Source organism: Urocitellus parryii, chromosome 16, assembly GCF_045843805.1.
Source record: "Urocitellus parryii isolate mUroPar1 chromosome 16, mUroPar1.hap1, whole genome shotgun sequence".
Classification (NCBI taxonomy): domain Eukaryota; kingdom Metazoa; phylum Chordata; class Mammalia; order Rodentia; family Sciuridae; genus Urocitellus; species Urocitellus parryii.
The window spans coordinates 14,870,546-15,158,903 of record NC_135546.1 but is presented as its reverse complement, the minus strand read 5'-3'; the positions used below and the strand labels follow the sequence as shown (position 1 = coordinate 15,158,903).

Below are 288,358 nucleotides of genomic sequence, written 5' to 3'. Positions count from 1 at the left end.
GTATGTATTCTTACACTTTTTTTATATAAAAGCAAAAACACTTAAGTGGCAAGAATCAGCTAAACTTGACCAAATTATGCCAAATGCAGCCATGAGCAGATCACAACACAGTCCAATTTTATGAATAACTATAATGCACCAATTAAAAAAATAAATGGATTGAAGATCAATAGAGTAGAGGAAGGAGATTGGGGGAGAGAAGAGGGGAGAATACCGTGGATTAAGATGGAGAAAACTATGCTACATGCATTTATGAATATATAAAAATAAACCCTATTATTATGTTTAGCTCCAATGCACTAATTTTTTTAAATTAAATATAAGGGCTGGGGTTGTGGCTCAGTGGTGGACCGATTGCCTCACGTGTGTGAGGCACTGAGTTTAATCCTCAGCACCACATATACATAAATTAAATAAAGGTATTTAAAAAATTAAAGATAAGAAAGGAGGAAGAGGGCTGGGGATGTGGCTCAAGCGGTAGCGCGCTCGCCTGGTATGCGTGCGACCCGGGTTCGATCCTCAGCACCACATACCAACAAAGATGTTGTGTCCGCAGAGAACTAAAAAATAAATATTAAAAATTCTCTCTCTCTCTCTCTCTCTCTCTCTCTCCTCTCTCACTCTCTCTTTAAAAAAAAAAAAAAAGAAAAAGAAAGAAAGGAGGAAGAAACAAAGAGACATGACCAGTCTATTGAATGAGTTTAAGCCAACAAAGAAAAGGAAAGAAAATAAGAGGAAGGTATGGAAAGAAATATAATGCCGACTTTTATTAATAATACTTAAAATACTGATTTATGTTACACCACAGTTGCTTTTTTGTTAATTCTTCCACATCAAATCATTTAATGTTCAATTAAATTAAATTGATTCAATTAAACATGATTATAAATCAGAAAAATTAAAAGAGAGAATCAACTACATATTTGGGAAATCAGATTTTGGATGAGCAAATTTTTTTTTTTTTTGTACCAGGGATTGAACCCAGGGGCACTTAATCACTGGGCCACGTCCCGAGCCCTTTTTATTTTCTATGTTTGAGATAAGGTCTCACTAAGTTGCTCAGGGCCTCGCTTAGTTGCTGAGGCTTGCTTTGGACTTGTGATCCTTCTGCCTCAGACTTTCGGGCTGCTGGGATTACAGGCGTGTGCCAAGGTGGTTGAGCAAATTTTCTTAAATCCCCCAAACAATGAGCAAACCTAGGAATAATCTCCAGTTGAGATGTCAAGGGGTGATTTGAGGTTGCTTTGTCATAAGTTACAATAGGACAGGCAAAAGGAGTCCACCAATCCAATGCCGTGGGACTGTAGGTTAGTCACCTCACCTCTCTGTTTAAAATAGAGGTGATAATATCTACTTTCATGACTGCTATTAGAATTAAATGGAATAATAAGGAAAGTGGTTAGAACAATACCTGAGACACAGTAAATGCTTGGTACCGCACAGATATTATAATAAATGACCTGACTATTGCTAGCAGTTATTTTTTTTTTTAAGATAGCAGTGGAGAAAAACAGTCCTTGGCAGAATGCCAGCATTATCTTAAACTAGAGGTGGTCCATACAAGGGGATGGTAGAATTTACTGGAAGATGTAGATCAAATCAATTTTTCACAGCAAATCATTCATCCCACAGGATTTCCAAGTAGACAACGTATACTATGCTGCAATCCCATTTGTTAAAATCCTGATTTATTGTCAATCGTCTTTATTTGTATGCTGAATGAGTCTCCCTGACCCCTCTCCTGCCTACATGGGACAGAATTGTCAGGATCCGAGGTCTCTCTCTCTCTCTGGCTGATGGCTTTACACTCTGTCCTCCAGCCCCCTAGGAACGGCAAAGAACAAAATATCCCTCCGTGTTGGGGGACCCCAGGACAAGTCTGCTATCTCTGGAGCTGGATTTGCTCAGACAGGTTTGTAGAAGCAAACAAAATGGTCGCTTGCATCTAAATCACCAGGCTCCCTGCTCTCTCTACTGCCTTGGAAACAGCCAAATGCCTGGATCCAGAACGCTTTTTCCGCTTCCAAAACGGAATAGACTCCTCTGCCAGCTCACTTCTTTGCCAGCATGCAAATGAACCGCTTTGGGGTTTCTTGGGGTGTTAACCCCCTATTCTCTGATCCCCGATGGGGGAGGTGAATGGATTTTGCCAGCTGTGCGGGGGAAACAGACATAAAGGCTGCGGGTGACAGTATTTATTATCCAAATGGGGTTGGCAGGAGGGGGTCAAATAGACAGGAAAAAAAAAAAAAAAAAGACTTTCCCCAAGGTGCACACATTCACACTTTCCAAATGCAAAATATTGATGAATATGTTAGGTGGCAGGGGCTGTTCATTTGTTCCACGGCTATTTCCTGGCGCGTAATGAAGAGTCCTGTTGCAGGACTTGCGTTTGTTTTAGCCACTTCCCCTCTTTCAACCGCACAAATGACAAGCCAATGCAGAGTTGGGAGGGGATCCTTCTCTTAGAACCTCTCCTTGGGTTGAGTGACAGCTGGGATGGGGCGGGGTGCTCCACCTGCCTGCCCTTAGGCATCCTCCCAACCATCCTAAGAGGCGGGTGCTGGTCGGAACCCCGTCTTGCAGAAGAAGACATAGAGGCTCAGAGATGAAGGGACTCGCCCAAGGTCACACCCACGGCTTGGGAAGAGGCAGGAAGGGCTCTGACTTTGGCTCCTGAGCTGATATCTCCCAGCTCCCTGGTCACACTGTTGCCCCTTGGTCTTGAGTTAGACTTGTCATTCGTGGCCCTATCAGGATCACCATGAGCAGTGTCCTCGAGTCTTTAGAGGGGTCTAGTGGTCCAAGTGATGGGCCTTTGCAGTTGGCTCCTTCTGAGCCCCTGTCCCTCAACCACCCCACCCTGGCACTGGAGAGGCTGGAGGCTCAGTGCCAGCTCTGTCTCTTGGTCATGTGACCTGGGCCAAGTCCCCCTCTTCACCTGACTCCACATGTCCATGAAGTGCACGGAAGCTTCCTTCTCCCAGGAGGCTAGAGGAAGGAAGGAGCGAGATAAGGTGGGTCTCCCTGCGGCCCTCCCTCCCCTGACATCCCGTACTCCCGTCTTGCAGAACCTCAAATCCTAGACACAATCCTCTCTCTCTCTCTCTCTCTCTCTCTCTGTCTTTCTCTCTCGCTCTCTCGCTCCACCGGCTCCCAAATCAGCATTCAACACACATCACTCTCCTTGTGCAATGCCATTATCTCCCGAGGACACAGGCTCCGTTGTCACGGCAACCGAGTCCTTCCACCAACTCTATTTAATAATTTCTCAACAGTGGAGCTGGGCCGGCTTGGGGCAGGGGAAAAGCACGGGCCAGGGGGAACAGGCTCCGGGTCCTAGCACCTGCGGGGCCTGGGACTCCTTGCCAGGCCTTAGTTTACCCATCTGTAACACGGGTGTTTTGCAATGGGTGGGTTCTCTGGCTCTCAGGCTTAAAACAATATATATTTAAAAAAATCCTGGGCTGGGGATATGGCTCAAGTAGTAGCGCGCTCACCTGGCATGCGTGAGGCACTGGGTTCGATCCTCAGCACCACATAAAAAGAAAAAATAAAATGAAGATATTGTGTCCACCTAAAAAAATAAATATTAAAAAAAAATCCTGAGAAACAGACTCCCAGTTCCAGGAAGAAGGAGCAAGAGACCTGAGCTACTGGAGATGGGTGGGAGATGTGAATGGGATTTAAATCCACAGGAAGAGCTAGAAGCTGCCTTTGGTCATGGACCTCTCCTTGTACTTAGATCGTCTCCACAATGCCACTTTTAGATGTTTATGTGATCACTGTGATCCTCCGGGATCAGGGCTGGGATTGGTTAACAGATGTAGTTTTGCCCAAATCCAGGCCAGCCCATTCTTCAGACATACAGACTGAGGCTCAAAGAGGGATCTGCCTGGGCTCGTGGCAAATCCAGCTCTTCCTCAGAACCTACAGGGATGCTTTCTACGAAGGCCAACTTGCGCCTTCCTAGGGAAGAGGCCCCCTGCCCTGTCCCTTTGCCCCCTCAGCCCACAGCTCATCTTGTGTGGCCTCTGGCTGTTACTTAAGGAAACAAGCTGTCAATCAAAAGTGAGAGGGAAGTACCTATTCTGTGCCCCTCTCTATGCTGGGGACCTGAAAAGTCCCACAGGTACTGTCTTCCTGGTCTTGGCTGGGAGCAGCTCTTTACAGGACAGAAACAATGCCAGGTTTATTATCTTCATGTTCCCCAGGAGAGCCTGCCCAACAATAGGCAGCTCAAAATTTTATTGGGTCCAGTTGTTCGCCCACATCTGCTTCTGAAGATAACTCATCTAGCCTTCCGAGGGGCGTCTAAGAAAAACTCTGGACGCTGCTGCTGCTGCGGGTTGATGTCCACAGAACAGTTGAAGACCCGGAGCTGAGGAAGGCCCCTTGGCTTTGTGACTCCTGTCTGGCTCTGAGGCCCGGGAGGGGGCCGTTCTGCCCTGGCCCGGGCTGATGGCAGCCCAGCCATGCTATTGAACTCCTCCCGGGTTGGAGTTTTCATTGAATACCCGCGGCATAATTAACAGCGCAGCATCTGCTCTGTCATTAGTCGCCTTCGCTGCCATTTGGAGAAAGGGTTCTTATCTTCCCCAGTCATTAGTCTCGGAGACTATTATGGTGAAAATGGAGGAGGAGAGGAGGAAGTGGGGTGTGTCGCTTCCCTCCCCCCAAATCCTACTTGGAGCGTTGGCATCGAGATGTACGGGGAGCAGCAGATTGTCCCATCTGACAGCCCCAACCTCTTGGCTTTAGAGACCAAGAACCTGCCCACGGCCCCCTGTGGACAAGAAGCCAGGCAGGAGGGGGCCTCTCCCACCTCTTTCTCAGGACTGTGAGCTTTGGCCTCCAAATTCCACACACCGGGATCTCGGCACCAGCTCTGCCTTGTGTTAAAACCTTGGGCAACCCCTTGAGCTCCCCGAGCCTCCGTTTCCTTATTGATGATCCTGGGGCAATGATTGATAGAGCTGGGCTCAGCATCTGGGTCACAGTTCAACACTGAAGGAGGGCCATATCTCTGCACAGCCCTGTAGATGCAGCAGCCTGTTAAAAATGTTTCTGTCATACAAGCATGCCTTTAAATGGCATCTTTACAGACTATGCTTCAGTATGACTATTTCTTTTCCTTCTCTGAGCTACACTTTACCAAAAAAAAAAGGTACTGGGGATTGAATCCAGGGGGCATATAACAGCTGAACCTCATCCCCAGCCCTTTTTAATTTTTTAAATTTAGAGATAGGGTCTTGCTGAATTGCATAGGACCTCGATAAGTTGCTCGGGCTGGCTTTGAACTCATGATACTCCTGCCTCAGCCTCCTGAGCCGCTGGGATTACAGGCATGTGCCACCACACCCAGCCATAGGAGGGTTCCTGATCTCAAGATTTAGAAACATCCAACCCAGGGACTTAGTTGGCCAAAGCCCTACAGTCAGCTAAGGCAGAAGACAAAGTGCAACAGCAGGATTGGAGCATAGACAGCACCAGGAAGCTGGTGTTTTTCTGGCTTTGGTCACTTGTGTATTGTTTTAACTTAGCCTGGGTCCTTGCATGGTAAAGTTGGGAACAGAGACGGCAAATGCAAAGAAAAAAGTCCCTCATCTTCCTGCGTCTCCTTGCACAGTTATGACGACTCAGTGTTTCTTGGAAGGGTGATTGGGGGGAACAGTACCCAGGGGTTGGCATCAGCAAGATGTATCAGAATTTAGGTGCTATCTGGGGTGAGTTCTTCACTGCCCTTAGCTTTAGGGTCCTCTGGCAGCTGGAGAGGATGTAGCACTCCTCCTAGCAGCATCCTCAGCATCAGTGAAGTAATAACCACAAGTCCCAACCCAGGGGGCGGGGGCCCAGTCAGTGCTCCAGGCTTAGTGATCCATCTGGGCCACTGGGCAAGTTCTCACTTCACCTTGCAGCAAGAAGGTGTGACACACCCTTCCTCTGCACCCCAGAGAAAAGCTCCTAAAGCTCCTTATAGGGTCACAATCCTTACCATGACAGTAGTCCAAATGCAGAGGGGAGTGAGGAGGTGTCTGGGCTGGGCTGTTTGCATCTGGCTCCCGCGCTGGGTCCCAAACAACCCCGAGGCCCACACAAGAACATTTTCCCACACCCTTCTGGGTGACCAACACTTTCAGGTCCTTCTACACATGCTCACGGGGCCCTGGTGTTTGTTTTCACCTGAATTCTTTCAGATAAACATGCTTGCGTGCATGCAGGTGTATCTGAGAGCAACCAACCCCCCTTCTCCCTGCCAAAGTCTGGCTATAGCTGGGGGCACCCTGACCAAATGATCACACTTTGGAACCCCAAACTCTGGGAATGACCCAGGAGATAGTCTTCTCTGGCCAGAGCTCAGATAAGCCTCCAACAAGATGCAAACCTCAGGGTTGTGCGTTGCCGTGCCGTCCAGCAGGTCTCAGTCCCTGGACCCTAGGTGTTCTGCTTCCTACCAGAATCGGGCTCTTCTGGGCTCCGTCTAGTGGGGATACCTGGTGAACTTCGATTTTGGTGTGGTAAAGGTGATTCCCATTGGCTGGGAAACCAGGGAACGGAGATGAAGGTTTGGGGTTCTCAGTCTCAATTTCCCCATCCAAAGATGGGAATAAGAATAATGATGACAGTAACTTCACTGGGAGCTCCCAGGGCCGTGGCAAGCTTTGACTGCGAAAATGTTTTGAAAACTATGAGATTCTGCCTAATTTTTAAGTTCCAAAGGGAATTCATTTGGGTCAAGGTCATTCTGATTTGGGCTTATGAGAAAACTAGCTTTAACAGAGTCTTTCCTTATTTGACAGAGGATTCTTCTCCAGAATCTCAAGGATCATCCCCCTGCACACGCGCACACACACAATACTTCACAGAAGATAAAAAGATAGAGCATTTGCAAAAGCTTTTTTTTTTTTTCTTCAAACTGTAAAGTGCCATTCTCATGCCCGAGAGCAGCATGGTGGTCACTAAGTCCCAGCAAACTGTAATACTATTAGACACCAAAGGTCTCCACTCACCTCCTTGTGCCCTCTCTGCACAGATCTTCTTTGTCAAACAATAAGGCCACGAAAGCAACCTGCTGTCGATATCTCTTTCAGGGCATCTTTGACCTTGAATGTCCCTCTGGCCAGGTCTGCGTTATCTCAAGACCTGGCATAAGACACAGATCATGCAGACACCAGGCAGCCGACAGGTGGGGAGAGCTGCAGGTCACTGTCCCAGGCAGCCACGAGAACTCCTGCCTCCCCCACCCGGGCTTGTGTGCCAGATCGCATCCGGCCCCAGAAGCTGGGGGGCCCCCTCTTCACAGCTGAGAAGGCTCTGGCACCCTAATGTGGTCCGTTCCACCTAGCTGCGCATCCCCTGCTTCCAGAGTGCCACAGCCAATCACTCTGCAAGACCTGGCCTCCTTGTAATTTCCAATTTGTGAGAAATGTAAAAATAGAAGGCCATTCGCTGCAGGCGGCTCGCATCCAAATCGGATGCCACTTTGTGTGTCATGTCAGATCATGGTAAACGGAGCTGATGGCTTCGTCGGGCGGCTCCGGGTGGCTTCCCAAGCAGTGGGACGGTGGGGACGTGTTAGGAGGCACCCCGAGAGTCAGCGAAAGGTAGCTGGGTGCGGAACATCAGCGCCAGCTTTAAATGGATTTTAAGTCTAGGTCACAAATATGTTGTAACAGGCTGGACACTTGGGTTCGAACCCAGTTCTGCAACTTAGCAGCTGAGGGACTTTGGGCTCAAGTTCAATCTCTCTGTCCCTCAGCTTTCCCCATTAACAAACAGCAGCTATCATGCCACCCGGTGTCCCTGACCTGTGGCTCAATTGACAGCGCAAAAGGGGAACTGCTTTGTAAACCCTGCAGTTCCTTAAATGGGGGAGCTGTGGTCACTGCCAAGGGAGCAATACCAGTGGCCTTCCTGTGGCAGGAATCTAACATGGGATTTACCACGGAGGTAAGTGAGGCTCCATGCCATTGACTAGCCTAGCGATCCAGTACCAAGTGCCTTCACTGATCCTGCCTGTCAGTATCTTTATGTCTAGAGGGACAATGACACTCTGGACTTCACGGGATCTTGTGAAAATTACCTGCAGCCTTATAAGTAAAGCACACAGCACATTCCCTGGCATACCGTCAAACCTGCAAGAACTGACAATTATTAGCGTAATTGACAATATTATCATTGCAACGATATTGAGTGGGTATTTTTTTTTTCCTGTGTGTGTCTGAATCCTAGCACTGTGCCAAAATGTCACAGCTTGCGTTCACACCTACAGCCTATGCCAGGAATCGCTTATCTCTGCTATTAGCTGGCTTCCCACTGATGCCACGTCCCCCTCCCACGGGTTCCAAAGGTCTTCAGCTGGGCAGGATATAGAAGAAGGTGTTGGATGTCCAGCAAGATGGCGGAGACATATTTCCTGGGAAGTCCTATTTTGGGGTTCACATCTGAACTCTCGGACTTTTCCCTTCCCCTCCACCTCTCTCCAGAGAAGGGGGCAAAGCTGGCGAAAAGGACCACTTAGGTGGTGCCAAGGAGCAGTGGATACGTGGGGATCTCAACATCTGGAGGGTGGCGGAGGTAGGGGACGAGTTTTGCAAATGGAGTCGATTCAAGGTTTTTTCCCTTCTAGCAGGGGCTGCACCCTGCCTACCATTCTCCCCTCGCAGAGATGCCCCAGCAACATGGCATGGTTAATTTCAGCTCCGGCCTGAGCAAAAACGGGTCTGCTGCCACTCACACTGGGGAGCCGGGGGGGGGGGATCTTGCTGGATTTGGGGCTCTTGCTGGATTTGGCATCAGGGATCAAACGGGGGGAGAGGGGTGCTGTGCTGATGGAGTGTGGGGTCCAGGGAAAGCTGAACACACCCTGGACCAGGCAACAGGGACGGGCTCAGGCACCGTTCTTATACCCAAGGATGGGGTGGGGGGCTGGATTTCAAGATTCGAGAGGCTGGAAGTGTCAGGCAAGGCTGAATTTGAATTTGCTGGGGTTGCACTCTGCCTATGAGCCATATACAAGCCAAAGAGGGGAAAGAGAAGACATCTCCAAATTCCAGCTGGCTTGGGACGTCTCTATCTTAGCTGCTAAGCTCACAGCCAAGCCTAGGAATGGTGTCTTTATGTGATGGCAAGAAGCCACCTGAAATTTGTGATTTACTTAGTGTTGCTCTTAGCATATCATATGCTGGGAAGGTAGAGGAACGTCTATTGCTCAGATAGCACTCAGAGAGCAGGTCCAAGGCGACTCACTGTCAATCTTTAAATTCTGTCCTCAATAACCATCCCCTCCACCCACTACCTCAATTTATGAATGTGCAAACAGAGGCCCAGAGACCCACAATAAGGCAAAGTTGGCTTGGGAATGACAAGAACAGAGTCCAAATCCCTGTCCTGCCTCCTCCCAGCTGTGTGACCTTGGACAAATCTCTTTCCCTCTCTGTCTCCAAGTTGCCTTGCCCAAGTAGGTATTAGAGAATATCCATTGAATAAGGTTATTGTAAGGATTATAAATCCAGTACACTGAAAGATTCCAGCACTTCATTCCTTCCCGTCAACAGGGACTAGAACTTAGCCAAGGTCACGGGCCAGGAAATGGCAGTGCCTGCGCTCAAAAGCAAACCCTCCTACAGAGCTCATTCACTCCTGGCTGTGGACTTGGAGGTGACATTTGATTGCCTTCCTGGCCTAATAAGACAGGTAGGTTTTGTAGGTTCCATCACCTTTCATGCAGGCAGACTTCATTCTAAGACATTTATTGAGTTCCCGCTGTGTGCTGGGCCATGCGTAAATAAATTCACATCCTTGAAGCTCCTGGGTCGCTAGCCATGTAAAATCCAGGGCAGACAGAAGATACACAGCTACTGTGCATCTTTCAGCTTTGATGAACTTGGTTTTGCCTGGTCTTTATCTTCTCGGTTGCCTACTCCCTGGCCTTGAGACCCTCTCTCCTAGCTCCATCCAAATCCCTAGGGACCCACTTCTCACCAAGCCTAGAGCCCTGAAATAAAGGGTCTCACATCAGGACAGATGGCTCTTCTTTCATGTCACATAGGGGCTGCCCCTATCCCTATCCGGTGCAGCTCTTAGGGAACCCCACTCTTCGGATGCTCCATTAGACAGGCCCAGCTGTGTCTCTCTGCCTGGGACTCACTGTTTGTCCTCTAAGGACTGGCCACTGAGCCAGCACTTGGCTGGAGACAGAGCGCTTTCTTTGTTTGCAGCCTGCCTGACGATTTATTTCTGAGACTCAAGAGAGGCTCAGCCATTTTGGCCTGGCTGCTCTGGGAAAAGCCCCTCCCACTCCCTAGGGGCTCACACCTCTGAAGGGCCACTTTGGAGGGTCTGGGGATGCTCTCATGAAGACCTGAGAGGGCAGGCTCAACCCTTCCCACAGGAAGTGCTCCAGAGAGAAAGAGAGGGCTTGCAATACAGGATAGTTCCCACTCGCCTTCTTTGTTTTGGAATTTGGAACTTGAGGTAGACTTTTCAGGTTTCCTTATGAATGCATCCCTCCCCACAAAGTTCTCAATGACAAAAAATAAGGCAATATTCAGCATTAGTATCCCCTGTCTCCTGCCCAAACACCCACCTTGTGTGTGTCACAGATTAAAAAAAACAACAAGGTCAACCCCAAATTCTACTCAGCCTGACACAGTCTCTAATTTGGGGGGGGGTGCCCCCAAAGCTCAGGAGCCATTTTATGACCCACCCCAGCTTCCTTGGTGAGGGAGTGAATGCTCCCACCCCACATCCAGAGGGAACTTGGCATTATCTTTTGGCTTTTTAAAAAAATCCAATCTTCTCCTTAGGGTTCATGTCTATTTCGGGAGGATATTAGCTCAGAGAGTCAGGAGTTCCTTGTCTGGAGATGAAGCCAAGAGAAGAACAGGACATTGGTGGGAGCCTCCCCCAACCCACCCGGGGGATGTACAGGTACAAAGGGACAGTGGCTCAAGACGAACTCATGGTCAATGCCCCCCGGGGGAACCTAGGCGGGCAATGAGGACCCTATTTCTTGCAGGGAGGAAAGGGTTGGAGGACCCTGTTTCCTCGCGGCGGCAGGAAGACAGGGTCCTCCAGCCCTCTGAGGCGCCTCTGGCACCCCACATCCCTCGGGTAAAGTCGGGAGAGCGCGTTGCGAGGTGTGTGCGCTCAGTCCCAGCTGTGGCACGCTTTTAAGCCAAGGTTTCTTGAGAGCTTGAGATGTCCCAGGATGGGAGGGAGGTGTACCATCCTCAGGTGGCCCCCCCAACCCCGCAGTAGCGCTTAGAGAATAAATGAGGGGCACCGCAAGGCACTATCTCCACTCAGGCGAGGACTCGGAGACCGGGCAAGTGGCGCACGGCCCCCAAACGCAGTTCAGTCCCTGTCACCCTCTGTCCCCTAAGGAATGAATAGGGCGCTTCGACGGCTCCAGCAGAATCCAGACCACCTTGGGTTCCAGGCGGCACTGCCTCAGGGAAGGGACAGACATATGATTCTCGCGACCCTCCTTCGAGCCCCCTTGCCTCCCTCTCGCGCGTCCCCGGGGGGGATGGCCAGAAGCGCACGTCGGGGTCGCAGGGGCGCCCGGCTCCTTCCTGTGGCACCGGGCGAGAAGAGGCGCGGGGACTGGAATCTCCCGGAGCCCGCCCCCGCTCCCGCCGGGTCCGTGGCGGCAGCTGGGGGCTATGGCCCGTGTGACCCCGCCGTCCCGGGCTCTGCGCCCTGTGCCCCGACGCCGGCCGCCTGTTCCTACCTGCGGCCGGGGCTGGCTGCGCGGCCCGCGGCGGGCGCTGCGCGGGGCGGCTCGGCCACTCCGGGGCGCTCGGGGCGCGGGGCCGCTCCGGGCTCGGGCCGCGCCGCGCTGCCGGCTCCTCAGCTCCGCAGCTCCGCGCAGCTCGCCCGCAACCTCGCCGCTCGCTGGGTCTTCGAGGGCGGGAGGAGGGACGGCGGGGGAGGGCGGGGCGGAGGTGAGGGGGAGGGGCCAGGAGGCGGAGCATAGTCGGAGAACACACCCACCAGAGGCGGGGCTTCCCGCAGCCCCGCCCCCTACCGCCCAGTCTGCAGCTGCTTTGCCCGGGCGCCCCCTCTCTTTCGTGTGAGCCTCTCCTCTTCTTTGCTGTTCTTCCCTCAGCCCCTTTCCATGTCCCCTTCCCATTCTCCCCTCCTTCCTTCCTCCCTCCCTTCCTCCCTCTCCCAAGGCCCTTCTCCCCTGTCTTCCTTTCTTTCCCTCCTTCCTTCTCCTTCAGTCTGTTGGCCTCACCCCTGCCTTGGTCCGCTTGTCTGCCTGGTGGGGTCCCTGTCTTTTTCAACATGGATTTCCTGCTTGGCTTTTACCTTGCCTTGGTTATCTGTCCTCTTTGTTTCTCTGGTTCTGTCATCCTCTCTTCTCTCTCTCCATGATTGGATGTCTGTAGTTGGGGGGCTTCCCGTGAGATCACTGAATATCACGGGTAATCACTGGACTCTTGGTACCAGGCTGGGGGGGTAGATGGATAGGACTGTCCTCTGCAGGGGTTGGTCATGGAGACACAAACAAGTAGCTGTGTGTGTGTGTGTGTGTGTGTGTGTGTCTGTCTGTCTGTCTCTACAGGTGGTAAACAGGACCCCAAAAGGAAACTGCACCTTGACAAACAGGGACCGCTGAGGACTCAGACCCCCTCCACCTTCCAGCTCTTAAGGTTTGAGGAACAGTCCCAGAGAAACTGCCCTCTCAGCCAATCCCAATTTGGAGACTGCCTCACCCTGTCAAAGCCCTGACGGTCCCACCCTCTTTCACAAAGGCTCCTGAAAATGGCCGCCACAGCCTTCCCTTCTGGGTTCCCCAAGGACTCCTTTTGTCCTTTTGTCTGTCTGACCTAATCTGACCTCATACCTTTGTCCTCTGAACTGGCATTTGCTAATTGACACCCCATTCCCCCACTTTACCTACCCTTCCTGCTTCATCTGAACTGGGATCCCCAAACCCAGTGCTCTCCAAGATCACCCTGACTTCTCATCTCTTTCCCCACACTTTCACCCATAAACATGGATTCCTGGATTTTTCCTTGTCCTATCTAATTTCCTTCCATTACGCCCCACCTGCGAAAGTTCCCACCACTCTCAATAGTTCTATCAACTTGGGGACCAAGCCTTCAAGATGTGAGCCTTTGGGGCGATATTTAAGATCTGAACCATAGCAGACACGGTGGTGGACAAGACAGGTAGGCAGAGACCTCAGGGTGGTCCAGGTCCAGTGTGAGAGACAGGCTTTCTCAAATAGCCACAGGAGGCCAACCTCACCAGCTCTGCCAGACACGGGCAGGGGTCCTGTCCATTTTGGAATGGTGCAGGAATTTTTCCCTTAAGGAAGTACCATGGACCCAAGAGCCAAAGAATACAAGGGAGCTCTCTGGATGCAGGGGTGGGGCACAGCTTTGAGCAAATCTAGGAGGGTAGCAAGAACAGAGGGCTAGTTTTGCTTGGCCTAGGTTCATTTCAACTTTCTCAGGTGACAGCACAATTCTACCTATATTCTTGATCAGAAGTTAATTCCTCTCTCTTTTCATCATTTATGCCAAGTCAATTTCCTAGATGTTGACCATCTGACACTTGAATGATCCCCACCACATTCCCCACTCCCCACCTGACCCCTCTGTAACTGTCCAGCACCTGTCTTCATCTCTCCAGTGATGGGGAGATCATTATTCCACCAGGCAGATGATTTCAAACAACAGACTCTTAGCACAGTAGAGTTCTCAGCTCTGTTTGGAGGGCATGGGACTTCAGCTAAGGGTCACTGTATTGGGGAATTGAGGTGGCTGCATGAAGGGCCTCTGTGCCCTTCCAAAAAGCCTGGCTTAAGATCTTTCAGAGAACTCACATGCATCCTCCCGCTGCCCCCTGTGAGCTAGGATTGCAAGCTCTGCAGACCAACGTTCCCCAGGAATGTACACTACCAACTGCTGGTGGTAGCCAGGAGAATTTTTGGTAGAGTGGAGTGGCTTAGGGTGAAAAGTCTCTTCCTACCATCTCCCTGAGACATTCTTTTGATTTCTACCAATGAGTAGAAATGCTAACCAGTACTTATTACCTCTTTAAAGAATTGACTAGTCACATTAAAACAAAGAGGGGGCAGTAAGCCCTGGGCCTCCAACCTTGGTAGAAAATGGTATGCAATGTGCATTAGATGCATTTTTCATTTGTCCTTGAAAACCTATTTCTGGCAAGTAATACTGGTCTTCTAGTGACAGTGTGATGTAAAGTTTCCTTTTGAGATATATTTATTTAATCTAAATAAGGAAAATATTTAAGTAAATAAAAATAGACACGGTGCACAGATTTTTTGCTAAACCCTTGTGGCTGGTTTGCAAAAGTTTGAGCGGTCTAATTCAGCGAAATAGTTCATGTGTCCATTCACTCCACAAATGTGCATCTCCTTAGCACCGGGCATGGAGGAGGACTAGACCAAGAGACACCAGAGTCTCTGGAAGATTCCATTAGAGTGGGCAGGTCTGAGTACCATATTAAGGAATTGAACCTTGACCTTGAGGGGCAGGGTAGTGCCTCTGAATACTCTAGAGCTGAAGAGTAGGGTTTAAGAAAGCTGAGACTTACCTGTGCAGAGGCACATGCCTGTGATCCCAGTGGCTCGGGAGGCTGAGGCAGGAGGATCATGAGTTCCAAGCCAGCCTCAGCAAAAGCGAGGAACTAAGCAACTCAGCGAGACCCTGTCTCTAAATAAAATACAAAATAGGGCTGGGGATGTGCTCAGGGGTCAAGTGCCCCTCGAAAAAAGGAGAGCTGAGACTGGCCATCGATTAGGATCGATTGAAGGGGAGAAGATTGGGAGTCAGAAGACTGAATGGAGTTAGTTGTAGTATCATAGATGTGAGGGGTGGAGTCACCTGAGCTCCCAGCACATGGTCCGTACTCAGTAAAAGTTTGACACTATTACCATTAATGTCATTATTATAGTCCTTTCTCTTTTTTGACTTGGGGAAATTGAGTTATAGACTTGAAGGCCATCAGCCTGGGAATGGTCCTCAGATAATTCCTAGTGGAACTCTTTAATGGGTAAACTGAGGCCCAGAGAGGAGAAGTGACTTGCCTGAGGGCACCTGGCTATCTGGTGGCAGAGCCAGGGAGCCCATGGCCACTAGCGATGTTTCTGAGTTCTCTCTGCATGTTAATCACTAACATGTGGGAAAAGCAAGGCACAGAGAGATTGAGTCACTGGCTCAGAGACACACAGTAGAGAAACGGAAGCTTTGCCACCTCTAAAGCCAGAGCTTAGGGCCAGTAACTTATTAATTGTGTCCCTGAACCTTCTCACCTCATTCCAGACTGCCTCTCATCAGGCCAAGGTGCTGCTGTGAGAAGAGAGTTGGTTTGGAAATGCACAAAGCTGTAACAAACCTGCTGGGTGACCTCAGGCAAATCCCTTCCCCTCTCTGAACCCATTTCCTTCCCAGCAAATTAAAGAACTCGCACTTTTGGTCTACCATCCCAAGTCACCAGGCTGCGGGCGAGATGCTCTGTGGGGCAGGCTGTGCTGAGGGTCTGTTCTCCTACCTCTCATCTCAGCCTCCTCAGGACCCCCATCCGCTGCTCATAGCAGGCTTTGTCTCCATGACAACATACAATTCCATCTTCCAGACTTGCCAAAATTATTGCATGCACACACACACACACACACACACAGCAGATCTCTTCCGTTGGGGGAGATGGGCCTTGCGTGCTGCTTTCAGAAGGAATGCTATTACCTCTGCACACTTGTCCCTGAAGGCAGGACAGTTGCTGCAGTCACGTGTGCAACCACTTGAAAAGCCACAGTAAACCTCGCAGGAGATAATAGAACTTAAGACCATTTCATTATCCTGTCCCCGAGTCACAGTGGGGCATATCACTGCTGGCTGCGGCTTATTGCTGACTGTTAAATATTTGTGCAGGTCAGACCATGCTGGCATCAATACTGAAAGACTTCAACAGGCTGATGCTTCCACAGAGTCGATGCCCGAACCGTGCCCTCCTCAAATATGGCCTAGGAGCCGCCCTGGAGACAGCCCCTCACTCTCCAGGGGATGGCTTGATCAACATTTCTTGGCACTGAGGGTAATGTGTAGACTCGGGAGCTAGACAGACCTTGGGCAAGGAGTGTCACTTTTCTGGGCTTCGGTTTCCTCATCTGTAAAATGAGAACTAAAATTGTATGGGTCTCAAAAAGTTGCTATGTGGTAGGAGCTCAGTCTGTATTTATAACGATGCTGTCATTTGTAAGGAGTCTTCATCATCCTTATGCTCTGTCTGGTTCTAGTTGAGGGTCAAGGTCATGCCCCCAGGTTCTAGTTGAGGGTCAAGGTCATCCTTAAATGCTTCGACCTCTAAGAATCTTGCCTGATATTTGTTCCATGCGTGTGTGATTTCTTCTTTCCTGGAATTCTCACACATATCTTGGTTTTGCTTCTGTTGGGCATTGGACTCTTTGGTGGGGACAGAGACTGTCCTCCCGTGGAGCCCTGTACACAATAGGGATTCATACTTGTTGACCTTGACTCTCAGGGAGCCTGGGACTCTTGGATCCCCTTCCACATACATTGCTGGCATGCCACCCTATGAGGCTACTTTTAGTGCCCCTTCAAAAGGTTTCTATTCTCGAGAGGCTGAGGCAGGAGGCTCATGAGTTCAAAGCCAGCCTTGGCAACTTAGTGAGGCCCTAAGCAACTCAGCGAGAACTTGTCTCTAAATAAAATATAAAAAGGGCTGGGGATGGGGCTGGGTGGTAGAGCGCTTGCCTCACACGTGTGAGGCATTGGGTTCGATCCTCAGCACCACATAAAAATAAACAAATAAAATAAAGGCATGCTGTCCATCTACAACTACAAAAAAAATAAAAATAAAAAAAGGGCTGGGGATATTCGGTAGTTAAGCACCCCTGGGTTCAATCTCCAGTAACCCCCCCCCAAAAAAAAAAGTTATAAAGCACATTACCGCTGACCAGCCTCAGTCCTATGCACCCAATTTCCATGGAAATGAGGGTAGAATCACCCCCACTGACTCACATGCATGGTACAGTCCTCAACACTTTATGTGAATAAAACCATTTAACCCCTGCAAGACCTATGTGGGAGGTCCCACCCTTGTCCATCCAATATATAAAGAAGAGAGGCTCCTAGGTCACACTTTTTTTTTTGAGATATGTCTTATTAAATTGGTGAGGCTGGCCTCGAACTTGCCATCCTTCTTCCTCAGCCTCCTGAGTACCTGAGATTACAGGTTTGCACTACTGTGCCCGGCTTCAAATCCACACTCTTTTTTTTTTTTAAATATTTTTTAGTTATAGATGGACACAATACCCTTATTTATTTATCTTTATGTGGTGCTGAGGATCAAATCCAGGGTTTCACATAGGCCGGGGGAACGCTCTACCACTGAGCCACAACCCCAGCCCACAAATCCACACTCTTTTAACCACAGTCTTGACCTTGATGCTACACTGTGTCCTGTGTGGGCTGTATTTGGAGAGGCAAATTCCCAACCGCACCTCCATGCCTAATTTGGAGCATTATAACCAGAACTGGGGAAATGGTTGGTGAATAGGCAAAACCTCTGTGTGTCCCCATGTCACCTTTGGCCTTTGAACTTAATCTTGGGAGCCCTGGAGAAGGGTGCAGATCAGGTCTGAATCTTAGAAAGTTCTATCTAAGAGGCATGTGGCTGGGGAATGAAGCTTCATTAGAAAGTTTCTGATTAATGGAGTCTTTGTTTGGGCTTCTCCAGAAACAGTCGGAAAGAACTTGGACACAGTGGCTCATTCAGGATGCAGGGAACATGGGTAGGGGAGTGAGATGGGAGATCGGGAAGAGAGGGTAGCCATAGAGGGGACATGATTGAGCTCTGCCAGTTTAGGCGACTAAAGCTTCATCCCATGGAGAAACTCTAGGAAACTGTGTCTCATTCTCCTCAGAATCATCCTTTCCCCGGGAGCAAGGCAGCTGCTGGGGTATGTGGGTCAGCTTTCTGTTACTGTAACAACAAATACCTGAGATGGTCGATTTATAAAGAAGAAAGGTCTCTTTTGCCCATGGTTTCAGAGGGTTTTGTGCATGGTTTGTTGGCCTGTGGTAAGGTTGCACATCATGGCAGGAGGAGCGTATAGCAGGGCAGTTTTTCACCTTGTGGCCACCAAGGAGCAAACAGAGAGAAAGAGAGGGAGACCAGCATCCCATAATTCCCTTCAAGAGCATGCTTCCCAATGACCTCATTTTTTTTCCCACTAAGCCCCACCTCTTAAAGGTCCCACCACCTCCCAGGAACAACACAGGTTGGGGACCAAGCCTTTAACACATGGATCTTTGGGGACCACTCCGTATCTTAGCTCTAGTGTTTGGGCACCATGAAGGCTACTCCTTTTTTTGGAATTTTTGCCTTCCAAAAGCTGTGGGCAGTGGACCATAGGCATCAAGAATCCAGACCTTGGAGCCAGAAGTCCTGGGTTCATGCTGGGACTTCCCAGCTGGGGGGGGGGGTCACTGCTGGGCCTAGGTTTCTTCCTCTCGTCCATGGGCACAGCCATGACTACCCGGGATCAGAGGGAGGGGTTCATGACACTCAGGGCCTGGCAGGGAGCGAAGGCCCCATCTGGGCTGGCCGCATCTGGACGCCTCTATCTTCAGAAGCCCACACACAGCGAGGGTGAGCTCTGCGCTCATTATCTGCCGTCAGAATGGCAGCTAATCACAATATCATTATTTATGAGAGAAACAGAAATACAGATTCAGCACTTTCATTCCAAGTGGAAGCTATTGACATGCCTAGAATAGTTCTGGGAACGGGAAAGCCCACCCTTCTAGGCCCCTTTAGAAACAATTTGCAATCAGCGGGAGAGGCCTGGGGCCAGCCATGGGGGCCTTTCTTGCTCTCTCTGATAAGGGGGTGGTAAAGGAGGCCAGGGCCGGGGGTTCGACAGGAACTGCTGAGCCCTTGGAGTGCAGCCTGTGGGAAGGGGCTAGAGGGGTGGCAAGTTGGGGAGGAGGGGACATGGGGTGTCTGCACCTGCTTCCTCCCTCTCTCCAGAACTCTTGGACTTCCATTTTGTCTTCTTTCTCTCTCTCTTTCTCTCTCTCTCTCTCTTTCTCTCTTGTACTGGAGATTGAGCCCAGGGGTGCACAACCACTGAGCCACACCCCCAGCCCCTTTTTACATTTTATTTAGAGACAGGGTCTCACTGAGTGGCTGAGGGCCTGGCTAAGTTGCTAACTTGTGATCCTCCTGCCTCAGCCTCCTTCTCTTCTTCTTTTGTTCTCCTTCCCTTTCCCTCTTCTAAAGCATGCCAACCTTTCAGGTATTTACGCCTTAGAAACTATTCCAATATTGAACACAGAAGTTGATTTTGAGCATCACACTTAATCACGTACCCACCACACCCAGCCAACAGATCATTGTGATGTCTAGGTCAGACGAGCCAAACCCAATTTCCAGGGGACCATGACTCAAGTGTCCCGACTGCAGCAGCGGGGCAATGGTGCTCTGAGGGAGGGATGCAGAACAGGACAGCAGCCCTGTGGACAGCACCAAGCTCTCTCTGTATCGTGTGAATGGGATGTATGAGCCCTTAAGCGCAGAGAGACAGGTGGGAGCTGCTCTTGCTGTTGACCTAGTGGCTGATGCTTTAGCACTTTAAATGTACCAGGATGGACGGGGGGCGTGGTCCAGGAGGAAGAGGAGGGCCAGGTGCCTCAGGTGCCATATCATGGGCAAAAGTATCTGAGGAACTTTGCCTGCATTTGGAGGAAGAGGAGGAAGAAGAGCAAAGGGGAAGGCATGGGAGAGACCCGGGTGTTAAAATGCACAGTGTCTAGCTAGACTTTTCTGTGCATCATGGACCCTGGTGGCATGCTAGTGTAACGAGGGACCCCCTCTCAGAATGACACTTTCAAATGCAATAAAATACAATACACGAGATGGCAAAGGAAGATGGTCTTCAAACTATTTTAAAAATTGAAACTGTGATATTTACATATATGCCCTTCTCTGTTAATGCATTAAGCCATGAGCTCTAATATCAAATCTAATGGAATTCCTTCCTTCTTTAGCCAGGCTCTGAGCAACTTAGTGAGACCCTGTCTCTAAATAAAAATTTAAAAAATGGCTGGGGGTGTTGCTCAGTGGTTATGCACCCCTGGGTTGAATCCTCAGTACCAAAAAAAAAAAAAAAAAAAAACTAAAGATCCTTCCTTTCACACAGGAGATTTATCCCTGGGTCGCTTAACCACAAAGCCACATCCCCTGCCCCTTTTTAATATTTTGTTTAGAGACAGGGTCTCACTGAGTTGCTCAGGGCATGGTTAAGTTGCTGAGGCTGGCTTTGAACTCATGATCCTCCTGCCTCAGCCTCCCAAGCTGCTGGGATTATGGGCATGCACTACCGTGCCTGGCCACTAATGGAATTTCAAAGCTGCGATGAATGTGAACAACATGGAAGAGATTTCTTCAACAACCATAAAGTGATACTAAAACATCTGTGGTTTCTGTTGGCTGCAGGGTCACACAGGTATGGCTCACATGTCCGTGGTTTGTGACCTTCATTCCAAATGGAAAGCAAAGAATATAAAAAGCTATTCTCATGCAAGTTTACAGAGTCCTAAGTTCCCTCTGCACTGTGGCCTGTGAGCAGGAGTCCCTGGGCTGGACATGCAAGTGGCCACTTTGGAAGCTAGAGGGGTCCCTTCTGCAGAGTTTGCAATGAGGCTCAGTCCCTGGTGACCTTGCGAAGCTCCAGGGAACAGGTGTGAAGGAGGGGAGAGAGGGCACTTTCTTGTCCTCATGTGTGCCTGACCTATAGCATCAGTTTTAAAGAATTTAATTATACTTTAATAATATCTTACATTTAAAAATGACTGTGTTTCTCAAGGCTTATCTATTGTGATCCTCAAATTACAGATGAGGAAGCTGAAGGTACAAAGAAAGGCAGAGATTTATCAAGGTCACACGGCTAGTGAATGTTGATGCCAACTCAGGTCTTGGGCTCTTAATCCAGCATCAAAAAGTGGAAGAGATGAGGCTGAGAAGCAGAAGTAAGGAGAGACCATGGGGAACCCTGAGTCCTAGACAGAGGCATGAAGACAAAGTCCTCGTGGGGCAGTGGGGAGCCAAGGAAGGTTCTTGAGCAGGAGAATGATTTGGAAGCCTTGGCAAAATTAATCTGGTGATGGTGTATGGTGTGGGCTATATTGGGAGAGAGGGGATGGGGACTGAGAGGCATCACTTGGTGGCTGCAGTGATTCAGGAATGAATAATGACCCACGCCTGGCCAATCATCTTCTCCACTACGGTGATTGGTTCAGAGAAGAGCATGTGACTCAAAGTGGGCCAATCAGAATGAATCCTGAGAATTTTACAGCTGACAGCCCTGTGGTCCCTTACAAAAAAAAAAAAAAAACCACTTATCTGTCTAAAAATAAAGCTCGAATAGGGGCAAATAGTGGTGGTGGCAGTGAACAGAGTCATTGTGAGTCCTAATGATATCCTCTGAGTCCCTGGATCCAGCCATGCCTGAAATTCCCATGAACTTTTCTCTTATGTGACCTAAGAAGGTTTTCTGCCCCAGATAATATGTATTTATGTTAAGCTTGGTTGGCAGTGGGATTCTGTTGCTGGCTATCCGAAAGAGTCCTGCCCAATACACCAGCAGGGGCACCTAGGTCAAAGGGCAGCATTCTTTAGCCCATAAACCAAATTTGCCTTATTTATGCGTTTTTGTTTTGTTTGGTGTCGGGGATAGAACTCAGGCCCTTGCACATACTAAGCAACTGCTTTACCACTAAGCCATGCCCACCGCCCCCCCAGCCCTGGTCTACTACCTCTTTGTTTTAAATAAAGTTTTATTGGAACACAGGCATGCTTACATATTATCTTTGACTGTTTTTGCACTACGAGTTAGAGCTGAGCAGTTGTGATGGAAACAACGTGGCCCTCAGAACCTAATTATTCACTATGTGGACTTTCACAAACAAGATCTTCCAGATTCATCTTCTGGATCAATCTCTTCTTACCTTTTAGAGGTACAAACTGGGGCTCAGGGAAGGCCTTGCAGACTAAAGTTGGGGCACAGCTACCCAGGGTTTTCTGATTCAGGGTCTGGAAGCTTTTTTGCTGTCTCTCCTTGTCCCTGAGCTTTCCAAAGGTGCTTGATTCGCTTGGCAACCGTCTTGCTCCGTGAGGCCGAGACAAAATTCTTTTCTGAAGCTTTCCCTGTGATGCTCCTGGTAGACGCAGGAGCCAGCCGGGGAAATTGAAATCCATAAATAACTGAGCCTCACACCCCAGCCAGCCCAGCCCAGCCCAGCCCCCGTCACCTAGGGATCTGCTAACTGGAGCTTGGAGCCAGGGCTGATATGGAGAAGAGTGTCCTGCTTGGGACCTTCTCCAAATCCCATGGATGCCCTCCAGCCGTGGAATCCAGGACTGGAGGAAGGTCCAGTTGCAAATTGCTTTTTCCATCCTCTGAATGAGATAGAGCAAGAGCTTGGGGACTCCTCAATCTAATGGAGCCAAGAGAGGACTGGGGCATAGGAGCTGGGGGATGGGCAGCCGTAGAGGGCTTTCTAGGGGAGAGAGGCTAGAAAATTCAGAGGGCACATTAAAAAAAAAATGTCCATAAACCCCTTTGCCACCTTAGTGGTCCTTCACCTCTCCTAGTTCTCTTCACTCCAGCTACATAGGTGTATGCCCTGAATATAACAAACCCCCTCCTCTACCTCAGGGCCTTTGCACTTGCTGCAACCCTTCTCTGGGTTTTGCCTGGCTGTTTCCTCCTGATTATTTAAATCTCTACATCCTGGTCATTGTCCTTGTCTCACAGCCCTATCTGAGCCTCCCCTTTTTTCCTCCTTACATCATTGACCTCTAAGGAGTTCAGGGTGGTCAGGAGCTGCCAGGGAAGACAGGAAGAGTCCTTGGAGGGGAACAGTGTATATAAAGAATCCATCGTGGCAGGCGTGGGGAACTTGAAGCAAGAGGACGGTGGGGCTCGGAACCTAAGGGCGCAGGTGGTGAGACCTCGTGTAGCATGTTGGAGGCTGAACCAGGTGGGAGGGCCCATGTCAAGAATCTATTAGAATCAGAAAGCAAATCCCAGGGAGGGGCCTGGCCCAGGGGATGCTCTGGCCCTGGGGGAAGGATGGGGTGGTTGACACAGAAGAAGTTAGGGTGACCTGACCTCTCTGCTCTGTTTCTCCCAACGTCCACCCCCAGCACTGCTGTCCTGCCACAGCCCAGGCTGGGTGTCACCAGGCTGTGTGTTGAGGAGGCTTCCTGGAGGCTGCGTGAGCTGCCTGGACCCATTTAGAAGGTGGTGAAGAGAGAGAGGCCATGGCCCAGCCTCACTCTGGCTGTAAGTGCCCTGTGCATGACTGGGCACCACTCTGCTCCTTAGTTTCTTCATCCGTCCATGGGGAGAACTGTCTTTTGGGGTTTGCAATGCTCCACTGAGACTCTCACATCAAATGCTGACCACAAGAGCCTGTCACGGGTCCAATACCCAAGGACAGGGCCACCCTTTCAGTGACCAATAGGGCTGGCTCCTTCTGGCTGGAGGGCCCGAAACCAGGAGGAGAGAAATTTTTTGCTGAAAGCTTTGGGGGGAGTCCAGAGAATTCTGGAAACCCCCCCAGTCCCCTCCTGGTGAAATTTCAAGGCTGGACCTGTCCCGAACCCCAGCCTCTGACTCCTGTCCCTAGGTGTCATCCTGAGACCAGGAGAGGGACCCCTATCTGCAGAGCTGGTAGCCACAGACCAAATCTGGGCCACAGTCACCGAGTGCAAGCCAGGTGGAGACAGCCACCACGTGGGAGGTGACAGATGGCTGCAAATGAGGGGTGAAGGAACCCGCTAAATGATCAGCTGGGAAATTGAGCATCTCGCCTCCCATCTGTGACAGCCTTTTCCCCGTGGAAGGGAGCTCGTGCGCGGGTGGGAGTGTGGGGGCCTGTCTGTGTACATACAGAGGCCGTGCCAGGGCTGGGACCAGGGTGAGTGCGCATGCGCACAGTCACACACTGGGGCCCCGGGCTCTCCCCCACTACGTGCACGTTCACATCTGTCCATTCATCCCCAGGCTCTTGCACGCCCCTCTTGCACGATTTCATGCATTCAGAAATGCCAGCCGGGCTTGTGTCCACACCCAGGGGACAGGCGCTCCAGCAGGAAGATGGACACCCCTGCGCTTTCTCGCATAAACCATTTCGAGGGAGCCCCTTCCCCATATCTGAGCAAATGTGCATTTGCATTGGCTTCTTGTGTGCATGGGATGCCAGCAGTTCGGGCTGGGTTCTGGCTCACAGATCAGTCCTATACCTCCTCAGGAAGGGAGGTGACACTTCCCTTACTGTTGGAGCCAGGCTTGGCCACATGTCAGGGCTGGCAATGAAATTGCTGCTTGTCACTGCTGGGCAGGAGCGTGAAGAGGCGGTCCGGGCCCCTTCAAGTTCTCTTCCCCCTCTGCATGGTGAGCAGCAGCATCCTCCCGTGCAATCTGGGTCCCAGGGTGCAGTCTTCAGGAGGCAGAGCCACAGGCGACCTGAAAATTCCCCGTTGACCTGGGACAGTGCTGATTGTGTCCAAGAGCTGAGCCCATCACCTTGAGCACATCTATTCGTGAGATCCCCCACAGGAGCCCTTGGGGGACACATCTGCATCAAGGTGCCCTTTGCAGACCTCTGTGGGACTCACAGCCTGACCCCCTTTATAGACCGGAGCCCACAGCAGGAGGGAGCAAAAGGGGTCTTGGGATGGACTGGGGTTGGGATCCTGAGGAGTGAGTGGCCCCATTTTGGTGGAACTTTGGGCAGGTGTCTCCTGGGTACAGCTCTCAGGGCTGTTCTTCCAGATATCCATGGGACCGTGGTGTTGATGTCAGAAAGACCTAAATTCAAGTCCCAGTTTATTTATTTCCTGACTGTGGGACTTTTGAGTATAGGACTTAACTTGAACCTGCCTTAGTTTTCCCATCTGCAAAATGGATATAATAACCCAGGGCTGGGCTTGTGGCTCAGTGGTAGAGTACTGGCCTAGCATGCACGAGGCAGTGGGTCCCATCCTCAGCACCACATAAATGTAAAATAAAGATATGATGTCCACCTAAAACTTAAAAATAAATATTTTAAAAAATGGATCTAATAACCATTAGGTTATTTTGAGGATGAAATGAGAAGATGCTCAGAGCATCCCCAGGCAGGTTGGGATCAGACTCTGCCTCTTTCCTAGAAGGCCCATGTCTGATGCTTCTTCCTCTAGGAAGCCTGCCTTGATCTCCTCTTCCTCCCGACTCACAGAACACTTGAGTCCTGATTCAAACACCTTTCTAGGTTCCATCGTGGATTAGAGCCCCCTCATTCAGGAGTCTGTCGAGCCCCTTTGTACCAGGCGCTGGGCCGAGGGCTGGGTGCAAAGCTGGATATGACGAAATTGCTGCCAGAATTGAGCCTCGCTGACTGGGGATCAGGCTGAAGCTTGTGGCTTCGCTCCTTCCCCCTACTGTCCTTCCTTCTGCTCCATGCTCACCTCTCACGGGCCTACAGGGTGCCTTTGCAAAGGGAACCCAGGGAGAAGTTCCTGCCGGAGCCCTCAGGAGGCCACCGTGTCTTCAGAGTGGCTTTAATTAGCATCTGGGAGCTGATTGGGGTTGGCGTATTAACCAGCTATTGAGTCAGAGCCAGTTTTTCCAGTGTGCTGGGGTTTTGTCTTTTTTTAAAAATTTTCTGATGAATTAATCACTTCTGACAGTTCCAAACAGTGACTCTGTGCTCACCCAGAGGAAGACGGAGATGGCCACGGGCTGGGCCACCAGGGCCCAGGCCAGCCATGCTGCCTGCAGCACAGGCTGCCCCATCAGCATGTCCGGCAGCCCAGCCTGGCCTCCTGGCCTCCTCATTAGGGTCTGGCCAGTGTCTCCTTCCCATGCACTTTCCTAATCCACTCTGATCACACACTGGTCCATCCAGCCTCCCCTGCTGGAATGCAATGGGGGCCTCTTCCTCTATTTCTGTCCCTCAATTGAAACAAACAATATTCTTCCTTTTATTTGTGTGTAGGGGAATAACAATGTACAGAAAATCATATGTTCTCAGCAGCCTGTTTTCCTCCCACAAAGAAAGAGATCTGTTTTATTCACATGAATAATTGTATGCTGTTTTTTTTTGTGGGGGGGGGAGCGGGTGGGATTGGGAATAAGATCTCCAATAGAAATGCTGGACTAATTACCACTTGAAGGATGCATATTGAAGGCTGAATGCAATGGTCCCAGTGGTAGAGGGATTTTAAGACACCAGGTGGGAAGGCTGTTGTGGTGGCACACACCTGTCATCCCAGTGGCTTGGGAGGCTGAGGCAGGAGGATCTCGAGTTCAAAGTCAGCCTCAGCAACAGCGAGGCACTAAGCAAGTCAGTGAGATCCTGTCTCTAAATAAATCGCAAAATAGAGCTGGGGATGAGGCTCAGTGGTTGAGTGCCCCTGAGTTCAATTCCTGTTATCCAGAGAGAGAGGGGGTGGGGAGGGAGGGAGGGAGACCACTTGGGAGAAGAGAAAAGATAAAAGAAGAGGAGACCAGGGCACTTGGAGTTGATCACAGTCTGGTGACTGGACCAGATCTGGGGTCTCAAAACAGAAACATCCCTGACTCCTTCACCTTGTATCTTCCCCTCTTCCAAGCTCCTTTGCCTGAGCCTGACTCTTCCAAGGAACCACAGAGCATGCCCCACATCAGAATGTTAGATACAGGCAGGATCAGCATCAGAACACAGAGCCCTAGCTCCATCCCTTCCTCCACTGTGTCTTTAGGCCAATAACTGAACCTTTCTGAGCCTCAATTTTCATATCTGCAAAATGGGCCCATTGAGGGCCATTGCATGGATTCCGTGAAATAATGAATAGAAAGCCTTTGGAGATGTATCTTGTCTGCCGATGCTGTTCACTAGGGTCTTCCATTTCTTTTCTTTTTTTGTCCTGCCATCCCTTGCTTCTTTCTTCCCTTATTTTTTTTTTCCCTTCCTGGGAAAGAGAGAGACAGAGAAAGAGAACATGCCATGCTTAGTTCAAGGGAACAAATGCTCTACTGGGGGAATGTCAGGCATCTGCTGGCCACATTTTGAACTAGCGCCCTGCAGCTTGCTGTGTAGGCAGCTGCAGGTCTCTCTTCCCTTTGAAGCAGGACACCCTCGCGGTGTGTTATCATTTGGGCACCTGTGAGCTCATGTGCTGTCCTGTTGGGAAGGACTATGAAGGTCTGGGCCTGCTGCCCGGGACTTCGGGAAGATGAGAAACTGCCCAGGACAAGCCCAGGGCATCTTGAAAGCTGTTCTCGGAGCAAAAACAGTTGTCACAAGGCTTCTGATCATCTTCTCTGCATGGAACCGGCTTTCATGTCTGTGATCACACCAGCTGCCTGGGGTTGTGCTGGCGGGTGGCAGGAGCATGGGGGCAGGAGGACTGCAGAGACCCCACAGAGTCCCACTTCCCGCCAGGTCCAGCTGCCAGTGTGCCGGGCACAAGTCCAGACTCGTCTGTCGCGTGCATGTTCCACCAGGGTAGCCCTGCTATTTCTCGCCTTCTATCACTCGGTTCAAGTAGATAAAACTAATCTGTGAAAAGGGATCCGGATACTCATTGATTCATTCATTCATACGCTGCTTTCTTCTTTTCTTAATCTAGTAGCCGCAGAAGATTCTGTTAAATATCAATCAGAACTGGGTCCCTCGCCCAGTGGCTCAGGAGGCTGAGGCAGGAGGATCGAGAGTTCAAGGCCAGCCTCTGCAACTCAGTGAGGCGTTGAGCAACTCAGTGAGACCCTGTCTCTAAATAAAATATAATCAAGGGCTGGGGATGTGGCTCAGTGGTTAAACACCCCTAAGTTCAGTTCCTGGTACAGAAAAAAAAAAAAAAGAATTGGTCCCTCCTCTGCTCAGAAGCCACCTCAGAGTGGAAACTGAAAACCCTGCAGGATCTATGCAATCTAACCCTATCCCCTGAGAGGCCCACCTCTGTTTCTCTGTCCCCTCTGATGACCGCTCTCCTGTTCTCCACTCTCTGGACCGTCTCCTGCTCCAGGGCTCTGCACTTCCCATTTCCTCTCCCTGGTACTTGGTTCCTTCAAACAGCCACACGGATGCCTCCTGCCCTTGATTCCTCCAAATCTTGATTGAAATGCTGTCATTCAGGGAACCCTTTTCTGATCCCCCTACTTAACTTCAGTCCTTCCCCCTACATCTCCCCAATCCCTTGCTCCCTGCTATTTTTCTACATAGCATTATCACTTTTGAAAGCCTTACATATTTTATTCATCTGCCAGTCTTCTTCCTCTAGGATTTAAGCAGGGATTTTAATTTGCTTTGGTTCTTTTATTGACAGGGCGGGTGGCCTTGGGGGAGTTATGTCCTCTCTGCATCCCAGTTTCCTGGTCTGTCCAAGGTGTGGGGCAATTTCCAGAAACTTCCAGGGCTGTGTGGAGACTGGGAAGGGAAGAAAGGGTTGCTCATGGATGCTGACAACGTGGCTCACGGCATGGTCAGGGGGCTCCACCCCGGGCCCCGTGGTTAATGTTACGTGGTAGCCATGGTGCGTGCTGTGGGTAGCTCTGGTGGCCAGGCTCTTCACCCAAGGGATTTCTCCAGGTCCCCTTGGGCATGTTGGATCTGCTGGAACCTCTCACCCCTGGAAGCAGCCCTTGGTCCATGTGGGACAAAGATTGGAGGATGCGTTGGAGGATGAACACCCAGCGTCCAGCCTCCTCTGTGGGATGCTTGGAAGTGCTCCCCACTGAGGGACTGAGGGTCGCCCATGTGCCAGCCTGCTTGGCCATGGGCCATTCCGTTACTTCCTTCCTGTTTCTCCTCTCCCCACAGCTTTACCAGGCTTTCTGGACTCAACTCCCAAATAAGCTGCTTGTCTTCTGAGTCTTTACCTCCAGCTCTGTTCCTGGGGGAAGCCAAGGTGAGACAGGTTCTTGAGGTGAAGTCTTGATGGGAAACATCTACCAATTCTTTACCAGCTCTGCCAAGTCTGCCCTGTTCTCCCTGTGGTTCTTAGAATTTTCATTTTTTTAAAAAAAAAAAATTTATTTTTTAGTTGTAGTTGGACCCAATGCCTTTATTTTATTTACTTATTTTTATGTGGTGCTGAGGATCGAACCCAGTGCCTCACACATGCTAGGCAAGTGCTCTACCCCTGAGCTACAACTAAGTCCCCTCTTTTTTTTTTTTTGGTATTCTATTTAGTGAAAGGGTCTCACTGAGTTGCTTCGGGCCTCACTAAGTTGCTGAGGCTGGCTTTGAACTCAGGATCCTCTTGCTGATTACAGGCATGCACCACTTTGCTTCACTTCAGTGGAAATTCTACCCCACACTCTCTCCATTGGAACGTGAGTCATGTGGGAGAAGAAGAAGTAAATTAGAGAAGAACTTTCTTCCCTCTGGATAGAATTATCATAGGCCATGGGAGGTGTGTCTTTGGCTGAACCAATGTCAGTGGGTGGTAGATTCTTCCATAGGTCCCTCAGACCATGCATGGTGCAGGGGTGAGGGACTTTGTGGAAATTCATTGGGGCAAAATTACAGGGAGAGCCCCTCTGGCTCCTGAGCTAGAGCATGGACTCAAGTTCTCATTCATTCATGCAATGTGCTATTGGGGAGCCCCCACCCCAAGTGTCAGGATGCACTGGACATGGTGGGGAACAAGACACACATGGCTGTAGAACATCAAGGATGCTCCAGGGCCACAGCAGCCATAGGATTCAGAGCTCCCCAGAGTTGGGAGTCTATTAGATTTGGGCTCCCAGCTGAGCCCTCTCCTGAGGGTCTCTGGCACGGCTCTGGGAAAGTGGCAGTATTGATCACAGTTTGTACCCTTGGCTGGTGGTACTGGTGCCACCTTGGCTACATTAAGGAGGTCTTTTTATAGTTCCTGGTATTTCGAGTTCTTCCAGTTGCCCTGTGGGAAGGGGCGATAGAGCTTTGAAGAGATTTGCTCATCTCAGCAGAGAGAGAGAAGCCAAGTCCTGGTTTCTGGGTTTTCATTCAGAGCTTTTGTTTCTCAGAGGAGGGTAAAAGCTGCAGAGATCAGAGCCTAAGAGGGTAGGGAGGCCTCCAAGGTTAGCTAGTTGGCTGGGTCTCCTTAGGATGAGAGGGTGTAGGGGGCGAGATAAACACAGATGGAGAGAGGGAGAGAGCATGGCGATAGAAATGGAGATGAGGAAGGAGGAGGAGAAATTCCTAAGATGGGAATCAGAGAACATCTCAGACCTCATGGGCTGGAAATAAGAGGTCTTTGGGGACCATTTAGGTTCCCAACTTCATTCCTAGAGCCAGAAGCTCCTACTGACAAGCTCTCTCTGGTTGTCTGCACTCTGCAAAATGAACTGTTTCAAGTAGAGTGGTGTGTGTGTGTGTGTGTGTGTGTGTGTGTACACTGAAGTTGGCAGGAACTTTTGTAATAATTTGTTCCCATCCCTAGTGTGTCTCTGGGTTCCTCTGAGCATCAGAGCTCTGAGTCGTGGAGCATGGGTGTCTGGAGACTGAGAGGTGATATGTGGGAGCTGGAAAGATGGGGACTTAGCCAGGGTGATGGGGATGTCGTCTCAGTTTATCTTTGTGACCATCCTTTGGGGTGATGCTCCTGAGCCGCATCGTCACATGCATGTCACTTCATTTCTCTCTGTCTTATCATGTCCTCTGAAAAGCCCTATGGAGAGGTCCATGTGGTGCAGAACTGAAGCCCCAAACCACTACGTGCATAATTTGGGGGGTGGATCCTCTAGCTTCCACCAAATCTTTCCAAGACAGCAGGCCCAGGTGACAACAGGACCAAAACCTCAAGAAAGATTCTCAGCCATAACCACCCCGTTAAACCACTCTGACATTCCTGACTCAGAAGCAATTAGATAATAAGTGTTAGCTGTTTTAAGCCACTAAACATTGGGGGGTAATTAGTTAACCAGTAGGTATCAATATTTCCTAGGGTTACTTCCTAAACAAACCATGCAAACTTGAATCCTTGTTTTGGGGACAGCCCCAACTCAGACCCTTGCCCAAGAATGCCCAGACGAGACCAGGGCACGGAAATAACTCCCCAAGAACCAGAGGTGCGTGTGTGTCCGTCACTCCTGACTTCAGCCTGCAGATGCCTTGTTGAGAGGGACCAGGTCTTAGTGCCCCTGTGTCCTTGGATTCAGATCAGTGCTTCCATGCATGTGGCACCTTATAGATGTCACTTCCCTTCTATTCCCTACCCTTTATCATGGATGTTTGATCTTCTCCAACATAACTTGACTGCATTCTCTTGAGGCTTCAGAACATGAACTCTGGATTTAAAGCTTCTTGTATTCAAATCCTAGTTCTGGAACTCACTAGAAAGGTGACATGGAACAAGTTATTTAACCATATTCTGCCTCAATGTCTTCATCTATACAATGGGCATACTAAGGGTACCACTCAATAGTGTTATGGGGAGGACTAAAGGAATGTTCTGGACAACTTCAAGCACATAGAACGTTCGCTTTTTATGCAAGTGCATAGGAAGGCTGCTTTCCTGTGATTGGTTATGTTTCTTTCCCAGTCTCTCCAAAAGCCCAAGATGAGGCCAGTCATTGCCTGCCATGATTGAGAAATGATGTTGAGAGATGTAAGAGATGATTTCCTTCAATTCCCAGAGCCCTCTAGGTGCCCTTCCCACACGTGTCACTTAGAATAAGCTCCCTTCTCCCGCTGACAACCCAGAAAGTGAACCTCTTTGGGGGTGGGAAGGCAGAAGAGGGAACTGGGGGTGTGTGGAGAGGATGCTCTATGAACTCCAATTGAATGTTGTTTTTTTTTTTTTCCGCCAAGAACAAATCCTGGCTCTTTTCCCAGCAGGTGTTCAGTAAATACACATCAAAGGGATGGATTGGAAAAATGCCAAGATGAACACTGCTGCCTTCAAAACAGGGGTGGGCTTTACGCAAAATAACACTTCCTGGGGACATGGTCCCAGCCCCCAAACACATCAACACAAGATTTCCTGCACTCTTCTCTTCTTCCTTCTGAACTGGTGACCTCCACCCCCTGGCTGGTGTCAATATCTCCACTGGAGACTCCCAGGGTACCACGATTCACATTCATCTCCCACATTGGGTTAGAATCTTGGCCCATTTATTCTCTGATTATGCTAATTAACTGGGTTTTTTTTAAAAGGAGACAATTATTACCTTCAATTTGACAGCTTTGAACTCCATTAGCAGTCACAGCTGCCAAGCCAAAATATATGTATATATATATCATGGTGCTGATTAGTTACCTCGAATTGAAAGACAATTACCCTCAACTGGTGCTCCAGTCCCTCTTGCTGTGGAGGAGGTGAGTGGGCACGGGGTCCAGTGGTTTCCACGGTGAGCTAGAGTCTGGGGATTCAAGGCTGCAGCCCGAGGGGTCGCAGGCTCTAACGGTGGCATAGGCAAAAGCAATCACAGTCTGAGCAGGAGGCGTCTGAGCTGGGGCGACACAGGTGTGATTGTTGTCCTTAGAATCAGAGGATCCAGGGTGGCAGGAGGGGAGAGATTTCCGAGCCATGCTCCCTGCTCCCCCAGGAGCCCCACCTAGACTATACACTTGGGTGATGTCTGGCCACCATGCTGATGAACCTCTCTTCCTTACCTTTGTCGCTTTCCATGGTCCTGAAACGCTACTTGTTCCAGGACCACGTTTTTCCTTACCTGTGTCGCTTTCCATGGTCCTGAAACTCTACCTACAGGGGACCCAGGGTTTCCCTACCTTCTTGGCTCCTGGATTCTGGGAACCTCATGATCAACTATTCCCCAGGGCCATCATAGTTCTTTGTCATGTTTGTTGTTCGAATTTCTTTATCTCTTGATTAGCATTTATGTCTCTTTCATTCTGTATCGGAATAGACCTGTGACATTAATAATTCAAGGGCGCGAGTTCATTTACCTTTGACAGCGCCATAATGTGTCTGACAGGAACACACTCTATTTTTGTCTCTGAGAGGCTGGGAGGGGGCTTGAGTGCTGTTGCTGCCTTCCTCAATTTTCGGCCTATGAGTGGTGTGTGAATGTCGGGGAGGGCGCGGATGAGGCCCCCCAGGGTGCTGCCATCCCTCTTGGAGAGTTAAGGGACATGGGGCTGACCAGTACCAGCAAAGGGGCAGCAGTGAGGGAAGGTATGAGTCTGCACCCATAGACTCTGGGCCCCTCTCTTAGTTAAAATCACTTATTTGAACCATGTTCTCTATGCCAGGGATAAAGCTGGAAGCATATCACATGCTTTTCTTTAGAATCTTGGGGGGGAATCATTTGTCCCATTTTACAGATGAGGATACCAACACTTAGAAGTATCCAGTCTCTTTCCCAATGGGCTCCCAACTTGGCAGTATCCCTTTTAACTCCCCCCGGGCCTCCTCTGAGACCTCTCCCTGTGGACTCCTCCTCTCCCTGTGCTTCTTCCCCTCTGCCTCTGGCCAAGCACCCAGACTTGGATCTCAGCAGGGCCTTGCCACCCAGGGCTGGTGGGAAAAGGTGCTCACTTCCTGGAGGTACGGGCATGAGAGCTCTTGAGAAACAGCCACCCGCATCAATTGGCCTCTGGGCTTCATTTTGAGCAGCTGGGCCACGGGTGGCCGGGAAGCTGGCCAAGTCACAAGTACCTCTGATTGCTTCTGAATAGCCGCTCTCTGGGAGCTCAGGCCTGATCCCTAAGGGCAGCAGCAGTGCCCTCCTGGAGAACAAAGGGATTGAACGAAACCAGGCATTCCCACAGGAGTCCTGGAGCTCGAGTCTCAGTGCCAACCTGTACTGGGATCATCTGTCCCCTTCTCCGTGAGCTCCTCTGGGCCCCAGAGCACATAAGTCTTTTTCTCTGCTAGATTCTTGTGCCCTGCTGGCTACGGATTGATGCATAAGCATGTAGTGAATGAATCCACACATCACTTCCAATTATTATTAACAGCTATCCTGGGCTGCAAGTGTCCTCCATACCACGTTCTATTATGAACATCATGTTTTTTTTTTAAGAGAGAGGGGAGAGAGAGGGGAGAGAGAGAGAGAGAGAGAGAGAGAGAGAGAGAGAGAGAGAGAGAGAGAGAATTTTTTAATATTTATTTTTTATTTTTCGGCGGACACAACATCTTTGTTTGTATGTGGTGCTGAGGATCGAACCCGGGCCGCACGCATGGCGCCACTGCTTGAGCCACATTCCCCAGCCCCTATTATGAACATCTTTGCGTGTGATCTGAGCATCAAGAAGCCCAGGAGGCGAAAGTCTCCCTTTTACAGATATGGAAACAGAGTCACAGACAAGTTCTGTCTCCTGTCCCAAGTCACATGGTTAGGAGGGGCAAAGCCAGGATTCCAGCCAGGTCTGGCCAACTCCCAAACCTAGATGCATAGCATGTGTTACTAAGGTACGCTAAGGAGTAACCCCAACTTCTAAGGCCTCTCAGCAAGCCCCAAGTAAGGATTTTTTCTAGAAACCATCTCACTTCATTTTTCCAGCAGCCCAATGGATAGATGAGGAAACAAAGACTTGGAAGAAATGGGGCCACGTACACAAGACTACTCAAGTTGGGAAGTGGGAGAGTGTGATGGGTTTAGAATCCTCCTCTCGGTGCCCTTAAGCCTGAACTATTTTGGCCACTGCATTGATTCCCAGTCCCCCACTAAATGAAGCCAGAAGACGTGGATGACAAGCCACGGGCCTCCCTTGCAGTACTGTGCTGTGTGCCTGGCTGTTCCAAAGGTAAGGGAAAAAATGTTGTCGAAGGCCCAGGCCCAGGGAGGGGACACTGCAAGAAGACAGCGGCATGGCCAGCGGGGCTGTGGGCAGGAGGGGGAGCGCCCAGGATGGCGCTGACCCACTTTGGGGCCTGTGTGCTCTCTAAGCCATCCTTGGGCCCCTCCTCCTCTTCCCATCAGAGCTGTGTGAGGGACTGGTCCCTCCACCCACCAGCTTGCTGGGGACATTGGGGGACCCTTCTCTCTCTCTGCCCCTTTGCCTCTGCTGTGGAAAGCTTGTGCCTGGTCCCCTCCGCTGCAGCCAGGGAGACCTGCCTGAGAGATTCCAGCATGCCCATCTGAGCAGGAACAAGGAGGCAGCTCTGCCAGTGGCCCTGGAAATTATTAGGGAACCATGATAACCGCTGGTTGTTTTTTTTTTTTTTGTCTTGTGTTTTTGTTTTTTGTTTGTTTGTCTAAACATCTAGAAGGACATCCTTCAAAGACAACTAGGAAAACATCTGCCACTGATGAAGCACCCACAATGCACCAGTAACTGGCCATACCTCATACACATTCCTTGCAATGGAGGGAGGGATTGCAGTTACATTCCATTTCCCCATTAAACAGGCCTCAGAGAGGTTAGGCGACTTGTCTAGGGTCACACAGGGAGTCTGATAGGATTTAAACCTGGGGCTTTCTAATTTCGGGGCCCCAGTTTTCCCTTCTATCCTATGGTGAGACTTGTTCTATTTGAGAGCAGTGGTTCCTAATCATGAAGGAGCTTGTTAAAAATTTGGGAATTTCACTGGGCATGGTGGCAAACATCTATAATTCCAGTGGCTTGGGAGGCTGAGGTAGGAGGATTGTGGGTTCAAAAACCAGCCTCGACTGGGCTGAGGATGTGGCTCGAGCGGTAGCGCGTTCCCCTAGCATGCGTGCGGCCCGGGTTCGATCCTCAGCACCACATACCAACAAAGATGTTGTGTCCGCCGAAAACTGAAAAATAAATATTAAAAAATTCTCAAAAAAAAAAAAAAACAAACCCCAGCTTCAGCAACTTAGGCCCTAAGCAACTTAGTAAGACCCTGTCTCTAAATAAAAAAATAAAAATAAAAAAGGGCTGAGGATGTGGTTCAGTGGTTAAGCGCCTCTGGATTCAATCCTTGGTACAAAAAAAAAAAAAAACTAGAATTTCCTGGGAGATTCTAAACTGGTGAGTTAAGGGAGTCTGGATTATTTAGACATTTCTGGTAGGAGGAACTCATTCTGAATGTGGAGGGTAAATTCTAGGTTGGTAGTTTTGGGGGGGGGGTTCCTGGTAACTGGGACCAGGTGTCTTTCTGTCCTTCCCTGGCCTAAACCCCCTGGATGAGGGAACAAAATGGCAGACTTCCTGGAATCCCAGCTCTCTTGAACGCTCTCCAGGTTCAGCCTCAGCATGGGGGCCTCAGATGACTGACGGCCTGCCGGGGCCCACATGCCAGGAGAGGGTCTGTTTTTGCAGCTGCTTCTTTGAACATGCAGCTGAGGCGGAGGGTGGCAGGAGGACTCAGCCCTGGGGCTGGGATCCTGCTGAGGTGAACCTTCCTGGAAACAGGGACAGGGTGAGGCCATCTTGGTATGGCTCATAGTAGGCCCTTTGTTGGTTGCAGGAATGGCATCCAGCTGTCCAAGGCAGACATCAGCTCGCTGGGATTCGGTTTCCTCCCCCACCCTCCTGCCCAGCACATCTCACCTTCGCCAGACCCTGGCCTGCTGCCTGCGCTCCGTGGCACCATCTCTCCACACGCTCTGGTGGCCCTGCCTCCTTTCTGGATTTTCATCCACCTCTGTTTCCTTCTTCCTGGGATGCTGCTGTCTGACTCTGTGTCCCTTGAGTCTTCTTCTAAGCATCCTCTGTGGACCACTTGTCAGGTGACCTGTCTGGCTTTATGATTCCAGTCCCAGGACCCCTTTCTAGACTTCGCTGTACCGTCATTTTATTTGCCAATGGATGTCTGCCTTCTATTGCTAATTTAAATCTGTACTCCATGAGGCTAAAGCATGCATCTAGCATGGTGGTTGGCTCAGAATAGGCGCTCTATAAGCTTTTTTTTGTTTGTTTTTTTTTTTTGGTGGGGGGCTGGTACCAGGGATTGAACTCAGGGACACTTGACCACTGAGCCCCATCCCCAGCCCTATTGCGTATTTTTTATTTAGAGACAGGGTCTCGCTGAGTTGCTTAGGGCCTTGCTTTTGCTGAGGCTGGCTTTGAACTCTTGATCCTCCTGCCTCAGCCTCTGGAGCTGCTGGGATGACAGGCATGCGCCACTGCGCCCGGCCTCCTTAGCTTTTGTTCAATGAAATGGGTGAAAAATTCTTGAAGGTTCTCAACCCCACGGGGGACCAACTGGGTGTCTCCTCTCCTGTCTTTGTCTCACTGCTGTTTCTGTATGTAAAAGAGACTGACAGAGTAAACAGTTGTCCTGAACGAGATGTGGAGAGATGGCGGTCAGTGGTTCTGTGGGAAGTCTTCAGGGCAACGGCTGTGGCGAAATCCTTCACCGAAATCAGGAAGGAGAAGCAGCAGGTCCAGAGGGAGGGGCTGGGCGGAGAGAGCCACAGGGCACAGCAGGGAGTCCCTGGATCACCCAGTAAGGCCTCAGGCCCCTCCTTGCTGACTGGACAAACCTGCCCAGTCCCCAGCCTTGGAGAGCAACTGCTGATGGGCACATGGCACCTGCTTAGCCTCCTCTCAGCTGTGGGCACCTGCCCCTCTGGGAGGCTTGTCTGTCTGTCTACAATGTCAGAACCGCCTGTGCTCCTTGGCTGCATTGGGAGGACCATGTCTGAGATGAGAACAAGACGATGGGAACATTTTAGGGGGAGAACCAAGACGATCGTCCTGCATGTGTGTGGGTGTGGGGGGCTTGGGTCACGTGTGTGTGTGTGTGTGTATGTGCATCCACGTGTGTGGTCAAGTGTACTCACATCTCCTCCGACCACCGCTTCTCAGATCCCACCTTCCTCTTTAGAAAATCTCTACAGGAAGCTCCCTCCAACGCCACCCTCCTCTGAACGGCCCCATCCACACACATCCCCCAGGTCACTGGGCAGACAATGCCATCATGTTCCACGGCACCCGGAGGCCAGCCCTGGGCACTTACACAAAGCACCTACTGTGCGCTCCAGGTGAGCAGAGCCCCTCAGCTGCAGCTCAGACTCCAGGGAGCCCCATCTGGCTGGGGAGACCCCGTGAGCTCCATGTCAGGGGCTCAGGGCTTCCATGCTGAGGGCCGCTGGGGAAGGAGCAGGCAGGGCCTGGTGGGTGGCATGGTTGGGAGTTGGGGCTGGGTGCATCCTGACACGCCTTTCCTTCCGCATCTTCTCTCTAGGGCTCTTTTTCCACTTGAAAGATGAGGGGCTTGGGGCAGAAAGGAAATAATAAATAGGTCCATCACTCACACCAGCTTTGGTGTGTTTTACAACGGGAAGGAACTTGGTCATTGCTGAGCGAGCGTCTACACTGGGCTCGGGAATTTGGGGCTGAACCACACATGGTCTTTCGGCTCTGAAGCTCTGGCTCTGGGATGGGTGGACTCACATCTCCAGTGACCTTGGGCAAATCTCTGCTCTGAAGCCTCCAGCGTTCACTGGGCCTCACGGGGAACAGCTCCCATGGGTGCCACTGTGAAGGGCAGAGCCAGCTGCTGCAGCGCCCAGCCCCCCCACCATGGTCCCCTCAGCAGTGAGCAGCTGTTGCCTAGCAACAGGGGGTGGGGGACCAAATCTTGGGATCCAGGCGAGCCTCCTGCCCATGTCCCACATCTCAGATGTGGGCTGTGGAGACACCACGCCAGCCTTGGAGCTGGGGTACGATGCCAGGTAATCGAGGGGTTCAAGTCCAGGCCCACGTGAGCTTCTCTGTGCGCTGTGTGGCAGTGAGTTGCCACGATTGGCTCCGTCATCGGGAAGGTTATGAAGATGATCAGGGTGGAGCTGCCTTGGGGGCCTCAGACCTGGAGTCCCCTCCTCCTCTGAGAGCTCATCTCGAAATGCAGAGAATGCTCCAGAGGTCCACCCTGTACCCCAGATGTGAAGCCTGGGACCCAGCCAGTCTCCAAAACAACCTACGAAAGGTACTGAGCACCCACTGTGTGCTTGGCCTGGGCTAACGAAGCACTTGGTGATGCGTTAGCTCTTTAAATCCTGATTGCAATTTCTGGAAGGCAGGAACTGAGCACCAGAGAGGTTAGGTGTCTTGTCCAGGGTCACACCGCCAGGATTTGGACTCCAGATCTTGCGCTCTTGACTCTGAAACTTACAGTTTCTCCCCTGGGTCCCTCCTTTGCTTCTTCCACCAGCACGTGGCCTGCTCCTGGCCCCCAGAATGCTCTGCTCTGCTCCAAGACATCAGGGAAGGGCTTCTGTGAGCTTGAGTTCGCCTCTTGTCCTTCCTCAGTGTGGTGGCATTACAGCCCCATCCCCAAACAGGGATCTTGGGGGCTTTGGCTAGCAGCAGGGTTTAAGTCCCCTATGCCCAGGGGCGTGTTAACCCACAGGGTCATTTTTTCAGGCCATTTGCAGGAATATCCTGGCAGGTCCTGATGCCTGCAGCCCCCCCCGCCCCCGGGTCTGGCAAATATATGGGAGAGAGAGAGATGGTAACAGAGAGGGGAGGTGGTCAGACCAGGAGCGGAGTATGAAGATGGCAAGAGGAACAGGAGCCGAGGAGGGAGAGAGAGGGGAGAGGAGGCTTGTGGAGGGGAGGGATTGGAGAGGATCTGAAACACTGCGGAGGAAAAGAGGGCAGGAGCAGAGGAGGGAGTCGGGGAAGGGTGTGGGGTGCTGGGGAGGGGTGGGGAGAGGGGCTCAGAGCAGCAGAGAAGGGAGGAGACAGCGGATCTGCACACTCTTCAGAAACCTCCAGATCTGCAAAACCCTGCCAAGCAGGAGGTGGAGGGGGCAGGTGATTGTTCCACATCCCAGCTCTGTTAGGGACCCCAGGGGCCAAGCGGAAAATCAAGTGAGGATTCTAGTCTCTGAGCCAAAGCGCAGCAGGCTGACAGGGCTTGGCTGAGGTTGCCTCAGATTCTGGGGACCAAGGTCTGGTCTCCACCGCATGCACACTTGCCACAGCCCTGGACGGCAGGCTCACTTGTCCCAGAGAAGCCCAGGCTGTCCTAGGTAGGGAGAAGGATCCAGAGCTTGGATTGAAAGCAGATACTCCCTCCATAAGCTCCTTCTAGACAGATTTGCAGAATCTTGCCTTCTTTGCACCAGGAGCTTATTATCCCCAGACCAGTCCAATCCTTTTCAGGGTAGTTGCTAGAAGGGAGTTTTGTGGACTGTCCAATGAATGGGTAAGAGGCAAATAGAAGAGGGGAGAGAAAAGGAACATCAATGCAAAGGCCCTGGGGTAGACAGATGCAGAATGGGTTGAGATCTAAAAATCTTGAGAAGACTAGATGTCTCCTGGCTGCAAAAGGGGAGTTAGGGGTGGACAGTGAGGCTGGAGAAGAGGGCAGGGGCCAGTTCTCACGGAGTCTTGTAGATCACAGTGCAGGGTTCAATCATCTTTATCCTTGGAGCAATGGGGAGCCACTGATGGTTTAAGCTGGCAGGGCAGGACGGAGGGCTGGTGTTCCATATTTTGAATTTTAAGTAGACACATCTATATGCTGTGTAGAAAACAGACCACAGATGGCCTTGGTCTGGGTGTGGGATAATGGGGGCTTGGGCTATAGGGTGGGTAGCACTGTGGGGTGTGAAGAGACCATTTGAGAATAGGTCTTGCCTATGGCTGCAGCTGTCGGGGAGGGCGTCTGGGGCAGGATTGATTGATGCTTAAGATGACCAATCAGAGGAAGGCAGCTTTCCCCAAAGAGAACCAACCCCTAACCTTCCAATACCCATTATCACCTGGACAGTGTCTTAAAATGTAGATTTGTGGGCTTGTCCAAGACCTCCTGATTCCAGATCTCTAGGGATGGAGTCCAGAATATGCATTTAATAAAATACACTTCCAGGTTACTCCAAGAATCAACCCCCCCACCCCCAGAGACCATAACCTAGAATTTGGGGGCACCCTCAAATCAGCTCCACTAGCTGCAGGTAGGTCCTCACCTGCAAAACGGGCCCAAAATAGATGTCTCAAAACACTATGGCGGGGTTTGCATGTGATCATATGCCCAAGGTCAATGTCACATGCTGCTTAAGGGAAGGTCTGCTTATTAAAGCTCCATCCATCCCTACCAAGGGCGAGGCCCGAGGAAGGTATCTGCGTGCGTGTCTCTATGTGGGTGCTTAGGTGTGCCCATGGGAGTGCATGATGGGGGCGTTTGGAAGAATCATTTCAATGACCCAGCGCAGGGTCCCTAAGCCCACCATGAAAGCCACCCTTTCCAAGATGATCTTTTGTCCCTCATTTTTGGTATTCACAAGAGAGGTTTGGGAGAAGGGAGAGGGGTTCCCCAAGCCCGACGTGGTGGTGGAGGCAGAATGAGGACCCCATCGCGGTGTGAGGCACCCCAGGCCTGGATGGTGGCCCCCCGGGGTGGGGGAGGGAGCGCAGGAGCATGCGCTCCCCCGGGAGCCTGGGGAGGGGGCGGGGTGGTGCGCTCGCCACCTAATCAAAGCGCAATCAGCGCTAATCAGCGTGTTCTTGAAATAGACCCAACTGGATGGGGAAGCGAGCCGCAGCCCGGGTTTGTATAGCAGCAATCAGGGGGAGGCAATTTTAGATCTGCGGGAACAACAGCTCTTTGTCCGCTCGCCTGGGGACTCTGCCGAGCTCTGCGGAGCGCACTGCGGCTTGGAGATCAAAACACCCCATCCCTGGGGCCTGCAGCTGCCCTGGCTGGGAAGGGGGGCACTGGAGCAATGCATCCAGCTGCCTCTGGGGTGAGATCCAAACTAGCACCTTGGCTGAGCACCTACTATGTGTTGAGCGCACAGTCAGCTGCTTTTTCTTTTATTATTAATATATATATTTTTTTGAGTGAGAGGTGGATTCTATTTTGCAGGGGAGGGGATGAAGGTTCAGAGAGGTTAGGGGTCTACCCAAGTCACTGGACAGGTCCTAAGAGACGCAGTTCTGGGCTAACGTAAGCCAACGATCTAATGTAACTCCCAGGTCTTGCAAAAGATCTAGAAATGATGGGTACTGATTTGCAGATGAGGCAAAGTGAGGCTCAGGAAAGTGAAGGGACTTATTCAAGGTCACCCAGATGGTAGTAGTGGTACAGCTGGGACTTATATCCACGTCTTTGAGATGTCAAAGATCATTTTTCCCCCCTAGAATTGAACCCAGGGGTGCTTAAGCACTGAGCCACATCCCCAGCCCCCTTTTAAATATTTTATTTAGAGACAGGGTCTTGTTGAGTTGCTTAGAGTCTTGCTAATTTGCTGAGGCTGGCTGTGAACTCATGATCCTCCTGCCTCAGCCTCCCTAGCCGCTGGGATTACAGGCATGCACCACCACATCCAAAGCTGACATTTGATGTCACTAAGTTCTGAGCTTCTTTGACGGCTCACACCTTGCCATGGCCCCCAGAAAGCCTCCCTTACCCACTTGGAGCTCTTTGGCCATGGGCCTGCTGATCGTGGAGCTGGCCCTGGGGGCTGGGCAGGTGGGGGAGTGGACAGTGGGGCTTTGGTGACCTAGAATCAGTCAGGCTTCTGTTGCAACTGACACCCTGATTCCCAGCCCCCATTTCTACTGGGTGGGAACTCTCAGGCACCCTGGTGGCTGGTGGGAGTGTGGCAGGGTGTGCTCTGGCTAGGTCCACCCTGCTGGGCATCACCAGGTGTCCAGTGCCTGGTTGTAGGTGCTGAGGGAGGATGCACAGGAAGAGGGGGCAGGACAGGCAGGTGAGGAGGGGGCTGTGGTTGTGGTCCAGATGGTGGATGGCCCAGCACAGTGGCTGGGGATGGAGGGAAGAGAGTGGGTGGGTCTCCCCATCATCCTTGACTCCTCTCTGCACCCCACTTCCAATCCACCAGGAAATCCAATCTATCTACCTTCAAAATATCCAGAACCAGGACACAATTCCCCTCTGTCTCCCTGGCCCTGACTCCATTATCTCTCTCCTGGATTACAACAACCGACTCACCCAAGCCCCCCATGGCAGCTGGAGGGGTCTTACTGAAACAGAAATCAGACTGTGTCCGTCTTCTGCTGAAAACTCACCTGTGGTTCCTGGTGTTCTCTATACACATCTACACCAGCCCCTGAGGCTTTTTCTGACCTGCCCATCATCTCTTTCTTCTCTCCCCTGGCTGGCTTGACTTCTACTGCCCTGGCCTCCAAAATGCCCTGTGGACACTGCCGAGAGACTTCAGCCCCAGGGCCTTTGCATATGCTGCTTCTGAAGCCTGGACCGCCCTTTCCCATGAGCCACGAGCTCCCTTTCTTTCCAACTTCCCCACCCATACTCCCTGGCTTTCCCCTCTGCCTCTTCCCCACTTTATTTTCATCTCCTCTTTATTTACCATCTTCTGCTACATTGTGTATGTCTACCTTCTTAGATGTTCATTATTTTGTCTCCACTGACTAGAATGCAGGCTCCATGAGGGCAGGTGGGCGCATCACTAATATGTGGTCGTATGGCGGTGGTATTTATTGACAGGGGGAGTGACAGACCAGCTGGGGGTGGAGGTGGAGGAGATGAATTCCGCTGGGAAAATGGGGTTTGAGATGCCCAAAGGAACATTCAAGAGGAAATATATCCAGAAGGCAGTGAGAGGTGCAAGCACGTGCCTCAGTTTCCTTATCTGTCCATTGGGCTGCCAATCCCAGCTCCCTCCATGGGTGTCTGCAGGGAGAACTAGCCCCATGCACAAATGAGACAGAATCAGGACCTCGCATAGCATCAGCTGTTGGCAAATGATACACTGCTCTCCGTCTCCAGCAGCTGTGGCAGATCAAAAGCTACAAGCCCAGGAAATGCCTGTGGATGTCATGAAGAGTTACGTGGCCCAGAGGAGGGGTGCTGCTTCATGTGCTGTCCAGGGGAGGCCAGAGCCCAGGACTGGAGGAGAGTCTACAAGGCTCTGCTCTTGTCCACGCCTGCTCACCACTTTCTTTAACCCTAAGAGAATCATTTTTCCTTCCCCTCAGAGTCTTCACTTGGGACCAACCTCTCGGTGGCCGAGAGAGAGGATTTTTAAAACCAGCTTCATTGATTTTTTTTTTTTGAAGGTAAAATCAATATTCTTCATTTAAAAAATAATTAGTAAAAGCCAAGTGCAGTGGTGCACGCCTGTCATCCCAGTGGCTCAGGAGGCTGAGGGAGGAGGATCACAGGTTGGAGGCCAGCCTCAGCAATTTAGTGAGGACTGAGGAACTTAATGAGATCTCATTCTTCCTATGGGTCAGACACTTGGGTGCATACTGTCATCTCATTTAATCCAGAGGGACTGTGTTAGGGTTTAGATGTGAGGTGTCCCCCAAAAGCTCATGGGTGAGAATGCAGGAAAGTTCAGAGGTGAAATGATTGGGTTTTGAGAGCCTTAACCTAATCAGTGCATTAATCCAGAGATTAACTGGGTGGTAACCTTAGGCAGGTAGGGTGTGGCTGGAGGAGGTAGGTCACTGGGGACATGTCTTTGGGGCTCATATTTTGTCACTGGTGAACACACCTCTCTGATTCCCGAGTACCATGTCCTGAGCTGCCTTCCTTAGCTGCACCCTTCTGCTATGATATTCTGCCTGACCTAGAGCGCCCCCCCCCCAATGGAATCAATTGATCAATTGTCTATGAACTGAGACCTCTGAAACCCTGAGCCCCCAAATATATTTTTCCTCCTCCAAAATTGTTCTTATCAGGTCTTTTGGTCATCACTGCGTACAAGCTGACCAAAACAGGCTGATTCTGTCCATTTGTATAGATGAGGAAACTGAAACCAGAGAGGGAAAGTCATTGGCCCAAGGTCAGCCAGCCAGGAGGTGGAGTTCAGAACTGAACCCAGGTGTGTCTGGCTGTTGGGGTACGGGCGGGGCTTTGTGAGAATGATTTACACCCTTTTGTCAAAGGCAGCCTTCTGTCCCTCACTGGGGCACCCAGGTGGGGATCTCTGGACCCTTGGTCTCTTGGGAGGGTCCCCGTTTCCATTTGGACCTCACCAGTCTGGGTTTAGCAATTGCGCCACCTGGTGGCCAGCCTTCTGCCACCTGTCTGTCTGTGCCCAGGACTCTGGGTGGGAAGGCAAAGGATAAGGAGAGGCTCTGGGCTGACCATTCCCTGCCATAGCCGCTGGGGCCAAGCCTGGTATGAAAGAAAAGAAAAAAAAAATAAAGGAAAAAACTGAAGGGCTCTGGGTTGAATTGCCTGGCTTCAAAGAGCTCCTCTCCCTCCTGTCTCTCCGAGTTGTTTTATGCATCTTTAAAATGGGAAAAAACAAAACACAGTTATGGTTGTTTTGAGGCTTATGGGAAATGCCTGGCTTTGTCCCAGGTAAATCATCCTTTAATTGATCAATAATTGATTCTTCTTTCATGCTACAGTTTTCTGTCCCCTCTCTCTACCCTCTAATGGGGGGGGCGGGGAGGGGGGGAGAGAGAGAGAGAGAGAGAGGACTGTAATGACTTTCAATAGTGACTAAGTACCCTGAAGGCCCCCCCACAGCTCCAGTGATTCTCCCTTTCTTTCAACAGCCCCTTACAACTCCTGTCCCTCAGCCCTCATAACTCTCAAACACCTGTCTCCCTCACTGATGGCTCCATGATTCTACTGGCTTCCCAGGACCTTGTGACATCTTTCAGGTCTCCAGGGGCTCTGGTGGTACCTTCTGTCCTCAGTGCCTCTCGCTGGTCTCATATATCCCCTTGTCCCTCTCAGCAAGTCCCAGTGGACTTCTATCATTTCTGAGAAATCATGGAGGCTTCAAGAGGTACCCTGTGGGACCAAAGGATTTTGAAGCTGCTAAAGACCCTCGGGGCTTCTTGCAAGGTCTTCCCCACCTTCTGTAGCTTTTCCATGGCCTTGATGATCCATCCCTGGTGATAGTTGGGGTGGCACTCAGAGGCTCCCAAAAGTGGTGTGTGACGGTTGTTCCACGCCAACTTGACTGGGCTAAGGGATGCCCAGATAGCTAGTAAAACATTGCCTCTGGGTGTGTCTGCAAGGGTGATTCTTGGAGCGATGCTCATTTGCATCTTTGAACCAAGTAAAAAAAAGATGGCCCTTGCCAATGTGGGTGGCAGAAAACATCTGGCCTGTGGAAGGCCCAGGTAGAAGAGAAAGGTGGAGAATGGGTGAACTTGTTCTCTCTGCTTGAGCTGAAACATCCATCTCCTGCCCTCAGTCAGCAGAACTTGTTATGGTTTAGATATGAGGTATAAATTAATTTCTCATGTTACCAATTCTGTAGACTCAAGGTCTACCAATCAAGGTTTCCTGGAAAGGAGACAGACCCCACATTTCTGTGATTCAACCTCTTCTTGTCTTGCTGCCCATACATGTGTGTCTCAGACACAGGGAGGGAAGGTGGCAGGGAACAGATGATTGTACCAATCCCTGTAGCTCTGAGAAATTACAAGGTCCTCAGGGACCCTCTGTGTATGTCATCAGTGGGATGCTTTCTCTGTGAGCGGGTATCACCACCTCAGAGACAGCGAGAGACCACGACAGGTTCAAGTAAACACTGAGATCAGGACTGGGATAGCCATGAGCAGACACTGTGAGATGAGCTGATTGTACTGTGGACTGGCAGGACAAGATGTGCTCTGTGGTCTTGAGCGGACGTTTAGAAATGTCAGATAGAAATCTAGAGATTTTCGTCTAAGTTCTTAGCAATATTACAAACACTGTTGGAGCTTGGGAACTGTTCCTTCAGGACATAGCCAGTGTGGATACAGAGCTTTACCAGCCACCTGCAAGCTTGAGTGGGCAAATGGAGGAAAACCTGCGGCTACCAAGTGGCCAGACTGTGCCCCATCAACAGTGAACGCAAAGAAATGGCAGCTCCAGTTGTTTCCAATCGGCAATGCTGACCATAAACTCCAAACATGGAACCAGGATGGTTTGGCAGGCACATCATGGGAGTAAAACAACGATCCCTCAACAACAACAACAACAAGAAAAACTCAAAGAATATCACCCTGCCGGGAACAAGAATGTGGTAGTTCACTTCTTTAATTTTTAAAAATGAGTAAGCAGTCTTGTGCCCTTTGGATCCCCAGTAAAAACGTTCATTATGCAAAACAGTACAACCTTTTACATTTTTTTTTAATAATACTGTAAATATCTCAGAAAGGATGTATTGTTTCTAATGAATATCAAAAATGTCATCACAATGATGCGTTTCCCCCCACCCCCACGCTGCCCGCCCCACCCCCCTAAAGTTACCCAAACACACTAGTAGGAAATTACAAAAAAAAAAAAAAAAAAAAAAAAGAAAAAAAAAAAAGAAATAAAATCTCCCTCCCACACCCACGGCCTCCCTCCACCCTGCCCCGATGAGTAGTGTTAAGCGTCAAGTGTTAAGTGCCAGATGTACCCCGTGTGTGTGTGTCCGTCAAGACGAGACCTCAGAGATCTATGGGTCCGTCCGTGAGGGAGTTGGTGGTGGAGGACACAGTAGCAGCATTGGCAAGCCCCCTCCCTGACTGCCGGGAGGATAGCAGCCGAGGACCAACACACGCAGGCCATCTTCCCGGGTCCATTGGGCCAGACAGCTCAGGGTGACACTGGCCTTCCCATGAGGAGGACACTGGACTTTCCACCCATGAATGGGCAGGCCTGAGCTGTGTGCCCAAGAGGGGGGCTCCAGAACAAGGTGCTCCAACCTGCCCAGAGTGGGAGCTGGGCGTCCCTCGGAGCAAATTTCCAGTTTTAGATGGGGGCTGGTCGGAGCAGAGAACCTGGCAGTTTGGAAACTTTGGGGGTGAATCCAACACATGGGTGCCCTGTAGGAAAATGCAGCCTTAGTTTGGAAAGGAAAAAAGAATTCACCTTCCTGACCTCCAGCAGCCGAGGAACAGGGAAGGGGGTTACCAGCCAGGGAGGCCAGGAGCCGGGCTGGGAGGGTGCAGTACCAGCCTCCCCTGAAGACCCCAGGTTCACACAGAGCAAGAGCCAGGAGGAATGGCCGGTTCTCCTCTTTAGCAGGGGACGAAGACAGAGGGCAGATGGGATGGCCCCCGAATAAAGATCCTCCAGCACAGTCAAGAGGGTGAGCATAGGGGGCAGCAAGAGGGAGAAGAAGTGGCCCTGGGCACACGGAGGGGCTCAGATTGAAACCTGGCTCCCGGGGCCTCACTGGGAGGCTGCAGATCTTGGCTGGGGAAGCTGCAAGGAGAAAAAAATGCTGCCTCCTGACTCCAGAGACCAGCCCCCATGGCCGCTCCAGACAGCCCTGCTTGGGATGGAGGGACAGAACTCAGGGAGACAGCAGAGAGCCTGGAGACAGGGAGGCCCAGATGGGAGGAAGCCCCGCCCGTCTCTAGGAACAGGGATGAGAGCAAACGGAGTTTGGGGGAAAATACACATCGCCACCACATTGTCCCATGATACATCCGATTGTAAAGAAGCAGGTGGGAATGGGGGTCCGGCGGGGAGGGCAGAGGTGGCCCGCGGGTCTTCAGGAGAAGCTGATATCAATGGCAGCTCTGCAAGGCAGTGAGGCAAAGAGGTCACCCGCTCTAGCTCCTCCCCCAGCTGGGGAGATGGGAACACTGAAGCCCAGCGGAGGGAAGGTAGTAGTGCCCAAGAGATCAGGGCAGAGATGGGGTTGGGGGGGGGGTCCTACAAATCAGGAGTCCTTCTCTGCCACATGACCCTGAGTCTGCAGACCCCATGTCCATGGCCAAGGGAAGGCTCAGAGTAAAACACTCCCTGGGGGCACGGAGGAGGGGCGGCTGCCCACGGTCAGGGACAAGCGCAGATGTGGACTGGTGGGTTCCAAGGCCAACAGAGGAGGCCAGGCCTCACTCCCCATCCCACCTGCCCCCAGGCCCAAGGATAAAAGTTTTACAATAGGATACATTAATCCCTAGAAAACACGAATTAAAACCACCCGAGGGCAAGAAGGGTGTGCTAGTCACTGTACAGTATTATCTTGTGGTGGATACTTCTAGGGTCACTGGGAGAGGGCGAGGGGGGGGGCTCTGGCTTTAAACCAGAGGGTACGGTGGCCGGCTGGAAATTAACTTGTTAATACATCCTGTGCAAAACGAGCAAGCCCCTAGCATTAGGAGAAGTATGTGTTTCAGGTATTTTTTTTTTTTTTTTTAAACACACGGGAGGGAAGAAAGAGAAGAGAAAGCCTTGAGGTGGCGGGAGGTGGCTCAGAAGTGCGTCTCCTTTTCTGTGATGGCGGCGATGGTGCCGTCACCCTTGAGCTTGGCGTCACAGTCATTAACCAGCACCGTCCGTGGGCCTGCCCCAAGCTTGCCCCGCATTTTCAGATCGGCGCTGGGGACTGTCAACTTCCGGAGTTTCTAGGTGATTGGAGAGGAGAAGAGTCTGAGAGGGGCTGCGGTGGGGGGGGTCTGGGCTTCAGCCTCTGCCATACTCATCTGATCTGAATGGTGTGTTGGCTCCTGTGGGTCTTCCCTACCCCTGGCCTTAGGTAAGGAGCAACATTGGCATGTGCAGAAGACCGGGACCCACGGGAGGGGACCTGGGAGCTGCGGTTTGAATCGCCGCGCAGCCACTGCACTTGACCTCTGTGATCTACCTTTTCCTCCTCTGTGAAACGGGTTAACAGTTCCTTCCTGGAAGGGCTGTTGAGACAAGGACTCCCAGACGGAGGGGCACCTGTCCCACAAAAGGGATGTCCTCACCCTGCCAGCACACAGGGCAATGCCCGGGTGTGTCATGTGCTCCTGGGGCCTTGCTCACATGCAGATCACTAATCTTGATCAGGAATGCCAATGCTCACGGCCCTGCCGGCTGGACACAGTGGGACGGCTGTCATCCCCTACCTCTTGCCTCTCAGAATGGGACCCCACATCAACTTCATCAGGACTTCCCAGGTTCCCCGAGGAAAAGACACGAGGCCAGGATTTGGGAGGCCCTTTCCAATCAGAAACGCTTTCCTGAGTGGGGGAGGGGGGCTGCAAAGAATTGAGGAGGTAACTCCTTCGAGGTCTTCTCTTTCAGACCTTGCCAGGCCTGAGAAACTAAACCTACAGTGTCCGCATAGGAGCGTCAGGCTGATGCACTGGGGCTGATTGATAGGTGCCTCCTGTGTGTCAGGCACCGTGTCAGGCTCTTGACCTAGATTAGGGTTTAGAGCCCAGGCTCTGACCCAGGAGCCTGGGTCTGGGTCCCAGTTCCACCGCTGCCCAAGGGCAAGAAACTTCAGCTCTCTGTGCCTCGGTTTCCTCATCTGTAAAATAAGGGCACCGGCTGTCTAGCATTGTCACGAGGCTCAGATGAGGTGACCAGCCACGGTACTGACACATTACTTCTATGAGTATATGATTTTCCTTCTGGGCAGTCCTCCAAGGCAGGTCCTGTTGTCCCCACTTTCCCTCCAGATTCTTCCTGTCTGTGGGCAGAAGTCTGTGAGGCCTGGAAGCTGGGTTTGACCGCCTTCAGAGACTTTGCTCTTTCATAAGTCACATTGTTGTCCAGGTTGGGTCAGAAGGGGTGTAAATTTAGGGAGATGGAGGAAGCTCAGGAAAGCAGCCGGTACTCTCTCTCCCTCTTTTCTAACACACAAGAGCTGAGAAAAAAAAAAATCTCTGGGGATCTAGCAGAAAGCACCGAACATTTCTGAACGTCCAGAGGTCATCTGAAAGTTCAGTCAGTGCACGGGGCGTCCAGTGGGTGAACTTTTAAAGCCACGAGGACGGCTCCCTTCTGGAAGTGTTAGGTCTCAGATCAGAATTAACCAATTGCCTTCGACCCACATTCCTTACAAGCAGTGAGGAGCCTGACTTGCTCTGGGCATGAGCAGGTTTCATAGGGACCTTCCTTCCTGGCTCGCTCTTTTTGGCTGGGTGCCCAGGGCCCTCTGTGAGCAGGTGAATTGGGTGACATTTGACTCTGAGCTGGAACTTGCTTCTGCACACACACTTCCTACCCCTGTCTCCCTCTCTCCTTGAGCTAGGAGACAAGAGTCAACTTCTGCCACCCCTGTGTGATGTGGCCATCGGGCAGAAACGGGGGCCCTGAAATGGAGCAAGGTCAGTTCAGTCAAAGAAGCTGAGGCAGCAAAGCCCAGGAACACAGACTTTAGTTCTGGCTCCATTTTTCAGAGGCTGTGTCTCTTTGGAAAGTTTCTTTCTTTTCTTTTCTTTCTTTTTTTTTTTTATGAGAGATTGAACCTAGGGACACTCAACAACTGAGCCACATCCCCAACCCTTTTTTGAATTTTACTTAGAGATAGGGTCTCACTGAGTTGCTTAGGACCTTGCTAAGTTTCTGAGGCTGGCTTTGAACTTGTGATCCTCCTGCATCAGCCTCCCGAGCTGCTGGGATGACAGGTGTGCACCCAGCAGAAAAAGTTGCTTTACTTCTTTGTGTGCTAGTTTTCTCATCTGTACAGGTGATAAGCGTCTGCATCTCACAGGATTAAATGACTTAGTATTTGTAAACTACATAGGACAGTGCGTAGCATGAAGCAAACATTGTGGTTTGCAGAAAGTGACTTCAACCCTCTGACTGGCAGATGGGGAAGGAGAGTAAAGGGAGAGCAAGTACCCAAGGATAAGACGGGCTGGTTTAAAATAAAGTCTGCTAATAGAAGACCACGTGCTGTATGGTTCCTTTTTAAGAAGTGACCAGAATAGGCAAATCCACAGATAGAGAAAGTGAATTAGTGGTTGTCTAAGGTGGGAACAGGGGTGAAGTGTGAATGATTCATAGTTTTTGATTTTGGGTGATGACTGCACTATATGAAAAGCCATTAAAATAATATTGATCTGTGTATCCGAAACGAATGAATTCTGTGATATGTACTTAAAGCTGTTTTTAAAAATTGCTCTGCTAACTTTGGGCTATGGGATCTTAGGCAGTGACTCCACTTCTCTGAGCCTCCATCTCCTTTACCTGTTAACTGCAGGGCCTTGGTTTGCTCTGAGGAGTGCAAAAGGTGCAGCGGGTAGAGAGCCCAGTAAGGGGGGTGACACAGAATAGGTGTCCCCAAATGTCAGGATGAATAGAGTGAACAGAAGACTGAGCACTAAACACTTGGCTACACCCGATCTGGGTCCTGGTCCTGTGCTTTCCCTGTGTGGACTTCCAGCATCCTCATCGGCCCTATCCGTTAGGAGCTGCTGTTATTCCACTTGACAGATGGGGAAACTGAGGCTGAGCTCACACCTGGCTCCCCCCCCCCCCGGGGACCTCACAGAGACACGCTCAACACAACTGGAATGATGAATGTCTGCCGTGGCTCCCCTGTGTGACGGGTAGGGACAGGTTCCATCAGGCCTGTGATCCAGATGAGGAAGCTAAGGCCTGGAGACGGGCCGGGCTCTGCTCCTGCTCACCAGCCCTCCCTGTGTCCCTCTCTGCCCCCGGAGCTGTCTCACCTCGGACAGCGTGCCCTCTGTCTTCCACAGCTTGATGAAGATCCAGAGCGGGATGCAGAGCATGGAGGACATGGCCATGAGCCAGCCGATGCCGTAGCCCCAGGCAGGGTAGGTGTAGACGTTGTTGTACTTCAGGGGCTTGTACTTGACCAGGAAGAAGATGAAGATGCCCTGCAGAGACACAGAGAGGTCCCCGGGGAGGGTCTTCAGCCCCGCTGACCCAAGATAGGTCTAAGTCCCCTTTGCCTATGTCCACAGTGAGTGTGGGGCACAAGGACCTGGAGACCCTCCCCACAGTCACCTTTCATCCAGGGAATGGGACCCTGGGTTCCAGACTCCCAGGTCTTAGGGAAGAGCACAAGTCCCAGTTCTCCCCACCTCTGTCACCCTCTTTGTTAATGACAAGGCAACACCTTCTCACTCACATAATCCTCCACCCCCAAGGAGCAGATTCCAGCACCTAGCTTGAGTACACTGAACCCGGAGCACTGAGAAGGAGGAGACTTGCTCTTGGTCACCTACCCTGATTGGGTGGCAGAGCTGGGTCCTGCCTTGCCATGCCCAGAGTCTGGCCCTGTGACCCCCAGCTTCCCAGGGTGTCCGGTGGCTTGGACGCTGGGGGTCATGAGCCTTCTCAGTACCAGCCTCTGCTAGGCTGAAGAGCTACCATGTGGAAGAGTGGGTGACCCAGTAGGCGGGTCACTGGAGGGGCTGCAGGTGGGGCTCTTACCGCACAGATCCCAGGGGTCACGACCTTCCAGCACCATCTGATGAGCGACAGTGGCCGGTAGCCAATCATGTCTTCAATGTTATCATAGAACCGGTTGCTTCCTGTCCAGAATAAAGCAGATAGGCAGCCAAGTACAAAAGTCAGGAGAGGTTAGGTGTCTGTTTGCTTGCTTGGGAGAAGTGCTTGCCCCAAAGGCAATACTCTGTCTGACCCTGAGACAGAGAAACTGCAGCAGGGACCTTACTGAATATTTAACACCTAGCAAAAAGTGCTAGGACTTGGATGTCCTATGTCCAAAGGCTGGGTCCCTAGGGCGGTGCTATTGGGAGCGGTGCTGGACCTGCAGGAGGTGGGGCCTATGGAAGGCCCATAGGTCACTGGGGGGTTCCCAAAGGAACTGTGGGACCCTGCCTGATCTCTCTTTCTCTGCTCTCTGGATTGAGAGGCCCTGACATGTATTCCTGACACTGTGTGGTCCTCACCAATGGGGCCACCCGATCTTGAACGTGAATCTCCTGAACCCGGGAGCCAACATGAACTTAGCTCTCACTTCACGAGGAGCCTGCCTCAGGTGCTGCGTTACAGTGGCGCCAAGGTGACTGACACAGGGGGCGTGGTCTGGAATAAGCTGTGGGCAGGAGGGACTCTGGACGGCTGATGGAGTGGGGCTCTCCGGACCTGGGCAGCCAGGTCCAGAGAACAGCAAGGAGGTTCTGGAGAAAGATTAGGAAGGTGAGCCCTCTGGAGAGGCCAAGTGTGGCGAGGGGGGCTGACCTGCGTGGGCAGAGGGCGGAAGCTGACGGACCCCGAGCAGAGGTGGCTGTTCCCAGCCACACTCTACCTGATCCTGAGCCTGGTAGCCTGCACTTGGGTTTGGTTTGGGGAACGGATGGATCAGAGGCAGGTGTCACCGAGGGCCAGGCACTGCGCAGGATATTTCACCTATCCTGTCTCCTGCTCAGAGACAGGGCCACGGCTGCTCCATTTCACAGAGGGGGAAACTGAGGCTCAGGGAAGGACTGGCCCGAGGTCACAGTGCCTGGGCCCTGAGCCCCTCCCCCTGGGCTGCAGGTATGTACAAGCAGGAAGGTCTCCCCCACCGTGGGAAGGGGCCAAGGGGCCCCAGAAGAGAAAAGGGGAAGAGGCCCACACAGACAAGGACCACCGTGGAGACCAGGGCCCGGCCAGGACCGAGTGTGCACAGGTGCCCGTCCACTCACCATACACCCAGCCGATGCAGACGCACTCGAAGATGGCCACGAAGAGAAGGCACATCCCGCTGGCCGCGTAGGAGTCAAAGAGCTGGAAGATGTACATGCCTCCCTGCAGGTGTGGGGACAGACGCCAGACAGACACGGGAAAGAGCGGGGTCAGCCAGCAGGCCTCTGGGCGGGCCCCTCTATTCTGCAGCTCTGCAGCTACCACTGGTCAGGAGTCTGCTTGTCCCTGAACACTGCACCCGGGTGTCCCCAAAGCCCAGTACTCTGGGGGTTACTGGGACTGTGGGGGGTTATCTTGCCTCAGCCCCTCCTTTGCCATCTGCCCGAGGGCCAAAAAAATGGAACGGAATATCAGAGTCAAGGTTGGAAAACCACAGCACATCTCCCTAAATGGTGCTAACAGCCTCCGGAAGAGCCTCCCTGACTCCAGCCTCACCCTCTGCAATGCTTTTGGGTACCAGCTTTCTGAGGGACCTTTCCACCAGTGTCACTCTATAGTTTAAAATCACTCCGGGGCTCTCTAAGTCAGGACTGGGACTTGTCCTCCTCCCTTCTTCAACATACTCCCTCTCGGACAGAGCAAGGGACAACTTAGTCTTTCACCTGTCAAGTTCCTTTGAAGCTCAGATCAAATCTAATCTCCTCTAAAAAACCCCTCTCAACCTCATTCTTTCTTTGGGCCTCCAAAGCATGTGTTAGAGATTCACGGTCATAAAACAAAAAGTACTTTCCCACTGGCTGCTCTGTGAGCTCTCACTCCTGCTGGCCTGGCCCCACACACCGGTCCTCCTCTTGCCTCCAGCCCTTGGACGGGGCGTGGCGCACAGTAGGTCCCTGATAAATGCACGTGGAATCATGCAGAGTGTGGGTCTGTGGGACAAGGGCTCTGGCTTGTCCTGAACTATGCCCCAGTTTCTGGCCCAGAGGGTGGCACCCAGTAGGTGCACAGTCAATCTCTGTGGGATAAAGGGGATGAATGCGCTGCCTCTGTAATATATGGCTGGCCCTCTGCACCCACAGGTTCAGCATCCCCAGATTCAACAAACCTCAGAACGAAAATAATTGGAAAAAAATTTAAAAAATATCCCTACATCTGTACTGAACATGGATAGACATTATTCCCTAGATTACAACTACTTTCCCAGTACTGACACTGTAGTAGGTGTGATACATCATCTAGAGATGATTGAAAGTCTATGGGAGGATGGGCATAGGGGAGTGGTGGGGAGCATGGCTAACCGGAGAGACATAGCCCCTTTGGCCACACAGCTCTGGGTGATGACTGTTGGGGAGGGGGTGTGTAGGTACGACGCCAGATCTATGGATTTTTTAGGAGACACCAGAAAGCCAGATATTCGAGGAAATTTGTTTTTGTCTTGTTGATGACTTCTTCATGTTTTTTTGAAATATTTTTTAGTTGTCGATGGACCTTTATTTTATTTATTATATGTGGTGCTGAGAGTTGAACCCAGTGTCTCACACATGCTAGGCAGGTGCTCTTCCGCTGAGCTACAGCTCCAGCCCGACTTCTTCATGTTTGAAAGAAATGTGTTAGGGGCGACACAAAACCACCCTCTGGGCCATATCTGATCTGCGGTCTCCTGTCTGTGACGGCTACGGTGCAGATGAGGCAGGTCTGAGGCACCCCTGAGACTTGCAGTGGGTTTGGCTTTCTCAGTCCCAACTTAAGGTCCCCTTCCTAACTGCTCTCCTTCCATGCACGTCATCTGTGAAGAACAGAACAAGGTTCCCTGTGGCTCAGGAGGCCGAGGAAGGAGGATGGTGAGCCAGCCTCAGCAACTTAGTGAGGCCCTCAGCAACTTAGGGAGATCCTGTCTCAAAATAAAACATAAAGAGGGCTGGGGATATGGCTCAGTGGGGAACCACCAAAGAGATCAAGGAAACCTTTTACGAAGCATTTGTCAAATACAGCCATGCCTCAACTGATGATTTTTTTTTTTTGAATTGTGAATGGACAGACTGCCTTTATTTTTTTCATTAATTTTTATGTGGTGCTGAGGATCGAACCCAGTGCCTCACACATGCTAGGCAAGCACTCTGCCACTGAGCTACAGCCCCAGCCCCTGATGATGTTTCTTAATGAACTGCATAAATGACAGTCTCCCAAGACTGTACTGCCTGGTGACATTGTAGTGATGCTCCATAGAACAAAGTAATTGCCTAAGGACAGGCTTCTCAGAACACATTCCTGTCATGCACAGCAGTACCCGGCTGTTCCCTTTCTTTCCTTCCTTCCTTCCTCTCTTTCTCTTTTTAAATTTATCTTTTGGTACTACGGATTGAACCCTGGGGTATGTAACCACTGAGCCTCATTCCCAGCCCTTTTCATTTTTTTTTATTTAGAGACAGGGTCTTGCTAAGTTGCTTAGGACCTTGCTAAGTTGCTGAGGCTGGCCTTGAACTTGCAATCCTCTTGCCTCAGCCTCCTGAGTTGCTGGGATGATAAGTGTGAGCCACGGTTGTGTCCTGTGTCTTAATCCACTTGTCTGACTGTCCCCATGTGCTTACAAGATAGGGACTATGGTTATCCCCAGTGATTACTGGGGGAAAACTCAGGTACAGAGAGGTGAGAATCCCTCCTGCAGCGGGCTCTCGGAGGGGCGGTCTGGCTGCAGGGCTCAGGGCCTTACCCACTCACCACACTGCCTGAGAGGAGGATAGATGGCTGGCCTGGAGCTGAGCTTTTAATGTATATAAATGAGGGAGAAGATCCGTCCAGCAATTACCACGAAGGCGGAGGCGGACACGGTCCATTTGGCAATTTAAAGAAATTCCCTGGTGCAATGGCCCGCAGATATGTCCCTGCTGAGGCCGGAGGTTGGCACGTGAAGCCAGGGCGTCTGCCCTGCAGCTGGCTAGAGCGCTGGTTTCCTGATGGTCCCTGGAGGTCCTGAGGCACCCCGTGGGCAGACCCAAGGCAGGGGAGAGGCTCTGCGAACGGGGGGCAGCTGGGGGTGGGCAGCGCTCCAAGACGGGGACACCCGTGCCAGCGCTTGCTCTTCTGGTAACCCTGTCCCTGTTGGCCTCCTCAAGGCATCGGGTTCACCCCCGCGTTTGCATGCCACAAAAGACTCTGCTCTGCGTAATTAATCGGTGCTTAATAAGGCTCTGCTCACTGCAGCGCCCGGGGTGCCCTGTGTGGGGAGAGGTGAGAGGGACCAGGAAATGCCGCGCCGCCCTGTCCCTTCACTTGCTTAGGTGCTGATTGTCAGGCTCACGAAGCTGACGATGGCGAGAAGCAGTGATAATAGAGCCTGGAATAATGCCGCTGAGCATCCTCGGCTTGGGGCCAGGCCTGAGCCGGCTCTGGGGCCACAAGGCTGGACAAGGTTCAGCTCCGGTTCTCACGGTCCCCTGGGTCTGGTCGGGGAGGTGGGTGGGGGGCGGATTAGGACACGGGATGGACCTAAGGACCTAGGGTGGGAGGGAGGCTGGTCTGAGCAGGAGCGACCTGCTGGAGGGTGGGGGCTGTGTCAGAGAAGAAGGGCAGAAGCAGTGTCCCCAGGAGGAGGTGGCCTGTGAGCTGGAGGTGGAAGACAGGAGGTTCACCAAGGAGGAGTCAACCTGCTCACAGGCTTGGCTTTCTAGTGTCACATCAGCTGCTTTGACTGATGCCGAGTTCCCTTCTTTCTTTCTTACAATACCCTTTTCTCTCGGTGATGTTCTTTTTTTTTTTAAATTAATTACCTTTGTGCATGTGGGGAGAGAGATACCGAATTGCACCCTCCTGAGGCACCTGAGAAACTGTCTGCCAGGATGGCTGCAGGAGCAGGGAGAAGCGTGGTTTCTCAAGACAGTCTTTGGGGGGCCGTGGAAAACCCTCCTTAATCGCCTGCTGGTCCCGGCCAGAGCAACACTAGGGACTATGCTGGTTTGAACGTGAGGTGTCCCCCAAAGCTCCTGTGAATGCAGGACTCTTCAGAGATCAAATGATTGGGTCACGAGAGCCATGGCCCCAGCAGTCCACCCCAGTCTGAATGGACGGACTGGGGGGTAACTGTAGGAGGTGGGTGTGGCTGGAGGAAGTGGGTCACTGGGGACGTGCCCTGGAAGGGTGCATCTGCCCCGAAGCCCCCTCTCCCCCTCTCTCTCTGCTTCCTGACCCGGCCACAAGCTGAGCTGCTCTCCTCCGCCACACCTCTCCACCCTATCGATCTGCCTCACCCAGGCCCACGGCAAAGGAGTCGGCCATCTATGGACGGAGGCCTCCTCTGAGTTGGACTTGTGGGGCACTCTGCTCACAGCAATGAAAAAGCTGGTTAAAACGGGGCCACGGACAAAACCGGAGCTGGAACACAGTGTCCCGAAGGTCCCTAATGTCACCGATGCCTATTCTCAGATGTCCCCCTAGAAAAGCCTGCTTTGAACGAGAGATCAAAGGCAACCACTTTACTCATAGCCACGACCCAGGCATCCCCACGCTCTTAAATACTGGTGAAACCCAAGGGCCCCCTTGGGCATTACCCCTCTCTGTTGGCAACAGCAGCTACCGTCAGCCAAGCACGGCTTACGCCAGACCCTGTGGCCACGACCTGACGGGAACCTGCCTTCCGTTCTCACCTCGACCCGTTGGGAAGAGGAGAAACTCGGGGGGCAGAGAAGGTACTAGACCTGCCCAGGCTCCTGCAGCCAGACAGGACCAGAGAAGGGACGTGACGTCAGACCTGCCTGCCCCAAAGCCCAGGCACTTGGCGTTGGCACGCGGCCACGTGTGCCACTCACCTCTGTTAGCATCACGAGGCCCAGAAAATAGGAGACGACCGATAGGGCCAGGATGAGCAGCTCCCGACGATAGCCCCTCCGGAAGACCTTGGGGTACATGTCCACCACGGCGGTCACCAGGCTTTCCACGCACACAAACTGGATGGGGTGGGGGGTTGAAGATGAGATGGTGTGAAACCCAAGAAAAAGGCTGTTCCTGGGGGTGCTGGCTCTGGGTGAGCGCTGCGGAGGGTTCAACCCCGGCCTCCTTTCTACGCGGCTCAGGCTTCGTTCCCACACTCACTCCCGTGATGGGGGGGCCCGGGAATCATGACGGCTACCCCAGCACTAATGGGGACCTGGCGTGTCCACTTAACACACAAGGGCAAAGTCGCTCAGAGAGGGGAGGGAACCTGCCCAGGGTCACTCAGCATGCAGAGTCTTGTCTACGTGCTGGCCCCTTTCCTGGAGTTAAATGAGTTAAATGAGACCCAGTCCCGGCCCTTGGGGCAAGGCAGGGGTCTCTCCCTCTGTCATTGTCTTGGAGGCAGGCTCTGTGATCTCCAGGGCTGTGTGAGTTCCCCAGCCTCTGGCTCTGGTGGTTGGAGGACAATACCCAGCTCCTGTGTTTCTGCCATCTCTGGGCCAAACTGTCCAGGCATTGATGGCTGAATTGAAGCATCTGAATCCCAAGTGTTGGACACAATCAGGCAGGCCAACTCCTTGCCTGGTCAATACCCAGACTCAATATCCCAACACCATACCCACCCCTGCTCCCAGGTTCTCAGAGAACTGAGAGCAGATCTCTTGCATGACCCCTTTGCTGGAGAAGAACTTAAAATTTTTTTTTTTTTTTCTGATGGGCACCATGTTGGCAGACCCCTTCCTTGGAGCAACTTCTTGGTCTTAAATCTTTTATGATTCATTTCTACCTTCTTAGGAAAGATATTTCCATCCTTATACTGCGCAGACCAAGGGAAGGAAGCACAGAGAGGTAAAGTGATTATCCAAAAGCCACTCAGCTGGTTGAGAGTCCTGGCACTGGGACTCCAATCCAGCCCTGCGCGATTCCAAAGCCCAGGCTCTGCCTCCAACAGCAAGGGCTGGCATTGCTCACCCTTTCTCCAGGGTCCCGGGAGGGAGGGGATTCAAGGAAGATGGTTTAAGCAAAGAAGAAGAGGAAGAGACACTGGAGTGTGTAGCTAAGGCGCAGACCTGGGTGTACGTCCCAGCCAGTGACCTGGCATCTCTGGGCCTTGGCTTCTTTTGTATAGTGTGGGGGCAACAAAAGGGGTCCCTGGCCCACATGGTGGTTGTGACAATGAACTGAGAACACAGCCCAGGCACACGGCAAGCACAGGCGAGGCTCCAACCCCGCCTCCTCCGCCAGGCAGCCTGTCCTGTCATGTGCCAGTGCTGATCCCTGATCCCTCAGAGGATTCTGCCCGCAACAATGAGAAGATTATCAGCCGAAGCACAGGGGCTCCTGCAGCCCGGCTTAGCAGTTTCCGAGGAGGAACGGCTCAGGGGGAGAATTGAGCTTGGCTGGGTTGACAGACGCCTACACTGACCGTGCTAAGTGACTTGTGCAGAGGCACGGTTGGGGCAGTATCTGCTGGGCCATCCTGGGCACTGTCCTGCACAGGCTTGGCTGGGCAGGAGGCTCGGGGGTGGCGGGGGGGGGCTGCACCATCTTGTTAAAACTGGGCATCTTGCCTGTATAGCCTCCCACCCAGAACAGCTCCCACATGCCAAGGGAACCAAGTGGCCACCCAGGCTGTGTTACCAGGAGGGGTGGTGGCTGGGACCAAAGGTCGCTCCTAGGAAGAGTGCCTGGCCACAGGGCGCAGTGGTGCACGCCTGTAACCCCAGTGGCTTGGGAGGCTGAGGCAGGAGGATCCCAAGTTCAAAGCCAGCCTCAGCAAAAAGCGAGGCCCTAAGCAACTCAGGGAGACCCTGTCTCTAAATAAAATACAAAATAGGGCTGAGGATGGGGCTCAGGGGTCGAGTACCTGAGTTCAATTCCTGGTCCCAATAAATAAAAATAAATAAAAAAAGAACACCCAGCCTCCCCGGCCCCCCTCCCTCTGGGCTGCTTACCTGGCTGTCCAGGCCCAGAAAGATGAGCATCATGAAGAACAGGGTGGCCCACAGCGGGGAGAGAGGCATCATGGTGACAGCCTTTGGATAGGCAATGAAGGCCAGGCCAGGACCTGGGAAGAAAGAGAGAAAGAGAGAGAGCGAGCTGCTGGTGGAGTCAGTCCCTGTGTGGTTGGTACTAGGCTGGTGCCCAATTTTCTTTCTTTCTTTTTTTTTTTTTCTGGTATCAGGGTTTGAATTCTGGGACACTCAACCACTGCACCACATCCCCAGCCCTTTTTAATATTTTATTTAGAGACAGCATCTTGCTGAGTTGCTTAGGGCTTTGCTAAGTTGCTGAGGCTGGCCTCGAACTTGTGATCCTCCTGCTTCAGCCTCCCAAGCTGCTGGAACTATAGGCGTGGGCCACCATGCCTGCCCTCCCTTTTTTTCTTGATTTAATGGTGACTTGTCTATTCTTTTTTTTAAACCAGGATTTTAAATTCTTTTCCTGTTTCACTAATTTCTGCTTTTCTTTTGACTATTTGCTTCCTTACGCATTTTTGTGGTTCACTTTGCTCGTTTGTTTTTGTGTTGTTTTGAGTGGGGAAGTCAGTTTATTTTCATTCTTTCATCTCTAATGATAAATGTGCTTAGTATGGTGTGCTTTCTCTGTTTCTATGAAGTCTCCTTGCACCTCCCGCAGGTTCTGCCTTGTGCTGCGCTGTGTTATTTGGTGCATATATTACATTGTGTGTTGTAAACTGGAACAAAAAAGTGTTCTTCTTGGTAGTGCTTAACACCCTTGGGCGTGGATCCTACTGTGACCTGAGCTTTGCTCCGGCTGTCCAGCCCTTTATGTTCAGTCTTTGTGAACCAGCTTTGCTTGAGGTGTGACTCTCCTGTGCAGGACAGACTTGGATCTAGGTTTGTGAGTCAAGTCAAAGGTCTTTTCCTTTTAATAGGTAAGTCAAGCCTACTCACGTTTATTGATATGATTGATTCGTTTGACCTTAACTGCCCCTTGAGTAATTTTTCTTATTACATTTTTTTTTTTAGTATTTGTTACATTTTTCAATGACTTAAGTGTTGTTTCCATCTATATATTTTTTATTGCATTCGGGAAGGTTGTGTTCCAGTGGTTATTTTTATAAATGCTGTTAAGCCCTTGTTTTCTTATTTAAACCTTTATTACTCCGCTTTCTCAGGTTTCTCCCTTCCATATTCTTTAACAGAGCTATTGTCTATAAAACAGAGGTTTTTTTTTTTTTTTCAATTTATTTTTCTTTTTCTCCTTTTTCCTTCCATGTGTTATTTGGATAATTTCTACTTTATGACAGATAATATCCAGCATTTCTACATTAGTCTCCTCTCTCTTCTCTGCATTGCTTTTCGTGTTAGACACACACACACACACACACACACACGTGTTATTTAATTTCTTATTATTATTTATTGGTGCTGAGGATGAAAGCCTGGGCCTTGTGCACACGAAGCACACACTGTATCACCATGCTACATCCCCAGCAACAATTAAGCACCATTTAAAAAAAATATTTATTATGTATCTTTTAGTTTTAGGTGGATACATTAGTTTGTTTTTATGTGGTGCCGAGGATCGAACCCAGTGCCTCATGCATGCTAGGCGAGCACTCTACCACTGAGCCATCACCCCAGCCCCAATTAAGCACCATTAAGCCCTCACTGTGCATCTTTTTGTTGGACATTTTCCTGGTCACTATGAGGTTGGCTCGAAGTCACCCCTACTCAAGTTCCCTCAAGGACTGATGTGCGCAGAGCTCCCACATTCCTCAACATTGAGAGTGGATTTCTGTGGCTTTGATAGTGGAAAAATAAAATCGTGGCCAGGTGTTAAAGCTTTGATCCAAGTTTCCTTTTTCGGGATCTGAGATGAAAGGGCTGCTCCAACGTTGCCTTGTGTGCACTCTGTAAGTCAGTTTTGGGGTGCCGGGCTCCTGCTTTTGCAGGTTATTTGATCTCTTCTGCCTGCAGACTTTTGAGGATTTTATCTTTCAAGGCTAGCGGCTTTAGCAGAATGCCTCCGAGTTCATTATTCTGGGTTGATTTTTCCTGGCATCTGAGGGAGTTTCTTTCAATGTGTGGACTCAGCTCTCCATATCTGAAAATTTTCCTTGGAATATTGTTTTAAACACGACCTCTGTGCCACTATTTTTTAATCTTTTTTTCCCTTCGGGAACTCTGAAAATATAAATATTATTTCTTTGCCTACCTTCCACGGTGTTTTTCTGTCTTTCTTCAATGCTCCTTTTCAAGACTATTTTCTATGGGATACCTTGTCATTTTTTTCCTTCATGTTCTAGATGATTTGTTTTTTCTTTTCTTCATTTTTTCCCCCCTGAGTTCAATGAACTCTCTTCATTTCTTCCTGTCCATCTCCCATTCCGCCCACAGCATCACTTGTTAGTTTGGAATTTCTGGTTTAAGTTGCTTTCCGCATTGTCAGATTCCCAGTTGACTTTGTCTAGTTCTGTTGGTGCTACAGGGTGTGGCAAAAGTGAATGGGCTCCTTTGTCCCCTCCCTCTCTGCGGCCCTCCTTGCTCCCTACTCTTGCATAGGCGCCAAATCTGCCATGCTACGTGACACAGCACAATGCTCTCAACCCAAAGCAGCTACCATTCTTGAATTTCCCTGTCCCCGGACCATGAGCTAAACAAACCTTTTCTTTATAAATTACCCAATCTCAGGTGTTCTGTGATAGCCATGGAAAATGGACAGAGACATGTGAGGGCTGACTTACAATCTCTTTCTACTTCATATTTGGTCTTCAGAGGAAGGGTATGGTTGTTTGTTGATCTGTGGGAAACTTCTATTCTTTTCTTTTTTAATGCTTTTTTAAAATTTGTTCTAATTAGTTATACATGACAGTCGAATGCCTTTTGACACATCATAAATAAATGGAGTATAACTGCTCATTTTGCTGGTTGTACATGATGTAGAGTTACACCAGTCACGTAATCATATATGCAAAGAGGGAAATAATGTCTGATTCAACTATCCTTCCTACCTCCATATGGCCTCCCCTCTCTTCATTTCCCTCTGTATAATCCAAAGTAACTCAATTCTTCCCCAGCCCCACCCCCTTATTATGAATCAACATTAGAGAAAATATTCAGCTTTTTGTTCTTTGGCATTGGCTTATTTCACTTAGCATGATATTCTCCAATTCCATCCATTTACTGGGAAACACCATGGTTTCATTCTTCTTAAAGGGTGAGTAATATTTCATTGTGCATATATACCACAACTTCTTTATCCATTCATCTATTGAAGGGCACCTAGGTTGGTTCCATAGCTTAGCTATTATGAATTCAGCTGCTATAAACATTGATGTGTCTGCGTCACTGTAGTATGTTGATTTTAAGTCCTTTGGGTATAAACCAGGGAGTGGGATAACTGGGTCAAATGGTTTCATTCCAAGTTTTCTGAGAAATCTCCATACTGTCTTCCAGAGTGGTTGCACCAATCTGCCATCCCACCAGCAATGTATGAGAGTACCTTTCCCCCCACAACCTTGCCAACATTTATTGTTGCTTGAATTCTTGATGATGGCCATTCTGACTGGCTACTCCTGACTTTATATGGTAGCTGTGTATGCATGAAGTCGAGTCCGTTTTGGGGGTTGCTGGGTATTTGATAATCTTCCTGGTTTAACAGCCTCCTCTTTCATCTGTAAAGTCCGAGGACTCAGCACGGTTCTGTCTTGCTGGTGGGGGCAAGGGTGAGTTCTCCTCTTTATTTTTGGATTTTAGGGTTCTCTGTTGTTGTCATGGCTGTTTTGCGGGGCTCTACCTCTTTCTTGTTTTTTCCTTCACCACCCACTTGAAGCTATGATCATTTTCCTATAAATCATGTCTGTCCCTGTAATGAGGCTCTGCCTCACTTTGGGGCCCAGAGCAAAGGAGTCCCCTGACCGTGGGCTAAATCTCTGAAACCAAGAGCTAACATGAGCTTTCCCTCCTCTCAGCTGCTCTGGTTGGGAATTCTGACCCCTGCAGCAGCACAAAGCTAACTCAATTATCTTTATTATTATTTTTTTGTTCTATTTACCTTTGGTTTAATTTGTATTTCCTTTCCTGCTTAAGATTCAAACTTAACTTTTTTTTTTAAATGTAAGCATTTTTTTTTCATTCTGATATAGGTATTTAAAGCTGTCAACGTCACTGTATTTTAACTGCATCCCACAAATTTCGATATGTTAAGTTTTCGTTACTGTGAAGCTTGAAATATTTTGTTCTTTGAACCATGAAATATTTAGAAACGTGTTGCTTACTCTGCGTGCATTTGGGGACTTTCTAGATATTATTTTGTTAAGGATTTCTGATTTACCTCGGTGGTTGCCAGAGAATATATTCTATATAATTTCATTCTTTTGAAATATTTTGAGACTTATTTCATGGCCCAGGACAGGGTCCATCTTGGTGGATATTTCATGTCCATTTGAAAAGAATTATACTCTGCAGTTGCTGGGTACAGATTTTTGTAAATGTCAATTAAGTCGATGTGACTGACAGTGTTCATATTTTACGTCTTTATTGATAATTTGTCTTGTTCTATCATTAGTGAGTCAAAGATGTTAAAATCTCTAAGTATGATTGTGGATTTGTCTATTTCCCCCTTTGGTTCTTTCTGTTTTAGCTTTATTTATTTTAGCTTTTATCATTCATCCATCCATCCATACATCTGTCTATACGTCCGTCCATCTGTCCATTCATCCCTCCAGGTTTTGATACTGGGGATTGAACTGAGGGGCACTTTAACACTAGGCTACATTCCCAACCATTTTTATTTTATTTTTTTTATTTTGAGAAAGGGTCTTTCTAAGTTGCTAGGGTCTTGCTAAGTTGCTGAGACTAGCCTCAAACTTGTGATCCTCCTGCCTCAGCCTTCTGAGCAGTCACAGGAGTTACAGGTGTGTGCCACCATGCCTGGCAGCTTTATGTATTAATCTCCGTTATCCGGCATAAACACATTTAGTATCATTAGATCTTCCCAATGAATTGTTCCCTTTGTTATTATGAAACATCTCTCTTTTTCTCTAATAGTACCCTTTGACTTTGATTTGATGTCTACTTTCTCTAATACAAACACAGCAAAGCCAGTTTTCTATGCTTATTGTTTGGATGGTATATCTCTTCCTTTTTTTTTTTTTGGTAAATTTCTCTGGGTCTTTAAATTTAATAGGTGCCTCTTTTAGATATTTTATAATCGGATCTCACTTTTTAAAAATCCTGTCTGACAATCTCTCCTTTTTAGTTGACATATTTGATCCATTCACACTTAGTGTAATCACTAATGCAGTTACATTCCCACCTAGCCCTTTGTGTTTGTTTTCCTTCTGGTCTTCTCTTGTTTGTTTATTTTGCTTTCTTCTACTCTGTTGTGCATTTCCAGCTTTCTGTTCAACTACTCAGTATTTTGTGATACTCGGTTTTATTTCATTTGTTGGCTTTTTTAGCTCTGTTTTATTATTTTCTAAGCAGCTGGGCTAACAATACACATCTATAACTCAGCAGAGTCGACTTAAAGTTAACAATGTATCCCTTTGTACCTCCTCTACACATCTGTCCCTTCCCATTTCTGATTATTATTCTGACATTGTGTTCTTTGAAGTAGACTTCAGGACCAAATCATATCACTAATTGAAAAATGGACCAAATACTCCAGTTAGAAGGCAGAATATGATCAGTCTGGATTTCAAAGCAGTGTAAAATCTCTATATCAGGAAAGAGCACCTGGACTGCAAGGAGTACCAGAGACGCAGACTAGGGGATATTCCAGGAAGGTCAGCAAATCTTGGGCACTGGGATTAGAGCAGGATAGAGCGAGTCTTGCACTTTCTGCCTCCCCAGCTCAGCCTCGTAGGTGTTCTGGAACATTCCTCTGAGTGTATTGGCAGCTGTCTAATTATGGTATTTTGAGCTAAGAATCATATGAGGTCACTTGTGAGCTATCTCCTACCCAAAGAGCAGGAGCCCATTGACAGAGCTTTGCCTGCATTTGCAAACCTCTGGTCTAGCTCTGGACCCCTGGTTTCTGCAGGGACCATGTCTATGTCTGATACACACAATCCCAAGAAGGGAGGGCCCTGAGCAGGTACAGCTTCCTCCTGTGAAGTCCACACTCGCCGGCCTGCCCAGCCTGGTGGTCAGAGGGTGCTGGCCCTGACTCTGCACAGCAGACAGAGGTAGCCACACTTTGCACTGAGGCTCACCAGGGAGGCAGCGTGGTTGTTTACCATGGAGGTGGGCACAACTGGCATCGAGCAGATGCAAGCCAAGGAGGCTAGACCGCCCTGTGCTGCCCTTGACAGACCATCCCCCTGGACATTCTTGTATGGGAAAAACCTATTTGCACTTGTCTGAGTTTGGAGCCTAGCTTCCTATGTCCATGCAAACAAAACTATTTTTGTATTTTTTAAAAAATATATACTCTATCTGCCCAGAATTCAAACACCATGAAAACCAAGGGAAGGGTTTTCAACCACTGGCCCCACAACCTTGCCCACGCTGGGTTTGACACAAACACGTCCATCTACACCTAAGGCCATGACAAACTGGGGTGATCCTACATCTAGAACAGGGGAGGGAGGGAGACTCTCCAAGCAGAGAGAGCAGCACGTGCAAAGGCCCTGCGGTACGAGGGAGTGGCTTATGTTGCCGAAGGGAACAGACCACTGAAATTGGGCAGAGTGGGCATGGGAGGATGAAACCCCAGGAGCCTGGCCTATGCTGAGTGTAGCACCCATGAGCAGCTGAGGAAGGCTTTGGGTTACAGGAGTGAGGGGAAGTGTGAAGGTGCCCCCTCCTGAGGTCCTGGCCTGTGGATGACTGGTGGAACCACCTCTCAGGACCTGAACCCAGGAGATGAAGACCGCACCGACATTCTGCTCATCCATCTCCCCCGGGGCCTCTTAGGACCCCCCAACCTGCGGCAAACTCACCTGACTCTGCCACCTCGGCAATGGGTACCCCCTGCTCGTATGCCATGAAGCCCAGGACTGAGAAGATGGCAAACCCGGCCACGAAGCTGGTGCCGCTGTTCAGGCAACAGAGCATGATGCAGTCCCTGTGGGGAAGCAGCAAGAGGGACTCAGGTCAGAGTGGGCGGGACGGGTGCATTGCCGGAACACTGTCCACCTGAGCGCTGTGGGGGGGCAGGCAGGGAAGTGAGGGCAGGCACAGCCCCATTTCCCTGGTGAAGCACCCATAGTTCAGAGAGGTTAGGTGGCTGGCCCACGGTCACACAGCTTCTCCTGCATTTCTCCAAGATTAGGTAGGGCATGGATCACAAGCACAGAGAGGGGGTGGTGAAGGAAGGAACGGAGGCTGGCATGTGGTACAGTGCAGATCGAGTGAGAAGAAACCTGGGAGACAAACCAAAGTCCCCCTGAATCCCTGGAAGGAGAGAAAGCCAGGGAAAGAAGAGGATTATATTCCTGGGAACTCAAAACTGAGAGGATGGGAGAAGCCTCCCTGTGAGACAGCTGCCTCTGAGCCAGGGGACCACCCGGGACCTCACGCCTGGTGCTCCAGCTGCTTCTCGGGGAAGAGGTTTTATCGTGACATCCATCTGGGACCAGCTGCTGCCGACCAGAGCCACATCTCACAGAACTCACGGCTCAGTCTCTGTTCTGCTGCTATGAGGAGCAGCCCCTTCCAGCATGGACCACCTCGTGGAGGGATTTACTGGGGCAGCGGCTCTCATCTGCTCTGGAGAGGGACTTGCCAGCCAAGAAGCCCCCGCTGCACAAAGCCCAGGAGAAATCAGACTACAAATGTCAGGGCTTCGTCAACCTGGAGAAAATGGATCCCTGACAGTCTCAGCCTATTGCCAAGTCGGGGCATCCGCCTCCCAGAATCCCAGCCACCAAAGAGCATGGGTGGGGCTGTGGCTTGGGCACACGGCCTGAGTCAATGCCCTGCCATGACTCAGGGCGGGACAGTGACCCAGTGGGTGGCGAGCCTGCTTCTGCAGGACCCTCCCCTGTTCTCAGTAGTCCCTTCCCTGCTTAGACTGCATGAGACCCAAACCTGCTTTCCTCTGGGAAGTTTTGGTTTTACCCTCAAAAAAATAGCCTGGCGCGCCTTCAGGCTGGGGAGATCTAAAGATAGTGGACTTGTATCCCTTTGAGTTTTTTGTTCTCCCAGTTCAACATCCCAGTTCCGTCACCAGCTCTTCATCCTGCTCCTAATCTCTAACGTACCCCGTTCGCCAAGCCCCTCTTCAATTATTACATCCGGGACTGAGCAAGAGGCTCAGACATGGAGTGAGACGTTCACCTCCTCTTCTCCTGACACTGTGCTTCATGTAATGCAACCAAAGGTGATAAGAACATGGTTGGCGACTGACAGGATGATTCTAAGGGAGAGCCTCTGGACTAGGAGTCAGGACCCGTGGGTTCCAGTTCTCCCTGCGGTGTCTTTATTTGGGGTCTGATCTCACCCAGGACAAGGCCAGCTGTTTGGGTAACTGGGTCTCTTGGGACTTGTGCCCCATCAAATCACTCTCAGCAAGCTGTCACTCCTGCTCCCTTCTCGCTGGAGACGAGTGTATTTCCCTGCCCCGCCGACTCTGGCCTTGGCCACATGACTTGCTGTGGACAACGAGACGTGAGCCAATGTGACACAAACAGAGGCTTGAGTTGTGCTGGCCTAATTGGACTTGTCCTTTATCATTTCTGTGATTTTCCATGAGAAGAATTCCTCAGGGGAGCTGCCATCTCTTCAGCCTGGACCCCAGAATGCACACACATGGCACGCACTTGAGCTTGGCCTGGAGTCAGACTCACCCAACCCTCAGCCCGGAGAATTTCCCTGGCTGACCGGCAGCCTGGAGAGCAGTAAGGGAAAATGTTTGTTACGGTCAAACTTCCCTGAGGTCTGGGGCTGTTTGTTACACAGCATTAATGTGGCAGTGGATGACTGATACAGGTTTTTTTTTTTTTTTTTAAATCACTCTGTGAATGCTGGCTGGGCTGGTAGCCCTGCCACATTATCTGCAAACCTCATTTGCCTCTGCTATACAGGAAACTCAGTCCAGGCCTGGATGAGGGCCAAGCTCTTCTTAAGGCAGAGACAAATCTGCTTCTCCTGCCTGGGTCCGGGAGTCTGGGGTAAAATGGGCCTGCTTTATTGAACAGAGTGACATGAGATGGTGCTGGGAATGCAATGGACGCATTGCCTCCACGTGGGCTACATTTTGGACTTCTCCTGTATTATTCTTATTTATTTTGGGTACCAGAGATTGAACTCAGGATGTGGCCCTCAACCCCAGAGCCACACCCCCAGCCCTATTTTGTATTTTATATAGAGACAGGGTTTCCCTGAGTTGCTTAGCACCTCGCTTTTGCTGAAGCTGGGTTTGAACTCACCATCCTCCTGCCTCAGCCTCCTAAGCCGCTGGGATTACAGGTGTTCACCCGCCCCCATGCCCGGCTCCTATATCGTTTTTAAAGGAGCTGCAGCGTGTCAGGCCCTACACTAGGTTTCACTCAGACCTGGAGGACCAGAAAAGGAGAATCAGCTACTGCAAGTCTCACAGTCACTTGTGAAGTTTGGGATGCATCTGAGATGCTATTTCCAGGAGCTGAACAAAAATGATGTGCCCCAAGAAGTAAGATTTCCAGAGCCTGGGTTTTGGACAGTTATCTCTGGGCATCCATACAGAGGGCAAAAAAGAAAATGTCCCCAGTTACAAAATCCCCATCTTCCTGCAGAGGTCTCTTGGGTGACTTCCTCCAACCACAGAGTGACAGGTAGACAGAGAGGGAAGCTCTCAAGGGTCGTAGGGTCCCTTCCATCCCTGTGTCCTGCTCTCCAGCCCCTGGGGCATCCATGCAATCAGGCTGTTGTGGCCTAGTGCTGTGTTCTCTGAGGGGACGCTCTCCCCTGTCCGCGTGGGTCCATTCCCATCCCTCTAATTCCTTCCCTGCGCCAGCTCGAGAGCACTGCTTAGGTGAAAGCCTTATATAACCAGTGCTTTGAAGTCAGCAGGAGCTCAGCTGGGCTGGTAAGACCTCCAGAAGCGATTATGCTGTCAGGAGAGAGGGTATTAATTTACTCCGTCTGAGATGGGAAAGACCTGCTTGCAGAACGATTTTGAAACAGGACTAAAATGAGCCTTCTGATTTTTGCAATGTCACCTAGGGTATTTGCTTTCTTCTGCTGATAAGAGACAGAAAGGAAAAAAAAAAAAAAATCCCGGGCTGTTGGATGGCAAAGCAGAGGGATTGGGGGGTAGCTGGTATCGGTCACTTGGGTGCACATTTGGAAGAAGCAACTGCCCAGGGACCCAGACTGGTGACAAGACAGCTTCGGCCAGATTCAGATCTAATAGCCTGGAAGGAACTGGCCACCCCTGGTAGTATCAGGGCCAGGAAAGCCATATTCTATCAGCAGCTATGGCAACACAAGCAAGTGACTTAAATTCCATGGGCCACCGTCTCCTTGTTGGTACAAGTGACAAATGGGTGTCTTATGGCATGAAAGCCAGCGCGAGACCAGGCCCACAGGATACAGGAAGAATTGCTGGTGTCCTCTGGCTCCTGATGGCCTGGCTGGAGGGGATAGTCAGTGATCACGAGATTACCAGTGTCCAGAGATTGAATTTGGGGCCCTCGACCACAGAGCCACCTCCCCAGCCCTATTTTGTATCTTATATAGAGTCAGGGTCTCACTGAGTTGCTTGGGGCCTTGCTTTTGCTGAGGCTGGCTTTGAACTCACCATCCTCCTGCCTCAGCCTCCCAAGCCGCTGGGATTACAGGGTCCCGTGCTGAGTGCCAGCACCTCTCTGAGACAACCCAAGGGGGTCGTCGTCAGCCTGGGCTGGGAGCCTGCTTGTGCTGCTGTCCCTAGCTGAGGGCCTGTCCCTGGCTGCCCGTGGTTCCCACTTCATACCGTGGTTGACAAACTGCCTGATCTCTCAACCCCGAGACCCATCTCCTCAGTGACAGCCTGGAGCACAGCAAGGGTCTTACAGAAACCTGGCCCAACCGCCCACCTCTCCGGCATCCCTCCTTCCAGCCACACTCAACTGCTCCTCAGCCCAAGGGCCCCAGAAACCCGGCCCAGGGGCACACGCCCCTCCCACATGCCCTCACCTACACTGAACGGGGATTCGTTTTTTTGGGTTACTGCTCATGATCTAGTTGAGAAAAACAATCTTGTTTTTATAAGAGTCTGTTGCTTATTTTTCTTTTCTCTCTTCTTATTTATTTACTTTGCTGTGCTGGGGATGGAACCCAGGGCCTCATGTAGGCTGGACATGCACTCCACCACCACGCTGCACACCCAGCCCTAATAGGACTTCTCTCTCTTTCCCTCCCTCTCTCTCTCTCTCTCTCTCATTGTACAGGGGACTGAACCCAGGGGTGCTCTATCACTGAGCCACGTCATTCAGCCCTTGTTAATTTTTATTTTGACGCAGGGTCTTGCTAAATTGCCCATTAACCTGCCCTGTGCACTCTCCTGCCTCCATAGCTAGGATCACAGGCATGGGCCCCTCCCCTGTGCCTGGCTGTAGTTTATTTTTCTTTTGTATTTTAGTGTTTTTCATATTGACACATTCATCACCTTAACAGTATGGATCTAACCCCACTGAATATCATATTATATACTACTACGCCCTTTAGTTTTGAGGATGATTTTCATATTTTATTTAGAGATAAACATACAGGGGTTGTGGCTCAGTGGTAGAGTGCTTGCCTAGCATGCATGAGGCACTGGGTTCGATTCTCAACATCACATATAAATAAAAAGAATAAAATAAATGTCCATCAACATCTAAATAAAATACAATATATAGATATTTGTACTAACTTTTTTTTTTAAATTAAAGTCAATAAGTACTCATAGTAATAGAAAAAAAAACAGAAAAAGATCTTAATGGTATAGGAGGTATAAATGAGGGGGGGACATCTCCGCCCCCTGACTTCCCAGGCCCAGTCTCTAGGCTATTTTGAACAGTTTTTAAAAATTTCTTAATAGGGCTGGGGATATGGCTCAAGCGATAACACGCTTGCCTGGCATGCGCGGGGCACTGGGTTGGATCCTCAGCACCACATAAAAATAAAATAAAGTTGTTGTGTCCAACTAAAAACTGAAAAATAAATATGAAAAAATTCTCTCTTCTCTCTTTAAAAAAATTTCTTTATAGAAAATTTTAAAGTTTAGAAGTCTAACAATCTATATTTTTAAAAAATATTTATTTTTTAGTTGTAGTTGGGCACAGTATCTTTATTTTATTTATTTACTTTTATGTATTGCTGAGGATTGAACTCAGGGCCTCGCATATGCTAGGCGAGCGCACTACTGCTGAGCCACAACCCCAGCCCCAACAATCTAGGTTTTTGCTGGGTGTGGTGATGCACACCTATAATCCCAGCAACTCAGGAGGCTGAGTCAAGAGGATTGCAAATTCAAGGCCAGCCTCAGCAACTTAGTGAGAACCTGTCTCAAAATAAAAAAAATACAAAGGGCTGGGGATGAGGCTCAGTGGTTAAGCATCCCTGGGTTCAATCCCCAGTACCAAAAGAGAAAAAAAATTTTTTTTACATGAACCAATGTCACTCTCTTCCTTTGTGATTTCTTTTTTTCTAATGATTTTTACATGTTTTCCCATTCTGAAATTAAGTATTTTATTATTCCTTATTTGAGGATAGTTCCCTTTCAAAATTCAACTCTTTAGTCAATTGTATTATGTGACTATATGGGACGAAGTTTGAGGATCTAACTTATTTCCCCCAAATATTCATCTCAGAATCACTTGTTCCAACGCTGTTCCTTTCTCTACCAACATGTGACGGGGAACGGCTTTGCTGTCATTATTCCACAGTCTTATCTCTGGTGATCTTGGGGTCTTAGAAGAGACCCTCTATCATCCACCTGTAAGTACTCCCCCAACCTGTGAGGGCTCTGAGTCCAGAGGTGCAGAGACCTCAACCAAAAGATAATCACGGTACAGATTTCACTTGCCCCCGTGCTGCTGGGAAACTCTGGGCACGTGCAGGTCTCAGCCCTGCTGTGGGGCTCCCCTTGCCACCTGGGTGTGGCCATCTATAGGAGGTCAGGGAGGGAGGCCGGTCAGGCCAAGGGGCAAGGCGGGGCAGCAGCCACTCCAGGTGGGACAGGAGAGAACCCTACAGTCAAGGAAGACGGGCAAGGAAGCCGATTTGTGAATAGATGGTGGAGGGATAAGCCCTTCTATGTTGGAACACCTGAGTCACCTGTTGATGTTGCCACTAGTGAGCTGCGTGACCTTGGGCAAGTTCCTTGCCGGCTCTGGGCTAAATTTGTGCCTCCAAGTAAGGTGACACCGACAGAGGCTAGAGAGAGATTCTGGGGGGCGGATTCACCTTTGCCGCAGACTCTGATTGCTCTAGTAGCCCTACCTCCTCTGGTGGCCCCCTCTTTGACCCTTGGGCAGGAGGAGGTCAGCCAACAGCCCATATGTTCCCTCCTGGGCCCTGCAAGGCAGGCAGCTGAAGGGACTGGTGTGATGCTGCAGAAGGGTCCCCGGGAGCAGGGAGGAGGGCAGGCGGGCCCCGGGGGTGCTCACCTGTAGCAGTTGTTGTTGTAATTGTTATAGCTTCCCAGAGCAGTCAGGCAGCCCAGGCAGATGGCGTAGGAGAAGAAGATCTGCGTCCCAGCATCGACCCACACCTGCAGGAAGGACAAAGAAGTGGGCATAGAGGTGAGTTCAGTGTGTGTGTGTGTGTGTGTGTGTGTGTGTTGGTGGGGAGCGGTGTCTTGTTTTCTGATATCCCCCACCCACCATAAAATCGTCCACAAAGGGATAATCAAACTTCCTAATCTTCTCAGGACCACCTTTTAAAAAGTCCTAGTTTTGTGGACTTCCTGATGAAATACATACGACGCTCTAAGTGAATTCCAGAATCTTCCGGAGGTTATGGATAAAAGCTCACAGTGTGGAATGAATTTGGATGTGGAGGACTTTGGTTTCAGCTGTGTGCCCTTGGAAAAGTGACTTAAGCTCTCTGAGGCACAGTGTCCTTACCTGCAAAGTGGAGAAAAAAACTTGTCTGTCATTCAAGCAAGGAGCACCACCCCTCTGTGGGGGTGCATGCTTGCTCCTAAGGTAAGTCATGTGTGAGCCAAACGAACGCTGTCATTTCCTGGTGGTTAAGAGGACCACAGGAACACAGTCAGGAGACTCTTCAAGGCTGGCATTTGGACAGCCTCCCTGAGCACAGAGGAGGCAGGGAAGCGGTCATCAGGGGCTCTCTTGGAGCTCGGCTCCCAGAATTTACCTAGGAAAATCTCCAGCTAGAGCCCAAATGCGGCTGATGAGACTCATGCTTGGGCATTATGTACCCTCTAGAGAATGGCATTTGGCACTTATTAGGCACTTATGATGTGCCAGGCATCTTGCTGAACCTTGACACATGACCACATGAATATTCACAGTATCAGTGTGCAGGAGGGACTATTAGCTCCCTTTTATAGCCTAAGGAGACTGAGGAACAGTGAGGGTGAGTAACATGCCCAAGATCACACAGCTGGGAAGGGGTGGATGCAAATCCATGGAGGCCCATCTTTAGAGATGCATGCTTAACTGGTCTCAGAATTTCAGATTTTTTTTTTTTCTTTAGCACTGCTGGGGATTGAACCCAGGACCTCACACATGCTGGGTAAGCTTTCTACCACTGAGATATAGCTTGGATTGTGAGATTTGGAATCAGTCTCAGAAGTCCCCTGGTGTCACCTCTCTCCCAACACAGGACTCTGTTCTCAGTACTTCTGATAGAAGATTCTCTGATTGCCGTCAATGACAGGAAGGGCACCATCTCTAGACACAAATGATTTCTTCTTTATAGAGTCAGACTGTTAGCTCATGTTTTAAAATAAGAAGGATTCCTTTCCAACTGCTGGGGTCACTGGACCACATCTTTCTCTTCTGCCTGGCAGGACTTTAGAGGTCTGAAGAAATCGTGGCTCCCTACTGAACCCCCAACCTCTCTCATTTCCAGATCAACTATCTATATGTCCTCTCTCTTGGGGATCTGATTATCTGGTTCAGGTCACTCTACTCTGGAGTTGCTCAAATCCGTTACATCATTCAACAGACTCCAGGGCTTGCCTCTTGATCTAAGGCATGGATTATTATTATTTTTTTTCCTCCTCGAAGCTGGCTCATTGGGTCTGATCTTGCACCTCCACATGAAGAATTCAGGGAGAGCTATTTCATGAAGTGGGGCTGGGGATGGAGAACACCAGCAGACCAGAGAGGAAGCAATGGAAAGAGGGAATGAAAATTAAAAATAAAAAAGGAACTCTCCGGATGTGGAGGCGCAGGCCTGTAAATCCCAACAGCTGGGGAGGCTGAGGCAGGAGGATCGCGGGTTCAAAGCCAGCCTCAGCAATAGCAAGGTGCTAAGCAACTCGGTGAGACCCTGTCTCTAAATAAAATACAAAATAAGGCTGGGGATTTAGCTCAGTGGTTGAGCACCCCTGAGTTCAATCCCCATTACCCCCTCCAAAAAGAACTTGAGAAATTTTGCTACAAGTGGGAAATTGAGGTTGCTTAAATATTCATAGGAAGGGCCCTATGGAGAAATAAAATGTGGCGGGTTCAGAAGAAAAATGGGTGTATTTTTAATTCCTCCTGCTATGCCTCAGTTTCCCCATTTGCTATCTTTAGTGAATTCCCCTTTCCACTCAAAAGGCGAGTAAACCATACAGAGGTGCAGAAAGCAGGAGGGACCTGGTGTGGCCACTGAGATGCCTGGTTCCTACACATGCGCTCACTTTGGAGTCTTCTGCAAATGAGAGTCCCTCCCTCACTGTCCTCAGGCCAAGTAGGCAGACCAGAGAGAGAGTCCCTGATATAGGTGAGAAAAAGCTTGCTCCCTCACGACAGCACCCCGCCATCCAGTAGAGGGGCTCTTCCCGCGCTCTCCACCCCCCATACTACAGTGGTAAAAACCCTCTGTGTCAGAAATACCAAAAGGAAATTTTAATCCACATGCCCCCAAACCAGTGAAATCACTAGCAAGTCATTTTCTTGCAGTCTGCTCATTAGAAACAACGCTAAAATAGAGAAAGTACCGTTTTTTTGCCTACTCAGCATCCACCTCCCCTTTGTGGCCAGGGGCAGCTCAATTTCCCTTTGGGGAGTCCCTTCTCCCTCACTCACAGGGAGCTTCAGGGGAGGTCTCAGGACGCAGAGCTGGCCAATCAAAACAAAGCATTTCTCCTGACCGCAGTGATTGGCTCAGGGATGAGCAGATGATGCAAGCTAAGCCAATGATGTTGAGAGCCACAGCCAAGGGGCCCCAGCAAACTTCCAGCTGCCAACTGATTGGTTCCTTTGCGGTGATGCTCATTGGGCTGTTTCCCCGCCCTTTCAGACCACGGAGCTGCTCATTGGGGGATTTTTTGGCTCCGCCCATGCAACCCAGCCAATAGGCCTCAAGAGCAGGAGGAGTGGGGGAGGTTGAGAGGCTTGTGGGAAGCCGGTGGTGGCAGTTGGGCTCTGAGGGTTTTTCCTGAGGAGCTGTGTGGTGCGGTGTGTGTGGTTCTAAAAATAAAGTTCGTTTCTTTTGACAAGTGGCTCCTGAATTGTGCCCAGCCAGACTGCGGCATTTGGTTCCCTGTACAATGAGACTCAATCCTGGAACTTTTACTGGACTCTTGCAAACTGGACACCTTCTTTTCTGATGGGGATGCTAAGCTCCTTAACTTACAGAGGCCATAACTGACCATGAAGGAAGAGCTTGCCTGAGAATAAAACCAATCTACAGGAAAGAAAGGAGTCCAGAACCAAGAAATACAGAGATTGGTGCTATGACTTGAGTCCCTAGATCCTGTCATTCCTGAAATTAGCTGCCCTAGAGCATTCAGTTTCAGAGGTCTATAATTTTCTCTTTTTCCTAAGTCAGTTAAATTGAATCACGGTCACTTCAAACTGATATCTTTTGCCTAATAGCAATGGTAAGCTCTTAGAAAAATCCCAGAGTGTGTAAACCCCAGTCCTTCAATCAATGGTGAATTACCGATGACCCAGCACTTACTGAGCACCTTCTGTGTGCAGAATTCTGTGCCAAACTCTCAAAATGGTATCATACCATTTTACACAGCACTTCATCTCTGACCTCAGGAGAAATAAATGAAACATTCACAAAACTTGGTGTCTAGTCCCGAGAGAGGTAAGTAGGGTTGGAGGAGAGAGAGAGAGTTCTATTTGCTTCAGCAATCAGAGAAGGCTGAATGTCTCCTGGAGGAGACATTTTTACACTTGATCTTCATCAAAAGGCTGAGGAGTGATTGAGGAGACATTTCTTTCAACATTGGACAAGATGCAGAAGAGGGCATGCTGGTCCAGGTGAGAGGGGGTGTGTGTGTACTCAAATGATTTTTCCTTCTTGCTCTCCTACTTCTGTAGGGAAAAAGTCTGTTGTTTTCCCTCTAATGGTTACCATTAAACCCTAACCTTTAAACAGTACCTTCAGTCATTCCTTTTTATTCCTGTCTGATGGTTCCCTACAGCGAGGAATATAAGAAATTAAACCATTAGACTATCTTTCTCTTCGTTCCCTCTCCCCTAGCATCAAATATGAAGAAATATTCATTTGCTTCCAGTTAAGAAGTCATTCTATGATGTGGTGGCGCACACCTATAATCCCAGCAGCTTGGGAGGAGACTGAGGCAGGCAGATCATGAGTTCAAAGTCAGCCTCAGCAACTCAGTGAGACCCTGTCTCAAAATAAAAAATAAAAAGGGCTGGGGAAGTGGCTCAGTGGTTAAGTGCCCCTGGATTCAGACGCTGGTATGGAGGGAAAAAAGTCAATCTGTGAAATTATTCTGTGATACTTCTCCTTTACACTTTCTAATTTTTAGTACACAGATGTTATATGCATTATTAGAACAAACCAACACACATCAGGTTCTGTCCTACACCCATTATCTGTAAACTCTACAGGTGACTATAAATTAAATGAGCATCTCTAGGCCTTCCATCAATACCTTGCCAGTTATTTTGGTTATCTGTAGCTTGTTTTCTAGTAAATTTCTCTGGAAAACATCATGGGAGTAGGTCCTGGATTCTTGTATGTGCATAGTAATTCATCTGTGGCTTTCATACTTGAAAATCCATTGGGCTGCATGTTAAATCCTCATGTCTCTTTTTCTGACTATCTGAAATAAGTTTTTTTCCAGCACTAAGTGCTGCTGTAGAAAAGACTTATTGCCAATCTAATTAGCTTCCCCTTAAAATGCACTTTTTCTTTTTATCTGGATGCCCCATTGAGTTTTTTCTTCTCTCTTGGCAGCCCAATAGTTCTATTGGACCATGTCTTAATGTTGACTGTTTGGGGTTGATTTTCTCATGTTTGTGGTGTGCTTCTTCAAGATCAAGTTCACACCCTTCTACATTCCCCTGTCCGTTGCAGTGCTATTCAAGATAATCAAGAAATGGAAAAAAAAAATCTAAGTCTTCATCAACCAATGAATGGAAAAAGAGATTGTGGTACATAGACATCATAGAATACTATTCAGCCATAAAAAGGATGAAATCCTGTCATTTGCAGCAATGGACATAGAACTGGAGAGTGCTATCCTAAGTGCAATGAGCCAGGCACAGAAAGACAAGAACTGCATGATCTCCCTCATGTGTGGAATCTAAGATTGTTGATTTCATAGAAGTTGAGAGTAGAATGGTGGTTACCAGAGGCTGAGGAGAGCAGAGGGTGGGAGGGATGGGGAAGGACTGATCAACAGGTTCATAGCTGCAGTGAGGAGTAAGAAATTCTGGTGGGATATTGTACAGCAGGACAACTACAGATAACCATATATACCGAGCATTTCAAAAAACTAGAAGAAAGTTTTCACCATAAAGAAACGACAAACAGTTGAGGAGTTAGATATGTTTACCTTCATTTAAGCATTATACCATGTATATATGCATTAAAACATTACATGGTACCCCATTGCTAGGTACAATTTTTATGTTTTAATGCATCAGTTAAGATACATTTAAGAAAAGATTCAACTACAAGTCTTCTTTTTATTTCAGGAGGGAAAAAAATCCCTTTGTTCATTTTTATCTGGCTCTATTTTTTATTTTCTTCCTTTCTGTCCTTACCTTATGATGTTACCCAAGGTCACTATTCATTCTTTTATTCCTCCTATGTAGTTATTTTTTCTGAAATGACTCTCCTGTTGTAAGCTATCCTTGTTGGCACTCCTTTCAAATTTTTTTTTGTCGGATAATTACATTTATGCTATTTTATTCATAGTATCTCTTTTAGCTTGTTTTGAAATACTAAGTTTTGCCGGGCATGGCGGTACATGCCCATAATCCCAGCAACTCAGGAGGCTGAAGCAGGAGGATTGCAAATTCGAGGTCAGACTCAGCAACACAGCAAGGTCCTAAGTAATTTAGCAAGACCCTGTCTCAAAATAAAAAAATAAAAAGGGCTGGGGACATGGCTCAGTGGTTAAGTGCTCCTGTGTTCAATCTCCAGTACCAAAACTCAAACCAACCAAACAAGAAATATTAAGTTTCCCTGGTGCAGTGGCACACACCTGTAATCCCAGCGGTTCAGGAGGCTGAGGCAGGAAGACTGTGAGTTCAAAGCCAGCCTCAGCAATGGCAAGGTGCTAAGCAACTCAGTGAGACCCTGTCTCTAAACACAAAATAGGGCTGGGGATGTGGCTCAGTGGTGGAATGCCCCCGAGTTCAATCCCTGGTACTCCCTCCCAATGTTGAGCTGTTTCATGGGCCCATCTTTGTAGAATGTATTCATTACCTGTGGGGACACTATCTTATGATATTTTTATGATAGCTTTGCATGAAATTTGACCATACTCCTCTTCTGTTGCAGACCTGTAGGTGAGATGAAGTTTTGCCTATTCTTGGGAACAGAGGCGTTTCAGGGTAGATTTCCCATCTTTGTGGTTCTAGGGCTCCCTCCTTTGTTATTACTAATAAGTCTTTAAAACTATGTCTGCACACACAGTACTCTTTGAAATTATTATCATCTCTTCCTTTTTTTTTTTTTTTTGCAATTTTGTCCAAAAATGTCTCTTTTCATTTCCTCTAGTGTTTCTGTCCTGCTCACATTGGATTCTGCTTCCAGTAACTTCTCCTTGATGCAGGGTCGGTCTTCTTGCAATGGTGGTTTCAGCTCTTTGTCCCTACGGTTCCCAGGACCTAGAACTCTGCCTAAACCCGCAGCTCTCCCTACTGACCGGGGACCTGGGGTCTGTACAGGACCCTCCTAGTGTGGGCTGCTGTTCTCAGGCCCACCAGGCTTCTGCTCCCCCACAGGGTCCTTTCTTAGGGATGAGTGTATTAGAGCTGTCTGAGTTTCCTGCACTTGAGTTTGCAAAATTCCCTTTGCCTTCCTCCTCACCTTCATCTCCTCTAGAACTAAAATCATGCAGATGTTGCTGCAGTTGGGGTCGGGCTCGCCGTTCACACGTCTGTTGACCATTTCTGGGGTCACCTTACTATGCTGCAGCTACTGTTCACAGTTTTGCTTTTAATTTATTTTTATTTCATTTATTTATTTTACTATCTTATTTCTGTTTGGGGACATTCGGGGAAATTTAAAAATATATATATATATATTTTTTTCAGTTTTCAACTTGTCTTGTTGATTCTCAAGAAATCTTTACAAGGAAGATTATATAAAATTGTTGTTGATTGAAGGTCAGAGAAGAATATCCAGATTTAAGTAATACGGTAGATAGGGGCGCAACACTAGAGAATGATCTGAGTTTTTTTTTTTTTTAAGGAGGTGGTAGGTGTAATGTGGGGAAATGGGTAAGGATTAATCTAGAGAAGGCAAGTCTGAGACATCAAGTGAGATGTTCAGGAACCAGATCAAGGGCTAAACACAGAGGTCTGGGCCAAAGATGTAGACTCGAAAAACATCAGGATTTTACTAGTAACATAACGTCTTCCTCACTCCAGGTCCAGAACTTTCTCCACTGGTCTCCTCTATTTTCCACATTTGGGCTATGCATGTTGATTTCAACATTTAAAATAATTTTAAAAAATTTGTTATTTTTAGTTATACATGACAGGAGAATGCATTTTGACATATTGTACATACATGGAGTACAGCTTCCCATTCTTGTGGTTGTACATGATGTGGAGTTTCACTGGTCATGTATTCACATATGAACATAGGAAAGTGATGTCCGATTCATTCTACTGTCTTTCCCATTCCCCATCCCTTCTCCCCATTGTCCCATGTCCAATCTGGTGAACCTCTATTCATCCTTCTCCCACTCCCACCTATTAAAAGTCGGCATCCATGTCTCAGAGACAAGGTTCAGTCTTTGACTTTTTGGGACTGGCTTATTTCACTTAGCATGATAGTCTCCCACTCCATCCATTTACAGGCCAATGCCATGATTTCATTCTTCTTTGAGGTTGAGTCATATTCTATTGTGAATATATACCATATTTTCTTTATCCATTCATCTTTGAAGGGCACCTAGGTTGGTTCCATAGCTTAGCTATTGTGAATTGAGCTGTTGTGAACATTGATGTGGCTGTGTCACTATAGTATGCTGATTTTAAGTCCTTTGAGTGTATGCCGGGAAGTGGGATAAGTGGGTCAAATGGTTGTTCCATTCCAAGTTTTCTGAGGAATCTCATTACTGCTGTCCATAGTGGTTGTACTAATTTGCTGTCCCACCAGCAAGGTATGAGGGTACCTTTTCCCCCTCATCCTTGCCAACATTTATTGATGCTTGTATTCCTTTTTTTATAATATCCTTACTTTTATTTATTTATTTTTATGTGGTGCTGAGGATCGAACCCAGGGCCTCATGCATGTGAGACAAGCACTCTACCGCTGAGCCATAACCCCAGCCCCTGCTTGTATTCTTGATAATTGCTATTCTGACTGGAGTGGGATGAAATCTCACTGTAGTTTTTTTTTTAATATTTACTTTTAGTTGTAGTTGGACACAATACCTTTATTTTGTTTATTTATTTTTATGTGGTGCTGAGGATCGAACCCAGGTCCTCGCATATGCTAGGCAAGCGCTCTACTGCTGAGCCCCAGCCCCAGCCCCTCAATGTAGTTTTAATTTGCATTTCTCTAATTGCTAGAGATGTTGAACATTTTTTTTCATTTTTTGCTAACCAGTCACATTTCTTCCTCTGTGAAGTGTCTGTTCAGTTCCTTTGATCATTGATGTCAACATTTCTGCAGAGGCACACGCTTGTAGAGAAGAGCAAAGCCTGAGAACATCAACCTTAGATTTCTTTAAGAGGTCCCACGAAGAACCACGTTAGGTCTTCACATGGATTCTGGTTCACTGAGCTCATTAACAGACTGACAGGAGAGAGACTGTGACCTTATGCCTGTGGTTGCAAAAATGCAACAGCCCCTCCCCCACCCCCACCCCCCAATGGTCAGCCTTGCCACGAGTCTAGGAAGGGCTGATGAACTCATCCGTGAGCTGCTATTTTTGTTATGATGATTCTTCTAGGGCCGTGCTGGGTTAAACATTAAGTCCTGAAACCTTAGTGGCTTAACCCCACTACACAAAGCTCCACGCAGACTGTGAAGGGACTCTCTTCCACTCCATCACTGGCCAGACACGAATTCCTACTTACACGCCATCTCAATACCAGCTTCCAACACAGCCCAGGAGGCAGAGGAGCAGAGAGCCAGAGGCTTTCTGGAGGAGGACTAAAGAGCTTGCCCCGGGAGTTGCTGGGTCATTTCTGCCTACATTTGTTGACTAGAGCCAACCCACGTGGTCCCAACCTACAGGCAAGACAATCTGGGAAAAGTCATCTTCCAACTTATCCGAAAAAAAAAAAAAAAAAAGCTGTTGGACACAGAGCATTACCTCTACGAAGGTATCACCTCAAGTCTGTTTCACCTCAACTAGGAATTCTGCAACATGGAGAGATCGGACAAAATCCCGGTGGCCATTGGCATGAGTGGACTAAAGAAGAAAGGGTTGGGGGTGCTGAGAAAAGAGACCAGGCTGATCCAACATCCATGGACGCATCCATCACGCTGATGGTGCCTTAGGAAGCGAGAAACTTGGGTTAACATCTGCTGAAGCCTGCTATGTCTTTGAGCCTCTCATGTACAAATCTCATCATCTGTCTAACGATCTCACCAGTTAAGTAGTGCAGTCACCTTTTTTACCAAGGACAAAATGGATCCATAGAAAGTCAAACAGCTTGTTAAGGGGAGAGCTGGGTCTACATTTTGGAGAAAAGCAGGGGCCATGTGGTCTGCTGAGTAGGCCTGGAGTCTCAGCTGGGACTTAAACCGCGCTGCGGCTTTAGGTAGGACCGAGCAACTGAGCCCCATTGACCCAGCATCTCCCAGGAACCTGCAGAGAGAAAAGAAGCCCTCTCTTCTTTTCCCCCAACACAATTTGAAGGGAAAATAATCTCCAGAAAGAGAACCCCAAGGAAGCTGGGTCAGCCACCACCCAGCCACCGATCATTCCCCGTGCTCTGCAGCAATGAATGGGGGGCGTTCTGGCAGCACGGACGGAGGCGGTCCGCTTTCGGAAGTTAGGAGGACAGATCTGCATGGGAATAGGGAAGTGGAGCCCCTTGAGAGGAGGTGGGTCCACCACCCTCTGGCTCCACCTTACCTCCTTCAGGGCAACTGGTTCTAATGAGCTGGTTCTCAAGGACCCAGTACACAATAGGTATACAATAGAGCATGAATCAGGGTGTAACCTGCCGTCCCAGCTAGACCTAGCACTGGGCTGGGCGGCACAGGTCCTCAATGACATTTGCTGGCAGAAGCAAGGACGGGCAGGTGATGGATGAGAACAAATTCTTCCCCACCCCACACTCAGAAGTCCCATTTGTCATGATGGATGCTTCCAACCTTAAGGATGGCACTTTATAGTTTACAAGACTATGTGTCTTGAGCACTGCCCGAGGTGGGCATTGTCATCCCCAGTGGTGGTGCACACGTCACTGGGGGCACAGGGTTCAGCTCTTAGACACCGTGCAGGAGCCCCAGGAGAGGACTCGGAAGCCCAGCCACTGGCAGTAATGAGCAGGAGACGCTTGCTCAAACATCTGCCCTTGGGCTGGGGATGTGGCTCAAGAGGTAGCGCGCTCGCCTGTCATGCGTGCGGCCCGGGTTCGATCCTCAGCACCACATACAAACAAAGATGTTGTGTCGGCTGAAAACTAAAAAAAATAAATATTAAAAAAAATTCTCTCTCTCAAAAAAAAAAAAAAATCCGCCCTTCCCCATGTCCACATATCATCCCTGTAGATATTTGAAAATCTGGATCAAATAAAAGGCTCTCTTTTTCCCCCACAATAATACGCACATGTGCCAGGCATACTTCCTATAGTTAAGGTTGCAGCAGGCACCAAACTTTACCCAGCTTCTCCCTGCAAGTTACTTACACTCCAGCAGGACAGACTGGCAATAAGCTAAGACAGGGATGTTGCCCGACACCATCGGGCGGGGAGGGTCGAGTTTGGGGAGGAGCAGGGAAGAGGAGGGCACTGGGGGCCAGGGCCCCACCCTCCCTGGTGAAAGGGCAGCTCTTGCCCTGGGGAGTGCAAAGGGAGCTGGAGGAGAAGGTGAGCTTTGCTAGGGCATCCAAGGCGGCTCAGGCTACAGAAAGAAGCTTCTGCAGAGATATGCTTTCAGGTCTGCAAACAGAGCTACTGGGCAGGGCCAAAGGGCTGTGCCCGGAAGCTGGCCCAGCAGGCCATCCCAGAGTGGGCTGCACTGATGCCTTGAGGTGGCAAACACACATCGGTGCATCCCGCTGGGAAAGCACAGTGAGAGGAGGTGCTGGCTGCTGGTGATACCGATGACCGCAGTGAGGTCAATGGCCTTCACTAGACCTTCAACGCACGGGGGCTTTGTCAGTGTTAAACTCGCTTCATTCATCCTCACAGTCATGGCCCCCGCTATTATTGTCTCCTTTGGATTGATGCGAAAGCCAGCAGCCAGAGAGGGGAAGTCCTGGTCCATTCATGTTTAAAGAGACGTGTGGTGGTCAAAGCGCAGTCACAGCCTGCCCTTGACCAAAACCCTGTGCACAAGGGGACCAGATGAAACAAGATTATCATCAGGTGCCTGCTCCTGACCCTTGCAGGGGCTTCATGAAAAGGACAAAAGCTTTGGGACCAGCAGACCCAGGGTGGAGCCCTGCTCTTCTATTTACCTGCTGTGTAACCCTGGGCAAGATTCTTCACCTCTCTGAGCCTCTCTGGCTCAAGATGTAATGGATGGAAAGTGTGTTCCATCCCCTCCTTCTGATCTCTTCCGGTGGCTGACGCTATCACAACAGCTCCTGGGCTGTTCCCAGCATCCCAGTCTCCTTCCCCACCCAGGTGAGCTCATCGGATTTCTAAGATGCACCCAATACTGTGGCTGCGCAGCTCTAGAGCAGAGGTACCTGCCTCCTAGGGCCACATGCGCGCAGGCACCAGTGATGGGTGGAAAGAGTCAACATCTCAGGGTTCCTCGGCTTGGCTCCTTGTGTTCCCCACGCCCTGGCCAAGCAGATCATGAAAACCCGCCAGACCCAACGGCTTCTGGCTTTTGGATCCAAGGAGCCAGGACCGGGCTTGGGAGCCCTCCCTGCGCTCAGGGCTCACAGCCATTTCGTTCTTTCATATTTTCTTTTTAGACAGACAGACACACACACACTCTCGTACTCACACACGTACCAACAACACAACTTTTGTTAAGTGGGGCCCTTCGGCGGAGGCAAAAAAACATAACTTATACGGCTCCCGGGCAGAAAATGGCTGAATTAAGCCCTTTCTTTTTTTTTTTTTTTTTTTTGCCTTTTATATTGGGAAGGATTCTCAAAAGATTAAAAGTAGGTTAGGAGAATAATAAAACAGCTGTGTTTCCAGTGTGTACCTGACAACGGCTTTTGTCGAAGTGAATAATTACATGAAAATCACTTCCTTCCCACCTCTTTCTCAGCCTCCTCTGGGTTGCTAGGCGCCCTCTCTCCCTCTTTCGGCTAATGCCACATACAGAAGCAGATGAATACAGTATGGCCATTCTGAGGGAAGGGGAGTCTCAGAGAAGGATTCAAATGCTCCCTCCCCAGTGGCTTCAGTGGGGGAAGAGGCTTTGGTGGAGATGACTTTGGATGCATTTAAATGCTAATGCGCTGGGCAGGCGGGCAGGGCAGTGGTGGGAAGGGGCTGGGGCTCTTGGCCTGGAAGCCCACTGGAGACATGTTCTGTGGCCTCTGGCTCAGCTGCCAAGCCCTTCCCCGGGCAGCCAGCCCTGGGGCAGACCCGGGGGGACCCTGCCAGTAAAGTGTCACTGGGCTGAAGGTCTGCACGGTGGGCGGTGAGAAGCCGTTTGTCTCTTGGTGGGGGAGTCTGGGGCGTGCAGGTGGACACTGTGGCTGGGGCTTTGCCTGGGAGGCTGGACAGCCATGTCCCAGGCACAGGGAACGGAGGAAGTGGGTGGGCAGTTGCGGGCACCGGGCAGGTGGCAGTGACTTCTGGTTTATGTGGTTAGGATCCTGAGGGCGCTGTGTGCACATTCACCCCTGAACCCCTCACAGGGGACACCTGAGCCTCATTGGCCAAAGAGTTTAAATGGAGGACATTCAGAGAGAAATGACAAGTGTCAGCAAGGCTGACTTCTCAGCCCAGAGGGTTTCCAGTGCTGCCCACACAGGCTCCTGGGCTCTGCTCCGGGCCAAGGACTCCCCCCCGCCCCCCGAGCAGAATTTCACCAGGGGATGCTACTGGCATTTTGAGTTTTTTTTTTCTTCCACTTTTTGGCAACGCTGTGATTGAACCAGGGGGACCTCACACATGCTAGGCAAGCACTCCACCACTGAGCTACCTCCCAGTCCTGCTGTTGGCATTTGGATAATGCAATTCATCAAGTAAGACTGTCTTGTTCATTATGTTGGGGAACAGACAGATGAGGCTGATGGGAACACAAGGTTAAGAGAATAATTCTAGCCTTCAATAAACTCATCCCTGTTACTTTGAGTGACATGTCTGAAAATATTTCTGACTCGATCAGGGTTTGAGGTGGGGGTTATAACAGTGCCTCAGTTTCTTGGAAGCTCCATAACAACTGTTTATCTCACTGGCTTCCACTCTCTAGAGGCTAGAGGTACCTGCAGTGGCAACCTTAAGTATGTCCCCATCGGTTTCCAAATGACCTTGAGGCAGGAGGTACTACCTACCCCTGGCTGGGAGCCACTGAGGCAGGGGGGCCCGAGCTGGCAGCAGCATTGGGGCTGCAGAACCCACGTCCCACAGGGCAGCACCTGGCCAGGGTCCTCTGGGCCCTGAGCTGCCACGTTCTCCTGTGTCCGCCGAGCAGGCCCTGCGAGGGAGCCTCATCCTTGCCCCCTGCAGCCACTTTCTCTCCTCTAATAACCATGGCATTGGCTCAGAGGCAGAGAGCCAGGAAAAGAAATGGCGAGCCAGGATGCCCTGTGCCCTGCAAGAGCCATGGGGCAGCAGATAGGGAGGGAGCCACCTCTGGGTGCATTTCTGCCTCAGGCAAAGAAACGAAGATCTTTAAGAATTTTTTCTTTTTTCAGTGCTGGGGATCAAACCCAGGACCCGCACATGCCAGGCTAGTGTCCACAGAGCTGCACCCCCAGCACTTCCCGCATTGCCTGGCACTGCGTCAGCATTAGAGAAATGTTTGTTGAGCGTCTATAGAGTCTCCAGCACATGGGAAGGGAGGCTTCAGGGCTCAGGGAGAGACCTAACTATAAGGCCAAGGGAAGCGAGTTGGTGGATTGAAAGGGACAAGACACCTGGCTCCCTTTCTGGCTTGCCCCCAAAGTTCCTGTGTGGTGTCCCCCAAAGTTTTTTTCTTTTCTCCTAGCTTTTGTCATTCAATCTGTAAGATAAGAAAGCTGGATTTGCAATGGAGAGGGCAAATATGTGTCATGCACATCCCACCCCCCCTCCCCATGCATGGAACAGACATTGATAATCAATCCCAGCACTGCACTCTTCTGCTCTCTGTCCAGCTATGGGGAAAGATGTCCACTACCAGAGATGGTGAGCGAGCTAAAACCTGACAGAGAGGGCCATCCAGCCCAGACATTCCAGGCAAGGATATATTTTGATATTTTGGGATCAGTTTGGCCCATTTTCTTTGCAGAAAGCCCAGAAAGATACTGGACCACTTGGATGTATAAGCTCCTGCCCCACCTTAGAGATCAGCGTCAAGTCAAACACAAGGGTCAAGAGCCCTTAAAACAGAAGGAAAATGACATCATGCTCATGGAGGTGATGTTTTCATTGGATTTGGGGAACTTATCCTTGCCTAGAAATCTGAAGGAAGCAGAAGTCTCTTATAGTGGAGCAAATGGCATAAGAAAAGTCCCAGGAAGTCAGGAAATGGCCCTGCCCAGCTTCCTTTGAGGGGTCAACATCTCCTCTCCCAGGGGCAGTGGAGAACTCCTAGGGAGCTCAATCTGAGGACCCCTCAGGGTCCCTTGGTCTCTTTGGAGCCATCTGCCCTGGGCAGTACTAGGAGCGAGACTGGAATGGATATGAGAAGCCACACCAGCCTCCCATGAGAATCACAGGGATGCAAAGAGGACCTTTGCTCCTAATAGAGACGCTTTCCAGCAAGGGAATGGAATGGACCTTCCAGAGCTCCATGGTGTTTTATTATCCATCAGTGCATCTTTGGCTGTAAGTTCCCATGCAGGAAAACACCCCTGGTAGCTACAGCAAGGAAGCAGGAAGGTGCTCCTCCATTCCTGTAGAATTCTGACAGTGAACATGAACATGCCCCAGATTCGGCTCCCAGGAGCCTCCAGAGGGGATCCATGTTGGCCGGGGAATGGGGACCATCCCAGACAACAGTGGAAGAGCTTCCTCTTTGGCTGAGAGTCCAGCACTGGGCGGAGCCCCCTGTGGCTAGAGGTAACCAAGAATTGGGGATGCAGGCGAGGAAATTCCTGCACTGCACTGGAATTGGGGGTACACGGTACCTGGTTTTTTTCTGCTGCTAGGAATCATCACAGTCAGTGGGACTATGGCCCTCAACATTTTCTGATTATTATACATCTGCCAGGCATGCAGAATATACAGATAATTAAGACACCCCCCATCCTCTGCGTAGGTTCCTAGAACTTAGCAGGTACCCAAGGAACAACGAGTTAGACAAGCAACTTGCCCAGGAGGCACATATATTTTCAATACAAGGTTGGTTCGACCTGCAGGTGCAGAGCCACAGATGTATAGGTAGAGGCAAAGGTATTATAAGAGTCACCAAGTTGTCCAACAGGTTTCTTGAACTCATTTCAATCCAACTAAAGTCTGTGTCTGCTGACCAGCATCTCCTCAGTCCGTGTCTACCCCCAGCCTCTGGTAACCACCATTCTATTCTTTGCATTTATGAGTTTGACGTTTTTAGATCCCACAGATGAGTGACATCACTTGGCATTTATCTTCCTATGCTTGCCCCAAGCCCTCACTCTACCTCCACCAAGAGGTGGGACTGGGCAGAGCAGCTGGGCACCTGTGTCCCTTCTCGGCCCCCATGCCTTGCTGGACTTTCCAATGTCCACGGATCCAGCAATCAAATAGATTTTGTTTTTCAACACCGGGCGACCGGCTGCCTCCTCCCATGGACTGTTCTCTTTCTGCCTCTCAGAATTCTTTCCAGCCCTCAAGGTCACACGGCCACCTGCTCGCACGCCTATCCTCTGCTCCTTGAAGGGAAGAGTGGACAGCTTTAAGCAAAGTCAGACACTGGGGAATCAATGTGCCCTGGCAGCGGGAGCAGCAGTCTGGGGGGCGGTGACTGAATGACCACAGCGGGGCGGCTGGACACCCCACCCACCCTGAGGCCATAGTCCTCATCACAGCGAGGTCTCTCAGGGCGAGCAACTCCAGAGCCATGAAGGAGGACTGACAGGCGGCCACATCACTCCCTCCCAAGGGTGCTCTGGGACACATGGCCTTGGGTTTGGGGCAAAGCCACCGCGAGTGAACTCGTGTCCTCACTCCTCATGCCTCCCGCGGCGCCTCCCCCAGGGTTCTGCCTTGAGCAGCAAGACCAAGAAGGATCATTTGAAAAACAAACCCAGAGATGGATGTTGACGTGGTCGGTCAGAACAACACGGAGAGATGAACGCTGACGCGGTTGGGGGTGGTGGTGAAGTGCACTGACGCCTACGTCTGACTTTGAAATGTAGGAAGAATTAAGACAGGTGGAGAGGAGGCTGCAGAGGTCTGTCACAAGGTGGATGGAGAGGAATGGCACTGGTGGCATGCACCGGGTGGGCACGTGGGTGTTCCCTGTGCGGCAGAACCCACCAGGTGGGGCAGAGGGAGACTCCCATCCTCGCAGTGGGGACTGGCGGGGTCAGGGAGGAGGGCGAGGGGGGACACTCCCAGGGATGATCTGCTGAGAAGACGCACTTTGTGATGCCCTGTGCATCAGTAGGGTAAACCGAGGCAATCCCTGCCCTGCCCAGGTGATGCCAGGAGCCAGAACCAGTGTTCAGTCACTGACCCGAAAATTTAAGAAATTTCTGGGATTTGGTGTGTCTCTTCCGTGACAGCACGTTGAAGATTAAAAACAACTCTGAACTCTTGCTGTCATCCCTCTGTGAAGTGGGGATTTATCTGAGCTGTTCTTAAACCTGACTTTTAGTCACAAATTCCCTTTTGGATGAGGTGGAACAGTCTTCCAGGGAGAAAGGACCGTAAGGAACAAGAAGGGCCAAGTTTGCTTCCACGAGTGTCACCTTGCATGACTCTCGGGCGTCCTTCTATATTGGGTCTCTCATGTTTGTTATTTATTTCCTTCGTTGGTCTTTCTTCTTAAGGAACCCTTTCTTTTCCCCCCTTATTTTGGGTCTTTTCCAGCAGCTCTGTCACCTGTCTGGAGGTTTAAACAATTATGATGGTACCACCACCTTCCTGGGCAGGAGTATGGTTCTGACAATAAGCATTCAATGAGCACCTGTTATCAGCCAGGTGCAAGCAGCCCTGGGAAAGCAGAATTGAGTAAGATGCGGTCCATGTTTTGGTTGATTCTCTTGGGTTACGATCAAGAGCAGCCAGGGATCATCCCAAGGATGCTAACCATGTGCTGGCTTAGAATGACATTCATCCAGGCCTTTGGGTCTATTTACTTCCATGACCTTGGGAAATCTTAATAAAATCTTATCATCTGTGTAAACTTTAGAGGTAAAAACGTTCCCCCTCTCCGATGATTTATAATGGGTGATGGTTTGAATATGAGGTGTTCCCCCAAAAGGTCCAGTAGACAATGTTTGGAGAGGTGAAACGATCAGATTATGAGAGCTGTAACCAAATCAGTCGATGAATCTATTTGATGGATTAATAATTTGAATAGACTAACTGGGCGACAGGTAGGTCCCTGGGGGGCGTGCCTTTGGGGTTCATATCTTGTCCTTGGAACACTCATGGGCACTCACTCGTGCGCGCTCTCTCTCTGCTTCCTGGCTGCCATGAGCTTTCCTCTGCCACACCCTTCTGCCATGATACTCTACCTCACTTTGAGCCCAAAGTGATGGAGTCCGCTGACCGACCATGGACTGAACCTCTGAAATCGTGAGCTCAAAATACTTTTCCTTTTTGTCAGGTCTTTGGGTCACAGCAATGAAAAGCCAACACGAGATGTAAAAACATCGGTTTGACCACAGAAAAAATCACCTCCTCTCTCTGAAATTTGTTTCTCCCAAAGGACATTTTAAGGACTAATTCCTGGGCTTTGTCACCTTTCATCAATCAGACATATACAACTGCTAATAGGAGCTTCCTGCTAGCATGAGGCAGCCCACAGGGCAGGGTTAAAGGGGAGAGACAAAAATAAGGGGTGATGGGCAGTACGAAGATGGACAACCAGTGATTTTACTCTGTGCCCTCGTTTTATGGCTGAGGGAACACTGGCACAAGGGAGGGACAGTATCTGCTCCCTGCTGGTGATGGAGCCGGGTCCCCTGATTCTAAGATGGGAAGTTTCCCACCATGCAGGACTGCCTCCTGAGGGTGGGGGTGGGAAATGCGATGACCGAGGCGTACGTGACTTTGGAGGTTGAGCTGAGCCCACTGTCCTCTGCCATTTGGCACATCACTAAGGCTCTGATCAAGGAGCAGAGCTCCGTCTGACCTCGTTGCGAACGTTACACGGCACTGGGCACTTGCCCTGCAGGGCGTTCCAGTGTGTGGCTCGCATATGAGAAGTGAGAGAAATGGAACACGAGATTCACACACCACTGAGTTTTCACAGAGGAGGACATCAAATGTCACAGTCCCAGCAAACCAAGAGGTATCAAAGCCCCCGCCAGCTTGCGGCTTACGGACACAAGAAATCCCTGCTCTCTCCTGAAGCTGTGCTGGGTCAGAAATCATCAGAACAGCCCGAGCTTGCAGAGCTCATGCCTTCTGAACCATGGAGGAGTTACAGAAGCTGGTCCCGGCTTCTTAGCGATGAGAGTTACGTCCACCTCTCGGTAGCCCTTGTATTTCTCAGAGCTCATTCCCACAAGGCAGTGGATCTGATAGTTTCCACAACCCTTTGATGTAGAGAGGGTAGCACTTATAAGACGGAAGCCCAGAAGGTTATGCAACCTGCTCAAGGTCACAGAGCTAGTGAGTCAGGACCTGATTCCACATGGGTTGGACCTCTTCATTTCACAGGTGAGGAAACAGATTCAAAGTTGGAAAGGTGGCAGATGTTTCAAATGGGGGTTCTTCTGACCCCGAGTAGTTCTGCACCATCGGTGGCACCACTGACCCATGTCCTCTCTCTGATAACCCAGCTACTCATCTACAAAAGCAGCAGCTGGACCTATGTATTGGTTTCCCAACTTGCTAAAGGAGCAAATAAACGAGCTACATGTGGTTCTTTGCCCAGTTATCTTGATGGATATAATTTCACTCTATGTGTAAGAAACCAAATTTGCTGTCAAAAATATAATCATGGACATGATGAAATAGGACCTCATCACCAAGGACATATGATGTTATGATTAAAACTGAGCTACTGAATTTACTGTGCATGATTAGGAGGTCTTTTCTTAAATATTTTTTTTAAAGAGAGAGAGAGAGAGAGAATTTTTTAATATTTATTTTTCAGTTCTCGGCGGACACAACATCTTTGTTTGTATGTGGTGCTGAGGATCGAACCCAGGCCTCACGCATGCCAGGCGAGCGCGCTACCGCTTGAGCCACATCCCCAGCCCTCTTTTCTTTAATATTAATTTGTTACTTGAACATTCTACTGAATCTCCCTGGATCACTTATGAATACTCACTGTCATGATCAAGACTAGCAGACAAAGAGAAGCAAATGCTGACAGTTTAAAAATTATGGAATACACAGAACACATATGATAAATAATCGCCATTTTAAATTCGTAGCCTGGCTTGAAAGGAAGATAGCAACTTCTTCCAGATGCCAGAATTAAGAGGAGATAAAGCTGAAAGTTGAGGAGGAGGATTAGACCCAGCAATCCATGGGACCAAACAGAAGCCTGAAAAGCTAGGATTTAAATTCCTTTCCAAGAACAGATTTAAGATTTTATAGGCTTCAGGCATGACAAAAAGCTGAGTGGGCTAACTGCAAAAAACTAGAAGCCAGAAAGGGAATGTCTTATAGTGAAGAAGAAGACGGAGAACCCCATCCTAAAGACTATGACTCAGCATGGAAGTGCCAGGTATGATTATGACCATATGTTGCTCCCACAATATGAGCACTCAAGTTCAAAAACGTAACTCAAAAATTACCATCCTGGCTGGGTATGGTGCTGCACATCTATGATACCAGCAACTCAGGAGGCTGAGGTGGGAAGATTGCAAGTTTGAGGTCAGCCTTGGCAACTTAGGGAGATCCTGACTTGAAATTAAAAAAAAAAAATAAGGGCTGGGTATGTAGCTCAGAGGTAAAGCACCGCTGGGCTCAATCCCCAATACCACACACATGCAGACATCCACAGCATTCTGGAATTCCATACCCAGCTAAACTACCACTCAAGAGTTAGTGTATGGAAACTGGAGGGAAATTCGTATCCTAGGGTATTTTCTTGTTCAGAAAGAGAGTAAAGTTAGTCACGGTCACACTGACTGAGTCAGCACCTACATCTCTCGTGTTTCCCTGTGTTCAAGGGAAGACCGGTTCCTCCCACCGGTATACTACTGCATATACAGCCACCGTGGCCTCCTGCAGCGCTGCACAGGTGAATCTCAGCCACAGTCCTTAATGCCTTAGGCAACCATCGCCACAGTTCTGGTGCTAAGTCTTCAAGGTGCATTCCTGGAACTCTGCAGGGAATAAGCAGGCCCCCGAGAGGCAGAACGACAAAACTCTCAGGGGCTGACAGTATGCTCCATTTTCAAGCACCCAGTTCAATCTGAGCTCCAGTTTCCACACACTGTCCTGCTTTTGGGGTCTTTTTTTTTTCCTTTTAAATCACTGTCATCCAATAGAATTTCCTGAAATGATAGAAATGTTCTGTCTCTATGCTCCCTGATATGGTGGCCACTAGCCATATGTGGAGAAATTTGACTAGTGAAACTGAAAAACTGAACTGTAAATTTTATTTAATTCCTTCCTTCCTTCTTTCCTTTCTTTTTGGTACTGGGATTGAACTCAAGGGCACTCGGCCACCAAGCCACATTCCCAGTGCTATTTTATATTTTATTTAGAGATAGGGTCTCACTGAGTTGCTTAGCGCCTTGCTTTTGCTAAGGCTGGCTTTGAACTTGCCATCCTCCTCCTGCCTCAGCCTCCCCTGTCACTGGGATGACACGTGGGCACCACCACACCTGGCCTTAATTTCAATTTAAATAGTTCGATATGGTGTGTCACTCCTGTGGTTCTAGAAGGTGAACAACTCCTAAATGGGGCCTATTTCATTCCATAGATGGCCAACTCCATTGCTCTGGGCCTGCGGTGAGACAGAACAGCATGGCAAAAAGGTGTGGTAGAGGAAAACAGCTCAGGACATGGAAATAAGGAAGCAGAGAGTGAGCTTCACTCACTAGGGAAAAAATATGAAGCCCAAGAGTGCATCCCTGGTGATCCACCTCCTCCAGCCATACGCAACCTGCCTACAGTTACCTACAACTTAATCACTATCCATGGATTAATGAACTGATTAGGTTAAGGCACTTGTAACTCAAACATTTCAGCTCTAAACTTTTTTCTTTTTAGATTTTTTTTTTTAGTTGTAGATGGATAACATTTCTTTGATAATTTTTTTTAAAAATATTTTGTTTGTAGTGAGATACAATACCTTTGTTTATTTATTTTTATGTGGTGCTAAGGATCGAACCCAGTGCCTCACATGTGCCAGACAAGTGCTCTGCCACTGAGCTCTAGTCCCAGCTCTCTAAAGTATTTTTTTTTTTTTGTACTAGGGATTGAACCAGGGACACTTAATCACTGAGCCATATCCCCAGCTCTTTTTTTTTTTTTTTTTTACATTTTATTTAGATACATGGTCTTGCTGACTTGCTTAGGGCCTCCACCAAGTTGCTGAGACTGGCTGGCTTTGAACTTGCAATCCTCCTGCCTCAGACTCCTGAGATGCTGGAATTGGAGGTACATGGCACCATGCCCGGCTAAACCTTCTCATATCATCTCACTCCTGAGCTTCTGGGAGACACTTCATATCCACGTCATAACAGTTTTCTTACTCCTCAAACTTTCATGTGTGCACAAATCCACTAGTGGTGCAGAGGTGGCTGGGTTTGGTAAAATGGGGATTCTGATGGAGCAATTTGGGATGAGTCCTGAGGTCAGCACATCTGACAAGCTCCCTGATGTGGGTGGCCTGGAGGAACTTTAGGTAGTAATGTTTGAATGGAGGGAAAAAAAAGCCAATCTGCAAAGGCAACATACTTTCCCAACTATGGAATGATTCCGACTATGTAACATTTTGGAAAAGGTAAAAATAGATAGGAACAAGTTCAGGAGGAGGGAGGGATTAAATAGGCAAAATGCAGAAGACTTTTAGGGCAGGGAAACTGCTCTGTATGATTTTATAATATTGGGCACATGCCATTGTACATTTGTCAAAATCCATGGAATGTAGAACACCAAGAGCCAACTCTAATGCAAACTAGTCTTTTTGTTGTTGTTGTTGTTGTTGTTGGTAGCTGCGATTGAACTCAGGGGCACTCGGCCACCCACTGAGCCACATCTCCAGCCCTATTTTGTATTTTATTTAGAGGCAAGGTCTCACTGAGTTGCTTAGCACCTCATTTTTGCAGAGGGGGGCTTTGAATTTGTGATCTTCCATCCTTAGCCTCCCGAGCCACTGGGATTACAATGCTAACTGGTCTTTAGCTAACAGTAATGTATCAATACAGCTTTAATAATAATAATAATAATAATAATAATAATAATAATAATAATAATAATAATAGACTATCCTAACAATAATAGGGAAAACTGAGACATGAGGGAAACTAAGAATGCTATTTAATTTTTTAGTAAACCCAAAACTGCTAAAAAATTAAAATATATTAATCTGAAGCGTTAATCTGCACAATATTTTATATACAGTTTTGGGGAAGGAGGGTCCCTCCCCCAGTTGAAAACTCCTGTCCTAGAAAACAGAAAACATGTCTTACGCATCCACCCCTTCCCCCACAGTGCCCAGCAAATGTCTAGCGGGAGTAGACAACTTGGTACATTTTTGTTGATTCACTTAAAAAGCAGAGCCTGGCACAATGCCCAGCACAGAGCAGGTGCTCCATAAATATTTTCCTGATGAATAAACATGAGGCAAGATTTCTAACAAAATGCCTCCTATGAGAATCTCTGGATATGGGCACCGGGTCCATCTTCTCCTGTGCTGGTGCAGCCTGGCACACTGCTATCCAGAGCTCTCCCAGGTCCTTGCTACGACTACATCATGGTGACAGCTCTCACCTCCAGGAGACTGCAAAATCCTCAAGGGCAAGGCACTACCCTGTTCACCCCTTGTGCTCCTGAGCACAGCCATGCATGCACTTTGAATGTTTACTGATGTCTCTTTGAAGTGACCCTGCTATCTCTTTCATTTGTTGAGACTTTGAGCTCCTAGAAGCAGCTAGACAACCACTGAGCTCCAGCCACAGCTGCCCATAACATCACAGCTGGAGGGCTTCTTCACATACCCCTATCAGACTGCAAAGCCTTTCCCATCCACAGCACAAAGACTCCTCCTTTGCTAGATGACCCCCACACACCAATCTCAAGGTCATTTGATGTGTCTCTAATTCTTTCACCCCCCTCCCCCACTCCCTCTACTTGCTCAGGTTTTCTATAACATCTGGAGGAGCTTACATGTATGGCTTCATCTAAACTTGCCACGTCTGCATGGGGGCAGGGGATGAATAAAAGATGGGACCCTGCTCTCTGGAAGAGAGGAAACTGAAGCTCAGTGGGGGCGAGTCTCCTGCCCGTGGTTACACAGCAGGGAGCAGCAAGCAGCTCTGTTGATTCGAAAACAGAGCAGTGACTCTAAAACGTGTACTCTTTGCTGCCCAGATTTGCTGAGCCTCCCTCTTGTCTGAGTAACTATCTGAAGTTTCAGCTCTTTTCATGCCAATCTCATGCTCAGAAACATTCAATAACTTCTTTATAGACCACTGAATGAAGTCTCCACCCTTTTGGCTTCACAGCTCAGGTTCCCACTGAAGGGTGGTCAGTCTGTTGTTTTAACCTTATGTCTTAGGCATCACAAAATCTATCCCGAAGCCACAATGAACTGCTGACCAAATACTGCATGTACGTAGACTTTCCTACTTCCGGTCCTTGCTAACTCCCAAAGTAAGCAGCCCTCCCTTCCTCACCAAAGACTACCTATTTCATAAAGTCTTCTGTAGGATGTGCAACTAGAAATAATTTGTTTCTCCTCTGTTTCTATTCCTTTATTTAAACCACCATCTGACCGTCTGATCCACCATGCATTCATCTACCATGCATTTACCCACTATCCATTCATCCACCCATTGTTCATCTATCCAACCACCCACCATCCACTCATTTATCCACCCACCATTCATCTATCCATCCACCCACCATCTATCTACCTACCATCTATCCATTTGTCCACCAACCATCCATTCATCCATCCAGTGCTGCCTAGGAGCTTCCCCCGTACCTGACTCTGCCCGGTGCTCTGGAGTCTGAAGTAGACAAGACAGACACGCTCTTTGCTCACAAAGTGCTGAAATTCTAACTGAGGGGACTACCATTGAACACATCCACACTCCAGAAAGCCATCAGCCCTGTGAATTAAGGACAACAGGGCTTTGTTAAAGCCATGAGACTTACAGGGGGATGTTTGAGCTCAGCTGGTCAGAGGTGACCTGACATTGGAGCTGAAACCTGCAGAATGAGACACAGCCAGCCACAGGAATAGTTAAAGGAGGCATAGCCCAGGCAGCTGTCACAATCCAAAAGTAGGAATGAACCCCAGGCCATGCAGGAGTTGGGGACCAGGCACTCGACTTGACCACAGACAGCAGTTTGGATTTTAACCTCAACTATAGAGGAAGGTGGTGAGCAGGGGAGTAAGACCTTGGTTTCCGGTTTGGAGTAGCTGGGATCACAGCAGCAGCGCTCCTGACACAGCAACTGTCAAAGCAGAAAAATATATAGGAGGCAGCTGTTTTCCGGCAGTGGAAAACCTTCAGGGCAAGATGCTAGGCCTACTTTTCCTGAACAAGGTGCAGAAAGCCCGGGTTCTTCGAGCAGAGTTGTGTGCCCTCACCAGGCACAGGAGGGAGGATAAAGAGTGGGATGGCTGAAACAGCTGGAATCCACAGTAAGGGACACTAGGAACTAGGGGAGAGGTGCATGGGGTGGTAGGGCATGGGGAGGTTTCCTATGAGGCTGTGACAGGGTGGGCGATGGACACCTGGTGTGAGACCACCTAAACTCCACTGGAGAGTGGCTGGGGGCCAAATACTGGCTCTGGAGGAACACCACCAGGGGATTGAGGCTCTTGCCTGCTGGGCGGGGGAGATATAGTCCACACCCGATTTTCATCTTTGGCACTCAAATGAGACACAGAATGACCCACAGGTTTCTTGACCTTGGCACTACTGACCGTTTTTCTGTGATAATTTTTGGTTGTCATTGTGGGGGCTACCCTGTGTATTGTAGGATGTTTCAGCAGCATCTGTGACCTCTGCTCAGGAGATGCCAGTAGCACCCTTAACTCTGACCATGAAAAAAATATTTCCAGGCTCTGCCAAATGTCTCCTGGGAGGCAAAGTTTCCCCAGTCGAGAACCACTGTTACTGTGTCAAAACTGACTCTCTACCTAGCTTAATGAAGTGCAAAGCCATGTCCTGACAAGACCTATAAGGGACAGAGTTTGCAATGCTATCAAGTCCTACTGGGTCCTATGAAGTTAGAAGGGCTTGGAAAACAACTTTGGATTACCACACATCTGCATTCAGAAAACACAGGTGAGCCTAAGCAAGTTCAAGGTGATTAGCCAATAATTTAAAAAAATATATATTAAAATAAAAAAAAATCTTCTGGGGAAGTTAACGGAATCCAGAGTGTCTACAACATACTCATAAAATGCAGTATTTCATCAAAAACTATCAGTCAAGTAAAAAAAAAAATAAGAAAACAGGATTCACACTCTTGGAAAAAATGGGACTCTGTATTTACTATAGACTTTAAGGTAGGTACTACAAATATATCCCAAGACTTGAAGGTGAGGCCTCCCCATCGCAGGAGGGATGCATCAGAGGCAGATTATCCTTGAGGATATTTCTGCATTACATAGGGACTAAACCTGGTGAATTAGACATCCAGGTCTGGGATCTCAAAGACTCCAAGCCAACCTTGCCAACCCAAGGCTGGGCAGACAGAGAGAAGTGAGAAAATCAGATCCAACAGAGTTTCCACATTGCACCCTGTGACCTCTAAGTCAGACTCACCTGGGTTCAAGGGTTAACCATGAAAACTTTAGCCTCTGTGAACCACAGTCCCCCTCATTTATCAAACCTTGAAGATGCAGGTATAAACCTTATAGGTCATGGGAATTTTACTTGTAGATGGTACTTAGCCTCCACATTCAGAACATAATCTTTTCATTAATTATTTGCTGATTGAGTAAACTGGACAAATTAAGTGACATGTTTCTAAAGCACAGTACCTGGCGTATATGTTAACTAATATATGCTAAGCACATGCTCTACCACAGGGCTAACATCCTCAGCCTCTAGTATCGTAAAATTTTTTATTAAATGTTCTGAGAATGATGCTTTAAAGAATTTTTTATAGCTTTTTAAAAAATGTCTACTTTTTAGTCGTAGATGGACACAATATCTTTATTTTACTTTTATGTGGTGCTGAGGATTGAACCCAGTGCCTCACGTGTATTAGTGAAGTGCTCTACCACTGAGCCACAACCCCAGCCCCAGGATCACTAATTTTATAGGTACCCATGCAGTTCTTCATTCTCCAAGATTGCTGATTATATGGTGCTGCTAAAATGGCTTGGAACTAGAAACCACAAAACTTCACCTTGAGCAAACCTGTAGGTGGAACTATTTAACGTCACAGAATCTCAGCAATGCACAGAATCCCAGTGGGGTATACACAAGAATTCTGATCCCACAGGGGGCGACTCAAGGAATCTTAAGGAGCCAAGAAAAGAAGAAAGATCTGCTACCTTGTGCATGATGTTAGACGAGCAATGCATCTTTAATTCCCAAGGAATTGAACTGCAGACCCGAAGAAGCACATGGCCAGGTCAGTTCCGGCCCAGCACCACCCCTCACCACTGTTGCAGGCACTTAATTGTATCTCTCCCAAGAGCCTGGGACTGCTTTGAAAAGAACCACCATGTGTGAGTTGACTGAACATCTCCAGCGCCTGGAACCCAGCACACAGCAAACCAGTCCTGGTGGAAACAGTCAGGGACCCAAACCCAGAACCAAATAGGTTGAAAGGAAATCTTGCGGGCTCTCCAGTCCAGGGAGTGAGCCCTGCATCGGTGATGTTTACAATCTTTTTACATTTGTCTCTAAACTGAAGGTTGATAGAGACTTTTGTTTTGAAAGCTCCCGCAGCCCGGAAAGAGGTTTCTTTTTCCCTGGGTCCTTGGCTGAGAATCAGAGTACGCTGCCACCAGGTGGCAGCAGATTCCATGGTCATATCTGCAAGGTTCAGCAGGTAGGGAGGGTTTTGAACTAGGTCTTACTTTCCCCTAGTTGGGCCTCCTGTGGGGTGGCAGCAGACGGGGAGGTAGGAGAGATCTGAGGTTCCGAGGTCTGCCCCAGCCCCAGGATTCAGACACCTCTGGCCTCAGGCTCCGGTGGGTTCCCTGGCGGCAAACTCTGGTAACTGGTGTCCCAGTGCCCTGGGAAAGCAGACCCTGCGATCTGGACCTGGGACCGGCCTTTTCTGTTCTTGCCCTGAAAATACATACTCGAAACACAATGCAGAGGGAGAGTGGCAGGAATCTGGGGCAGGGACAATGGGTTTTCTTACAAGATCCCTTTTTTTGGCTCCCCAAAGACTGAAAAGGCAAGAAAGTAAAAAAAAAAAAAAAAAATTGAGGGGGGAAAAAACAAAATGGAGTGGAAGCACTCCACACTTCAGAGAGAACAGAGGGCTGACAGGGAAGACAAATAGATGTTTAGAAAGTTATAACAGACCACAGAATGCAAATTACAGGGGCACAAAGAGGCTGAGCTGCTGTGTGGCTTCAAGTTCTTGACGAGAAACTTAATTTACTGGACCTCAAATAAAGGCACTTGGTTCCGAGTTCAAAGCCCCCCTTTGGGCTGTGGGGCCTGGACTTGTCCTGCCCAGAGCTAGTAAGGTGCAAGCCAAAACGGGGAACACCGCTGGTGTTCCTGGAACCCTCTTATGTGCCAGGCCCTGGGCATGGGCACCTAAAATGAGAACCAGGCGTGCCTTGGCAGTTGTCTGCACATTTGTCTCACGGCCACCCTGGGTGGTGGGTATTCTTACTCCCGAGGGACAGGTGGAAACCCTGAGCCCAGAGGGGGAAAGATACCGGCTAAAGGTCACCCAGCTGTGATGGAACAGAACACAGAACAGTGGTTGGAACAGTGTCTGAGATGCTGACAGAGGCTAGGAAGGACCAAGCTGGGGGACTGGACGGGATGCGCCAGGATGAAGAAGAGGGTGGCATTTACATATGGTGGTCAGGGAGCTCTGGGACTATTATGGCTGGGTGCCTGCCCTATTGGGCTTTTATTTTAATAAATTTATTTTATTTATTTACATGCGGTGCTGAGGATCCAACCCAGGGCCTCACACATGCTAGGCAAGTGCTCTACCGCTGAGCCCCAGCCCCAGGCCCCTGATGGGCTTTAACACACTTTTCATGGTTATCTTTCTCGACCCACGAAGAAGGTATCACCCCATTTTACAGATGAGCGAGGCTTCAAAGAGGGGGGAGTGGGAATAATTCACTTTGCCTCCCGGTGGGCTGAGCGCCCTGTGGACACCCATTCTAGAACTCTCTGGCTTCCCTAGTCGGGGAGAGAGGCAGAGGGAGCTGTTGTGAAGGTGCTCTCTGTCTCAACACTGCACCGCCTTCCAGCAGATTCCCTGTCACAGAAGCCCAGAGAGGACGGGAAGGCTCTCCTGATGGGTGGGGACTTTCCTCTTGGACCCCAGAGGCAAGCAAGGTCCGGAGCTTTGCACCAGACACCTGATGTGCCTTCAGAAATGTCAATGACACAGCAGCGAAGAACAGGCAACCTCGAGCCCCTTGCAAGCCTGCTGGGAAGGGGAGGTGGCCCTGGTCTGCAAGCAATGGAGATCGGGACTGGGGATCCTTCTGGTTTCCCTTGGGGGAGTGGGAGGAGGCGCCCTGGGGACTGACACCGCCTCGCCAGTGACCTGCACATGTCCTACCCCTCTGGTCCCAGGCCTATCTTGACAGAAGTCAACGCTGGTGATGATGATGACATGGACCACTCAGGCCCCAGGAGACAGGGAACCCAGGTGCTGTCTAATGCCAGGTCCATCAGCCACCGGCCTTCCCTGCTTCCTCCATGAGAAGGCAAGAAAGGGAAAGGGAGGGTGTGGATACCGGCACTTGAACTCCACTCTGTTGCACCAGAGGCACGTGCGGCTGGCAGGTGTTGGCATGGGGATCACCAACAACAGGTTGCCACCCGCCCTTCATGGACCTCAAGGATGGTCCAGAAGCTCTGTTCTTGCCTAGACCATGGGGACCACCTGGAAGAAGAGCGGTGAGCCTGCACTGCCCCACGGACTATGGCTCCTGGAGACAGGAGGGCAGATGTGCTTCTGCACCCAGGACCTGGGCGCACCCACACTTGATCACTGCTGGTGGGATAAACTTGCTGGGCTCTGGTGACAGATGAGATGTACACGGGACTGTCTCAGCACCTGACCTGGAGGCTCTTCCCCTCAAGTGCTTGTTTTACCTGCTATTAGCCCCCAGTCCACTGGAGGCCCCATCCCGAGGGACTGGATGGAGTAGCCTGGAGGCCCGAGAGGTCCCAGGGGCTTTCCTTCCTCCTCCATTAGCCTTCCTTCCTGACTGACCAGCCACTGGAGGATTCTGGCAATGACAAAGTGACCCCCTTCAGTGCATCCCGGGCTCAGGAGGCCTAAATACTGCAACTTCAAGATTATCCCCAAACAAATGGGGGTACCCACACTCCCAGACCAGCCAAGCAACTGGGCCTATCTGCTTCTTCTGGGAACTTTTATTCTGGGTGCAGTTTGAAGTGCACATGGGAAACCAAGTCAGGATCATTACTCAGAAAAAATACCAGGGGCAAAAACAATCAGGACTTGGAGAATGCCAACCAGAGAGATAAGATCGAACCTTATACTGATCTCCTGAGAGAAAATACTTGCAGCAGGCAGCTCATCTAACCTGCCCTGACTTGAAGCTGTGCCTCTGGCGACTCCAGGGTGACTCTGTGGCTGCCTGAAGCCCTGGAAGAATCCATCTAGCAGCACTGTGTCCCAAATGACAGCCAACTATTTTCCACCTGAACCATTTTTGTCATTGTCTATATTTGTTCTAAAGTTTATTTAATATTTGCCTTTAAAACGAATCTTTCTTTTAAATCACATATGATACACATATGCACACGAGCATAGCATGTATATGTTGGTATGGATGAGTTTTGTGTGATAAACATATCATATATGGCCTCGTTCTAGCCATTACAACAATGAGGACATGCTTTTAATGTCTTTTATGTCTCAGGTTTATCTCCTAATGCAAATTACATAAATGCAATATAAAAATTACATAAATGCAATTATAAAACAAAAAAATAATGTTTCTCCAGCAACTGAGCCACCATGCTCGACTTGCCCCTTTCCTTTCCTTCTTTTTCTGGGATTGGGGATGGAACCCAGGGCCTTGCACATGCTAGGCAAAGCCCTCTGTCACTGAGCTACACCCCTGGCTCTCCTGGCAATTTGACTTTCAAGGCCATCTGCTGGGACAGGCAGGTACCTACCACCTGTGATCCTTACTGTAGGGAAGAGAGCATTTGACCCCAGAGAGGTGAGGGACCTAACTCAGGAGCACACCACCAAGAGTGGGAAGGCAGGAATGGAACCCAGAGCCCTTCTGTCTCTTCATGGTCTGGGATGTTCACAGATGGGGCCAGCTGACCAGGACTTGTTGGGGCTCTTCCTGCCCCATACCCCGGCTTCCAAATAAACAAAACCCAGCTTACAAGCAGTTTTCTTTCCCCTTTCCCTCTTGGGACCACTATCTTTATCTCTTCCCCTGACGATTAGCAGGGGCTTTTGAGAACATGCACATGATGCCCTTAGGTTTCCTGCCATCACTAAGACAGAATCAGAGCACATTACAGCTTACAGATTTGGTAACCTGAGGTTACTAGACTTTTTGTTAAAGAAACACAACATTTTCAAACACTGAAAGAGCTCTGTCTCTTATACTCATTGAAACAAATATTTACTGAGCACCTTACTATGTACTGGGCACTGGGCCACTGGTGGGGAGGACAGATGAGACTTTGTCCCAAGCTGTCTCCTCAGCCAGGCCCTCCTGGGTCACCCTGTGGAGTATCCTTCTCTCTCTCCAGCACTCCACCCCTCTCTCTGCCTTACTTTGTCTGCAGGGTACCTGTCACATCTAGTAGATTCTAGGTTTTGCATTTCAATTTTGTTAGTGCCTTCTGCCCTAACTATGATATAAGCTTCCTGAGGCAGGGATCCGTTTTGTTGACTACCATATCTTAAATACCCATAAGAATGTCTGACACCAGGGAGGCACTCAGAAAATACCTGTTAAATACATGGATATCAAATGAATAAAAATGTGCACACATACACATATAATTATATAGATATTTCACTGCAAACATAGGTTCTTTGGAAAATAAGTATGGAGTACTGGGTGGTAATGGTGCATGGTGGGCAGTTGAGAAAGACTTGCTTGAGAAGGCTGGTTGAAATGAATCCTAAAGCACAAGTGGATGTTAGCCACAGTGGGGAAGGCAGGTTCTGTGGGGGAAGGGATCAACAGTTCCAATATAGGAAAGGCATGTGCAAGGACCCTGAGGCAGAAGGAATACATGTATTTGTGGTCCCAAAAGGAGGCCATTATCTAGAATGAATTGAAAGAGGGAGAGTGTAACAGGGAATGCAGCAACAAAGAGCCTTCTGGAAGACGTTGGGGGCCCTACTATTTGGATCTTATTCCAAAGACCACAGGGAACCCTAGAGGGGATATAAGCAATAGGTGCCTGATGGATTCCCATTTCAAAAAGATCACTCTGCTGCTAGATGGGGAGTGGCCTAGAGGGGTCAAAAGTCATTTCTGGAAGACCAGTTGGGAGGCTAGTAGTCTAGCTTTCAAATGGGAGATGGTGGTGGCCTGAAGTAGGGTGGTGATAGCACATGGACAGAGTGGGGTCATGTGAGGGTCAGAGGCCACTCTCCCTGCTCATGTGCCCAATGGGGATTCTCCAGGGCAGAGGTCAGCGAACTTTTTTCTAGGAAGAGCCAAAGAGTAAATATTTGAGTTTTTGCAGGTATGCAGGGAAAGCCTGCTTGTAGGCTGGCTCTTGGCTGATATTTGGGAACATAGCTTTTGAGAGGTTCCCCGTGGCACTCCCTGCGGTGGCTGTTTTGCATGCCTGGGACACTGAATTCCACTGAGGCTGACACCTAGACCATTTGTACGAGCTGTGTGATCTGTAGGGCCCACGTTTCCTTCTGAGAGCCTGGAATTCTGCAGGTTGGAATGGGTCATGTTAGGCAGACATAACTGGACTCAATAAAATGCCCCATAAAAATTCCAGACTCTGAAAATATGACTGGGAATTATTAAAATAGACTTTTCTTTTTAAAAAAATTCTGGGCCCATTCGCTATGAATAATCACTTCTATTAGTTTTTATTTAGTTTATGCAAATTCAAGCAAACATGAATATCTACTCTGAAGTCCTTCTTCTTTTAAAAAAAATGTCAGAAACTTTAAAAGTTACTCAGTGTCAGATTATATTGTTAAATCTTGCACATGTGCAAATATGTAACAATTCGACCATTATATAAAGTTGCAAGGTACTAATAAAAAAGTTATTCAGCACCTTGCATTTTTAAGCCACCAACAGACTCATTTCTATATCTATCGTTGGAGAGCTTATTCTATTTTTCCATGGAGTTTCATTGTGTAGCATTGCTGATTCTACCAATCTGTTATTAATGGAAAAACAAGAAAAACACCTGAGCAGAGGTGTTTGGACTCCTGCAGACAGGAGTCAAAATAAAAATGTGCAGAGGGATGGATTTGGACTAAGGGCCATAGTTTGTCAGCCCCTGCACAAGTGGCCTGTCTGGCTCCACTTTGAAAAATCACAGACTGAATTCAATCTTTCATACCATCAAGCGAGAAACTCAGGCCCAGAATGGGAAAGGGAGGGAACTTGTCCAAGGTCAGGATGAGTGGCAGAACCAGGAGAACCCACTTCCCAACTCCCAGTTCAGTGTGCTCTCTGATACTCCAAATGACTGCTCCACAGAACAGCCCTGTGGGTACAAACTGGCCTGGAAGCCGGGGCCTGAAAGGAAGGGAATGATAGGAAATTGGGATGATTAGGGCAGAAGAGATGAACGGTGAATGGCTTGGCCTTACCTCTGTGCTCCTATTTGTCCGTCTCTCTCTGTATAGGATTCTAAGGTCATAGGTACCAACCAGATTTTCTGAATTATTATTATTTTTTTTACAATGCTGTGTATTGAATCCAGGAGTGCACTAGCATGGAGCTATATGCTCAGACCTTTTATTTATTTTTTGAACTTGTGATCCTCCCGCCTCAACCTCCTGAGCAGCTGGGATTGCAGGCATGCACCAGAGTACTCGAATTCTCAACCTTTTTTTTTTTCTCCATCATCAAAATCACCTCTGAAGCTTCTTATTTTTTTCAGGATTGAGGACCAAACTGAGGGCCTTGTGCATGCTGGGCAAGAGCTCTGCCATTAAGCTAAATAAATCCTCACCCATTCTGAAGCTTCTTAACAGAAATGCTCAGGGGCTGGGAATGTAGCTTAGTGATAGAGAAATTTGTCTAGCATGTACAAGATCCTGAATTTTATGTCCATACACACAAAAACAGACAGATAGATGCCCAGGTGTCAGAATCTCCAGGGTTGTGGCCTGGAATCTCCTTTTAAAAAAGCTCCCAAGGAACTGGGGTTGTGGTTCAGTAGTAGAGCACTCACCTAGCTTGTGTGAGGCCCTGGGTTCGATCCTCACCACCACATAAAATAAAATAAAATAAAGGTATTGTGTCCAACTACAAGTGAAAAATAAATTAAATAAATAAAAATTCTCCCAGGTATTCTGATAATTAATCAGATTTAGAAACTCTGGGGAATGCTCAAGACCACCCCTTCCAAAGACCAGGAAAAGGAAGTCCAGGAGCAGAAGAGACAAGAGGAAATCTGCTCTGGATCAAGGCAGAGAAAGTACAGATCTCACAAAAATACACAGACCAATGTTTTCTAAAGCTGCTTCTTCACAAGAGCCTCTGCTCTGAGAGGCTGGGTTTGGCAAAACCAACGGTCACGAGTCAATTTCCTTCTTCCTGGGAATTTTGCCTACAGCTCAGGATGCACTTGAGGTGCTTAGAGGTGCCCTGAGCTGCAAGGCAGGGCACACTGAGACAAAAATGTGCACTCTTTCCACTCCGCAGTCCCTTTTTGTTCACTGTGATGAGGTCCATGTACCAGCACTCCACGGACATTCCCACCCAAGTTCCCCTAACACAGGAAGGCCAAAAACCACAGATCTGACATTGCAAGTTTCAAGTTTGCAAGTTCTCCCAAGTTTCAATTCTCCTTGAACATTATACAGAGACTGCTTGTGATCCATCGATGTTTAAGAGAAAGATGGGTGCTTCCTCGCTCACCCGATGTCTTCTGAGTACGTTATTTTCCTTGATGAAATTGCCCGGGGAACTTTAAAGATACTGATACCTGGGAACGATCCCCAGAGTGTTTCTTTTAATTGGTCTAGGCTTTGCTCTTAGAACTGGAATGTTTAAAAGCTCCCCAGAAACTTCTGCCATGCAGTGGAGGCTGAAAGCCACTGGGCTTGGCAGGTTACATGTTCAGTCTCCATCTCTTTTGTTTAATGAACTCCCAGGCACATCACCATGCACCCACTTAGAGAAGCTTAGGCATAAACACTAGTACTTGCTACTCAGGCAAGTCAATACCTTTCCAAAGACGACTAATAAGTTAGCCAATTTCTCCAATTCTTTTTTTTTTTTTTCTGCAAGCTACCCCTGCAGGAAGTAGTTTCTTTCCCTAAGATGCACCTCTGCAGAGGTCTGTCCTCTTGGGCAGGAAAAAAAAAAGTTTGCACTTTCAACTAACTCCTAATTTACTATTTCTTCAGTTACGAATGCAAGTGCAGACAATAACTTCCAGTACCATTAGCAATGGAAAGCCTAGATATTTTCGTACCATGACACTGCCATCTCAAAATATCATGTATGCTCAGAGTTGTTTTGAAATCACAGTACAAGGCATCACTAATCCAGAATCCAAAATCTGACTTTTTTTTTTTTGGTAATGGGGATTAAACCCAGGGGGGCTTAACCACTGAGCCACATCCCTAGCCCTTTTTATATTTTATTTTGGGACAAGATCTTTCTAAGCTGCTTAGGGCCTCACTAAGTTGCTGAGGATGTCTTTGAACTTGTGATCCTCCTGCCTCAGCCACCTGAGTCTCTGGAATTTGAGTGTCCATATGTCACAAGAGAAAAATCCTATACCATGAAACACTGTTTCACGCATAAAACTGTTACAAGCACTGTATAAAATTACCTTTGAACTATGTCTACAAGGTATACATGAAACAAATGAATTTTGTGTTTAGATTTGGGTCTTCTCCCTAAGATATCTCATCATGTATATTCAAATATTGTAAAATTAGAAAAAAATCCAAATTCTAAAATATTTCTGGTCTCAAGCACTTGGAATAAGGAATCCTCAACTGGTAGTTGTCAGACCTGCTTGTGGATCTTGCTATATAAGGTACTGTTAAAAAAAGTGCCTATATATCCAATGTGACAAATTTGCCTTTTATAAATGTAACTGTATTTTGATATCTTTGATTTCCTACAAATTTAATGGACGCATTAAAATTTTGTGTCCCGAGAAGAGGTCCACAGGTTTCCAACTTGTTTAACTGGCCATTGAGCCTCTGGGGGTGCTGGGGGTTTGCAGAAAGCTTCCTCCACTGGCTGTGGGTGACACTGAGTAGACAGCCCTTACCTGTGGGTCTGAGAGCCGGGAGAGATCAGGGTACAGGTAGAACTTGATGCCTTCAGAGGCCCCTGGCAACGTCACCCCTCGGATCAGCAGGATCAGAAGCATGACGTAGGGGAATGTCGCAGTGACGTACACAACCTGCCCGGGAAAAGGAGAGCACAGACTCAAGAAGGGGTGACAGTGTCGGGGTTACTTCACTTAGCACAACATCCCCAAGTTCATTCATTTTGCTGCACATCACATCTTGTCCTTTGTGAAGGCTGACTGGTATGTCATTGTATGTACACACTATGTTTTCTTTCTTTATTCATCTGTGTATCACAGTCACAGAAAAACAAACATAGCCATCCCTCGGCAACCAAGCAGGTTGGCTGCAGCAGCCCCATGGGTATCAAAATCAGTGGATGCTCATGGCCCTTACATGAATAAAATGGCCTAGTATTTGCAGAGACCCTTGGTTCATCCTCTCGTATCCTTGAAATGATCTTTAGATGTCTTATAATACCTGATGCAATTCAATCGTGGGGGAAAAAAAAGTCATTTGATTGCATTATTTAGGGAACAACAGCAACAGAAAAGTCTACATCCTCAGGTCTTAAAAAATAGTTTCTATCTATTTGGGTAAAATCCACAGATGCAACACTAAGAGCCCATTGGACTGTGTGATTTCACTCATACAAGGTATCAAAACAGTCAGATTCATAGAATCAAAGAATGAACTTGAACTGGTGGTTGTGAGGGAGGAAAAACAGGGAATTATTTGTCAAAGGGCATAAAGTTCCTATCAAGTAAGAGGCATGTGCTCTGGAGATCTGTAGTCCAGCACTGTACCTGGAGTCAACAGTAGTGTACTGCACACTTAAAAGTTCATATTTATTTATTTATTTATTTGGGGGTACTGGGGATCGAACTCAGGGTTATTTGACCACTGAGCCACATCCCCAGCCCTATTTTGTATTTTCTTTAGAGTCAGGGTCTCACTGAGTTGCTTAGGGCCTCACCATTGCTGAGGCTGGCTTTGAACTAGGGATCCTCCTGCCTCAGACTCCCGAGCTGCTGGGATTACAGGTGTGTGCTACCGTGCCCGGCTTTAATTTTTTAAAAAATATATTTTCTAGTTATAGATGGACACAATACATTTATTTTTTATTTATGTATTTTTATGAGGTACTGAGGCTTGAACTTAGTGCCTCACACATGCTAGGCAAGTGCTCTGCCACTGAGCTACAACCCCAGCCCAGTGCACTTAAAAATTTAAGGGAGGGCTGGGAATGTAGCTCAGAGGTAGAGTGCTTGCCTAGCATGTGTGAGGCCCTGGATTCCATCTCCAGTACTGCATGCAAAGAAAAAAAATATGTTGCAGTAAATCTCATGTTAGGATTCTTACCATAATGAAATAATTTAAAAAACCGGTGACAGTGGTGGGCCCCGCAGGGACCAATGGGAAGAAGAATTTCCTAGTAAAATAAGAATGGACTCCAGATGCAGCCTGTTGCCCTGCACTGTCTCTTACCACTGTCCCTTCAAGGACTGAATCTTCTAAAAAATACCTACCGAGGCCTACAGTCGGCTTGATGGTACTGCTCGTCAAGCATTTTTTACTACAGCCCATGGAAAGAAATATATTATCACAACCCAGTGCACACTGAACTGAAAAGGAAGTTTCACAAAATCAGTTGCATGTGTGATACATGGTAATATTGTGCATCATTTCATTTTCTTATTTTCTTTCTCCCTCCTTCCTTCCTTCCTTCCTTCCTTCCTTCCTTCCTTCCTTCCTTCCTTCCTTCCTTCCTTCCTTCCTTTCGTACCAGGGATTAAACTCAGGGTGCATAACCACTAAGCCACATCCCCAGTCCTTTTTATTGTAATTTACAGACAGGGTCTCGCTGAGTTGCTCAGGGCCTTGGTAAGTTGCTGTGGCTGGCTCTGAACTTGTGATCCTCCTGCCTTAGCCTCTAGAGTCACTGGGATTACAGGTGTGTGCCACCATGCCCGGCTCTGTTTCATTTTCTTTTTTTTTTTTTTTTTTTTTTTTCTGTTTCATTTTCTAAGAGGCTGGTCACGATCCTTAAAAATCCATTTCCTAATGCACCAATGAGCCACAACCCACAGTTTTGAAAAAAAAAAAAATACTGCTCTTAATAAAAAAAATCAAGGTTTTAGATCCCAAGATAGGATAGGAGAGGGGAAGGAAGAAGAGAACAGAGTGGAGGGAGGGAGGAGAGGGGAGAAAAGAAAACTGGGGTGGAAAAGCCGCTGGCATGGGCCTGAAGTCATTTAAGCTTGCTCAGCTATAGAGGCAGGTGATTGGATCCAATGAACCTGAGAGACCCCTTCTGCTGGCAGATTCCGGGTAAGAGCTGAGGCACGTGGAAGACACACAAACCTTCCCTGCATAAATGCTGCCTAGATGGGATCAGGCAGACCTTTGCACGCTACCAGAATCTCAGTCCTGGGGGCTGCACGCAGGCACTGGACACACCTCCCACCTGAGGTCCCTGTGGGGCTTGGTGTCCTGCCAGGTCTGATATTGTCACCTCCTCTCCAATGCCTTGGTTGCATCCCCCAGGGCAGGGCCTACTGCTCCACCACTTTAGACCAGCAACTTGGCAAGAAGCCAGAGATATTTCTGAGGAATCCGAGGACAGTCCGGGCCTTCCCGGCAAATGCGCAGACACAGAGATGAAGGATCCTCCGTGATGGTGCACACTCAGTTTACCCCTGTGTTTTGAGCCTGGTTCTGGTTTCACTTCTCATTCCTGCTCAGCCCAAGGCTTCCGTGGCCAGGAGAGTTCAGTCCTTCGCTCCATTCATTCATTCATTTGCTCAGCCATCTGCCTACTCGCTCCACTCCCTCAGATACCGCAGATGCTCCTAAGGGCCCAGCATTGAGCAAAGCCCTGGGAATGTATAAATAAGGGTGACTCGGGGGATGGGATTTCTGCTCCAAGAGATTTTTCGACTGGTAGAAAAGACAGACATGCAGAAAACAGATAATGGGGTCATGGAGTCAGGGGAGGGCAAAAGAGGATGGAGAGGAAGCAGCTCGTGACAAGAGCAGTCAGGGAAGGCTCCTCCAAAGAGGAGATGCTGGCTCACAGAGGATAAGAGGAGTTCAGAACATGGAAAACGGGGATGGAAGGAAGAGGGAAGCAGGGTCCTTGCTTTATGCCAGGTACACATGAAGATCGCATTTGGTCAGGACTTCATTTCCTGACAAGGTGTAGCTGTCTTCTTTTTACACATGAGAAAGTTGGGAGAGGTCACCATTAATATGTCCAAGGTCACCCAGCAACAAATGATGACCAGATGTGGGATTCACAGCAAGCCCTGCCTGACTCCAAGATCACGTTTTCACCCATCAGGAGAGCCACGGGAACGCCATGTTATTTTCTCAATCTGGGAGACGAGACTCTTAGAGAAGCTAAGTTGTTCCATGAATATGTGACAAAGCAGAGATTTAAACCCAGACCTCAGAAAGTAGGAAATCGGGGCCAACAGGGGGTAATGATGATGGGTCCTGTGGACATAACCTGGAAGGTCGGATCATTTTATCCACCCACTCCTATAAGCAACGACAATGATGGCATTGTCCCTAGAGCCACCAACTCCTGCATCCCTGTTTCCAAGTCAACCACTGGTTCAACTGACATGTCACATACTCAACATAATTTCTTGCTGTCATATATGAGCCAGAAAAGGGGCACACAAGCCAAACACAGAAGAGCAATTGATACTTATAATAAAAAAGAAAGCAATTGATACTTATTATAATTAATATCAGCAATTGATATTAATAATAAATAAGAGGCCATCAACCAATAAATGGTTGATGGTTCCTGCCTAGTCCTATACAATCTGCACTTTCATTTAGTTTTCTAGGCACCAGCTAGGATAGATCTTCAGCATCTCATATCAATTCTTGATTTTGTTTTCCTCCAAGATGAACGCCAGTCCCCAGTCAGTGAGCTTAACTTGACAAAAAGACAGGTTGAGGCTAACAATTTGTTGCTTTCACAGAATAATTTCCAGTTGCTCTGTCGTGTGACAGATTTAATTTATCCACAATGGCCAGGAGCTGACCTCTTCCAGATTCATGATATCTCTCCAGCTTAGCCACCTTAACCTCCCATGCTCAGACAATTTAAGGAACAGAACATTACCATGTCAAACACAAGAACAACTCAAAATCTTAAGAGATTTGTCCTTCACCTGCAAGACTGCCTTAATGTGACTAACCTTGCCAGTTTTGCTCTGCCCAGTCTCCATGAGTGGACTGGGTGTCTCTCTAGGGTGTTGGTAGGTAGCGGGGGGTCACTTATGACCCTGGCTAAATGTACCCAGGCTGTACCCAGGCAATCTACATAAGTGACTCCTTGACCACTACAATGACATGGTTCATTAAGTGGCTGATGATTATTTTTGAAGCCCTTCTATTGTTTAGAGGTCTAAATGAATGCTCTTGCTTTTTCAATTACTTTTAGCAGAGCCACATTCCCTCCACTGGAATCCACAACTTCATTTTTATTCTCCTTTTACAAAACCATAAAGGAAATAAAATATTCAAATGAATTGCCCAAAGACCTGAGTGCAGACGCATTTAGCTGCCAAGAGTAAACCACTGGCTGGCACACATTACCCTAGAAAAATTCATTTGTAAGCTAAGGTTTGAGAGCCTCGAGTTAGGGTACAAAAGGTGGTTTAGGGGCACCATTATGTAATGCATACCAGAGGAGGGTGGTATGAAAGCTGTAAATGCAACGCAGAGCACAGTGGAATCTGTTGCTGGTTCCTGTTCTTCTAAAAAGCTCCTTCTAATCTGTGTTTATCCTTGGCCACACCAGACACTTGGACATTCATTTCATTTTTTTTTTCCTTGAGAACAGCTGAAGGCTGTCAAAACCCATACAGGTCCTGTCATCAGGAGATTGTTCATAAAGGACTCAAATGCTCCCATTCGCCCCTCCTGTGCTCTTGTCAGGCATCACTAATTGATCACAGCATTCTTTGCAGCCAAGCCTGGATGCAGCCACAGAGACACCTCCATCCAGTCCTCCAGGCAGACCCCGTAATCAGCGGGGATGGAATCCCTCTCTCTGCAACCTGTGATCTTGTCCATGTTTCATTTATACATTTTCAAGAGTCTCCTGAGGTTTAACAGAATGGTAATATAGTGGGAAATGAGGGTCAGGACCCTTGAGATCTGGAAGCAACTTTATTAGAGGCACCATTCCCCAGAGGAATAATTCCCCAAGTCTGAACCCCGAGCATAGCAGAGCTCTTACTTTTATACATAAGCACATTTGGGGTACATCAAGGCAAGGAAGTTGATGCAATTCTATTGGAGGGAGCATTCTATATTCCTTATATGGGTGCAAGCATGTCAACAGCCTAGGGACAACTTAGCTCACAGGTCTTAGGGACTTTTACTGCACTAAGCCTAAAGGGGGATTGTTCTCTCTCCAATGCTTTGTTTCTTGCTTCTCCTACCGTGGTTTATCTTCTGCAGATACCTGTCAGCCGTTGCAAGCCTCCAGGGTTAAATGTCAGTAAGCAGAGCTGTGTGTCAGCGTGCAAAACCACAGCCTGTCAGCTCTTAAGCTGCGAGTGTTTCTGCCTGGCTCTACCACATTAAGACCTCAGCCTTGACCTCAAGGAAAGACCTGGTGCCCGTGTGCATGCATATATGCACGAGACTCCTGAGGTCATGATAATGCACAGGCAGGTTCCTATAGGAAAAAAAGGCTACAGAAATAGTGGGAAAAGTGCTTCCAGGGTCTGCGAGATGGGATCTGTCAAAGTGAGTGGGAGCTGAGTGGCCAAGTATAAACGGGAATGGGAGAGGCTGATTCAGGCAAGGAAGACATGGAACCAGCCAAGGATGCAGAAATGGCCACAGAACATTGCCCCCTGGGACATCTAGGAGCCCCCAGGTGGTGACCCAGGGGCGCAGACTCAAGTTAGCCTCGCCTCTTTCCTCAGCTTGTCCCACATGCAGTCGGGGACCAAATCCTTCCCATCTCATCTCCAACTGTATTCTGAAATCGCATCTCATCCCTCCCCTTCACAGGGCCCTTTATCAGCTTCCTTCTTAGTCACCGTGACAGCCTGATGTTGTCCATGCTGCAGCCCAAGGTGCAAAAATACTAATCGACTATGTCTCTTCCTGGCTCCTCTGGGTCTACCCACTCCCCACCCAGCCTCACATTCAAGGTGGTGGGATCTAGTAAAAAGGTTGGGCTTTGAGTGAGATAATCCTGAAATCAAATTCAGCTTTGGGCTGGGGTTGTGGCTCAGTGGTAGAGCGCTCGCCTCGCACGTGCGAGGCCCTGGGTTCGATCCTCAGCACCACATAAAAATAAATAAATAAAATAAAGGTAAAAAAAAAACATCGGCTCTGCTCAAACTTCCCGTGTGGCTCTGGTCTGTCTCTATCCTTCTTCATGCCAGGCTTCTTTTTTGGGGGCATGAGGGATTGAACCACTGAACCATATCGCCAGCCCTTTTTATGTTTTATCTAGAGACAGGTTCTCGCTCAGTTGCTTAGGGCCTCACTAAGTTGCTGAGGCTGGCTTTGAACTTGCGATCCTCTTGCCTCTGCCTCCCGAGCCGCTGGGATTATAGACATGGCACCTGGCCCCACGCCAGGCTTCTTAAGGACTTCTTGCTTCTTCTTAGCCTCTGTCTGTCCACAGGATCTGTCTCCAGCCCTTGGCCACCCAAGGTGTTCATTTTCTGTGTTTCTATATCCCCACAATAGGACTGAGGACTCCTCAAAGTCAAATGCACAGCCCTCCCTTGAGAAGTCACCGTCCTGTCTTACATAGGTCTGGAAATAGGGGCTCAGAGTGGTCAATTTGAAATGTGTCTTACTATAGGCACCGCCCTTCTCTGAACCTGTAAACCATGCTGTCTGCCCAGATGTGGTAGAGAGGACCATCGCTACGTTCTCCCCGAGACTCACCCACATTCATCACTCAGGCCATTCCAGAATTCTCCTGGCACCAAGAAGTGTTCTCTGCCAGCAGTTTCCTTGCCTCATAAAGGTTTAAGATTTCTAAAATATAAGATTTTTGTCTTCTACTTTCCGAGCTGCACCCGCAAAACCATAAGCTGTGCTCAAACCATACTTATTAGATGGATGAAAAAGAAAAGAAAAGAAAAAAAAACAGGCTGAGAGGTGGAACTCAGGTTAGAACGTAGGTCTTTAAGAACACGGTTTTGTTCTGTCTCCACAGGAAATGCAGGATCCACATAAATCAGGATTTAGAAATCTTGGGCCCAGATTTTAAGAGGTGTGATTATCAGTGAGAATGTCATGAGGAATTTGGTTTTGAAAGACAGACCAGGAGGTCGGGTTCAGAGGGCAGGAAAGTTCAAGTGCAAGGTGCTTCCTGGCAAAGCTGGGTGCCGCTGAACGTGTCTAAGGACCTAGGATTTGTCTGGAAGAGGCAAGAGGCTGCTGCTGCAGGGCTCAGGCATTCTGCTAAATTATGCAGCCTTCAGTGATGGGCACAATAAGGTCTCTGACAAGGTACCATCAAGCCTGGCTGCTGCTGCCAGGGGTGGTTCAGACTCAGAGCAGTGGGCGTGGGGGAAGGCGGGTCTAACCTGTCAGACATCTCAGGTCTGGTGACAGGAGGCCTGGCTGCCCCCAAATACACCCCCTTGGGTTAAGAAGGGATTTTTACTATTGTTTAATTCCCCTTTAGCAGGTCAAGTCCTTCTGAATAGAAAGGTTAGTGCAATTGGTGGTAATTATACTGTATCCTGTCTTAATTGACTCTAATTGCTCATTTGCATTCCAATACTGGAATTGTGGGGAATTGTTTCTCCCCCTATTTCCAGGATACAACTATTTATTTCAGAACAGAGAGACTGTCTGATCATTGGGAATGCCAGGGAAGTCGGAGAAAGGCCGCCCCCTCCCGAAGTTTTTCAGGCTAATGGGGTCAGCTGGAAACTTGAGTGTTGTTCAAAAGGCATTTGGAAAAAGCAAAATGGCACGGGGGTGAGAACCCAGGGTCAGCAGATGCAACATGTGGGCAGCTGGGGCAGGCACGGACCCCTCTGGGATGGCATTTTACTACCAGCAAAGAGGCAGCGGCAGACTAATCCAAACTTGAATCACTCTTCTAACTACTGTCCCAAGTATGTGTGTTACCTCTAAATTACTTACTTAACATTTTCCATAAGTCCTTTTTTTGTGTGTGTGGGGGGCAGTACCAGAGATTGAACTCAGGAGCACTTGACCACTGAGCTAGAACCCCAGCTCTATTTTGTATTTTATTTAGAGCCAGGGTCTCACTTTGTTGCTTAGCACCTCACTTTTGCTGAGGCTGGTTTTGAACTTGCGATCTGCCTGCCTCAGCCTCCCAAGCCTCTGGGACTACAGGCCTTCACCCCCCCCCCCACCATACCCAGCAATCACTTAGAAATCTTATGCTAGTAAATATGCGGGATTAGAAAACTGAATTATCACTACACACAAAACTATTATGTCTGAGCACAAATAAATAAATACAGTACAAATAAAATGTGATTAAATGCTAGCCAAAGGTGTTGAGTCAGAGCCATGCTCTGTCTTTCTTCAAAGCAAAAGCCCCAAGTCCAACAGGGGTGCTAAGGTACACCAGAAGTTCAGCATCCCTTTTGCTTCAGGAGATGTGAAAAGGAGGTGGCTGTCCCACCAGGTGACTGGATGCTGTCTAATCTGCATTTGTGCATCACTAAAATCATCCCATGGATGCGAAGATTTCTTTCTGCATTTGTGAGAAAGACCAGATGGACGATTTATGAAGTACTTCCCAGCTGTCACAGTGTTTTCTAGAACAGTCCATTTGTCGACTGCAACCCTTTTCTCAAAGATCCAGTCCTCTCTTGGAGCTCTCCAGGGTCCTTAAAATGATTTGGCCTGAATCTTCTGAGACAGCTACTCAGAGCCTTAGAAGATGCTGCAGTTAACTTGAACATCTACTGGGTGCCAGAGGTGTCCCATATACTGTCTCTAACTGATCTTCATACCACTTGAATGGGTTCTGTCTCCACTTTGCACATAAAACCCAGGAAAGCTAGGAAGGAAGTCCCCTCTCTCCACCACACATGCTACGTGTGCTCTCTATAGCTACTTTCAACCCCTGTCTTCTCTCACTGTCCTTAACCTCGAGCATCTTTTCACCTGACTTTTGGCAGAAATTCATTGCCCACTAACCTAGGCAGGGCAACACCACGAAGCTCCGCCCACTTCCCTTTCTAATTAGTCCCACCTCTGTGCCTGGGGCGGTCCCATGTGGTCACCAAGCATTGCACTGAACATCCAATCCTTAAACAACCACTCTTTTGAATATTAACAGATCCCTCCCCACGATCTTCAGTTTTTTAGACACCACTACCCAAGTTCCCAGGAAAGAACACTACAGCAGTCACCAAATAGTCTGGCATAGCCACCAATAAGGTATCACTAATCTTTAGGGAAAAGATTTGAGTAAAATGTAAATCTGAAGAAGGGAGGCCACCATAGACATACCTGGCCTCCCTACAATTTTTTTCCCACTTGTAGATGTGCCATTCTAGAACATTCTAACAGAAATTGTAAACGTGGGACATTTGTAAATTGTAAATTTGGGAATTTGTTTGTTTCAATCCACCAAATTCTTAATAGGTAGAGTTGTGTTTTCATCAGGAAATAAAAGTATTTCTTCTGAGCAGGTAATAGTATTTTAATGATGCAGCAATATTTCCACAAGAAACTGAAGTCATAATTTTTGAACAAGCAACGGTTTTGCTGTGAAAGTCAGACCTTGTGTAGTGACTAAAATAATAGAACAAAACATGGCCTGCCTTAGGATACAGGTTTCAGGGCATCATCCCTGAATTTGGTTGTGGAGCCACACAGGGTGGGTACTGAGGAACAGGATCAGAGTTGGGAGGAGTTTATGGGATGGAAAAGGAAAGTTTTATCTGCCCTTGTATCAGCATGGAGACTATGAGCCCTCTGCTAATATCTATTCTCTCTTCTACAGTAACAAAACCTTCATTTCTGATTGGATCCTTGATTATCTAGAAAAGACAAAATTTTCCTGACTCCCTTGCAGCTAAATGGGCCCATGTGACCTTTTCTGGCCAATAAGATATGAATTGAAGGTACTACATAAAACTTCTAGGTCAGATCCTTAAAGGAAAAGGCTCTATCTTATCCCTACCTTCTTGACCTTCCCATGGGCTGCAATGAAGACAAGGTCTCTTAGATTTTATAAATGAAGGCAACACCCCAAGGAAGTCTGAGCAACAAAAGAGAAGATGACTAGGTCCCTGAACCTCAGCAGCTCACACCTGGACTGTTATGGGAAAGAGAAACAAATCACTGTTGACATTCTTGCTCTCTGAAGTTTCCATAATAAGAGTGAAACATGGAGCCTAAAGACCCAACCACTCATTGGCTCTGTGATCTTGGGGAGGTTCTCTCCCATTCAACTATTTCTTGTTAAATGGAGGCACTTCCCCGATGGCCCACGCTGTTTCCTTCCACTTAGACATGAAGAGAAGTTTCTGAGGATGAACTGAGGATCTTGAAGGTGGGTCACTGAGAGTGTCCACCTTCTCCATCTGGAACCGAGCAGAAACATCATCAAATAGAATCAAGAAGCCTCTCGAGAGGTCTACTCTGTAAAATTAAAGGAGCAGTTGGAACAGACCTGCCAAAGATACCGCCAATTCTTGGAAGCCACTGTGTTAGCCTTCTCTGGATGGTTTTAGAAACAGGTGGAGGAGCTATACTTGGTATGAACCCCATCACCAACCACAAGGTATGGGCATGGGTTGAAAGATCAGTGAGACCTGACTGAGCTTCCCTCTTCCCCACGGGGGTGAGGTGAAGATAATGCCTATTTCACATGATGACGTGAGGTAGATTAGAGATCAACATGCAAAGCATGACATGGACAAGTTGCTTAATAATGAGAAAGTTGGGGATGGCCTTTGCTGGCCAGCATTGGGCACAAAGCAAGGCCTCTCCAACCCAGTGAGTGCGTGGCCTTGGCTGGCAGAGAACAGCTTATCTGGGGGTTCAAGAATGCAGACAGAGCGGGGGGTAGGAAGTAGTTCTTGGGAATCCTTATAGGTTCTTCTGACAGATGGGGCGGGGGTGACTGGCAATGTGGTAAAAGTGGAAGGCTGGAGTTAAGAGGTGGTCACTCAATGGCTGGGAAAATCTGGGTGGACAGAATCAAGGGAGAAGAAAAAAAAATCACAGGGCAGCAGGAAGCACACTCAGCCCTGAGGAGGAGTTGCAGCAGCCACTCTCAAAGGAAGGTCAGAGGGCATCAAGAGTCAGCCAGAGTGGCCATTAGAGATGAGAATCCTCGCTGGAGTCCAACTCCAGCCATCAGCTGGGGCAGTTCAGGAGCCAGGGTACGATGGTACTTACATGGAATGGAAGGAATCATCCCAGGATGAAACCTGGTTACGACCAAATTCCAATTTAAAAGGAGGGGAAAAAAAAAGACATTCAGAAGTTGAGTTTAAGAGAAGAATGGACCCCAGGTGTGTTCATGACAGACAAATAATAGACGGGGACAAAACATGCCCTATAAAAGGGGAAGCCAGACTCTCAGAAGCTAAGGACAATGAAAATGTTGAAAATGTTTGATCATTTCTTTTTTTTTTTTTTTTGGTGTGTGTGTGTGGTGCTGGGCATGGAACCCAGGGCCTTGCTAGGCAAGCACTCGACTTCCGAGCTATATCCCCAGAGAACTTGGAAAAAAGTTGATGACACACCAGGAACCTGACAAGGTAAGAGACTGAGGAGCTCTCTGTTGCTGGGAACTCAGGCACAGTTTATCCAGGTAACATGGCTGAGACTTTTCAGATACTGATGTTAAAATGCCTTTCCAAGCTCTTTTTAAAAAAATATTTTTTAGTTGTAGTTGGACATAATACCTTTATTTAATTTATTTATTTTTATATGGTGCTGAGGATCAAACTCAGGCCCTCTCACATGCTAGGCAAGTGCTCTACCACTGAGCCACGAACCCAGTTGCCCATTCCCAGCTCTTGATAGTTCATAAGGGAAGAAATCAGACCATCAGGGAATCTTCAGTGCCAGGGGCCTTAGGAGCAAGGAATCAAATCACTTAGGCGCTCTGAGAATGGGGTTATTCTCAGTTTTCCATGATGATTGAGACCGTAAAGATCACCTATACCCAGGGCTCATTACAACTCTGAGATTGCATGACTCCATTATTTAACAACCAAGGAGTGTCAGGTTGGAAACAGAGGACTCAGGAAGGAAAAGTACCCAGTTCAGGAGATACTACCAATGAAACTCATATTTATTATCTGCTCTGTGTGCCTTATTCTTATGTCAATCATATAAACAAAGACTAGTATCATGCCCGTTTCACTGAGTTCTGAGGTACCCAGAAGTTATGTACTGGTCCAGGATTGCGTGGGCAGAGGAATGCAGAATCCAAGATCAGATCCATCTGACTCCAAAGCCTGCATTCCACCACTGCATGGACCCTTGGGGAATCCAAGGCCTCCCTGACCCAACCAGGATCATCTCATGCCACATCTTCTAGTATTGCCTGGACTAACCCTGCACGTCCCTGCCTGCTTACCTTTGCTTCTGCCACACCCTTTACCTGGAAGATCCTTTCCTCCTTCCCTACCTACCAAAATCACGCTGACCTTCAAGGCCATTTCAATCATTACCATGTCTCCCAGGACTCAGCACGAACCACTCAGGCAGAATGAAACACTCCTCAAATAGCCTATAGCACGCTGAGCAATAATGGCATCGATTCAGGGACTGGTCTTGACTTTAGAAAAACCAAAGCTCACATCTAGTCTCTGCCACTTCTCTATCCTGACTTTCAGCAAATTCCTTCCATTTGGCTCCATCTCCTGAGGGTTCCACTACCTCCAAAAGCACCATGGGTTGTGACTAGTCCTTCAACACATGAGTCTTTTGGGGGAACATTCAAGAGAGCTGCTCCTGGAGCTTGGCTTAGAAGGGGGAACAGCATGTTCTTGTTGCTCCCAGAGTCCGGATCTAGAGCATTCTGCATGGAGAAAGAAAGTTCCTTAAAAAGAAGGACTCAGGACATGGAGCAGGCGGGGTTCTTTGACCCGAGAAAAGTCACCTCCAAGGTTAAGAAACAAACCCTGCATGCCAGGGTACGAGATCCTAAAATAGCAACCACGCTCATTAAGACGGTTGGACTCAATTTAAATCCTTGTCTACAGGATATCTGGAAGTCACTGGATGGGGGGAGGCTACTGTTTAAGCCTATTTCATGGTGAATTAAGATTAGCCAGGGAGTCAATGCTATTGATTTTTTTTTTTTTTTGCAGAGCTCCACCATAAAGAACACAAAAATGAAAACAAATCCAACAACAAGCCCAGGCAACATAAATATTCTATGCCATGCCCAGCCAAGCTTGCACTTGTGTTAGGAGCTATTATTCATCGCCTGGAAAACACACTCGGTACCTTGGCTAAGAATGATTTAAACCCTGTCCGTCTTCTTGGACTGGAAGGCTGGTGTCGCCATGGCAACCATTCCCTGGTATGGATTCACCAGCAGCAGTGGGGTCGCTGCTGGATGAGAAATACAACCCCACATCCGTCCGTCTACTCTTTACACCTGTCGGGTGATGAGGATGCAAAGAGAGCAATATCCAGGGGTTACACCTGCAGTGGGGTGCTGCCTGGTTCCTGTGTGCATCCCCTCTTCTCAAAGGCAGATGTGCTTAATCAATCAAGGACTTGGGCTCTTCTGGGTCTTTCTTCAGGGATCCTGAGCACCATGGGATCCTTCGAAGGCTATCATATGCTGGTGCTCCTTCCCAAACTGCTCCATTTCTTGGGAAAAAAAAATCTATGCTCACCTTCTGTTCTCTTAGTTGGTGGCAATCTCTCTTTTGCTCCCACTTCTCTACCCAGTGGAAACTGCAGAGGACATCAGGGCACCCATAATAGTCCATCCTAATGGTTTCTTAGTGCTTGACTTTATTCTATCCTGGCAGATTTAAAACTTTTCTCGATTAGACTTTAATTTTCTGTTTCCCTTCTCCATTTTTAAAGTCTCTTTCCCAACAGATTCATTTTTTGTGCATTCTTTTAGTCAATCTGTCAATCAACCAATCCATCAGCCAATTCTGATTAGCATCTATTAAGTACCAGATAGTTTGTTGGGCCCAGGAATAAACCCTGTCCTCTAGCTCTGTGGCTTGCTCTCTGCAGATTTCAAAGCTGCTTCCTCAAAGTCCAGTCTTACCCCTGCTGTGGTCTCCATGTACCTCCCAAAAGTTCATGTGTTGGAAACTTAATCCTCAAAGTCACATGTTAATGATATTTGGAGGTGACTAGGATTAGATGAGGTCATGAGGAATGGGACCCCCCATGACAGTACTAGTGGCTTTTTAAGAAGAAGATCTGAGCATGCTGGGTCTGTCTCACCACGTGATGCCCTCTGCCATGTTATGATGCAGCAAGAAGGCCCTCACCAGATGCCACTGCCATGCTTTTGGACTTCCTGGCCTCTAGAACCATGAGCCAAATTAACTTCTCTTCTTTATAAATTACCCAGATTCAAATATTTTGTTATAGCAGAAGAAAACAGCCTAAGACACTCCTCTTCTATTCTCTCACACACACTCTCTTGGGTTTTTTACTTACTTCTATGCTCTTAGGAGCCACCAATGTGCTGATGCTCTTCATCCCCCTCCCCCCATCAACCAGGTGGTATCCCTGGAGTTTCTGACTCAGATTTTCAAATCCCATATGTCTACCCACATGGATTTCCCAAGAAGATGACCTATAATTCCATATGCTCAACTCCAAAGCCATTATTTTCTTCCCCAGATCTAACTCTCCTTCTGTGTCCCCTTCTTGGACAATGGTGTCACTCAATGACACCTGATATATCCTCTTTGATCTCAGCTTCCCACTCTCCCTCCCTGCATGAGTTAATCTTTTGAAATGGAGAGAGGCACTTCCATGAAGCTGTAGTGCTGCTCATGCTCTTGCTTATCCTTGTTGGCTCCAGTGGACATTCCCAGTTCATATATTGTAGCCTTCCTCCCACTTCCTAGAATTCTTCATATCTCCATAAGCCATCATCCTGAGTCTTCTCTATTTTTCAGAGGATCTCTTATCATTTTCTTTTCTGGTTTCTCCTTCTCTTAGCCCCAGGTCTCCTCTTCCCTCCTCTACCGCTCTCTTGCATTCTCTTCCTAGGAATCTGCCTATTCCTGCACTGCAACTCCATCAGTTCTAAGGCACGTGTTTTTAAAATTGTATTCTGTTACTATAATGAAATAACGGATGCAGACTAAATTCATAAAGAAAAGAGGTTTGTGTAGATCACTGGGGTGATTCAAGGGCATGACACCTGCATCAGCTGGGCTCTCATGAAGGCCTCATGACATCATGGTGAGGGCATGAATGAGAAGTTGCACTGCAAAACTGGAAGCCAGAGAGTGATCTAGAGGTTGTGCTTGCTACTGCAAGACTTCGGGCATCCTATGAGAGCTATCTTAATCCCTTCAGAGGGAAGCTCCCTCACTAACCTAAACACCTCCCACCAGGCTCCACCTCTTAAAGGTTCCACACCATCTCCCAGCACCACCACTCTGGGGACCAAGCTTCCAAACACACAAACCCTTGGAGGATAAATCATACCCAATCCATAGCAATTTATTATCTCTGTAAATCAGGAAAACTCCCAGGTGGCAGCAATAAAGAAGTTTCCACTGCCAAAGTGTTAGAAAGTCCTAGCTGTTTCCATTGTCATTGCTACCACTGAGCTATGAGCTTTGTTGGTTAATATATCTTAGTTTCAACCAATTGTATAATATTTAGAATGTCCTAAAAAGATCACACCATGTTTCTAGAGAAAGGTGCAGAAATAGGGGGCGAAATTCAATATTATGAAGCAAATTTAAATCATTAGAGATATGAGCATGATTTCATATTTTCTTGAAAAGAAATAGTCAAGTAGTCTCAGGGTCTAGCAAAAGAAGATACCCAGTCAGGCATGGTGGTGCACACCTGTAATCCCAGCAACTCAGGCGGCTGTTGCAGGAGGCTCTCAAGTTCAAGGCCAGACTCTGTTGGCTTAATGAGATTCGATCTCAAAATACAAAACAAAAAAGGCTGGGGATATAGCTCAGTGGCCCCTGGTTCAAACCCCAATATAGCAAAACAAAAAGTTAAAAAAAAAGAAGGCTAGGGTTGTAGCTCAGTGGTAGAGTGCTTGTCTAGCATGTATGAGATACTGGGTTCAATTCTCAGCACCACTTACCAATAAATGAATAAAATAGAGGTCCATCAACAACTAAATATATATAAACATTTTTAAAATATTTTTTTAAGTTGTCAATGGACCTTTATTTATTCATTTATATGTGGTGCTGAGGAACGAACCCAGTGCCTCACACATTCCAGACAAGCGCGCTACCGCTGAGCCACAGCCTCAGCCCCATAAACATTTTTTTTAAAAGAGTAAAAAGAAGACATCCCCAAGTAGATGAAAGCTACCTTATGTTCTGATACTGCTGGACATGCAAACTGATTGTCAAATAATACTGCAAGTGACACATTTGAGGACAAGAGGAGCTGCCCATTCCTTTGGGAGAAGTTAAAAACAAAATACTTCAGAGTAACCAGAGTCCTGTGTGACTACTTCAGAAATAATGCCAAGGTAATGTGCAGCAGATTAATTGGAGGTATTGTTATTTCTGATAAATGCCCTTCTTAATTGGAAACATTAGATAACTTTGGCTGTATAAAAAGGATGTCATAACTTAGATCAGTTGAAATATGTCATATCAGAAGTTTCTCCTCTGGGGAACACAGGTCCCTGTGAAAGCCAGATGATATCTAGGGATCCTCATCCTAGAAAAATGTACATATCCATATGAACCCATAATTATATATATATATATATATATATATATATATATATATATATATATATATATTATATGATTCACAGGCCCCCTGAAGCACCCATGGGCCACAGATAAAGGAATCCTAACACAGAGACAGGGGGCTCCACCCCACAGGCCTGCCTCCTAAGCTTGGACGTTCCTGTCTGCTGCCCAAATATCAGCACTTGCAAATCTGATGAGTCTCCAAAGCAATGAATGTTCTCCCTCAACCCCAGCACATCTCTGCTTCCTACTATATTCTTCCATCTCACCCAACAGCCCCACAGAGCACTGGTCACTCAAGCCTGGACCCTGGGTTTCATCTTGGACTTCTCCATCTCCCTCACCCTCTGTGTTCAGACATGGTAGGGTGGTGGTGAATTCACACTCCTCGGCATTTCCTAATCCCATCCTCTGCTCTTCAGCTCAAAGCTGTCACCTTCTCCTACTGGAACCACCTGTGTTTTAGCTGTGGCTGCCTTCTATCTGTGGCCCATTCTACAGTCACAGTGGCTTTGTAAAAAGACAGCTTGTTACATCATCTGTTGGCTTTAAGCCTTTCAGTGACTCTCCATTATTCTCAACTTCTTATCAGTGTTGCCAAGAAGCCCCCTGCCAACTCTTGCAGCCTGTCTCTCTTTACTCCCCCTTGACGATCCTCCACTCTGGACACACAGATCTTCTTCCATTCCTTTTCTCTGCCATGTTTCTTTCTCTCTCTCTCTCTCTCTCTCTCTCTCTCTCTCTCTCTCTCTCTCTCTCTCTCTACCACCCCACCAAGTCTTATTTACTTCTGTGTCTTCTGGACTTACTAGGATACTTAGAACCAGGAGGTGTTTAATAAATGCAGGTTGAGGGCCTGGGGTTGTGGCTCAATGGTAGAGCGCTCACCTAGCACATGTGAGGCCCTGGGTTCAATCCTCAGCACCACATAAAAATAAATAAATAAAATAAAGGTATTATGTCCAACTAAAAAGTAAATATTTTAAAAAATGCAAGTTGAATTCATTTGAAGCCATTTTACTCCATAAAACAACAAAACAGTATCACATGAAATGGTGAAGTAGAAACCCAGAGTAGGTTCCACTTCCAGCTCTGACCTAGAGCAGGTTTAGCACCTCAGTGTGCATATCTATAATGTGGGAACAAAAATAATGGATTTCAATGAATTGTTGGATTGAATCCAGGGCCTTGAGCACCAAAGAATTTATTTTTTTAACCTCATTTTAATTTATGCTGAATTTTCCAGAAACACATTTACCATATAAATTGAGAAAAGGACATACCCTCTTTTATCTAGTACATTACCAAGCATCGTCCAGTACTTCAGAAAGTTGTATCACTAATGTAAATACTGCCCCGTGGAATCCGAGTGACCAATGCCAACAGTCTTCTGTCGGTCTAGTCACTGTTGCAATATTGGGAATCCAAAAATATTATTATGCGCTTAGCTCTTATTTCAAGATGTCCAACACAGAAGAATAGTATTGACAACATGCCTTGGGACATCATGGGCTTTCCCATCTCACATCTGTACACATTCCTTACAATTCATGCCCATTTTTTTTAGTTCATCATGGTTTCTGATGTGCCTGAGCATTTTAAATACTGAAGGATGTGTGCTGTTTTATTTAGAAGTTGCTGCCTTTTGGTTTTTCCTGTAACGTAGCTAGGGCATTGTGTCCATCTTCTGTTTATTTATGTAAGTACGAGGGACTAAACCCAGGGGTGCTTGACAACTGAGCCACATCCCTAGCCATTTTTTATTTTCTATTTTGAGACAGGATTGCTTAGGGCCTTGCTAAGTTGCTGAGGCTGGCCTTGAACTTGCAATCCTCCTGCCTCAGCCTCCTGAGCCACTGGGATTACAGGTGTGCACCAGCAAGGTAAGCCATTTGCTTGAACTGCTCTGTACAGGAGGACTGTTAATGAATCGCGTTTCAGGCTGGTCAAGGTCTGTTTTAAGTTCCTTGTCATAAGCAAGGGGTTTGGGGTCCATGAGAGGCTTAAGAATCGTTAAGGGTTTGAAGAGGCTCCAGTATGGGGGCTGGCATAGAGTAAGCACTCTGTCTTGGATGTTGGCACTCTGATTATTAATACATACAGGGCCAGTCATCACTGTGACATGACATGATTATGATTCAGGATGAAGATCTTGTCTGGCTTCTGCAGAGTGTATTCTCGTTGGCACCAGTGTTCTCACTGGGGGTTCTAGTTCATCACACATCGGGGGTTGTCAAACAGGAAAGAAGACAGCTGCTGTCACAGCATACGGCACTGTGTGAGGCTATTCGGTGCCACCTCCACTTTCCCAGAATATGCCCCTACTCAAGAACCTTTAAGGGCTCCCCACTGCTCATGGACCTTGGTCTGGCACCTCTGTCCCCCTACTCTGCAATCTACTTGCCTCCCATCCTCACAGCCTCCCTAGACTCCACCTTCCTCACCTCTCATCCATTGGAAGGCCCAGCTCTAGCCCCTCCTCTTACCTGTCCTTCCGAAGGAAGCTTGAGTCTCATTGCTTCTGGGAGGCCTTTCCAAGTCACCGGGAGGGCCAGAGTAACTTCCTGAGCCAAACTCTCTACAGGCACTGACGGTGCCATTGACAGTGAGTATTTACTACGCGGGTTGTCTTTAGGTGAGTGAATTCAATCTCACTCGCCCATCAGATTGAGAACACTTTGCAGTTTGGGAGTGGGTTTATAAAAATTGCAGGCAATAAAGTTAAGATGACGGTGATGCTAACAGCTGTGTGTTCCCTGGAGCGCCTTGCCTGTGTTTCCACACTATCATCTCTCATGAGCCTTAGAATGAAGCAGGTGCTCTTATGTCCTCAGTTGAAGCTGAGGAAGCAGCTCAGGGGCAAAGAAAGGCCCAAGACCACCCCGCAGGCAGAGCTAGGATCCAAGCCCACCCTGGCCTGGATCTAGAGGCAAAGCCCTAGGCCTCTGCTCTCTTCTGCCTGGTGGATGAATGGTGGATCGTTGTGGCGAGGAGGAGACAGGTACTCATATACCACCGAGCCGCCAGTCTGGGATCCACCTGAGCACACCTGAGTTCAAATGCTGAATCCTTCCCTCAGTCTGTGACTCTGTGCCTATCATTTCTCTCTCTGGGCTTTTGCATCTTCATGTATAAGGTAGATTTGCCAATACTTGCCTGACCAGCCTCTTTTGAAGGTTGAATTAAGTGGTGAAAGGGGAGTGCTGAACCCCACGGAAGGTATGCAGCAGGTGTTCCGTAAATAATGTTCCCGAGTTTTGCAGAGAGATCCTGAGCTTTGAACCTGGGTCTCCCTGACTCTGCTGCTCTGTGCCACGCCCCCTCCCCTTCCACCTGGGATTACCCTCCATTTGCTCCTGGTTCTCAGACGAGGGAACTGAGAACACTCAGAGTCGCACACATTTGTGCTTTAATCTTCACTCATCTTCTCCGGGACAAGTTTCCCCATCTGCTGTTTCCTTAGCCACTGTGGGCAGAGAGGGAGACTTGTCCTGGGAAGTGCTATGGAACTGTCACCCCCATCAACCAAACAGGTCCTAGCACACGACAGGGCTAACATACTTAGTGTTACTTTGAAATGGACTGTGTGACCACTTACAGTACACGCTATGTGACTTAGCCTAGGGACTAGGTAACAGATGCTCTTGGCATCCCTGATATGCAACCAGACCTCCTTGATCGATCGACCAGTTGATCCATCTATTTATCTATCTACAGGAAGGAAGAGGGATGGAGAGAGGGAAAGAAGGAAGGAAGGAAAGCAGAAGAGAGGAGGGAGGGAAGAGGGAAATGAGCCATGTCCACACTGTCCCTGCTCCCCCTAGAGTCCCCTTTCTCTCCTGTGAGCAGCTAAACACAGTCCCTACTTCACCCTCCAGTGAGGGATGACACTGCCTCCTGGGAACCTGCTTGTCCTCGGCCCAGGGAGATTTTATAACTGCCTGTTGACCCGACTCCCACTCCAGCCTGTAACTCCGTTAGAGTTGGCATCTGCAGTCCCTGGCACAGGGCACAGTACACGAGACACGCTCAGCAAATATTTGCCCCATGTGATGAGAAATCTCTCTGGGCCCCCAAGCCTGACGGTCCTGACCCAGCAGCTGAGGTGATCTTGGGGCAGCTGCTGATGCTGACAAGGGCTGTCGTGGGAATGAGGAACAGGCTGAGAAGGATGAGGGTGGGGGAGATCCAGGGTTTCCTGGAGGTGCAAAAGATGGCAGGGTGTGGCAGGTAAAACCAGGGATGGAGAGTCTGAACCTGCCTATTCTGGGGCCAGCAAGCTGCTCTGGAACCAAGATCATTGCTCCACCACCAAGAACTAACCTTGACCTGTGATTTAGACCTTTGGAGCCTCCATTTTTTATGTCTGCAAACAGGCGGTGATGAGTGCCTACTTCCTTCAGTGGGAGGTATTTTATGTAGCCGATGGTTGGCTGTGTGTTCTCAAGCATACCAGGACCTCAGTGGGGAGAGAACAGGGCTGAGTTTGTGGATTAGTTATCTGTCCATGTTATGGTTTTGATGTGACATGTCCCCCCGGAGGCTCACGTGTGAGATAATGCAAGAAGGTTTAGAGGAGAAATGATCGGGTTATGAGAGCCTTAACCCAATCAGCAAATTAACCCCCTCATGGGATTAACTGGGTGGTAGCTGAAGGTGGGTAGGGTGTGGCTGGAAGAGGTGGGCCATTAGGGGTGTGCCTTTGGGGGTTATATTTGGTTTCTAGTGAGTGGAGTCTCTCTGATTTCTGATCATCCTGAACGGCTTCCCTCTGCCACACTCTTCCTCCTAAAGCATCACCTTGAGCCCGAGGAATGCAGCCTGCTGTCCATGGACTGAGACCTCTGAAACCCTGAGCCCTGATATACACTTTCCTCCTCTACAATTGTCCTGATCTTTAAGTAAGAACAGTGAAAAAGGTGACTAAACAGTCCACCTGTCCATGTGGCTATCCAAATGCCTTCTGCCCACTGTCACCCACTTAGCCACCTTGTCACCTAGCCACCTCCTTATGCATCCATCCAGACCCCCATTCACCTACTTGTTCACCCACCCACCTACTCACCTACCCATCATTTTAAATTTAAATTCTGGGTTCAGGGCTAGAAACCCTGAATTTCAGACGATTCTTTTCTTAAAGCTCAGACATGTGTATAAACACATAGTAAACTTATAAATGCACCATGTCTGTGATACAGTGGTAGGAAGCCTGGATTACAACTGAGAAGGGGCTTGATATCAGGCTAAGGAGTGATACTGAAGCAAGGGCTCTGGCATCAGACACATCTGGGTGTGAATATTCGCACTGGCTTCGAGGCCCTGCCTTACAAGAGGAGGCAGAGACACTACTGTGGTCTCCAGAAGGCTGATGTGAGAGTAAATGGAGATGCTGCTGCGCAGGGTTTAGCACTCACCTCAGCACAGACAGACAGATCTGCATGGAGACCTGCTTTGGCTAGACAGCTGTAACAAACACGTACGGCAAAGAGCAAAGGAAGAATTTATGGTGGTGGGATTTGGGAAGACTATCCTTTTATTTTGAAATAGCTGATGTTAGACTACTGTTGGCGATTTTTAAAAATCAGGGTTGGGGCTCCGGTGATGGAAGCTACTGTTAGAGGTCTGGGAGGGAGAGTTACAGGACGCCAGCCACCGTGATGGAGTGGAGCCTGGCAGTGGCAGGCAAAATACCCTGGGAGGGGAGGGTGCATGGTAGGGAAGCTCACTGGTGCCATCATGCAGGTGTGAGGTGGGGCCCACCTGCCTGAAGTTGCTGTGGAGACACTGAAATGTGCAGGGCATCTAGGTCCTGCGAGCCATTCCAACACTCACCTAAGCTCTTGCTGTGAAGAAGCTCTGCAGATGTGACCTGCACACAGTCAGCTGAATGTCAGAGAGGGGGACTATGCTAGACTACCTGGGTAAGCCTCCACCCGTCAGGTGGAAGACCACAGAGCGTGGCTGAGACTGCCCGGATGAGGCAGATACCTCTACCTGTGCAGGAGGGTCTCGGCCTTCCCTTCCTGCTGCCTGCCCTTTGAGGTTCCGCCCTGTCTAGCCAGCCCCTGTACCTCCACTTCCTCCTGCTCCTGCTCCTCCTCCATGGTCACACAACCCTTAACAATGGGGACACCTTCTGAGAAATATGTCCCTTGGTGGTTCTGCTGAGGAACATCACAGAGAACACTTTCATAAACCTGGATGGTCTCTGTCACTCATTCCATGTGGCCTCTACAGGCAATCAAGAGGTGTAGTGGACACAGGATGCATGAGGCTGAGGCTATAATGTAGCAGACTGTTTCAAGTTAACTTGATTCTTTAAAGAGTAGAAGGAATGTGCTCGAAAATAACGGTAAGAAGTACAGTAAATACACGAACCAGGAACATCATCAAGTATGCATTGTAAACAATTGTGTGTGCCATATTTTACACAACCAGCAATGCAGTGGCTATGTTTGCCAGCATCCGCTCAAACACGTGAGTGACAGGCTATGCTGTGACATTATGATCGCTATGATGTCATTAGGCGGTAGGGATTTTCCAACCTTGTGATTCATCTCATGGGACCATTGTTGTCCATGTGATCTTTTGTGGATTAAAACATCCTTCCCCAGCGCAGGATTCTCTCCTGCTGGGTCTGTTCTCTAGCTGGACGCTGGTCCATCCAGGTGGTGATGGGGAATGGGGAGGCAGGAAGAACCTGGCAGGTGCTCTGGAGGAAGACGGCATCTTCCATCCATCCCACCTGCCCTGGGTGAGGGTGGGAGGCTGGCCACCTGTCTATTGGTGACAGCAAGCAGGTAACTCTGTGACATGCCAGCTGAGACTCGACTCTCTAGTCCACTATCTGCCAAGGTTTACATCGTCCCTTACTGTCACCTCAAATACCCCCCAGGGGCCTTTGCTAATCAGTGCTCCTGTCACCTGTCAGAACCAGCCCACAAGTCACCCCAAGTTCGGAGCCTCTTGGATAGATAATACACAGTGTCTTGCAGCCCTGCTGCCTGTTCTGAATGCCCAACATGGGCTCATCCTCTCACTGGGGACAACTCCCCACTGGTCACCACACTTTCGGAACTAACCTCAATATCAGGGTAAATAGAGGTAAATGACCCAAAGAGGTAAAGTGACATGCACGGGCAGAGCCAAAAAAGTGCAGGGTGTCCTGGACTAAAGCACACGGTTGGCCAGAGGTTGGGCAGGACCCGAGTCCCCACCCCTGCTCATCCCGCGCCCCTTCACTGCGTCTTCATCGTGTCTCCCACGGGGCTCACACTCGACAGGTGCAAAATAAACTCCCCACTCAGTTCTGGTTTTATTTTCCCAACAGCACTGTGTTTCATCTTGTGCTGAGGGCAAAGCTGTGCCTGCCACGTGGGAAGGTGCTTTCCGTATCCCAGGGAGACCTGTGCACGCAGGGTGCAGCACCAGGTGCCCGGGAGGCGCTCAGGAAGGGTTAACAGTGCCCACCTCCTGCCAGGCCCCGCTTGGGGGCCCTGAAGGCTTTCTGCAGAGCTGGCCAGCCCTGCAAAACAACCCCCCCTCCAGCAATCACTCGGACTTTGGGGGGCCTTTGTGCTTTAATAAAGACAGTGTTACTGAGTCGCAAAGCCTCCCTCCTTTCCAAGTTTCCTCGCTGCCAGGGTTCCTGCTAAAGGTGAAGCCCCGTCATTCAAGGCCAGAGAAAGGGTTGAATCGAGATGCTGGACTCTTTTTTGACTTAATGTCACCATCTACCACTCTCCCCGAACCACAGTGGTGTGAGAAGGGCTTCCAGTGCTGCACAGAGGACCCCTCGGCGCTGGCTTCGAGTATCCTCGGGTTCTGGGGGACCCCGGGGCAGGGGATCTCCCCGAGCCGGCTGCCTGGGTGCTCTGCATGCACCTCATGAACGCTCTAGTTTCCTCTCTGAATGCAGACATCGGCCCCAGCCGCTGGGAGAGAGCCCCGCCACCAAGGCCGCTCTCCGGCTTGCTTCAGGCAGCAACAAAGGCCACTTGAGGGCCGAGGGACAGCGCTGCCCAGTTCCTTTCCTGGGCCTGTTCTCTGCTCTTTCATACATCTCTCCCTTTTATTCCCTCTGCCCCCCCCCCTTTACTCTTGCTTTATGCCTCATTGAACCCATTAGACACTTTATAGGGTGCTCCTGAAGAATAAATTGTCTGTGTGGGGCTCCCGATGGTTCCCCCTGCTGGGGGGGGGGAGGAGCCTCCCACAGCCCCATCCAGGCTGGGTCTGCACCTGGCAGCTACGGGGTCTGCAAACCACTGCCCACCTTCCCATCAGCCTGGGGCCCACCTGGCTCCACCCTGACCCCACGGGCTCTGACTTCATCCCCTCCCTGGTCTGAAAGCACAAGCCCCCTGAGCCTCTGTCTTCTCATCTGTGCAATGGGTGTGACCGCAGTGCCTTCCTTGAGGCGTGCTCTGAGGCCTGAAGGGGTTAAGGCCTCAGAACACATCCCTGGTGGAAGAAGGCGCCCCCTCCGGCCTTTGCTTTAGTATTACCATTATCCAGACGCATGGTCTGTTTGGGAGTCCTTGTGTCACCTCCAGTCCTTCCACTTGTTGGTGAATGAGGGAAAGCAATGAAAAAAAAAAAAATCAATTCAAGGCTATTTGCAGCTGTTTCTGGGTGAGTGTGTCTGTCTGTGTGTGGGTTTTTTTTTTTTTTTTTCTTCTTCCTCCTGCCTTGGTGTCCTAGAGCTTTGAAAAGAATAAAAACAGAGCCCTAAAGCAGTGAAAAGGCATGATTCTTCTTAAAATCCCAGCTAATCCCGCAGCTTCCTTTAAAGGGGCCACGGGAGGAGGCGGGGAAGGGTCAGAATTGTTTTTGCAGGGCCCTCCCCTCCCAACCACTGCTCCTGGAGACCAGGAAACGAGGGGCAAAAATCCATAAATCATCCACCGGGAGGAGGACAGGAGGAGGACCAGGCAGGAGGGAGAGCAGGGAACGAGAGCCAGCTGGGGAGGTGGCATGGGAGCAACGTGAGGGGACACTGTGACTATCTGGTGGGCGGGGATGGCTGTCTATGGAGGGCAGAGCGTCTAGGCCAGAGGTTGGGTGGTCACTCTCATTTAAAAGGTGATGTCTCAGAATCCCACGCTGCGGTGCGTCCTACAGAATGAGGATGCCCACCCTAAACAGGGGCTCTGTCTGAGCACCTCTCTCCATCCCGTGACCATCAAGTCCCTGATCATCTGTTAACAGCAATGTCTGTGGCCCCTGTCCCCCACCAATCCATCCACATCAAGCATCTGAAGGCAGCTTGGAAAGAAGAAACCTCAACCATGCTCCCCTCCCTCCTAAAGACATTTAGGGGCTCTCTGCAGGACTCAGAATGAAATCCTCCTCGCTTCTTGGTGGCCTATGAGACCTGACCGCTGCCCGTGTCTCTGCTCATCTCCTGCCGCTGTCTCCCTCCATCACTGATTCCAGGCCTGGCTGTGTTTTGCCTCTCAAATTCACCGGGCCCTCTCCACCTGAGAACCTCATGGGGCTCCATTCTGTCCTGCCCTTCCCGTGGTGTGCAGAGGCTCTGTCCTCTTTGGGGAGGTCCCACCCTTTCACTGTCCGCTCCCTCCCTCCTGCAGAATTTTCTGAAGCTTATTTTCCACCTCTGACCTCAAAGACCATAAGCTCCAGAGTCTGGTTCGTTCACCACTGAAAAGGAGCCCTAGTCTAGTACCTGGAATATAGTACGTGCACGATAAACACTCAGGGGATGAGTGACAGAATGACTGTTTGAACGAACAACATCCCGAGCAAACTTGAGCATCTCCATAGAAAAGACAAAACACTTTGGGCTAAAAGGAGGAGATTTTAAGGATTCTTCAGAAAAGCTTTCCATTGCAAACCACCAGTGCCACTTCTCAGTGTCCCAGCAGCCATACTTTGGATGACAGCAGTTTTCATATTCATCTCTTGTGACGTGGGAAAGTTTACATAAATTAGTTCATGAGGTGAGACTATACTATCGGTCCACAGATGACTTCTGTCAAGGGTCAGATCCTGAATACAAGTTGAATAAACAAACTTTATCAAAAAAGACTGGGGACCAGCCAGGTGCAGGGGTGCTCACTTGTAATCCCAGTGACTCTGGAGACTGAGGCAGGAGGATCACAGGTTGGAGGGCAGACTCAGAAATTTAGTAAGATTCTGTTTCAAAATAAAACAAATTTAAAAAGACTGGGGATGGGCTGGGGCTGTGGCTCAGTGGTAGAGCACTTGCCTGGCATGTGTGAGGCACTGGGTTCGATTCTCAGCACCATGTAATATAAATAAAGGTCTATCAACAACTAAAAAAAAAAAAAATTAAAAAAATTTTTAAAAAAGACTGGGGATATTGCTCAGTTTTGGTAAAGAAGCCCTGGGCTCAATTTCCTGTACCCCCTCCAAAAAGAAAGGGAAGGAAGGAAAGGAAAAATATAATTCTTGGGATCAGAAATGTTTTGGATTTTGGATTTTTTTGGTTGACTTTTGGAATATTTGCATATACATACTGAGATATCTTGGGGATAGGACCCAAGTCTAAATATGAATTCATTTGTTTCAAATACCTCTTCTAAAACCACCTATGTTTTTAATAATGTGGTGCATAAAACAAAGTTTCACAATGTGAAAGGTTCCACTTGTAGCATCATCTCAGCGCTGAAAAAACTTCGAATTTGGAGCATTTCGGACTTCAGATTTTTGGATCAGTGATACTGAACCTGTATGTTAGGTTTTGTGGGTCACACAGTTTCTGTTGTCATTGTTCGACTCTGCCATTTTAGTAGCACAAAAGCAGCCAAAGATAATGTGAACAAATGGATGTGGCTATGTTCCAATAAAACTTTACTTCTAAACACAGGCAGTTGGCCCTCAAGGCATAGACAATCAAATGTTGGATTATATCAGGCCTAAAAGAGCTACAAGAGGAGGATACGTAGTAATACAAAGTTTCTTTTCAGGCTTTTTTTTTTTTTTTTTTTTTTAAAGAGAGAGTGAGAGAGGAGAGAGAGTGAGAGAGAGAGAATTTTTAATATTTATTTTTCAGTTCTCGGCGGACACAACATCTTTGTTGGTATGTGGTGCTGAGGATCGAACCTGGGCCACACGCATGCCAGGCGAGCGCACTACCACTTGAGCCACATCCCCAGCCCTCTTTTCAGGCTTCTGTTTATTTATTTATTAAGTTTTTGAACAGGGGATTGAACCCAGGGAGGCTTTACCACTGAGCCACATCTCTAGCCCTTTTAATTTTTTTTATTTTGAGACAGAGTCTCAATAAGTTGCATAGGGCCTTTCAGTCTTCAACAAATATGTATAGAGTTACTAAGAAAATAGCACAAAACTGTAACATTATTATATAGGCTTTAGTGTGATAAAATAGGATGAACAGAAGAATCCCTCAAAATAATTTGAAATCATTGTTTTGTAGATTATGAAGAACTCAGGTGCATCATGTACATCCTGGTGAGATGCTTGTGCAAAAGGGAGAGTTCTGAAATCAATTTTCCCACAGGAGGTACTGGGGAGCTACTGAATGCTCAATGCTTGCTGAATGTGTAAGTGGGTGTGACTTATATTAGTTTCAGGTCTCTGAGACCAGGAAGAGGAGCAGCAGTGGCAGGTGGCAGCAGTGGGCAAGATGACATTGGGTGATCAACAAAACAGGGATACACGGGAAAACCACAAAGATGTCTCCACATTCTGGTCACTTGGTTTCAAATATCCTGAGTGAAAATGAAAGCTGACAAGCCAGGATTTGGAAGTTTCCTTCTAGAGAAAGTAAATATTTCAGCATCCTGTTTCTCAGGACTTAATATATAATTGAGAAAGGTTTTTTTTTTTTTTTTTGGGGGGGGTGGTCCCAGGGATTGAACTCAGGGCACTTGGCCATATCCCCAGCCCTATTTTGTATTTTATGTAGAGACAGGGTCTCCCTGAGTTGCTTAGCCCCTAACTTTCGCTGAGGCTGGCTTTGAACTTGCAATCCTCCTGCCTCAGTCTCCCAAGACACTGGAATTATAGGCATGTGCCACTGTGCCTGGCTGAGACAGTATTTTTTTTTTAAAGTCCATAGGGAATTTCTAGAATTTCCAATAGAGTCTAGAAAGTGAAAGAATAGTTATATAGCACTAAAACTGCAGCTATTTTACTGGGACAGGCGGCACATGCCTATAATCGGAGCGGTTTAGGAGGCTGAGACAAGAGGATCTTGAGTTCAAAGCTAGCCTCAGTCACCGTGAGGCGCTAAGCAACTCAGTGAAACCCTGTCTCTAAATAAAATACAGAAGAGGGCTGGGGATGTGGCTCAATGGTTCAGTGCCTCTGACTTCATTTTCCAGTACCAAAAGAGAAAAAAGAAAGAAAGATAAAATTAATAAGTGCCTCCCGTGTGCTCAGAACTACCAGGGACATGTTGCCTTGGATGTGCACATTCCTTCCTTGCTGGAGGTACAGAGCAAAGGAAGATCTTAATTAGGGAATGCAGTCACACCCAGGTTTGAATCTTACCTCTGCCCCTTGCAAGCAGGTAGCCTTGGGCAAACTTCACCACACTCTCTGAGCCTCCACTTCCTATAAAACAGGGTTTCTACTTAAGGAAACCCAGGTGCCTCCCGGTTCTGACATGCAATATGGCAATACTCTGGGAGACAATTCTCCGCCATTAGAATCCCCAGGTTTTTACAATCTGCTTGGCTTAGCTGTTGTATTTTTTAATGCCAACACTATCTGCATTAGGAATGCTTTCCTGGTTGTGTCCTGCCCTAGAGGGCTGCAGGCTTTGTAGGGACCAGACCAACCACTGTCTTCACCACGGGTATCCCCCACCTCCCCCACAGAGCTAGAAGCATGGGTGGAACTCAGGCTTTCTATGTGGGTTTACACAGCGACAGGTACAGAGCAGGCTCCTTGTGGTGCACTTAAGCTGGGACCTTTGAATACCTCTCTGGCTCCGAGGAGGTTCTCTAAGACTACGGATCGCTCTTCTGACTCTGGGGCAATCTGGAACACTGGCCTCTGTGGTGTTAGTTGTCTCCGGGGGAGATTCTGATACCAGCAAAGCCTCTGTGGTCCATGCATTGACGACCCTGCTACAGAGCACTGCTGGGACTTCACTTGGGGTGTTCCTACACCTGTTAATGTGTAACTTGATCCCAAATCTGTCCGCTGGAAGGCCGGATTTATGATGTCTACCTCCTGAGCACAGGAAATGCTGGCTGCATTGGGCTGAAGTTGGAGGTAAGAGGGCACTAGGAACCAATGCATGGATTCTATCCCAGTCTTCTGCTTCCCACCAGAGTATCCTTGAGCCAGTTACTTAATCCCTTAAGTGAACGTTTATGATAAACAGAAATTTCTGCTGAGGTCTGACTACCACAGGACCCTCCAGGGAGGAGATGAAGATGGAATGGCAACTCAGTTACCACCTGGACGATACCAGGGGAATGGATCTGTCCCTCCTTTACAGCTCCATGAAAGTAGCTCTGCTTAGGGTCCCGTGGTCGGGGGGCCATGGGCCACTCTGCCCACTCTGGAAGTCTCAGATGACCCAGTGTTTTATTTTTAGCTGTTTTTGTACAGAACCCAAAAGACCTTTGGACACTGGGCTCATCTCCAAGGTGAAGCAAGTCATAAACAGAAACAAATGTGCCACATCGTCCTCTGAAGAGTTCACTTGATGATTCAGGGACTCCTGGACCCCTCTTCAACTGTCAAGACATGACCCACTGGACCTCATCATTTATAAAGTGCTGGGGGGTGTAGGCTCCTGTTCCTGGCCTGACACTATGTGACCTTGGACTAGTCCCTTCCCCTTTCTGACCCTCAGTGTGTCCATGCATAAAATAAGGGAACGGGTGGACCGGATGGTTTCTAAGGAATGTCACAGCTCTGGAAAACCACATTTCATCCTGGATGCTAATGCTGGCCTTGGGTGTGGGACATGTAGCAATCTATGAAACCCAGCCTTCAAGAAGACCCTTGGCTCATTAGATTTCAGCATTTCCCTTAAAAGCACCATTTAGATACTGCAACCAACAATCATAGAGAGCCTATGATATGTTCAGCTATCTCATTCTAACCAGCCCACAGGAAAATCATTAATTGTACCCACATTACAGAGGGCAGCGTAACAATGACATACCCAGAATATGAGCTGTGTAGTCACCAATGCTTGGATTTTCATCCCAATCTTCTGCTTCCTACTGGAGGGTCTGTGAACAAGTTACTTAATCCCTTTAAGCCTCAGTTTCCTCTTCCATAAAATGGACATGCTAATAGCTCCTGCCTCACACGGTTGTTCCACATGCCTGAGTGGCACAGGCATGTGAGACAGGATGAAATGCTCGATAAATTAACTATTTGAGGCAGGAGCTGTGGCTCAGTGGTAGAGCGCTTGCCTAGCATGTGCGAGACCCTGGGTCTGATCCTCAGTACCACATAAAAATAAATACATAAATAAAATAAAAGTATTGTGTCCAACTACAACTAAAACATTTAAAAAACAATAATTAACTATTTACTGTGGATCACTGTCACTACTGCTACCGTTACCACTTCTACTGGAGATGAGAAAACGGAGGCTCGGGAAGATGTGTGTAGGGTGATCACTCAAAACAACACAAGGTTCCCACGTCAATCAAGAGCCCAAGAGAGGCAAGGATCGGGTAGCTTTGTGGTCAGCGCTGAGGTGCAGAGTTGCCATACCACTATTTCCAGGCTGCTTAATGGCTCCTATCCCCTGGCTGTCCACCTACAGAGACGTCAACGACTTCCCCCACTGGGGAGGTGTGATGCACTAACACAGAAGGAAGACACCTAGCAGAATGCCAAGTGTGTAGAAGGCAGGATGAATGGTTATTTCCTCACCTTCCCCACAAGCCTCTTTGGAAATCTCCTAGACCATAGCCTGCCTGCCTTCTTGGAAACCCCAGTTCTCACATTGAATTCTCCCAAAGCTTGGCCTCCGTCACCCAGCCAGGGACCATGTGGCCCCTCCATGATACTGGGCTTTCTCCTGAGGTTGGGTGGAAACAGATTCTGCTGTGACCCAAGAGATGGAGGCCACCTGCGGGCACAGCCAATGTACCAAAACTTCATCCAGGAAGCCCTTCTCCTGACCACATAAAGTCCCGCAAGGCCCCAAAGGTCTCCACATTGATTCCCAAGAAGTGGTGGCCGGGGAAGCCATGGTAACAATACCTCTTCCCTTCTCTTTGCCACCACAGGCACGTCCATGTGTTACCTGGGTGGGACTCCAGCTGTGCTGTACTCGATTTTGGATACACCATGAATAATGCTAAATGTGTGGTAGATACTCAGAAACTACTTCTCTTGAATGAATATGTTTTATCTTCACACAACAAAAAATTTACAAGCCCCCATTTAATCCGTATCAACTATGAGTCACACACACTGCTAAGCACTCAATGGCACATCCTCACAGTTGACTCTCACTCAGCACGCTCTCTTGCCCATCTTGCTGCTTAGAAGGGGAAATGGAAACTGGGAGACGTGAACTGATGTGCCCCAGGTCACGGTGAGTGAGTGACAGACCTGGGGTTTGAGTGCTGACTGCAGACCCTGCTTCTTAACCCCTCCACTGGGTCCCCTCTTCTTTGGCCAGAAGAGGCAGCAAAGAGGGGAACGAGGAACAGCCTGGATGCAGACCGAAGTCAAATATTAATGCGACGATTTTATGTTTGGAAAAAGAGGCGAGTCCTTTTGCCTTTATGTTACAAGCTAGAGAAAGCAAACAGGAGCAGAATCACCGTGGCTGAAGGGACATGCGTGTTCCCGTTCTACTTTCTGTGGTCCCCAGGCACCAGTATGACTAGGTTTAGTAAACCCTCCTTCTTCACATGCTGCTCTGTTCTCCTAACCTCCCTCCGCAGGCCAGCCCACCTCTAACGTTCCAGTAGTTTCCCCTTCATCCTACCCACCCCTGTAGGAATGAAGCAGACCCATCTTTTGCATAAGGGCCCCAAGTGGTTAAGCTCCCATTTCCTTTATCTCCAGCCCCCTGCCCCAGCCAAACACTTAGAATCTGGCTTATGAGAAACATGTTAATCACAACCAGGAGGCCAAGGAGTGACGGGGGCTCACTCAGGCATACAGAATGCTTCATCTGCCCCTTTTCTGTGACGCAAGAAACAGGAAACTAACAGCTCTGAGACTTAGCCACAGCATCAGGGGCAATAAGGAATGGTGGGGACTGTGGCCATCCAGAACATTCCCAGGAGGAGGAGGCTACTGCTCACTCACCCACACGCTGCTGTGGGTATGCCAAGTCTGGTGTGGCCAAATCTTACTGTCCAAGGGATAAGAGAATCAGACTTCTTTTTTTTTCTATGTGAAATCTCCTAATTTCTAAATGTTGGCATTTAATTCCCTGGGCCCTACCCCTTCTGTTTTTTTGAAGTAAAATACATAACTCAGCTGGATTTTTCCAGGAAATTCACATTTCTGACCTCTGTATTGATCCTTATGGCACATGATATGCTCACTGGCCAAAGGTTTCTGTGCTTCCCTAGAGCTCCTGGCTTCCCCTGTGGTTTAGGTAAGGCTGTGCCTTGGGTGCTGGCCACAGTCCCGTCAGCGGAAGAGCCAAGTTACACGTGTAACTGCCAGGCCAAGGTGGTTATGAGCTGGCCGCCTTCTTCCACTTCTCTTCCCCTGATCAGGTGGCAACCCTGGAGGCCACCTGGTGCATGTGGCACAGTGAGGCTGCAAGACAGAAGCTGTTGCTCTTCCCTCCACAGACTGCAGGTGAGTGAGAAAGACAGTCTGTGAGTGGCGACGGCCCGCACCCCCTGCCCTGGTGCATGCCTGGAGCTGTGTCTCGATAAAAGAATCAATCCTAGCAGTTTAGCATTTCCCACTTTAACTCCACCTTATCTTATGTGGCTCTCAACTCAAAAAGGATCAGACATTTCACAGATGAGCAAACGGAAGCTCAGAAGGTAAAAATGCACATCCTTGAGGTGCATGGCAGAAACGCAGTGGAGCTAACTCTGGGCTCCGGGGTGGACTTCTAGTCCAGTGCTCTTCCTACCACCCAACTTAAAAGTTGGTATTCACAATCAGAACCCTGTGGCATGTTCCGGGTCAACTGTGAGCTTACACAAGGACGATTCTACGCCTTCGACTGCCCGTGGTCGTTCAAAGATGAGAACTCTTACCTTTCCTGTCGACTTGGTCCCCTTCCAGATACAGAAGTAGCAGATGGTCCAGGCTGCCAGGAGACACAAGGCCAGCTCCCAGCGGAGGTTCCCAATGTGCTCGATCCCATCAGAGATGGCCAGGACCCGGCGCCTGCAGAGGGAAGGTAGAGAGTCATGGGGCTGATGATGGCCCACTGCAGTTCACGTGCTCCAAAGCTAAGCCTGAAGGGAAGGGATGCATCCACCCCTGCCATTCGCCAAGCATCCTCTCTAAGCCAAACCCTGGGCTGGGCCTGGGTGTCCCAAAGAAATGAGAATTAGCCCCTTGCTTCTATGTATCCTCTCTCCTGGGGGCAAAAAGATGTGGCACAGGGGGTGCCTGGGAGACTGTGTTACCATCCACAACTTTCCATATTCCTAAGGGAAGACTGCATACCCCCATCCTGACAAACTCAAGGGTAACCACAGGATTTGCTTCAGACAGGTAGCATGGTTCACCAGCCTCCCTTTCCCTTGTTATCATTATTGAAACATTGAAAAGCGTCAAGACACAGCCTCAAGAAGCCTGAGCCCCTGAAGAAGAACCTGAGCTCTCATGCCATCCCAAGTCACATATGGAACAGGCAAGAATTAAACTTTTTTTGTTTTAAGCTATGTTGCTCTCTGAGCACTTGTTACTGCAGCAAAAACCATCCCATCCTGACTGCTTCAGGGAGTTTGGAAATGTTCCTGACAGAAGTGATGTGTGAACCCCTTGTTGAAAGATGAGTGGAACTGAGCCAACAGAAAGAGGAAATGGATATTGTTTTAGGTCAAGGAAATGGGCTGAGCTCAACTCAGAAGAAGAGGGGCGGGTGCACTTCGGGAACAGAGAGTTGGGTGTGCAGAGCAGGAGAGGGGAAATAGTAGGAAGGGTAAAAAGGGAAGGTATACCTGAAGCCTTTAATATCATGCCATAGATTAAGGGTATCCCAGAGGGCCCAGGCCACAAGACAGTGGGGACCTGGGTGTGCTGGGCGAATGTCTCCAGCCATAGCCTTCCCTTGGAACCCATCAGTTCTTCAGAGTCAACACAGGCCTGGCTCCCAGAGCCCACGCCTGGGTTTGTGTTTCTTTAAAGTCAAACGCGCCACGCTCCATATTGTGCAGAGCCGTGGCACCAACACAAACCCCCCCAAACTTGCTCCACGAACCCCATTCTGGCTGCCAAACCACTCCCCACCAGTCTGTGCCAGTCGGCTCAGTGCTCTGAGAATGTCCTCTGAGAAAGGAGCTCCCATCCCACCAAGCATGAAAGCAGCCCTCAGTGTCTGTCTCCCTGGGAATCCGCTCCGGGCCTGATTCTGCATTAATTACTCAATGACACCAATTAGCACTGGTCGGCAGGCTTCCTCCAGCCCCAACCCCCATGGGAGAAATCAGGCAGGGCCCCAAACAAAATCAGACTGTGTGCAGAATTAGAGTTACTAGAAAGGAAACCAGCTTTTTGGATCAGGAGAAGCGGGAGCAGCTGTTTCAATACACCTTTACTGAGCACCTACTATGTGCCAGGCATGCTATTAGATACTCAGGATTAAAGGTAAGCATGATATGACTCTATGACTCTGACACTTTACTAGGAGAAGTTGGATAGAAAAGAAGCTCAAGCTACTACTTCTTCCAAGAAAGAAGCCGATCACTTATGATAATGACCTTTATTTGATTTGCTTCTTTTGTGTTAGCTCTCCTGCTTGATTTTGTTTAAAAATGTTAGGCATTATTACAGAAGAGGATTTTAAGAGAATCCATATTATAACAGTAGCATATCCCAGTACAGGGTCCTTAGATTGCTTGCCAGAAATACATTCTTGAGACCTACCCCAGACCCACGGAACCCCAATCTTTGCAGAATGGCTTCCAGTGAGCTACAAACCCAGTTTCTAAACCACAATGAGGTTTGAGCACCATAGAGGGAGATTTCCTGGTCATAATGGAATGAGCTACAAATGCCATCCAAGTGGTTTTTAACTTTTTTTTTTTTTAAGTAAAGGAAAATTGGGAAGGAAGCGTCTATTTTCTTCCTCTTCTGGTTCAGTTGCATTTATCTTTCAAAAGTGTGGCTCAATATCTTCCTCCAGGAAACCTTCCCAGACCCCCTGAAGTAGTCAGGATAGGTTGGATTATGCTGCAGCAACAAGAGCTCCCAAACATCTCAATAGTATAAAACAACAAAGTCTATTTCTTGCTTATACTATAAGGATCCTTTGAGAAGTTACTGTAGGGATAGATTTTTCTCCCTAGAAATAGACTCTTCTGAGATTCTTTAGGGAATTTGAGGGTACCCACCAACTCTCTTGTCCCCAAATTAGGAGCCTCATAGCTGACATATATGTACTGCCTTACATACAGTCACCCAAAGCAATCCCAGTGACAGCCCATCAGGTGGTGAGTGAGAAGGTATAACCAGAGTTAACAAGGAAACTGGGTCATGGCAGATGATAATAACCTGGGTGTGACTCTCGCCCCGACTCAGAACTTTTCATGAAAGACATACATACAGGGCCTTCATAGCTAGCAGGGGCACATGCACACAAATTCATGCATTTTTTAAATATATAACTTTACTATTTTTTGTGTTGTCCTGAGGATCAAACCCAGTGTCTCACATGTGCTAGGCAAATGCTCTACCACTGAGCCACCACCCCGCCCCATCCATGCATTCTTTGATATGCTTGTCTTCTGAACCAGAGACACGAATATTAAAACTGCATAGCGATGGAGTGAGACAGGATGGGCAGAGCTGCCAGGAGTGAGCTGGCTTCGGTCCCCTCTCTTCCACATTCTGGATGCTACCAACTTTTGAGTCCTGCCGTCTGCCCTGGTGCCCTCTCATGTAACTGAACAACCTTGTTGTCAGAACGGGAAGCAGAGTACTGAAAGCCACGGAGGATGAATTTACTGATACTGATTTTCACCAGGAATGGACCTTCGGTTTCCAGAAAAAAAAAAAAAAGCGGGGCTCAGCAGCCAGTTCTCGGCCTGCTGGGTTGTTTTGAAATCCACAGGGCAGCTTTTGAGAGTGTGGGGGCTGGGACAATCAACTCTGAGACTTGGGGGAAGGCACAGCTCTTCCTGGGAAAAAGTTTTCTTAATGACCCTCCCTGATGAAGCGCTGGGACAGAAGAGAGGTCTGAATAAGGAAGAATTCACTGCCAACATGCTGGCCAGCAAGGGCCCAGGAACGAACCTCCCAACAGCATTCCGGACGTAGGAAATGCAGATGATGAGCTGGGCCTCTCCAGGGGGGGATTCATGTGTACAAATAATATTAATTGTATATCTATTATATTGCAGGCACTACAACAGATTCTTCCTGAAGCACCTTTTTCAGGCCATAGCAACGTATTTCTGGAGATTTCCACCCAGTTGCTAAAATCAGAGTTTGCAGGTATAGTGTCCAGCCCTTGGCACATGCAGAAACATGCTGGGCTCAAATCCCAGATCTGCATCTTGCCAGTTGCTCTATCTTAGGTAGGTGACATCTCTTGTCTAGTCTTAGCTTCCTCCCTACCTGTAAAATGGGAATAAGGATGTCTACCTTCAATGGCTCTCCAAGCATACATGAATCTAACCCACCCCTGTCCCTGAGACTGGTTCAAAAGCCATTGCCATCTCAAGGATGGGAAAATGAGGTGCAGACTGGTTAAGGAACTCGACCAAAGTCACATCGGGAGCATGCAACAGGGCTTGGACTAGAGTCCAGGGGTTCTGTCTGCAGAGCCCACACTTTTTGCCCCCGGTTCCTCCTAACCCTGAAATCACTCACTGCCTTCCTCGTTCTTTATAGACTAAAGCTACAGTCCATGCACACCACAAAGCTATCTTATATGTCTCTGTGAGCCAGATAAAAGGAGTGTATGGCACCAGCCATTCATGCAGGTATTAATTTATTCAAGTAATTCTTACGAAAGTGCCATCAAGCACACCAGGTTCTGTGCCAAGTCCAGAGGTCCTCAAAGAGCTCAAGGTCTAATGGGAAAGGCAGAGAAGGAGCAGTCAGAGCACACAGCACGGAGAGGTGAGGGTGGTGAAGCCCGAGGCAAGGCAGGGGACCCTCTCTGAGGATTAAGGGCAGTATCAGAGTTTTGGGGGATGGGGCTGGGTCCTTCAAAGTAGGAGGAAAGTTAGCAAAGAAGGTGGGGGCACTTGGGGCAGAAAGGCCACCAAGGGCAACAGCTGGGAAGCTGCAGAGAAAGCTCTGTGAGGCCAGGGAAGGGCATGGTGTCTCTGGTCAGTCGGTGCAGCCAAGTTGGGGTGACAAGTAGCACAAGGATGAGGTGCAGTGTAGGCCTTGCTGAGTGGCTGGGGCTGCATCCTGAGGATGGAAGAAGCCTAGAAAGGTCTAAATGGGGATAAGACCCCCACCAGATGTATGTTTCAGGAAATCTTCTTTGGCTGTAGCAGGAAGAATGGGCAGGAAGGGTGGGGCAGGGCAGGGGGCCTAGTGCAGAGGATTTTGCCTTGAGGCAATTAATGGGGAGAGTCTGGGTCCAGGAATGGGAAAGGGACTGGAGAGAAATGAATGGGTTTGAATGTGGTGGAGTCAGAAAGTGACTGCCTGGCACGGTGGGTAGCGGAGGAAGAGGGCTGGGCTGGCACTAGGTTCCTGCCATGGATGCCTGGTCAGATGAGGAGGGCGGGTCATCATCTAAGCAGGTGAGAGGCAGCAAACAGGGTGAAGCAGAAGGTGATAAATGGCCAATTGTTAAGAAAAAATGATTCTGAGGTGAGGGCGGGGCAGGGGGCACCACCAGGTCCATGCAACACCCAGAGGCTACCAGGTCTCTGGGTGCAAAACTTTGATGAGAGAGGCAGGGAGGACATTCACACTTGAGGACCCTGAGAGCTGGGGAAGGGGAGGAGACAGGTCCTGCACCTGAGTCCTCAGAATCCCGACATTCGAGGGTACGGAGAGGAATGGAGGAGCCCTTGAAGGAGGCCAAGAGTGAGTGGGCAGAGAGCCAGAGGGGTGACCATACGAGGGGTGCCCCCAGAGGCAAAGGAAGATGGAGTCTCCTAGGTCAATCAGCTCAGTGCCAAATGCCCTGGTGTAGCCTAGGGTGAAACGGGAGAAGGGCCTGGTGGGGGAGACTGGGTGGGGAGCAGATGGGAGGGGAGACCCTAAGTGAGGTGGCTCTTTTAGGAAGTTTAGCTCTGGCAGGAAACTGCAGTGGACATGAGGTGCCCAGCCTGTCTTAGCCATGCTTGTTTTCGGGTTGGAGTGACCCGGATGGTACATGGGGAGGGAGAAGTTTCCAGAAGGGAATGAGGATGAGAGAGGAGGAAAGCGGGTCATGGCTTTAAGATGCGGCAGAGAAAGAATCCACAGGTGGAGGAGTTAGGGGTGGAGACATCCTTTCCACAGGCCTGAGAGGGAGGGAAGGAGCGGGGAAACCAAGAGGTGAACTAAAAGCAAACCGAATGCATCCACATTAAGAGATGGGGGAAGGAACCAAACAGAAAGGAGCTGGCAGTGGAGGGTGCTATGGGAGAGGCTCCCATCCCCCTTTGCTGGGTCCTCACAGCCACTAACTGCTGCTAGGGGATCATCACAGTCGGCTCTGTCTCTGCAGGGCACTGGTTCCAGGAACCCTGCAGATACCAGGTCCACGACCGACCGCTAGAGACCCTTATAAAGGACGGCACAGTATTCTCACACATAACCTGTGCACATCCTCCTGTGTACTTGAAGTCATTTCTAGATTACCGCCACTGCCCAAGAAGATACAAGTGATATGCAAATAGTTAGTGCACTGTATTGTTTAGGCAATGTTGGGTGCAGAGCAGGCTGAACTGTGTTGTCTGCAGGGCAGGCTGAACAGATGTTGGCTGCAAGATAGCCCACGCACTCAAACCCTCTCTATCTGGTCCTTTATCACCTGTTTGCCTCAAGTCTGAACATTCAACCCCGTTCAAGGCTGAACACTTAACCCCCCCCCCCCCCGCCTTGGGCCAACAAGGCAGCTTGCAGACCCATTGCGCTCTCCCTCTTCATATCTCTCTCTCTCTCTCTCTCTCTCTCTCTCTCTCTCTCTCTCTCTCTCTCTCTTTCTTTCCTTCTTTCCTTTCTCTTTGTTGCACTGCTTCAATAAAGATCTTTTGGTTGCTCCGAGTGTTGTGGTCACTTTTCTTTCAGGCAATGCCAAGGGGAAAAAACAGATCTGACAGGTATAATTTTTTCTGAATATTTTCAATCCATGCTTGGTTGAATCCTGGGGTTCAGAACCCATGGAGGACCGACTACTGACCCCTTTTATATATTGAGAAACTGAAGCCCAGGGAGGTGAAGCCAATTGCCCAGCCTGCCCGAGTCAGAATTTGGAACCAAGTTCTTTTCTGATGCCGACACACCTGCTTCCCTCCTGGTGTCTCACATACACAGAGGGGCGGGCTCTGGGGAGAGGAAAGGTGCCTCCCAGAGCAGCCAGGGCTGGTGTGACCATAGACAGCCAAGCTGGAGAACAGCATGGGCCCCTCCCTCCAGCTGGGAGCCTGGGAGAGGCCCTGCGGGAACAGCTCCCAGCCCGGCCTGGGGAGGCCTCATCTTCATGCCCTGCACGGAGTCCACAAACAGATCACCTTTCTTTAACCTGCCATGGAGGAAAGGGCTGCCAGGGACGTAGAGACTGCCCTAAAAGCTGGCATGGAGGCGAAGCTATAAATAGCTTTGCTTGGTCTCCCAAAGCAACCAACGCACCAACAAAAAAAGGCCCATCACCAAAACAAGTGTGCTTTTCCTGCCCCTGGTGGGGAGGGGGAGCCGCCTTGGGGATTCTGCTCACAGTTTTCAGTGCAGAGAGAGAAGGGCAGTTCCCCCAGTTCTTCCCGTGCATGGGGGCGGGGGGACTCCTATAATGTCCACAGCACAGGGCCCGAAACCAAGCTGGGGATGCAGATAGAGCGAGGACCCTTCTCGGCATGAATTTTAGGGCTTGGCATCATGCATTCCTTGTGTGGACACTTTCTGAGTGCTACCTATATGATGAGCACCCCTAAGGACCCTAACTACAGGGGCGAAGGAGCATGCTGCTCTGCCCTCGGGGAGACTATTATACATGGGTCACAAGACTCCACAGGCAGTGACAGCTGCCATGTCCCATCTGCCCACTAGGGCCTGGCATACCAAGTGCAGAAGGTCATCTCACCTTCCTAGCATCTTCTGAGGGGATGGCAACTCTTCTTCCTATTTCATGGATAAGAAAACTGTGGCTTAGGGAGAGGTGACATGTCCAGGAAGGCAGAGACAGAACAGGGAGCCACGTATGTCGAATTCCAGTGACAGTTCAGAACCTCCACCTTATCTTGGGGGAGATGGACCAGAATTGAATCCTTGTGAATAGAGTCAGGACCTCTGGGAGCCAAGGAGCAGAACTGAGAACCTCAATTGGCCTGAGGAGTCTGAAGGAACCTATCCAATTTCTTCTATCCTTGCAGAAACCGGAGAGTGGTGACATATCCAGTGACTTGGGAGGCCGAGGCAAGAGGATAGTAAGTTTGAGGCAAGCCTCAGCAACTAAATGAAGCCCAAAGCAACAGAGTGGGACCCTCAAAATAAAAAATAAACAGGGCTGGGGATGGAGCTCAGTGGTAAAGTGCCCCTGGGTTCAATCGTCAGTACCCCACCCCCACCCCCCCCCCAAAAAAAAAAGAAAGAAGAAAAAAGAAAAGAAACCCTTCTCTTTGGCCACATAAGTCCCTATCAGTCCCCAGCACCTCTTCACTTTCCAGCATTCAATTTGCTGGTCTCTTAACAGGGAATGTCCTTCCTGGTTCTCCCAAGCCATCAAAATTCTATCCATCCCACAAGCACTTCACCAGGTGCTTCCTTGGTCCCCAGACATAGTATCAAGTCAATCCACAGGTGAAGTGGACTCTTCCCTATGTACCAGGCACTCCCAGGCCAGAGTTCAGTAAGATTCCTCTATAAAGGACCAGACAGTACATACTTCAGGCTTTGCAGGCCACACAGTCCCTCTCTAACCATTCAGCTCTGTCCCTAAAGAGTGAGGGCAACCACCGGCATATTTGTAAAAGCAGAGGTGTGGCTGTTTTCCAATAAAACTTTATTTACAAAGAACACAGCAGCAGATGGGAATTGGAAGATAATTTGCTGACCCCTGACCTCGGCTAAAGATTCCTAAAGAACACACATCCTCCCAGATGTCATGACAACATTATTCTTAATAGCCCAAGGTGGGAGCCACCCAAATGTCCATCAACTGATGAATGGGTAAATAACATGACATATTCATGCAATGGGATTTTATCTAACTACAAAAAAGAATAAAGTACAGGTTGAGCATCCCTAATCTCAAATCCAAAATGCTCCAAAATCTGAAATTTTTTGTGTGTTGACATGACAACATGAGTAGAAAATTCCATACCTGACTTCATGGGACAGGTCACAATAAAAAACCACAGACACACTGAAAGTATTGTCTAAAATTACCTTCACATTATGTGTACAAGGTGTCTCTGAAACACAAATTAATTTTGTGCTTAGACTTGGGACCTATCCTCAAGATATCACAGAATGCATATGCAAATATTCTACTATCTGCAATCTGAAACATTTCTGGTCCCAGGCACTGCAGGTAAGGGGCATCTGTACTGATCCATGCATGTCATAGGTTTCATGGATAAACCTTGGAGCTACCATGCTTCATGGTAGAAGCCAATCATGAAAGACCACAAGTTATATGATTCCCTTTGTATACAATATCTAGACTAATCAAGTCCACAAGCAAGAGACAAAGTGGATGAGTAGTTGCTTGAAAGTAGGAATGAACTGTAAATGAGTGTGAGAAGTCCTATTTGGGTGACACTTGTACTGTGATGGCATCACCCCCGGTAAATTTACTAAAAATGATTGAACTGTATACTTAAAAGGTGTATCTTTTATGGCATGTAAATCATTCCTCAATAAACCTATTAAAAACTTATTAAGAAAGATACACCCTCCCAGCATGTTTCCACTTTTTCCAAAACAATAAAGTAGCTCTACTCCCCATTATTCAAGGCTTTAGTTACCTGTGGTCAACCATAGTCAGAAAATATTAAATGAATTCCAGAAATAAACAATTTGTAGGTGTCGCATTGCAAAGGATCCTGAACACAGTGATGAAATACTGCACCGTCCCACTTTCCCCCGTCTCTCATCCTTTTTACAATGTATCCACAGTGTATATGCTACCTGTCGTCACTTAGCAGTTGTCTCAGTTATCAACTCTACTATCCCAGTATCTCAAAACTTGCGTTCAACTAGCCCTTATTTTACTTACTAATGACCACAAAGTACGAGAGTAGTGATGCTGGTAATTTTATTACAGTATATTATAATTTTTCTATTTTATTGTTATGGTTGTTAATTGTGTTCTGTGACTAATTTGTAAATTAAACTTTAGGATAGGTACGTGTGTATATATGTATAGGAAAAAATATAGGGTTTGGTACTATCCACAGTTTCAGTTATCTACCAGGGGTCTCGGAATGTATTCCCCAGGAATAAGAGGGAGTTGCTGTGCTTACTAACATCATGCAGAACTCATTCTTGAGGATAAAGCACTGGGCACTTTTAATGCCTGCACCCCAGACTTCCCAGCCCAAGTTCAATGCCTGTCCAGCTGCTCCATTGCTTTAGGGTAAGACCCAGGGAAGCAGGAGGGAGGGAGAAAGAGAGACAGAGTCTAGAAGTGGGGCTAATCTGAGCAACAGGAACACAGGGGAAAGCCCCCCAAAACTTGTACCTCCTCGCAAGAGGTTCTGGAAGTCAGGGGGCAGAGTATATCAGGGGAAGGCTGAGAAACAGAAGGGGGACTGCGGCAACTTCTGGAACCCAGCACAGGTCATAGCAGCCTATTCCCACAAGTGAAATCTGGACCCCATACAGCAGAAAGGGCCTCACCCACCTCAGGCCTGGGATTGCAGGGCCTCGATTCCTGCACTTAATCTCCTCCTCGACAGAACGTAGGTGGCCCAAAAGTCTCTCCCAGACCCCTGGTCCCCAGGTACAGCAGCTCCACATCAATGAACAACCCAGAGTTCAGGCAAAGGCAAAACCCCTTTGCCCCACTCAGACCCTCTGAGGTCTCTGTGTGGAGGCTGGCTGAGGGCCATGGTTGGTCACAGCTGGGCAGTGGTCAGGAGAGGCACAGGATATAGGAGGGGGGAGTGGGATCTGCTGAAGGTCCCCTCTGGTCTGTTCTTCAAGTGTCGCCCTCATCTGCATCAGCTCCAAAATAAAAGTGAGGGTGGGGGTGAGGAGCCTGCAAGGACTGAGAGGAGCTCACCAGGCCTAGGGGGGTACATTGTCCACTGCCCCCTAAATGCTGACCTTGGAGTATGGTAGACAGATTGGCGATCGGATCCCACATGATAAACTCATGAAATTGATAATACCCTAAATTGAAAATGCACCGAATACACCTAAAACTCTTGGGCATCATGGTTAAGCAACATGGTCCACTGTAGAGGGTCACTTGTTTCTCCTTGCGGTCGTGGGGCTGGCTGGGAGCTGTGGCTGGCTGCTCTGCCCAGCACTGAGAAGGGATGTGACCGCAGACTGCTATCCCAACAAAAGATCCAAATTCAAGATCCAAAAACCCGGTCTACCAAATGCCTATCACTTTCATGCCAGCATAAAGTTGAAAATCTTGAGTTGATGCTCAACTTCGGGTCCGTCTATCGCTCTGCTGTTCTAACCAGGAGGGAGTGAAAGTTCAGGACTACTTCTTCAAGGGCCCATTAGGAGGTGGAGGAGTTAAACTGTCCCCAGCTAGAGTGATCCTTCCCTAGCCTGGATGTCTTCTACTACTCAGTGAGCAAGTGTGTGTGTGTGTGTGTGTGCGTGCGTGCGTGCGTGCATGCACACACACACACACACAAATCTGTATAGTTTTATTAAAAATAATCTGAGCTGCTTGGGAGGCTGAAGCAGGAGGATGGTGAGTTTATGGTTGGCCTCAGCAACTTAGCAAGGTCCTAAGCAACTCAGTGAGAGCCCGTCTCTAAATAAAATATTAAAAAGGGGTGGGGATATGGTGCAATGGTTAAGCACCCGTGGGTTCAATCCCAAGTACCAAATATATATATATGAAATGAAGATGACGCCATTTCTGAGTTCTTCTGTTCCTGGCCCTGAATTAAAGTCATCGATTCATTAATGCCTCCTGCCACCAGCTGGACTGCTGCAGGGTACACATCACAAGCAAGCATCAATTTACCCCTTGTCCTCACAGCAGATTAGAGTCAGGATGGGTCTCACATTCAGCTCGGCTGGAAGCCACAGTATTCTTTCTAAAATGAGGTTCAAGTCATTGAACCTAAAGGAACACTTTGAAGCCTGAGGAAGACATGACCCAACAGCTGTGTTTGTTTCTGCCACCCACTGGGGCCTTCTGTGAAGCCTTCCTTCTTCCCTCTCTTCCTTTTTCTATCAAATATACTCCCCACCTGCTAAAAAAAAAAAAATATCCTTCACAAGCTTCGATGCACTGGGCTGCGGTGAGGGGGCTGCAGAGAGTAGGCACATGCCAATCAAACTCTGTGCCTGTGGAAACACAGGCAGTTGAATGCATCCGGGGCCCAGGTTGGAAGGGCATGCAACACCAGAGACCCAGGTGGGGATCAGAGGCCAGGTGGAAGTCCTACTGGTGCTCTGGCTCACCATGAGTGGAGCTCTGGATGAGTCCCTTAACCTCTCAGATTCCCTGAGTGGGATGTGGATAGAGACAGTGGTGTCATGTCATTCATCTCCTGGGCGGGTAGATTAAAGGAAGAAACATGCCCAGAGGGCTGTGTGCAAGGCTGGGGTACACAGTAGGTGCTTAATAACTAAATGGGACCTCCCTTCCCCCACTGCACCCATCAGGACCTAGGAGGAACCTCAGACAAAACTATCAGTTTAGAAAATAACTCCTTCCCATTATAGAGTGGGAGAAACCCAAGGTGAAAAGGGCAATACCTGCCTTGCTGATGGCACAGGCAAAATACCCTAAAGATCAAGATAGTAGGGCTGGGGTTGTGGCTCAGCGGTAGAGTACTTGCCTAGCATGTGCGAGGCCCTAGGTTCGATCCTCAGCACCACATAAAAATAAGTAAAATAAAGATATTGTGTCCATCTACAACTAAAAAAATAAATATATATATTTTTTTAAAAAGAATCAAGATAGTAGTAGTTGTGACGACTACTGCTGCCAAAACAATGATTCCTATTTTGCAGACCAAGACAGTGAGGGGGGATTTCAGCAACAAGCCCAAGGTTAATAAGTGGAAAGGATGGAGCTGAAATCCCTGCTGTCTGTCTCCTAGGCCCAAGTCTCTAGTCCCCACACCATGGTACTTGTACATAGCATTGCAACAACTGTGCATCCAGACAGCACCTCTGCCTTCAGCAGGGCTTGCAGTGAGGTGCTGAGATTGCATCATCCTCAGAAGCATGAACTAGTTATTCCTGGAGCAGGAGCTCTGGGCCCAGGAACACCCCTGGTGCAGATGACTTAGGGGAGAGAGCTCCCTGTAGGGGCAAGAGAGAGACCTTGGGTTCCCCCTTAGGCCTCCATCTCTCTAGTTTCCTTGGCAGCGGAGGAGTGCTTCATGCTACTTGATGAATGGAAGGCTTGCTCTGGGCTTCTGGGATGGCCACCAGCGGAGGGTCCGGTGGACACAAGGAAGCTGGAATGCTGAACTTTGGCAACGATTTCCCCCTACTTCAGCAGCCTGGAAACCGAAATCCTATTGTGTGTTTTTCTTCTCCTTTTACTTAAATATACTTTCCACATTTTCTTCCAAAAACAAACAAACAAACAAACAAACAAACAAAGACAGAAGTCACCTTTGCAATAAGGAAACCAAGGATCTGCTGGAGAAACCAGGTCTATGAAAGGGAGCTGGTACAAGAGCTGAATTCGATTTCAGAACAAAGAATTTAAAGAGAGGAGAACGATCCTAAAGGTATAGACAATGCCAACAGGAAGAGACTCTGAATTGTTAACAGAATGATCTCTTAGGGGGTGGGGTGTGCAGAAATATGTTTATAAGTTATTTATAATCTGTTACATAAATATATACCTTTAGGTATTAATTGCTTATTTCATTTTCTGTTTTTGCAGTTAAACAGTCAAACGATTAGAATAAAATGGTCATGATCCCACTCTGGTAACAAAGTGCAGATTTGGGTTTGCTTTGGTGAATCTCCTGTTCTCTTGACTGTATTCAGGGGTCTCAAGTGCTTCACTGGTGGGGACAGAGAGCAAAAGGACCCCTTCTTAAAGAGAAGATGAGCTTCTCTGTGTTCAGGATTAGCACACACAGCAAGAGGCAGGAGAAACTGGAGACACCTAGGTGTTGTGGGAACCAAAGACGGGCTGGCTTTGGGTTCTGGGTATACGAGCTGGGGCAACCCCTCAGTGCCTCCAAGACTGTGTTTAGTTAAGCGCAAATAGAGATTTCTTCTTCTGCCCCCCCTCACAGGGCTAACTTAACATTTAAATGAGCCAACGTTAACAAAACTGATTTAATAAATAAACAAATACATAAAGATTAGTGGGGTAAAACCTGGGCTGTAAATGGGATTTGTCCCACAAACAGGAGGAATCATTATAATAAATGAAAGCTTATTCTGTAATTCCGTAGGTCCTATATTTTTTTTCTAGTTGTAGATGGACAGCATACCTTTATTTTATTTGCTTATTTTTATTTGATGCTGAGGATCAAACCCAGTGCCTCACATGTGCTAGGCAGGCGCTCTGCCACTGAGCTACGGCCCCAGCCCTCCTGTGATTTTTTTTTATTATAAAATAATCATGTTCCTAGCTTTAGCTTTTAAAAATTCAAACACTACAAAACAGTACAATAAAAAAAAAAAAAAGCAAGACTCTTTCTCTCTCTTGCCATCTCCTCCCTTATCCCCTGGTCCTACTCTCTGGTAATCTGTGAAGAATATCTGGTGCATCCTTCTAGAGATGTCCCCATGGGCACAAAGGCATACACGTGTATTTTTATGTATCCCTAATCTGAAAATTCCAAATCTGAAATGCTCCAAAACTTTGTGAGGACGGACATGGTATCAAAAGTGGAAAATTCCACACCTGATCTCATGTGACAGTCACAGTCAAAATGCAGGCATGCTAAAAATACTGTATAAAATTATGTTCGGGCTGTGTAAGATATGTGTGTGAAACAGAAATGAATTTTGTGTTTGGACTTGGGTCCCATTCCCAAGATATCTCATTATGGATGTACAAACAGTCCAAATCCAAAATGAAAAAAAAAAAAAGTCCAAAAGACTTCTGCTCACAGGCATTTCATAGGAGAATGCTCAACCTGCATATACAACTTTCTATACCTTACCTTTTAATTTTAGGAATCATTTCTGTATTAACACACCTTCTGCCTCATTCTTTTTTTTTTTGTAGTTGTTGAATAACTTATCTAATGGATATCATATATATAAAGCCATTTTACACTTCCTTTGTCTTTTTTTTTAAAGTACCATAAACAGTGCTGCCATGGACATGCTCAGGATGTACATAAATAATGTGGTCATGTCCCAGAATAAACTTCCACAAGTGGGATTTTGGGGATGAAGCATATGTGCAGCCCAAACGCTGACAGCTATTGCTAACTTGGCTGCTACTGCTGTCTAGGAAAAAAAAAATGGAGTCCAGGCAAATTTGGAGCTTCCCATCTGCCTCTATCAGGAAAAGCCCTCCAAGGACATGCGAGGTTAGAAGGAACCTTATATCAGGTGGGTGGCTACAGAAATGTTAATAAATCAGAGGGACAGGTGCATGCCACAGCCGAACCAAAGGACTCATCACCCTCCAAGACTGCTTCTGCCCCTGCCTTCTCCAACAGCTGAGGGCCCCAATGCCACCAGCTTCCTTTTTTCTCAGCCTCCTATACCTGGACCACACCATGCACCTCTTCCTAGCAACCTGGGGGCTCTGCCTTCTTCCCAGACTCAAATGTCTGGCTCCTTTCAAGGCATCCCACAGAATCATTGAAAACCCTTCAGAGGGGCCCAGGTCCTTTCTGCTGTGCTCCAGTCTCTCTGGCCACCTGGCTGTTTTCCAAACATGCATATATCCTCCCAATGTGAGGTCACTCCCCACTCCCACTGTTCCCTTGGCCTTAGAGCTTATTCTTGATACCCACAGATCACTGCCTTTTCTCTCAGGTCTCTGCTCAAATCCCACTGCCTCAGAGAGATCCACTTTGACCCTTAGACACTCTTTAATCCCACACCCTGCCTGCATTTTAAGAGACTGGTCTCAATTTAATGTCATAGTTTCTGCTTATTTAGCGGTTTGCATAGTCAGCTTCACCGGGGTGAGTCTTTGTTTTGCTCATGCTGCATCCTAGAACTTAAATTGATGCCTGATACAGTGCTCACTAAAGACCTGTATGGTAATGACCCTTTATCCATGAGGTAAACATACCAAGACCCCCCACTATAGGCCTAAAATCATGGATAGTACCAAACCCTATATATACTATACATTTTCCTGTAATACATTCCCATGATAATATGTAATTTATAAATTAGACACAGTCAGAGATTAATAATAACAACTTACTATAGATCTTGACAACCTCAGCATGTGATTCTTATTAAGTCAAAAACTTTTACCTTTTCACTTAATGGAAGCACTTCATGGCTTCTCTTTGGCATCTCTGAATTTACGGTATCACTCATCTTGTACTCGGGGGGCCATTGTTAAAATAAAAGAAGAGTTACCTGAACACAAGCATTGCAATACTGCCACGGTTGATCTGATAACCAAGATGAGAGAGAGAGAGGGGAGAACTACTGGAGTTGAACAGATGCTCTGGCCCTGCCTTGCCTTTCAGCAAAGTTCTCCATCATTCCCCGGCCTCCAGGTACAGTAGGAGCATTGCAGGTGAAATGTACATGCCTCAACATACAACTTCGGGTCTCTGGACCCCTGAGTTTGTCATTCCCTCCACCTGCTATGCCACTCACTCAGTCCACAGTGCTCCACATGAACTGATATTTACCCTTCAAAACCCAGTTTAAGTATCATCATCTGCAGGAAACTCTTCCCAAAGGCCAGGCATCCAGGCAACTTGGCTCTGTACAAGGATCCTACAGATACCTGTTATCTGGTATTTCAAAATTTTTTTTCTTCCATCACTCCCCAGCGTTCCCTAGAGGGCTGCTTCTTCACACAGCTCCTTTAAGGAGGGACAGTGTCATCTTCATCTCTCTGGCTACAGATGAGGTACTCGGTACCCAGCACCCAGTAGATGCTCAGAGAACTTTGAAAGAAATCATCAAAATGTATTAAGAGAGTTTACCACAACCACTATGAGGGACCAAGGTCTGGGTGATGAGCCTTCTCTGAAAAAGGCTGAAAAGCAGCCATTTAGACGTTCAAAGATCTGGATAAAGACTTCCTTGTAAGTAGCTACCTTTTATTGAGCAATGACCATGCACTGGATACTTTATAAACATCAACTCATTTAATGCTCTGGAAAACCCCAAGAGGTAGGTAGAATTATCGTTACATTTCCAGAGGAGCACAGTGAGGCCCTGAGAAGTAAGTTGCCCAGGGACATGCACTTGACAGGTGGAGGAGGCAATGACTTAAACTGGGCTGCCGAAGTTGCCCACTAAAATTTACAGTCATGTGCAGGGTGATCAGGTGGGGTTGGGGTTGAGTCGAGTGGAGGCAGGTAACCTAACACTAGCAGAAATTAGGTGGTAATGCACAGTGCTCAGTGAGGGAAGATCTGGGAAGCATGTCTGACCCTGAAATTTGAGGTAAAGGAGCAGGCTCTGCATGGGGCTTGGCAGTTCAGGCCCAGCTATGAATCTGCACCTGCAGCAACAGGGTTGGAATGGGATACTGTGCCTCAGATAATAAGAACTATCTCGCACACCCCACTTACAATGTTCTCAAAATATATTACATCATTTAATCCTGACAGCAACCCAGAGAGGTTGATAAGGCAGGGAATCATCATAGTTGCTATAGGCTTGGGCCACAGTCCATGGTGCTACTGAGAAGTGGTGGAACCTTTAGAAAGTTGTGTCCTAGTGAGAGGAGGTTAGGTCACGGGGGTGCACCCTTGAAGGGGGATGTTGGGGACCTGGCCCCTTCCTCGTCTCTCTCACCATGAGATGAGCATCTTTGCTCCTCCTATGACATACTGTGGTGCCACAGTATCAAATCAATAGGGCCACAACTGACCATCGATTGAAACTTCTGAGACCGTGAGCCAAAATAAATCTTTTCTCCTTTAAATTGTTTATCTTAGGTATTTTATCATAGCAACAGCGAGTTGACTAAGACAATCCCCATTTCACAGATGGGAGAACCAGTCATAAGCATTCTACTTATGCATTTAATGCTTTCCAAAGAACTGTGGAGTACAGAAAAACTATTATCAAGGCCATTATCATCAGGTGGGTGTTGTCTCATTTGCAATTTATAGATAAGGACACTGAACTCCAAGGGTTTAGGAAATATTCATTCATTCATTCCCGCTTCCATTTATTCGTTTCAATAACTATTAATAGGAACCTAGAATGTGCTGGCAAAACAATAACAAGTAAATCAGATGTGGTCTTTGCCATCGTGGAGCTTAAAAATGGAGGAAGATAGAGAATTAACACATTAACAAAGATATAATGATTTCAGATGAGAACTAGGTAGACATTGAAACAGAGGGATGGGTTTGAGCGTGTCTGAGGTGCTGATCCTGGTGGGTTGGTCAGGGTGGGATTCCCAAATGACACTGGAATTAAGATTCAGTGATAACAAAGAGCCAGATACATGAGGATCTGGAGAGGGTTCTTCTAGGCAAAGGGAACACAAAAGCCAAATGACCCTCAGATAAGCCCAGGATGTCCAAAGGGCAAGGCAGAGAGGAAGATGAGTGTAGGAGGGAAGCAGGGAGGTGCCTTATCCCCCCAAAAGAACCAGTTCTCACTCCAGCACCTCTGATGCCCAATTTCATGTTCAAAGAAAATCAATTAAAATGTCCATATAATTTAGAAAGACAAAAAAAAAAAGATGAAGATAATCCAGAAAGACAAGGCCTCATCCTTCTGAATAAAGAAGAACTGAATACCCTTAGAGCTTAATTTGGGCCATGCACACAATATGTGCTCAACACATGTTCCTCAATTGGAAGGCATGCAAAAGCAATTCTGATTGTATACGAAGGGAGAGTGCGATTGCTCACAAAACCCTGGATGTACAGGACATGGGGTCTGAGAAAGGGAAGACAAATCCAGGTCCACTTCATGTCATGACACTTTAGTTACACACTTTAGAGCACTCAATCCCACTGGAGGTTAGAGACTCAAATTTTAGAAATGCAAACATATTTAGATAAATGCATGGATGCCAATGCATAATGGGTTACTAAGGGAAACTAGGATGGTCTGGTTTTAAAATCTGACATTAGGAAGACAAGCTGTCCCTGCCCTGTAGGCCCCCTGCCGGGGTCAGAATCAAGACCGCCTGGAGGGGCCTGAGTGTTTCTCACTAACTAAATCAGTAATAGGAATTATGTCCTGAAAAAGGAAAGGAAATTTTAAGATGGGAGGTGGGTTGGGTCAGGTGCCCATGGCAAGGCAAAGCCACATCCAGTTGTGGATAGGAAAGTAGCACCTTATTACTGACTTTATGGTAATCTATGGGCTGGGTTTCACCTCTGCGTCTAGAGACTAGAATGTTATCTTTCACTCTGCCTGGCCTGAATGTGCACAGTGTCTTTCTTATGCACACCAGGAGTGCAAACATTTGTGCAACGAATGAACTAGCAGTCAGCCACGGCCTCTACTTTAACCAAGCAGTGTGGTTCTGAATGAGGCCCCTGGAGTTGGGGGCAGGGCAAGGACAGAAGCCAGCACACCAAAGTCATGGACAGAACTGGAGAATCCATGAACAAGCCACATCAGGGGAGAGGAAGCAAAGAGAATTGGTAAGAAAAAAAATTTTTTTTAAGAAAGTGGGTCCAATATTTGAAGGGCTGTCACATGGAAAAGGAATTAGGAATGCTTTATCCAAAGTCCCAGAAACTAACTTTCAATTGAATTTAAGAAAAAAAAAAAAGACTTCATAGCAAAGTGTTTCCCAGACAAGTTTAGTGAAATGCTAGATTTCAGGGGGAGGAGGGAAATGATTCCAATTTATTCTACAGGAGAATAAGTTTGGGGCTTTGGGTTAGCCTCAGGTACATGGATGTTCTCACCAAGAGACAGTTTTCAGCCCTCCTCAAAGCTTCTGTGGCTCAACAGATTTTCACAGGATGCTATCAACATCTCCTACAGTCTCTGCATCCCAAGTTCATCTCTGGGGAAAAGATGAATTGGAGCTGTCTGACAAAAGCATGTCATGAAGGGATGAGTGTCACACCACTATGGGAGTACTTTTAGAATACAGAATTCAACACTGTGTAGATAATACAGATGCAATCTGAATAGGAAACCAACTCATGAGTTCATTCTCCCATGCATATTCATCTAGAATGGCCAAGTAGCTGGCAAAAAGGTCTTTACACAGAGAATGCAGACCATCTGTCCCTTCCTGCCACGTGGTGGCCAAAATGAGTGAGTGATATGGATACTGCAAACAGGTCCTGGAACTAATCGATGCTGGTGAGTGGGAATATTAATGACAGCATGAGCTCTTGCCAGGGGCCCCTTGGCACATCTCCTATAGTATTTTCTAGAACATGTTGCCTCTCTGCTTCTTATCTATCCATCTATTCTATAAATATTCATTGAGGGTTTTCCATATCCTGGCAGTGGTGAGTCAAACCAGACAGGTGCTGCTTCATGACTGCCTGTCAGTGAACACAATGAACAAATATATAATATGAGTAATATTCAACTAAAGGTTTGTATACATGATACAAAGGGAATGAATGATGCAAAAAAAAAAAAATCCGGGAACTTACATAGAGACCACATCTAGTCTAGGACTTGGGAATGGGTTCCCTAAGGAAGTATGGAAACTGCATTTTGTAGACCCTTTAAAGGTGCTAGTCTAAAAATATGTCTCTGTGACATTCCTTCAGGAGATTATAGTTCATTGAAGTCAGGAATAAACCACACAGTCTCACTTAGCACAGAAGCCCCCTCTCCAGTACATATTTTACAGATGTTCAGTTTGAGACTGTGATTCACTAGGTCTGGGGTAGATAAGCAGGAGTTTTGAATGCTACTGCATGTACCCTACAACCCACCAATTCCACTATTAGGCAGAACACATTTAAGTAGTGTCACTTAACAAAGCATTTTAAAAGTCCTAAATAAATGGGTAGAAAGGCTCAATCACGAAGATGTCACTTTTCTCCAATAGACTTCCAATCAAAACCCCAGAGTTTTTTGTTTCTCTTTAGGGTTGTTACTGTTGTTTAATCTGACAAACTGATTCTAAAATATATTTGGAACACTAAGAACACTTTGGAAAGGGAAAAAAAAATGAGGAAGCTGCCTTGCCAGAGCTTGTCTTACATAAAACTATAGTTTTGGTATCGACACAGAGATAGACTAAGGTGACAATGAAACAGGACAGTGAGCCCCAAACAGACCCGTGCTTTTAGGAAAATGATATATAAAAGATAGCCCTGTAAGTCAGTAGAGTAAGGATGAATGATCAGGAAGTACTGTTGGGATAATTGGTTATTTATATGAAAATAAAAAATAAAAATCTGAACAAAATTCATACACAGCAAAAATTTTAAGAATTTTTAATGAAATTTATAAAAAATAAAAAGACTGGGGCTGGGGATATGGCTCAAGAAGTAGCACGCTCACCTGGCATGCGTGAGGCACTGGGTTCGATGCTCAGCACCACATACAAATAAAATAAAGATATTGTGTCCACCTAAAGCTAAAAAGTAAATAAAAAATAAGTAAAAAATAAATAAAAAGACTATGTTCCTAAATGTGGGGGAAAAAACAACAACTTCAAAACTCTTAGAAGAAAATACATAACTTTTTTTTTTTTTTTACAACTTTGGAGTACAGAAATATATCTTAAATTAGATGCCAATTATGCAAACCAATCTCTTTAGAGATTGACAAATATAACTTCAATAAAATTGAAAATTCTGTACACCATAAATGAGAAAGAAAATCCACACACTGGGAAAATATATTTCCAGCACAATGATTAACATCTAGCCTGTACCAAGAATTCCTTTCTATAGGAAAAAAACAAACACTCCAAATAGAAAAGAGTATGAACCTGAAGATACAAATTCATTTAAAAAAAGACCATGAAAAAGTGCTCAACCTCATAAGTAATTAGAGAAATACAATTTTAAAATGGTGAAATACCAATCACACCCATTTTATGAACAAAACAGGACTGGCTAGACCAAGTGTTCCATAAACATAGAGCAGCAGAAATTCTTGCACACATACATATTTAGAATGTAAATTAGGGAATCACTTTGTATTATCTAATATTTGATAAAACTTACCATGCATGTACCCTACAAACCACCAAAGCCACTATTAGGTATTACTATGATCCCCCACCATTTCCATGTTGGAAATTTAATCCTTAATGCAACAGTTTTGAATGGTGGAACCTTCAAGAGGTGATTAGATCATGAGGGCTCTGACCCCATGAATAAATATCCTTACCATGGGAATGGGTTAGTTATTGATGAGTAAGTTCCTGACAAAGGGATAAGTTTGGCCCCCTTGACTGCTCAAGCAAATATGCTCTCTTGCCCTTCTGCCTTCCACCATGGGATGATACAGCAGCAGGCCCTTGCCATATGCCAGGCTCCCTCGACCTGGCACCTCCCAAGCTCTAGAACTACAAGAAATAACTTTTTGTGAGTTACCAGGTCTGAGGTTTTCTGACAAGAACCAGCTAACAGACAAGATAGTTACACAGCTTGGAAACCACTCAGGTACTAAAGAAAGCACTGGACAAGACATTCACTAAGTGTGCCTAATACTAGTGGCAACATGCTAAAAGTCCATCAAGAGGACCAGGATAAATACAATGTAGGCTATTCATATAATACAACAATGTACCGCAGTGTGGGGGAAATAAAGAACCAAAGCTACACTTAACCATATGGATACATCTCCAAACCAGCACTGATCAAAGAAACAAAGTTGTTGTAAAACATGTTAGTAATGGATACCATAGATATAATTTGTTTCTTAAATATCTAAGAGAGGGCGAGGGTTGTGGCTCAGCAGTACAGCACATGCGAGGCCCTGGGTTCAATTCTCAGCATGACCTAAAAATAAATAAATAAAATAAAGATATTGTGTCCAACTACAACTAAAAAATAAATATATAAAAAAATGTAAGCGAGACCTTGGTACTATTAGAGGCATGAAACAAGCTGAAGATGTGCTTTAGGATTACAAATCTAAATTCAGCATAATGATTTCTAGAAAGGGAAAAGAGAAAAATGGTATTTGGATAAAACGCAATCCTTCATGAAACACTGTCCCCCCACACACTATTATTCATTAGCATAAGGGAAGGAGAGGTTTCTTCAATGGAGCCAGGTCTTTTTTGCCTGAAAAAATCTCAGAAAGCATTCAGTCCAGACTTTGACTCAAAGGAAACATCTCTTCTATACCCTGGGGCAGGGGATAATCCTTCTTCTACTTTAGAAACTCCAAAGTCAGGGCTTCTGGGTATGGCTATACAGGTTGTATACTATATAATCCTGGAGGGCACATTTCACAATGTACATAATGCTTCCTCAGGTTGTAAAGTGTGCAACTAAGACAACTGTATGCTTGGAACTCTGATGAAACTATGCCCATTTCTAGGGAAATGCCCACCCATACAGTCCTGCTTAGAATTTCAGGGGATTCTGATACATCTCTGATGGTAATCAGCTGTCTAACTCCAGTCAAACACTTCCAGGTAAAGGATGCTCACAATCTTCTGAAGTAGTTTCAGACAACACTGTGAGACCAACTTCCTCCTTAAGCACATTTGAAACTTGCCTCTTTGAAACTTCTCTCCATTAAAGTGAATCTGCTTCCTTTCCACATGCCACTTCAGCTACGGAGAGCAAGCAGACCTGTCCCCCCTGGAGACTTCTGTGAGGCTAAATATACTCTTGACTTCACTTATTGCAAACACACTCTATCTTCTTTTGTTCGAGATGAATTTTTTAAACTATCCTTTTATCACACACTTCCTGCCCTAATAAGCAACTAGGCATGCTGACATGTTATCAAAAAACAAGAAGGTATTTCTCTCTGTTGTCCCTTTAGGAAACCCCAGAGGATCTTCACACTTGCTTCTCAAATACTCAAAAGCCCACAAAAGAGGCTGGGGTTGTGGCTCAGTGGTAGAGCACTTGCCTAGCACACGTGAGACACTGGGTTCAATCCTTAGTATGACATAAAAATAAATAAATGAAATAAAGGTATTAGTGTCCATCTACAACTAAAAGAAAATACATTTCTTTTTTATTTGTTTTTTAAAAAAGAAAAAGCCCGCAGAAGCCAGGAACTGCCAGACTGGAGGAAAGGTCAGGTTTTTTCCAGGCATGGGGACAAGGTCAAATGAGCAGAAGCAGGACAGAGTCCCCACCAACCGAGGGAGACAAGTGCTTTTCCACTTACTCCCAAAACTCCATGACGGGGGAGGTGGCGTTCTGCAGGGACACATGGCTGTAGTTGCTCACATTCAGTTTCTGGAACTCCACGCAATTCTCTACAGTGGGAAAAAAGACAAGACACACAAGAAAATTAACCTTCGCGAGAGGTAAAGCTGGGAAAACATTCAGCGCTGATGGTGCAATGCTGGCAGCTTTAACTCGCCGCTCCAAGCAAACATGACTCCAAGAGCATTAGGGGTGGAAATCAATGCTTTCCTGATAGTTCACGAGAGGCTCGGTCTGACCAGGATAGGAGGAAAGGGCTGGGGGCAGGGGACTTGAGTCTCTTCCATTCCCAGCCAACAGGCCCCATCCCGCTCTTTCCTCCAACCTTATTCCCAAACCATTTTTGCTTTTTTCCACTTTTGTGCCCCAAGTCCTGTCTGTGGTATTTATCTCTCCTACCCAGTGGCCCGCACTGGACTGAAGGGGGAGATTTAAGGAAATGATCTAGTTGTGATGTCCGTAGGGCAGAAATACAGTTGGGGGGGGGGAGTTGGGGGGGGTTGATACTACAATCTGCCTTATGAAGATGTCAGGATTGGATAAAATGGTGAGAAGCTATATGCGTAAAAGATCCTTGGTTTCTCCGTCATTCCCTTATAGGATCCAATTCATCAGAAAGGACTTACTGAAGACCTCTCCTCAGAAACTTGATGGCCAAGGGAATTTCAAGTAAAAATCTCCTACTGCTCTTTGGTCAAGGCTCAGAGCAACCCATTAATCCCTCCTACTCCTCCAGGAAGCCAACCCTGATCTCCTTCCCCTGAATCCTAAGCCAGCCAGAATTCAAAAGCCCTCCCAGGAATTACCTTCTCTAACTCCATCTATTTTGGAAAGAATCTAAGGTTCAGAAAAAGTCAAGGGACACCCCCCACACCCCCGCACACACACACACCCGCACCTTTTCTTTCCTCTAGAAAGAAGGAACTGAGAATAAATTCTAGCCAGGGCTCCATTTTCTTTGGCATGGTGAATGCCTGGTAGTATCAGCCACCACGGAACCCGTGCTTCTCTGTTTAGAGCTGCCTGGGCCACCAGACTGCAAGCTGCCTAGGGATAGGGCTTCCTGCATTGGCTCGCTCAGAACCTCATGCATCCAGAACAGTGGCCAGCACCCATTTGGCTCTGGTACATTTTTTTCTTCTCATGTGTGTAAGAACCATTCAAATTTCATCTGCCATCTTTGGGGAAAGAAATTATATTCCTGTGTATGATATTTTGCATACTGCAAGGGTTCACATGCCTTAGAGAAAGGGGACTGCAAACTGGTGGAACAAAGAGGTTGGTGGTCCACTGCAGAAATGCCTCTATGGTTCCTTGTGGCAAGCACTAACTATATTCTGAAAGGAAGTGGTCTAGAGGTTCACAATCAGTCTTAAGAGGAGTCTAGAAAACTGAAATTATGACTTGATGTGTCTTGGGCCTTTTCCTGGGCTCAAAATAAAATACAAGAAATCAATTAATAAAATAAAGTTTCTCACGTTTTTGCCTAAAGTTAAAAAAAATACTGCAGACACCCGAGGTTCATGAGTTATTTTTATTAAAATGATATTTAATCATGCACAAATAGACAATGGGCTAGTGAAGTCTTTGTGTTTTATAAGTCATAAAACTAGAAAAGCAAGATTAAATTTATAAGCCAAATACCAACTCAACTATGGAACCAACACAATTCAAAGTGATAATATCACATGACTGTAGAATAATGCCCTTTATTGAAATTAAATTGCTTCCCCAACCGAAAAAAAAAAAAAATGCACCTGACAGGTAAACAGTAGAGTCTGTGGAGATCATCTGCCTCATTCTTCCACAGGCTATTTGAGTCTCAATTCTACAACCAGTTTCTGCTGGTTACACTTGTGCAAAACCTTCATTCGTACAGTTAACTGCATTCTCAACTGGACTTTGCTTAGTACCAATGCACCTTATTTATTTATTTATTGGCATGCTGGGGTTGGAACCCAGGGTCCCACACATGTCAGGCATTCACTCTACCACCAAGCCAAACCCTCACTCCCCCAGCAGACCATTTATGAATTCAACCTTTCTCTGTTCTCTTTCCCTTGGCCACTATCATTCTATTTGCCATGAATTGCTCTTAGATTACAAACACATGCAAATTCGGGTAGTGGACTCTCCTGACCATCTTCAGCTTAAGATTCAGAACATGCACATATTTTCAGAGTATTCTCATAATATCCACAATTAAATTATCACGGAAGACTCACAGGCCTCCAAGAAGATGCCCTTGAATTTGAGTTTGATGAACATCTAAGGTCCCTTTCGAAAGGAAGATTAACAATACTCTGAAGAGAGACAGTGAAGCCACCACAAGATGTGAGTGTCAGGGGACAGTCATATGGGGACAGAAAATAGATCTCAGAAATTTCCAGGTCTAATGCCTTCAGTTCTGTCTGCTGGTGACCAGCACCCTACCCAGTCTTGCTAAGAGGACACTTCCAGACATGATCTCACCACAGATTATAAAATGGATGGTGAGTGGGTTAACTGTGAGCCCCAATTCTAGTCAAAAGGTAGCAGCTGGCCAGAGCATGGATAAGAGCTCCAAGCCTAAGACTAGACTCAAAAGAAGAGATTGCTGTGATCAATTAGTGATGCCTGCTGTAAGCACAGCCATCTCAGAAATAGGTTGGACAGATTTTTCTTCCCTAGATTATAAAACCCAATTCTAAAACTGAAAAACAAAACAGTCTATCAAATCAAAAGTATTATCCATTCTTGGAAGGGGGCAGCTGCTGGACTCAAATGTCAAGCTAGGCTGAACAGGTAAAGTAAATGAACAAAGTAATCTGGGTGGGATCACTGGAAACTTGAGGACAGATGTGTCACCCAAAGGCAATAGCTATTTCTCAGCTGCAGTCATTGCTGCCAAGTAGGAATGTTGCCAAATCTCTGAATTTTTAACGAGAAGCTGGAAGTCTGGATTTTTCACATGAAACATTCAGACTTTAAAATTCTGGTAAACAAATACATTTTTCAGTTTGCTGTTCATTGATCTAAAGATGGATCAGCCTAAAGGCCCTTCGTCTGCAGCCCTTCATCTAGTCTAACCCCTTCCTGTTACAGAGGAAAACTGGCCATTTGGAGAAGTAGGGCTGAAACTGGGGATCTAGTTCTCTGAATCTAACACTTATTCATACTCTACACCTCGTCCCCCAGGGGCTCATTCTCTGCATCTAACAAAGTAAGCCAAGAGCATCTCCATTCTCCTAACCATGCCAAACCCTGGACCAAAGCTCAGCTGAGGCTGTAACTAACAAAACAGACCCAGACTAGTAAAGCCACTCCTAGGAAACTGGACTCATGACAAGAGCCCAGAGGCCAAGGATAAGACCCCAATCCCGGGTCCTCCACCAGCACCAGCAGAGAGACCCTCCCTGCAGTCCATACCTGTGTTCCACTCATGCCCACAGGTAGCCCAGGGGAGCTCCGTGGTAAAGCAGTTGCTCAAGTAGAAAATGGCCCATGCCAGGATGATGATGTAATACACGTTTAGATGGGCCTCAATCACCTGCGTTGCATAGCCAATTCCTGAAAGGTAAAAGGAAAGGGAACAATTTGAGTTTCTATCTTTTCCTAACGGCCTTCAGCTACTCTTTGTAGCTTGACATTTTGGGGGCAAAACTTTATTTCTCATTAAATCAACACTTACCTTCAAACAAAGGGCAGACTTTCCTCCAACACGTAATGCCTCCTTCACTTGTGAATTGCCCCAGAGCCGTTTCCAGGAAAAAGACAGGAATCCCACAGCAAATAAAAAACACCACATAGGGAATCAGGAATGCCCCTGGAAGGAGATGAAGGAGTGAGATTAAAACTTTTCCCATCATTCCATGTTTGGCACAGGAAATCTTTAATATGCACCTACCACAGGCAAGATGTGATGGTCTCTAAGCTTGAGTTCCAGTTCAGCTAGGAACTAGGGTCAGAGAGTGTGGCCCCATGTTTGTGCTCTCTGCCATCTATGACCTTAAGCAAGTCTACCGCACAGTTCTGATTCTCAGCTCCCTCATTTGTAAAATGGGACTTTAATCCTTAATGTCTATATTGCTTACCTTCCAAAATTAATGGGTAGCTATGAAGACAATATAAAAGAAAGGGTTTTATTTGCTCAGTTCTTTAATTTATGTATTCTGTGCTTTGACATAGGTCAAGATGATTACCATCCTGAATACTATACCCTTTGTTTTTCATTCTAAAGTGATGTCAACAGTCTAGGTAAGGGAGATCCCTTTCTATTATTTACTTTTAGAATGATCTGAAAATATTTTTTTTTCATAATGAAAAAGCATTCTCAGGGAATTATATCATGAACAATATCAGGCTTCAAAGAGTTAAATATCCCTATATGCAAGTCCCAGTAGTTCAGTTGAATTGTATGGAGTTCACAACAAGAATCTATCCAGTAAGTCTGGCTTGGGATCAGTCTGGGAAAAGACCACCCTCAGTTTTAGTGTTCCTATCTTGAAACACAATATCCATTGCCTGGGCCTTTCTGCAAAACAAATTAAATAACTGAGGTGAACATGGGCTATTACAAACAGAAGGGGATTTTTTTCCAAATCCCTCGTCCTCTTTCTCCAGTCTAATAACAAAGCATGAAAACATGCTATTTCCGACCATCTGATCTCACAAATGAAGCCTTTAACTGAAATTGCTTTTTACTAAATGAAGCCTCTTTAACTGCAAGGATTAATAGCAACAATTTTGATCAATCCTGATAACAGGGTCCTATCTACCAGGTTTTGAAAGGGTCTTAGGTTTTTCTGGGCAAGCAACTAATTCAAAATTTCACACTGGGAAAGAAATATTTTAAACTATCACTGGCATCTATGAGTACAGCTATGTAGATTTTTGAAAAAAAAAAGAGAAAACTGTGGATATACAGACAGCTGAACTATATAAAAAGGCAAAAGTGTGTGAAAGGAAATAAGAGTTTCTGTTTACTGAATCTAAATCTAATTGATTAAAAAGCTGAAATCATTCCTTAATACACTGCAATTTACCTGGGAACCCTCTGAAACCTAATAGATGTCACTTCATAAAAGCCTTCTGGCCTGTGTATTCATAAAGCTTGTACTGTAATCCTTAAAATAACTAACTCAATCAAGCCAGGGTATCTGTGTACCCAATGGAGACTCTCGGCAAATCAGAGAAAGGAAAAGAAAATCCAGCAATGACTCATTTTTAAACTTCACTCACTACAACATTCTTTTTTTAAATCTGTGGCAGAATTTGTAATTAACCCAATTTACCCAATTTTTGCTTTTAGGAACACTTATTACTTTGGCACAATAATTGCCTGGATGAACAAATATATTCAAACTTTTTTTTTTTTTTTTTTTTGGCTTGGGCCTCCCCTTAAGAGTTTCCACAGGTTTCCAAGTGCACATCACAATTTACAAACGCTGAGTCTATCAAGAGAGGCAGGACTCACAGCTGAGGGCACAGGGCACTTTTGGGGTCTCCATGTCCACTCCCTCTGTACCCCCCTTGCCAAACCACCAACATAAGTGGCCACTTCATTACCAGTGCAAAGCAGGCTTGCAGAAGCCTGTACCTTCAAAATGAATGTCTCCAAAGAAAGGGCCTGGGCCCAGCAGTATCCTTCTTGCTCTCCCTGCAAGCAGCTCCCGCAGGAAGTCCAACACTGGCCCTGCCAGCCGACTTCTGAGCCACCTTGTTTAAGGATTTACTGGAGGAATGGGGGGGGGGGACCATAAAAGAGTCAGGGGGGACTGTACTGGCACAGGCTTTCTCTTGGAGAAACATGCCACCGAAGATTTTGGAAGATCCCTTCCCATGGACTTGCAGGGCTGTCCTGTTGATGTGACAGAAGGAAGTCTTGAAGTCTGGAGCCCTTTCTCTGAACTGAGAGAATCATAGATTTACCACTGCCTCTTCTGGCAAACTGACTTGGAGACGTTGTTACTACAAATGACTCTCTCAACACCTTCCTCTCCCTCTCCCCCTTCCACAATCTCTAACCTCTCAAAAACATTAAATCAGTGTCCTTGCTCTGTGTTGTGGGTGACTCTGAGGTCAATAAATGTGACTGCTTGGTGCCAATTCTTCCACCAGAGAGTCCCAATATATTGGCCCCAGAAATGACCCTAAGAGCAAAGTTAAAAGGTGAGGCAGAAAAGCTAACAGATCATGTAAGAAGTTCTCCCCGTTGTCAGCCCAATTCCAGTTTAAAACAAGGCTTTGGGTCCCAGAATCCCATCTTCAACACTAGTTAAATGAGGAACTTCTCTGACCCTTACTTTCCTCGTCTGCAAGACGAGCATGCCACCGCCTCCAAAGGTGACAGTGAAGCCGAGGTGAGATAGGGTGCCTGGCACTTGAGCAAATTCCCCCAAACCAAGACCGCTGAGGCAATAACCAGAGTCCCTTTCCAGTGGGGAGGAAAAAAAAGCTGAGGCTCAAAGGGACTAAATGTTTCCTGACAAAATGCCAGTGAAAATACCAAAATCAAAGGCCTGCTGGTCTCAGCTGTTACCTCATGCTGGGGACAGATCTCTCCTGGCGGGCAAGTCCCTGCGCACTGGCAGGTGGCACACTGAGGTGCGAAGCAACCCATAGGCACGCTAGCTCCGTGGAACAGGTGGGCCGTGCCTGCGGGTGAGCTCCCTCAGGTGGCCTGGGGTCGAGGCTCTCCCTTAGGGTCCCGCTGCACGCAGGCGCAGGAGGGGGGGTCTCGCGCTCGCCCACCCCACCCCACCCCCGTCTCCCCACCCCCACGGAGCGTGCGGCACCCCCTCCCCTTCTCCCTGTCGCGTGCCACCTCACCTCCTCCGTTCTTGTAGCACAGGTAGGGAAACCGCCACACGTTGCCCAGCCCGATAATCTCCCCGGCCACGCTCAGCACGAACTCCACCTTGTTGTTCCACTGGCCACGCTCGTGGACAGCCTTGTCGCGCTTGTCGCGCGGGTCGCGCGCGGGCACCGCGCCCCCGCTGCCGACGCCACCGCTGCCGCCGCTACCACCGAGCGCTTCAGTCTCCCGCGCCTCCTCGGCAGCTTTCCCATTGCCCAGGGGCAGCGCCTTCTCCGCCGTCATGGCCGCGCTGGCTGCCTCGTGCGCCGGCCCGGCTCTGCGCCGCCGCCCCGGGCGGGCTGGCTTTTCAGGAGGCGCGAGCGGGCGGGAGGGGGAGGCAGGGGGTGGAGCTGAGGGACCGGGCCGGGCCAGCGCTGAGAATGGGACGCGGCGGCCCGGCCCGCAGGGCGCCCACGCTGCCGGGGCCCAACTGGGCCCCGAGAGCCTGCGAGCGCACCTTGAGCGCGCCGAGCTCCCTGCGCGTGTCAAGTACCTTGCGCGCGCCAAGCTCCCGAGGTGCCCATCCTTTCTGCTGTCATTATCCTCTTAGGACTAAGAGTGGAAGCACCCATTCAGGACTAGGTGGACTCCAGAACCAAACCCTAAAGTTCCACCATTCTCTGTAACCTGCCAATGGTGGGGCCTCAGTTTCCCATCCCTACTAAGAAGTAGGCCAGACATCTCCAACTTTAATGTGCACGCTCGGCACCTGCAGATCTTGTTAAACTGCAGATCCTGGCCTGGTAGGTGGGGTGGGCTGGAGACTACGTTTCTAACAAGTTCCAGGTGAAGCCCATACTGCTGGGCTAGGCTTCTTCCCATCCCGCAGACACAGGCTTGTTCATCCTAGTGCCCCTTGCTCAAATACACATTGAGTCAGACGTTGAGCTGTTAAGTGCTTGTGTCTGGAGATAGGCAAATCTAGGAGCAAATTCCTGCCCTGCTCATCTTGATTGGATGACTTTGGGCAGTCGTCTGTCCTATCTGTGCCTCAGTTTCTTGATCCACAAAAGGTAATTCCAACAGTGAATGCCTCATAGGATTTTTGGTGAAAGGTTGATGAGAAAATGGTCATAAAGTACTCAACACATTGTAAGTGCTCAATGAACGTTAGTCATTATTAATGTTACCATGTTTAGACACACGCACATCTTAATTAGGCACCTTGATATTTGTCTCTCCCATCAATTGTAAGGATGCTATAATTCTCCTCTTCATTACAACAGCCACAGAACCTAGGACAAAACTTGGCACAGAGTAGGCGCTCAGTCAACATCTGTGGCTATTAAGAAAAAGAGGCTGGTATGGTTTGGATAGGTGTCCCTCAAAAGCCCATGTGGCAAAGCTTTGGTCAACAGCCTGTGGTGCTCATTGGGTGGTTGTGGAACCTTTAAGAGATGAGGTCAAGTGAAAGATGTTGCGGCCATTGGAAGTGTGGCCTCGAAGGGGATTCTGGGAGCCTGGCCCCGCCTCTTCCTCTTCCTGTTTTCATTTCCCGCCAACTTGTAGAGGAGCAGCTTTCCGCCTGTTTCTGTTCTCAGGTGCTGTCTCACCTCAGGCTCAACGAGTCAGCAGCCAGCCTACCTTGGGTTTAAACACCTAAAATTGTGAGCCTAAATGAATCTTACCTCTTTATTAGTTGATTACCTAAGGTTTGTTAGGGTAACAGAAAACCAAGGCCACCTCTGGTCTTTGCACAGCCCCTGGGGAAGCCCCCTCCACAGCGGGGCTCAAAGCCCTCCCTCCGGTCCTTCCTTGGAGAGCTCCCCACGTCTTGCAGCCCTCAAACGCCTGCCTGCTTCTCCTTTCATCTTGGCTCCGAGCGGCACCAGTCTTTCTGTATCTCCATCCCCACAGAAAACCCTCCCTTCGGCCATCTTCCCTTCCCCCTCCCATCTTAGTGCTTGAAAGAGTGAGTCGCAGCGTCGGCCCTGTCTTCACCTCCCACTCGTTCCTCAGCCCACAGCAATCTGGCGCCATCCCCCACCACTCCTCTGAAAATCCTGCCTGTAAAGTCCCCAAAGCCCTCTTCATCTGACAGATCCTGTGGTTCTTTTCCCATCCCCGTCCTGCCTGACCACTAGGTAACTTTCTGCCCCGCTCTCCCTCCTGAACTTTGGAAAATTCCACCTGTGTGGTTTTTCCTGGACTCTGTTAGCCTCAGCTGCCTTTCTCTCCCTGCTTCTCTGGTTCCCCTTTCTCTCTCCTGAAGCTTGGCTTTTCTCCTGCCTTGAACCAACCCAGTGAAATGTTGATGGCTCCCAACATGACATCTATCTCTACCCTCCCCCACCCCCAATACTGTCTGGAGTATGTTTGAAAGCAGAGATTCTATAGGGTGTTCAGGGCGAGATAGGGCGTCGTACCCAGACTCTGACATATGGGTTCTGTTAATTCTTGCTTAAGGCTCCTTATCCATCTCAATTGGGGTTAATATTAGTTCTGATCCCAAAGGGTGGTCAGAATAGCTTCAATAGGTGCTCTGTGAACAGTCACCATTATTTTTATTGTGATGATGAGGAGGAAGAAAGGGACCTCTTGCTAAAAGCCTTCATTCATTGGCTTTTCTTTTCCTACAGGATGAAAACAAATTTCTGACCTTCTCATTCACATTGCCCCATAATCTGATTGTCCCAGCCTTTCCTTCTAAATAAATGCCATTTTTCTCACATGCTACACCATCAATATTTTTATTTTCTTTCAGATGATTCCCATTGCTGAATATAGTACCTGTGCTCAGTAGCCACATAGTAGCTAGGGGCTCATCTATTAAGTCAATAACTACATCAGAAGTTAGAGGCATATTCCAATCTTAATATTGCAGTATTAGCCTATCACCCCAGATCTTTGTAAATCTTCAAATCCAATTACATTTTTAATTTGTACTGGTGCACAGCATCATTAACTCCAGGGACTACTTGCTTTGAGCAGCTGTGATTCTACAAGACATTTGGAAAGTAACTTGGAACCAAAGAGAGGCCTAGTACTGACCACATCATCTGCTTGCACCCAGACTTGATTCTGTTGATGGACAGTTCTGTGACCTTAGGTATATCATATAATATCATATCATAGGAGATGCTACAAAGGAGAGGTCAGTGGTGCTGGAAGAGCTTGTAACTGAGGGCTCTGATCTTGTTGAGGAGAGCAGAAAGCGCTCTCTGAATAAGTGACAAATAATTGGAAGCCTGAATAGAGAGGAGTAATGAATTGGATTATGAGGGGTTTGGGGTCCTGAAGATGATCACAGGGTTCAAAGCTGGAATGCACAGTGTGGAGGATGTTACTCCTGAACATGAAGCATTTTTATCAGTGATTGACATGAGAGCATATTCACCTTGGGAAGACCACTGTTAACCAGTGTGAAAATAGATTATAGGACAGGCAGGTAATGATGAAGAAGGTACTGCAGTAGTCCAGACAAAAGATGATGACACGTTAGACTATGGACAGAGGAAGGTAAAGGTTATATTGTGGGAGTACATCCAAAGACTTGATCTAGAATTAGAGGTGGTAAGAAAGGAAGGGAAGGTATCAGGTACATCTTTTGGGTCATTGAACTACAACATCCTATGAAGCAGTTGATGGTTCTGCTCCGTTTTGTGCCTATGCACCACAGCTGCCTTACTTCAGGAGTGACTTTTGCTCATGTCCTCTCAGATGTTCCCCTTTGCTCATCAGATATAGCTCTTATAAACCCAGTTTAATGCTCCTCTTCATGAATTCTGAAGGAAACTTTCAGGGCTCTTTGGTGATAGTAACACCCAGGATAAAACAACATTTTGCAACCTTTACACACTTTAGAAACTATCTGTTATGGTTTGGATGTAAGGTATCCCCCAAAAGCTCACGTGTGAGACAATGCAAGAAAGTTCAGAGGACAAATGGTTGGGTTGTAAGAGTCTTAACCCAATCAGTGAATTAATCCCCGTGATAGGGATTAATTGAAAAGTGGTAGGGTGTGGCTGGAAGAGGTGGGAATTGGGGCATGGCTTTGGGGTATATATTTGTATCTGGCAAGTGGAGACCTCTCTGCTTTCTGATCGTCATGGGAACTGCTTCCCTCTACCATATTCTTCCACCATGATGTCCTGCCTCACCTTGAGCCCCGAGGAATGGAGCCAGCTGTCCATGGACTGAGACCTCTGAAACTGTGGGCCCTGTAATGAAGTTTTCCTCCTCTAAAATTGTTGTGGTCAGAACTTTTAGTCATAGTAGCATAAAAGCTAATCAAAATACTATCCTGTCCAGGTAGTGATTACTCCCTATGTTCATCTTCTGCAACCATGCCTGCTCCATGTAGCTGCTGCCTCTCCATCTTGGGTCCCAAAAGGAGGTAATGGAGCAGAGATTTCCCTAACCAAACCTCAGGCCCAGAGACATACTTACCAGTGACATACGCCACTGAGATTTTGAGATTGTTGCATAATAAAAGTGATTGATAAACTCACCACAGGCTGTGCTTGCGCCTTCATACACCCCATTTCTATTACACTGCACACTGTGGCATCAGCATAGAAGTACCTGTGTTCTAAAGATAAAGAAACTGAAGCTTAGAGAGGTTGAACTACATATTCAAAATCACACAGTGGAGCCAGAATTCAACCAAGTTTTCTGATTTATATTCTACATCCTGCAATGTCTGACTTCAGGACTCTTCTCATGGTTTTAACCACATGAACTTGTCGTCTTCTTTTTGATCTAGGTGGAAAAAGTAGGGGATGAAGGAGTAAATTCATAACTTCTTCCTTTTCTAAGGGGAACTAACTCAAAGACATTGGCTCATAACTTAATCATTATATCCTGGATGCCAACCTAAGAAGCCCCCATCTGGGTCCTGTTTCTATGGGAGAATGCGTTCCAAATTCCAAAACACTTGATTTTATACTTGCATCGTTCTCTCTGGAGTTGGCTAGCATCTCTGTGTGTGAACACACATGCTTCCTTATGTTCTAAGATTTCCTGTGATTTTTATCTACTCCCTTACCTGGCTCAGATGTCTAAAATCAGTGTCACATCGCAGATATTTGCATTTACCTATAGATAGGGTTCCCAGGGCTATTGAATCTTCCACACAAGCTCAACTCCTGGGGTACCATTCATGTTGTCACTCTGTAGTGCCCCCTGGAATTGTGTGAGAGGATGATCCCAAGCCCCTTATGATAGGCCACAATTGACTCAGGTAAAAGGCCATGCTGTCCCTTGTCAAATGAATCATGTATTTCTTGATCATATATCTTTTTGGCCCTAGAGAGACAGTGCCTTGTAGTTGTACAGTATTCTGGGGGGATACATTCCCGGACTCCCAGTGGGGACCTGAAACCATGGGCAGTAGGAAGCCCTAGATTTACTGTTTTTTCTTATACATGCATACTTACGATAAAGTTTAGTTTGTAAACTAGGCACAAAAAAAGGTTAACAATGTTAATAATAACAATTTATTATAATTAAAACTATATAAAACTGACAAGTTATTCATTTCTGAAAATTTCCATTAATATCTCCACACTGTGGTTGAAAGTACTTAAAGGGGGACTACGATATATCAAGGGTGCTCAGATACTTATTTCTTATGATCATAGAACAAGAACTGACTGAATGATTCCTCAAGATACGTACAACCCCATTATTTCATGATTTTCATTAGAGAGATCTTTCATCTCCTTGGTTAGATTAATTCTTAGGCATTATTTATTTATTTATTTATTTATTATTATTATTATTATTATTATTATTATTATTTTACATGAAAATATTTATTCTCTCCCAGGACGCTGATCCAGCATAGCAACCACCTGGCAACCTGGCTTCCTCTCAGCAAAGATGCAGTTCTTGGAACTGTTCTCTTCATGAGTCCCCTGCAGCTGAAGGCCTGGGCTCTGCTCACACAAAGTTCCTGGCAATGGCTGGCACCATGGAATACTCACCTTCCCTCTGGCGCAGGCTTCTGGGTATGGGTACTTTAATTTGGATCTCTACAGGGTTCCCATTGTTCTCAGTGAGGAACATGTTGTTAGAGCCGAACTTGGGGGTCCTTCAGTGGCCAGGCCTGTGATGTCCTACAATGAATGCCTTTTTCTTCTGTCCCCTAATGACCAGCAGTATTCAGTTGCTGACTTTGCCCACCCCATTCTTGATAGAGACATAGGTACACCAAGGAGGGTGTTGATATGGGGTGTTCCCCAGGGTGCTCTGGTCCACCACATGCAACTGTGTCATCTTCTCAAACACCGAGGCTCCCAGTGGTACTAAAACAGCTCTAGCTGAATGCTCTGTTTACACTAGTAAAAGGGCCCCAGAGTCCACTACAAACAGCCGTGGGATTCCCCAGATGACAAATCTGCTTACATTGCCCTAGAATATCCCACCTGGAGCCCCACTTGTCAAGCTCTGCCTTCCCCTATATGCCCTCTGCCCAGGCACACCTGCCAGGCAAAAAACGATCTGCTTATTTATGTCTTGGGGCTCTCGTGAATGGGGTTTTTGTTTGTTTTCTTTTTCAACCAAGTTCATTGTTGGTGTACAGGAAGACGATGAATTTTTGTATATTGATTTTATGTCCTATCATCCTCAAACAGGGATAATTCAGCTTCCTCATTTCTTATTTGTAACTCTTATATTTCTTTCTATTGTATGATTGCTCTGGCTAAAGTTTCCAGTACTGTATTGAATAAGAGTGAAGGGAGGAGACACTCTTGTCTTATTCCTTATTTTAGAGGAAATTCTTTCAGATTTTTCCTATTTAGTATGGTTTTGCCACTGATGAAAGAAATTGAAGAAGATGCTAATAGATGAAAATACATCCAAAATTCATGGATTGGGAGAATTAGTATTGTTAAAGTGGCCACACTACTGAAAGCAATCTACAGATTCAATTTAATACCCCATCAATATACCAATGACATTCTTTTTTGGTAGTGGTGGTGAGGTTTACTGGGGATTGAGCTTATGGGTCCTTGACCACTGAGCCACAACGCCAGCCCTATATTTTGTAGTTTATTTAGACACAGGATCTCACTGAGTTGCTTAGCGCTTTTGCTGAGGCTGGCTTTGAACTCATAATCCTCCTGTCTCAGCCTCCTGAGCCACTGGGATTACAGGTGTGCACCACCACACCCAGCCCATTGACATTCTTTACAGAACTAGGAAAAAATAATCCTAAAGTTCATATAGAAGCATAAAATATCTTGAATTTTCAAAACAATTCTGAAAAAAAAGAACAATGCCAAAGGTATAACAATCTTTTATCTCAAAATATATTATAGTCATTGTAATAAAAACATCGTGATATTATCATAAAATAGACACACAGACCAGTGGAGCAGAATAGAAAACCCAGGAATAAACCCACATCTACAGCCATATGATTCTCCACAAAGGATCCAAAAACATACATTGGAGAAAAGATAGCCTTTTCAGCAAATGGTGCTGGAAAGATTCAACTTCTGTAGAAGATTGAATCTAGATCCTGTCTCTCACCCTATACCCCCTGCAAAAAAAAAAAAATCAATTCAAAATGGATCAAAAACCTTAATGTAAGACCTGAAAATTGGAAACAACTAGAGGAAAACATGGGGGATACACTTCAAAATATAAGCAATGATTTCCTGAACAGGACTCAGATAACTCAGGGAATGTAACAACTGATAAGTAGGATGGCAACAAATTAAAAACTTGTGCACAGTAAAGGAAGCAATCAACAGAATGAAGAGACAGCCTAAAGAATGGCAAGAGATTCTTGCCTGCTATTTGTCTGACAGGAGATTAATATCCAGAGTATATGAAGACCTCAAAAAAAGTAATTCTAATAATAAATGGGCAATATAGCTGAATAGTCACTTGTCAAAAGAAGAAGTGGCCAGTAAATACATGAAAAAGTGCTCAACATCTTTATCCATCAGAGAAATGCAAATCAAAACTACACTGAGATTCCATCACCCGAATCAGAATGGCTATTTTCAAGAAAACCAAAAATTACACATGCTGGTGAGGATGAGAGGAAAAAGAATCCTTATGTGCTATTGGTGGAAATGTAAATTAGTACAGCCACTATGGAAAATAGTATAGCATTTCCTCAAAAACTAAAAATAGAACTATTATATGATACTGTTATACCACTTCTGAGTATATGTCCAAAGGAATTAAAAGTCAACATACCATAGAGATATCTGGGTACCCATATTCATCAGGGCACTATTCACAATATCCAAGTTATGAAATCAACCTAGATCCCCATCAACAGATGAGCAGATAAAATGTGGTATATGTGTGGGGCTGGGGATTTGGCTCAAGCGGTAGCACGCTCGCCTGGCTTGCGTGTGGCCCGGGTTCGATCCTCAGCACCACATACAAAGATGTTGTGTCTGCCGAAAATTTATAAAATAAATATTAAAAAATTCTCTCTATTTCTCTTTTAAAAAAATGTGGTATCTGTGCATAGTGGAGTATTATACAGCCAAAAAAATGAAATTGTGTGTCATTTTCAAGAAAATATGGATAGAACTAGAGATCTTCATCTTAACTGACAAGTCAGACAAGTATTGAATGTTTTCTCTCATGTACAATTAATATGTACAAAATAATTAGAGTTAACAATTATAGCTTTTTAAAAAAAGAGGGGCAGCGAATGAATGGTCATGGAACTTATAGGTCCGAGGGAGGACAAATGTGAATGAATACCACAAAAGACCAGACAGTGGGAAAGTAGGGCCGTAATTAGTGCTGCTTAAAATGAAGTGGAAAAGGGTAGGGAGGAGAAAAATGCTTTGCTTCAATTGAATAACTGATTTGTCTTCTGCTTTCTAAATACAACAGTTATATTTAGTTTTCTTCTGGATTTCCAGGAATCCCAGATCTGTTCTTCATTTGGGCTCTCCCAGAAGTAAACTAGAATCAAGCACTGTACGTTGGAAGTGATCCCAGGAAGCATGAATAGAGGATTCAGGAAATGAAATGGGAGGAAAACGGGTTACCATGTAGGCAACTAGCTCAGTACCTCCGGGGACTCTGGGAACATTTTAGAATGTCTCAAAGTTATGCCAACCGTGGGTTAAAAAGTGGGCATGTTTATTCAATAACTTCCATTCATTTTTGGTTATAGGTTGCTTTGGGGAGCATTCACTGACTGCCACTTGCACTTGCATTCTGCATGGCCAGACACCCCCATGATGGACGGCTGCAAATCTAGGCACTCAAATCTTTGACTTAGTTTTGGATATTCATGTTCTTTCTCTTGTTACCCCTAACTTCATCATTTTCCCCTTATCATAGTGTAGTTTCCACTTATAGGTAAGTGTGGCCAAGCTCCTAAGATATGCACAATGGGATGTACCTGGAAGAGATGTAGACCACTTCTAAGACCTTGCCTTAATAAGAACGGAATGTTATGTTTTCAGCAACACAATTCACAATAGCCAAACTATAGAACCAGCCTAGGTGTCCATCAATAGATAATGGATGAAGAAAATGTGGTATGAAGAAAATGAGATGGTGAGGATGAGAGGAATACACAATGGAGTTTAATTCAGCCATAAAGAAAAATGAAATTATGTCATTTGCAGGAAAATGGATGGAGACCATCATGCTAGCTGAAATAAGTCAAACACAGAAGGTCAAGGGACGTATGTTTTCTGTCATATGCAGAAGCTAGAGGAAAATGGAAAAGAAAGGGACAGATCTCATGGAAGTCAAAGGAAGATCAGTAGAGGAAGGGGACCAAATGGTAGGAAGGGGAGGGAGAGGGGAAGTCTTGGGAGTGATATTGGCCAGATTATATTGTTACATTGTGTGCATGTAAAAATATGTGACAACAAATCCCACCTGTGTACAACTATAATGTGCCAATAAAAAATGTGGAAATTATTGAAAAAAAGGATGGGATATGCATTCTACCATGTGCAACCTGCCTCCACTACCTGCTTCCTGGTTCAGAACTGAGACTAGAGTTTCCTGCCTGGACTCAGTGATGAAAGCCACAAATTAGTGAAAGAGTCATCCTTCCAATCTTTCAATGTATTTTTTGACAGTTATGTAAAAGAGAAATACACTAATTAAAAAAAAAAAAGGATACGTGCAATCCCACACTGTTGTATTGTGTGCATGTACAAATGTGTAGTTCTCTGGTTCACTGCTACTCTAAGCCATGTTTTCTATCACTTTTTAAATTATAACTCTCTCTCTTTCCCTCTCCTCTCTCTCCCCCTCCCTCCCTCCCCCCCCCCTTTTCACTGGAACTTTTAAAGAAATTCTGATAACCCAACATACTGATTCCTGAGTGGTCGTGCTTTTTAGTGACATAAAAATTAGTCATCCAGGGGCTGGAGTTGTGGCTTAGCCCACCTGGCACATGCGAGGCCCTGGGTTTGATCCTCAGCACCACATAAAAATAAATAAAGTATTGACAACTACAACTAAAAAATAAATGTTAAAAAAATTAATCATTCAGCATGGCAGTCACTCAAGAAGAGGTGGGTACAAGGTCCAGTAGGAATAGGAATGTGAACCCCTCCTCTGGAGATTGTGTTAAGACTTAAGGCAGAGGTAACATTTATGTTAAGCCCTTGAAGTTTGAGCAAGAGCCCAGATCTGAGAAGAAGAGAAGGCTGTTTCATGTCCAAAAAACAGTGTGGGCTAAGGCATAGAAGTGCCTGGTAGGCCTGGCAATGCCACTTCCTAAAACTGCTGTTCAATAGGGCTATCATCAGTCACCTGCGATTACTGAGAGCTTTAAATGTAGCTGATCCCAACTGATATGTGAAACACATTCTGCAATTTGAAGACTTGGTACTAATAACCAAAAATAAAAATGTTTGGAATACTGATTGCATGTTGAAAAATGACAATATTTGGATATACTACATTAAGTAAAATATACCATTAAATTAATTCCATCTTTTCCCTAATTTTTAACAAGACATGTAAAACACTTTAAATATTTGTTATGGAATCCTGTGTCACCCTAAAATTCTTATGTTAAAGCATGACCCCCAGTACCTTAGAGTGACTATATTTGAAGATAGGACCTTTTCAGAGATGATAAAGTTAAACGAGGTTCTATGGGTGGGGCCCTAATCCAAGAGAGCTGGTGTTTTTAAAAGAAGAGATACCAGTGATGCATTTTCACAGGGAAAGTCACATAAAGAGCAGTAAAACAAACTTCTTCTGGCTTCTTTTAAGAGCAAAGAGGCCTGACGAGAAACAAACCCTGCTGATACCTTGATCTCAAAATTTCTAGACTTCAGAACTATAAGAATATAAATTCTGTTGTTTAAACCCCCCAGTTGTGGCAGCCCAATTAGCATTAAGCAAGAAAAGTTGGGACTATCTATCGTAAAGTTCAGTAAATCCACATCTGAGCCCTTTGCTCAGCTGGGGCCACACCTAGTTGCAAGATAATCTGGGAAATATGGTCTCAAGTAGGAATACATTTCTTCCAGATAGTTCTACATATGGGTATAGAAACTTTTCCAAGTAGTAGAGTGCCCTTGGATATTTAGTGACCAGCTGTTTATCTTGGCCTTAGACCCCCCTCCCAGGAGTTTCAGTGATGTCTCTGACTACCTGTGTGACCTGGTCCTTAGTGCCCCTCTCTGTACAATGTTTATCCCCACTGTATGGAAACTACCATCTGTCGCAGTCTCCAGCCCAAGTCAGAGCAGTATGTATGAGCAGTATGCTCATTGGTATAGGTCGGGTGTAAGAGAGGCTGCTGAGAGTATGACTGGATACTGGATTTGGGGGTTGGGGCCTAGGAAGCAGTATAGCATGTGTGGTAAGAGCACGGGTTTTGGAGTCAGCTGCCTGGGTTCAAAAGTCACACATTCTATGCCCTTCATGAGTGATTTGCTTCTTGGAGGCTAGTTTCCTCTATAATAGGAAAACAACATTCAACTTATTGGATTATTAGACTGATGGCTGATCTAATCCACTGTTTTTCAGACTTTGCCATATCTCTCTCCTCAATGTTTTGTTTTTCATATTCATGTGCCAATTGTAGTATTATCTAATATTTTCTTTATACATTTTATCGACAGCTTTGATACATAATTCTTATGCTATGGAATTGTCCATTTAAAGTGTACAATTCAGTGATTTTGGTATATTCACAAAATTGTACAATCATTAGTACAGGAAACTCAAACACCCTAGTTCCTATTATCCCACAAAGAAGCTCTATCCTTTAGTAATCACTCTCCATCCATCTCTTTAGCCCTAGACATCACTAATCTACTTTCTATCTTTATAGATTTGCCTATTCTGAGCACTCCATATGAGTGGAATTATAAAGCGTGTGGCCTTTTGTATTTGGCACCTTTCATGAAATAATGTTTTCAAAATTCATCCACATTATAGTATGTGTTCGTACTGCATTTCTTTTGTGGATGAATAGTGTTCTATTAAATTTTATTTATCCATTTAAAATTCAAAATCCAAAGTGCTCTAAAATTCAACACTTTCTGATGCCACAATAGGAAACTTTACACCTGAGCTTACGTGATGGGTCACAAAATGAAGTCCCATTGAAAATATATTAAAATTACCTTCAGCATCTGTGTACCAGGTGTATATGAAACATTGATGAATTGACTGCCATCCCTAGGATAGCACATTATATATAAGAAATATTCCACAATTCAACAGCCATAGAGTTCTTGTATATCATGTGTAAAGCCCTGGTTTGATTCCTAGCACTGGAATATGAAAAAAAGAATGGGGTTCTGGTGATTAGAAAAAAAACTCTGTTAGACAAATGATAACCAGCTGGGTATGGTGGCTGTCTGTGATCCCAGCAACTCAGGAGGATAAGGCAGGAGGATAAGGATAAGTTCAGCCTGGGCAACATAATGAGACCCTGTTTCAAAATTGAAGGGTTGGGGATGTGGCTTAGTAGTAGAGTGCCCTTGGATCCAATCTTCAATAAGAAAGAGAAAGGAAGAAAGAAGAAAACCATCAGAATGTGGATGGGAGATAATTTATAAAATAGGGTTAAATACAAAATTAGAGGTCAGCATGCTGGGTAGTAGCTGGGAGAGTTCTAGGATTCTTTCCTATGGCATGTGTTGGTCTTAACTATTGATTGCATATTAATGCATAATATCTTTTTTTAAGTTGGACACAATACCTTTATTCCATTCATTTTTATTTTAATGTGGTGCTGAGGCTTGAACCCAGGCCCCACTTGTGCTAGGTGAGCGCTCTACCACTGAGCCACAGCCCCAGCCCTGCATAAGATCTTAAAGCTTATTAAGGGCAGTGAGGGATCCAGTTGGCGTTAGATTCTGCCCCTAGCTCCCAGCCCTGACTATGGCAGCTCAGACACTGAGGGGGGCTGGGCAACTTAGCAACTGGAACTGAGATTCAGAGAGGTATAGAAACTTTTCCAAGTTGAACAGCTCCTAAATAGCAGATCTGGAACTAGAATCCACCTCCCTGATCCCCCTGACATTTTTCTTTCTGAAAATCCTTCTTGAATCTTTGTTTCATAGTGGAATGCCCACAGATTCCCTGTCAATAGACGTGAGTTTTGCTATTCAAAGTGTGGTTTGCACAGCCTCTAGGAATTTAATAGAAATGGAGAATCTCAGGTCCCATCCCGGGCCTACTGAATCAGAATCTGCATTTCATCAAGATCCCCAGATGATTCAAATGCACATTAACATTTTAGAAATCAGTACTAAGACGTTACAAGTGGGTTTACTCATCCAAAACCCTGATTTGAGTAACTACTCTGCCCCAGGCTCTTTCAGTGCCAAGCATGCAGAGATAAATATGTCCTCATTTCTGCCATCTAGCTAGGGAAGTAGATGAGAAACCAAAGATTCCAGGTATCTGACTGACCTCACTTTTTATTATTGAAAAAGTAATTGCTTTATTGATTTTCCTAAAAATGAATTGCTAAAAGCATCATAGGAGGGTGTCATAAGATGCTGTCATGCCATCTGAGTAGCCTGCTTTTCCTTTCTCCCTTTTCGTCAGATCTTTTGGGAAACTTCTCCCCCACTCCCTGTTTGTAAACCACTTTATTGAGGAATTATTGACTTAAAAATCAATACATATAACTTGGTGAATTTGGAGCAAAGTATACACCTGTGAAACCCTCATCATAATCTGTGCTATAAACATGCCCATCACCTCTTAAAGTTTCCTCTTGTGCTTTGATGATGATGGTGGTGGTGATGATAAGAACATTTAATGCAAGATTTGTACTCTTAACAGGTTTCAGGGTATTATATTAAAGTATACAGTTCAGTATTGTTAACTGTAGGCACTATGCTATAGAGTACATTTCTAGGGCTTAATCACCTTATGTAACTGAAACTTTGTACCATTCGACTGATACCTACTGTTTCTCTCCTCCCCCTTGACAAACCCTTTTCCCTCTCTGCTTCTATGAGTTTAACTGCTATAGATTCCTCATTTTTGTATTTGTCCTGCATCTGGCTTGTTTCCTTAGCATAATGTCTTCTAATTTCATCCATGTTGTCACAAATGACAGGATATCTTTCTTTTACAAGGTTGAATAATATTTCATTGTATTATATATCACTTTTTCTTTTTTAATTGATTTTATTTTTAAATACATGACAGCAGAATGCATTACAATTCTTATTACACATAATAGAGCACAATTTTTTATATCTCTGTTTGTATATAAAGTATCCATTTGTCCATTTTTGGATGTTTATCTTGCTTCCTGCCTATTGTGAATAAGACTGCAGTGAACATAGAAGTGCAGATATCTTTTCAAGACCCTGACTTCAGTTCCTTTGGATACATTCCTAAACATAGATAGACTGGATCATATAGTAGTTTTAAATTTTTTTCTGAAGGAATCTCTGTACTGTTTTACATAGTAGCTACTGCAATTTACATTCCTACCAACAGTGTACAAAGCTTCCTTTTTCTCTATATCCTTACTAACAGTTAATTTTGCTTTTTTGATAATAACCATCTAAACTAGTATGAAGTGATGTCTTACTGTGGTTATGATTTGCATTTCCCTGCTGAAAGTGATGTTGAGTCCCTTTTCATATACCAATTCATCATGTTTGTCTTCTTTGGAGAAATGTCTACTCAGTTAGTTCCTTTGCTCATTTTTTAATGTGTTGGGTTATTTGTTTTGCTATTGAGTTTCAGGAGTTTCTGTCTTAAGTTGTAGAAGTTTCCTGAATATCTTGAATGGTAACCTTTCATTATATACATGGTTTGCAAATATTTTATTCCATTCCATAGGTTGCCTTTTCATTTTGTTGAATGTTTATTTTTGCTCTGAAGAAAATTTTTAGTTTGATGAAATCTCTTTTGTCTATTTTTATTTTTGTTTTCTGAGCTTTTTGTGTCACATCAAAGAAGTCTTTGCCAAGACTGATGTCATGAAGCTTTTTCCTTGAGTTTTATAGTTTTAGGTCTTATACTTAAGTCTTTGATCCAGTTTCAGGTAATTTTTGTATATGGTATAACATAAGGATTCAGTTTAATTCTTTTGCCTGTAGCTGTTGAGTTTCCAATCCACAGTTTTTGAAGAGATCATTCTTATTTCTTGATGTCCTCATTTTTCAATTAAAAATATTTCCTGAGCACCATTATTTACTAAGTTTTATTCTAGACACTGGGGATTCAGTACTGAATAAATCAGATAAGGCCTTTCTTGTCAATGAGCTTCTTTATATTCTAATGAGGAAAGGAAAATAAGTTAATATCCAAGTATAAAATTATATAGACAACACTACACAAACCAACAGGGTGAGAAGAGAGTTCTACTTTTGGTAGAGTGTTTGGGAGTGGTCTGTCTGAAGAGAGAACATTCACACCCAAGTCCTGAGAATAAGCCAGACCACTCTTCTCAGGAAGAATGTTTTGGTACAGCTGTCACTCAGGAATTCTGTTCTGTCCTCTTCTCATGGCTAGGACTGCCCTCTGGCCACAAAGCCATATGATTTGTGTAACAATAAACATGTCACCCCAAAGAGCCAATTAAGAGTCTTCTTTGGGGGTCTGGGATTGTGGCTTAGTGGTAGAACAGTAACCTAGCATATTTGAGGCACTGGGTTCACTCCTTAGCACTATGTACAAAAATAAATAAAATTAATAGGTCCATCCACAACTAAAAATATTTTTTTTAAAAAATAATATTCCTTGGAATTGATATATAGCCACTATGGAGACCCATAGCAGTGATTTCTTTGTGACCTTAGATAGTTCTCTTCCCTTTTCTTACCCAATTTCACTCATCTTTTTTTTTAAGAGAAAGAGAGAGAGAGAGAGAGAGAGAGAGAGAGAGAGAGAGAGAGAATTTTCTTTTTTTTTTAGTTTTCAGTGGACACAACATCTTTATTTTATTTTATGTGGTGCTGAGGATCAAACCCAGCACCCTGTGCATGCCAGGTGAGTGCGCTGCCGCTTAAGCCACATCTCCAGCCCTCATCTTTTTTTTTTAAATATTTTTGTAGTTGTAGTTGGACACAATACCTTTATTTTATTTATTTATTTTTATGTGGTGCTGAGGATCAAACCCAGCATCTTGCACGTGCTAGGCAAGTGCTCTACTGCTAAGCCAGGATCCCAGCCCCATTTCACTCATCTTAGAAATGAAGGGGTTAGACCACATGCCACCTTGACCTCCTCTACCTCTGACGTATGATTCCAGCAGACCTTTCTTTTTCAAAACAAGGTATCATAGACCTAGCTTTTTGGGGGGCATGTGTCTTCCTTCCTTCTCAGATAGTTCTCCAATTGTAGTATTAATAACTGAAACTGACTCCTATTTAAAACATTGAGGCTGAGGGTGTAGCTCAGGGGAAAAGCCTACGCTTAGCATGTTTAAGGCTCTGAATCCAATCATCAGCACATGGAAAATAATCAAAGATAAAGTTTTGAATGACTAGCCTACTTTTCTATTGAAAGTTTGATGAGGTTCATCCACTGACCCTATATTTATTACAGCTAAATTATGGCAAGAAGGGCCTGAGCCCAAATCCTACTTCTGCCTCTTACCACTGTGCCTTTTTAATCTTAGTTTCTTCACCTGACACATAAGTACAAAAATACTGTTTAGGTTATAAGGTTCTTATGAGAAGTAAATGGTCTATCACATGTTCCTCTAATTCTCAGAAATTGTGGTTTATGAATCAGTCTCTACCCATAAGATTGTGTGGATTTTAGAAGTGTGAACTGGGTTCCACTTTCAAACACAACGCGGTTAACCATTATTGTATTGTTACAGTTGATTAGATAATAAATGTTGAATTTTGTTCTTGGTAGCAAACATGCTACCAGGGGTGTAGAAAGTCCTCTGCTAAGTGTAGAAAGGCTCTCTTAGGGGTTATTAGTGAAATTGTTTGCTTCAAATAGGTGGGAATAGAAAAAGGAGAGAAGAGCAAACATCTATTGAGCATCTTCAGTATAGTGGTTAGGTGCAAAGAGCCTTCATATCTATGCCCATGGATCTCACAATTTCATGAAGTGGGTATGATTTTATTCCCATAGTGCATAGGATAAATTGGAAGCTCAGAGATATTAAGAAACATGTCCAGGGCTACACAGCTAACAAGTAGTGAGTGATATGCAGTTCAAATCAACTTGAACTTGGCTTGAGAGGCCAACTTCTCATGTTGCGTCTTCAAGATGTTATTCTTGATAGGTTGTAGGAAGAATTCATATTTGGTCAGGGATCAGGGAGGTGGTATTATCTGCAGTTGAAGATGGAATGGGAGAACATGAGTGTGAGCCCAGCCTGCTGGGACAGGGCTTCTGTGCTGAGGAGGGATGTTGAGCTGAAAGTGGGAGGCATCTACCTGAGTGGCCAAAGAACTGAGGTCTTGTAGTGCCCAGGTCCTGTAGTGATCTGTTCAGTGTTACTGCATGCTTATTCTGTGTTAAACTTTATAAATTATCTCATGAAAACACCAGGAAATGTGGATATTATAAGCCAGACCTGACAATGGGGAAACTGAGGCTCAAAGAAGTAAAAACAGTTAGCAGATGTCACATCTAGTAAGGAGCAGAGTCCAGATTTGAATGCTGACTCCAGAGCCCGTGCTGCTTACCACTATCATATTATAAAATGAAATTAGGCAAATGCCACTTCATATAATGCTGGATCTTTAAGTGGAGAAGCAACAGATAAAAATTTTGGACAAAGAAAAGGATCCCCAAATTGATTGACTATCATTCCTATATTCCTCCCGTGGGACACCACTTCTGTCCCCCTTTTCCAAACCCTATCATTACTATATCAAGTAGATTGCATCCTGTGTACCTGGGTCTCAGGGGCTCTATGAACACAATTATGGGAATTCTTGTGTTATTGTAAATGTTTCCCAAGCTTAAATTTTATAGTCTCCTGTTGCTAGGAGGACACCAGAAAACTAACAGTACTTGCTTTTGTTGAAGATGGACTTTCCTCTACCTAGGATAGAAAGAAATGGTATGCAGTTCTTGAACAGACCATGTGTGACAGTTAGCATTCAGCAAGTCACTTAACCTCTCTATCTACAAAAGGGGAATGAATTAGCACCTTCTCCAGGGGCTGCTGTGGGGGTTGTCCATGTTGAATGCTTAGCACAATGTCTGATACCCAGGGAGACATGTCCCTGTGTCTTTGTGAATTACTTTGCCAGCTCATGCAGACTCAATGGCCCCATTGTCTTTGATAAATTGTTATAACACACAATAATTGTTTTATTGTGGTGGGCTATAGTGGAAAAATATGGTTTAAATTCAGACTATCCTTTTTGGGGGGGTGGGAGTATTGAACTCAGGGGCATTGAACCACTGAGCCACATCCCCAGCCCTATTTTGTATTTTATTTAGAGACAAGTTCTCACGGAGTTGCTTAGCACCTCACTTTTTGCTGAGGCTGGATTTGAACTTGCGATCCTCCTGCCTCAGCCTCCTGAGCCACTGAGATTAGGTGTGTGCCACCCATCTAGCTCAGACTATATCTTAATACCATCTCCCTAACTCTGTGATCCTGGGCAGGTCAGTTCACACAGCAATCTCAGTCTCTGCATCTGAAGGTTGCAGCATTATGATGGGGTTACTTTCATGAGGTCACATTTATAAAACAGTTAGTACACAGTAGTCCACCAATAATTATAAATTTACCTCCTTTCATCAATGTGGTTAGTTTGTTAGGCACAGACTTTTAGAAATTGGGCAGAAGCAATTATATAAGGGCATCCCTATGGAAAGAAGTTGGGACATCAAAACATCATGAGTGATAGGACTTTGATAGACTTTCCTTGGTTCATGCTGCCCAGACCCTGCTTCAGGGAGGCTTTGCCTCCCAGCTGCAGGGTATAATCTCCAGCTGTAAGCTCCTTCAGCATCTGCTTCAGCCGTAGAACACGCCCTCACCCAAGTCATTCCTTCCCAGCTGGGGGTACAGAGGTCCAACCAATATAGCTGGCATAGGACACTGATGATTAAGATTGAACCATAGCTCTCCTTGCCCACCATGATTAGCCGAGTCTTTATCAAACTTTCACTGGGCTTTAACTTTTTTCTCTTCTTTTCATAGATATTGATCCCTAATAAAGATCTGAATTTAACCCCCATCTCAGCACTTTTGGGGAACCCATCCTCCAACAGCTGGTGCTAGAACTGGTCTGAAAAGGCAGGTTTTGGAAGTTGAATCACTTACTGCCTGGCTGAGATAAGGTCCCCCTCCCTGGTGTGTGATTGAGAAGAGGCAGCCCACTTTCTCAAGTGGAGTATTGGGAGGATGTACCTGTGGAAAGGAACATACTGGCAGGCATGCTGCATTGGGTTTTTGACAGACATACAGGAAGTAGTAGTCCCAAGGGTGAATGGGATTGGATGACTATTGCAGAGCTACAGAGGTTCATGTACTTTTTACTTAAAGGGTCAGATAACTAAGATTTTAGGCTTCTCAGTCCATGTGGGCTCTGTTGCAACAACTCAACTCTGCTGCTGCCACACAAATTCAAACCACAGAAAATACATACACAAATATATCTCTTTATAGAAACAGACACGGGCCAAATTTGACCCATAAGCTGTAGTTTGTCAATTTCTGTCCTGTACTACAGAAAAATAATGAACTGACAAGTGAAAGCATATTTCTTCTTTAGTTGCCTTCAATGAAAGTCATTTTCTTTTTCCCAGTATAAGAGAGAAGAAAGCTGAGTACCAAAGCCACAATCCTAGGACCTGATAGAGTGAATTTTAAAGATGTAAGTTTGTTACACTAAAATCATTGTCCTCCTGCCAATTGATTACTGGAAGGAAAAAGTCCAGATTTATGTAATTTGCTAATTTCCCATGCTCTTTGCATATCCCAAGCTACCAACATGACTGTTATGGTTTAGATATTAGGTGTCCCACAAAAACTCATGTGTGGGACTATGTAAGAAAGGTCAGAGGTGAATTGATTGGTTATGAGCATTTTAACCTAGTCAGTGAATTAATCCCTGGATAAGGATTAACCGAGTGGTAACTGTAGGCAGGTAGGGTGTGGGTCATCAAGGGCACGTGGCTTTGGGGTATATATTTTGTTCCATAATATTCTGCCTCACCTTGGGCCCCAAAGAATGGAGTTGGTTATCTTTGTGTGTGTGTGTGTGTGTGTGTGTGTGTGTGTGTGTGTGTGTGTGGTACTGGGGATTAAATCCAGGGCTTTGTGTATGGTGCACTGTATACCAACTGAGCCATATCCCCAGTCCTGGAGTTGGTTGTCTAGGGACTAAGACCTCTGAAACTCTTTACTCTTAAAATAAACCTTTCTTCCTCTAAAATTGTTCTTTTCAGGTGTTTTGGTTACAAAAATGACAAAGCTGACTAAAAGAAGTGACCTCACTGGAGTTGAGATGTTTAGAACAGGCTCAGGCCGTAGCTCCCTGCTGTAGTCAGTCCCAGCCTCCCAACCTTCATGGATGCTATTGCACCTGCTAGGAAGCTCCTCTTTGCTGCTGTTTTCCTGGCAGGTTTCTTCTCTCCTTCTAGCTCTCAGTCAAATTCCCCTTCCCCAAAGGATCCCTTCTGACTGACTACCCCAACCAGTTCTGTCTCCAGCATCATGCTGGTTTTTATCACAGGGCTTCCTTCCTTCCTTCCTTCCTTCCTTCCTTCCTTCCTTCCTTCCTTTCTTCTTTTTTCTTTCTTTCTTTTTTTTTTTTTTGGTGCTGGGAACTGAATCCAGGCAAGCACTTTACCAACTGAGCTATATCCCCAGCCCCATCACAGAGCTTTCTACAGTAAGTCAAACTTTTTTTTCTTTAATGTGACATGCATAAGCAAAGTATCCAAATCTATTTGTACAGCTGGGTAAATTTTCACAAAATTAATATACCTGCAAAACCAGAACCTAGATCAAGTAACAAAATGGCCAGCACCTAGAACTCTTCATGCCCACTCCCAGTCACCATCCTTTGTAAGAATAGCAACTACCTTGACTTCCAACATTATGGATTACTCTTCCCTTTGCATAAACTTTATATAAACAAAATCCTATTATATGTACTCTTTGTATCTTGCTCTTTTACTCAACATTATCTGGGTTGAACTTCACCTATGTGGTTATAATTTGTTTAATTCCATGGTGGGAAGATACTACAGTTTTGTTTTATTCTATAGTTAATGAACATTTGAGTTGTTTCCATTTGAGGCTTTAGGAATAGTGCTACAGGGAACATTTTTTATATGCATCTTTCAGTGAACATATGCACATATTCCTCTTAGGTATATATTTAAGAAGTAGAAAAGCTGTATCACAGAGTGTATGTATCCCAGTTCATTCAATCTGCAAAAGAGTGTTCAAAATGGTTTTGACAGTCAGTGCTTCTACCAGTAAGATATGAGAGTCCCATTTCCTCCACATACTTCCCAGTATATGGTTTTGTTTGCATTTTTTAATTTTAGCCATTCTCCAGGGTGTGTAGCAATATTGTATTAGGTTTTTAATTTACTGTTGTGCATTTCTCGGGTGAATAATGATATTTACTACTTTTCAAATATTCATTGACCATTTGGATACCTTCCTTTACAAATGCTTATTTCAGGTTGTTTGCCCATTTTCCCATTGGGTTGTTTACTTCATGTGGAATTTTTATTAAATTTAGGTGTTTTTTCTTATCTTCATTTTAGTCTTATCAGTTATAAGGTATTGCAGCATTTCTCCCACGATGTATGCATCTTTCCTTTAAACCTTTTAATTATTTTAATTTAATTCAATTCATTGTTTTTCTCTCCAAGTCTTATGCTTTTGCTTTCAGTTTAAGAAATCTTAGCATACTCAAAGGCATATGTATTTTCTCCTAAAAGTGATATTGTTTTAACTTTCATATTTAAATCTATGAGCCATCTGGAATTCACTCTTATTATGAACAAGGGGGCAAGATGGCAAGATTCATTTTTTATTTCTTTTCTTCATTTCAATTAGATATAGGATATCTAAATGCTCTGACAGCATTTTTAAAAAATCCTTTCTCTACTAAATTACAGTGGCTCTCCTGTTTAACCATATAGGTGTGGATCTTTACTGGAACCTCTGTTTTTGTTTCATGGATATCTGTTTATTCTTATTTTAGTACCACACTATCCTAACTACTCTCTAGTCTTTTTCTTGTTGTCATTGTTTGTTTGTTTGTTTGTGTTTTTACTAAATCTCAAAACCTGATAACCTAAGTTGTCCAACTTTATTTTGATCTTTCAGATTGTTCTGGATATCCTAGGTTTTTTTGCGTTTACATATATATATATATATATACACACACATGCATATACATATTTTTAAAATTTTTAAAATTTATTTTTAGTTATAGTCTTAGTTATTATTTTATTTATTATTTGTTATTAGTTGTAGTTTTATTTATTTATTTTTATGTGGTGCTGAAGATTGAACCCAGGGCCTCACACACGCTAGGCAAGTGCTCTACTGCTGAGCCCCAGCCCCAGCCCTACATATATATTTTAAAAATAATTTCTCAGTTTCTCCTAAAAGAAATCACTGGGTTTTTGTTAGTATTGCATTGAATTTAGATCACTTCAAGGGGAATTGATGTCTTGACAATGTTGATTCTTCCTATCATGAATGTGGAATGTTTCTCCATTGACATAAGTCCCTTTTGATGTTTCAGTCATGTTTCATAATAGTCAATGTGGAGAGATTGCATATCTTTGGTTAGATTTGTTCTTAGGTATTTTTCATTTTCAATGTTATTGTAAATGACATTTTAAAAAGTTCATTTACCTGTTGCGTATTGCTATAAAGATATAGTTGTGTAAATACGATTGAGTTTTACAGATTTACTGAGGTGTAATTGAAGTACAAAAATCTGTATATGATTGAAGTGGACAATTGATAAGGTTTTTTTGTTGTTTTGTTTTTTGAGATGGCTGCCTGAACTTCAGCGCTCAAGTGACTTAACCTCCTGAGTAACTTTTCTCTCTCTCTCTCTCTCTCTCTCTCTCTCTCTCTCTCTCTCTCTCTCTCTCTCACACACACACACACACACACACACACACACACACAGAAATCATAATTGCATTCAAGATAATGAAAACATCAACTTCCCCAATTTCCTTATGACTCTTTGCAATTTGTCCCTTCCTATTCCATGTTTTGCTTCATGTAACCACTTGGTTCCTTTTTTATTGCTGAGTAGTCATTGCATAGATACAATACAGCTCACTTAAATCTATGGATACATATTTGAGATATTCCCAGTTTGGGGCTTATTGCAAATAAATCAGCTATGCACATTCATGTACGTGCTTTTCTGTTGGCACTTATTTTCATCTCTTTTGTCTTGGGTATACAACTGGGAGTGAGGGAGTGAGATGACTGGTTCCTGTGATAGAAGTATATTTAACAATTTGAGAAACTGTAATTTGTTTTCCAAAGCTATCAACAGAGTATGAAATTTCTGGTTGGTCCATATCATCATTAACATTTGAAGTGATCCATCTTAATTTTTAGCTACACCAGTGGTTGCATGGTGATAGCATCTCATTGTGTGTGAAATTGCATTTCTAAGGGCTAATGATGTTGAGCATCTTTTTATGCACTTATTTGCCCTCCATATATCTCCTCTGGTGAAGTGTCAGTTTAAAGATTTGGCCCATTAATTTTCTTGGGTTGTAGGTACACTTCCTTTGTTGACATATATGTTTCATGTTTCAAGTATTTTCTTCTGGCCTGTGATATTACCTTTTCATTTTTCTAACAGTATCAATTTACATTTTAAAAATACATTTATTTATTTATTTTTATGTGGTACTGAGGATCGAACCCAGTGCCCCACATGTGCTAAGCAAGTGCTCCCCACCACTGAGCTACAACCCCAGCCCATTTTGATAGGAGTCCAGTTAACCTACTCTTTTTCTTTATAGTTGATGCTTTTTTTTTTTTTTTTTTTTTTTTTGAGGAGGCCTTTGTCAAACCTAAGGTTCATTACAAAGGTTTTTGTTTTCATGGTTTCTGGTATAGTTTTGTAGCGTTAGCTTTTACATGTAGGTTGGTGATCCATTTTGAACTGTTGTTTGCCTATAGAGTGATATGATATGCTAAGGGCCCAGATTTATTTTTGCTTTTGAATATTCAGTTGTTCAAGGATCATTAATGTTTTCTTCACTCAACTTTATACTTTGTTGAAAAATCAATTGACCATATATCTATTGGTCTATTTCTAGATTTTCTATTCTCTTTTGTTGACACTGTGTCCTTTTGCTGTACTACCTTGATCACAGTTACTTTATAATAAGTCTTGAATGTAAGTCCTCCAAACTTGTTCTTTTTCAAAATTGTTTGGAGTATCTTAGATTCTTTGAATTTCCATATGAATTTTAGAATCAATTTTTCAATTTCTACCCAAAAATCCATGGGGAATTTTTTGCTTGGTATTGATTGAATCTGTAGATCAATTTGGGAGAATCAACATCTTTATAATACTTAGTTTTCCAATTCATGAACATGATATATTTCTCCATCTGTTTAGGTTTTCTTTCATTTTTGTCAGTAATATTTTGAAGTTTTTGCTTGTATATTTTTTCAAATCTATCACTAAACTTTTCATCAATTAAATATCTCATAATTTTGATGCCATTGTTAGTGGTGTTTTTTAAATTAATTTCCAATTGTTTTTTTCTAGTATATAAAGATACACTTAATTCTTGTGTTAACTTTGTACCTGTAACCTTTCTAAAAGCACTTATAACTTCTTGGGTTTTTGTTTGTTTTCATTTTTGTAAATTTTTATGAATTTTCTACGAAGACTTTAGTTGGCTACCAGTAAAGACAGGTATTTCCACATTCTGTGTCTCCTTTCCAAACTCTATACCTCTTCTTCCTTTTTCTTGCCTTCTTCCTTTTCACTGGCTAGGATCTCTGACGTATCTAATGGAAGTGGTGAGAGATGTCATTCTTGCCTCCCTTCTGATCTTAGGAGACAGTATTTAGTCTTCATCATCCAGTATAGTGATACTTACTGTAGATTTTTGTACATCATCTTTATTAGGTTGAGTTCCCTTCTATTGGTATTTTGCTTTAAGTTTTTATTATAGATTATTATTCTTAAATTCTGTCAGATGCTTCTTAATATTTTTCATCTTTTGAAATGATTATGTGCTTTCACTGTTATTTTCTTTTTTAATGCTGTGAAAATGGTGAACTGATTGATTTTCAGATGTAAAAACAACCTTTATTCTAGAATAAACTCTACTTTTTTATATGGTATAGTTGTGATTTACTAAAATTTTGGATTTTTACTTCGACATTCATAAAAGATATTATTTTTTTTTTACAAAAATTATTTTTATTTTTATTTATTTATTTTTTTATTGGTTGTTCACAACATTACAAAGCTCATGACATATCATATTTCATACATTAGATTGAAGTGGGTTATGAACTCCCAATTTTACCCCAAATGCAGATTGCAGAATCACGTCGGTTACACATCCACAATTTTACATAAAGTAGCAGAATACAACAGATATTATTTTTTGTTGCTGAGGTTTTTAATAATGTCTTTGCCTGGGTCTGCTATCAAGTTAATGTTGATTTCATAGAATCTATTGGGAAGTGATCCCCTTTTTCAGTTTTCTGAGACTAATGTAGAATTGGTATTATCTTCCTTAAAGATATTAAATAATTTATTAGTGAAGCCATCTGGGTGGAGTTTTCTTTGTGGGAAGGATTTTAATTTCAAACTTAAACCACTTATTAGATTTTTGGCTATTTAGGATATATATATATCTTGGTTTAGCTTTATTAATTAATGTATTTTTAAAGAAATTTCCAGTCCAGTTAATTTTTGAATTTGTTGATATTAAGTTGCATAAAATATCTCTTTAACAAAACTTTATGTCTGTAGAGTGGTGATATCCGCTCTCATTCCTGTATTGGTAATTTATATCTTCTCTTTTTCTATTTTCCTGAGTAGTCTGCTCGAGGTTTATCAGTTTTATTAATCTTCTTAAAGAATCAAATTTTACTTTTCTTTATTGTATTTTTTTATTCTATTTCATGATTTTTTTCCTACTGTTTTTGTATTTGATATTCTGTTTTTATTCTGGGTTTTTAAGTTAAAAGCCTGGGTTGTGGAATCTTTCTACTTTTTTAATATACGCTTTTTCTCAGTATAAAAATTCAATTAATCACTGTTCTAGCTGCATCCATAAATTTTATTTTTATTTTCCTTTGGTTGAAAATATTTTCTAACTTCCTTTGTAATTTTTTCTTTACCCACAGATTAATTAGGAGTGTGTTGAATTCCTAATACCAAGCATTTTCTACATATCTTTGTAGTATTAATTTCTTATTTTATTCCATTGTTATTTAAGAACATAATTTATGTTTTTCAAGTTCTTTTATACCTGCTGATTTGTGTGTATCAATTCTGTATCGATTGACCTTGACAACTTCACTTATTTATTCTAATTGTTTACTTTGTCTCTTAGATTAGGAGCCAGATATAGACATTCTTATCTTGTTCCCGACCACAAGGGGAAAGAGTGCAATATTTCATCATTCATTACAGTGTTAGCTGTGGAGACCTTTTTCTAAATCTATTGAAAAAAAATGGCTTTTCCTGTGAATATGGTGAATTATATTGATTGAATATTAAATAATTCTTACATTTTTAAATTAAGTCTTACTTAGTTATATCTTCTTTTTTATATATCATCATAAACAGTTTAGAATTTTTGCATCTGTATTCATGAACGATACTGGCCTATCATGTTCTTTGCTTGTAGTAGTATTCTTATCAGTTTTGGTATCAGGATTATGTCATCTCAAAATGAAAGACTGGGAAATATTTATTCTTTTCTGTACAAGATGATGTGGGATTGATATTTTTGTATTCATATTATTTTTAATCGACAAATAATAATTGTAAATTTTCATATATATGTTTTCTTGCAATGTGAAATAATTAAATCAAATTTACATATCCATCATCTCTCTTTCCTATCATTTTTTTTATGATGAAGCATTTGAAATTTAGTTTAGTTATTTTAAAATATTCAATACATTATGGTTAACTCTAGTCACCAAGCTATGCAACATATTTCAAAATTTATTCCTTCTATCAATGTGAAACTTTGTACTCTTTGATCAATAGATCTCTCTTCCCACCCTTCTTATGCCCCATCCCGCAACCTCTGGTTTCTATTCTCTACTTCCCTGAAAAAATATTTTTAAGATTCCACATATATAAGTGAAATATGGTATTTGTCTTTCTGTGTTTAGCTTATTTCACTTAGCATGATGTTCTTTTCTTGTTTTTAGTGCTGAATAGTATTCCATTGAGTATATATAGCACTTTCTCAAAAATTCATTCATCCATTTATGGAGACTTAGTTTGATTTAATATCTTGGCCAATGTGAATACTGCTGCAATCAGCACGGGAGTACAAATATCTCTATGACTTATTGATTTCAATCTTTTGGTATGAACATCAGCTCCATGTTAAGTGGCTCATCAATATACTCACTCTGCCAATGGACAAGTCCAGAAAGGTCATCTCAACATTTTGAGAAGAAAATATTGCAGTACTGTGTGACCACATTTTACTTGTTAAGTGCATGTTTAAAGATTGTTGGTTTTACTAGTGTAGGGACATATTTTGGAGGGCCTGAGGCATTCTTTTGCTAAACCCATCTTCTGTGCTAACATGTGGTAGAAATAAAGGTTGCTGGGAGTCTCCTAGCATTCAGGGAAAACTTTTAAACATATTCCACCAGGTTCAGAGTAGCCAGAAGTTGAGTTCTTTTAGATTGTAAAGGCATCTCTCTGAAAATCTTTTCCTTCAATTACCAAAACACTTAGGCTAAGAATTTCCTGGAAGCTGGGATCATAATAAAACAGAACCCAGAAGAACTCTCCAGGATATAGATGTGGGGATAGCAAGGTCAGGGTCAGAAACAAGCAAAGGGAAGGCACCAACCCCTAAACCCATCTCCTAATGGAGGGCACTCTAACCCTGAGCAACAGCTTGCCTGGCGCTCCTGTCTGGGGAGAAGGGGTAGGGAGAAGGGGAGGTCCTGTGTTCTAGCATCCCTGGGTCCTGGTGTCCCTGGATGAGCCTTATCTGCCTTATGTAGGGTAAATGTCAGGGCATTGATTTCAACCATTGCTGGTCTTGGGTCGCCGTGAGAGATTGCATCCTGTTGGTGACTTTTAACCCAGGGGACATAGGCCCTTTCTTTCCTGTCTGCCCTTTCTCTGTCTCAGCCCCCTTTCTTCCATTTATTTTCTCTATTCATGTTTCAGTTTTAGTCAGCTTTTTCATAGCTATGACCAAAAGCCCTGACAAGAACAGGAGGAAAAGTTTATTTGGCTCACAGCTTCAGAAGTCTCAGTCCATATCTCTGGGCCTGAGTTGAGACAGAACTTCATGGCCAAAGGGTATGGCAGAGCAAAGCAGCTCAGGACATGGCAATCAGGAAGCAGAAAGAGATCCACTCACCAGTAACAAAAACTATACCCCAAAAGAACACCTTCTCTACCCACATCCTACCTGTCTACAGTTTCTACCCAGTTAATCCATATCAGTGGATTAAGCTACAACTCTTACGGTTTAAACATTTTGCCTCTGAATGCTCTTACATTGTCTTTCACATGAGCTTTTGGTAAACACCACATATCCAAACCATAATGATCTCCTTTCTCATCATTCCCATCTTCTCTCTCCTTTTCCTTCCTCCCTGTCTTCCTTCTTCCTTTCCTCCCGACTTTACTCTCACTCATGACCACCCTGCTTCCTCTTCACACACACATCTTTAAAAATCCTCTCTCCCTGTATCCCTTCTGCCTTTCTGGTCGTCGAGTACCTTGGAGTGGTTGTTGGGTTACTAGACTAAAACAGCAACCTGGAAATGCAAACCTGGGGTTCTTGGAGCAGGAATAAGAATAAAACAAAGGTTCAGATCAATAGATGACAAGCTGCAGACCTTTCAGGTACAACCAACCTTTCTAATCTGGGAAGAAAGGTCCAAAGCCTCTTTTGTACTCAAGCCCCTGTGTCAGTGCAAGCCCCTGTGTTAAGTTTGTCTTTCTTAAGACAAACAAGAAACCAAGAATCTCTGTGAAATCAAATTTTTTGATAGCTTTTACCCTGGAGTACCTTGGCCAAGGTGCGTAAAATGATGCAGGCCTGCAATTATGGAGATGGCTGCTAGGGGAGGCAGCAATGAGTGCAGATTTGGGACATTAACCCAGAGTGTATAACTAAGAACAAATCATATGTATGTATTATTGTTTTCTCTTTGAGGAAGATCTAACTCTTTATCAAAGCAATGGAAAATATCATCCAACTACTCTGAAATATGAGGTCTTGCTATTAGATTTTGAATAAGAGAGAAAATGACAAATCCAAACTGCATCTTTTCTCGTATTAAACTTGAACTGATTTCAAATGTCACATATGCTGAGGTTGGTCTTGGAGTGATGTTAGGAAGAAACAATGCTTTTAGGGCTTCCTGGGTCCTTAGCTCAACTGCTTGCTTCTCTGTATGGAGCATTGAACTTGATTATTTCAGAAATCTTTTAACTATATATTCACTGGCTATTCCAGATAGAATAAGTTAACTTCACTTTTCAAACTTAAGAACTTGCAGTGCTACCCACCTCTCTTACTTCATTTTTTTCTCATTCAAATGTAAAGACCTTTCTTTATCCATTAGGGCAAAGCTGAATTCTTGTGTATCATCTTCTGAGAAAGATTTCTTAAACCTAAGATTGTACCCCAATTTCCTTCCACCTGATTTTGATGACTCTTTTCCTTTTTAATCAGGAGATCGATTCTGGGCAACTAAATCTTTACCTTCCTCCTTACCACCATTGTCAAAGTTCAGGTTTATTCTCAGTGTTTTTCACTGCATTAAATTTAAAAATGAATTACTTGTTAAAACTCTATTAGTGAGACTGTCCCACATGAGGCCTATAATTTTTCATTTTTTTCTTCATCTGAACATTTAAAATCCTACTTTAAGAGCACTTGAATAAGGGGCTGGGGCTGGGGCTCAGCGGTAGAGTGCTCGCCTAGCATGTGCGAGGCACTGGGTTTGATCCTGGGCACCACATAAAAATAAACAAAATAAAGGTTTGTGTCTAAATACAACTAAAAAATAAATAAAATAAAAATCATTTGAATAAAAGAGTTTTTAACCACTGCTTCAATAGTGATTCTCCTTCCATGATTTCAGGTTGTTGGGAACAAAATTGCTCAGAGGCCAATGGACAATGCAAAATGGCTCTTCTTCTGAGCCAGCTCATTTATTTGCTGGGGACAGCAAATTCTCTCATCACAACATATTTGGCTTCCTTTGTAATACTGGAATTCCTTAAGTGTCCTTGGACATGGTCCAACCCCCAAATATTAGTCATGCAGCTTGATGCTCAAACAAATCCCAAAGTTGACACTCCTAAACACATCCTTTCCTATTTGCATGGAAATTAGATTTTTAAAAACATCGAAATGAAAACAAGTTTTATAGCCCATGTCCACAAAATGCCTCTCTACCGGTAAGTGGACTGTAAACTTTGCTTCCAAATAGTGGCTTTCAATTCCATTAATTTATGATGCTTGAGATGCCAAAGCAGGAGTTGCAAACTGGCATAGTCTACTGCTACTGAGGGAATGGTTCCCTTGATTCCAACTTCCCTGTGTCTGGCTTTGCTTAGGCCTGAATTGAAGCGCCCTCTGGGTCTTTTACCTTGAGTATTCATTAACAAAACTGAATCAACTTTTGATTGCAAATTCATAAGACATTGCATCAATTTTTAAAAACCAGAAGGTAAAAGAACCCTCACCATCTTTGGCACGGGAGAGAAAAACTCATTACCTCCAACTCAGGCATTAGAAATGATCATATTTCATAATTCTATTCTGTCATTTTAAATTAATTTACTAGTTAATGTTTTACTAAGCATGTAATAGGTACCAGATGCTAGGGATATAGAGATAAATATGATCGTGCTTCTAATGATAGGGAGAGAGAGAGAGACATGTAAAGAAATTTGAATAGAAAGTGATTTATCCTATAAGGAATAAGTTCTGTCAAGGGGAACAGAGAGGCTAACTTTCCAGGACAGGGAGGACTGGCTTCCTAGACAGGGTGTCATTTTGTTGGACAAGAAGCAGCATCCTAGGAGGAAGTTGGGCCTAGGACATGTGGAAATGGGGGTTGGGGTTAGATTTAAGAGGACTTCAAATGCCAAGCCAAGACATTGGGATGCCATCCTTATCACAGGCCTCTTCTACTGCTTCCTTTGGGCCCACTGGTCACCCTTCTCTGCATTGCTCTGTGTCCCCAAAGGCTGACCTTGCAGATGGACTGCCTCAGTAGGGATATATGCCTCTGGCTGCTGATTTGAGGTGACAAAGGCTCTAGCAAGAGACCAAAGGATGAAGGGAGAGACATTTATCATCCCAGATCTGTCCCTGGAGGTCAGCAGTGAACAAATTTCCCATGCCACAGATGTTGGCAGGCCACTCTCTCTGGGTGAAGGTGACCACCTTTCCTGACTCTTCAGGCCTAGGCTGGCCAAGGCTTCCAATATACTTGCCCTGGGGTGCTCTGCCTTCTTTGTTGCCCTTTTAAAATTCTGCTCACATTGTTGTCACGAGTCCTGTTATCAAATATCCCCCAATATCCACCTTAGTGTATGAACCATCTATCTTCTCCCAGGACCATGAATCATAAAAATGGTAAATGAGGTCCCAGCTTTCATTTTGCACATCATGTAGTCATCTTGAACTTGCCAAGGCAGAATAATGACCAGGTCAGATATTTATGTTCTGGAAAAATCACCTAGATGGCAGGTGAAAAGTTTTGATGGAAGAGAAGGGCAATATGAGAAGGGGTTATTCCTGTTGTCTTGGCAACAGATATAAGTGGCTCACATCTTGGAGGGACATTTGGAGATTAAGAAAGTTCTCCAGTGGAAGAGCCACCTGGTGAATAGCATGAGTTTGAGAAGGAATAGCAAGTGCTAGCTTGGGTAACTGATAGGTCCTCTGTTCCTGACCTGGGGGACCCAGGAGAAAGAGTTAATGGCTAGGGGAGGAAATGATGACTTTGACATTGAACCTGTTAAGTATGCACTATCTGTGGGGTATCTTTGTGGGTGCATCCAGGTGACTCTTGGCTGCATGTGTTTGGGTTTGTGGAAGAGCTCATGTGGGAAATGTACCTGGGTGTCATTGGAGTAATGGTGGACATGAAACTGAGGAAGTGGGTGACATAACTAAGAGAAAACATGTTGAATTGAGCACTGAAGAGCACTTGTGAGTGATTTGGTGGAGCAACAGATTTAGTGTACTCTTTGAGTACAGTGAGCTTATAATATATTGAACATATCCAAATGAACACCTCCAAAGTGCATGTCATACACCTAAGCCACCCAACATCAGAGCTCAGCTCTCCCACCTTCAATGTGCTCAGATACTCACATTAGCCTGCAGTTGAGAAAGTTGCCCGACACAAGGTGTGTTCTCTAATAAAGGTTTGGACATCTCATGTAACTTAGTGAGCACTGTACTGTAAGTGACAAACAGCATGGTAGTATGGCTTGCCTTCACACAGTGCTGAAGTCAAAATGTCTTCAGTTGAACCATCAGAAATGTGGACCATGTGTATCAAGCTCTCATGAGCCAAGGATGTGGCACTCCCACACTCAGTATGCCTTATTCCAGCCACAGGGGCTTTATGCCATCTATGTGTCCAGGAAATGTTGCTGAATCCGTCTTTCTTAATCAAAGTTGGTCATGTGTCCCAGTTTGTCCTTCTGTTGGATACAGAGATGAGTTAGGAAGATAGAGGAAGTTTAATGTGAGGTCTGAATTAACTCCAGATGTATTCTCAAAAGGGAATTTTAAAAAAAGATAAAATGCCTGGTATGTTTTCATAACATGGCCAGGGCCACCCACCTGGTAAATGATGGCACAGGGGATAGAACCAATGTCTGTTCCCAAAGCACTGAGTCCCATATTGAAGGAGCAGAGCAGAACAGAGTAGGAGAGGCAGGAATTTGGAAGAAAGGCCAAGGGCATTCAGGTAGAAGTTACTGCTGAGCAAGAGTAGAGAGGCACAGATGACTTTCCTGCCAGGGAACATCAGATGAGTCTAGGAAGGTGGAGCCCAAGGGTACAGGGCCTCACATGGGTCTTTGGGCCAATCACTGAAGCTTGCATTGCAGGGCTGACAGCTTTGTGCTCACTCTTAGATGGAACACCACTCCCCAGCATGAGGAATGGTTCCTCCCATCCAAATTCCACAGTCCTTTTTTGGCCTTACAGCAACCTGTAACCCCATTCTGAAGACAAGGAACCAAAGTTAGAATGGAATGTAACTACTACTTGAAAGAATGATCAAGGCTTGCCATCAGAGAAAATGCCTGTTTATTGAGGAACAGATCTGCATATTTATAGAGCCCGGGGTAGTTTGACAGTTGGCATGGGGTGCTTTTTTATTGGTGGGTAAGGATCAGGTGAGCCAGCAGGGCTAGTCTGATTGGTGGGTAAGGATCATGTGAGCCAGCAGGGCTCACCATTGGACGGCAGGATCATGTGAGCCAGCAGGGCTCACCATTGGATGGCTCTTCTTGGGGGATGGGGAAGTTAGTCTTTGGAGCCAGGGCGACTCCCAACACTACTCCTAGTGGTAGAGCCAGGACTCCAGTGCAGGCTTCTCCTGCAGTTCCCATGTCAGCTGGTAGTGTCGACAGTAAGTCAGGAATATTTTGGATCCTGTAAGTGGTCCACCCCTGTTAAAATGCCCCACCCATCAGCAAGGCCAATATTTGTCTCCCTCCACTCTCTGGATCAGGAGATTTCAGATTCACAGAGTCCAGGGGACCTGAGAGCCATGGAAAGCTTCACACCAACTTTTTTCTTGACTCTGGCCCTCTTGTGTTGTTCAGAAGGTGTGTGCTGTTCTTTGGGAAGCAATTAGCATGGTGGGGAGAGAACAGGGACTGTTTCAAGCATTGCATGAGAGTAAGTTTGCACCCAGCTGGTTCCACAGGGCAGGATGGAGACAGACATTGTGACCCTGGTAAAGGTGATGCCCAGGACCAGACCTCACAGGCTGCTGTGGCTCTCAGGGAAGTGGGCAAACTGCAGCACTCTTAGAGAGCTCAAAACCCATGCAATGGTGTAGTAGAAAGAGTAGAAGGTGTTAGGGCTGCATTGTGCCTCCGCTCCCTGTTCCATATGTTGAAGCCCAAATTTCCAGTATCTTGAAATATGACTGTGTTTGAAGATGGAATTTATACAAGAGTGGGTAAGGTAAAATAAGACCATCAGGGTGGCCCTTAATCCAGTGACTGGTGTCCTTATAAGAACAAAGTCATCAGAGGTGACCACTCAGAGGGCTGACTATGTGAAGAGACAACAAGAGAGACAGCCAAGGAGAGTGGCCTCAAAGGAAACCACACTTAAGTCTTGAGCTGCCAGCCTCGTGAACTGGAAGAAAACAAATGTCCATGGCTGCAGTTGATCTAAGGTACATTGATTTGACAGCTGAAGCAATCTAATAGAGAAGGCAACCATTCAAATCATTAAGTTATAGTATCTGTGATTCATGCTCCTATACCTGCTTCCAACAGTCACTTCCTGCTTTCTGAATTTCTTCTTCACCCCAAAATATCAGAGGCTACCTGATGGATAAGAACATTTCCTATGTCTCTGTGCCCTGATACTTGCAAACAAATAAGAAAAGCAATTAGTAAACATGTACTGATTAGTAAGGAAGAATAACAGACAATGGATAGTTTTTGAAAATATTTTTTTTTAGATTTTGATGGACCTTTATTTTATTCATTTGTTTTTTTTATATGTGGTGCTGTGAATTGATCCCAGTGCCTCACACATACTAGGCAAGCACTCTACCACTGAGCCACAATGCCAGCCCATATTGGAGAGTTTTTACATGCATCCAGGTACCCTGTGATTTATATATAATCTTACCAATTCTCAAAATGGCCCTAAGTAGAAGCAGCCATCTATAAGGTCATTGTTACTTTTGCCCTCTATGGGCATTAAAAAGAAGTCAGGGACTATGCCCCCTGCCTCCAACCTTACAGTTTAGCTTACAGTATGAGATGTGCACACAGGTAAATACAATGAGCCTTGTAAGGCAGTATACCTGCTTGCAATGTGAATCGGGTTTTGTTCTCACAAACACCTGTATAACTAACTTGCTAGGGGGAACTGAATTGTGTGGAGTGAAGTTGAATTCTGTAGTCCACAGTGAAGTCGAATTGTGTAATTCACAGTGAAGACCTTGATTTCAGATACCACTCAAGGACATAGTTTTCTTGATTGTTAACACCCAGCCCAGTCTTGCTTTAGTAACTGATTAACTGTTGCTTTCACCCTGCATCCTCAGCTAAACATTCCCGGGTCCTGGGCCTTGACCTGTAGCCTCACCATCCATCCTGGCTATTATCTGCAAACTCCTCCCCTAACCCCTACTGGCTGTGGTTCCTCCAGCCACACTGCAGTTTGCTCACCAGCTCTTGGATCTGTTGCCAGATGGTAGTAAGAGGCAAAAACCATTCTGAGCATGTTATGATCAAGTGTAAAGGGAAGGAATGTCCAGAGAACCAAAAGCTGGAGCATTGAAAAAGAGTATTTTAGACATAAAGTGAAGACTTGTCACTTAAGACAGTCTCAGTAGTGGCTTCTACATCTCATCTATACTATTTTTCATCCTTTTTAAAAATATGTGTGCATACTCTCTCTAATTCATTGACTAGCCTATAAGAAGGAATCAAGATACCTATCACCAGTCCAAATGAACTCAAAATAGTGCAGACTAACTTCAAGTTATACCACCCTGAGCTGAGAAAGGTAAATAAAAGTGAAAAAATACAATCATGGAAATGAAGGGTGATAAGAAAAAACCTGGCAGGAGAGCATATTTTCCTGGAGAACGTAAAACAGAAGCAATGCCAGTCCTCGGAAGGCAGAAATTTCTAGTTCTTCCTGAGTCATGCTAAGGGTGACATAGAGGAGGCAGCACCTGCTGGCTGAGTAACTGAGTGATTGAATCAGGGAAAGCATAAAATGAACAATTCACACCTGGAACTAGACAACAGAGGAACCTCTGAGAAATGCCATAATATACCATAATATGCAGCTGGGCTCTTGTCAGACATTGGAGATTTTTTAAAATTATTATTTTTTGGTTGTCAATAGAATTTATTTACTTATATGTGGTGCTAAGAATCAAACCCTAGTGCCTCACACATGCTAGGCAAGTGCTATACCACTGAACTACAACCCCAGCCTGACTTTGGAGATTTTTAACCTTGACTCTGAAACCTTAATTCTTCTCGGGAAGCTCTTTGGGGCTGGATGCAAGGCTGCTCCTTGCCATAAATGTCTTCTTTAGAGACAACTCTGTGGTGGGTTGTACAGCTTGGTTTTAGAAAAATTGAGGCTGTTTGAGAGCTTGTACCATTCTTGGCATTTTCCAAATGGGGAAACAGAGGCACTGGTTGAAAGAGGGGCTGTTGGAGGCCACTGTCTCTTCCAGTCTGTGCTCAGCTGCAGTCCTAGAGCTCTTAAACTTGCAGACTCAGTCCCTGCTCCTTCCTGAGATAATCCTGACCCACAGAGTCGTGTACATTATGGCAAAAAAGGGAATTAGCACCCCACTGGCCCATAGAGGTTGCACTTTGTTGAAGGCTGGTGTTCTTAGAGCAATTCCCCCTATGTAAGGTGAAGGAATGTTTCTCACACCCACCACCCCTTCCTTGTGAGTTCATCTGAGTACAAAGACAGCAAGTTGATTTAACATCCTTTTGCAACCCTTATTGAGAAAGACTTGGAAGCCTCCGGCGGGGGGTGGGGAGTGGGGGGGGACAGTCTGTGATGGATTGGTTACACTGACCCAAGACACAGGCTTCAGGGTAGTAGCATGCAGCCCACAGATTTGGCATCCCAATAAAGGCATGTTTGCTACCTGCTAGCCTCCAAGGACCACTACAACCTGGGGTCTCCTCCTTTCCTCTGACATGGATGACTAATGACTGCCCTCCTGCTGTCCCTGCTGACTATCATGTGAACCCTTCCTTATTGCTGAATTAGTCTGTCTAGGCTCTGCTTCTCCCTGCTTCCGGTTTGAGTCGATGAGTAAATGCATAAGAGTGTTTGGCAAGAACCCCACATAGTAGGCTCAATTCTGAGCCCTAGGATAATACCCAGTGGGCAGGTGCTGTTGACCTTGACCTGGATGTTCTCTGTATGCTGATGGGTGCTATTATTTATTGTATCAGACCACAAACATCTGTCTTTCTTAGTGACAATTGAGTGCCAGCTACATGTTAAGTACTCTGTGCCTTCTCCCATTTAACCTTCCTGCCCACCCTAGAAGTAGGTACAAAACTATCGCTTCCCATGTTACAGATAAGAAGACTGAGACTCGAGAGGTGAATCTTTTAGTCAAGATCAGCTAAATTGTGTGTGATAAACCAAGGATTCAGCTGTGCATGGTGGTTCATGCTGTAATCCAGCAGTTTGGGAAGCTGAGGCAGAATTCAAGTTCAAAGCCAGCCTTAGCAATGGTGAGGGGCTAAGCAACTCAGTAAGACTCTGTCTCTGAATAAAATATAAAATAGAGCTGGGGATGTGGTTCAATGGTTAAGTGCCCCTGAGTTCAACCCCCCAGTAACCCCTCCTACCAAAAAAAACCCCCCAATGATTTGACCCCAGTTGTATCTGGTGCAAAGCTCAGTGTCTTCAACAGTTGGCATATAGGCTGTCTCCAAGTTAAACCTCCAATCCAAGTGTCCTTTTCCTCTTAGCCCTCTATAGACAGGCTAAAGGGCTCCAATACTGCCACTGCTAGGTGTCAGCCTTCATTTCCTTTCTATAGAACATTTTGTCTACCCTCCATCTACTGGGTGCCCTTGTTCAGAGTCATGTATCCGTATCTGACATCCTTTCCCCCAAATTCTCCACCCCTATCTGGCCACAAATCTGGGACCCCAAGAATTGGCTGGAAGTGCTGCTATTCCCCATCTCCCAGCTGCCTTTGCATTTCCAGCAGGAACATTACACTTCATTACCTTTAAATGCATTTAATTGAGCATTCACTCTGCCTGGCCTCCCCAGAACCTTTCAAAGTAGGAGAGAAAAAAAACCTCTGAGGTGTGATTCCAAGGGTGGCCTCTGGGCTGGGCAAGCCACATGGAGGGGAGGCACTGTTTACTTTAGTAGGAGCCTCCCTGACCACCTGGTACCTGCTTAACCATCCTGATTACTGCTCAGGAAATTGCTGTGCTATGGGCTCCCTCCTCCACTTCTTGCCAAGTTGATGGATAGGAATGAGGCAGTCTAGATGTAGACTTGGATGGTGCAAAGATGGTGAGAAAAAGTGCAAATTAATGAGTTCTGATGATGGGGAACCCTGCAGGGTGGCTAAGTCAGGCATCCTCCTTACACCTTCATCTCCCGTCTCATGAGGACATATTTACCTTTACAGGATCACCCCAACCTCTAAGCCCATTCAGGAAATAAGCTAGTAGCCTGGGTGCCAACATCTAGTCCCTCCCTACAATTCTGAGCCCTAGGATAATACCCAGTGGGCAGGTGCTGTTGACCTTGATCTGGATGTTCTCTGTATGCTGACGGGTGCTGACTGGTAGGTGGATCCCTGCTCAGCCCCTAGGCACACCCTGTTTTTTTCCTTCCACACTCCCCTTGGCTGGGCAAAGCAGCCTTGGAGGTAGGTTTGGCCAGAGCTTCCTACTGTCTATGTAGAGCCTTTGTATCAATGAGGCAAAGGCGCCCCTTCTGGCAGATGAATGAGTCAAGGGCGCCCTCTCTGGTTGGTACAGACTCACCTGAACCCACTACTTGATGCACAGCTTGGGCACCTGAATGCTGATCCATCACTGCTTCTTACAATCATGAGGGATTCCTCAACAGCTGGGGAGTCTGGAATGAAAGCCATTGTTCCACGATTTCCTGAGGCTAAAGTGTTCCCTTGCAGCCCTTCCCTACAGCCAGCAGCCCCTGCTCCCCTTGCAGAGGCCTCCCCTTCCCCAAGGTCCACTTCTCAGCACTTGGCTATAGCCCAGCCTCACCCGGGGCTATTTCTGGACAGGCGGGTAATAGATTTCTGTCTCCTTTTTGAGGGCCTTTTGTTTGCCCTCAAACTCAGAGCCAAAAACTCCCCGTCCAAAAAAAAAAAAAAAAGCCATGTTTCAAGCCCCTGCCTGAGGAGGCTTGTGGAACTGGAGACCCTGGGGGTGAGCTGGCCCACAGTTTGATTTCTGGTAATTGCCCACCCTCTTCCCCAGCCTTGTTTCACAAAGCTCGCTTGTGGGACACCAGTGAAGCATCTAATGTGTAGTATATATCGAGGCAGGGGCGCTTGCCCTGGTTTCCTGGCCTGTGATTTATGAGGTGGGCCTGCACTGGCCTCCTCCTCCTCACCCCAACCCAGCCTTGCCAGGAGCCACAGAGCCTAGAATTCTCCCTGGTAGGAGAATTGGATCAGGCACCCTGCCTCACTGCCCCAGGAGCCAATTGTGTCTCTGTCCGCCTGACAGAGGCTAAATGAAGTCATTATTTCCACTCTGAGTCTAAGGAAACTGAGGCACAGGTAGGTAGGAAGACTTGGGTGCCAATTAGGGAAGCTTGGGCCAGCATACATTCTCTGAATGGGAGGCTGGTATTTCTCATACCTCAATTCATCAGAATCTCCTGGGAGGTGTCTAAAACTGATGATTTCCATTCAGAATCCTCTCTTCTAGTTATTTTAGCATATTCACTACAATATGATTTCCTATAGTCACTAACACATGATAAATGTATGAGGTGATAGATATATTAAATACCCTGATTTGGTCATTATATATATATTGTATACATCTATCAAAATGTATACATCACACTCTATAAATATGTACAATTATCATGTGTCAATGAAGCATACAATAACATTTTAAAATGCAGATTACTAGCATGTACTCTCAAGAAATTCTGAACCATGTTTGGGACCCATTGCCATAGAGGGTTATCTTTAATTGGCATTAGAGAGTTGCTTAGGGGTCATATTGAAATGTAAGGAAGTTCCATCCCTGACCTGAACCTGGACCTAATTTTAATCTGAAGGGAAGGGGCTGAGAGTTTGAGTTTTAATGGGAAGTTTCCAAATATGAAAGCTGAAAGAGACTCTGAAATTTATATTGTTCAAATTTCCTGTTTTCTGATTGAGATGGTTGAGGCTTGTAGGGAGAAGGGGTCTTGGCCAAGTCACATAATGGGATAATGGAGCCTTTCCCTGAAGATGGGAGGACAGAAGGGGTTGGGGACACCAGAGTATCTTGAGGGAATGAGAGGGAGCACAGGAAGAGCTTTTGCACCTTGGATGCATGTGGACTTGTGACGTGAAAAATATCTATAGTATATAATGTTCCATGTTAAGCTTCTGTTCTTCAGTGTTCTATTGGTTGTTTTAATTTGCCTTTCCCTGATCAGTAATGAGGCTGTACCTTCTTACACATACTCAATGGCTTTTTGGAACTTCTCTTTGAGAAGTGCTTGTTTAAGTCCTTAACCCAGGCATTTGTTGGGCTATCTGTCTTCTCATTGATTTGTAGGAGTTCTTCACATATGATAGATACTTGGGTATTTAGGGTATTTTCAAAGGTTGCCCACCTCTCTTTCAGAAATTTCACTTTGGGAGCTCTTGTCCTGACGTAAACCCATTGAGTGTGATTATTTGAGAGGCTCGCACCTCCCCAACTACTCTGAACAGCAGCTTAATAGTTTGAGGTGGCTCCTCTGAACACAGAGAAGCTGGAAAACTTTGTCTCTAGTTCCCACCCCTTCCCTCTATGCCTCTTTTTAATTTTTTTTTTTTTTGGTTAAAACTACAACTCAGGTTCTGCTTCCCTGGGCCTTTTCTCAGCTGGAAAACAAAACAAAACAAAGCACCCTACACTTTTGAGATGTACTTTGACCATGTGGCTCCATACCCTTTGTTTGTTCAATAGAGAGGAGTGTTGGAAGAGTGAGGTGGAAGTTAGACCTCAGAAGGCCTTCCCATCACTGTTCTGTGCTCAGGGTTTCTCCATTCAAGCTTTACCTCAATGATAGCTGCTATTTGCAGTAGGAAGGAACTGGTTCAGCTTTTTAACTGTAGGTTGAGTTGCCTTGTTCATTTCAGCTGAACACTAATCATGCCCTTTGCAGAGCCCTGACCAGGTCTTCACAAAGAGAATGTCTAGATGGCCAGAAGGAACAGAACTTGGTGATTCCTATGGTTCACTTCCGTCCCATAATATCACCCTTTAGGTCCCTAACCTGATGCCAATTACATGTTCCTCTTCACAAGGAAACAGTCTCCCTCACAGATTCTACTTGGCAAAGTACCATCATAGAGCTTTGTGGGAGGCCTGAAGGCTTTGAAGGATAAAGTTTTAATGGTGGAATCACAAACGCTGTGATAGGTTAATTGAGGGAGATATTTTTTCAATAGGGGTCAAACTTAGGGGATCCAGCTGGCTTTAAGTGAGCCAGTCAAAGGATGAGCTCCATGCTGTTCTTGGATATCTCTTCTGAGGCTGGGTATACATTACTCTCTGCTGCCTAATTGTCCCCAGAGCAGGAAACTGAAAGGTCTTGTGGAAGTTATTGCCTTGACATTTTGACTGAGCCATTTCCCCTCCAGGTGGGTGACCCAGAGCCTGTGTGTGTTGGGCACAGACCAAAAATAACGTTCACTGATTTTAAAGTCATGTCCCCCAAAGCGTTTCCTTCTGCACATCCAAGTTCTGAAAGGATATTTTTTAAAGGTTAGGCATCTCCTCCAGGAAAGGCATTTTGTTGTCTTATTTGAGCAAAGAATGCACTTAAAGCTTCCAATCAACTCTGCCAGCCTGAGCAGAAGGAAGATTTCATCTGTGAAGGTCAATCTTAAAACACTTCTAAATACTTTTTAAATTTTCTAATGAAATACATGCTCAAGAGGGAAAAATTCAAATCATACAGACAGTTTGAATAGCACTTAATCTAAATGCTTAGCTCCTATGGCAAGAACAAGCATGTCATCAGTCCCATGTCCATGGGTGCATCAGTCAGTCTAAGCTTAGTTATGATGTAGTAACAAATGTTTCCCAAATCTCAGTGGCTTGTAATTACAAAGATTTTTTTCTTGTGCAAGTCTTACTTGTCTGCTGCAGATTGCTTTTTTCTATTTCATGTCTCCTTTATTCTCCTTTATTCTGGGATTCAGGCTATGGGAGAAGCCTCTATCTGATATGTTGCTGCCTCATGTTAGAAGAAAATCAGAAAACTCAGTGATACTAGGAAGTGGCTCTTCATATTTTAACACTAGAAAGGACATATGTCATTCCTTCTCACATTTCATTAACCAGTCTGATGACCAAGCCAGAGGTCAGTGTAGGGAAAGTGAATATTTTGATCAACTCCAAAGTTTTCCATTTGGGCAAATATCAGAATGTCCTGTCTCTGTAGAGTCTTCATTCCCACTACCCTGGTGACCACTTCACCCTACAGATTGTCTGAAAGCTCCTTTTTTTGCAGTCCCTCAGCTGTGTCCCCAGAATGTACTAACATGTACTCTGTAGATGTCTTTCCGTATCAGGAGACAAAAGGTTTTCACAGCTAAATAAGTTTGTGAAATGGGTCTTTCTTTCAGTTTCTCTCAAGACCGCTCATATAATGTGCATTCTTAGTTTTCAAGAAGAAGATAGTTATATGGACCTCTTTCTTGTTTTGTGTTAGCATTCACAATTTTAGCTGAATGTAAGAGTCACCTGATTAACTTTTAAAGAAATCATGGCACCCAGGCTCCACCCCCAGATCAACACATAGCATCCCTTTGGGGGTACTCTCCATGGGTGTTTTTAAGACTCCTTTTGATATTCCAGTGGGCAATTGCATTTGGGAACCATTGCTGGGTGATGATAAATCTAGAAATTGCCCTTCCACAGACTTGGTCTAGCAGAGCAGCAGTCAGTATTCAGTAAGGGACTACAGTTGACTTCAAGAAGATTCTTGCTCCTGCTGAGCAGACAGACTGCAGCCAGATGGGTCACTGGAGAATATTGACCCCAAAGAATGAAAGAATCAAGATTCTGATGCTGGCAGAAGCTTCACACTATGAGCTGCTAGAATGGACGACTCACTGTCTCTACGGGGACATAGGAGGTGGCAGAGACCTGAGCCCCCACCAGGGTATATGCTGTACTATCACCAGGCTTATCACTGATCTCTAGACCAAACAGGTCCATTTCTTTGGACTTTGCCTTTAGTGAACTTTTAGATTTTTTTTAGAACTTTGTATGATGATATTTTTTAATATTTATTTTTTAGTAGTAGTTGGACACAATACCTTTGTTTTATTTATTTTATTTTATATGTGCTGAAAATCAAACCTAGGGCCTTGCATGTGCTAGGCGAGCTCTCTACTGCTAAGCCACAACCCCAGCCCTTTAGAGCTTTTTATAACATTAATGGTGACTTTCTGTCAATATCATCTTCATCCTGCTGGGACCCTCACAACAATGTACATGTTCTCACATTTCCTGGATCATAAACCTTCTCCTAGAGGTACAACTGGTCCTTGGACCCCATTTACCCTAAAGAAAGGCTTGTCTGAAAATCTGTTGTTCTATGGACCCTCATTGCTCAGTGCATGTTCCATGCCCAGCATGTCATTAAGTGTGCAGGGGGAACTGAGGAACCCACTTAAAATGAGATACTCTTCTACTTTTCAGATCATGTCCTCTGACCTTCCTTGCAAGAATAGTGAGATAGTCATCACCAAAAAGACTGATGTTAAGGAAAGCCATATCCCCACTGGTTTGAATGACCCTTTCATTGATTCCTGAAACAGCCAGGGATCTTCTGTTGAGAACCAGAATGTTTGATATAAAAGACATCTTAGCTCTCAAGCAGGGAAAGACCCAGAAGACAGAGACTGAAACTTGAGCATTCTGTGCAAACTCTCCAAATGCTCAGAAGGAGCCTAAAAAGAGTGAGGAAGGAGATAGCATAGAAACTGCCCCAGCCAGATTCTGCAACAGGTTTGATTATGGCTCATCCCCAAATGGCACAAGGAAATGAGTATTATCACTATGGCTCTAGGTATATCTCACTGGGGCAGGGTACCATGATCAGGGTCAAAGCCCTGTACCTTGTGTCTCCCCTTCCACTGGATGGCAGGGAAGTCATCCAGTGTTCCAGCTGTCTCACAGCAGGTGGGGGCTGGTATGTGCTTACCTTGGTATTCCCACAACCCAGCACCATGCCAGACACATAGTAGATGCTCACGAAATAATGTACCACAGAGTACAGATACCTTCCTCATGTTGAAGGACTCCCTAATGATCTCAAGGCTTTGGCTGCCCATGTCTGTTTCACAGAGTTCTATTCAGATAAACCAGAGGGAAGAAGAGGGAGCTTTTAGATTCCCTTTTAACATCCAAGATGGGGATATCAGTGCAGGTTTAAAGATTAACAGCTTTACTGTGGCTACAGAGGAAATAGAAAATTAAAGCTTGTGTTTTGGGTTACAAAACGGAATTGCTTCCCTTTATGCCTCTCCATAGAAGGGAGAAACATTTCCATCATCTCAATTTATAAAAAGAAATCTTAAGGCCAAGAAGAGATAAGTGGAGTAATTTCAAAAACCCTCAATTTGGGCAGTTTCTTAAATCCCACAAGTCTGAAATTGCTGTGCATGGACTTTCCTGCAAGCATTGTATTTTCCAGAACCGGCTGTTCCTCTGAGACATAATGGAGCAGGTTGGGGGGGCATGGCCCAGGGGACTGAGACAGGGAAGGGCAGGGCAGGGTAGAAAGCAGAGTGTGGTGGCAACTTTGGATGCCAGGCTAAGCCCCACTCTTTCTCTCCTATGCCAATGGTTCTGGAACTCCAGTGTTCATCAGGATCACACAGGACTGTAGGAAATACGATACCCTAGACCTTCCCCCAGCCTCTGGTTGTGAAGTGTTTGGGGAATGGGGGGTGAAACAAGGTTTTTGTTCAGTAGATATAGAGTAGGGAGCAACTCAGGTATGAGAATTTGAGCAGGCAAGAGAGATCATAGTGAAGGAAGCCCAGCGACCTGGCTTTCAAATGGTCCAAGCACTGTAGCAGGCACTGTCAGTGTCCTGCTCTAGCTCCTCACTCTGACCTGTTTGTGCACACCTCTCAGCCATCATTGAATCCCTTTCTTGAAGGCTCTCTCTGGCCTCAGAGACACTCAATTCTTTTTTTTTTTTTTTAAAGAGAGAGTGAGAGAGGAGAGAGAGAGAGAGAGAGAGAGAGAGAGAGAGAGAGAGAGAGAATTTTTTTAATATTTATTTTTTAGTTCTCGGCGGACACAACATCTTTGTTGGTATGTGGTGCTGAGGATTGAACCTGGGCCGCACGCATGCCAGGCGAGCGCGCTACCGCTGAGCCACATCTCCAGCCCAAGACACTCAATTCTTGCAATCCAAGGGCCAGTCATACTGTGGAACGCGTGCCTCCTGGGAGCAGCCCTGAACCAATGTCTGATGGAAGTGGGAGGGAAAAACCTCAGAAACCTTGTCCTTTGGACAGAATATCTATACTATTTCCCAGAAGTCCCAGGTAGGACTGAGCTCCACTTGCCCAAAGGGACTATTTACTTGATGTGATAGTTAATTTGGGTGTCAACTTGACTGGATTAGGGGTTACCCAGATAGTTGCTAAAATATGATTTCTGGGTATGTCTATGGCAGTGTTTCAGGAACCAACCAATTGGCTAGGGGCCCAGGCAGGACAAAAAGGCAAAGGAAATGAATTCATTCCCTCCCCTGGTGCTGGTCACTCGTCTCCAGCCCTTGATCATCAGAACTCTAGTTTCCTCTGGCCTTTGGACTCCAGAATTGGCAACAGTTACTCCCCAAGGTTCTCAGGCTTCAGTCTTAGAATCCAAGTTACACTATAGCCACCCCCCTGCAAGTTCTGAGATCCTTGGACTTGTTCAAAGCCATGCTGCCAACATCCAAGGGTCTCCAGCCATAAGGCCTATGGTGGGGCTTCTGGCCTTCATAATCACATGAACCAGTTCCCCCAATAACTCCCCTCATGTGTGTCTATTGATATCCTATCTGTTCTGTCCCTGGGGGCTCCTAATGTACTTCCCTTACTCTGGTGTCTCCCCCTCCTTCTCTCACTGTCCACTCTGCAGTTGGTGCTTTCTGGGATCATATCCCTCAAACTTTCATCTCAAACTCTGCTTCCGGGAGAATCAGGGAAAACTGAGTGAACTTGGGTATGTGACCTAAACCCCTGAGGTCCAAGGTTCTTCCTCAGTAAAATAGTACCTAAGTCACAGGGGAGGTGTCACAAATGGGTGACCTGGGGATTGGATAGAGTCTTCAAATAACTGTGATCTGGTTCCTAGGTCATTTTTACAAAATTTATTACTGATTCTATGACAGGAAGAATATATCATGACCACATAAGACAAAGAATCACACAATAACTGTCCATGGATCCACCTCCCAGATAAAGAAACAGACCAACCTCAAGACTGCTGAGCCCCCTGAATGCCCCTTCCCAGACCCTCCCCTCCATCCCCAAGAGGTAATCAACATGCTGAACTTCATGTTTCTCATCCCTAAGTTTTATATACAGTTTTACTTTAGACATGAAGAATATATTGCTTAGTTTTGCATTTTCACAAATTGGGAAATTTCACATCAAAATCCGTATTTCCAACTTCCTTAGAAAACAGAAAATTCAACATAGCTGGACCCACGTCCCCACACGGTCACAATTGCCAGTGCTGGGTCATTGGATACGAGGTGGAGCAGGGATCCCCAAGATCCTCCGCTCCCTTCCCTCTGAATGGCATCCTTCTGTCCTGTTACCAGCGTGTTTTTTTTTTTTCCTGTGGACACCTTTGCTTGTGAATTTGAGCTTGTGAATTCTCATCTTGAGAACCTTTCCAGTGGGGTAATTCTTAGGATGCCCTTGGCTGAGAGGGCACACACACCAGTACTAAATAAAGTCACTCCCCATTGCTGTTCCTGTGACTGACCACTGAGACATCCTGGGAGGCAGCTGGGAGGAGCCAGGAGGGCACAGCCTCCTTGAGGCAGAAGAGTGCCTGTGACCAGGCCAAGGCCACCCATCTGGATAGTGGTGCCGTTTGGGACTTCTCACGACACCAGGGCATGAGCAGGCTGCCACTCCCCTTGGCCTCAGTGCAGGGTGCAGGGGTGAGGCTGGCCTCTGTGGAGCCTTGGGCAGCTGTGGGCTTCTGTTGGTGATGCTGTCCCCATACAGGCCCACCTGCCTCACACCCATTCCCCGAACACTCTGCAACCAGAGGCGGGCAAGGGCAGGCCAGAGAGACCTTTTGCCAGACAGTTTGCATCTGGGACCTTCCGGATAAGGGGGACAAAGGGATGGCCCGGAGTTCCACCTCCCAGAGCAGATCCGTCTTCTCGCTGGGTACGGAGGTGGACGTTGGGGCCCATGAATTGTCGCCAGTGGATGGAGGCTTTGTTTGCCTCACTGCGTCCCCAGACCAGGGGCCGGCAGAGAGAGGGCTCTTTCCTGAGAGGCTGGACTTTCCCACAGGAACAAAGTGCGACTTGTTTGCTGGGCATGAATCTTGGCGTGGGGCGGCCCAGGCCAGGCTTGGCGCTGCCAGGCGGCGGCTCAGCGATATCAGGCAAATTCCGCCTTCCCCACAGCTGGGGCTGACAGCAGGAAGCCGCAGGGAGGCTCCAAACAAAGGCAGAAAAATGGGCCACGTTTATTCATTCACTGACCGGCCCGGGCCTGGCTGGCCCACGGGGCCCTGTCTCCATGACAACAAGCGGCCTTCGGTGCTGCCTCTTGGCTCCCCTGTGACCACTGCCCCTCCATGGCCACACACCCCCAACACAGAGAGTCACAGCATCATGGAGGCAGAGACTGCCTCAGGTCGGCTGTGCCCAGTGGCTGGGAGAGTGTGGGAGAGGTACACACCATGACAACTTAGTTTGTTCTCACTGGTCTTATTCTGGTTTCCCATTGGAGGCCTGTGGGAGGGAGGCTTCCCCACTTCTGCCTGGGGGAGGGACTTCAGACACACGACAGGCTTCCCTGAGGAGTTTTCACTGGTGTTGGGTCTTGAAGAATGCATAGGAGTTTGCAAACTGGGGAGGAAAAGTGCATTCCAGGCCAGAGCACCAGCTTGAGCAAAGGCCCTGAGGCCTGAAAGTATGTGGTATGATTAGAGAGTAATTGAAAGTCTCTTTTTCAACTGTTATGAGGAAAGAACCCAGCTGAAAATAAGACACTAAAGAAGGTGGATGACCATGTGATATGACTCAGTCACAGCCATTTACTTCCCAGTCTGCCCTGCCAGAATAAGCCCCTAGGAATTACTATATGGATTTTGGGGAGGACTGGGCTTAATATATATCTACTACTTTGCAGGCCAAAGACCCCATTCATATATTTACACTGATTTAGACCTGTAACCACGGGGCTGAGAGGGAATGCACAGGTGAAGAAACTGAGGCCCAGAGAGGCCCAGAGGTTTCCAAGCCAGGAAGTAGCCCAGCTGGGTTGGACTGCAGGCTGTGGGGCCTGACACTCATGCCACTCTACCCCATTTCCTTCAAGGCCCTGGAGAGTGAATCCCAATGTTGGTGCCCCCCAAATGGGTTTGAGACCTGGCAAGAGGTTGGGATCCTGAGGGACAAGTACATGATCATGACCAACCCTGTATGGGACTCTGGAGTTCTAGAACATTTGCAGAGCAGACGAGCCATGAGTTTCCTCCTTCCAATGAGTTTCCTTCCCCCTCCCTCCCTCCCTTCCTTCCTTCCTCCTTTCCTTTACCTCTCTTTCTTTCTCTTTCTTCTTTTTATCCCAGTCCCATTTTCCACTGCCTGGGCCAGGAAATGAGTCCACTGATGTCATCCAGGGATATTAGGCATCACTAAATATGGCCATTCCCTGAAGCACCCAGCCTTGCTGACTTCCTGGAGCATGGATGAAGGCTGCTGTCACAAATGTGCTCTGACAGCTGCTGACAAGGAGAGGCCAGTGATGTTTGCTCAGCCCTGCTGGGCCAGAGGGGCTGCTCGGGAAAGCGGGTAGGCCAAGGCACCTCTAGAGCTACAAAAGGGTGGAAGGGGTGGGTACACTGCACTGTCCCCTGCCCCTGCAGCTGACTGCTGGTTCGGGGACATAGGTGACCCAGCTCTCTGACCTTGCACTTTCTTTGGTGACTGTCCTGAGTGAAGCCTCATTGTTTGACCCAAATCCCTGCTCTTGTTCTTTACTATCCCTGGCCCTAAGCCTGGGACCCTCTTCCACAGCTCCATACTCAGAGGGTGACAACTCTCTCACACCTGTCTCCCTAGATCCCAGGCTCTTACCTGTTACCAGGTGGCTGCATGGTTTTTATCACCCGTAGGGACACCCACAGGTAGTGTCTTGCTCCTTGATAAGAATGGCTCACCAGCTGCCTTCTCCTGACACCTGCCAGGCGCACCTTCTTCATCACCTTCCCAGCATAGTGAGCTAAGTGGCATGGCCTTACCTTCGCTTCCTTGTCTCCTACATACCATGTGCTCTGCAGACACACATTCACCTAGGCATTTCTTGATAGAGTTCTGTCCCAGAAGATACCAGCTCTGCAATAACCAATACCTATATCAGCCACCATGTAAAGTGACATGTACTTTTCATGCACTCACCTATCTCCAGCAGTAGTATTATCTTTTAAAATTCTCCTTCAGACTCCAGTGAGTGAATCTGACATTATTTTCTACACTGGGCTCACATCTTTCTTCCTTTACTTCTATAAGCATGCTGTTGACATGTCATTTCTGAGCACCTGCTCTGTGCCAGGCACTATGTAAAGGACCTTACCTACAGGTGTTCACAGAATCGTACAAGAGAGACAATGTGCTCCTCTATTTTGCAGATGAGGAAACCAAGTTCAGAGAAAGGAAGTTAGTTTGCCTCAGTAAGTGGCAGAGTCTTGTTGTTTAGAAGTCAGGATTGTCTTATCCAGAGACATGAGCTCCGCACCATGGCACACGACCTTTCCAGCCAAAGAGGGGTAACTTAAGGATGCTTTTTTTTTTTTTTAACATGCTTGGAACTTTGTTGAAATGCAAAAGAAAATAATACATGGTCCTATCCTTGAAGAATTGATTCTCTTTGGAGAAGCAAGGCAGCTCACATTGCCAGCCAGTATTTATTCAAATTTCATATCAGGAAAATGGCAAGAGAGGTTTCATTTCATCTGTCAACCCTGATGATTTGGCCATGTTTGGTTAAGGAGTCTGTGGAGTAGACATCTAAGACAGCCACAGACTCAGAGGGGAAAGGTTGACAATCATCCGTGATTAATGCCTGGGCACAGGAATGGGTACTGGAGATTTACGTGCCACAAATTTCATTTCTTTATTTCTACACAATAGAGAACATATATTTGTAACAAGATATTAATATGTAAAGAAAGCAAAATAGGAAAGAGAGACTGGGATGGTTAGGAGAGCTATCGGAAAGAAGGAAGACATGAGTGGTTTAGGGTCACTCACCCCAGGGGTCTGAGGCATCAGCAGGGCCAGGATGCATTAACGCAGGTATAATAAAAAGTTTACTATCTCTCTGTGCCTTAGTTATCCTTATTTAAAATGGTTAATTCTGTCAAATTAAGACTTAGGAGGTGCTTTCTGATCCCAGAGTTTCTAAATAATATTTCACAAGGGTGTAAACTTGTCCTCTCGTATCTATTAGCTCATCTGTACTTCACAACAAGCCTATGATGCAGCCATTGGAAAGATGGAAAAACTGAGGCCCAGAGAGTTTAAGTGTATTTAACCAATGTCTTCCAGGTCTGCAGAAGAGTTACCTGAACCTAGTTCTAACTCCAATCATTCTCCAATCAGAACATATATATTTTTTTATTTCCAAATAATTAGGAATCAATCAGCTGGTCGTGTTTAAAAGTTCCTCAGGTCATCCAGGGTTGAGACTAGTGCTAAAAAGCGAGTTTTATGACTAAATTCTGGGGAGGAAACAGAGTCTTAGAGAGGTTAAGCAACTTTTCCAAAGTCAAACAGAAATTAGTGGAGTGAGAATTCCATTCCAGCCATGCTGACTCGGTATCCCATGTCCATTGTGGCCATATGTTATTAACTTAATTTCCTCAACAACTTTATTTTCTTAAATAAGAAAACTAATTACAAAAGGTGTACAACCATTCCAAAGTTGCCAAACTAGTCAGATAGCTAATGATATTTATGTCTTGATTATATTACTAGCATAAATGTTTGCATTTGTCAATACTCATTCAGTTGTGCACTTAAGATCTGGGCGTTTACTGGACCTTGATTCATGTTTTGAAAGAACATAAATGAGCCCAATGCAGTGGCACATGCCTGTAATCTCAGAAACTAGGGAGGCCAAGGCAGGAGGATGGCAAATTTAAGGCCAGCTTCAGCAACATAGCAAGGCCCTATGCAACTTGGTGAGAACTTGTCTCAAAACCAAAAAATTAAAAAGGGTTGGGTATGAAGCTCAGTGGTAAAGTGCCCCTGGGTTCAGTCACCACTACAAGAAAACAAAAGCAAAAACAAAACAAAACAAAACAACAACAACAAAAACAAACAAAAAATCGGGTAAACACTGATCTCTAGGTAATGATGATTTTCAACAGAGATTTAGGGATGTCTACACTTATTTGGAAAGCATCAAAAATTAGAATGTATGGATAGGGGGTTATTTAATGAAGTGGTAGGTCTATGAGGATCACTGTTCAATTTATTTAAAAAAGAATTTGTGCAGATTTGAACATTTTACGTAGTATAATGTATGGAGGAAGGCAGCTAATAAATTCCATTAGACCAGGAGTTCAGTGAGGACAGGGATCTTTGCCTATTTGTGACAAATGAATCCCTAGCACCTGCTACACTGTATGTCATGAAACAGGTGCACAGTGCCTATTTGCTGAATGGAAAGGGTCAGGAAGGTACTTAGCCTGTGACTTTAACCCTCAAATAAAGCACTGACCTTAGAGGATGTGGTGCTGTCTGTGAGTAGGGGAGAAGGAGAAAGAAAAATGGCAGAGTAGGGAGGGTGGGCACCAGGGTCGCAGCTCTCATGGTGCTCTGTGCATGAGCTCAGCACCTCTTCCTTCCTCTGGACACATTTGTAAGCTCCCCATCCCAAGAACCACTGTGGCTAGAGCCAGGCTTTGTATGGGTATGTTCTGCCCTCATGTGGCCAATGATTGCACTGCACTATTGCATTGGCTTCTGCCCCTTGAGCCCCTGAAAGCTAGTGCTGGGTCCAGAGGAGCTGCATCTTTGTGATCTGAGGCTACATGTTCCCCATGAGCTGGGAAATGTTAAAAAATGTTGCTGAGGGATGGTATTGTGGCTCAGTGGTAGAACGCTTGCCTGACATGTGTGAGGCACTGGGTTCAATTCTCAGCACCACATATAAGTAAATGTTCATAGACAACTAAATATATTTTTTTAAAATGTTGCTGATGTTCAAAAGTTCTCATGCTCCCTATTATCTTCCTATTAATAGTGAGGAGGGGTGTGACTTTTGCATAACCTCAAAGCTGTCATGAGATTTGAGAGAAGTAACTGACACATGTCAGGATCCCACTGTGGATGATACATGAACTGGTTCATTTGACCATCACATTGGTCATTCCAGGTAAAGGGAGAGAGTCCTAGGCAAGGAAGCAGAGAACAGCTAAGTGGGGGCAAGGAACCTGGGAATGTGGCAAAGAGGACAGTAGCCTCTCTCCATTGGAGTGTAGAGGACTCCAAAATTTTGGCTCAGGAATGCACAGCTTTGGCCCTCTCCTTCCACACCCTGTCAGGCCCAGCTGTGTGTGACCCCGAGGAAGTTACTCAACCTCTCTGAACCCTGCTGCAGTGTGGCAAGTGGGAAAAATAATAGCCTCTGCTTTTAGGATTTTCATAGAAATAGATGATTGAATATAAGCAAAGCTGAGTTTATGCTACATGTTCACAGAAATGACTCCTCTTTAGACTGGTGCATTCACAAAGGCACAAATTATAGCTGCATGTTTGCTTCTGTAACCCCAGAATGTTCAGTGGGGTCAATTCCCAAAGAAGAGCAGGGCAGGAGATAAGAGTGGAGTCTTTGGAATCATGTACCTGAATCTATGTCATGGCACTGCTTGTTTAGTCTGTGACCTTGGACAAGATACCTAACCTAAGATTCAGTTTCCACGTCTCTAAAATGGGGATAACAACCATTTACTCTGTAGGGTTGTTCAGAGGAATGGGCTAATGTGGACGAAGCACTGGTGTAGAGCCTGGTAAGGATTGGATGCACATATAAGTGCTAGCTGATAGGTTGATTCAAAGATGGGTGTTCAGTATTAACTGTTTTTGTGATGAGTAGTATTAACATTAAATGTGTCATACTGATTTTGCCTTGAAGGCTTTACTGACTGTAGCTCTAATCTGACTTCATCTGAATTCTCATGTTGGGTAGAAGAAAAGGGACAGGGGTGGGAGTGTCCTCATGGACCCCTAGGACCAGTGACCCTGTGCCAGCAGCACAGTCACCCAGCCCTCAGTAATGCTAAGACCCCTTCAAGGTGGACCAGACCATAGGAACTGTGCTCTCCCCACCCCCCCCCACCCATGGTTAGCCCATGAAGGAGACCCCAGCCGGCCTGAGCTGACTTGGTGGGCGTGGGGACTGGCTGAAGCCTCAGACATAACTGTGCATTTTTGAAAAGTAGGTTCTAATTAATAGGTCTGGGAGGGGGCCTGAGATTCTGCATTTCTACAGCTGCCAGGTGACCCCCATGCTGTGGGTGGAAGACCATACGCTGAGTATCAAAGTTTAAGGACAGCACATTTTATTTAAGCAGTACTGAAAGTTTATTGCAGTTGGTCCTGAATCAGCCTGGGCTGTTTTGCTGAAGTGACAGGTTGTGCACGTATACAGTTCTGACCCCCGACCCTGGCATGAAGGCAAGAGGGTCCTGATTCGTAGCCGTAGTCTGAGGCAGTTTTCAGCTGGCTGTGACAGCCTGTCAGCCTTGTCTGTTGATAATGATGACCCTAAGGACCTGCACCTGCTGCACAAGCCCCTTGGGGGAGCTCTGAGTGGAGGCTGGTTGTGTAGCAGGTGTGTGCCTGCGTGACCACCAGGGTGTAAGAAGCCCCCACCGATGCTTCCTTTTGTGCTTCTGGTTATAATATTTTTAAGTGTGGAAGATTGTTGTTCCTTATCTGAAAGGAAAATCATATTGATATGACACAGTATTGGAGATCTCACCCGGCCTCTCAGGATCCTTGTGAGGAGGCAGCTTTGGTGGTCATGCATTCTATATCTTTTTTTTTTAATGCTGTCCCTGACTTTTATCTTTTTCATATAATAAACCTTAAAATGGTCAGCATTGCCATTTTTAAAATATTTCTTAAATTGTAGATGGACACAATATCTTTATTTATTTATTTTTATGTGGTGCTGAGGATCGAACCCAGGGCCTCACACATACGAGGCAAGTGGTCTACCACTGAGCTACAACCCCAGCCCTCAGCATTGCCATTTAAGATCCCGTGAGTTTTACTTGCAATAGAAACCAGTGCAAAAGGCATTGGAAAAAAACTGCATTCTGTGGGTGGGGCACCTGCTCAGCCCAGTGGTGATAGAGGTGGTTGAATTGCCATTCTCAGTTCTCCCAGGAGGAGAACTATCCAGTGGCCCAGGAGGACTGTGGCTCTTGACCTTGGCTGCACTGGCCTTACTTGGAGAGCTCTGAAAACCACTGTGGTTAGCCTGGCTGATCTCCAGAGATTCTGATGTGATGTTGGAGGTCTGGGTGTGGCCTTGGCATTTTGTTGTCTTTTCATCTCCCCATGTAGTTCCAACATGCAGCTGGAGGGCAAACCTCTCCTAGATAATAGTACCAAGTAGCATCAGTATTAGGAGGGCTTCGGAGTGCACGCAGGCCACAGACTGAAAGGGTCATGAGAGAAAGGGGGCTTCACAAAGCCCTGCTCCACCTGAAACTAGGGGCCAGCTTTGGAAGTCCCTTAGACAGTGGTTGCCTTCTGCATGAAAGCATGCAGAAAGGGTAGTGCACAACCCCCAATAAAACCTGTCATCTGCAAGTGGAATTTTTGACCTTGTCATGACCAGGGGAGGGGATACTCAGCGACAGGAGACCACATTTTCATACATCTTGTAGCATATGCCGGGGGTAAACAGGAGTGTACTGTAGGCCCTGGGAGATGCGCCACCTTTGATGGCTTGGCTCTCTTTTGAGAATCCAGAACACTTCATTTTCTTGCCCCTACCATGGTGCTGGGATCTGTGTCTTTACTGTTGACCTTGAGCATTTTTTTCCTCTCTAAGTTGTGTTGTGATTCCTGCTGCAAAGTGGCTCCAGGATCCAGCCGTCCTGTACTGCTGTGGCCACTGGGGCCTTATAACTTCTGCATTCACAGCCGAGGAGTTCCCAGTGATGAGCCCCAGAAGAAGTAAGCTATGGCCAGACCTAAGCCAAGGAAAATTTGGTACAGAGTGGGGACTTATATGTTCTCTAAGCAGTGAGGAGTCAGCTACTATCCAGTGAGCTACGACAAGCATGATGACCATTACTCATAGAAAGTAGGCCATTTATGGGTTTTTAAGTAGATCTTCCATTGTAGATATTCTTCTGGGGAAAGAGGAAAACAAGGTAAGGTAAAGTACAAAGAACTGCACATACTGGACCACAAGAATGGGGCCTTTAGATAGGATACCTTATGGGAACCCAAAGGAATCTATTTCTACTCTCTTAAGGAGGAATTGTAGCCACAGCCCCCAACCTTTTGTACATCTGCTTTTCAATCTGAATGTGAGGCATTATCTTAGGACTATTTACTTCATTTCTAGAGCACTAAGTTGCCTATAACATGGGCAAAGTAGGGGCCGGTCCTTAGAATCAAATATAACTGGACCTAGCAGTTGGCAGCAAAGGTGGTGATCAGGTGACTAGTCAGATCAGAGGTTGGAATCTCGGAGGGAGATCAGCAACAGACACTTTCAACCCCAGTATTCCAAGAGTCCATTTTTTTAGCCTCTGCATCCCTGTTAACACAAGGAACAGAAAGCTCCAGAACTTGAAATGTCAGAAACACTTCTGGCTTGGTCAGATTTGCCTGACAAGGTTGAGCTTGGAGCTCTCCAGGGTCCTGACCCGCTCCTGGCTTCCGTTCCTGTACCAGATGCCGGCTCCGCATCCCTGCATCACTTTTCCCCTGAAGGCACTGCTCTCCAATGTCAGAATACAGAGCTCGGGACAGCTTTGCACATCACCCTGAAAACATTCAGAAACCTATTTTAAACCAGGTTTAAAACTACCCCCCACAATGTTTTTAAATGATCTTTTAAATTATTTCAACCTAGGGTTAGAATTTTTTTGCTTTCTATTCATTGATTGCTTTTATTCTTTAACACATTCTCCTTTTCTTCTTTATTATCACTCTTGCTTTTCTTTCATTTCTTTCTCTTTTCTCACGTCTTTTTCTCTCCCTTTTCTTCTTAGATGGAGTGTCCTCTTTCTCCAAGGACAGAAAGCTATGCATTCTAATTATCTTCTGAAGAAAATGATTAGTATTGATTTCACTTTATTCACATAATGAATTTGAACTTGAAAAATCCTGAAATTCTATCTTGAAAATCCCTATTTCTCTGTAATCCGTCATGGGGTTAGAAAATTTCCTTTCTCTTTGAGGCCGAGAGCTGACTTGAAATGGCTTGATTCCTGTGTTAGTCAGCTTTCTGTTCTTGTGTAAACAAATATGTGACATAATCAACTTATAAAAAGAAACGTTTATCTTGGCTTAAGTTTTGGAGGGCTCAGTCCATGATGGATTGGTCTCATTGCTTTGGGACCTCTAGAAAGGCAGCACATCATGAAAGGTGTATATGACAGAGCAAAACCTCTCACCTCAGCCAGAAACTGAAAGAGAAGAGTAAGAGGCATGGGTCCTACAATCCTCTTCTAGAGGACAGCCCAGTGACTAAAGACCTCCCACCAGGTCCCACATCTTAAAGGTTTCACTACCCCCCAGTGGCACCTTGCTGGAGACCAAGCCTTTAACACATGAGGTACATTCCAGATCCAAACTCTAGCAACCCATTCCTACACCACCCCCAGACAGAGTGGAGGAATATGGTTGCAACATTGATTCATTCAGCAAGTAGGAACTGACCCCCATTATGGGCCAGGCATACATTTCTGTGTACAAGAAATCCAGCTGTGAACAAGACAGACCTGAGTCCCTCCCCCAAGGAGCTGACCCACGCACACAGGAGTCAATAGTGGGAGATTGTTAGAGGAAAGCTTTGCCATTGCTGTGTGGCATTGAGAAATCATGTCCAAGAAAGCAACAAGAGAAACTTCTAGAAAAATCACACATCCTCCCTCTGAACAAAGAATAAAATATTCCCAAACATCGAAGCCAATCTCAAAGGTCTTGGGTGCATTTTTGGTTTCCCATCCTGGTGGGAGCTAGGGACACCAGGGCTGAGGGCCTCCTCCTTGGAGGAAAACAGGTTAAGGAACAACTGGAAAGAGAAAGCAAAGATGGAAAGTTTCTCTCTGAATCCTTTACTTTGTTCTTGGTGTCAGAGAACTAGACAAAGGGAAGAGCAGAGATTTGGGCAAAGAGGGAAAACACTGGCAGCCATTAGAGCTTCCAAGAGCTGAGCTCTGAGCCAAAGCACAATCTTGCCTGAAGGAGAATGAGCTCTTCCCCTCCGATTCATACCTTTACCCCAAGCCCCAGATGAGTTAGTGTGTCTAAAACTATGTCAGATATTCCTAATGTTCATGGCCCATTTCCAGAGCATCCTCCCAGACTGTGTCTGCAGCTCTGAAATGCTACAAACCTTGTGTGTGTTTTGGCGGGGGGTGGGGGGCAGTGTTGGCCCCAGAGATTCAAGACCCATGTGCTTTGAATCAGGAATCTCAATTCTACACACCTATCATATGAAATAACTTAAAAATAGAAAAAGTACTTTCTTGGAGTGGGGAACATTAGAATCATGAAAGACCAGAAACCATAGAAATGTTCTATAGTAAGGTTCAGGGGGTTGTGGTATATTAATTTTGTGGAATATTACATTCACTTAAAATGCTACACGATGATGACATAGAACCCAGTGGACTGTAACTGTTAGAAATCCCACAAGTAACTTGCTTCTCTCAGAAACAAGGAAGCTGAGTTCCAGGGGACAGAAGTGACTGAGGTGGTGAGCAGGTTCATAGCTGGGCAGGACTAGCCCCACGCTGTCTAGAAGTCTGCTGCCCTTCCCACCATCTCAGGACTGCTGTAGTCTGGAGTGGTCCCCCAAAGGCCCATGTTCTAGAGGCCCTGTCCCTGGCTTGACGCATGGGGAGGGGTGAGACCCTGAAGAGGTGGGGCCTACGGGAGGTCTTCAGGTCATTGAAGTTATGTTCTTGAAGGGGATCTTGGGATCCTGACCCCTTCTGCTTCCTCTTTTTTCTTCTCAACCATGAGGTGAGTGGCTTCTCTCCACCCTGCACTTCCGCCATTATCTGCTGCCTAAGCCACGGGCCAGCTGATCATGGACTGAGACTTCCAACCCTGTAAGCCAACATAGAGCTTTTCTCTTTATAAGTTAGTTTATCTCAGATATTTGTTAGAGTGACAGAAAGGATCTTCCAAAGAGTGGTTCGTGCTCCACTCAGAAAAAGATTGAGTTTTGGAGGATTTCAATTTGGAGCTCGTGGGATTTTAATGCGTCTCTGACACTCTCAGATCACTTTTCATGGAGAGCAAGGGTCAGGATGGGAAGGTCCAGGGCCAGAGCCCCCCTGCCCCGCCCCCAGGGAACAGTCTCCATCTAGAATTTAATCACATTGTTTTGTTTTTACTTTATTTGTATAGTTACATTCTAATATTGGCCAGTCACCTTATTTTTGCATAAAGTTTCTTTTAAAAAGAACTTTATTTAAATTTTAAAAATGAGTTATTTTAAAGAAAAATGTTGAATTAAAGAGAGTGGGGGAGGGTGAGGAAGTGTCAAAAGATCAGGAGTGGAATGAAAACGAAGGAAGCTTAGGAGCTGCTGTCCTGAAGCCACCTTACACCTGGAGCATCTGTCAGCTCCTGCAGGGGATGGTAGGTGACAGCACTTATGTAGGAAGTAGTTGTACCTGGTTAAGGATTCCAAGAGGCCACAGAGAAAGACAAAGGGAGTCACTGTGGATCGTGATGGGATCATGGGAGGGCCTTTTTAGCTCTGTGACATCATGAAGTTATTTTTAATTTTTATTGCTCTGTGTCATGCAACCCTTTTTCTTGAGGGGTACAGTGTGACATCTCAACCCATGTACACAGGGCATGGTTATCAGATCAGGGTAATTGGCATATCCACCAACTCAGACATATATTTCTTTGTGCTGGGAACTTTCAAAATCCACCCTACTAGTTATTTTGAATTATTCAATTAATTGTTGTCACCTATAATTACCCTACTGTGCTATGGAACCTGAGGAGTTACTCCTCGTATCCAACTGTATCCTGTAGCCGTTAACTGGAATCCTCTCTCATCTGTCCTCCCCAAGTGCTAATAATGTTCTGTTCTTCTCTGAGATCAGCTTTTTAGCTTCCACATAGAAGTGAAGGCATGCAGTGTGCGCTTTCTGTGTCTGGCTTATTTCACTTAGTGTAACATCCTCCAGGTCCATCTATGTTGCTGCAAATGGCAGACTTGCATTCTTTTTAATGGTTGAATAATATTCCACTGTGTACATGCCACATTTTTTAATTCATTCACTCATCTGCAGATACTTAGGTTGATTCCTTGTCTTGGCTATTGTGAACAGGGCCCTGAAACAGAGATGCTTTTAGTAATGCAACACACAGGTTTTGAGTAATTTTTCAAAAAGTGGTGGAAGGAAAAACAAAGATGATAAGCTAAAGAGGCAATCTTTGTTTTAAGCAATATCGCCTTGGACATGTCTTAGGCTGAGGGGAAAGATTCAGCAGGGAGATGGACATTCATCCATTCTTTCACTCATTTACCTATGACATGTATTAAGTCCTACTGTGTGCCAAGGACTGGTCTAAATAAAAGCAGAAACCCCTACCCTGCTTCTTTTTAATGGGGTTTGCTTTCTAATGGGGGGAAGACAGCAAAAGACAAAAAATGCCCTGTGAGAAAAAGAAGGCAGGAATAAAGACGGAGACTGTTGGGGAGGTGAGACGCTATTCTTGAGTGCTGGTCAGAGAAGCCCTCCTGATGAGGACTACTTGAGTGAGCCTGAGTGGACTCAGAGCCTGAGCCTTGTGAGGTCTTGAAGGCGACTGTTCTAGGTAGAGTGAAAAGAAAGGGCAAAGGCCCTGAGGCAGGTGCGTTTGGTGTGTTTGAGAAACAGCAAAGTGTGGTTGGCCTGTGAGTGAGGGGGGGGGAGCAGTTGGAGAAGAGCCAGAGACGTGGTGGGTCAGGATCATGTGGAGCCTGACAGGACAGTGTAGGGACCCTGGCTTTTACTCCAAGTGAGATGGAGATCCACCACAGGGTTTGAAGCAGACATCAATATCTGACTGATGTTTGATGGGATCAGCACGTTGAGAAAGGACCAGGGGGAGGGCTGACAAGCCAGCGAGGAGGCACTTGCCGTGATTAGACCAGAGAGCCCAGTGGTTCAGCCCCAGGTGGTAGTTGTGAATGAAAATATTAAAATAAGTAAGAAAACTGATAATGGAGAAAGACCAGGACTGAAAAAGGCATGAGGAAGTGAGGTCAAGAAGCCAGGAAAGAATTAGCCTGGGAGAGAGGTAGGAAGAGGCGGGGAGGGAAGGGGATGAGGGTGGAGGCAGGACCTTGGGTGCCCCCAGGAAACAGGGCAGGGGAGAGAGCACTTGCTCACGTCTGTCCTCCCTACTACAGTGGAAGCACCATGAGAGCAGAACCTCATCTGCCAGGTCCACTGTCGGTGGCTTAGAGTAGCATGCAATTTTCAAGTGAACGAGTGAGTGAAAGTAGGCATGGAAAGAGAGCTGGGTCAAAAATGCATGGAAGGACGAATAAATGGAGGGAAGGATGGAGAAATTGATGGGAGGCTGATGGGGAGGAAAGATGGGAGGAGGGATATGTGGATAGAAGAATGGGAGAATTACATTACATATTAGAATAGAGTCACAATCCTGGGCTAAAGTTCAAAGTTAGTTTTTACCCTCCCCCCTTCATTATTGATATGCAGTTGACAATTAAGTTCCATGTATTTAAGGTACACAACAAGGTGATAATTTGACATACATTGGGAAAGAATCCTCACAATCAAGTTAATGAACATGACATTTAAGATCTACCTTCTTGCAGATTTCAAGTATGCAATACAGTGTCATTAACTATAGTCACACTGTGGTACTTTGTGTCTGCAGAACTTATTTATCTTGTGTAACTGAAACTTTGTATCCTTTGACCAAGGATATAAGATTTCAGTTTGAAACCTTTGACCAAGGTCTTCCACAACTCCTGCTTCCTGTAGCCCCTGGTAACTGTCACCCTAACTCTCCACTTCTAGAAGTTGGACTATTTTAGATTTCACAAATATGAGATCATGCAGTATTTGCCTACCATGCTAAGTGAAATAAACCAGGTGCTTATAGGCAAAGAAATGGATGAAAGAGTAAAATAGTGAATAGTGCATTGGCGTACAACAGATTTAGATCAGAGTCAAGCAACTAATTTATAGGTTAAAAGTTCCTTGGAGAATCAGAATTAGAGCAGAAGGAGTTGGGATTCTGAAGAAATGCTTTCATCAACCTGCTCGGCCTGACAAATGCAATTTCTTTGTACAGGGCTGGGAAAATCATATTGTTTTTGGAGTTAGGAAATCTGGATTCAAGTCAAGCAGCTGCTCTTCTTAAGCAGATACAGAGTACAGAGCCTGGTCCTGCGTAAACACATCAGGGAGATGGGGCTGCCAGGCTCCCAGACAAACTGAGCCATGCTCTGGTCTTGGGGAGTATCAGTTTTAACAAAATTGAGTCACACAACATGCAACCTTTCTCTCCTCTACCCTCAAGTTATTTTTTATGTTTTTCATTTCTTCTAAACACTCCTTGGCAACCAAGGTAATCTTATAGGCTAATTTATACTACAGTGTTAGTGGCAATTAGGGAACCGGCCATTCCACTACTCTCCACCAATTTGTAGGAATACAAACTAAGTCCCAAAGAGATGAGGTGACTTGATCAACCTGGAACGGGAAATGGAGTCAAGGAGGGTTATTTAGAAGAGGTGACTCTTGGGCTGAGTCTGGAAGGGAGAACAGGTGTTAATGAATGAAGGAGGAGAGGGGACCCTAGGCAGAGGGAACAGCATGAACAAAGGCCTGGGAGTTTAGGGCTCTTTAAGCCGTTCTGAGTGTTTAGGGCAGGGATGAGACCTGGAGAAGGATGAGGCTGGAGAGGTGAGATGCCCCAAGCCTCAGATGACCTTGTGTGCTGAATGGAAGAATTTAGACTTGACCCTATAAGCTGGGGGAACCTACTGAAGAATTTGGAGCAAATCATACTTGAGACAGTAAAGTACAAGAAAAAATATAATTAAAAAGTAACATATAAGTCAAAAACATGTACTCTGGAACCAGGCTGTCTGAATGGTTCAAATCCTGCCTCTGACACTCATTGACTGTGAGATCTTGGGTAAGTTCCTTTAACCTCTCTGAGCCTTAGTTCCCTATCTTCTTCATAAGGGTTTTTTCTTTAAAAGATAGTAAATGTTATATAAGGGCTAAGAACCATCCCTAGCACATAAGTACTCTTATTCCATGCTAGAAGCTGTCATATTACTGTTGTTATTATTGTCGTGGTCATCATCATCATCATTACTACCATTTATTAAGTTTCAAAAAATTCTTCTAATAGCCAGTGTTTTTGAGTGGGTGGGAACAGGGTCAGACTGCAAGTGGGAAGCCCACATGGGAACTACTATAGCCATTCAGGTGAACAGAATGAATTTGATTTGATATGCCCTATGGATCAAATTGAATCTACTGCTTATTTTTATAAAGTTTTACTTGAACATGGCCATACTCATTTATTTACATACTGACTACTGTTGCTTTCACTCTACAGAAGTAAAAGAGAGTAAATGAAACAGAGACTGTATTTCCTCCACTCCAAAAATATTCACTATCCTTTTACAGAAAAAAAGTTTGCCAAGGAATAGTTCAGCTTTGGGCAGGGGTCATGCCTCTGCTCTCCCACAGCCATTTGAGAAAAGGATGGTCTGCTGGTTCTAGGTCCAGGATTCATCTGGCCCAGGATTTCCCTGTAGAACCATCTGGAACAGATGGGTGAGATGTTTAGCTCCTCCCACTTGAGTTTCCTCCCTGATGAGTTTAAACAGCTTTTATTGTTCTTTTGCAAATTAATTCTGGCATTTTCAAATCTGTAAAGGAAAAAAATATATATATATTGAGAGCAGCCCGTGACCTTTCTGGCAGTTTTCAATTTCTCTCCTCTTCATTTTTAGCTTTCATTACCCCCAGGATAGCATCTAATTATTTCTTGAATAATCACCGTCTCCTGGGCTCTGAGGAAATTTGAGAAGTTTGCTCTCTATTATGTCTTCCAAATTAGTTTCTCTTCATTTTTGGTGTGCTTTCTTTTGTCTTTTCATCTTGGTTCAGACAAAAATAGTTTCTCAAACGGAGAGCTAAATTCTTCGGGATTTCATTACTCTAGTTGACTTTTTCTCGGGACTCTCTCTGGTTGGATAAATGAGGTCTTCACTCGTCAGGATCTGGGTCCCGGATTGTGGGGTTGTCTTCTTATGGCAGACTCACTTACAGCTTCACTTCTTGTCTTCATCTTTTATATGGGGGTTGGAGGGGCAGGAGAGCCACAGAAAGGGGCAGAGAACCTGGCGTATCTGGACTCTGATTTTCAAGCTGAGGGATGTTGGGCAGGTTGAATTTCATTTTCCCCATCTGTAAATTGAGGGAATGCCTATTGTGCTGAGGATCTATATGCAAGTTAGTTTTTTAGTGATGGAGGCTGGGAGGCAGACAGGAGAGTCACTCATGATCTAAGCCGCTCTCTCATTCTCCAAGTGTAATGACTGAGCACTTAGCACTAGCTAAACTGATAAGAATTACTCAGAAATCAACTGGCAGCACTTTATTATAATCGTAATTTTACCTAGATAGTGAAACATTTTCAGTTTACAGTTGCTTTCATACCCATTATGTTATTTCAGTTCTCCTGGAACCATGAGGGGATTGGCTGAGATAAGAAACAGAAGACCAGAGAGATTAAGTGACCTACCCATGGTCACATAGCTAACCAAGTACAGAGTCACTTAAAAGAACACATCTCAGGGCTGGGGTTGTGGCTCAGTGGTAGAGTGCTGGCCCAGCACGTGTGAAGCGCTAGGTTTGATCCTCAGCACCACATATAAATAAATAAAATATACTGTGTTCAACTACAACTAAAAATATATTTTTTAAAAAGACCACATCTCATCTTTTTTCTCGGCATGTGCTCTCTCCTTTCTTTGAACAGCACTCTCTTCTTAGTGATCCTTTTTGATGGGTGTATGATATTTCAACAATCCAAAACACAGGATTGGCCCAGTCTGAACTAGAGATCTGCTCATGCAAACCCCACTGGACATAAGTTCCAGTATATCCCAAGCTGTTGGAGGCCAGGAATTGGGCTTTATTTGTCTGGGCACCCCCGGGGGCTCAGGGAATACACAGTGAACTCTATATGTTAAATCAAGGGAACTGGATGCTAATCTTAGTTTTGCCACTTTCTAGCTGCTTGGCTTCATCTCCATATGTCTCAGAGCCTCTGCCTCCTTATCTTTTAAATGGAGGAAATAATGTCCATTCCAGAGATGGCAATAGGTCCATCTAAGGGAACACACCTGGAACGTCAGTGTCCTTTGTCAGGAGCTTAATAAACTTCAACTCTCTCCTCCTTCCCTTGGTCTCTTCTTTCAGCACTCCCTTCCTCTCTCTTGCCTTCCATCCACCTGACCACAAATCCCACTATTGAAGCCTTATTGCCTGTAACTGTGTTTTGACCCATGCACATTTTTAAGAACTAAGAGAGGTGGCCAAGGATGGGAGTGTCCATCAGCTTTTCATCACTGTAACAAACCTGGGGTATTAAGTTATAAAGAGAGAAGGTTTATTTTGGCTTATGATCATGGAGGGCCCAGTCCATGATCAGGCAGACCAGGCCCTTCTGATGGAGCGGCAGATGGCAATGATGAGAACGTTTCATGGAACAGAATGATTCAGCCTGTGGCCGGGAAGTGAAAAAGAGGAAGAAGAAGGGTCCAAGGTCCCACAGTCCCCTTTAAGGGTACACTTCCTCAATGACCCAAGACCTCCCACCAGCCCCAGCTCTTAAAGGTTCCACCACTTCCCACTGGCACCAAACTGGGAATGGAGGCTTTAACACTTGGGCTTTGGGGAGACATTCCAGATCCAAGCTTTAGCAGTTGGGACAGGACCCCAGAAAGGGAGAGAGGGCGTGAGCACAGGTTTGGGAGATGAGATCAACTTCACAAATTCACCATCAACTAGCCCTGTCGGTGATATTATTTCCTTTCTTTGTTTTACCCCTTTAGAAATATAAAAGTACTTATTATGTACAACTAAAGAGCAGTGTTCGTAAAACTGTATGATGGTGGTAATTTAGGAAAGTTTTCTCAAGTCAGTGTCTTCTTCTCCAGGAATGTACGGATGGCCAGGAAGCCTCTGTGAGATGATGGCTACTGAGCTCTGCCCTGGGGGCCAGGGGACCTGGGTTCAAATCCCAGCTCTGGCTTATCCTAGCTCGGACCCTGGACCCATTACTTCACCTCTCTGTGCCTCAGTTTCCTCATCTACAAAGTACAGGTAAGGAGGGTTCCCAGGTCATAGTGTGGTATGAAAATTATGATTTATTTTATTTTAATTATATTTATGCATTGCTTAATGATGGGGAGACATTCTAATAAACATGTTGTGGGACACCATAGAGCATTCTCACACTAAGATGGCCGTGGTACTCCTGTGTGATGGAATCTCATGGGATTCTCTAGTTACCGTTCATCATTGACTGAAAATTATGCAGTGCATGATTATATTTTTATTATAATTACCTTTCTGTTAAACACTATTAAAATATAAGTAAAATACATAATATATGATTATATTTAACATAGAAATACAATAAAATGTATGCTATGTAACATTATATATTAATAACATTAAAAAAATAGGTATAATCCTTCCACCACTCCAAAGCTATCCCTCTCAGAGAGTAAGGATGAGCCAGGCAGAATGTTGATTTCCATTTATAGTTGAGCACCTGCCCCGCCCCATGGTCACCCCATTCTCACAGTGACCTTTATCCATGGGACCCCGATATTCCAGTCCACCCCTGTCCTGGCTGCTCATTTATTTTGTGACTCTAAATTGCTCCAGCCGTGACATTCTACATCTCCCACAGGGCCTCCCTTCTGGGGTCTCATGTCCTTCCGCTGAACTTTCAAGACAAAGGAGATTGAAGGATTTGATGTGAGAACCTGTTCTCAGGTAAGAAGGGACTGAGGCCACTCCGGTTCATCATGGAACTCTGAAGGCCTTGGCTGTTCTCAGCAGCCAGGCACAGGGTTGGGGGGACCACCAGGTGGGGCCACCAGAAGCAGCTTTGCTGTCTGGCTGCTGTGGTGATGCTGGGCAGCACTGGGTGGCAGGCTTGTCCTGCTTTTAGGACACCAGTGTCCCTGCAGTGTTTCCTGGAGTGAGCATGGAGGATGTTCTGCGGGCTGGAGCAACATTCCTCCTTTTCCCATGTGCTTAGCTGGATGGCTTAGAGAGGAGAAATTCTAACCACTCTCTCCTGCCTGCCTTTGGGAGTATGCTGGGCCCCGCACTGTCCTCACAGTGAGGATGCCAAGGCCCTTCATTCCTGCCTGCTGCTCTGGGATGCCCTGAGCAGTGAACCTGTGCCTCTCTCCCTTGATGGTTCTGCAGTGTCTGCTGTTGGCCTAGCTGGAAGCTGACAACTCACCAGCAAGGTCTGCAGCCCCAGTGCAGCCTGTCCACCCCCACCTCTTACACCAGCCCTGCCTAAGGCCATCCTGGTAGGGTAGAATCATGGGGGCCACCTAGCTCCATGAATTGTGGGTATGGGACTTGAAAGGATTTGGAGACCAGCCTGTCCTGATCAGCCCTGGCCCCTAGACAGACTCTCAGAGCCCCCTCCCTACTCTGGGAACTGAGCATTTGCTCTAAGTCCTACCATGAAGTTCACCCATATCCCTGCCTTGGTCCTCAGTCTCCCTTTAGGGACACCCTTCAGGCCCCTCACAACAGCTACCCCATCTGCCTGGCCCCCAGGTTCTGACCTTTTAACCTTTTACCTGTACTCCATCACCATCAGAGGGTCCTTCCTGCAGTGTGCTTTCAGTAGGTAACCACCCATGCACAGCCCTGGAGTCACGAACTCATGGATTCCTAGTCCAGGCCCCCCTTATTACTGTGTGACCTTGGACAAGTCAGTCTCCTTTCCTGGGTGAGCCGTTGTGACATTTAAAAAGAGAGCCAGCAATCCCACGTTGGAGGGTGAGTGGGAAGATCGATACAAGTTCTCCTCGTCTCCTCCTTCAGTGGGAGCATCCACTGGTCCGTCCATCCATCTATCCAGTATCCATCTATCCATGCACCCAGTATTGAGCAAGCATTTCCTATGAGCACAGCACTAGGGACACCATGGTGAGCAAAGACTAGACTTGGCCTCAGCATTCATGAGAGACAAAAAGACAAACAGGGGCTGAAGCTGTGGCTCAGTGGTAGAGCGCTTGCCTAGCATATGTGAGGCACTGGGTTTGATTCTCAGCACCAAATATAAATACATGAATAAAATAAAGGTACATATATCTACAAAAATATTTTTAAAAGACAAACAATAAATATACAGCTTATAGGGAGAGGGGTGTCCTTGGCTGGGGGTATCTGGGAAGGTGACCTTTCAATGGAGACTTAATCAAGGGAGGGAATTACCATGCATCTCTCTGGAGAGGAGGGAACTGCTGTTCAAAGGCCCTGGGAAAGGACAGGACAGGAAGCAAGGAGACCCATGTGGCCAATGGGCAGAGTACAGGGGAGAATGTAAAGAAACGGAGTCAATGAGGTTTGCTGGAGCAGACTTAGAGGAGGTTTTGCTTTCCTGCCCTTGTGATGGAGAGACAATGAACAGGGGGTGGTGGGTCATGAAAAGGTCTAATTGACATTTTTGAAGTCTAATACTGATGGCCAAATGATAATGGCCACCAATACTGATGTCAGTGACAGTGCCACCAGCTCCACAAGCACCCCGGGAAGACGATCTAATTTTAACAGGACTCAGGCCTGTGCCAGCTGTGTACCTGAAGTCAGGAAATCACCAGTGGGAAAGGGGAAGCCAGGCAAACTCCCGAGGGTCCTGGACTCTGAGACTGTCCCCAGGAGGCCTGGCCTTCTTCACAGCCCAAGAGCTTCCCCATACCTTGGCCCCTGCATCCGAGTGAGTTGGCTGGGTTCCCCAGCCCTGGACATGCAGAGAGAGAGCAAGGACAGTGAAGGCTGAGGGCTCCCAGTGTCCATGGCTCACCATCGGGCAGGCTTCCAACCTTCAGGTTCAAATCCTAGGGTAACTTAGGTTTAGTGAGACTGCTTCAAAGGGAGGCTAAGGTGGGAGGCAGGACTTGGGGAGCATCCTGGCCTCTGCTTAACTGGAACAAATTTTTGGACTCTATGCATCAATCATGCTTGGGGCAAACTATGTCAAAACCCTTCTGGACCTGTCAGTATCAGACGCCCACAAGTTTTCAGAGTTTGGAACCAAATAGTTTTAGGAAAAAAAACCTGTCCTAGTTTTGTAATTGGCTCCCAAGGCTCTGCTCAACGATTATTAAAATACTGACATGAAATCTCCAAGAGAAATTGCTCCGGGCTCTATATTTATCATTTGCGTCGGTAAGGCACGCTGAGGCCCTTTCCATGGAGTGTCAGTCACAGTAAGTTTCAAGGTCAGATAATTAACTTTATTATAGATTTGCAGAGGGAATAGGGATGGAGACTTAGGTGTCCCTCACTTAAAGGAAAACGCACTGAACAGAATTCTGGGCCTGGGGTTGTGATAGGTCAGACTTTCATTGTTTCTTTAAATGGTTGTTCTTAAGGTGAGGTCCACGGACTCTCTCCCATTGCCAAATTGCCTGAAGAGGTGACAAGAGGTCTGTGAACCTCCTGAAACTATAGACAGAGTTCCATGTTTGAGCTAATACACATGTTTTTAGGCAGTGGTTTTTGAGACATGAGTCCAACAGCCCAGCCTGCTCTGGGAACTTGCTAGAGATGCAAATTCCCAGGCCAACCAAGTCAGAAACTTGGGGGTGCAGCCTAGTAATCTGTGTTTTCATGAGCATTCCAGATGACTCTAATGCACTCTCAAGGTTGATGCATGTGAAAACTATGCACTACAAAAGACATCAGCAAAGAAGGGGCTTGGGGATCATTGACAGTTCAGATCCCAGGTCTGCCATTTAGTTGCTATGTGAGCTTGTGCAAGTCACTTAACCCACCTGAGTGTCTGTTCCACCATCTCTAAGCTGAGATGATATAAACCTCGGGGAACATTTAATGCAGCTCTGATGACAGACTTTATTACCATCTGCATTAAAATGAGTGTGTGTGTGCGTGTGTGACGGGGTCTGACAGTGTGGACTAGAAAGACTGCACTATAGGATGTCTCAACACCTGGTGGAGTTCCCCGGATTACAGTTATAACTAGAGTGGTGGTAAGGAGAAGGGCAAGGAGGGAATGGGAAAAGTGGACTGGGATGGAGGAGGAGTTAACTCATGTAACAAATATGTACTGAGCATCTGTGCTGTGGTTTGAAGGTTTTTTCCCCAGAATTCATGTGTTGGAAACTTAATCCCCAAAGTTGTACATTAATGGTATTTGTAGATGGGATCTTTGGGAAGTGATTAGATCATGAGGGCTCTGCCTTCATGGATCCAGAGATTAATGGGCCATAGACAGAGTGGATTTATTATAAAAATGAGCATTCTCTGGCACACTTGATCTTTCTCATCATACAATGCCCTGTGTCACTTCCAGACTCTGCAAGAGTCCCACCCAGCAAGACAGTCCTCATCACTTGCAGACCCTTGACCTTGGACTTTCCAGCCTCCAGTACTATAAGATCTAAATGACCCAATCTTGGGATTCTGTTCTAGTAACAGAAAATGGACTAAGACAAGTTACAATGGGCCAGGCTTCGTTCCAGGGACACCAATGATAGAGTCTCTGTTCTTGGGGAGCTTATGTGCTTGTAAGGCATAAGGTCAATGAACAAGCAAGCAGGTAAGTTAAGGAGGGCTGCAGAGCACAATCAGTATCATGCTGGGCAAGATGGTGGGACAGAGGGTGATACAGGGTAGGGAGACTGGTCAGAGGAGGTGACATAGAGTGGAGACCTGAAGATCAGAAGGAACCAACCTACTGAAGAGTCTAGAGAAAAAGCATACAGGCAAGGCCTGGAGATGGAATGAGCATAGAGTTTTAGGGGAACAAGAATCCTGAGGAGTGGACCTGAGTGTGCCCCAGGCACTGGAGGTCCTCAGCTCTCAAACTCTACTTTATCTATCAAGTGACCTCCATAAGGAATCAATGATACAAGGCACATAACTATGTCTGACATACCAGCACCAGCAAAGTGTACACCATTGCCCTCCGGTGGCAGCTCAGTATCCCATGGGGCATGGTCTGAGAATTCTAGCCAGATATCAAAAACAAAATCAGTCTCAGCATTGGAAACAACAGTTCTGATAGCATTAGACCATTTTCGGGTGTTAAAACAGGAAGTGAATTCCTTTAAGCAACTGATATTCAAAGAGTACCTAGCGACAGGATACTTGGGAGTTCAGGGTAATGGAAATGTCACCATCCCCAGGATATACAGAGGTCTTGCCTAGCTTTGTGTTTTGGGGAAGTCCCAGACCCCTGCACACAACAATCTCCCAAGGGAGGTGAGATGTGTGCTGTAGTTGGAAGATCCCCTCCAAAACCCATGTCGAAATTTATTTGAAGAGGGAGACCCTTTAAGAGGGGATTTGGTCATGAGGTCATGCCCCATGAATCGATTCATGTCATTAGCATGGGAGTGGGTTCTTTTTTTTTTTTTTTTTTTTTTGAGAGAGAGAGAGAGAGAGAGAGAGAATTTTTTAATATTTATTTTTTAGTTTCCAGCGGACACAACATCTTTGTTTGTATGTGCTTCTGAGGATCAAACCCGGGCCACGCGCATGCCAGGCGAGAGCGCTACCGCTTGAGCCACATCCCCAGCTCGGGAGTGGGTTCTTGAAGTGAGTTTGGCCCCCTTTCTCTCTGCCTCATGCACTCATTTGCCCTTCCAACTTCTGCTGTGGGATGATGCAGCAGGAAGGCCCTTGCCATACGCTGGTACCAAACCCCTGCACTTCCAAGCCTCCAGAACCAGGAACCAGATAAACTTCTATTGTTAGTAAATTATCCACTCTCAGGTGTTCTACTATAATAGCCACAACATGGACTAGGACAATAGCTAACAGCAGTTAAATATTAGAAGGTCTTTATAGAGCCAGGCTTTCTAGAACCTGCCCAGAGATGGGATACAGAGCTGACCTTTGGCGAGAGTGGGGATCTTAAGTGGGCGAACTGTGGGGAGGACGAGGAATGTGGTACAGATCACAAGAAGTTGTACACTCAGTGACAGGTCACTGGTGAGATCTTCTCTGTCTTAACTTCACGGAGCCTTAGTTTCCTCTGCTGTAAAATGGGTATAATGTCAAAATCCACATCCATGGGCAGTTGCAGGGATTAGATGGTGTAATATACAGTTCTTAGCACAGCTCCTGGAAGAGCTAAGCACTCACGAGATGGAACTACTATTATCCATCACTGTCATCAATAACCATATGAGCAGAGGAAACTGTCTATCAAGTCTGCCTGGAGGGACCCACTGAGCAGTGATGCCTCTGTGGCCAGCTGTAGAGCCCTGGGAGAGCATCCCTAGGTCAGCCAGGTACAGACAGAGGAGGATACCCTGCAGGCAAGGGCGGAAGGCCCTGGGCTCAAGGGCAGAGGGCAGAGCTTTGGAGAAATCCATGCTGGCAGCAACAGGGAATAAAAGGGAGATGAATTATGATCATTTTTTTCCTAGAATACTTCTAGATTGTTCTGGGTGCTCCCAGAGTCCTTGCACTTAATTTTAAGGGGCACAGTAAGTCTGTCCCTCCATCAGACTGAGAACTGGGTGCTAAAGCCTGAGAATGATCTATCCTTTTACTTCCAGAGTAAAGCTCAGTACATGGTATGCAGTGGCCATTTGGACAAATGAATGAATGAAATTAAGAACAAATGCCTAAATGAATGGGAGTAAATGAGTTGACTGGTTCAAGAAGAACTGTGTTTGGGTTACAGGAAGAGATGCCTCTATCCTGGAAGCATCTTGGCTTGAGGCAGCTGCACCTGCCCTTTGGACACAAGGGGGTGCCCTCACTGCCAAACCCAGCGTTGGGAGGTTGAGGGAAGGAGACACCTAAGGATAAAATTGACCTGATGATTAGATCAGAAAGACCAGCCTTCTTTTAGCAAGAAGTTACAGGTTACAAGAACTAGAATGGGCTAGTATGAAAATCAACTTACAGTAACATGATGAGCTCTGAGTTGCTGCAGGTGTCTACGCAGAGGTGGCTGCAGCCCAGATCTCTGGAATCTACTGGACCTTTTCCTGGGATGCTTGTGGCCAGGTGCCTCCTGACACCTTTGGCCACTGGTGGAGGCAGTGTTTCTGTCATGGGAGGAATGCCCAGGAGCCTCAGTAGTCCCTGCATGGGATGACAAAGGAAGCTTTTGGCACTCCTCAGAAAGTTCTCTTCTCCTTTCCATGGGAAACATCTTTGTTTCCCATAGAAGCTTTGCTTTTGTTCCCCTTTTAAATAATTTCAGACTTAGAGAAATTCAGAGCTGTGGTGCAAATAGCTCTTCCACTCCAGTCACTTGAGAGTAAGCTATTAACCCGATACCCCATCACCCCAAATACTTCATGTGTGTTCTTTACAAACAAGGGCATTTTCTTCATAACCACAAGCACCCAAATCAGGATTGGCATCAGTACATTATAGTTATCTAATGGTCAGAGCCCTTCCATGTTTCACCAACTATCCCAAAGATGCCCTCAGTGCTAGGGGTCTAGTTCTAGACCATGTACTGTGTTTCATTGTCATGTATCCTTAGGATCCTTCCTTCTGGAACAGCTCCTCAGTCTTCCACAGACTTGCACGACCTTGACCCTTGTGAAGATTATGAACCACATATGGTGCAGAATGTCCCTCAACAAGGTTTGGCTGCTATGTCTTCATTATTGGATTCAGGTTGACTATTTTTGGTAGGAACAGAAATCATGTTATGTTCTTCTCATAGCGTCCACAGGCAGCACCAAATTTCTCTTTGTTCTATTGCTAGTCATTTTTGCTTTGATCACTTAGAGTGTAGTACCTGCCAGATTTCTCTGCAGCAAAGTTACTCTTTTCCCCCTTTGTCATCAGAAAGTATTCTGTGGGGTAGATACTTTGGAATAATGTGAATATTCCACTCCTCATCAAACTTCCATCTACCGGTTTTAGAGGATTTTGTCTGGATGTAATCTCGACATATAATGGGGTTACATCCAGATAAGCCCATAGTTGAAAATCCTGTATAATGAAAATGCAGTTAAACACCTAACCTACCAAACATCATAGCGCAGCACAGTCTACCTTATACCTGCTCAGAACACTTATGTTAGCCTCCAGTTGGGCAAAACCACGTAATATAAAGACTATTCTATAATAAAGTTTGAGAATCTCATGCGATTCATTGACTACTGTACTATAAGTTGAAAACAGTCATTGTATGTTTATGCCTGCCCACCATCATAAAGCTGAAAAATATCAGTTGCACCATTGTAAGTTAAGGACAGTCTGTATCAAGATGGCTAGCAAACAGTGGGCTCTCTGATTCTGTCATTTCTTCTCCATTTATCAGTCAGCAATCCCACATAAGGAAAAGCTCTCTCTTCTCTCTATTAACTTATCTATGTATGTGTCCTGTAAGGACTTGCGGATTCCAATTTTATTTAATGGGTTATGATCCATTATTTGAAGCATTGTCCCAGATTTGGCCAGTCTGAGTCTCTCCAGCCATCTTGCATGCCATTCTCATGTGTCCCAATATTCTTTGAACATCTCTTTATTTTCTGGCACATCTTGTATTACTTCCTGAGTAATCTATTTAAAGGGACCATAGTCTTATTGTCCTGTACAGAAGCATTTTGCAAACACTGTCCCTCTAACTCCTAACCCCAGGAAGCCACACTACACAGGCTGGGCTCTGCAGTCACATTGACCTAGGTTCAGATCTTACCATTTATTAGTAGTGTTTCCTTTGGCAAGTCCATAAGCCTTTCTATATCTATAAAATGGGTATAATAGTCCTACAGTCTTATAAGGGAAGAAATGAAGGAAATTTTTCTTAAAGGTAAGGTAGAATTCATCTGCAGCTTGCTTTGCTGGCTGCTGTTCTTTTCATGTTATGCCAGCATAACCATGTAGCCAGTAGTCTAGGAAATTGACGAAGGGGGTTCTGTATCTGTCAGAGGGTAGAGCTGAGTTAGAGACCCTAACTTGATTGAGCTCACGTGTGAGATAACCCTATACCTGTGGGAAGTCCTATCTCATTCCTTGCAACAGGACTTGACATTGATTCCCTGTCTTCCAACCTCATCAGTAGCAATGATGGACATTTGTAAGAACGAGACATACTTGCAGTTGAGATTTTTTTTTTTTTTAGGTGGGGAGTGCTTCACATCTTTAACATGTATGGCAAAGTGAGAGTGTTCTACAGGTAAAGTATCTGGCCTGCAGTAAGGTTCAGTAATTGATAACCACTGCTATACTTTTGTCCTTCAAATGGCTAAAGAAGTCTGGGAAATGCTGTCTTCCATAGCATTCTAAGAGATTGGTGATGCAGGTTAGGATAATACAGATCCTGATCATGCAGACTCATTTTGCTTCTGTATATTTAGATCTGAACCTTCCTTATCTCTAACCTCTCTGTGGTACCACTAGCTCAGGGCTTGTCATATAATAGATGCATAGTAAATGCTAAATGGATCAGCTTCCTTCTTCTAATGACTCTCTCCTCACTTCTCCTTATATTCCCATTTCTAGGCATCGACCTGTCTCTGAGTTCCTATGGCACAAATTCTGTTCTCCCTCTCCTCTGTTCTTGGTTTCTATCTTTCAATCTCACCTCTGTGGTCTCTCAAGACCATAACTATATCTTTAATGGCCACTACAATGGTCTGGGGCCTCCATTACCCCATGTCTGGGCACCTCGTGGGTCTGTCTCCATTCTGCAGCACAACCCAGGTAGTCCACACAGTGTATTCCAAACCCTTCTGTGAATTGGCTATATGTTAAAGTCCACACCAGCTTCTTAGCCTGCTGTTCAGAGTCCACAGCATACTAGCCCTGCAGGATTGTCCCATCCCCAAGTAGAACCCAGAATCCACATTTTAACCAACTTACCCCCAGGGAATCTTTATTCACATCATGCTATTAACAGACCCATCCCAATTTTTCTTTAGATTAATATCTGATGGTATATCCTTTTCTTTATTGTACTTTTCCTTAAAACCTATTGTTATCTTTATAGTCAAAGTGGTTTTATTCTAGACAGCATAGAATTGGGTCTAGTATTTTTTTAAATATCCAATTTAACAACATGTGCCTTTTAACTAGGGTATTTATACCATTTAAATATAATGTGATTATTGGTATAATTTAGTTTAAATCTCTCATCTTATTATTTGCTTTCTAGTTGTTCTGTCTATTCTCTTCCTCTTTATCTGGTTTTCTGGACCAACTGAGGATGGTTTTATGACTCTATTTCATCTCCCTTTTATCTTATTACCTAATTTTTAGTGTTATTTTAGGATTTACATTCTATGCCTTAAATATTATAATCGGTATTATGGAGTGTAAGAACCCACAACCAAATGTTGTATGGAAATTTGTTTTCTATTTTCTTGGACTCTCTTCTGCCTGGGGGTGGATTGCTGAATCATGCATGGCTCTGTTTACCCTTTTGAATTACTGTCACACTGGTTCCCTGGTAATTACATCATCTTACAGTCTCACTAACGATATATTAGGGTTCCAATTTCTCCACATCTTCATTAACACCTTTTGTTTATTTTCTTTTTCCTTTGAAAGATATTTTCGTTATGTATAGAATTCTAGGTTGTCAATTTTCTTTCAATCCTTTGAAAATGATCCACTTTCTTCTGGTGTTGATTGTTTTCAGTGAAAAGTTGCCTGGATTCTCTATCTGATCTATGCCTTTTCACTGGCTGTTTTTAAGATTTTCTGTTGATAGTTATTAAGCAGTGTGGGTATAGTGTAGCTTTGTGATTTTTTTTCTAGTGTTTGGGCTTGGTTGAGTTTCTTGGGTCTATGTATTTATAGTTTTCATCACATTTTTAACATATTTGGCCATTATTTCTTTGGATATAGTATTTATTGGCCCCTCTCATCCCTTTCTCCCACTTTTCTGGGGACTCCAGTTTTATGAACATTAGGTCCCTTATTCCACAGTTCACAGATTGCTCTTCCTTCTCCTTTTCCCCTTCCCCGCTACTTCCCCTTCTCCTCTTCTATTCCTCCTTTTCCTCCTTCTCTTTCCCTCCGTATTTTATTTGGATAGTTTATATTGCTATTCCTGGAGTTCATTAATATTTTTTTCCTGCTGGACCTAACTTACCGTTAATCCTCTGGATATCCCAGACATTCCACTTTTAATCTCTATTTGTCTGATTCGGGACTTTTTATATCTCTCCTATACATGCCTATGCTTCCTTTACTTTCTTGAACACATACAGTATTTGTTGAATACTTGAATTGTATTTTAATGTCATTCTACTAATTTTATCATCTGCATAATTTGTGAGTGTTTTTCAATTGGGCAAGTGTTCTGCTCTTTATGGATCTGTATTAGACAGCTTTTATTGCTGTAATGAAATACTTGAGGCAGGATACTTCATAAAGAGAACAGACAAAATATTTTGGCTCATAGTTTTGGAGACTGGACATCTAAACTGCATGGTATAGGCTCTGGGAAGGGTCTCTCTTGCCTGTATCACATTGTCTTGGGAGTACATATGTACTTCTATCCATGTGTGACCTCTATTATAAAGCTACTAGGGTTCACTCATGGGAGTCCCATCCTAACATCTAATTGTTACTTTGCAAAGCTCTCATCTCCATACAACATGGCCAAATTCAGTTTTCACTCTCTTAATGCCATTAACATTTGACTTTAGAGATTAAGTTTCTACATGAGTTTAAGGGAATAAAACATATTTAAACCACAGCAGGGTCACATTTTTATGCTTATTTGCTTACCAGATAATTTTAATTTTTTATTGTGAATTTTTTTGTTAGATAAAATGGTGATGGAATTCTTTGAGTATTGTGAACTTTGATCTGAGATGCAGCTAAATCACTAGAATACAGTTTGATACTTGTGAGGCTTGCTTTTAAACTTTACTATGTGGGGACAGAATATCCTTTACTCTAGACCTAATTTGGCTCTGCTAATGAGGAAGTGACCTTCTAAGCAGTGTACTAAATGCCCTGTGTATTACAAAGTCCTTTCACTGTGGCTGGTGTGAATATAAATCATGACATTATTTTAAATGTTTAACTTGCTTCATTATTATCTGGGGTAAAGATTTTTTTCTGGTACATACAAAGCCATTTATAATGTCTGTTTTACCAGTTGTTCACATCTCCTTTGCTAATTTTTTCTTTAGTGAGTTATCTTAGTGTTTGCTTAGGGGGCTTTTATTTGCTTTATATTTAAAGCTATTACCCTATCCTTTGTTACTTTGTTGCAGATAATTTCTCAATTGGTGATTTTGAAGAGAAATAACTTAATTGTAATATACATATGGAAAAGTACACAAGTCATAAGGAAGTACTTGATGAATTATCCCAGTGGACATGCCTCTGTGACCACCTTTACCAGGATCCCAGAAAACTTCCTTTGCACCTGTCATTCATTATCCTCCTTTTCCTCCCCCAAAATAATCAATATCCTGACTTCTAATGGTATCAGTTAGATTTGACTGTTTGAACTTTTTATATAAAGAATCATGTAGTATATGTTGTTTTTTTCTCCAACTTTTTTGTTTAACATTCTGATTGTGACATATATTCATGTTGTACATAGTAGTAATTTGTCCCTTTTTATTGTTGTATGAATATATGATAATTTATGTTTTACTATTGATTGACACTTAAGTTGCTACTGCTATGGGACTACTGAATAGCACTGCTTTGTTATATCTTTCATATTTAGATCTAAAGTCCATTTGAAATCAGTTTTTGCATATGGTGTGAGGTAGGGATCTGGGTTCATTTCCTCCCTGGGTGATTGTATGGTTGATCTGGCTCTTTTTGTTAAGCTCTATTCCATTTCATAGGAAATTTTGCCTTTATTTTTTTCTAAAACCACTGTTATGAACATGTGCTGAAATCATAATTTGCAATGTGGTGATATTGGGTGATGGTTAAGTCATAGGGTGGAGCTCTTATGAATGGGATTCATGCTGTTTAAAAAGAGAAAGAAAGAGAGAGAGAGAGAGATTCCAGAGAACTCTCTGACACCTTGTATCATATGAGGACATAGCAAGAAGGAAGCCATTTATGGGCCCCCACTAGATGCTGAATTTACCAGTCCCTTGATCTTAGACTTTCCAGCCTCTATAACTGAGAAATAAATGTTTGTTTGTGTAAGCTATCTGGTCATTGGTTGTTTTGCTCTAATGGCCCAAATGAACTGATGGATCTCTTAATTCCCACAAGTTTATAGTATACATGTTCTAATGTTTCATTGCCCATCACCACATCCCATCCTTCTAATATCCAGTTAGCTTTGGCTTCTTGTTCAGTCCAGCGTGGACATGGAGATTGGGTTCTCCTCCATGCAAAGCAAAGCACTGGTAACAAAATCAAAGCATGATTGGAATTCTCTATTGCAGACACCTCTCAATGTTCATGCCTGAAATCCCTTAATGCACCCTCCCACTTACATCTCTTTCTGAGACTGAGACTCTGTAGTTTGTCAAGCCCAAATTAGAATCTCACCTCTGCCACTGACTGTGATACATTTTTTTTTTAAGTTGCTACTCTTTCTGGACCTCTGTGTCCTCATTTATAAAATGTCAGTAGTCCTACTATCTAACTCATAGGGTTAGGATTGGGATTAATTGAGATTATGTAAAGCATTTAACAGTATGGTAATTGACAGAGATCATCATCATTGTCACCTCACATTTCCTGTTTCCAGTAGAGCACAGACCCTTGTGTAGAGTTTCTTGATGCATTTACCCTGATCATGTGGTCTCTTCTGAGAACTGGGCTTCAGCCTTATTCCTGAACTAAGGCTGGCCTGACATGTCACCCCTCTCTCTCTTCCCACGACTCTGGTTCTTAGCATTTGTTTATTTGTTTGTTTTGAGTTCTGGTGATTGAACATGGGGGGGCATTTTATCACTAGATACATTTCCAGTCCTTTTTAATTTTTGAGACCGAGTTTCACTAAGTTACTGAAGGTTTTGTTAAGCTGTTCAGTCTGGCTTTGAACTTGTGATCCTCCTGCCTCAGCCTTTCTTTTTTTTTTTTTTAAGTTGGATTTAATTTTTTTTGAAAGAGAGAGAGAGAGAGAATTTTTAATATTTATTATTATTTTTTTTAAGTTCTCGGCGGACACAATATCTTTGTTGGTATGTGGTGCTGAGGATCGCACCTGGGTCTCACACATGCCAGGTGAGCGCGCTACCGCTTGAGTCACATCCCCAGCCCCTGCCTCAGCCTTTCAAGTGGCTGGGATTACAGGCATGTACCACCATGCCCAGCCTCATCTTGGCATATTTTATGAGTTGAATTATGTCCTCCCAAAAGATATGTTGAGGTCCTAAAGCTTCTGTACCTCAGAATGTGATATTATTTGGAAATAGGGTCATTGTGGATGTTATTAATAAACATGAGATCATACTGGAGTAAGCTAGGCCTTGAATTCAATAAGACTGGTGTCCTTGTAGAAAGGTAAAAGGAGTCATAGAGACATGGGCACATGATGGGAGAAAGCCATGTGTCACTGAAGGCAGAGATCAAAGTGCTGCAGGTGCAAGCCAAGGAATGCTAGGAATTTCCTGCAAACCAATGGAAGCTAGAAGAGGGAAGAAAGAATCATCCTCTATTGACTCCAGAGAGATCATCATCCTGCTGATATGTTGATTTTGGACCTTTTTTTTCTGCCTCAAAGGGCCCACAAGATAGGACATTTTAATTTTTTTTTAGTTTTATTGATTTTGTTTTTTTAAATACATGGCAGCAGAATGCATTACAGTTCTTATTACACATATAGAGTACAATTTTTCATATCTTTGTATATAGAGTATGTTCATGCCAATTCATGCCTTTATACATGTTCTTTGGGGTTTTTTTGCATTACAATTCTTATTACACATATATACCACAATTTTTATATCTGTTTATATATAAAGTATGTTGACACATAATTAGAGTCTTCATACGTGTACTTTGGATAATGGTGTCCATCATATTCCACCACCCTTGCTAAACCCTGCCCCCTCCCTTTCCATCCTACTCCTCTGTCCTATCTAGAATTCATCTAATCCTCCCATGCTCCCCCTCCCTACCCCACTATGAGTCAGCCTCCTTATAACAGAGAAAAAATTCGGCATTTGTTTTTTTGGGATTGACTAACTTCACTTAGCATTATCTTCTTCAATACCATCTATTTACCTGCAAATGCCATGATTTTATTCTCTTTTAATGCTGAGTAAAATTCCACAAATGTCACATTTTTTTATCCATTTATCCACTGAAGGGCATCTAGATTGGCTCTACAGTTTAGCTATTGTGAATTGTGCTGCTATAAACATTGATGTGGCTGTGTCCCTGTAGTATGCTGTTTTTAAGTCCTTTGGGTATAGTCTGAGGAGAGGGATAGCTGGGTCAAATGGGGGTTTCATTCCCAGATTTCCAAGGAATCTCCATACTGCTTTCCATATTAGCTGTACCAATTTGTAGTCCCACCAGCAATGTATGAGTGTACCTTTTTCCCCACATCCTCTCCAACACTTATTGTTGTTTGTCTTTATAATAGCTGCCATTCTGACTGGATTGAGATGATATCTTAGCTTAGTTTTGATTTGCATTTCTCTGATTGCTAGAGATGATGAGCATTTTTTCATATATTTGTTGATTGATTGTATATCCTCTTCTGAGAAATGTCTGTTTAGGTGCTTGGCCCATTTGTTGATTGGATTATTTGGGGTGTTTTTTTTGTTGTTGTTTGTTGGTTGGTTGGTTGTTTTTTTTTTTTTTTTTGTGCTTAGCTTTTTGAGTTCTTTATATATCCTAGAGATTAGTGTTCTATCTGATGTGTGAGTGGTAAAAATTTGTTCCCAGGATGATTGTTTCTTTTGCTCAGAAGAAACGTTTTAATAAATGATGCCATCCCATTTATTGATTCTTGGTTTTAATTCTTTTTTTTTTTTAAAGAGAGAGTGAGAGAGGAGAGAGAGAGAGAGAGAGAATTTTTAATATTTATTTTTTAGTTCTCGGCGGACACAACATCTTTGTTGGTATGTGGTGCTGAGGATCGAACCCGGGCCGCACGCATGCCAGGCGAGCGCGCTACCGCTTGAGCCACATCCCCAGCCCTTGGTTTTAATTCTTGCGCTATAGGAATCTTATTAAGGAAGTTGGGGCCTAATCCCAAATGATGAAGATTAGGGCCTACTTTTTCTTCTATTAGACATAGAGTCTTTGGTTTAATTCCTAGGTCCCTGATCTGTTTTGAGTTAAGTTTTGTGTATGGTGAGAGATAGGGGTTTAATTTCATTTTGTTGCATATGGATTTCCAGTTTTCCCAGCATCATTTGTTGAAGATGCTATCTTTTCTCCATTGCATGTTTTTGGCACCTTTGCCTAATATAAGATAATTGTAATTTTGTGGGTTAGTCTCTGTGTCCTCTATTCTGTACCATTGGCCTATCCGTCTATTTTGGTGCCAATACCATGCTGTTTTTGTTACTGTTGCTCTATAGAATAGTTTAAGGTCTGGTATAGCGATGCTTCACAACCTGCTTCACTCTTCTTGTTTCTCTTTTGTTTTTCACAGGATTGTTATTTTTCACTGGTTAGAAAGAACAGGGTCCCACAGGCCAGTGTCCTGTGTGAGGGGGATTAATCTCAGAAGTATCCAAACAAAGCCATCCTGCACCCAAAAATCAGAGCAGTGGCACTAAGCTTGCCTGTAAATACAGGGTCTTGGCTTAGATGCTAAGCTGGATCCAAGACCAGCTGGATCCAAGACCCCAAAATGCTTTCAGTGTGGATTCTTCCACACCAGACAAGTGTTGAGAAGGGAGCCTTGAGAGGTCTGCATCTGACTCCCTTTGCTGTGCAGGCTAGAGTTAAGCTCTGTCATTCTCTGAGTTCAGTGATAGTTGTATGGTGTTGGATGTGAATCATTGCTCTCCAAGGGTCTGTAGTCCTGGACTTTAAGCTCAGAACCACTATGCCTAACATTGAGTAGACACTCTGTAATGTGCCATGGGAGAAGCATTTCTTCTTACATAAGGTTCTTCCTTTTTGTTTGCTGGAGCTGAGGTTGGTGTGATGGTCTGCTTCTTCATCCTGCTCAGTTCCAACCAGCCAGACAACAATGCCTCTTAAATGTTTTTTCTAGCTCCTGTCCACAGCCCTGTTTGACCTTCCATCTTCCTGGTACCCCACCCTGGCTGACTGCCCTGCCTCTTACTACCCCACTGTCCTCCTGTCACCTACAGTCTGTTCCCTTCCAATCCAGCCCCTGCAGTATGGCCACTGGCTTCCCAAGGCACAACTAGACCCAAACTTCTGTTACCCATCCATGGCCCAGAGTACATTCCTTGGCACCTCTCCCCCGTACTCTTGCTTTTGTCTCAAATTACCTCCCAGGTCTCTTCCCACCTTTTTCTCTAATGCCCACTCTGCGGGGGTTATGGGCTTCTGCTAAGGAAGTTGGAAGAGCAGGGAAGGGTGGGAGAAAGGAGGATGGGCTGTTCCCCAGACACATGGCATGCGTATCAACAGCCCCTCATAGGATGCAGGAAACATCATGGTTCCATAAGTGACCTGGGGATAAAAGCAGTGGGGCACAGGTGCAAGGAAGGTCTCTGTGACCATCCTGCAGGCAGCAGTGACATAAATCAGTGGGTAGGGCGGCCGTTGGGAGCTAAATGCCTGTTTTGGGGGGGGCTGGTCTGCTGACCAGCGGCCACATAGGCAGCCTCGTCTATAAATGCAGTTGGTGGATTCACCCCTGTTGGAGTTTGCAGGGAGGATTCTCCAGATAATAGGCATGAAGGAGCATTGTAACCTTGGGAATGCTTCACACATACAGGGCACTATTATCAGGCGTTACCATCCAGTGTTGGCCCCCATCCAGAACCTGCAATCTCTGAATCTTTCCACTTTCCGCTGCTCCCAATAATGGCCTGCCCAATGAGGCTGACTGCGTTTCCGATTTAGGCTCTGAGGCGAACATCGATCTGGGTTGTGCTTTGTGAGGATGGATGAGTGGACGCCCAGTCACTCTCCAAGCTGGATCTCAGGCTCTAAATGATTCATGGGTCAGGCTGCAAATAGTACCTTACATTCCGGTGCTTCTGGGATGCTTGGGAAAGAATATGGCCTCCTCAGCACTTTGGAGCACAATGCTGAGGCCGAGATGTGATTCCATTTGCTAAGTTTTGGTTTAGCCACTCCTTTGGGTAAACAGGACATGTCAACACTGGAGGGGGGTGCACAGAGCTTGTCCTAATCTCTCTTTAGGTGCATTTGAGATTTTATTTCCCTCTTTGTATGTTGGAAAGAAGCCTGGATTAGGAATTAAGTGATGTGCCATTTGGATCTCCAAGTGGTTGTGTGACTTTTTCAAGTTTCTGCTTCTCATTCACAGGATGGAGACTTCAGTCTCAGAAGCAAGCATGAGGCAAGCACAAAGCATTGTTGTTGAACTCTTTACATCAAATAAAAATTGTATGGGGCCATCTGTATGCTTTTAGGTTCACAAGTAGTGCGTAAGGGGATGTCCATTAGTGCCAAGCTCATCTCTAAGCTGCTGACTTTGGGCTTCTGGGTCTCAGAGATGTACCTTCCTCTCTGTCCCTTAATATCCAGGACAGGCTCAGCACATGGTGGGCTCTCAGAAAAGTGGTCATTGGGTACATGAGGGCACCATGGCAATGGCAAAGATCATATCATCTAACCAGACCCACAAAGAAAAGGCTCTGGAAGGAAACATCCCAAATAAACTCCCACCTCTCCTGTAGGTGACCACCATGCCATGATCCCCATGATAGCAGAGAGGACGGTCCACAATTACATTTTTTTTGGTGGGGTACCGGGGATTGAACTCAGGGGCACTCAATTACTGAGTCACATCCCCAGCCCTATTTTGTATTTTATTTAGAGACAGGGTCTTATTGAGTTGCTTAACATCTTGCTTTTGCTGTGGCTGGCTTTGAACTCGTGATCCTCCTGTCTACTACACCATTATTATTATTACATTTTTTAATGTAATTTGAAGGTCAACTTTTTAAATTTGTGTTCTAATTAGTTATATATGACAGTAGAATGCACCTTGGAGCTGGAGAATATCATGATAAGTTAAATAAGCCAATCCCCCCCCAAAAAAAAAAGGTCCAGTATTTTCTTTGATATGCGAATGCTAATTCACAATAATTGGAAGGGGCTAGAGAAGAATAGAGGTACTTTGGACTAGGCAGACGGGAGTGAAGGGAAGGGAGGGGGCTTGGGGATAGAAAGGATAGGAGAATGAATCGGGAGTCATATATTACCCTGTGGACATATATGACTGCACAAGCAGTGTGATTGTACATCATGTACAACTAGAGGTCAACTTTTGAACCTGTCTCATCCTAGTTCTACCTATCTACTCATCTGTTAGGGGGAGCCCAGCTGTAACACCTCTGTGAACATGGGGACAGGCCAGAGCTCATGAGCTTCAACTCCAAAACTGAGAACACTCAGGCCCCTGTGTACAGACTTCCCTTCCATTTCTTCCTCTAGATCACTGGTTCTCAAACTTTACTGTACCCAAAAGCAAGGCACATAGAGTTGTGCTCTCAAGACCTGTGCAACATGTAGGATCTACAAGGGACAGGTGGCCTGCCTTGTTTTCTCCTCATGTGCCCACCTTAGACCCTGTCTCCCTCACGGCACATGCCATTCTGCTCTGCATCTGCTTCTGTTGCTGTTGCATCCTTGGCACCTAGCCCGACATTTGGTAAATGCAAGTCATGCACCCTCCTACAACGGTGATCCTATGAGATTATAATGGAGCTGAAAAAAACTTCTATGGCCTAGCAACACTGTAGTCATTGTAACGTTGATAATACAACATTGCTCATGAGTTTGTGGTGATGCTGGGCAAATAAACCTACTGCCAGTTGTATAACAGTAGAGTGTGTACAATTACATACTGTACATAATACTTAACAATGGCAAAACAACTATGCTATTGATTTATATATTTGCTATACCATACTTCGTAATCATTATTTTAGAATGCACTACTTCTTCTTATAAAACGAAAGTTGACTATAAAATTGTGCTGCATGCGTTCTGTTGGCAATAGTCTCATACATCTTGTGTTTACTGTTTCCTGGTATTATTTTCTCCTGTGCTTGATCTAATCTTGAGTTCTTCTGTTCATTGCATGGCCCCAGGAGCAGCAATAGGTAGTGTGCACATGTAGTAGGCATCTAAGTGTGTGTACAAATACACTCTTAACAAGTATGCAGAATTAGTGACAGAATCACCTAATGATGCATTTCTTAGAGCATATCCCTATTGTTGAATGATGCTTGATTGCATATGTTTAGTTACTGCTCAGTAAGTATTATTTTTAAAAAAATACATATTTGTTATGGATTTTACCTGTTCTTTTAATTAATGGACTGGACAAACCTCTGAAATCTCTGTGGCTTTGTATACAAAAGGTGCATTTCTTGCTCTTGCAGTCTCTTCTGCATTTGGTCACTCAGGGACCTCTGGGTTCGATCATCACAACTTATGGAATTGCACATGTCTGTGACTAGAAGGGGAGACTTGGGGACAGTGTGTTGGTTCTTGCCTGCATCCCCTCAGAAATGACATACATTCCCCAGCTCCCAGTCCATGGGCCAGAGCTATTCAGGTGGCCCCAAGTTGAGACTGGGAGGGGCGGGGGCACGTCTGGACTATTTGGAACCCCCTAACTGCTGTCCCATGCATTGGACACATCCCTTTAGAATGTAGCTCAGTCCTATTGAGCAGCCTGGACACCAGACCCTGCCTGAGGGACTTTGAAACACTTTGCTCCTACTCCTTGCCCCACACTTCAGGGAGATAAAAATGATTAATTCCGGGTAGCAGATGAGGAAACTGGGGCTCAGTGTAGTCAACCACTTGCTCAAGTTCACATAGTAAGCTAGGAACAAGGCCAGGACTTGAGTGCAAGTTTGTGTTTTATCACCAACCCCAGCACTTTCCTCATTGTGGTCCAGATGCCCATGGGCACAGAGAGCCAAAAGATGTCCATGACAAGGAAGGATATTAGGTAGGAAAAAAAGACACAGTGTTGACCAGAGAGACACAAGTATCTGCCATAGTCACATGGTCACAGGAACAAGTCACCACACTAGGAAATAACAGCTACCTTTATGATCAGAATCAGAGGTGAAGGAAGGTATCTTCTAAATGGTGCTCAGTTTGGGCTAGTGGGGAAGTTCAATGGTAGATTGGATGCTTTGCATGTGCCAGGCCCTGGCTCCATTTCCACATCAAAACAAACAAACAAATAAATCAACAAGGCTCAATTTTATTGGCTACCTCTCACAAAAATCCCTTGGACACTTCAGGGAGTCATTTAGGTTTTGCCTCCTCTTGAAGAAATGAGGACTATCTCTCTCTGCACTCTCAAGTTATTTTTAAAATGAACATTTTCTCCACCCTGCAGAGAACTCATTATTCAGAGTTCTTTTTTCCCCCCCATCGACTTCTTTTTTGGTGTAGTTGAATCCCAGAGGGGATAATAAATATTTATAGTAGGGAGCTAAACAAAAAGAAAGGAGATAAAAAAAAAAACAAACTCAGTTTTCAACAAGCTACTTCTAACAAATGGATCGGAGATTGTTCACAGGTCTTCATCTGCTCTCAGCAAACTTTTTAAGAGGCTCTGTTCTGAATATGGTTACCCCAATTTGTGGAAGTCTTGGTCCGCTAGCCCTTAGCAGACAACCACCCAGCCCAGGCCTGTTGGAAAGTCAAGGGAGACAGCTTAACAGGCTCACTGCTCCAGGAAGCCCATCTTGTCACTGGGCCGTTCTGATCATGAGAAAGTTCACTCTTCTGTTGGTTCCATGTCCGCCTGCCTGGCCCTGGCACTTATATGCCTCAGTTCCGCCCCACTTGTCTTCCCTGGGACAATCTACAGGAGCATCTGTTTTATCACATTTCTCACTCAGCACATAAAAAGTAGGTCACCGATGTGTTTCATGGAACCTGAAGCTTTGAACGTCAGGACTTTTCAGGTTGTGCTGCACTGGGTGGCAGCCACTGCTGGGGGAGTGTGGAAACCTGGATGACAGGACTTTGGTCCTGGGGCCACAAGTATTCATTGCAGAGGAGGATGCGGGGTAGCAGAAGCTCTCCCGGAGAAGCCCCTCTCCCACTCTGATCACATCAGACCCTGTGAGCTCCTGCATGGCTCCCGGCCACCTCCGGGTGGAACCCAGCCTCATCACGTGGTGTCCTGAGGCCTGCGGCATTCTGACCTCAGTTACTCATTCCATCTCATCTCCCCTCACACTTCCCACTTCGAACTCCAGAAAGCTGAGTTTCTTCTAGAAACCTCCATGTACCATTCTGCTTCCCACCTCACTGCCTTTGCTCCTGCTGTACCTGCTCCCAGGCACACACTTCCTTCCATTGCATCCACGGCAAGCATCTGAGCACACGTGCACACACACACACACACACACACACACACACACAAACACACAAAAATTAACACAGTGCTACAGCCCGAATGCTTATGTCCTCCCAGAATTCCTCTGTTGAAATCTTAACCCTCACAGTGGTCGTAGGAGGAAGGGTCCTTTGGTATTTGATTTGCTCATGGAGATGGATTCCCTCATGAATGGGACTCGTCCTTATAAAAGAGGCCTCCCTTCCCCCTTCCATCGTATGGCCAAAGATGCCCATGACCCAGGAAGTGGGTCCTCACCAGACTCTGAATCTGTTGGCACCTTGATCTTGGACTTCCAGCCTCCAGAACTGTAAGCAATACATTTCTGTTGTTTACAAGCCACCCAGTCTGTGGTGTTTTGTCCTAGCAGCCCACCCCAAACAGGAGCACAATCCACAGGAGCCTGAAGCCATCCAGGGGTTCCTGGAGTCTGTGTCCAAGCTTCTGAGGTCTGCCGTGGTGGACCACACCTCAGATGGCACCGTGCAAGTCAGAAGGCATACAGCACTGGCTCCTGGGGGCTTTCACACTGAGGAGACTTGGCTGTGGTCCCTACTCAGTTGACATAAAGGCACACATATTGGGCAGAAAATAGAAGGGAAAGACCAGGAGGACAGAGGCTATCGTGATCATCCCTTTAACTAATAAATGTGTAGCATTTTCAAAAGATGTGATGCATGATGCAAAACTATGTTTATTCTCTAGCTTTCCTTCTCACTGTCCACACGGATGCCTGATTTTTATGTTGTCATGGCCAGGATGTTGAAATCTGGGGTCTCCATTCTTCATGACAGCCTCCCCTCTAACCCTGGGCACAGCCTTGAACTCTGGACCCTCCCCTGCTGGTGCTTGGGCTCTGGCCCCATTCCAGTCTCGCTTCCACTGCCCCTCCAGTCTCCAGCACCCCGAGGCCATCTCCACACACTTGGCTTTGTTCCTGAGGGGGAGGGCCCGGACTTCATGGAGCCCCACTGTGTGCTTAGTGCTGCCCATGGACAGCCCATGAGTGCTGGCAGCAGCCCTGCATGGAAGGCACCATTTACCTGCAATTGTGAAAAACCAAGGCTCAGAAGTCAAGCAGCCTGTCCACCCATCCAACCTTTCAGTTCCGAGGCCTGGCATCTTGGCTTCTCCTAAAGCAGCTGATTCTAAATCCTGGCTCAGTCACCTGCCTGGTATCCCAGTTCCTGACCAACAAACATGGGACCGACTGCCAGATGGCTGGAGTGCGGCCTCATCATGGTAGTTCTCTGGCTCACAGGTAGAGTTGGGCCCCATATGTGAAGGATGTATCTCCTCAGAGCCAGGGGGAAGTCTGGGCTGAGCTCATGCAGGCCACAGACCGTCAGGACGGTTCTGCTGTGTAGAGGCTGTGCGGTCCTGGGCAGGTTTCTTAATCTCTCTGTCTCAGTTTCCTCATCTGTGAATGGGACCTACCTCAGAGGCTGTTTGAGGATTTGATAAGCTGGTGAAAGCAAAGCACTCCAAAGTGCCTGGCACCACAGTGCTCTGTGACTGCCATTATTATTATAATGATGATGTTGACGATTGTCTCTGACTACGCCCTGTCATTTCCAGGCTAACTGTGTTCACCCCTTCTGTGCCGGACTCTCTGCCATGTTTTTTATTCAGTGATGAGGCCCCATAAGCCACAGGGGTTCCCAGTTAATAACATATTGCAGTCCTACTGTGTGCCAAGCCTTTTATATCTGTTACCTATACTACTAAAGACAATTGTGAAAAATAAGAAGGATTCCCAGAGTTTCAGATGAGAACATGGAGGTTCTCGGTCCCACAGCTTCCAGAGGCAGAATCAGGAAGAAAAGCAGGAAGAAAAGCAGGGTCAAGAGGTGGCAGGACCAGGACTCCCTGTTCATCCCCACATTGTCACTGGATGATGTACTCCGTAGATGCAGCAAAAGGGCTATGGTGGCCTCTCTTCCTTGAGGGTTCTAATGGGGCTCCATCCTCACTCTGGTCACGTGACATCTCCTTCAGCAAGGAGCAGCAGCCACTGTTAGTGGCTGGTCATTGTTGCTGTCAGTCAAGCCCTGTCCCCTGGGTCTTTCCCATCTGGAACCTATGTCCTCGGCACAGATACTGGTCACCATGATGGCCACGGCACCCCTCCCCAGGTCTATGGAACATTCTCTGGGAAAAAAAACTGGGAGTAGGAATCTCTCTCCATCTTCCCTTATTTTGGCCTTATTCATTCCTCACCATCTCTCCTCTGAACCGTCCTCTATGCTGGGCCCTGTGATAAGTGGTAAGGATGCTAACGTGGACCAAAAAGATAAAGTCCCCTCTTTACAGGATGAGAGGAGAACAAGTCAGGACCTAAGTAAGAGATAGGGACTACAGAAAAAAATAAGGTTGCAAGGTACAGAAGGCAGCTTTAGAAAAAGTGGTCAAGGATAACTCTTCTGAGAAGATGAGATGCGAGCTCAGATCTGAATAAAACAAAGACATCAGCCATGTGAAGACCTTGGGGAAGGGTGTTCCTAGCAGCAAGTGCAAAGTCCCTGAGGTGGGAACAACTTTGGTTTGTTGGGGGAAGAGTAAGGAGGCATCATGACCAGAGCTGGGTGAGGCTGCAGGAGTGGAAGAAGATGAGTGTGGGGAGGTGGCAGTCCCTATTAGGAGTCTGGGTTATATATTCTTAAGCAGGTGTCCTCAGGAAATGTTCTTCACTCCGAGCTTATTAGTATTCTCACTTATAGCAGAACATGCCCTGCGTCATGTTCTTCTGGTCTCCTTAGCCACTCACACTGGACTTCAGAGTCATCTTCACCTCTTCCCTTACCTTGACCATCTGCAATCTTATCCTTATTCTCTTCCAGAAGTTTCTCAAGAACATTCTCATTTAGCTCTGAACCTTTAATTTGGATTAGTGGCTGCCCTCCCCCATAATGCCTCATAAAACATTGCTGTTGCAACAACCAAATAACCCAACATCTTTTGGCCCCTCTGGACTCTCTCACATAATTATATTTCACATAATTCCTCAAACTAAAATTTGGCTATGTCCCTCTTCACCTGCAAAAACCTTCTGTGGCTCCCTATGGCCTAGGCTGCACTGTCTAGTACAGTAGCCACTAGCTACAGATGTCTATTTATAGGTAAATTAATTAAAGTTAAATACAATTTTACATGCAGTTCCTCAGTCACACAAGCCACATTACAAGGGCTCAACAATCACATGTGGCTAGTGGCTACCATAGGACAAACAGAGATTCAGAATATTTTCTTCCTCACAGAAAGTTCTGTTGGACAGCACAAGACTCTAATGGGTAAAAACCTCCTTGGCCAGGTACATAAGGCCTTAAATAATCTGGCCCCATCTGGCTTGTCTGGCTCATTTCCCACCAGTCTGTTCACATACAGTACAATTTCCCATCGTACTTGTGGTAGTAATTCATGTGCTTCTACAGTTTCCTTCCATAAACACATGCAAATACATGTGGTATGTGTACAGCCATGTTTATGTGGATGCCTTTGTGTGTATGTGTGTGTTTTCTTATCCTCCCCCTACTTCTTATAACTAAGGTTTCTTTTGAGGATGATGAGAAGGTTATAAGATTAGATTATTTTTGCAACTTTGTAAAAATGCTAAAAGCCATTGAATTGTCACTGTAAGTGAGTGAACTTTATGGTATGCAAATTATATTTCAGTAAAGCCATTTTTTAAAAAGGCAGACTGCTAAATATATGGAGAGACAGAGTTTTGCATTTTCTCACATAGCCATGTAGCTTGTGCTCTTTCCTGATAGCTGAATTCAGAGCTTCCTTGTTCTTTGTACAGCAGCAGTGTATTCCATTGTGTGAGCTGACCAGCCTTTATTTACTGTGTCTCCAGCTGACAGACACTTGGGGTGTTTCCAGCACTTTTGCTATCCCAGACAATACCGCAGGAATAACATATTCCATGCATGGGGTGGCGTAACCATAGAACAAACCTCTCCAAGTGGGATCGCTGGGTCAGAGTGCTGCATTTGTAATTTTGACAGGTATCACAAAGTCCCCTCCGTGGAGCCATGCTGATGTATGCTCCCACCAGCAGCGTGTGAGAGTGCCTGATTCCCCATGCCTTATTGGTATGACCAGTATCATTTTAAATATGTTTCTCTGATGTGTGAGGTTGAGCTTTACATATGTTTAAAAAACCTTTTAGGTTCTTAAACATATAGACTACTTTTTCATCTCCTTTGTCCATTTTTATTAGATTGCTGGTCTATTCTATCTTGATTTCTAGAAACTATTCATATTAAACTTTTTGTGATATTCCTTTCTCCCAGTTTGTCATTTGCATTGTTGTGACTTTGCTCATGATACTTTGTTTGGTTTTTGATGGCCCCATAAAATCTTAAGATTTTTTTAAAAAATCTTGTTAAACTCATCACTTTTCTCTTTTCTGCCCTTTGGATTTTGAGGGCTAGAAAGGTCTGACTCCTAAGATTTAAAGGAGTCTGCCCACACTCTGTTTTGGAACTTTATAGTCTCATATTTTTGCGATTAAATTGAAATTGTGATCCACCTGAGCAATTTGGTGGAGGATGTGGTATATAGATCAAACCCTATCTATCTTTCCTCAACTGAGAAAAGATATTTGTCTTCCTATTTGTCTCAGCATCATGTATTTTAAAACCCCACTGATTGGAGGTGCTTTTATTTTCTACCAGCCTCCTGTGTGGACGGGAGCCTGTTTCTGTGGACCATTGGTAGGCCTAGCTATTCATTTACAGGTACCACACTGATGAAATAATTGAGGCTTTACAGTGCATATCCAATTTTAATCCACCTCCTCTGTGAAGCTTTCCAAGGTGTTCTTGAGCTGACAGACCCTCCCCGCAGCCTCGCCCTTAGTGTACCACACAGCTCTGTCCGACTCTGAGCTCTGTCACCTTTGACTGTCCATCACTGTCCACCTGCAGTGCCTGGGTGGGACCCAGCATGGGGCAGCCACTGACACCCACACTGGTCCCTCCCATCACAGTAATGGCCATCAGTCAAGTGCCTGGGGATGTAATTTCCAGAATGTCACTTCTCTCATTTGAAAATCAAGACAAGATCTCTCTGCCTCCAGCCTTCTGGCATTTCTCCCAGAGTCCTCTGAGATATTTCAGGACCCAGGTGATGGCTCTGCTGCGTATCTGGGCATTTTTTCAGGACTTGAGGGTCCTCTTCAGGCTTGGGATGCTCAAGGGCCCCCAGGTGCTTACCCCTCCTCTCTTCTTTTGGAGTTCAAGCTCCATGAACCCAGCTCTTCTGTGTCCAGCGGGAGGTTCCCTCTCTTTGTGCAGAAAGTGGAGCTTGAGTTCTGTTTACTCTTTCTTCCGTCAGCTTGACAAGAAGGGCTCTTTGCCCTGCTTTGGGTGGCCATGCCCCACCTGAAACCTACAATGGAAAAAACCTTCCCTGTTGACCTCAGAGATATTTTTGCAAATCTGGGCCAGTCCCTCCCTCCATTCCAAGCAAGCCAGTCCATAACCCGTCACCATAAACCTCCCAACAGCTCTCAATGCCTTCCCTTCCCACCACCTCCACTGCCACACCAGGGTCCAAGCCAGCATCTTCTCTCGCCTGAATCATCCTCAGGCCTCCTACCTGCTTCCCCCTCACATCCTCAAGGAAATCGATAGGATCTTTTCAAACTGCCAGTCTGTTCAGATCACCTGACTTATTAACTATCAATGGCTCCCCATGGCTTACCCTCCTGTTTTCATTTAAACTTTGGTTTTGAAATAATTGTAGATCTGTATGGAATTGCAAGGAACTGTGTAGAGGCCCATTTCTTCCCTCATAGTGCCTAGTTTAGTTTCCCACTGACTGCTTATTTCAGTATGCAAATGTGTTATAATCTGTGTTTTTACCATCTTCTCCACAGACTATGAGTCCAAGAAAGTCAGAATGATATTCATTTTGCTCATCAAACTATCCCTAGAGCCTAGCAGAGGACCTGGCATTGAGGAGGTTACCAAGAAATATTTCTTAGCTGAATTAATGAGCAGATAGAAGGGAGGGAATAGGGGAGAGAAGGGTATAATAAGGACAGTAGTGAATATTTTATTAGCAAACATTTATTGAGTGCTTATTATGTGTCGTACAGCATGTGCAACACTTTGTATGCATTATCTCCTTTAATTTGCTAGAGTTTAAAATAACCCCAATCATTCTTTATTCAGTTTTATATTTTCTCTTTAGCTTTGCATCTCTGCCTGCCATTATGTTTATTTAGTATCTGATTTCCTCACTAATGTGAACTTCATGAGCTCAGAAATTTTGTCTCATTCCCTTCTGTGTCTCCATAGCCTGTAACAACGCCTAGTATATCACAGATGTTTAATAAACATTTGTGGAATGAATGAATACATAAATGGATGAATTATTACAAATATATGAGGTTGGTACAGTTATTGTGTCACCCTCACTTGAAACACAAGTTGTGCTAGTCAGCTTTCTGTCACTGTGACAAAATACCTGACAAACAACTTATAAGGAGGAAAGGTTTATTTTGGCTCAATGTTTCAGAGGTTTCAGTCCATGGTTCTTGGGCCTGTGTTGGCACAGGACATCATGGCAGGAGCATATTGCAGAGAACTGTGCATCTCAAAGAGAGACTGGAAGGGGGCATTGGTCCCAATATCCCAAGGTACACCCCCACCACCTAACTTCTTCCTACCAGGCCCCACATCCTAAAGCTTCTGTCCCCTCCCAGTAGTGCCACATGAAGGGCCAAGCCTTCAACACATGGGCTTTTTGGAGACTTCCCAGACCTAAGCTTAGGAGATGGAGGCTTGGAAAAATTGAGAATCTGCTTCAGGTAAGGACCAGAACTGAGGCTTGAACCTGAGTTCTTGGACCTCAAAGCCCATGAGTTTAACTGGGATGCTCTACTGTTTCTGTTCTTCCAGAGACAGACCCTGAGACAGACAAAGATTCAGGTGCAGGGAGGTTCTTCCAGGAGCCATCAGAAAAGGAACAGGGAGTGAGTCAGGGAGAGTGGCGGCCAAGGGAGTGCCATCAAGCCGTTTACCACCATGGTAACCAGAGGGTCCTCTGGAGGCTATTGGAGAACACACACCTCATGGTCATCATGCCTGAGGGCAACAGAACTGGAGAACGTGGGCACCTGCTCCCATCAGTTCCTCCTTGAGAGCCGCTCACAGCAGATGTTAGCTCCCTCACAGGGCGGGCTTGCCCTGCATGTGGGCTGGTGGTCAGACAAAAGTTCTCCAGCAAAAAGACAAACTTATTTGCCAAGGGAACACAGAGAGGCACTAACAACACCTTTTCTGAATGCCACACAGAGTCTCACCATCAAAAGGCTGCTGCATCTTCTTCCAAGATGACATTTAAAGACCAAATATTTATGGGAGAAAGTCCTTTCCTTCTCAGCCACCCTCCACACTCCTACCCTCTTTCTTCTACTTGGGTGGTCAGGTTCTCCGGGGTCTGGATTAAATCACATCCTCGGTCCAATCTTCCCATAGCTGTATTGTGTTTAGTCTTCTTAGAATTTAGAATGTTTTTAATTATTTGATGGCATTTAAAAACCAAGAGTGTTTTTATAAAAATCCTGGTGTCCAGCTTCTCTTGGAAACTGGAAATCTAGCTTGGTGTCCCTGGTTGGCCCAAGACACATGAGGCTGAGTTGTGGCTGTACCCACTGCCACCACTGGGCCTTATGCTTCCCAGCACAGAGCCGGAGGTTGCTCTGTCCACATTCTCTCCCAGCAGAGGGGCTCAGCCCAAGTTCTCTGCAAAGACCATGCCCTCTGGGGGCTGCAGTCTGATCTCTGGTAGCCCCACCCTATCCTCCCTGGTCCTGCAGAACATAGTTGTCCCTCTGGTTCATCACAACCCAAATGTGGCCAGGAAACTCCTCTCCATCCCAAGCACTGTCTGCAGTCCCTGACATGACAAGGTTTCCTGCCCACAACTGCATTAGCTGTTCCCACAGCCATCCCTGGCAAAATACTAAATCTGAGTCAATTGGAATCCCCAGTGTTCTCCATCAAATCTGTGACTTTCAAGTGAGGTGAAGAGCCCCCATCTGATCTCGAGGGGGACTGCATCCTTAGAACTACACTGCAGGACCAGCTCTTGGTCCTTGTTTAATTTTACCTTAATAAATACAGAACCATGGAGGAATCAGTCAGTCAAGATATTTGCAAGCCTGGAGTTGTCCTTCCTTGCCATACTGGTCTAAGTTCAGCCTAAAGCTCATTCTTTTGCATGGAGAAGTGGAGTTCCAAGCAGTTCTTCATTTCTCCCTTATGCCCCTCTATGTCCACCTGTGCCTACCTTCTCTTACCCCAAAACCCTGCTAAAGTGGTCCAGTTTTGCCTTCTTGAGCAAACTGGAGTTTTCATGAACCTGTCCCCTTCCCAGATCCCCGTCTATATCTCAGCTTAAGGTCATGCATGTCTTTGAACCCTGTATTGCACCTGCAAGGACCTGGCGTGCTGCGTGTCTTGTGGGGGCAGTGGGAGGGGGTGGTGATGGGGAGGCGCATGTGTTAAATAAATGTATGGAGATGACCATTCTCACTCTGATCCAGTGGGGAGCTCAGGAGTGTAAATGGCACCTCAGAAGATTTTTGCCACCTAGTGGTTCCCACTGGCCAAAGAGAATGTCCTCCAGAGAAGGGTACAGGTGAAGGGTACAGGCAGCACCCTCAGAGCTGGGGGCTGGGTGTACCTTCCAGGTAGAGGGCGGGATGGGCTATCAACAGCATCTGCTCACACACATCTGCCCTGCAAAATTGTTAGGAGAGTGAAACCAGAATGTTGAAAATACCAAGCATTGTACCCAATAGTGTTTAACTGTGGTTTCGGTCATTTACACTGTTTCTTCAAAACTCAGCTCAAATTCCACCCCTGAAGTCTTCATCAACGGCTCTCTGGAGACTGAATTGTTCCTTCTTGAGGTTGCTTCAGCACTTAGTATTTTTTTTCCTTTTCATTTAAGTTTTAAATTTGCACAAGTAGGACTTGCCTCCATCATTACTGTAAAAGACCCTCACAGCATCTGAAATGTGTAGAGGAGGACATCCCCTCACCCCCCGCCCCATGTCCTAGCAGGGGGAAAGCCCTGTGAAATCTTTATGGGTGGTGGCCCTTTTACCTTGGCTATGTATATGGGTTGGGTTTTTCTAAGAAATGTCTGCTTAGTGTGTGAGCCGAACTTTCTAGATCATAGGATGGGGTGGAGTGAGGTGTCAGATACACCCGTCCAGCCTCCTCCTGGAGATTCCCATAAGGAGACCTGCCTCAGTCTCAGGGATCTCTTTACAGGTCCTGGTAACAGGTAAGTTAGGTAAAAATTTATCTGAGAGCATTTTTTTTCAGTTGTAGTTGGACACACTATCTTTATTATTGTTTGTTTATTTGATGTGGTGCTGCGAATCAAACCCAGTGCCTTTCATGTGCTAGGCGAGCGCCCTACTGCTGAGCCACAACCTCAGCCCCTGAGAGCATGTTTTTAAAAGTGGCTTCCATCTAATGAATGTCTATCTCACTAATTTATTTAGATGTCTCCTTTTTTGTTGTTAATAAGGTTATTATTTTGTGCACGGGCACTTACTTTCAGTTTGACTAAAATAGCAACATGACGTCATTGTGGGAAGCAAAGAAATTTACAAAGGAACCGTTAATCCCAGAACGTCAGAACTAGATTTGAGGGGCTTCCAAGGAGCCCTGTGCTTATCTTCTGATTCTGTCCCTGAGATTGCACAACCATCCTCAGTTTTGCTCTTAAATATTTCTGGCTCCTGCCTTGCTCACAGGCTGACAGTAGGGACCCAGCTTCTCTCTCTTCTTATGAACTCGGGGCGACATGCGCACTGGCTCGCCAAGTGCCAGCCACTTCCCCATCTCTCCTTCCTCATCCAGCAGAGAGAAGCGGCCATCTCCTTTGGCATTTGCTGCCAGTTTCATCTCTCAAGAAGGCTTCAAATTTTAAGAGTCTGTCAAGGTCCTATTTTTAGTGGAGTAAGACTTCTCCTGGGTGTCCAGATTGGCGACGCTTCCTCTCCGCCAGATGGGCTTCTGAGTTGTGAGAGCAGCCTCCTGTGTCCTCAGCTCTCACACACTGGTCACCTCAAGTAACCTTTGCCACATGGGAGTAGGTCTACACCCTCCCCTGCCCCACTGCCTGGTGGTTGTCAGATGAGGAAAGAGGCTCAGTGAGGACAGGGGACTTGTCTAAGTTTCCAAGTGCAGCAGGGACAGAGCAGGCGTCTGCTCTAATCCTTACCTGCTTATCCTTCCCCATCCCTCCATCTGTACTGAGGCGCCTCTTTCATTCCATTCCCCTGGTCTGCAATGTCTCTGAGATGGAGATGACCACAGTCTTCCAAGGAGAGAAGAGGGTGTCTGTGTGTGTGTCCGGGGGAGACAACAAATAGCACTGATTTTCCACCTACTGACCTAGAGGTCATAAACTGCTAGCCTGATGGCCAAAAGCTGACCACAGTTACGTTGTGTTTGGTCTTAAGAGTTTTAAATTTTTTAAGTTAATTGATGACATTGAAAAATCAAGAATGTTCACATAAAAATTCAGACGTCCACCTTCTCCTGAAAACACAAAACTGGCAATCTGGTTGACTCTGTATGGCCACAGTCGAATCGTGCTGAGTAGTAGCTGTACCCATTCCACCGGGTGATGCCACAGACCCCATCAGGCCTTATTACTTTCCAACACAGAGCCACTGTCAGCTGCTATTTGTCACCTCACATACATTGTTGCTTTTCTCTTATTGGTAGATTCCAGAAAAGAGAGCCATAAGCCAGAGCCAAACCACCTTGCTTGGCATTACATAGTCCTTACAGGCATTTGATAATCCTCGCTGTCCCCCAAGTCCTTACCCAATCATCTTTGAAAACCCCCCTGCCTTAGCACATAATAGGTGTTCACAAGCAACTGTAGCAATCGTTTATTAAATGCTTGTCATAGCCAAATGAGGCTATGCAATTGGTCAGCCTTTTAACAGATGCACCAGTAAGTTCAGAGACGTTGCGGCCATGCCCCCAAATCACACAGCTAATGAATTTTGTCACTGGTACTTTTATGATGCCACCCACTTCTGCACTGAGATTCCTCTTGTTTTGTGGCTTTTGCTGCATATTCCTTTTGCCTTTTCAACTTGTTTTCTGGTTTCTAAAGTTTTCATAGGAAGAGATCACTACTAAGATCAAGCCTTAGCAGCATGACTAGGCAGACACTGATTGAAAGAGAGGAAAGACATCTTCGTTGAAGGATGACATGGCACAGTGCTTTGTGCATATGGGGAAGGACATTGTTAATCAAGGTAGAAAAGGCCATGGAAAGGCCTGGAATGACATTCTGAGGCTATGAGACCTCTGAGGACATTGGGGAGCTCTGAAAGGTTTTAAAGCAGGACTGGGCACAATCCACATCTGGCTTCGTGTGGCAGCAGAAGGGAGGTTGAGAGCATGTGGCTGTGAGAATCTGAAAGGTGTTGAGCTCTTCGACAGAGAAGAGAGCAGACTGATGGGGAGACGGTGGAGGCCCCCTCAGTGAAGGCCTGGTGGGAATGGCTAGCTCTGGCCATCAGGAGGCACTGCAGTGTCATTTACTGGGATAGCAAGGTGGGAGGAGATGTAGGTTGGTGGGGCATCTGTGGAGGAACGTCCTCTGGGTGCTCCTGGATAGAGCAGGAGATGCAAGTGCCACGTGCCAAGCCGAATGTGGAACAGTGAGAAGGCAGTGCTCTGAGCCAAGAAGAGCCAGGAGACACCTCCGCTCACATTTGTGGGATTTCCTTCTGGTCACTGGCCTCTCAGGCTGCCTCTGTTTCCTCTTAGACTTGAGTCCCCAATGGTGAATAACCTCTGTCCCATCCTAGGACTGCAGAGGGCAGGCCATGGTCAATGTGGGTGCTAGGAATGGTGGCAAGGTCCCAGCCATTCTCAGGAAGCAGGCGTTGGAGATACCCAGAACCCAGGGTCTCCCCGAGGCCCTCACTCATTAAGTCAAGACCAGAGGAGGGCAGTTACCATGGTCTAGTTCTTCCCACTCCCCTCCCACCCGGTGGGGGCCCATCTTCTCCTCTCTCCTTGTGAGCAGTGCATTTGGCTTTTTATAAAGCCAATAAATAAATAAGCAAGTGGGCATGATTAATTGATGCCATGGAGCAGACCCAGGCGATGGGAGTCAGGTGGCCATCCGGGCTTCCTGGTGGAGCTCAGCTTTTCAGCTACTGGGGCCTGCGCCAAGGAGGGGAAGCCTGACTTGGGGAGGTGCTTTCCGCGTGTGCTTGGGGTTTTCGACGTTTTCTGCAGGCAGGCTGGGGCCTCTGTCCTAGACTTCTCAGGCCCTAGGCGGGACCAGGCAGGAGGCTGGGCCAGCCAGTACCTTAGTTCCCTCCCTGATCCTTTCCTGAGGGTCTAAGAGCCCTTGGACTAAACTCCCTAGGAGTGGCCCCCAGCTCCGGATCCTGAGCTAGCCTCCCTCTATATCAACTCCACATCCCTGTCACTCCACCCCGTGTGACCGTGTGACCGGTCCACAGGTTTTAGTGTGCCAGAGAGCCACCCACGGAGAAGAGGGGGTGCCTTCAAGGGCCAGGCTGTGGATGGGGGTGGGGTGAGTAAGGGGCTGGTGCTGATGAAGGTACCTGGAGATGGCGCCCCAGGGAGAAGCTGGAGACCCTTCTCCAGACACCCCTACGCGTGCGTGGAGGGGGCGCGGATGGGATGGGGTGGTGCGCTCTGGATCCAGGGGGGCGCTGTCCGTGCAGAGTTTGGGGAGGGCCTGAGGGGAGCGCGCGGGGGCGGAGGGAGCGGGGAGGAGGGAGGAGGGAGGGAGGCGGGCAGAGCGCAGTGCAGCGGTGGCAGAGGCGGCAGAGGGAAGGAGGCAGGCGGGCGGCGGCGGGGCCGCGGGGCGAGGCGAGCGCGGGGCAGCCGCGGCCGAGGAGCCACAGCCGCAGCGGGGCCGGGCCGGGCCGGGCGCGCACCAGTGGCGGCGGCAGCGGCAGCGGCAGCGAAGGCGGCAGCATCTCGCTCCCGGAGCCAGCGCAGGTGAGGCAGGGGCGGCCGGCCCGGGGCTCTGGGCCTCTTCCCTGCTCCCTCGGTCTCTACCTCCTTCCCGGCTGGCTTCTCTTTCTTGGGCGCTCGCCCGGGGGACCCCCACCGGGCAAGAGTCTGAGCCCTAACCAGAGCAGGTCCTGGGTCCCCTCTTTCCGCGGAGGCAGGCGCCTTGTCAGCAGTGACCTTGAGCGGGCACCAAGAGGCGGGCGGGGCGGGCGGGGGTGGGCGCCTGCAGACCCGCCTGCTGTGGCCGGGGAGAGGGCAAGCCTTGCGCCTGTGGCGCGCAAACTTTCTGGGCTGAGCAGCTGCGCTGAACTTGGGGGTGGGGGTCGTCCGAGGTGCTAGAAGCCCCCAGATTTCCTCCTTCCCGGCTGCCTTTGATTTCTTTACCTGGCTCCCCTTTAGTGTTGGGGGACCTCATTTCTTTGGATTAGGGACCTGTCCAGAGAGCTATGAACATTGACTCTGGGCTGGGGTCTTCTCCCCTCCACAAAAGTGGTTTCCAGCTTCTAAGAGCAGAGGTGGAGGAGGACCCAGTGCAAAGTGCTTTTCGCATCTCTGGCCTCGCCACCTTTTCCAGGTATCCCCCATCCTGTCCACAGCCCTTCCCTAAACACATGCCAGTCCTCCACACGGAGCTCAGAAGCCCCTCCTCAGTAAGTAGAGCTTTCAGATCCGCAATGTCATGTTTTTCAGGCAGGTGTCAAAGACTCCTCGGGAAAGGGGACTTGGGCAGGAATGCTTCATGCATTCACCGGTGGACCACTAAGTTCTTGAACACTTGGATTCACTCAAGCAAGGCCTGATCATACCCGCTGCCCTGTGGCCTCAGGAGAAAGGGACATCCTGGTGGTCAGGGATGTCCTAGCTCTGGAAACAGCCTCCTGGAACATTATCCTCAGAAAAGGGACATCAGGCCCAGAGAGGGTGAGCTAGCCTCAAGGTCACACAGTCAGAGGAACAAGGAAAACAGGGCTTTCTTAGGATGGGTTAAGGTAAATTGGTGAAGACTCCTGTTTGGTTTCTACACCTGAGGGGTTTGGGCTCTGGGACTCTGTCTTTTACTTGCTGTGTGACGTCCTCTTTCTGACTTAGTTTCCCCCTCATGTGAAACAGGAGAAGCCACTTCGTAGGGCTTTTCTGGTGGTTGAAGGAGTGAATGTTCCTAAACTTCTTACCGTCATGCTTAATGCATGGTCTGTGGCCAAAATATTTTGGCTACCTGCTTGTGAGTTTCCTTTCTGAGCCTGGAAGGGAGGGCAGAAAGGGTTAATCATTCCCATTCTCTTCCTTCTGCTTCTGGCACCTGGATTAGGTGGATTCTCCCCTGTGGTGGTGGGGCAGGTGGGGGCAGCCCTGGCTGGAACCGATGCCTCTACATACAATGTTCAGTGGAACCCACTGTACCTGGCTGTGTGGGCCAACTCTGGTCTATGCTTTCCTGTTGCTTCCACAGGGAAATCAATACCTTATTTCTAATCGGGAAATGAAAACAGGGCCCTGCTGCAGCCCCAGGAAGAGACCCTCTTGCCACACAGTCTGGTGGGAGCAGCATGCCCTCCTGGCACCAGAGGTGGGGAATGGGGCTTCTTCACTCACTCACTCACCAAACCTTGCTTCTTGCCTTCTCTAAGTGAAAAAGTACTTGTAAATAACTCAGAGGTCAACTATAGCTAGCAATAAAGTTCCTACCAGATTCAAGGCATTTGCTAGGCACTGAAGATGCATTCATTCATGGGACACATTTGCAATATGTACCTACTATGTGCTAAGCACTGTTTGATATGCCAGAAACACCTTGGTAAGTAAAACAGACCCAAGTTCCAGTCAGGTAGCCTGGCTCTATAAATTATCACCCAAACTGAGACACTTCTGAGAGGAAGAGGGGCGTGACTGATAACAGTACCAGGACCACAGGCATAAATGGAAAGGGTCAGTCACTCTGGGATACATGGCCACCCTGTAACTTTGTGGAGTTTTTAGGCCCGTGTCTGAGAGAGCTGTTACTATTTTTTGAGGACTTGCTTTTTGCCAGGCTGTGTGGCTAAGCATGCTTGGGTTGTCAACTGATTGAATCTGCACAAGGCTGCAAAGTTGGCATTACCATGTACATGCCCCTGGTGGTTGTGGTGCTGGGACCACTTCTGCTACTTAACTGATGGACTGCATAGCCTCCCAAAGATGGTGACACCAGAGCCCAGGGTGCTCATAGTCCTCTCAAAGAGGCCCGCGGGTGACTGGTAGCCAGTAGCACAAATGCTATAATTGATGTGGTTTGGAAGCAGACAGGGAGACAGATTCTGCCTGGAAAAATCAGACAGCTTCATGGAGGAGGGGACTTTCCTTTATGCTGGATCTTGAAACATAAATTAGGAGTTTGACAGATTGTGGAGGTCGGAGTTCGGGGATGGCAGTGGTAGAGGGTTTGAATAATTCCAGGTCCGGGTTGCTAAAGCTTAGTCTGTTTGGGGATACCACTCCCCAAATAGGTCCAGATCCAGTTGCGACAGGACAAGTGTTAGCTCTGAAACACTACAAGCCAGCAGAGTTTAAGTCCAAGCATGGCGTGGGGTGGCAAGTGAGACCTTCTGAATTTTAGGATGCTCTGAAGACTTTAATGATTCAGTAGGAAGGGAGCAAGAGAGAGAATTTGTCATACAGAATTTCTGTTTGACTTTTCCATAATCCAATCTATACTATGGACTGCCTGCAAGGTCATGGAAGTCATTTTGTTATACAGAATCAGTGCAGATGAATTTTATCAGCGCGTAGCAGCAAAGGGGTTTCACCAAGCAAACTGATTGCCCAGAAGAGAAATATTAACTTAGTTGAGGGAGAGAGGTTTTAGCTGTATCGCTTGCAAATAAGAAATATTCTCATTATAAATTAAATCTTTTCCATTTGTTAAATCACATACCAGAAAAATCTAACTTCCTCCTCCCTCCCCTCCTCTTTGTGTCACCTCTCTGTTGCCATATAAATCTGAGAGCAATAAAACTGCATTTCTTTAGTAATGACTTATTTATCAGACTTCTTACTAATTTAGATTGGCCTCCTTTCCTCCCTCCCGAATTAAGTGGAATTATTAAAGTTTGATGGATCTAAAAATTTGAATCTAGTAACAAAGAACAAAGAGGGGGTGATTAACTTTTAGGGCCTGGGATTGGAAAGTCAGGCTAGAAAGATTTGGGAAGCAAAAGAGAAGTTGATGGAAAGGAAGAAAGGAGGAGGGAGCAGGGCCAGTTTTGTGAGAGTGACATGGAGGGGGCGGGCGGCACTGAGAAGGATCCTTGCACTTGACCCAATGCTCTCCAATCATCATGTTGCAAATCTCAGTCATTTTTGAGATTTTTCAGTTTACACTGGTTCCTACAAATTAGGTAACTTATCTAGGGAGGAAGAAAGTTGAGGGCCAGAAGATGTAGAAAGAGCGGGGAAAGATAGAGATAGGAGAAAAAGAAAAGAAAGTAACATTTTAAAAGGCTCAGCTATGGCTGGGGTGTAGCACTGCAAAAAATAAATAAATAAAATGAATTTTAAAAAATTAAAAAATAAATAGAAGTCCTTCCCTATGCCAGATGCTGTATGCTGTTTATCTATCTTAATCTTCATAGCAATCATGAGAGAGGTAATCTTATCCCTGTTTTAAAATGTAGGTTTATTATTATTCAGGTGTGGTAAGGCCAACAGATCAGGAGACATAGAAAAGATAGTTACAGTTCCCAAGAGGAGAGGGTATGCCACACCAGGCACGGCCTGGGGAAGCCCCCAGGGGCAGTCAGGAGGGAGCAAGTGGAAAGGGTGCAGGAGTCTTTGTTGTGATTTCTTCGGGAAGACACAGGTGGGGCAGGGGAAGCAGTTTGGCTCATTTCAGCAGACTCTGGGGCATAATGGCTGTCCCTAGTTATCTGGTACCAAATCTGGGATGATTAAGGCAGGGATGTAGTGGCCCAGAATGCCTGAGTTCCATAAAGGAGGTGTCTGGGAGCGTGGGTTCCGGATTGGTGGCTTGCATGTGAAAGGCATACTGTCATAGGTGAGTCTTTTACTCTTTCTAGAAACTGAACATCCCTGGGGTGGGGAGTCCCTCCTGGGTCAGCAAGGCCTCAAGATGTCAAGCGTCAAATTCAGAAACTAAAAAACAGTTATTACAATTCCCTATTTTATAAGTGAGGAAACTGAGACTCAAAGAAGTTTAGAGTTCAGACCCAAATCACTTGACTGGTGAGGTGATGCTGGGTTGAAAGGTATGTGCTCTTTCAGGCTTCTCAGAAATGGGAAGAGTCGGGATTGTGCGTGAGCAGCCCTCATAACTATAATCTCTCCTCTACACACCTACAACAATTTGAGGGATGGAAAGTGGAGGAAGAAAATACAGCTGACCCTCCCTGTCCACAGGTTCCACATCTGTGGATTTGAGCAACCACAGATGGAAACTGGAAAAAAAAAATTATGTTTGGATTGAACACATATAAATTTTGTTCCTTATCATTATTCTCTAAACAATATAGCATGATAACTTACATAAGCATTTACCTTGTGTTAGTATGGTCTGGAGATGGTTTAAAGTCTGTGTGAAGGTCAGTGTACCTAGTACACAATGTCATATGAGGGAGCTGGAGCATCTGTGGATTTTGGCATGGGGAAGTGTCCTAGAACCAATGCACTGAGGATACCAAGGGATGAATGGATGATTTTTCTTCCAGAGACAAAGAAGCAAAGTTAGTGGTCAAGGCTTCAAGTTTGGGAGAGGTATCAAATGGGGGCCTTCCAGGTGACCTCCAAGAGGGTGTCCACATGGAGGTCCTGTCCTGCCCAGATAAATCTTCAGGGAGAGAGGCAGAGCAGAGGACATGCTTATGGTCCACGAAGCTCCCTCCCAATAGGAAGAATGGCAGTTCTGATGACCCTACCCCCATCCCTCTTCCCAAGTTGACCAATAAAATAAGACTCCTCCTCTTTGGGGGCAGAGCTAGGGAGAGGGGGGTATGGCAGAGTGAACTCTGAGGATTCTCCCCCTAGAGAAGGGACCCTGGGGAATGAGGAAGCACCCAGGGAAGTGAGGAAGGCAGAAGACGGTACCAAACATAATATCTTATAAGGCTGGGCATTTTTTGGAGTATAAGGAAAAGGGCCCCATCGCTTTCATTGGATTCCTAAGTAACAGGAAGCAGCCCTGAGTTAGTAAAGAAATGGTGAGGGTGCAGGGCGGGTGCTGAGCAAGCCACAGCTAACCTCATTACCAAGCGAAGAGAAGACCCTTTGGTTTTAGGAGCCTGAATATGGCAGGGAAACCGAATGCCTCCCTGTGTTTTCTGGTCCCAGCTCAGGTGCCATAAACATTGTTATGATTATTATGTTGTAATGTAACATCTAGGCAGGGTTCTATAGTGGTGGAGTAACCTGCCTCCTTATTTAAAAATCAAAAAGGTGGGACTTAGGAAAATGATCAAAGCTTGTACTGGGCTCAGCCTAAGAAAATGGCTGAGGGATGGGGGCGGGTTTGGTAGATGAACATGACAAAGACTGAGCAGATGAGTTTGTGTGTCCTTGTGCAATGATAAAAGTGAAAATAACGATCTGTACCTGTTTGATGCTTTGTCCTCTTTATATCCTTCTGCCCAGAAAAGAATCAGGGACTGCAAGTAGTAGCACAAATGGCTTTAATGGGTAGTTCTAATCAGAAGTGTTTCTTCTGAACCCCCTACTCTATCACCGCTCTCCAGGTGAGCAGTTTCCTCTGCCACCTCCAAGTTCTGTCTTCATACTATTGTCTCTCACACACACTCACCTAGGAGAAGACTAGGGCCCTGAATCCATAACCAGGTAGCTATTCATCAGGGGCTCGCTGTGAACCTGGCCATGTGATGTACTTTTTATCATCAGCTTTACTGAATAAAAGCAGGGAGTGTTAGCTTAGGACCAGAGAGGTTTGGAAAACTGCCCATGGTCGCGTGGCAAATGAGATTGTAGGCATCTCTCAATGCCTCCCTGCCCTCTCAACTCCTATGATTAACCTCTAGATGTTTGGCCTCTGCTTTGCTCACTGTTATGTCTTCAGATGTTCCTCTTCTGATGCCCAAGGACCAGGGTGCTGTTTCCCATCTCTCCAGAGTTTCTGAACATCTCCTGAACATTTTACACCATCCCTGCTGGGGGACTTTAGACTTCTGGATTTTAAAGTCATGGATATCCTTCTTGGAGCTCTGGACAGAATAGAGAAAGGGAATTGTGCAGGGATGGGATTGTAGAGGCACTTGGATGCTAGGCTCAGTCCTGGGTAGAAGGAGTGGCAGCAATCTGCAGGAATCTGGAGGCAGAGGAGCAGAGAAGGCCGTGATACACATGTGGCTCAAGAGGGGAGGCTGCCTCTCTACCTGCTCTTTCCCACCCATCCTTACCATAGCAGGCCACAGAACTTTAGGACCAAGAGGTCCCTTGGAGAATAACTGGTCCAACTCCTTGATCTGACAGAAAAAGTGAAAAGATTTGTTATTATTTATTTTATGTAGGTCAGAGTTATGACTGAGCCAGATCTGCCAAACTGAACATTTCAGGGTCTGGGTTCCTGTTTCATTCAGCCTCCCCAGTGTGTCAGAAAATGGTAGACACTCAATGCATGATCATATTAGTTTCTCAAGGCTGCTGTAACAAATTGCCATAAACTTGGATGCTTGAAGCAACAGACATTTTTCTCTCACTGTTATGAAAGCTAGGAGCCCCAAATCAAGGTGACAGTAGTGCTGTTCTCTCTTTACTGACTCCAGGGAAGAATCCTCTGCCACTTCCTAGCCTCCAGCAGTCACTGGAAATCTTTTACATTCTTTGATTAGTAGTTGCATTGCTCCAAATTCTACCTGTCTTCACAAGGCTGTCTTCTCTCTGTGTCTTATTCTCTGTTTCCAAAGCTCTCTCCTCATAAGGACACCAGTCATCCTGGATTGGGGTCCACTGTGAGTTTCACCTGATCTTATTTTTTTACATCTACATAGACCTTATTTCCAAATAAGGTCACATGGCAGGTACTTCAGCCTATCATTTGGGAGGGGCACAATTCAACCCAATAAGCTCTCCTTTCCCCCAAAGCTAACACCAGTTGTGAAGAACCAAAAGGTTTCTAGAAGGAGAAAACAATGGCTGTTTAGTCCACATTTGCAGGTAAAGCAGCACCTACCATTCAAGCCTGAAGAGCTCAAATTTATGTCCACGTGATCTTGGGAAAGTGGATTCTGGGCTCTCATTCTCCTCATTTGTAAAAAAAAGGATATGAATAGTACCTATCTCATGGATAAGATAGAAGTCCTCAAAACAGCACCCAGGAAGCTCTTCACCATGTCAGCCATTACTCTTTCTCACCAACGCACCTTGTCATGGATGGGACTTTTCACCAATATGTCGATCTCTTCATTCTCACAGCTAGCCTGTGATGTGGCGTTATAAACATCAACTTCCTTTCCTCATAAGGTGGTTTTGCTTGATGAAGCCAGATCTTCAATCCAGGCCTTGGGTTTCTCATTCCACTCTGGGTAGCCAGCAGCTCACTGGTACAAAGATGTTGCTGTCGGATCCCCCCAGGTTGCATGATCTGGAGGTTGGAAAGAGTCAAGTTTTAGGCCCTTGTAGGGCAAAGTTGTGGGAAGAATAGGCTGTGCCCCCAAATGGAAACAGGTCTCAACATATCACTGGGCTTTAGAGAAAGTGGAACTGTTTGAGCCAGCTTACCTTCCTTCCTAACTTTCTTCCTTTTTGCATTCTTGGGTCCTAGCACATAGTAAGTGGTTCATGAAAATAAGGTGGATTTTTTTTTTATTTCTTATGAATTCAAATAGCCCCCCCCTCCAAAAAAAAAACAGTGACCACACAACTGTAGGATAAGTCCACCATGCCTAAACGGTGACTGTTGTCGTATGTTCTATAGGGACTCAGGGTGGGCCATCAAATTCTGATCAACTGAAAAATCTGCTTTTGATGCTATTTGAGAAAATGAGATGTTGAGGTGAACAGTCAGCGATCATGATGGGCAAGCCTTTAGTGGTGAGGATGTGAAGAGGGCATGCGTATAGGCAGGGTATGTAAGAGATGCAGTATTTGAGAACTGGCATCAGGGACAGATGCCACTATGAATGGAATCTCCAGAATGTTGCCATCAGGAGTAGATAAGAGCCTGAGGCTAGGAAAGTTCAACTCTCTCCAAAAAATCAATGCACGTCATCTCTTTCCCTTGTCCTCTTCCTCCTTCCCCCCTTCCTCTTCTCTCTTTTTGTTATAAAGTAGGAATTTGGCTAGTCCTTAGCAATATACAAGTATCTCCAACTTCTTCTTCTCTAGTCACTTGATATATTGAAAACTTTCTGATATTAGTTACAGCCATTTGTCTTGCCTTTGCAAATGAACTTTGAGATGAAGTGATTCATCTTTTCTGTATGAAGCTTTAATAACCAACAGGCTGTTTACCACTTTCCCCCTTTTTGTTTATTGTCTATGGAATAGACAATAGCATGGAACAGAGCCTCCCCCAGTCTGACTGTTTGAACGATAACCAGAGTGTAGCACCCCCAGTCATGCTGTAATGGCCCTATAGCATCAGTGAGGAAAATGCCTTTGTTTTAAGCCACTAATGTATTGGACTTGTTTGTCACTGCAGATTAACTTAACCCACACTAACTGATTTAGGTAGGATGTAAGGTGAAATAGTAATATCTTGGTAAAAAAATTTTTTTTATATTGGTGATTGAACCCAGGAATGCTTAACCACTGAGCCACATCCCCAGCACCCCCACCTTTTAAAAAATATTTTATTAGTTGTTGGTGGACCTTTAGTTATTTTTATATGGTGCTGAGAATCGAACCCAGTGCCTCACTCATGCTAGGCAAGTGCTTTACCACTGAGCCACAGCCACAGCCCTCCCCAGCCCTTTTTTATATTTTATTTAGAGACAGGGTCTTGCTAAGTTGCTTAGGGCCTCATTAGGTTGCTGATTGAATTCACAATCCTCCTGCCTCAGCCTCCTGAGCTGCTGCAGTTACAGCCATGCGCCACTGTGCCTGGCATTTATTGAGATACATTTGAGTCTTTTAATTACTTTGGCTATGGTGCCAAAAATTTTAGTGTTTGAATATACTGTAACCACTGCCCTGTGAAGTGACAGCCAATCTCCCCATCATGGCCAATGTGGGCTTTTCTAGTTTTGCCCTAGTTTCATCTTTTCATGCTGTCTCACCAGTCTAGAGCATCCTCACAATAGGCCCTGTGCCTGCACATCTCCAAGCTTTTGCTCATGCTCTGCCCTGAATGGGGCATCCACCAGGAAATCATTGTCACTTGCTGAGTGTCTGAGGTGGAGGGTGACAAGTGCATGGAGAGAGAGAGAGAGGAGCCCTGGGTTTGTTCTTTGAAGGCAGAGTTAGGACCAAGAGTGGTTCCTGCTCAATGAGAGACAGTTTTCTAGCCCATAGAGCTTGGCCCGGCCCAGTACTGTGTTCACAGCACTAGAAAGCTTCCAGGCAGAGGCAGGTGTCATGGAGGGGGCTCTAGGTTAGCAGGAGTGCAGCAGACTCTCCAATCCTGCCTCACATGACTGTAGGGAAGACTGCCCAAAGAGGGTGGATCTTGGCTGCCAGTCTATATGTATTTTTTCTCTTTTCAAAATAAAAGTAGCTTTTTCTCCCCCTGGTTATAGAGCTGTTACATAATGATTATATAAAATTCAAATGGTATCAAAAAGTATGAAGAAGAAAGTAAAACTCAGATGAAAATGCCAGGGAACAGCTAGCTCCTGTTAACATGTTGTCAGATGTTCTTCCAGATATTTCTCTATGACTGATAGGTACACAGATAATAATAGAGTATGGGCATCTTAAATATCAATAAATATGTCTCCACCTCATCTTATTTATAAGTGGCTCTGCCATAATTAATTGAACAAATCCCTTCCTCATGGGTACTTAGGTTGTGTCCAGAATTTTGCTATCATAGGCAACACTGTCACATTCTTGATGTGAGCCCCTGGGCAAATGAGCGAGCGTCTCCTGATGATGAATTCCCAGAGTGGAGTCACTGAATCAGACTAAACCATTTGGGGTGAAAGAATAAAAGAAGAATATCATGCAAAAGTGTCTGAAGGAAGAGAGGTGAATGAGGGATTACGCCTGGGCTGGAAGGTTAGTGGGGCCCGGATGTAGAGAATAGAAGAGAGTGGGGAGGAAGTACAGGGAGACGATTTAAGAGAGCTCCAGCCCAGTTTTAGGTGAGCCATTCTGTAGTGAAAAGGGTACTCGTGGGTGACAGAATCTATACAAAACCAGGCAATTACAAGCACTTTCAAATATGTAGTCTCATTTAAACCTACCCCACTCTCAGAGGAAAGACTCCATCTCGACTTTACAGAAGATCATTGTGGAGACAAAAATGCAGAAGGCATTTTTTTTTTTTTTTTAAATCAGGGAGTTCTTTTCCGGATGCATCCAGCCAACTTCCTCTTGTGTTTCATTGGCTGGAATTGGGTCATGTGGCCACACCCAAACCAATCATTGCCAAGAGAATGGGACCAGTGGGGCATAAATGGACCAGGGTTTGTCTGAGTGAGCTAGGGGCCTGGGAACACGTGATCATAGTCAGAGCTCTGCCAGCTGGGAAGGTGGAGGGAGAAACCACTGGGGAGGCAGCACCCAGAGACTGCTGACTGACTGCTCACTGGGCAGGGAGCTGGGCAGGGAAAAAGGGTCGGGCATATTTCATCCTCTATCCTAGTGCTGGCACAGGGCCTGGCACATGAGAGAGAAAAGTACTGATTGATTGGATGAATGAATGAAATGCATCAGTAGGTGTTTCTCCATCGAATCCTGATATTTAGGATTCATAATGCACCAGTCATGCCCTGGCAATTTGGCAGGATGGTTTAGGTACTTCAGAGAGTATAGGAATGCCACCAGCTGTAAGGAAATTGCAATTTAGTTGGGTAGTAAACACTAGAAAGAAAGCTATGTCATTGGGCCTGGGCTCTAATGTAGACTGAACGTACAAGGGAGGTATCCATTGGTACCCAGAGAAGTGGGAGGAGACCCCACAGGGACAGGACACTGTGGTGAGCAGAGGTATGTGGTGGAAAAAAAATCACCTATGTCCTCAGAAAACAGGTGTGAGGGGGAGAGAGCCTAAAGGGGACTCTTCTTGAGGGCCTACTATGTGCCAGGGATCGGAGGAGCTAAAACTAAATTCGAAGTTGCTTGCACAGCATTGCACACCAGAAAGGGATGAGGCCTGTCAA

The 288,358-nt window shown here is 46.3% G+C and overlaps 1 protein-coding gene, 1 non-coding gene and 1 pseudogene across 2 annotated transcripts; 1 reads left to right on the top strand and 2 right to left on the bottom strand.

Moving 5' to 3' along the window:
* Nucleotides 1-47,123: 47,123 nt before the first annotated feature.
* Nucleotides 47,124-175,580, bottom strand: Slc6a11 (solute carrier family 6 member 11). The gene is made up of 14 exons (XM_026383034.2): nucleotides 175,290-175,580; nucleotides 172,150-172,284; nucleotides 171,888-172,028; nucleotides 168,439-168,529; nucleotides 144,816-144,948; nucleotides 110,707-110,841; nucleotides 74,528-74,631; nucleotides 67,913-68,037; nucleotides 60,951-61,063; nucleotides 58,872-59,009; nucleotides 54,129-54,231; nucleotides 52,909-53,009; nucleotides 52,179-52,349; nucleotides 47,124-49,133 (listed from the first exon to the last, which is right to left on the bottom strand). The coding sequence occupies exons 1-14, from the start codon at nucleotides 175,558-175,560 to the stop codon at nucleotides 48,981-48,983; spliced, it is 1,914 nt and encodes a 637-aa protein (XP_026238819.2). The 5' UTR covers nucleotides 175,561-175,580; the 3' UTR covers nucleotides 47,124-48,980.
* On the top strand, nucleotides 116,988-117,060 carry Trnaa-cgc (transfer RNA alanine (anticodon CGC)). Its single transcript has one exon. It is a non-coding gene; the product is annotated as a tRNA-Ala (tRNA).
* Nucleotides 175,581-181,200: 5,620 nt separating the features above from the next.
* On the bottom strand, nucleotides 181,201-181,536 carry LOC113178761 (large ribosomal subunit protein uL14m pseudogene; annotated as a pseudogene).
* Between the last annotated feature and the right edge of the window lie 106,822 nt (nucleotides 181,537-288,358).

Coding starts and splice junctions, on each gene's coding strand:
- Slc6a11 (XM_026383034.2), bottom strand. CDS start 175,560: ATGACGGCGGAGAAGGCGCTGCCCCTGGGCAATGGGAAAGCTGCCGAG. Junction 59,010..60,950: donor TTCTGGGCCTGGACAGCCAG/GTAAGCAGCCCA, acceptor CACCCCATCCAG/TTTGTGTGCGTGGAAAGCCT. Junction 49,134..52,178: donor CAGAGGGCACGCTGTCCGAG/GTGAGACAGCTC, acceptor CCAATCACCTAG/AAACTCCGGAAGTTGACAGT.